The sequence below is a fragment of the Neolamprologus brichardi genome, chromosome 2 (assembly GCF_056152115.1).
Source record: "Neolamprologus brichardi isolate AB-2024 chromosome 2, ASM5615211v1, whole genome shotgun sequence".
Taxonomy (NCBI): domain Eukaryota; kingdom Metazoa; phylum Chordata; class Actinopteri; order Cichliformes; family Cichlidae; genus Neolamprologus; species Neolamprologus brichardi.
This window is the reverse complement of record NC_142105.1, coordinates 12,129,732-12,418,089: the sequence shown is the minus strand read 5'-3', so window position 1 is coordinate 12,418,089 and position 288,358 is coordinate 12,129,732. Positions and strand designations below refer to the sequence as shown.

General features: G+C 44.6%; 4 protein-coding genes across 8 annotated transcripts; 2 read left to right on the top strand and 2 right to left on the bottom strand.

Annotated features, from left to right (window-relative positions):
- Positions 1-13,007: 13,007 nt before the first annotated feature.
- ppargc1b (peroxisome proliferator-activated receptor gamma, coactivator 1 beta) lies at positions 13,008-66,761 on the top strand. Of its 4 annotated transcripts, none has more exons than XM_006797651.2 (12): positions 13,008-13,120; positions 46,463-46,648; positions 50,057-50,248; positions 57,181-57,306; positions 58,608-59,571; positions 59,700-59,745; positions 60,461-60,525; positions 60,621-61,230; positions 61,430-61,487; positions 61,657-61,775; positions 62,112-62,239; positions 62,435-66,761. In XM_006797651.2, the coding sequence occupies exons 1-12, from the start codon at positions 13,040-13,042 to the stop codon at positions 62,524-62,526; spliced, it is 2,667 nt and encodes an 888-aa protein (XP_006797714.2). In that variant the 5' UTR covers positions 13,008-13,039; the 3' UTR covers positions 62,527-66,761. The 4 variants fall into 4 exon arrangements, with proteins under 4 accessions (XP_006797714.2, XP_087703435.1, XP_087703437.1 ...); XM_087847309.1 differs by lacking the exon at positions 13,008-13,120 and adding an exon at positions 16,371-16,647; XM_087847318.1 differs by lacking the exon at positions 13,008-13,120 and adding an exon at positions 37,387-37,640.
- Positions 66,762-75,074: 8,313 nt separating this feature from the next.
- pde6a (phosphodiesterase 6A, cGMP-specific, rod, alpha) lies at positions 75,075-102,630 on the bottom strand. 2 transcript variants are annotated; one of them, XM_006797647.2, is made up of 24 exons: positions 102,588-102,630; positions 101,937-102,270; positions 101,536-101,677; positions 97,513-97,665; positions 94,792-94,881; positions 94,510-94,650; positions 93,779-93,853; positions 93,335-93,399; positions 92,432-92,498; positions 91,094-91,141; positions 90,191-90,340; positions 89,648-89,791; positions 89,120-89,185; positions 88,799-88,945; positions 86,964-87,071; positions 86,426-86,535; positions 84,670-84,757; positions 84,347-84,447; positions 83,529-83,636; positions 83,359-83,422; positions 81,702-81,776; positions 80,526-80,609; positions 80,184-80,352; positions 75,075-80,106 (listed from the first exon to the last, which is right to left on the bottom strand). In XM_006797647.2, exons 2-24 carry the CDS (start codon positions 102,263-102,265, stop codon positions 80,063-80,065), a joined length of 2,568 nt encoding a protein of 855 aa, XP_006797710.1. In that variant the 5' UTR covers positions 102,266-102,270; positions 102,588-102,630; the 3' UTR covers positions 75,075-80,062. The 2 variants fall into 2 exon arrangements, with proteins under 2 accessions (XP_006797710.1, XP_006797711.1); XM_006797648.2 differs by having other exon boundaries at positions 101,937-102,273; positions 102,588-102,620.
- A 1,921-nt stretch (positions 102,631-104,551) lies between these two features.
- slc26a2 (solute carrier family 26 member 2) lies at positions 104,552-112,010 on the top strand. The gene is made up of 5 exons (XM_006797649.3): positions 104,552-104,651; positions 106,624-107,240; positions 107,320-107,610; positions 107,899-108,347; positions 108,608-112,010. The coding sequence occupies exons 1-5, from the start codon at positions 104,618-104,620 to the stop codon at positions 109,413-109,415; spliced, it is 2,199 nt and encodes a 732-aa protein (XP_006797712.2). The 5' UTR covers positions 104,552-104,617; the 3' UTR covers positions 109,416-112,010.
- A 49,490-nt stretch (positions 112,011-161,500) lies between these two features.
- htr4 (5-hydroxytryptamine receptor 4) lies at positions 161,501-268,209 on the bottom strand. The gene is made up of 6 exons (XM_006797645.3): positions 268,145-268,209; positions 241,420-241,533; positions 230,291-230,491; positions 210,553-210,706; positions 204,138-204,739; positions 161,501-163,337 (listed from the first exon to the last, which is right to left on the bottom strand). Exons 1-6 carry the CDS (start codon positions 268,198-268,200, stop codon positions 163,250-163,252), a joined length of 1,215 nt encoding a protein of 404 aa, XP_006797708.2. The 5' UTR covers positions 268,201-268,209; the 3' UTR covers positions 161,501-163,249.
- Positions 268,210-288,358: the final 20,149 nt, after the last annotated feature.

Below are 288,358 nucleotides of genomic sequence, written 5' to 3'. Positions count from 1 at the left end.
CTCAACTTAAAAACTCTCATAATAAAGGTTACTGGAAGTTTAACTCATCCCTGCTTACCAATGAAAATTTTAGTAACGAAATACTTCAACAACTAGAACTTATTTCAGCTAATGAAAATATAAGTTCTTACACAGAAAAGTGGGAATTCTTTAAATTTAAAGTACGTCAAATCTCAATTAAACACAGTAAAATAATAGCTCATCAGAACAAGCAAAAAGAAACTGAAGTTATCAGAGAACTTAATCACATCTGCTCGAAACCCTTTTTTAATGATTATGACAAACAGCGTAGAAGTATTCTACAGTCTTCTTTAGACGATATTTATATTAAAAAGGCTAAAGGAGCATATCTGAGATCCCGAGCCAAGTGGATCGAGGATGGCGAAAAAAGTACAGCATATTTCTGTAGATTAGAAAAGATAAGACAAGAAAGAAACGCCATAAATAGTCTACAAATTGATAGTCAGCTATGCACTGACCCTCATTTAATAGCTAAAGAAATCTTTACCTTTTACAGTAATTTGTACTCCTCTTCATACTCTAGACCATTGGCTGAGGCTTTTTTTCAATCTATCAAACACCTGATTCCAAAAATTGATGAAAATTTTAAAAAGACTTGTGAGGGCAAAATTACCATTGAAGAGTTAGATAAAGCCTTAAGTGCTTTACCCAAAGATAAAGCACCAGGTTGTGATGGTTTGACCAGTAACTTTTACAAACATTTTTGGGTTCATATTAGAACCCTTGTGTTTGGAATGCTTACAGAAATAGTAGAAAATGGTTCTCTCACACACACTATGAAACAAGGGGTAATTACACTTATACCAAAACCTGGGAAAGATCCGACTCTTCTTGATAATTTAAGACCAATTACTCTATTAAATAATGATTATAAACTTTTAACACATATTTTTGCAAACAGGTTAAAATCAGGCATAAATCAAATTATTTCTGACACTCAGTCTGGATTTATAAAAGGCCGCTCAATTCATAATAATATCCGCCTTATTTTGGACTTGATTGACTACAACTACCTAATTGAGAACCAAGGTTTTGTTCTATTTTTAGATTTTTACAAAGCCTTTGACATGATAGAGCATGAATTTATGTTTCAAGCCCTTGATTTGTTCGGTTTTGGAGGTAACGTCATTAATGTAATCAAATTACTGTACAGAGATACTAACAGTTCAGTGTGTCTTCCACGTGGCACCTCACAAAGATTTAGGATTTGCAAAGGAATAAAACAAGGATGTCCAATCTCACCATTGCTGTTTATTGCAGCAACAGAAATGCTTTCCATATTGATTAAAAATGCTGAGTTTGGTAAGATGTCTATCCTGGGTAAAGAGTTCTCTATCAGCCAGTTAGCCGATGATACAACTATTTTCCTAAATAACCTGAAAGAAATCCCCAAAATTCTGCAGATTATTGAAACTTTCTCAAAAGCTTCAGGGTTAAATCTAAATTTAAACAAGTGTGAGATCTTACCCTTAAATGATTGTACTATTTCTAACACTTTTAATATTCCTGTTAAATCCACTGTCAAATATTTGGGTATGTATATAACCAGGAATAAGACTGATTTAGATAACCTTAATATTTGGGAGAAAATCCAAATTTGTAGAACTCAGTTAAATAACTGGGCTCAGAGAGACTTATCGATTCTGGGTAGAATTTTTCTCACCAAAATGGAAAGTATCTCCAGGCTAGTATATCCTGCATATGCGGTAGGAGTGCCTAAATCAGCAATCAAATCTATTAACCAGCTAAACTTTGATTTTATTTGGAAACGCAAAACCCACTATATCAGGCAAGGTAATTTAGTCAAACAATTTGGAGATGGAGGTTTGCAAGCTATTGAATTTGACAGCTTAAATGGCACCCTAAAAATAAATTGGCTTAGGTCATTTTTAAGAAGTCAAAATAGTCTTTGGTTTCACATTCCAAGCAAAATATTCTCTGATCTAGGCGGAATTAATCTTTTACTTAGATGTGATTTTGACATAAAAAAACTCCCCATAAAGCTCTCTTCCTTTCACCAGCAAGTTTTATTATACTGGAAATTAATATACAAACATAACTATAGCCCACACAACACTCCCCTATGGAACTGTCGCTACATAAACATTGGAAACAAATCAATCTTTATAAAAAAATGGTACGATAAGGGCATCTGGTCAGTGATGCATTTGTTAAATGATAGAGGTAAAATTTTATTAGAAGATTTCACCACCAATTATAATCTGCAAATAAATAACAAAGAATTTCAAAAAATTACTAAGGCTATCCCTCAAAACATTCTGTGTACAGCATATAATCTTTTTCAAAACCCTGACTATAGATCCCCTGACCTCCCTGAACTCTTGGTAAATGGGCATAACATTACAGCTAACAGTCTGAAAAACTCCCAAATTAGGGAATTATTTACTAATGTTTTTTTCCCTTATAGATGCAATCCAAATTCCATCTCACATCTGTTCTCCGGTGATCAAAAGAAAGAGATCAGAAAAAATTACCTAAAACTTCCCATTCCTCCCAAAGCTAAGGAGGTCCACTACAAAATACTCTCTGGTATTTACACTTCCAAAGAATTTCTCAGACGTCGCTTTGGTATTGATAATAATTCTTGCTCTTTTTGTGATGGGGATATTGAATCAACAGAACATTTATTTTATGATTGTATATTCTGTAAAGCCCTGTGGAACGATGTGCACTACTGGCTCTTTCCAAAGATTCCAAACTTACTTGAATTTTCTAAAAATGATATTATTTTTGGTTATCTAAGAAAAGAAAAGAAGCTTGACAATGTTTTAAATGTAATAATTATTATGGGGAAATTCTTCATTCACAAATGTCGTTTTCTGAAAACAAAGCCGTCCTTTTTTACTTTTCACAAAGAACTCTGCCTCTTCCTCTCATCTGTTAAATTTATGGACAAAAAACAAGCTCTGGTTCTGAATCAAATGATTATTGAACTAGATCTGCTAGAAAACCCCTAAGGTATAATGTCTTTTTTTTCTTTATTTGTTTTTTGTTTTTGTTTTTTTTGTTGTTGTTGTTGTTTGTTTGTTTTGATTCTGTTTGGGTTTGGTTTTATTTATTTATTTGTTGTTGTTTGTACTTCCTGTTCATTACCTATCTTCTATATGCTGGAATTCAGCCTGTTCTGATAATATTTCATGTTGGAAAATAGAATCTTTGTAGAGATTGCCATAATTGTTGTGCATTTCTGTGCAAATTAAAAAATAAAAAAAAAAGTTTAAAAAAAAAAAAAAAAAAAAAAAAAAAAAACTTCTCATTCAGGGGGGGCACTGTGTTAGCTAGCAGTTAATAAGCTAGCAGTTAATAAGCTAGCAGTTAATAAGCTAGCAGTTAATAAGCTAGCTTATTTGGTAGTTGTTTGGTAGCTGAGACACATTTAAACACATTAAAATAAATTTGTTATTCTGACATATTTGGTTTTTCTTTCCTTTTTCATACAATGCTTATCATGGTGTACAGACATTATAATAAAGTATAATCTTTCACATTTATGGGAATGGGGTTAAAGAAGGATTCAGAACTGATGAAAAAGAGTAACTGTTAGGTAAGTGATATGAGCTGGTTAAAGCAAAGAGAAGTTAACCTGACCATGTAGAGAAATGGCAGATCCTTTTGGGAGGAATGTTTTGCTGCACGTCTGAGTTAAAACAAAAGTATTACAGAATTTGTCTCTTCCTTCCGAAAAATTCATGCAAATTTTTGTTCAGATATATTTCAAGCAGGCTTTTGAACATTGGGATTCTTGTTTTGTACATCTTATGAAACCAGTCTAATATTACCAGAAACCAAATGTGCTCGCCACTTCACTCACTTTGATGAGCAACATAGATTCTTGTTCTCACCATAGTAAAGATGCTGGCAGGTCGAAACTTGGAGTAGCCTTACACTTGTATGGAAGAGCCATAGCTATCACATAATCATAGTTCAATTCATTTTGAACTAAGTAGTTTTCCTGTATTTCACTTTTTTCCTCCAGTGTAGGGTCAAAGCTCCCACCTTCGAAGTGGTTCAAACAGAGCATGCCCAACACGGTCTACAGTCGTCTTATTCAACTGATGACTTTATTCAAACAGAGGGCTCATTGATACAGGTAAGGCAGCAAACGTTTTGGCGCAAATTTAAAACCTTCACAGTGGAAAGAGATTTATCATGAACATCCAGTGGAGATTTTAGCATTAGCCCAGTTTGTTTTAATTTTTTGCTTTCCTCTTTTCCTCCTACCTAACAGCTCAAACTTCAACATCCACTATCTATTGTTCACTATATCCACTATCCCTCCTCTGCACATATCCAGACCATCTCAGCCTTTCGTCTCCATTTGTCACAGGTTCTGTGGCCTCAGAACTGATTACTGTCTACAACACAGATCATCAGTTTCTACCTACCCTTGCGTAGTTTGTTCTCAAAACAACTACAGGAATACAGAGTTGTAACTAAAATAATACATAGCTTTCAAACATAACTCCTACGCACCAGAAGTTCCTGGGTGATGCTTAAACACAAAGATAAAGTGACAAGCAGCAGAATCCTCTGGGTTACAGCTGGTGTAAACCAGATTTCTGCTAAAAAGTGAATTGGAGAGATGATTTGTCATAAAATTATCTCTCTCTTCATTCAGCACGAGTCTGATGATCAGCAGTCTCCCAAGAACTGCTGAACTGAACAACACCGTATTTATTCAGAGTTCAGCAGTTTGAGAACCTTTTTTCATTTTTTAGCAATAACTAGACTACAAGAAATTTATAATGGTCATTGTTTTTGAATATGAATGTTAACCAAGCAGGTGTTGAAAAATAAGAGAACCAGGGCAGTGGTGTAGTATATGTAAATGTTACAATTTTTAGAGTGATCGTTAGTGATCCCATATGTGTCAGGAGTATCAGAAAGCTGAGACACATTTTTTTCTAAACACTGATTCTCTGTGGCTTTTAAACCCTAAAACACACTGCGCCAAAAAATGGTCCACCCCAAGGATCAGGTCTCCCGACACAAACAGATTAATATAGTGTACGCTGTTAAGTGCCAGGAGAATTGTGATGATTTATACATCGGGGAAACCAAACAACCCACAGAAGAGCTACCTCGTCAGGCCACTCATTAAATGATAAGGATGTACACATCCTGTACAGGGAGTTACGCTGGTTTGAGTGGGGAGTCAAGGAGGCCATTTACGTGAAAAGGGAAAGGGAAAGGAATCGAGGAGGGGGCCTAAGGGTACATCTGTCACCTTCCTACAATGCTGTGATTGCAGCCATTCCGCAACTCTATGTGAATGGTACTCATGGCCATTGATCAGTTGTCTTCGATCAATGGTCATGAGAATTTGCATATTAATAATCAAGGAACTGACCTCACAGCCCATTGTTAGTGGTACTAGTTTCAGTCATTGTGCAAATGTATTGTTTTTAAGGTTGGAAACCTGCAGTCAGCTGAGACTGAAGAAGTCACCTGATGATGATGAAACGTTTCACTGAAAAGATGAACAGAGTCAACTTGTTGGGATTTCCTTACCTGGAAGATTGAGCGTGCATCAACACACATTACAGTGTTAAAGTTTCAGCAGTTTATGGTGTAGTTAATCAAATCTGCTATTCACAGATTCAAAAGTGCATATTGCCTTTAACATTTACTTTTTATAAAATGATTTATTGTAATATTTGTTGAACTTTAACAGTGCAGTGTGTTATTGGTGGAGGCCAAGGAAATACTGTTGAACTGCAGAAATGTACCGAAGCTGTTAAATTTACCAGGGCTCGATGTGACTCAGGCAGTCGGTCAGGGGCTGTCAGTGATGGGGGGGTTCTGATCTTCCTGGCTGATGTGAGGTGAGTATTACGGAGCCGGCATTAACTCATGACTGGAGTTACACGCTGCTGCTGCTGTGGGAATATCGTGTGTTTTGCTGTGAATTCAATTGCATTGTTATCAGTGGTGTGTGGAGCGAGGGAACAACATCCAGTGGAAATAGAGAGAGAAATGTGGGATGAAGGAGAGCAGGAATGAAACGTGTAATGAGCTGAGCTGGAAACTTGTGTTAGCGCAGACACACAGAGGTATGGGCAGATTGTGACCTGCGTGTGTGCTGAAGCAGAAAGCTTTTCTATTTCTGTTCTTGTAAGCGCTGCTCAGGTTCTGGGCTAATTTCTGAACCTAGTCGATCCATTAGCTGCATTCATGCAGGTGCGATGATCTGACGAGAGAGCAGACCGGGGATGGAAGATCTGTGCAGCTCACTGCTGCTGTACGGACGTCTGTGCCAAGTCCAGAGAGAGGAAAGGCGGGGTCTAAACACCGACCACAGCCGTGCTCTTAGTGATGGCGCGGCCACGTGTGCACCAGTTAATGAAAGACACGTTTCCTACTTTATCTTCTGCTTGTCGTTCCATCCTGGCCATTTGAATCCCACCCTGACCTCCGAGGTCAGACAGGTTTTATGGATCCCGCTGATGTAACGATACCTGCTGACTACACACAAAAGACACTGTTACAGTGTCAGAACCTGCCGGCCTTTCAAAAAGTGAGCGTGGAAAAGAGGTCCTACGTGGAGTCGAAGCTCAGCCTGCTGCGCTGAAAGCTCAGAGGACTTCTGACTTTGTGAAAGTGGTAAACACTTTGAGGGTTTGCTGTGAGTGTGAGGCATCTTGTTATCTCTCGATGGTTCCCTCCTGCTTTCTCGCGTGTCATTGAAGGACTATGATATGATGATATGAGAGGAATGGCGTGTGATTGAAATGCAGGGTGGTGGAGGGGAGTTGGCTGTGAGGAGATCACTCAGGTGAATGCTGTGTGGCTTGTAGCTGACCCTGCAGTCCAACCTGGTTTCATGTTTTCTGCTTGTTGACTCGCTGTGAGATGATCTGATGTAATCCATGGCTCTGTGGTTGTTTCCCTAAACACAAAGTCTTTACTGTGTTTGCTTTGTGGCCATTTGGATGATGCTCTGGTATCACACACCTGTGATTTGCCCACAGGTGGGATGTGATGGCATTTAAACCAAACCTCAGTGAGCTATAAGCAGAGCGTTTAGTAATAAGGCCTCTCTACCTGACCCACTTTCACTCTTGTGTAACCCTGTTGCATACCAACCACGCCCCCCTGCTCAAATGGCAGCTTCCTGTTCAGTAGGTGTCTCCAGGAACATGTTTTGGCACACACACACACCTGGGCTCATCTCAGGTGTTAACCTGTGGAGCTTGCAGAGTGACTAAAACATGAATGAATGAATTCAAACACCCCACTGCAGGGGAAACATGGCTCAGGTCCTGGTATTGATTGATTGGCTGAAATCCCATCTTCACACGGCCACCATCTTTACTCCATGTTATTTCTCTCAGCATGGCGATGTAGTGCTTTAAAAACACTGCAGAGGGGCTCATGTCCACTCGCCGGTCGTATCGATGGCAGCGCTCGAAGGCCGCAGCACGCTCACGTCCTGCAGATGTGTCCTGATGCCACAGAGCGGTGTGTATGTGTCTTTACCTTTGACAATGCAGCATCTCACACTGAACGAATGGGCTGGTTTCCTGTCTGAAGCCACTCGTGCAGGACGCTTAGTGGAAACACGTTTCTGAACATTGCTTTGACAGCGTGTCGTCTGTTTGTGTTTTGCCTGCTTGTCAGAGCACATCAGGGTGACGCTGTGGGCCGAAAACAGAACGTCACCTTGGCCGTTGCTAATAATCTGCTGGCGTGGACTTACTGGCACTCACAGTTGGCTAAAGCAGGGCTGCTCTGAGCCGCTACTGTGGAACGACTTAGAGAGTCATAGAAAGACAAAGAACACACTGCTGCTGGATTGGAAGGTCAAAGGTCAAAGAGGGATGTTGAGTGACCATAAGGAGGCAAAACATTAGACACACAGGTGTGACCAGCAGGCAGACCAGGGCGACTCCTCTGGCTGATTAAACTGGCTGATTGATTGAGAAAATGAGCCTACTGATCAGCTGACCTCTAAGTCACTGCTCACTGGTCTGATGATGGTCCTGTTAGAGCCACGGAGGAGCGTTTCGGGAGGAGCTACCTGTGATTGTCTGAGTAAATGGTAGTGTCTCACTACGAGCCTCGTTCCCACTCAAGTTACACTGACTTCGACTTGCAGCTTGGAGTAGAGGGGAATTGAACCAACAGCCTTCTGACTGGTAGTTGATCTGCTCTTCCTCCAGAGCAGTGTGCTCTGGAGAAAGAGCACACTGCCGAGTTTGACACAAACTCGGCATAAAATGATCTCACTGAGATGAGATTGTGATGGCTGCGCCCATGTGGAAGCATCCACTGACACTAACGTCCACAGCTGTGGAAATCTTGTCTCAATCACTTTATCCTCCACCTTTCATGACTTAATGTCTCAAGTTGCATTTATTTTTTTCACACGCTTGTTTTTGGGTGTTTGTGCGACGTTTGCAGTGATTGCAGAGGAGAAGCAGAACCACCAACCTTCCAACAGGTAGACAGCCCGCTCTTCCTCCAGACCCACAGAGTTTAAATGATCTGCAGCTGTGTTAATACTTGTGGACAGGTTTGTTTCCTCAGCGTTATATGATGCCAAAGGATCAATCAATCCTAACTTTTCTTTAAATGTTCCTTAATTATCAAATCCACATTTAGATCAGAGTGATCTCTGAGCTATGACATTTCCTTGAGTGCTGGTGAGAAGGTTGTTGTCAGAAATTTATTAATGGTGTGCAGATGCATCAGTCCATTAAGAGTTTCTTTCCACTCGGTAACGCTCGGCTCTCAGGCCTGTCTGACTCAGGGCTGCCTTTAAAGGAGCACCGAGCCTGGGCCGGATCTGCACGCCAGCGTGACTGCGGTGCGTGATCCTGACATGCAGCATTGATGTGAGGCATCAGCAGAAATAAGAAATGGTGACAGGTAACTCAGCGTTACCACCATGCATGTTTTTACTTACTGTTCATGTACTGCTTCTACATGATGAATCCATACAGATGATTGTAGTCTCTGATGGTTCTGCAGAGAACCACAGAGATCTGCTGAGAACAGCAGCACAGTAACCTGCACTCTTTGTAACATGAATGGCTATGGAATAACTACAGAAACACAAAATTTTATATTCTCAGTTAATCTGTTAAAATCTGTAAATGAAAGTGGTGTCGGTGTGAAGGCGTCTCCCTGATAGCCGAGGCTGTCACCAGGTGACATGCTGTACTTGTCCCTGAGGTCACCTGCCACAGCACAGGCCTGCTAGTGACAGTCTGACCTTACAGATCAGCCTTTCTTTGGATCAGTGAGCACTCCATGAGGAATACTCAAATGTGAACACACACACACGCACACGTCTCTGCTTACAGGATTGTGTTTAGTGCCTGTGCAGCTCACCGGGCCCAGTCGGGCCCTTACAGCCCCTCTGCCGTCCCGAGTCGTCGCCTGGCTCCACAGGCTTCTGTTTTCTAACCTTCAGCAGCTCTTCCTTGTTTCTCTGGCTCTTTTTGTCTTATTCAGTCTTCACTGTTTGTACTCAAGGATAACAAAATCCGAAAGGAGCTGCGGGCTGTTTATGGTTGCGACATATTTCCCCAGAGAATCAGCACTTTTAAAGATGGTGTAGTTTGGAGCGTACACTCTTGTTCTCTTATGATGAGCTTGGTCTGTTCCCTGAGCTGGCTGAAGGCCTGAAATATGATTATAAAATGCAGTAACATAAGAAGAGGACAGCAGTGGAATGTAGCTTGGAAAGTTTGTTGGTATCTCAGTCACGCTGGCTGATTCTTCTGAGGACACCACCGACAGAAACAGCGTGCAGACATGGCAGCTCTGTAAATTATGGCAAACACTATTTTTACCAGCTGGCACAGCGGGTGCAATAACTAAAATAGTTTTACTCCTGCAGGAGGAAACAGGCCGGCCGTTCAGGACGCAGGGACAGAAACTGTTCGTCACCTGGGGTTGTGTTAGTTTTCTCTGGTTAAACAGCAGGCGTCACTTATCCTAACAGTCATCAACATCAGGTGGTCGTCACCTCCCTCAGTCTGCCAATCAGAAACCTGCACAGGTCTTCTGGCAGCAGAGCGGCTGATGGACAGAGGAAGAAAGAAAAATCTGAGGAGGTTAAACAGATGAGAGCTGAGCTGTGCCCCACTCAGAGACAGAGCTTAACAGTGATCAGCATCAGAGCACAGGAGCTGACTCTGTCCTGCAGCCTGGGGAGGCTTTAAAGTTGTGTCTGAGTTTGGGCTCAGGGCTGAGTGAGGATCACAGAAAAATAGAGCAGAAATATGTTTCCATAAAATTCGCTATTTTTAATGATGCTCCTCACACAAAATCCATTGACGGGTTCTTTTCCATAATTTCATGTTTCTGATGGTGGGGTGTTTAAACCAGTGACCTGCTGGAAACACAGAACCAAAGAAACCTGCAGGCCTGGATGGATCAGTCTGTTTAATCCATCTTCACTGGTATTTGCTGAAGTGGCTCATGTGACACACACATAAATAAGATATGCAGAATTATTCAGACATGTTTCCCTTTTTGTTGCAGTCACTTCCTCTCTTTTATGACACTCACTGTATGCATGCTTTGCATACTTCTAACACTCGGTCTCTGCCTCATGCTTGTGCACTCCTCACTGACATAATGCATAACCCGGCCCCGCGTTCATGCATTAAAGCACAGAAAAGACCAGAACTGTTGAGAAACATGAACATTCAGACCCTCAAACAGGCAGCGCGGAGGCTTCCCAAAGCAGGAACTCAAGCAACACTTGAGGGAAGATGAACAACTTTAATAATAGACCAACGTGTTTCGGCTTGTGGCCTTCGTCAGGGTCAGACGCGGAGGCTTCCCACAGACGTGCTGCTGTCCCAAACATCCTCAGTCACAACTACAAAATAAGACTTGGATCGAGGAGCACGTTTCTGTGACCGACGGCAGAATGAGAGCGAAAACTTGGCTCTGCAGTAATCACATTACAATCACTGTGTGCGTCTCCATTTTCCCGCTGCTTTCTATCTGGAACAACTGCCATTACACAAACTCACAGCAGTCACAGCACATTCTGCAGTCTGCATGTCAATGAAGCTTTGGATTGCATCATGCAGCAATAATGGATCGTTATGAAATACTCAGACCAACAACCATGCCACATTCTTTCTTCATCATTCTGATGCTCGGTCTGAACTTCAGCTGCTCGTCTTGCTGTGTGATTGGCTGAGTAGGTATTTGTGTAATAATCAGATGAACAGGTATACCTAATAAAGTGGCCAGTGAGTGTATATGTTGGGGACGTTAAAGCATCTTTCTGGTATAACTTGGGGTAAAGTGAGTATGTGCTGACGTGGAGCTGACCCTGTGGGATAACTCAGGTCAGACACACCCGGCTCTGTGTACAGCTCACACTTAGCTCACACACTTCGATCTCACACAGAGAAATCAATCAATCAATCAATCGAGGCTTTATTCGGCACGTGCAGGTTGCCCTGCAGTGAAATGGGACCCCCCCCCGACCTTACACACACAACACAGACATCACATGGGGATACAGGTCGGAGATCAGTAGCGTTACAGAAAACAAACTCTGAAATATACACTACAATTGGAAAATACAAGAGGAAAGAAAGAGACCTCTACTCATGCTGGGCTCCTGGGAGGACAGCATGAGAACAGGAAACAAAAAAACTCCTTTGCACAAAAAAACACATAAATGTCCACAGCACAACATTATGGAACACATGACAAGCCACAGGGTCGGGTGGGGGGTGAGGAGTAATCCGAAGCAAACACAGCAGTCATCCTGTCCAGCGCTACCATTCCAGCGCGGGCTCATACCCGCCGTGTTCCCAGGAATCATGAAGTCTGGCTGTATCCAGTGAGCTGGGAGCAAAGCAGGCTCACCTGCCCGGCCTGACTGACCGACGCTGAGCCCACCTGGCTGATTTACTCATTTAAGAATAATTAATCAACATAATCTCAAGTATAACAAAAAAAGACTAAAGTAAATACTGCAGGCCCTGCTGATCAGTTTATCAGACAAAACGTGAAGTTTCAGTATTTCACAGCACCTGCAAATCTGCCCCTCTTCTCCACCCAAAGATGGAGGTGGGATTGATCCAAATATCGATAGTACTGATAAAATCATTGGTATTGGATCGATATGTTGTTTCTGTCCGCTAAGCTGACCCAACAGGCACGTCTATATTCAGGAATGCTAAAAGCTGTTTTGTTATTGCTGCTCATTCAGATGTTTTCAGGATTTGTCAATTGATGATAATTCATCCTGTAAAAGTGACGCCGTGGCTCAGAAGCTGGCATTATTAAAAGTGCCGGTAACACCGGCCTGCAGCATCACTGGCACCGGGGCACAGCGCCGAGGCCCTCACCTGAATGCCTTCGGCCAATGGCAGCAGGCTGACTCAGTGAATGACAGAAGTTGGCTTTACAGTTGCCTGGAAACTGCCACAGGATGCTGTCCACACCTGTGCTTTTCAAAACAAAGTTATGAAGAGTCCAGAGTGAGGAGCAGGTGTGTTACTGTGTGTATGTGAGAGAGAGTGTGTAGGGAAAAAGAGAGAGAGAATGTTACTGTGTGTGTGTGTGTGTGTGTGTGTGTGTGTGTGTGTGTGAGGGAAAGAGAGAGAGAGAGAGAGTGTGTGTGTGTGTGAGAGAGGGGGAGAGAGAGAGTGTTACTGTGTGTGTGTGTGTGTGTGTGTGTGAGGGAAAAGAGAGATAGAGAGAGTGTGTGTGTGTGTGAGAGAGAGGGAGAGAGAGTGTTACTGTGTGTGTGTGTTCCTGTGCGAGAGAGAGAGCAGCAGGGTCCGGGCAAATGACGTCACACAAGTTAAGCCCCCCGGGGGCTGCCTCTGGGTCCCGGGCCTCATGTTTGTCCCTGTGTGGGCGCTCAGGTACGCCGACCCTGACGCTCGCGGTCCGCGCACGTGTGGCGTGCGGGTGAGCAGAGGCGCCCCCTGCAGGCGCGCTCCCGCGCCGCTGCTCCTCCTCCCGCTATACTCTCCGCCCGGCTCCGCGGCTCCTCATTCAGTGGAAGATGGCGGACTGCGCGGCGCTGCTGGATGAGGAGCTGTCGTCCTTCGTCTTCAGTTACCTGACAGAGAGCTCGCGCAGCCAGGTGAGAGACCGTCCGTGCACATGCAGCTCTGCGGACCGGGGCGCGTGAAGGGAGCCAGCGGCGGCATCCCGACCCAGTCTGCATGCGCGTGGTCCGGGTGTGTGTGTGCGTGTGACTTTGACGCAGTGTTGGAGGAAGTTTTCTTGTCGGCACGCAGACCGGGACACGTGTTGTGTCCTCACGCGTGAACTGTTCGTCATATTCGGGATTAAAACTGGTGTGTGTGTGTGTGTGTCGGTGTGTGTATGTGCAAGATAGTGTCCGTGTCCGTGTGTGGGGTCCGCTGTCTGTGCGCGTCCCGCTCCGGTCTGCCGGTCCCGGTGCCGAATCCGGTGCTGGTGCTGTGAGCGAGGAAGGGCGCGCGGCTCCGCTCAGGTGAACTCAGGGCGTTTTGTAAGGCTTTGCGTAACCGCGCGTTACAAAACGTTTGTTTGGGTCACGTGGTGTTTTTTTCCGTTAAACCGGTGTGTGTGTGTGTGTGTGTGTGTGTGTGAGGGGGAGAGGTCACCGGTGAATCGGGGTGAGGATGATGATGATGGTGATGCGTGCACTGAACCCGCGTGTATCCGAGCAGCCTCGTGCTGTGCGCGGAGGGAACTCTGCTCGTGCACGCCCCTGAAATGAAAAATTCTCACGCGACACCGGAACTTATCGGCTCTGATCTCCATCTGCTGCCTGTCCTTGTGCGTGTGAGCGTGTGAGTGGAGATGATCGGGCTGACCGGAGGCTGGGGCGGTGGGGGGATTTGTCACAGCTGATTGGCAGCTTAAGCTGGTTACTGTGAGTGTGTGTGTGTGTGTATACAGGGGAGACTGTGGACTATTTATACACTTACATGTACTTTTACACACACTGTAACACACACACACACACACACACACACACCGTAACACACACGCTATAACACACACTGTTACACACGCACACATCACACACACACACACACACACACACACACACACACACACACAGTATAGTACGTTACAAACACACAGCCTGGGGCAACCCTCACACACATCATAGTAAATATAATCCCACACATGTGTGTACTGGTGTGTGAGTGTCCATGCTGTGTGTATGACATGTTTACGTGTGTGTCTCCAGCTGGTAGACACACTCTGCAGTCTTGAGCTGTGTTGTTGTGAGCAGCCACACGTCTCTGGTGCTTCTGAGCGTGTGTGGCTGAACTGAGATTGAAACGTGCGAGCAGAACATGAACAAGTTTGCTCTGAAACAAAATGGAGTCGGAGCTTGGCGTGGAGCGGCGGGGACAGCAATGTGAACGTGTGTCCTGCGAGGCTGGGCTGCAGAGTCCTTGGAGATAAAGAGCAGACGAACCAATCGGGTGGTTGTTGCTATCCCTACGTGGGTCCTGTACAGAGTGATAAGGTGCTGGTGCTCTGAGGTGCATGAACGTGTTAATATTTACTGAGGTTATTGGAGCAGGCTGCTCTCTCTCTCTCACTGTGTGTGGATGGCTCTCGCCCCTGCCGGCTGCTCATTGTAATACTACTCTCTCCTCGTGACCGGAGTTACAGAACAGGCCCGCTGCAGTCATGTGAGCTGTAGTGGAGGAAGGGAGGGGGGTAGGGGGCGTCACCGTGACGTAGGCGAGTGCCAGCACCGCCTCCTCCCCTCCTCCACCTCCTCGTGCTTCTCTTCTTCTCTTTTCATACTCAAGCTTGTCATTTCCTTTTCCTGTTGCCTGTCTTAGACCTGCTCCCTGCCTGCTGCAGCCTCTGTGTCTGCTGTTTCACTAACTCTGACTGCTCCACAGCATTTCCCCAGTTTGCTTTGAGTTCTCGATGAGCAAAGCAGCAGACGGCTCAGTGTTTGAAAGGTCAGGGCTGATGCCGTCCTTCAGTGTTTCCTCCTAGCGAGCGGCGTGCAGACAGGTCGCTCTCAGCTGGAGAAACGTTCACTGCAAAATGTGATTTTTGATCAAACTGAGTCAGCTGACGTGTGCTGGGAGAGCGCAACAAGCAGCTTGTTCAGAGCTTAAATGAACTGTGGACGCCTGGGCCAGCCAGCCAACCCCAATCACAGGGGCTGCGGGTGAGTCGGTGCTGAGCGCCATCAGGCTGCCGGCTGGATCAGGTGTGTAAAATGAGCAGCTGGCTGCAGCTGGACTCTGGGCAGGGCCGGCTCGAGGACACTCACCTTGTTTCACTGTAGCTGGTCAACGATTAGCTCGGCTTGGCGACTGTGCGTTTAGTGACCTTGCAGCCACAGAGAGTCATGTGTGTCGACTGATGTCAGGAAACGGGGGGACACATAGGCAGACGTTCCCGTCTTCACTGCATGTGTCTTGAGGTCACGGGGCACTGAAGTGGCTGCACCTGTTTGTAGGCGTCGTAAAAACCGTTCTGTGCTCCTGAAATAAATCCTGAAGCATGCAGAAAAGTCTGAACGCGCTCAGTTTAGGGTTGGAGCAGACGTGCCCCACCAGCCTCAGCGCTGTGTTTGCGCTGGGTGAGATGCTCCACTCAGACTCCAGATATTTGAAGCTCGAGGACGTTGAGCATCAGGACGTCCTCTCAGGTATCCACACCAACCAGCAGCACACTCGTGGCTGACCTGGTGCTGTGCAGGAAGCAGCTTAGACAGTCTCTCAGCTGAAGTTTGGACCATTCTTGGTGTGAAGGCTTTCAATTGTGTGGTTAGCATCATGAAAAGGATCAGTGGCTGCTCACAGCTGAGTTTAAAAAGGCCCCACACACACTCTGTGAAGCACTCTGGGCCCAAAGCCACATGAGAGCTGTGATGAAGCTGAAAAATGCTCTGTGCTGTTTATCGTGTTCATTTCATGGAGATTTAGCCCATCGCCACCATGCCTCTGAGTGCGTGTGTGGTGTCAGTGCACAAATAGCTGCCAGGAGCAGTGATGAAGGGTGGAGATCATGAGAACCAGAGCAGGTGTGTTCCTCCTGTGATGCTCAGCCTGTCCGACATAAACCACATCAGTCTGCAGGTGGACTCTGACAGAGGTGAGCTTTGAAGTTCCAGGGCAGCGATGGATGCAGGCATCACAGCCAGAAGCAGACAGGATCTACATCTCTGAAGGTTTTCTCCATTTCTCCTGGCCATTCTCCTTCTTTTATCTGTCTGTGGGAGTCGTGATGTGCAGTGCTGCAGTGCAGTGTGTACAGCTTGCAGCCCTGCAGTGACTCACCTGTCACACACACACACACACACACAGTGGCAGTTTTAGATGCAACGTGTGTCCAGAAGCGATGTGTGTGTTTACCATGCTGCTAATATACACTGCAGTAACTCGGTGTGGCTATTGGAACACCTGCCAGACCGAGCTCAGGGCACAGGAAATCAGTGGTTAGTGGGCAGGTTCCGAGCCAATGAGAGCAGACCTGCTGATGGTGGTGTGGATCGTGTTTCCTGTTGTGTGTGTGTTGGGAATTTGGTTTCTTCCTCTCAAATCCCTCCGAGGTTCATCAGGAATCCGCCTTAGAGCCCGGCCACCTTCAACGACTGTGTGTGTGTGTGCGTGTGTGTGCGCGCGCGCTCTGCAGGTGAGTGGTCTCTCTGTAATGAATGATTCAGCGTCACAGATGAGATTTTGGTGATTTGTTTAATGCTGCGTTAGCCTCACCTGAGTGTTCAGGTGCTCTGATCCTCACGGTCATTCAGTGGTGTCACATATTCCTGCAGATAATCAGCACTGACCTCCAGATTCAGGCTGGGCGAGCGTATCTCCTCATAATGTGCCGTTTTGTGTTTACGCTCTGGAGTAGCTGAGGCAGCGTCACCTTTAGCCCAGTTTCCATAAACGGGGCTAGCAGAGGCTTACTGACCTCACAGCTGCTCAGAGCTTCTTCTTTAACCACTTGAGTCCGCTGTCTTCGTGCGCATTGTTTTCCTCCTGAAGCTGTGGCTGAGAGCCGTTGGTCGTGCTGTGGGTTGTTTTGGTCACTTTGAGCTCTCCGGAGGATCTTGTAGTGGAATAAATGTGTCAGCGATCCTCTCTCACATGCACATGCTCAGCGTGTAAATCTGTTCATTGGGGCCAGGTTCCAGGTTGTTGCTTTAATGCAGATGATCTGCCTTACAGGCTGTGCCGTAGCTCACACTTTTCTCAGCTCTTCTATTTTTCTGACTCCTTCAGAGCTTCAGCTCACATCACTCCATTTAAATCATCACAAGCCATCAAAACAGTAACCACGGCGCTGCAGCAGGTCAAGCAGGGATGTCCTTTGGTACTGGAGCTTTGTTCTGACTTCTAGTTTGAACCAGTTTTGGCTTCACTCTGTCACTTCAGAGTCAGCTGATGATGATGCTGAGGGTAACCGTGAATGAGGCGAGCTGAATTATGGGCACACAGGACCCTGCTGTCATTATGAGGTTTGAGCGGGGCAGGTTTGCGGGTCTTTGGCTGTAAAGTTGTGTGCTTGTGGTGGCGGCGGGGGTCCTGCGGCGTGCAGAGAGGAAGAAGATGCTCCGCAGCTGTTCGTTGGTTCTGTGAGCCGTGCGCTGTGTGGTCCACAATCGGCTTGATGAGGATCTGATTGTGGTGCTGTGGTCCTTACTTAATGCCAGGAACAGGACGTTTCCTGTGGTAAAGTAAGGCGTGCATATGTCTTTCCTCGTAACATCAGAGGTTTTTTCCTAAATTTTCCGAGCGTGGATGCTTCCACATGAACGTCCTTATCTAACCTGTACAGGTGATTTGTATTCTTCCCAGGGACCCGGTGTCGGGATTGATAGTGTCAACACGAGTGTGAGGCTGGTTGTCTTTGTGCACCTGCTCCTGCTGTGGCTTTGTGTAGCAGGCTGATAGGAAGGTGAAGCAGAGGGAATCCAGCCTCCAGCTCAGGGCTGCGGAGGGAAACATGGAGGCCCGGAGGTCGCAGAGCTCGCCGCCTGCCCTACTTCCTTCAACTTCTCTGTGTCGCTTACCTGATTTATCACGGCCGAGGCCTGTCTGTTTTTAAAATGAAGACAGTTAGGTGACGAGCACAGTGTGAAGCCTGTCATCTGTACAGGAGGAAGCATGTGACACATTTAGGAAACAGATTCTGCTGCCGCGCCGAGTGGACCTTCATGCAGCGTGAGCACTGCAGAGGCTTTGACGATGTTTGGGTTTGAGCTCAGACTTGTGGTGGGTGAGGCTCTGTCTGTGAAATGTGTCTGCTGCTGATCAGCGAGGCCTGGGCGCCTCTCTCTCTCTCTCTCGTTGTCACGCTGCCAATGTTTTGGCTGGGCTGACATTGACTCGGAGGTATGGAGCTGTAAAGATGTCTGCGATGGGAGGACACAAACATCAGCTGCACCCTGGTACCCGAGTGTCGCTCCATCCTGTAATCCAGCAGAATTACTGGCTGAGATTACAACTCATGCTACGTGAGTTAAGGATTACAAGGTGGTTTTAGGGGTGAAGGCTCGCGGTGCAGTCCTGAAACAGGTCTTCTTCTTAGTTCAAGCATCACCGCGCTCGTACTTTCACACACATGCGCATGCGATTGTAGGACGAGGAGGCCTTGCGAGCGTCAGAGAAGAAGAGCAGAGGGCGAGCCGCTTTGTGCGATTAAAAAGTACGTCTCCGGGCTTCAAACACTGCACTACCCCTGTATTCATACCTGAACCAACATGTCATCGGAAGCATGATCAGCGCTTCTTTAATTCTGAGCGTCTGGACCGAGTTAAAGCTGCACCTCCTCGCTGTCACTCGTGTCGTAGTGCTCGCAGTAATAACTTTTGGCACACCTGGACTAGCCTCGGCACATCTTTTCCCATCCGGCGGCAGCTGCGCATGATAGGAATTTTCAAGTATTCTGTGCTGAGGCGTACCACAGGGCATGCCACAATCTCACCTGTACACACCTGTATTCATACCTGTGCGAAGCAGCCTGTCATACGTTCTCCTTGTAGCAGAGGACATTCAGGGCGCACAGGAGCGTTCAGCTCCGTCCAATCACACGTGTCTGCATCCAGTGCTCGCTCACTCCTCACCGTGAACCACGTTGTAGCACTGCCACCACCCAGCAGCTGCTCCACCTTACTGAACCTTCTCAGGGGATAAAAGTCACCTCACTGCTGCTAACAAGTACCTACAAAATACTGCAGTAGTTCTGCAGCGGCATAGTATAAATATAATACTATACTGCAGCACACAAAGTACAACTGATACAAGTTGTGGCAACAACTGAAACAAGTACTGGCAACAGTATAGTAAACAGCAAGAGCAAGAGTACTCCACTGAGTAGTAGAAGCTTTAGAAGCTGTTTTCTAGTAGTAGTAAATGGTAAATGGCCTGTATTTGTATAGCGCTTTACTAGTCACTAAGGACCCCAAAGCGCTTTACACAACCAGTCATCCACCCATTCACACACTAGTGATGGCAAGCTACATTGTAGCCACAGCCACCCTGGGGCGCACTGACAGAGGCGAGGCTGCCGGACACTGGCGCCACCGGGCCCTCTGACCACCACCAGTAGGCAACGGGTGAAGTGTCTTGCCAAAAGACACAACGACCGACACTGTCCAAGCCGGGGCTCGAACCGGCAACCTTCCAATTACAAGGTGAACTCCCAACTCTTGAGCGACGATCGTAATATAAGTACTTGTTTGATGTAGCTGTTGTAAAGTGTGAAGCACTGGTTTGTGTTCTTTTGGTCAGACACACAGCAGCAGGAGGCCGAGTACTTGTGTGCTTGTAGTAATTGTAAGCAGGAGGTTGATAGTACTGTGACTAGTAGTAGTATTTGTAGTAATAATCATCTGACTGATAAGCAGATTTGATGGTTTTATGAGCTAAGCACACACAGTTTATAGTATCAACAGAAGGACGGCTGGGCCCTCTATCGCCACGTAGGTTGTGTGTGTGTGACTACTCTCAAGGGCACTGGTGTAAATGAGAGAAAAGGTTAAAGGAAATTTCCATGCCATGGTGTAAACGAGCACGGAGAGAGAGCTCACACACAAACACACACACACACACACACACACACACACACACACATGCTTGCATGGCATATAGCCGTAGTAACCATGTGCCAGGGGAAGGCGTGCTCAGGCTGGTGTGAACATGCACACTGTTTATCAGCTCAGTTACTGAGGAACTCAGGCCATCACAGTCAGCACACAGATATGGTTCAGTACACACACACACGCACTTTGGTGCCTTTTATCCAAGAAAGAAACAACAATTAAAAATAACTATAAAAGGACTAGGTTTTAAAGTAGAGTAATAGAGAGGAGTGTGTGCGTGTGTGTGTGTTATAAATAGGTTTGGTGCGACAGATGCGTGTCCTTGCTGTCACCTCACAGGACAGATATCGGCCTCATTCAGAGCCGTCAGCTCGACTTCCTGTGAGTACAACCTCGCAGATGCCGGCTAGCCGCCTGATGCAGGAACTCATCACCAACTAGAAACGCGGCGCTCTGGCAGAGTCCAGATGTGATGCAACTGTGACGCAGTCTCACCATAGTGTGATGTAACATAATAGGTCATAAACACCCACTGCTTTCACTGAAGGGCTCACAAGAGTGATGGAAACTTTAGACGTGTGTGTGTGTGTGTGTGTGTGTGTGTGTGTGTGTGTGTGTGTGTGTGTGTGTGAGTCATGTGTGTGGGTTGTAAGTAAGCAGGCTCTTACCTGCATGCGGCAAGGAGAGAGAGAGTAGGGTGAGGCCTTCAGTGTCCTTTGGGATTCAAAGACACACATGCGTATACACACACACACACACACACACACAACGTTAGCCTGCGTGTGTAACGTGTGAGCACATGCTCCCAGTAAAACAGGATTGTTTTCCACATGGAAACGTTCCAGTCTCTTCTCCTTCGTACTTCATGTTCTGCTCACATTTACACCCCAACATGCTCCCTCCTTTCCTAACTGACCTCCTCACCACTCCTCCCTCCCTGCCTCTCACACTGACCCACTTCCTGAACGCTGCTCAGGCTTGCGTGACCACAGAGCTCAGTGCTTCAGTGCTATGTTACACACACACACACACACACTGCAGTGAGGAGTGAGGAGCAACTGACTCAGTAACAGCTGTCACTGATCGTGAATAAAATCAATAAAGTATCGGTAACACGTGTAAGTGATTCTGTTACATGTTTATATTGAGAGTTTGTGGTGACATCATTACTGCTACAGTGTTACAGTTGGCACATACAAAGCAGCACCACGCCAACGCTGTCTGTACCTGAAACCTTTGTGACTCTTGCACAATCAGGCAGGCGTGCTATTGGCACAAGCCTGGTTATTGGTATGAAGCAATGGAGTAATGGGCCACATTCCTGTTTGTCCGAATATGTGTCGAAACACGCGTGAGCGAGCAGCTGTGCGTGTCTTCATGTCCTGAGTTTACTCAGCTGGGTTTACCTGAGCCAGGCTATGATCAAGTGGTGATCAGGTGGTCAGAGTTTGGAGGCTGATTTTATTTTTGGATTTGTGCAGCCAGAAACTGAAACATGCACATTATTACTCCTGTGAGAACGCCGTCAGCCTCCTGATCTAAAAACACATAAATCAGTCACACTGGGCTAAATCTCATCCTCTTGTTTTGAATGAAATCATACATATCACCATGGCGACCGTCAGAGTTGGACATAAAGCTGAGTGTGTGTGTGTGTGTGTGTGTGGTGATGGTGATCATTCGTCCTGATGTCGAATGGGGCGGGTCAGCCCATCGGGCTCTCGGTGGTGATTGGCTGGTGCACATGAATAAACGTGATCTGATTGGCTAACTCATAATTTGAAGTTTAGCAGAAACGAAACGAAGCATCACGCAACTTCACAGTGAACGCTCGTCCTGACACTGATCACCTGGACTTCTGGAGCGCAAGTGGAGCAGGGCGGGCCGGGGCCTCCTGGATGGAGCTTTCGTGCTGGTTTCCTGCTCGGCCGTGTTGGAGGGTTTTTGCTGAGGCTGAGGGGAAGAGTTTTTGAATGTTGGCTGGACATGTTCTCTGTGTGCTCATTGGAGGTTTATCTGCAGAGCACACCTGTCACTCCAGTCGCTGCACATCTTTCACTCCTGTTTGTCTCGCAGCAGCTTCTCTTCATATGAACACTTTTCTTTTCCTTCCTCGTGCTCCGCTGCCTTTCATTATTTCCTCTCTTTCCTGTATCCCACTTCCACACACACTCTCTTACCATGACACATACGTGTGTGTGTGTGTGTGTGTGTGTGTGTGTGATGGATGTTTAGTCAATCAAATGTGGGATTTAGCTTGACTATATGCGCTCAAAAGCACTCACATTTATTGCACGCTCTGTCTGCTCGTTACTGGGACACCAGAGCTGCAGGAAGGCCTGCTGCCGAGCAGGTCCCATATTTAATCATTTGACCTGGTTAGTCCACAGGCTCTGCAGCACTTCTGTTTAACAGGCATCGATGAGTGGGTGCTGGAGTACTGGTCTGGCCCAGTCTGGCTCTCTGCTGTTTTATACCGCGGTCAGAGCTTGCCTTCCTGCTCTCTTTGTGGCGTGTGTGTGTTTGGATGTTGTTATTCCCATATTGTGTGATAACGTAGCGCACCGCCTCCACCCTGTGTGTTTGTGTGTGTTCTGGTGCAATCAAAAAGCAGCGGCCGTGGTCCGGTTCTTTATTCAGTGTGTGAACTCCTCGGAAACCAGCGGAGAAAAGCCTTCTGGAGTTTTCTGTGTTCGCCCTGCTCGCTGGCGGTGTGCCTCCTCGATTGTAGCTACCAGCGCACCAGAACCTCCATCTGTACAGATTTTAGCTTTCTTGGAAACTGCCCTCGCCTTCATTTAAGGTCCCCTGCAGAAGTCCTTTCAAATCCAGGGTCTGTTTCTGCATGGCTGCCTGCACGTTAGTATGCAGAGCATACAGCAGCAGCATACAGAGCTCTGAGGTGATGTAATGCTCTCCTTGGCAGCCATGTTGGAGCCGGTGAAGTGCTGGATGTGTCCGACTGAGGTCGAGGAAGCACTGTTGGGGGGGTATGCAATGACTCCAGGTGGTATAGATGTCACTGAGCTGTAGCTCTGTTAAAAACTCTGTGATAGAGTGCAGGGGGTCACAGTGTGGAGTGGGATGTTTAAACAGCCGCAGAGAAAAGTGCAGGTTTGCCGGATGATTCCGGATTCTGGATTAGCGACACGGCCCTGAAGTTCTCCCTGAACTCTGAGGTAACACAGCAACTCGCCAGCTGTCAATCAATCCCTGCATTAGTACTAGGAGTACTTACTGCAGTACTGCAGTAAGTACTCCTGCTGTGTATGATTGACTGGAGGCAGATCTGCTCCCGTACTCTGGTACAGAGACTGCAGGGATGACTAACGCTTGCATAAGAACATCCTACACACACTCACACACAAACACACACTCGCACATCAAACACCCACAAATGTGCAAATTCACAGAGTGACATGCCGCACAGCCACAGTCCATCCCACCGGGTGAAGTGTGTGTTTCCGCAGGTGACGGTGAGATTTATGTGTGTGTGTGTGTATATAAAACAGAGGAATCAGGGTAGTGTAGTAATAGTGTGAGCTGGTGGCATGAAGGTCGCTCTGACACTATGAACAACACACACACACACAGAGGTAGCTCTGAAAGTGCTGCAGTAAATAAATTCACATTTAAATTCATATTTAAATATAATACTCTTCTTCAACACACACATGCTGGACAGGTGTGTGTGTGTGTGTGTGTGTGTGTGTGTGTGTGTGTGTGTGAAGGCCAGGTGACTGGTGTCTGCAGACACTCTGACAGTCTGTTTTCCACAGTGTCTGTTTGAGCCGTCGTGAATAATTTTCCCGAATATGAACAATGCAATCTCTGTTTGTTGCGCAAGCAGCTCCTTAGTGATGTCAGTAACCATGACATCACCCTTTGGTTTGTGACGTCTCCTTTTGCAGCTTTGATTTGACCCATGATGTTGTTTCTTTTTTAAGAGACCACATTTGAATGAGAGTTATTAGATAACACGAACAGAGTCTTTAGGTCAGGTGAAGCCTGGCATGACAGCTAGCAGCTACAGCTGCCTGCATCGCCATCCGCCTGTCAGTCAAAGAGGCCATGCCCCTAATACTTGAAACTCATACAGCCTTTATAAACAGGGAAATTATCTATACAGGCTAAAACCCTCTGTGTCCGGCTGTAAACACGTTTATTTTAACGTGGTAGTCTGTGGGACTGACTCACTGCTGCCTCTGCTGGACACCCGAGAAACTGCAGTTGTTGGTGCTCCTGGTTTAGAAGGTTGTTGAAGAAAAGTATTATATTTAAATATGAATTAAATTCTGCAGTGAAAAGAAAAAATCAAATGATCATTTTAAGGTCTCGTTGTGTGCTGCTGTTGTGCATCCTGCTGGGATTATTAAAGCTTCATATTTATTCTCTCCTACTTTAATTGAATCTGTAGTTTACCTGCCGAAGGATTAAAAATACTTGTTTCATAACAGCAGAACCGATAGAGGAGATGTGACAGGAACAGATGCAGAAAAAAAACGATCTGTGTGTGTGTGTGTCAGACACAGAAAGGAAGCAGATCTTTTGATGGGACAGCTGGGAAGTTCAAAGCTCTGCAGCTTTACGCCTGATGATGAGCACACACACACACACGTACACACTAACACACTTTCTGCTTTCTGTGCTTGGTACAGCTGCAGTGACACACACCCACCCATGCACACACACACACTTGTTGGGTCAGCCTCATAGAAGCAGGTTCACCTCTGCGGAGCCGAATTTAGAGATAAACCAGGTCAAAGGTCACAGAAAGTCTGTCTTTGGTTCTCTCTTTCTTTTCTACCTTATATGGCTCTGCTGCTGCTGCTGTTGCTGTTGCATGAGACTCTCCGTCACGTGCACCGTGCAGCACACCACACACACACACAGGTCACAAACCAGCTTCTCTCACACACTCTGATTCTCGTTCATAACGGAAGCTACAGATGGAGGGAAGCTGTAGTGTTAGTATGGACACTGACTGATGTGCCCTTTAACAGCGTTATACCTGCACCAGTGGCTGATGGGTCCATGGTTAGGGTTAGTCAGGAACAAGGTCAAAGGTCGAAGCCCTGTACCTTATATGTGTGTGTGTGTGCTGAGTCAACATTAAAGCAGCGGTACGTTAATGCCTAGCTCTGTTTTTATTTTTCCTCTCTTTGCATTTCACCGTGCACGTGATGCTACATGTACACACTCTTGACAGTGACGGATGGAGCTCGCTGCAGAGCCACATCTGCTGCACGCACACACACACACACACACACACACACAGCCTATTTATAGCTGAGCTCTTGCATGTGTGTGATTGTCTCTCTGTTCTATTTCAGTGTGGGAGCACTTGGCACGCACAAAAGACGTGCCTGAAAAGCGGTGGTTGTTTTCGTGAGAGGTCACTGTCTGACCTACGTGCGTGTGTGTGCAAGAGCGATCTTATGAAACCCGATCAAAGGTGAAAAAGGTAAAGCAGTAGCACCAGACAAATGTTCTTTCACTTTTGTGTTGCACAGCAGCATCACCGTTACACAGTGATTGTGTGAGCTGGAGGCAGAGCCAGAGGCTGTGATTGGCTGATGTGTAAATCCAGTCTGAATTTTCTGAAGTCAGAGCGTTTTAGTGTGGACGCAGTGAGCGCTGACCGTCATACATGTGTTCATGTTGTTGCTGATCTCTGAGTGGAAGCTTGTTCCTGGCTACTTGGTGCAGATGAGCTCTTGAAGGAGAATATGCCAGCAGCTCAACGGGCTTCAGCTCCGCAGTGGAAAGTAGAATTAAGCATTCATGAAGGTACAGTGGGTTAGGGTTAAGTGGACTGGCAGTCTGTAACCCCATGACTGCTCAGCATGAGAAGGACACGCAGAGCTGCTGCATCATCCACATCAGTGACTGTAAACACAGCTCCTCCATCACTCTGCACTTACAGTTTGGGTTGTCTGTGGGCGGAGCAATCTTCTTTTAATTAACTGTAATCACCTGCTCATGGACTCACAAACTTTTAAAGCTGCGCGGTCATGCAAGATGGCTTGGAGCCCCTCCCACCAGGTGAGGCGCATACACCTGCTGCTCAGACGTATGTGAGGGTGCAGAACACAAGTAAAGATTACACAGAAACAGATTTGAGCACCAGTCAACTGAGTTCTCCCAACGCCACTCAGAAAAGGAGGCTGAGCTTTTTGTTGGCGCAACTGAGCATAGAATTTGAGAGTTTGGGGTGAGAGAAGTCATTGGACATATTATGATAAAAATATTTTATTACCATTACTTTTTTGTGGGTGGCTGTAGCTCAGGACTTTGAGGAGTCCAATTAGAAGGTCGCTAGTTTGATCCCTGACTGCTCCAGTCTGAGAGATACTGGACCGTGATCCGAGTTTGAATGTTGGAAAGCACATCTGTGAGGGTCTGTGTTTGGGTCTGTGTTGGTCTGTGTGAGTCTGTGTTTGAGTCTGGCTGCAGTAACAGGGACTGTGTGGCTCTTTCTAATACTGTGTAGCGCTGTCTCAGTCTGGTCTGTGATTGGCTAATGTGTAAACTGAAAACTGAAGTAAAACGTTTCAAAACCAGCTGTCAGGACAGGTGAGGTCACGAGCTGCTTTGCTGTCGATGGCGGTCTATAAATAAAAGACGGGCACAGAGAGCCTTCAGCTGACTCCAGGCCCTCTGACATGCTCAGTGAAGTCTGCTACACCTGCGGGTGGTGCAGGGGAAGGCTGCTGTATTTATAGCTGCACTGTTTCCATGCTAAGCTCTTACATGTTTTACTGCATAGCAGCAAACGCTGCATCTACTGACAGCACGTCCTTCAGGCAAAGAGCTCACTGACCTTCATGACTGCTTCATATCAGCAGATATGGACAGCTGAGGGGTGGGGGTTACTCTGGGGAAAGGGCACCACAGCTGAAACGAGTGGGGAGAGGAGCGGGAGCATGTAAGGCCACAGGAGAGGAAAGGAAGGTTAGAAGGAGAGAGACAGAGAGAAAGAGGAACTCTGCTTTTAATTCTGTAGAGAGCAGTGAAGGTCTGCCTCAGTGCACACACACACACACAGTAGTTTTTTGTTCCTCTTCATCACTTCGGCCGCTTCCTTGGAGACAATTCACAGATTTGAAAGCGAGGGGAGATAATTAATAGTGTTTATGCGTGTGTGTTTGTGTGTGTGTGGCGACCAACTCTGCAACACTGACCGTCTCCAAGGAGACGCAGAAGGCGAGAGAAGCAGCCAATATGGCGTAGTAAACCCAAGAAGTGTCCCCCTCTCTCTCTGTGTGTGTGTGTGTGTGTGTGTGTGTACCTGTACCTGCTCATTTGTTGCCTAGCAGCTCTGTGTTTGACCCAGGTGCGTCTAATTCATCCTTCCTCCCTTCTTTGGTTCCTTCCCTGCTCACAGCTCATGTTGATGTTACCTTTGCTTTTCCAGTTTTCCTTCATTCCGCCTCTGATTATCTGCTGTTCTTCTCTTTCTTTCTTCCGTCATTCTGTTGGCACCCTTTTTACTTACCTTTCCTTCTTCCTGTCCTTGCTTCCCTCTGTCCTCGACTGTATATGGACAGAGTGAGCACGATGGTGTTACAGGCCGAGAGTGACCCCATCCTCTCATCCTTCCTCTTCCACTTCAGGGGGTGGTTTGGTTGGAGCCTTTGTGAACCGTCATTGGCAGAGAGGGGGGGCACCTGGACAGGTTGCAGGTCTGTCACAAGGTTAACACATAGAAACACGATTCACACGGACTGCCACAGCCAATTAGAAGTCTCCATTTGGCCTAACGAGCATGTGTTTGGATGCTGCGGCACATGGCTGCCCCTCCCTTAGCCTGCTTCAGCTGGATGTTTCTTCCTGTTAAAAGGGAGTTTTTCCTTTCCAATGCCGCCAATTGCCTGGTGATATGATTATTAAGACTGCTGGGTCTGGGTCTAACCCTAACCCCTACAGTATGAAGAGGCTCGAGCCTGCAAGTGCTGAATAAATACACCTAGACAGGTGAGAATAATTAGCAGAACGCAACGATCGAGGATTGTTTCCTTTATATTTGTTGTGATGTGCCGGGACAAACGGTGTGTTCCCAGCCATCTGATTTGAGGCCGTGGTTTCAGACTTTACGGATTTCCTTTGAGCTTCACCTAAAGACGATTCCTTCCTGCTCTTTATGAAGCGTTCCAGACATTTTTCCCTCTTGGATCTTTGTGTGTTTTTGGTTAAACAAAAGCACAAAAGGCTCCAGACTCACAACAGCACACATTAGCTTTGCTGCCTCCAGGTAACCGGCCTGTTTTATCCTGAGAAATGCAGCAAATTACTCATCAAACAGCCGACTTCTGCTTTAGCTGTCGCTGTGTGTGTGTGTGGGGGGGGGGGGGGAGTTGAAGGTTTGTGTTGGCGGCCGGCCAGCGGTGGGAATTACAGGTTATTTGTCAGAATAATGTTGTTGGCTGACTGCAGGAGTGTGTGAAGCCCCGTGGCTTTGGATCGTATATTTGGAGCTTTGGTAATTATGAGTGTGAGTGTGTGTGTGTGTGTTTACATGACAGTGGCAGAAAGATGGACGTGCATGATGAATGTTGTCAGCTCTGGGTTTGCAACAGATCGTCTGCCCCTGAAAGGTGAAAGGTAATCACTATTAAGCTCTGGGTGTAATCCTGTCGTACTGACGGGTAGATGCATTCTGGGATATCGGTAAAGGACAGGGCCTGCACAGAGGTGATAGCTGCAGATCGCTCCCATTAGCTCAGTTTGGTCGTATTTGTTAAATCAGATGTGGAAGCCAGGCTGAGTTTAAACCTGATCTCAGTGGGTCATATTATGAGTGCGGAAGATCTTGTGGTGTTCGTGAGGCAGACTGAGAAAGGGAACTGGAATCCTTACATCTACTGGCTTCACTGGTCTGTAACCCAAGATATAAATTACCCAGACTCTGAGGAGGTTTGAGCGCTGACACTGCAGCTGCGACGCTCTAAGAATTAGGGCTGCACAATTAATCGTTAGAAAATCGCGATCTCAATTCATACTTTTGTGTGATCTCATTTCCAAATGACAACGATTTTAAGAAAAAAGAAAAAAAGATGACGATTGTACGGCATTTTGATCGGGGACATAATCTGCATGAAAACAAGCGCTCACTCTTCCTGCTCAGCAAATGACAAGGGCGGAGCCTTATACCACGTGATACAGAAGCCAGCTGGCAGAGAAAAAACTACGGAGAGCACGTGAGCGATGACGAAGCTGTAAGGCTGAAAGTGACAGGAAAAAATCCGTCCCGGTCAGCCACCCAAATATCAATAACGGGAACCTTATACAGCGCTTCCCCATACCCGTCGAACTCCCGCAGGCACAAAGAAATTACGGAGACTATCACTTATCACCTGACCAAAGATATGGCTCCCATCAACACTGTGCAAAACGAGGGATTTAGGAAAATGATCAACACCATAGACAAACGCTACACAGTGCCGTCCCGCAACTATTTTTCAAATGTTGCACTACCTGCTCTATACACGCAGTGTCAAGCAACGGTGGAGACGGAATTACAAGCAGTACAACATTTTGCGGCCACGACAAAATGTGAGACATTTATTGTCTTTATGTTTATTTATTGTTTTTATGTTCTGTCTCAACTGTTACAAAATTTGATGTGCAGTTAATAAGTGCAATAAATATTTATATTGGAAAAAAAAATCATGAGAGAATCGAGATCTCAATTCTAAGCAAAAAAATCATGATTCTCATTTTATGCAAAATCGTGCAGCCCTACTAAGAATACAACGACACCAGTGAGGGCGCCGAACACTGTCTTAATGATGCAGCGTGATTACTCTGGATTTCCTCTCTTCTGTAGTGCGAGTTGGTCCTGATTGGTCGGTGGCACCACATTTACAACATTTAAAGTCTGAATCCACCAAACAGAGTCAGTGATATTCAGGTCCAGCTTCTGCCGGCCAATCACGCGGCTTGCTGAGAGCAGTGTTGCTGGGAAAAGTCACTGATTTGTTGGTGAGCAGATGGCTCGGCCGTCTGTCTCCAAGTTAGCAGGATACAGATGAGATGAGTCAGCTAACGCGCACACACACACACACACACACACACACACACACACACACACACACACACACACACACACACACACACACACACACACACACACACACACACACACACAAACAAACACACACTCTCTGTGGGGACTGTAGTGTCTTTTTCCTGATAGAAAATCAAAGTGTTTTTGACTGAAAGTTTAATGTTTTCTAAGTGCCGAGTCAAAACCAATCAGAGCGTGCGTGCTCGCTCACTCTGGTCTTGAAAACACACCGTTCTCAGTAGAATGTGCTGCTGCTCTGACAGCATCGTGTGTGTTACGGGGCGATGAGGATGGATCTGGAGGATGTGTGAGGAATGAAGAGCTGAATCAAACACTGAAGACAGCCAATCAGAGCAGAGACAGGCGTTCCATGTGACCTGTAGCAGTGTGGGTCAGTGATCAGACTCAAATTATTCTCTTTACAGTTCGGGTTGTTTTCCATCTTCTGGCTGAGCTGCCTCAGTAGCGACCCACAGGAAATCTTTCCTCTGTGTGAGGTCACATGACACCATGTGATGATCGGACTGCAGAACAGTGTTAGCTGCAGGCTATTAGCCATTGTTTTGCATTGCACTAGTGACCCTGAGCCGAAGCCTCCTGATCCTTCACTGCTTCAGGTGTTTCACGTAAAACAGCTCTGAGGTATTTGTGTGTATTTAATCATGATGCTGCTTGGCCATCAGCTGAAATAACACACACACACACAGCTCTGCAGTGAGAGTCTGACATGTTTACTTCCGGGACTTTGTAGCCATTGGTTGCAAGTTTATTACAACTTTACATAATTCCATAATTGGCCGAGTGTGACTGGGCTGGCTCGTCGTTGCCCTCTATGCCGTAATATGGATGCACGTAAAGAGGTGTGCAGGGAGGAAGGGGTCAGGTGAGCTTCAGTAGGGATCAGGTCACATGGTACATGGATGAGGTCACTGTCAACCTGTGTTTCTGTTTCTCCACATAGGGTTCCTGATTGGAGGAATCAGCTGGCTGATGGCTGAAGCTTTCCGTGATGCGTGCAAATATAACATGCTTATTCTATGTGCGTGAAACCTGTTGGATCATCTTTACGGTGTGAGAAGCACACTGCAGAATCAGCAGCTGTGCAGCTTAGCATGTGTCACATCTGCACTGTTTTGAAATGGTGTGTGTGTGTGTTCGGCTGGAAGGCCTTTTGTTTTGCTCAGGGCATGTCCGCTGCTGGGATCGAACCTGCGACCTTTGTGTTAGACGTGGAGTGGGCTCAGAGGCAGTGGGAGCAAGTGGAGCAGCCCCAGGCCTTTTTCTGTCTGTGTGTTTTTATTTACTGTCTAGTATGTGCCGCTCTTTGGCACAGCTGTTTCTCACTGTGCCCTTTTTAACCCCACAACACCAGCGCCCCAACACACACACACACACACACACACACACCAACAGTCCAGGATAAAGGTCAGAGTGCCCCCCCCCCCCGTCCAAGCTGCTAGAGTTACAAAACAAATTGTGGGGTGGCCTGGCGAGGAGGGGTGGAGGATACAGTGACAGCCCCAAACTTCACACACGCCCACACTTCACACAAACAGACACACACCAAGGATAAAGTGACACTGGAACATTGAGCTTTGAACCTTTTCTCCCAAGAGCTGCTCACCTCCTCCCTTTCTTCCTTCAGTTTTATGTCTGTAGGTGTCTATAGGTATGTGGGTGTCTAGGGGTGTGTGGGTGTCTATGGGGGTGCGTGGGTGTCTATGGGAGTGCGTGGGTGTCTGTGATGGAGAAGGCAGGAGGCTCTGCTGATGTTTGGAGGTCTGCCTGCGTCTCTCTCACTGCATTAGAGCTGCTCCCTAAGGAGAGGGGAGAGATGGATGACGAGCGTGGCTGCAAAAATAACTTCCATATTTAGACTCGGAGAGGAGAGATCAGGAGCGGCGTGGGTTTCAGGGCTGCTCGGAGAGCTGAGGCATCCTCAGGAAAGCTGCTGGTCCTGATCCGTCTGTAGTTTCAGGGATGTCAGTGGTATGAGAGCCTGCGAATCGGTCCTCTGTGGAACTGACGTCTGCACGTGAGCTCTGATAATTGATGCTCATGGCTGGTTTGTGACGATGCCACTTTTTCCTCTTGGATGCACTCTGACCTTTCAGCCACATGCCCCGATCCTCCTAAGAAGGTTTAAAAATCTTAGATGAAGTATTCAAATCATCGTTTTACAGCGTGTCTGTCTGCCACCTAACGTGTTTATGGGTGACCCACAGCTCTATGGGTTTTACTGTGTTCACGGTGAAACTCGGGGGTCGCTGGGTGATTAAGCTTTCTTTAATGTGAGCGGATCGTTGGGTCTCAGGAGCAGGTGCGTCAACACATATTAGACACAAACCTGCGTCATTAGTCAGCGTCTGGAACGCGTTGAGAGTGGTAAAGGTGACTAGTGGCCGCGGTCTTGGAAAGAAGCTGATTGATTATTTGTTGTTGATCGATGGGATGTATTTGGCTCGTGGCCAGCTGTTAGTCTCTGTTTGTGTCAGAGTGAAATGTACAGAAAGGTACTCCATCATATCTTAATTCTGCCGTCGCATTGTGATTCAGCCTGGGTAAAAAGGTCCCATTGTTGCATTCAGGTGCTTTCAGGAAAACAGGAAAAAAGATTCATCAGCTGTTTTCTCCATGTTCCCATCTCCTCCGCCTCAGTTGCCCTTCTCGCACCATTAAGGAGTCGTGACTCTGTGGATGCAGGGAGGCATCGACTGAGAGGGAGGGGCAGGGGTGTGTCGTGACGCTCGGCTTCACCTTTCTGCTCTGCTACAGTGAGACAAGGTGGAGGCAATGGAGGAGTGGGGATCTGTGGGTGGTTGAGGAGAAGTGAAAGAGCACAGAAACAGAGTGAGGGGAAAGGATGATGGAAAGAGAGAGGATGCGCACACACACATACACGCACACACACAAACAGAAGGAGGAATTTAAAAGCTTGAATTTGCTTCGACCCCTTGATGAGCTGGCTGCACTCACACTTGTGTGTGTGTGTGTGTGTGTGTGTGTGTGTGTGTGTGTGAGATTGAAGGGGAGGCAGAGGTATTGTCTGTATGATCAGTGCTTGTGTGCGATGATGTTTCTGATGCTCCTGAAGCTTTCACTGCTGTCTGTCCTCCTGCAGATCACACACTCAAACACACACAATTCCTACGAGTCTCAGAACGACCTTGAGAAAGCAGCCGTGTGTGTGTGCATGTGTGTGTGCGTATGTGAGAGATGTCCAGCAGTGATAAGATTTTTCTATTAGTTACACACGACACGTTCCATTAGAAGAGAAGTGAGAGTGCCCTGCAGACGAACTCTGGATCACTGATGAGTGTGTGTGTGTGCGTGCGTGCTCAGTAGGTGTTGTTAACTGACCAAGAACTGATGCAGCTCCACACTGTAACCTGCAGCCTGCAGAAACACACACACACACACACACAGATTTGTTTATGTTTGTACGAGTGCAAACAGGATGTGATTAGGCGTGTAATTAGCTTTGAGTGTTCACCGTTTCATGAGGTTTACACGTCTGAGCTGTGCTACAGACACACACAACAGACACACACGACAGACACACACTACACACTACAGACGGGTGCAGGTTGAATTTGGTTCTGGAAGTTTCCAGGATCTGTTTTGGACTCGGATGCATGTGCTGTTGCCGCTCCTGTTATTGACCGTGCCAGGAAGTGAAGGCTGATCGATTGGCTGTTGTGATTGATTGACAAGCAGATAAAGAAGTCCAGAGTGCGTGGATGTCACGGTAGCAGAGGGCAGCAGGGCCTGCAAGCCTCCAGCTCGTTACTTCACCATATCCGCCCTCAGCCCGCTCCGTGAGCTCGCCACCTTCCTGTCTGTGGTGTTTTAGGGTCAGGGAAGTGATGCCTTACACCTCTGTGAGTTTGAGTCCACCTGTAGGGGCTTTGTGTGCAATCAGGTGGTTCCACACGCTGAGCCATTATCTAATTTGACTCTTGATGATTGATTAAAGCCCACCGCTGCCGCTGCCGCTGCTGCGACTCGCCATATCACATTGCGAGGCGAAAGGATCGTATTTCCTCCCGGCGTCCTTGCTCTGTTCGTCTGACATGTTCCTGAGCCTCAGCGGTTCTTTAGTCATAATAAGCTGAAGGCATGTGCTCTGCTGCGGCGTGCTGCAGTTTTGCTGACGGCATAGTTATGAAGCAGGAAGGACGGCAGTGAGGTTGAGGAGGTGCAGACTCTGTTTGGTCCGGAGGCTGAAAATGAGATCTTTAAGTTTAGATTTGAAATAAGTTTGTGAACAAGTTTGACCAGTCGGGGTTAACATATAGTTGGCCTCGATTAATGAAATCTGATTGGCTGACGGGTCAAAGAGGCGTGACCGTGAGTTTAAAAGAAAGTGAAGTAATCTGATTGGCTGACCTGTCACAGTTGAATTAAGGTCAGGGGAAACTGCTGCAGTTTCAGAATGAGCAGGTGTGGCGCCATGCAGGCGTCTCAGATTTGGTGAAAACGGTCAAACGTGAGGCGAGGCTCCTGCTGCGCTCCTGCTGCGCTCCTGCTTCTGTCTTGGAGAACCTGCCGCCGTCCTTTGGATGGTTTAGGCTGTCTGAGTCTTCCTCATTTAATCCCAGATCGACTCAATGATGTCAGGGCACTGTGGCGACCTCACCATCTGCTGCAGGACTCCTTCCTGTCACTGATGGTCAGGAAACCTCTGACCATCAGATTCCCACAGAATCCACCTGTTGGCGATGAAGCCTTCATCCTTCTTTGTTAGTTTCATCCTCCTTTACACACACACACACGCACTCATTATCCCCTGCCCTGCTGACCTGCCCTCGCTGATGAGGTTCTCTCTGATTTTCTCAATCCTGTTAAGAGATTACAAACTGTGTCTGACTGAAAATATAGATTAACAGGGTGGAGGTGGGTGGAGCTGGGGGGGCTGTGATAAATGTGGATTACTGGAGGGTGGTTGGTTGCACATTAGTGGGATCAGTGAGAGCGATGTGAGGTTGAAGTTCACAGGAATAATTTGAGGCAGTAATAAAATTCAGAACGTGTCACAGGATGAGAAGGAGGAGCAGAAAGGCATGATGGGTACTCCTGCTCCTTTAACAAGCACCTCAGTGCAAAAACAAGCATGTGGACTGCATGAAGTAAGAGGAGGAGGAGGGGTGGAGGCAATGCTGTAGGAGCACAGGGAGGTGGATGAGCTTGGGTCGGGTGTGTACGTATGGCTGGGATCAGCTCCGCTAATGGCTAGCACAGCTTTGAGGAGCCTGTCAGATCCTCTGATCCCTGAAGACCTCACAGACATGATGGAAGCAGGTGCAGGTACAGCTTCACAGGTGAGAGGTTAAATAATGAGCTGTAGGAAACCAGGTGAGAGCAGACTGGGGCGGGCTCAGAAACAGGGCAGGTAAAATATACAGCTGCTGCTGTGTATATTGCACAGTAAAAGCCTGAGGTATAAGATTAAATAAAGTAATTTGATCTGGAAAACTGAATTTCAGTTTTCACCTTGAAAACTGGAATTCAGAATTTTAGCGATGAGCGATGTAGTGATGTCAGCAGAGGTGTGACATCAGAATGTGGATGGTCGGCAGTGTTCTGCCGGCGAGGGTTTCCTGTGATGAGATAAAAACAAGAAGAACAATCCCAGATTCAAGAATAACAGGATGGAGTATTAATATGTGTCAGACCTGGGACACGCACATCCACACAGGTCCCATCAGAGGCACCTGACAGACCTTTACCTCAGTTTTAACTCTAAACAGTAAGTCGGGCCACAGAAGAGTGTTCATCGATCAGCCTGCGTGTGTTTGAAGCCGACCTTCGTGCAGCAGTGCCATGGAGCCTTCGCTGCCTCTAAGAGAGGAGGCGAGTTGGGCTGATGGATGGAGAGCGGCTGAAGGGCGAGCTGCAGCGCTCTGGAATGAGATACTGGGATGGCCGGACACCTGAGACTGGAAGTGCGTAGACACTGAGGGATAAAGCGTGCTCAGTGGCACTTCAATCAGCACAGGTCTCTGAAAGGGAAACTGTGGAGGATACAGAGGACACTCGGTCTAAGCTTAACTTCATGTTTCTTTAATTTATCACGATGAGGCCTTCCTCTCCATGTTTAGCTGTGCCGGCGGTCTGTTGGAGCGTCTCTGTGTGTTCAACTGGAAGTGGAGCCAGTTCAGTTCAGTGTGGCCGACTCTCCTCTTTCATCACCGCGGGTGTTCCTCATTCTCTTTCTCTCTGCTCTGTTCTCGCTTTTGAGGCGCCGCCTGAATGAACTGAGCTGGCTCGGCCTCCATGCTATCTCAGCTGCCACCAACACTCTTATACCTGAGCTTTAAATCGGCCCTCCCCCTCAGATCACATTACCCAGCAGCCCTGCAGAGCCAACTCAGCGGCTCTGCCTCCATCCGCCAGCCGCTCGCCTTTGTTTTCCTCGCTCCATCACCGTTCTGCACCTCGCTGTCACTCCACACTGTCTGAATGTTCACACTTTGGGTCCAGATGTTCTCTACTGTTGCAGGGCTTTGATTTTCTGTTTATGGGTGTAATTAAAAAACACCTGCCCCCCCCCACCCCACCCCCACCCCCCTGTCTCAGACTTGTACCCATCAGCCCCAAGTATAGTCGGATTTAGCCTTTACTGCTAATCTGAAGTCTTACTGGATCTGCCTACATCCCAGGAAGCCCAGTCAATAAGTCCAGCGACTCCCAGGCTGTCTCTCACAGATGGCTCTTCAGCTCAGGTGGATATAATTTACCTGAGGGCAGGACGGGACAACAGGAAGACTGTTAGCACAGCTCCGGCCTGTCGAGTCTGGTAAAGACTGGTCGGCTTAACGTGCGTATTTCCATCCTGGCATCATTAGCCTCTTATACTCAGGCTAGATTTAGCCCACGCCTCTGCTGCTCTTCCTGCCTGAGAGGTGGAGGAGTCGTGAAGGCGGGGTGGGGTGTGGGGGGTGGATGAAGCCAGATTAGGTTTCAGAGTGACAGAGGTTGGCTGGAGGTGAGATCAGTGTAACGGATCTGCCAGCAGGAAGAGAGAGAGACAGGTAGACGGGCCGGATTCCACGACGCACGTAACCCAAAGAAACCCGGACTCTGTTTGTTAACCCTTGCGAGTCCGAGCCACGACGGACGGATGAACCCGAACCCTGCATACGGACAATGTTTGTCGCATTGTCAAGCTGGACAGGAAGTCTCTGACATGCGGCTCATTCAGCGAGCAGAAGAGACGCTCACAGAAATATTCCCATAAAAACCAAAAACAGAAGTTTTGTTTCTCAACATTGAAACTGAAATGAATCAAAATGTTCTGATTGGCTGACTCGTGCCTGGGCTTCTGGTTTTAGACTTAAAGAGGGGGATGAAATGAGGATTTGGAACGAAGGGGAGGAAAAGAAGAAAGAAACAGAATCTAGAAGCGTACTTTTGGCTATGTCAAAACAGAACAGCCTGAGGTCGAGCACTTCCCCACGTCGTGCCCTTGACCACAATGTGTCTGGTCCTCACTTCATCTCTGTAGTAGTAGGCAGTAACGAGGGAGGGCGGAGCTTCACAGACGGACCAGAGACATAAAAGTATGACAGTTTCATGAACGCTGAGTGGAACTGAGTGTAATTCGTCAGAGCGGATTCAGGAGTTTGTGGTGCCGAGCCTGCACGAACAATCTTAGAGCCAAAGCTAACAGATAGTTAGACGTGAGGTGGTGAGATGCTCACTCAGCTCAGCAGGAGGCTGTTATCAGTAGTGGTGCAACGGATCACGGTTGATCCGTAATCTGAATCGATCCCACTCCACGGTTCGGCACGCACGTGATCCGAAGATTCGAAAAAGAAGAAAAAAAAGTATGTGTATGGTGGTCAGTCCGTCAAGCGGCAGTTATGGCCAGCGCTAGCGGTCCAAGTGGAGGAGCAGAGGACTTTGCGGCATTTAAGCAGCCCTTTGCTGTCCAATCCGACCAGACTAAAGCTATTACAAAAGCTACTGGGGTGTTTAGCTGCAGACGTGAGGCCGTACTCCGTTGTGCAAAACAAGGGGTTAAACTATGATGAACGTGCTTGAGCCACGCTATGATATCCCGTTGCGTGTCCACTTCCGTGACAAGATCGTTCCAAGCATGTATAAGCAGGAAAAGTTTAAAGTTACGGCTGAACTGTCCCAGGCATCTTCTGTTGCCCTAACTACAAATGGGTGGACCTCCTGGGCAACGGAAAGCCACGTGACCGTGACCGCTCATTACATCACAGCGGAGTGGTAGATACAAAGCCCTGTACTGCCCTATAGATTAGATTAGATTAGGTGAAACTTTATTAATCCCATGGGTTCCTCTGGGAAATCCAGTTTCCAGTAGCACAGCACCAACAGAAGTTGCAGAATGTGAGCAGAAATATACCACATATACACATATATAAATACAGAGTATACAAAAGGGATAAATAGAATAAATAGGAATAAGAATACAAGGGAACGGCACATTTCAAGTATTGTGAATTTATTACACCGTTGGATGTTAAGAAAAACTATTGCACAGGGAAAAGGCACTACAGCTTACTTGTCCCCCTGTTTCCCCTCCCTCTCCCATCCAGCGAGGAGTTAAACAGTTTGATAGCGTGTGGGACACGTAGAAAAACATATTTAGTATACACATCCAGTAATGCACATACTATTATATATTGTACATATATTTATTAGTCTCAGATTTAACCATTCTTATATTTTGCTTGTTTTACGTTATTGTATTTTTGCATAACTCTGCTGCTTGTGAAGCTCGCACACAAGAATTTCACTCACATGTACTGTACCAGTGTACCTGCACATGTGATGTGACAATAAAAGTGATTTGGATTTGGACAAAGGAGTTTTTAAGTCTGCTCGTCCTTGACTTTGGGAGAAGCAACCTCTCACTGAACAGACTCCTCTGGTTGTTTATGGCCGTGTGCAGAGGATGCCCAGTATTGTCCATAAAGTCCATATTGCACCTTAATTTATTTTTATACAAGTGCGTGGAATGAGTCTTGAGTTGAATGTTTTTTAATAGGAAAAAAAATACTTAAATAAGTAAATGGCAAGGCAAATTTTTGTCTTTTTTTTTCTTTTTTGCTGATCTGAAAATTGATCCGATCCGTGACTTAAAACCGTGATCCGATCCGAACCATGAGATATTTGATCCATTGCACCACTAGTTATCAGTGTTCCTGACAGTTTCCTACAGCTGGGTTAGAACTCCAGTAACTCTGCAGCTGGATTAGATCATTAAACTGAGATTAATCACCTCACAGGTGAAAGATGCCTAACCTGTGACGTCTTTGGGCAGAGCTCTCACACAGATCATCCACCAGAGTTTAGGTCTGATCACACTGAAGGTCATGACCTTTGGTGCAGGCTGACACACAGACATAGTCTCGGCCAGCCGTGGCTCTTTATGACATCTCATCACCACCCAGAAATGAAAATCATGTTGAGGGACTGTTTCCCCCTGCTGGAGGAGGTCCAAGGTTCCTACTGGGAGATTTAAGAACGGACACCTGTGTGAAGCCGGAGGAGAGGGTGGGGCTGTTCTCAGATCTGTGATCACACATTGTTTCAGTCCTGCTTTAAATATACAACATAAAAATGGCACCTCAGCAGGACAAGTCATTATACCCTGCTACACACACACACACACACACACACCCTGAAGCAGCAGCAGTGATGGGAACAGCCAGTACTTCACAGCACTCTGGTTTAGCAGCATCTCACTTCCTCCTTCACTTGGCCTCAGTTGTACTCATCACTATACACACACACACAGACACACACTCCTGTGTGTCTGGCAGCAGCTCCTCGAGTCAGCAGCACTCTGTGGAAGAACTGGTCATGAGACCAGGATAAGAGCTAAACATAGTAACAAACACACTATGACAGGACACACACATATACACCTATTACAAGTGTGTGTGGTTTACACACACACACACACACTGTAATAGCACATTTACGTTGTGTAAAGTTTCTTCTTTCTTCTTTCAGACAGAAAAGAGTAAGTCCAGAATCCAGACTCTGTTCCAGCTCTGAGCTGTTTGTCTTTGTAAGGAAACAGAGATCTGGGGGCGGGGCTTTCTCTTGTGCACAGACACATCTATGACACCTGTCCCATCAGTGCCTTGGAAATTCTGATGGACAAATGTCCCGTGGCTCTATCTGAATGAGTGTGAAGAGCTCGGTGTGGTAGAGCAGGTCGTTTCCCTCCTGCTGCTGATGCTGAGCTCAGGCTCCACCAACCTGCTGTTAGCGAAGGGCAGCCAATCAACAAGGATGAACTAAAGTTCTGCACGGAGGCTCGGTATCAAAGAAAGGAGGATTATTTTGAGCTGTGAGTCATGCAGAGCTGCTCTGGGAGTCCCCATGCAGCAGAATGGATGGATCAGAGATCTCAGCAGCCAAGCTATGTTACAGCAGCCTGACAGAACCATGTTTGCATGTTTGTGGCATCATCTGCATGTTATTGGTCAATCAGCAGATTAAAGTTGAGTTTACACGGTGAGCTGTCGCAGGAGGAGGCGAGGGAAAAACACTGTGGTGCTCAGTCAAGCTTCTCGGGACAAATGGACTAAACGCTCAGCCTTGGCATATACCCCTGTGAGCTTTCACTGTCTCACTTTGTGCCTCAATAATCAAACGGCAGGTAATTGGCTCTTTGTGGGGGGAGGAAGGAGGGGCACTTTTTTGTCTGCTGTGATTAAGCTCATCCTTTCTGTACCGGCTGCATGGAAGTTGAAATCCTTCCACCGCTCGCAGGTGTGTCGCAGTGAGCCTTCAAACAGACCCTGTGACTGCGATCTGCTGCAGGGATCACTGCGTCAGCTTGTGTTCTCCTGCTGTGTGTGAGCTTTGCGTGGTTCTGTGGGCCGTCAGATTCCTGCACCAGGCACTTCCTGTCAAAGTGACTTACAACAAAGTGGGCGTTAAAGGCCTTATCTCCTCCATGTCAGTTCTTTGTGCGGAGCTGGGATGTGATTACACCTTCTCCATCCACCGCCTCTCATCACTATTTTTCAGCTCTATGGGAGCGTCCGTCACCTCACCTTCACGTCTGTGCCACGCCTCCTTTTCCTCATTACAGCGTCTGTCAAAGACGAGCTTGGGTCATTTCAAGTCCCGATAAAATATGTCCATAATCGCACTAAAGCCATGGGGAGCAGACTAATCGTGGATTCACTGCTCAGAGGATCAGGAGTTTGGGTAAGGTGTCGATCGAAGCATCGATTACTTCCGTTTGTGTTCCGGGATTATTTCAGTGATTCTGCAGTGAGTGCTGTTGCAACATCAGCTGTTTGGTAATCTCAGCTGATCTGGAGCTGCAGGCCCTGAGGGCAGCCCGGTCTCTGAAACTCGCTAACCTGGAAACACCACCCAGTGTTCCGCTCTCAGCCTCCTGTGGTGTGCAGTCCAGAGAGCCTGACCTTGTATGGTGTTGGTTGTGTGTGTGTGTGTTTGAGGGAAGTTGGGACAGCTCTCACATGACCGGACTTGTGACTGACCTTGCGCAACATTACAACAGGCCTGCGTCCAGCTGCCAGGACAGCAGCCGAGCTTTGATTCCTGCGTGTGGATCAATAAAGTTACACGTTATTATCAACGCCGTAATTTTTGGCACAAAGTTTGGAGGGGGTGTGATGCATGTACAAAAACATAACAGCCTTATTTCACTCAAGTTATGAATCACCAGAGAAGCTAATGTTTGTCCCAGTTGTGTGTGATTGGCTTGTGTCCTTTCTGGACCCGTCTGCAGATAGTTGTGTGTTCTTTGAGATTTTTCTTGCTTCATATTTTTCTTAAAGAGTTTCTTAAAGCGTTCACCTTTGAAGGGTGACCTCAGCTAACGAGATGATTTCAGCTTGTGTAACTCTGAGTCCAGTGGAAAGACGCGACGCTCGCGCTCAGCCAACCCAGAGATAAGCTTTGAGGAATCTGAGTGTTTAAAGATAGAAACGAAGGATGCTGGAGCTCCACCGCAGAGTCTCGCTGGCCTTTCCACATCCACTCTCTCCTTCTAGCCCAGATAGCTCTCCCACGTGCAGGCGTGCTATAAATAACCCAGGTTTAATGCGCGATTGTCCCGGCGGACTCTTCGTGCTCGTAGCGTCTCGCTGCTTTCGCTCAGGCACACATTAACCACAATTGGGTCCCACCACACCTCCAACCCCCAAAACAGCAGAATTACACAGTGAGGGCCTTTGGAAGGAGCTGATAGTGAGCAGATCTCAGAGGTCAGGCTCATTCATTTGCACATTACCTCTGCTGTTCCAGCACGAGGCGGAGGCTCAGCGCAGAGCCTTCGTCTCTGCCTGTCAGTAACTTCAAAGGTGTGAGTATTCTGCATTAATTTCGTGCCTTTTTGTTTAATCTGCCCGTTCGAGCAGTAACGGCTTCAGAGACACTCTGAGTGATGCTGACGGGCTGTGGTTTCAGGGAGGAATAAACCCGCCTCTGCTGCCGTTTGCTTTCAGAGAGGGGATGACGGAGCGCCGAGCTGTCACTCAGCAAAACCTCTCATTTAAAGTCATCTCAGGCTCCTTGGCACGAGTCAGGACCTGCTTTGTGCAAAAGTGGGCACGTATGTGCTGCTCTCACCTTCTGGTCGCTTCCACTTCTCCCTCAACTGATGCTTGATGACTGCAAAAATTTGAGCCCTGACTTCGATCGGCAGGAGTCAAAGCTCCGCCTCCTCGCGCTCACCTGAACTCGACCCAATACGGGGTCAGCGTGTCAGAGCTGGTGTCCATTCGCAGCAGTTGGAAACACGAGCAAACATCTGCTCTCAATCACACGCAGGTCATCAGTAAATCACTGCATCAATGCCTTAAATGGGCGTCTGGAGGTTCTGAGAGCCTTCCTGTAAATGCTCTGACGCAGTTTGACTTTTGGACCTGCAGTGAATCCCCTCACCTCATTGGATGCTGCACACGTGTTTATGTTTGGTTTGTATTCTTGCAGAGACGGTTAACACAATCCTTCCTGGAAACAGGAGCAGAATTGCTCTTCGCTGAGCTGCTTCCTCCTCCCGGCGTCTGATTCATGTCGAGAAGCTTTCAGGGTCTTTGTCGCTATTCAGAGTCAGTGCAGCACTACAAGCACGCCGCAGCCTCGTATCGCCTAGCGCTGCTGCAGCTTCACGTGTGCACTGATGTTCTGGGACATGTTCTACATACGTAGGATGTCCCCATGTGTGTGCCTGTGCATGCGTGTCATGTTCAGGGATGGTTTTATTGATTGATGGCTGTGTTGGAGGGAAGGGAGGATGATGGAGGGAGGAGTGGTAACATTCAATCAGACTGTCCTCTGATGGACGAGGGTAAAAAGAGTATACGAGGAAACTGTAAGTGGAGAAAAGGGCAGAGTGGCCAAGGAGGGAAGGGAATGAAGAAAGGATGGGGATGAGTCAGAGCCACGTGAGGAGGATGTGAGCTGCATGCTGAGGGAGGTTCACATTCAGTGAGGTGAAACACACCTGCATCAGCAGCGGGGGGAGGGTCTTACCGAGGGCGTCCTCTCCTCTGTCACTCCCCCTTTCCTCCTCCTCCTCCTCCTCCTGCTCAGTGAAGTCATGACCGCTCTCCCCCCCTTTCCCTTCGCTGCCGTTATTCTGACCTACATCTTCCTTCCTGTGTCCTTCTTCTTCTCTCCTTCAGCGCGTCTTCTGTTTCCGGCTCCGTTCATCAGCTTGTCCACCGCACAGGTTCCTATGCTCTCTGCTGATTGGCTCTTTGATCATGTCTCATGAGTCGTTTATGAAACCGTAAGCGCTATCAGCTGATCTTATCTCTTCCATGACCCAAATAAACACGCTGAATAAACACTAATAAACCGAGACGCACAGCGAGGCGGTGAGGTGAGGTCGGAGATCACTGAAGGTGTGTGTGTGTGTGTGATGTAATTATGCTTTGATTTAAAAGTGGGATAAAACACGCAGTCCAAAAACAGCCTGTCGATCGAACAGCTGATTGGGAGAAATATACGAATACTGTTAATTGCTTTTATGAAAAATGTGTTCATTCATGGTGATCGTGAAGTAGAAGACGGCTCAGAGCTGCTTTGTTGTAGCTGATGGTGGTCTGTCAGCTGGACAAGTTGCCAATGTGGACAGTGTTATGTGTTACAAACAGAAGGATGCTCCTGCACAGTTCCAGAGATTCCCAGAGCCGATCTGAATGGCTCAGCGTTGGGTCTGACGTAGAAGTGGGCTATATATACTTGATGTATTGCGAGTTTTTCCACATACGGTGGTTAAAATATCTTCTAGAAGAAGTTGCCGTGGAAATATAAATATATAAATATTTCTGAAACATGCCGTAAAACTGTTGGTGCAGTGCCACGAATTTATTCCAGCAGCTGAAAAGTTGTCCTCTGCAAAACAAAGACTGTTTTAAACTGTGCATGTGAACATCTCCATGTTATAAGCACAAAAGAGAACCTTTGTAAGTAATTTTGTCTCATTAATTCTTGTTTGTGATCATTTGTTTGTCGAGTGTTGACCACAGAGACAGACGTACTGTCACTGGTGAAAAAGCCTCTGTGTGCAGATGATGCTTCAAATAAAACATTTAAATTGAACGAGTGCAATTTTAGGCCATATGTGGTTAAATATAACATTAGAACATGTAACATAGTCTGACAGTGGGTCCAAGGATTTCACCCTAATACCTAATGACAGGATACGCCTCCTCAGAGATGGTGGGTCTCTGAACTTGGAATAAAAAGTGTTCCTTTCATTGTGTGAGCAGAGAGCACTGCTCGTGTTGAACGTGTTAATTTGGTTAATTTCATCATCACATCAGTGGTCTCGGCTATGCTAGCTGAAACCTGATAGAAACGTGACAGTTGCTGCTGGGACAGAGTGTTCCGCACGCTCAGACACAAACGGGAGAGGACGAGTCGGCTACAAACTGAGCTGCTTTGTGTTTGAGGAAAGCTGATCTGTTTGAATCAGTTAAAGACGTTTAACTGGTCGACCCAGTGTGTGTGTTGTCGTTTCCTCATCATTCATAAAACAGGACATTGATTCTGTGTCTTGTCTTCATGCAGACGTTAAGGAAGGAATGTTTCCTCCTCCCCTGAGAGACCACGCAGTCATTTCCCATCACGGCGAGTCACACACACACACTTCCTGCTCTTCGCAGTGACGTGGCTCAGTGTGTGTGAGAGGCTCAGCCTGCTGTGACTGTGAGCCACATGGTAAAGAATTTAGAGATGTGATCTCGAGGGTAAAACACAAACTGAGCACAGTTTCTCTTTCCACATGTTCCTGAGAGCATTTCAGGAATTCTTGAGCGGGATCTGAAATCGTCTTGTATGGGCAACGGACATTTTCAGGGAGTGAGTTTTTCAGAGTGGGGCTAGCCATCGCTGAGGTTTTAGAAAAGTGTTTGGCAGTTCCTGACTTTATGAAGGATGAAGGCTCTGGTTCCTTCAGGCAGAGGCTTCGTGTAGGTGTCGAGGTAATGGGAAATGATTCTTGAGGTCTTGTTACCTCAGAGGTTGTGAGGGGTCAGAGGGTGCCTGCTGAGGTTCTTTATGTCCATGAGTTCATGTGGAGGTTCCTGTGATTTGATGTGATCGTAGGAGATCCTCGTTGTTGATTACTGCCTGGAAATAATCTCCATTCCTCTGCTGTGTGTCTAAGCCTAGGCCTCCTTTTTTTTCTCTTTCGGTGTTTGCAGTGAGTGACGCGCAGAGCTCGTACAACTTTGAGATATTTGTCACTAAAGAACATCAGAAAACAAAGTTGTATCAACCATCCGCCTCCTCGGTCAGAGTACACTTGCAGCTCAGTAAAACCAGCACTCACCACATGTGTCACTGTGACCACAGTGAGACGTGCATTAATAGATGAAGACCGTCCACACTGGCCGACTGTACATGTGACAGACAGTCTGTGCGATCCTGGTGTTGAACCTCCTCTAATGTGGAAGCCTTATTACATCTAATGAGCAGCTGTTGATGAGAGCTCCTTGTGATGCTGACAGCGAACAGTGATTTACAGTGCAGAGTTTTATCCAAAGTGCCTCTCACTTTGAGAAAGGGCGGCTTGATTGGAACTGAAGCTCTGACAGTACAACCACACAGAAACATTCAGACTCATCGGAGTCGTGGAAGGAGAACCATCTCCACGTTTGTGTTTCAGAGAGCACAGATAGCATCATCCACTGCTTAAGGCAAAGCAGAACAAAAACACACTTTTACCCAGCTGTGATCCTTGTGACTTGTGCTATTTTTTTGTATCCCGAAAGAACCCAGGCTCCTGGGAATGCTGCTTTGATCTCGATGTTTAACTAACGTGACCTCTCCTTCTCTTTTTCCGTCCTCAGTATGGGGAGGAGGAGGTGTGTTCGGACCGTCTGGACACCGACTTCCCGGACATTGACCTCTCCCAGCTGGACACCAGCGACTTTGACAGCGTCAACTGCCTCAGCGAGCTGCAGTGGTGCAACGATCAGTCGGCCAACGCGTCGCCGGCCTCCATTCACTACAGCACAGCAGACGAGCTGTTCGAGGTGAGGTTTCTGTCCTGAAGCCGGCGCCTCTTCTCTAAAATACGTCTCCTTTTTCGGTGTCTTTCTTTCTCATACCTATGCTTGTTATCTTTCTATTCTTGGAAGAGCTGGTGGCCAGAGGGAAATGAATCCTCGTCCGTTGTTTAGTTGGTGTTGTGTGAAGGACTTCCCAAATCCAAATGCTCCCTGCTGACTCCTTTAGCTGCACAGTGTACAAAATATGTGCTCTGATATTATTTTAGTGAACTGAGGCGAGCACGAGGTGTCAGGCCGGAATCAGCTGGCAAACATGTCCACGCGCTGCAGGCTTGTCTCAGCACTTCACACCAAACAGAGGCTGAATCTGGGCTTTTTGTTTTGGCAACTTCTTGTTTTTTCAGACCTTTTGACCAAAGCTGTTGTTTTATGAATTAATTCAGCTGTTAATTGAATCTCACACGTGCCTTTCGTGGAATTGGGTCTCAGAAGCATGTTGTTAGAGAGCCAAAGTTTCCTATGCTGAAGTGGGTGTAAAACCCAAAGCCCTGTCTTGATCCTTGTGCTTAGATGTGGACATGCAGCATGTCTCTGTGGGCCCAGCCAAGAAAGTAGTTCCCAGTTATGCTGCGTGTAACACGATGATGCAAGCAGCACATCTGCTGGGCCGCTGAAAACCCGAGGCTCCGGTGTCCGGTGCCCTTCCGGGATGAATTCAAGGAATACCCTTCTAATCTTTCTTTATCTGCGAGCCGGCCCTGGATCATTGATCGTCCATAGGTTTGCAGTCCCTGCAAAGTCTTGCAGTCCCATTATGTAGGCTAAATTGAGAGCACCTCGAGAATAAAAAGACAATAAAGGAGAGATAAAGTAGCATTTAGGTCCACATCATCTGCTGTGTAATGCAAGTCTGCTGATGGAAATTGCTTTGATGCTGCAATGTGCCACAGAGAGTATTGGTTAAATGAAGACAGGCAAAGCATTATGGGAATTCAGGTAAATAAACACCCACAGCCCCTGTCTGCACTCCGGGCGCCTCAGTTTTATTCTTACTTCGATCCACATTAGCTGACGCCTGAGCGACTCTTTGACTTCCTGCTGCTGACACGAAACTAAACTTCACAAGATCACAGACGCACAACACAGACAGTTACAGGTGCAATCATACAGCACAAACACAATCATGGACACACAGCACAGACACAATCACACACACAATCGCACAGACAGTGTCACACACACAATCACAGACACAATGACACAAACACAGTCACACAGACACCATCACGGACACACAGCACAGACACAATCACGGACACAGGTGTATTCATACTGAGAAGTTACAGCTGTGAGATTCTTCATGTCTAACGGCAGCCGACTAATAAGAAAATACACAAAGAGGAAACGGGCGCGTTAATCTCACCGTTTTTCTGGTTCTGTGTCTCGATCAAACACTGCAGCTGCTTTACTTCCCGGCCTTTGTGGTATCGGGAGCTCTTTGATGGCTTCATGGCACTTTTTCCTCTCTGTGTTTGTCACCAGTAACTGCTCCTCCTGATGCGTTCTGGTCTGTGTTCACTCATTTTTCTGTTTCTGCAAACTCACTCTGCACATGTACAGCTTTTAAAAACACAGCGCCCCCCCTTCATTCCTCTGATTTGTTATATTTCAGTCAATACTATATTGATCAGACTAATACAGCAGTGTAGATGGTCAGACCGCGTTTGATTATGAACACGAGTAATGAATAGAGTGATAAGCAGGCACATGAAGCCCTCCCAGTGTCTCTGCCCCTCTGCTATTAGTCAATATGGTGCTTATTTACGGTCGCGTGTCGCAATCTCATCCCCAGCTGGAGGTTATCGATCGTGTTTGTGTGACTTAATTTAACCTCAGAGTGCAGAGATCAGGAAAGGAAAGAGCAAATTGATTTAGAATTATGATTTTAGCAATCAAAGCCCACACACGCTCAGTGGACATCTATTCAGCTGTTCGTGTGTCAGCCAATCACACGGCAAGACGAGCTACTGAAGCTCAGACCGAGCATCAGAATGATGAAGAAAGAATGTGGCTTTGTTGTTGGTCTGAGTGTTTCACACACTGATCTCCAACCATCTCTGAGCTCAGAGGAAATAACCAGCCAGCAGCAGCTCTGTGGGAGGAAATGACTCGCTGAGGTCAGAGAATGGACAGACTGCTTAGATAGGAAGGCAGCAATAACTCCAGTAACCACTCGCTACAACCAAAGTCTGCAGAAGAGCGTCTCTGAACCTTGAAGCATATGGGCTCCAGAAGCAGATGACCACACCAGTGTCACTGCTGTCAGTAAGAACAGGAAACTGAGGCTACGGCTAACACAGACTCTCAAACCTGGACAACAGTTTAAAGCATGGATCCATCCTGTCTGTGTCCGTGTTCAGGCTGCTGCTGGTGTGACTCTCAGTACCAGCTGAGCATCGTTTAAACTCCGTAGCCTGGCCAAGTGCTGCCGCTGACCACGCCTATCTTTTATGACCTCATTGCACCGTCTTTAGCAAGATAACAAAGCTCCGTGTCTCAAAGCTCAGATCATGTCAGACTGGTTTCTAGAACATGACTGTGAGTTCACTGCACTCAGGCAGCCTCCACAGACACAGAGATGCAGGAGACACATCTGCATCAGCTGTGTGATGATGTCATAATGATGTCAGTCTCTGAGCAGCTTGTTGAATCTGAGCCATGAAGAGTTAAACTCTTCATGCACTAGCAGGTGTACCTAACAATGTGTAAGTAAGTAAGTGTCTGTATTTTGATTGTCAGGTAAATGTAAATCTGTTTTTCTGTGACTGTTAAATTAAGTATTGCTTTTAGCCAATCAAAGGCTTTCCTCTGCTGATGTAGCACTGTGTAGATTCCCGCAGAGAAGACGTGAGCTGGCCTGAAGATGGAGAATAAATGTAGGAATAAATAGTTTTGGCAGCTGGGGACAGATGGATCTGGATGATAAAAGAGAGAGACAGATGAATGAAGCTCGCTGGCTTCCCGTAGGCCAGCCATGCTATCGCCTCTCCACCAGACTCTGCTCTCAGCAAGATGGCAGCTCATCAACAGTAAACAACTCCTGTGTGGATGTCACAGGAGGGCCGGCGGTGGAAAGAGAGCTGAGCTTGGACTGAAATTACACATAAACATTATTTTCTCCAAACGAGACAATGTTCATGCTGAAACATTACAGAAGTGCACATACAGCATTGCAGAAAACATCCACCCATCTACCCATGTATACATCCATCCATGCATCCATCCAAACATCCATCCATTCAAACTCCCACCTATAAGAGTATGGTTTAATATGAATGTGGTGATGATGATAGATCTGGTGTGGTGGATTAATAGTGGATCTCTGAGGTTTGTATCTGTGTTCCTGATCCCGCCCATGTTCTCTTCCTGCAGATAGAAGAGGAGAACGCGGCTCTGCTCGCCGCTCTCACCGACAGTTTGGATGGGATTGTGGATGCCGAGGTGGGTGGACTCTCTGTGTTCCCCGCCCTGGGGGAGGAGCCCAGCCAAGAAGAGGAAGGTCTTTCTCTCAGCGCCGAGGACTTCAGCCAGCCTCTGGGGTCCGAGACCGAGGACCCGTCTCTGGTAAGAACACAGAGCAGCGTGAAGCAGCATCAGAACTGTTTCTTTTGTCTCTATTCTGGGTCTGGACCTCAATTTTCCACATCTCCCTCTGTTATGTTTGGTATATTCATCTCCTGTTTCTCTTTTGTCATTGGTCTGCAAATCAAACGTCTCTCACAGCCCAACAGACAGAGATCCTTTAATGCGAGCTTCAAACCCTATCCAGCCCTCGTCACCCCGACGTGCTGAGCCTCTCCTTTCCCATGCTCTCTCTGCAGCTTTCTCCCCTGTATCTCCGTCTGTGTTCACTAACCTTCATGATCCCCTCATCGGCCTGCGAGGTTCAAAGTCTGCCTTTAACTGCAGGAAAACAGAGCAGCACAAAGTAACCTTTCATCCTGTGTGTGTGTGGTGTGGGGGTGGGGGTCCCGTTTCTGGGAACCAGGCATTATTTCAGTCACACAAATAGGGTGAAATGCTTGAGATCTGGTCATAAATGATGAAATCCTGAAAAAGAATAAAGTCTGAGATGTGTTGAGAACGGCGATAAAACAGTTTCTTACAGCGAGCTGCTGACCTCAGACTTTTAGGAAACTTTCAAAGTTGTGTGAGTGATTTGACAATTCTGCAGACCTACACAGTCTCATGACCATGAGTGAGGTGGTCTGTGTTGGTCTTTGTGCTGAAGTGTGTGCGTGTCTGTGTGTGTGTGTGTCCCCGGGCCTCGTCCTTGTTCCCTGAATCACTCTTCCTGGAACAAATCCTGTTCTCTCCCCCCTTGCCCCTCCCCCCGTTATCAGCCCTTGCCTGCACCTGAGCCCGTCGCCTCCTTACCAAAAACTCTGAAACCTGTTGAGCCCCCCCTGCTGGGCTCAGCCTGGAGGTAATTGAAGCAGGAAGTTATTTGACTGCTCATGTGATTACCTCCAATGCGGTCTTATTGCTATGCTTATCGTCACAAATACAAATCTTAAGGTTATGTATATAACCCCGGTTCTCTGAGTAGCATGAGTGAGTGTCTCACTATGGGAACGCCTCCTGCGTGACCTCATCAGAAGCTCAAATACCATTACGCCAGCCTTTACAGGCTGGCTAGGTGACGCCCATGTCAGGAGGGGCCAGTGCCTCCCTATATAATAGGCTGACATAGCGTCAGATGTCATTCAAAACAAGCCCACCTCTTCCTCGCTTCCATAGCAAGGAGGGCGGTCTGGTGAGACACTCACTCATGCTACTCAGAGAACCGGGGTTATATACATAACCTTAAGTTCTCTTTCATAGCATTCGTTTCGTGTCTCACTATGGGAGAAATACTGACTCCCGGATTGCCAGACATGCCTGTTAAGAAGACAACTGTCCCCAACAGCACTTCACAGGGGAGAGGCCCCCACCCGGGAAGAACCTGCACTGAGGACTGAATGTGCTAGGTTAGGCGCTGTCACATCTAACCTGTAAAACCTAGCAAATGTATGAGGTGAGGTCCAGCATGCAGCTGCACACACCTCCTGAATAGAAACTCCCCTAAAGAGAGCCCATGAGGTTGCCAGACCTCTAGTGGAATGCGCACATAAGCCAGCAGGGGGCTGAAGGCCCCTGCTAGTATAGGCCAGGGCAATTGCTCCTACTATCCAATGGGAGAGGCGCTGTTTAGACACAGGCTTTCCCATATGTGGTTTAGCCCAGGACACGAACAGCTGGTCACTTTGTCTGACACTCTGGGTTCGGTCCATGTAAATGCGCAGAGCACGGACTGGACACAAGGTATGCAGCCGCTGTTGCTCCTCTGAGGAGAAAGGCGGTGGGAAAAAGGCCGGCAGTTCTATAGGGGAACATGTGCCAACATACACCTTGATGGTGGAGAAGGCTTTACCCTTATCAATCAGGGCCTGAAGAAACGACAGAATCACAGCCACAGAGCACTGAAAAGGGATGGCCTGTGATTCTAAGCACCAGCTTTCAAACACATGCCACTTGTGCTCATATAGCGTCCTAGTAGACGATGCTCTAGAACACTGAATAGTGTCGATAACACTATGAGGGAGCCCCACCGTGTTCAGGTTAAACCACTCACGGGCCAAGCCCATAGAGCTAGCCTCTCTGGGTGGGGGTGGTATGCTGGGCCCTCCTCGGCAGGCAGAGTTTCAGAGCCTCATCATCTCTCTTTTTCTCCTCACATCTCTTCTGCATGGATGTAACAGCCGCACCGAAGAGACCGTGAGGGACGACAGGGGTGTCGAGGAGTTCCTCTTTTTCCTTGGTCGTCAGGTTGGTGAGCCCGAGCCAGCGTGCTCGCTCCTGAAGAACCATGAGGCCCATGGCTCTTCCAGTAGCCTGTATGGCTACCTTGTGGAGGCGGAGGACGTGGTCAGTTATAACGCAGATTTCTTCCCACACTGTGGTATCTGGGTTAGCTGTCATGCTCTCTTCTAGCTCAGCTTGGTAAGCCATTAGCATAGAAGAGGCGTTGTGGGCTCTTACTGACAGAGCCGCTGCCTTGTAGCACTTGTCTGTAAGGCTAGACTGGAAGCGGTCTGTTTTGGAGGGGAGAGATGGAGCCGATGAGGACAGAGACGTCTTCGGGTGAAGATGGCTCGCCACCAACTGCTCCACTTGTGGCATCTGGCGGAGGCCGATAGACTCCATCCCCTCACAATCCAGCAGAGAGCTCCCCACGATGGGGTGTTTCTCGCCGTAAGGTTTTGCTTTCCACGTCACCGCTATCTCATCGAGTAGCTCAGGGAAAACAGGCAACATAAGCTTCCCCGTATTTTTCGCCTTCGGCAATTTCTTACCGTCAAAACGAAACTTTACAACCTCTGTTTGTATGGCGGGCCACGGGATGTTGAGCCTAGCGGCTGCGCGCTTGCACATGTCCTGCATGTCAAGATCCAGGGGAGACGGCGGTGTCGGTTTTTCAACCTCGCCGGTAGTCGAGGGCTTTGCAGCCCAGCTGATGCTAGTCAAGGAGGTGAAATCTTCCTCCTCGCCATCGTCAGACAGCAGGAGCTCCGAGTCAGCAGACTCATCTCCGTCCTCGTTAGCATCTCCTCCCCAGGTGACTCCAGCATCGGGGAAAAACACACGATCTCCGTGTGCCTCCAGCGACGGGAAAGCGGTCGCGATGGGCTGAGGGTCTGCCTCTGCCCAGCTCGGCCCTGGCGTTGCGGCCAAATCATCGAGCATCTCAGCCATGGTTAGCTAGAGGGTTGCACACGTTAGCGAGACTGACACTGAGTGCGGAGAATATTGCTATTCCTCGCTAACGTGGGGTGAAAAGTGTTGCTACTTTTCTACAGGTATTGCTACCTAATGTGTAAAAACCGCTAGCGTCAAAGGGTATTGCTACCTGATGGTGAAGCTAGGGGTACCTTTATTAGCAAAGTATTGCTACTTGCCTGGGTGAAAGTATTGCTACTTGGCACCCGCACTAGCTACAGAACAGTATTGCTACTGCTTGTATGCTAGTGGACAACTGAAAAGCTGGGAACAAAGCGCCCGGCGACCGAGTTGTTCACTCGAATCTGTGGACAGTTTAGCTTTAGCACCCAATAGCACAGTTGTCTACAGGCTTCTGCGAGAAGCGAGAAGAGGTTTTTGAATGACATCTGACGCTATGTCAGCCTATTATATAGGGAGGCACTGGCCCCTCCTGACATGGGCGTCACCTAGCCAGCCTGTAAAGGCTGGCGTAATGGTATTTGAGCTTCTGATGAGGTCACGCAGGAGGCGTTCCCATAGTGAGACACGAAACGAATGCTATGAAAGAGAACCACCCGCTTCCTCAACGCGCGGTGCTCGCAGGCTTTTTTTGTGTGCTCTGATTTAGCGGCAGCTGACAAAGATGCTATTGTTTGGCAGTCGTGAGTCATGGCGGATGCCTGAATACCTGCAGTGTAAATGTTTACCAGCATGCTCTGACTTCTTTTTGTACTGACACGATGAGGCCATCTATAAAACCAGCCTGTCGATCCACATTTGCTGGGCTCTAAAATGAATGCAGTGATAGACTGTGAGATAAGAACAGGTCAATATCCTTTATGGAACAATAAAATATGTTCTTACAGCGAAAGAAGACACCATTGAGTCTCCTAAAATCAAGCGTTTTGGATTGAACTGCTCTGCAGAATTATACCAGCAAATGAATGATGGAGCCTTACAGTGAATGCAGTTGTGCTGCAGTGTGTAAGCCGTGAGGAAGCAGACTGAGCGATGGCAGCATATCAGCCGATGCTCTTCTCTGGTACAGGTGCACTGTCGTAACTACTTTGGCCTCAAGCCGCTTTATACTTTATACTGGAGTAATAGAGAGAAAAGCCCAACAATTAGACAACCCCCTAGGAGCAAGCACTTGGTAACAGTGGAAAGGAAAAACTGTTTGAACAAGAAGAAACCTCCAACAGAACCAGGCTCAGGGAGGGAGCCTGCCTCCTGTTATCTCTTCAAACCACTTTGCAACCCACCCCACCCCAGCACCTCCACTTCATGCTTTTACTAACTTAATGTAACTGACACCTGCTCATATCTGTGCTGGGGTCAGAGGTTGGAGCTGGGGTCAGAGGTCGGTGCGGTGCAGTATAAAAGAAGGAATCGGTGCATTTTCCTGCCTCGTGCTTCTCATGTATGTATACAGAAGGACCAGGAGGTCAAGGAGCGCCAAATATAAATGATGAGAGGTTCTGTTCCCCACCTAAATAATATCTGAACACTAAGACTACATGTCCAGTGGGTGTCTGGCCCACTGGACATGATTACACCAACACTGTCAAGGCTCCACCTACGTGTCTGTTAGTGTCTGTGGTTCTGTCATCATCGTTATCTCTGTTCATTTAAAGGTACACTGTAAAGTGTGTGCACCCACTGCGAGCTGTTTTAGTGACACCACTGGGATTGAGTGTTCAGTTTGACAACATGCAGAACACATCACCAACGACACATTTAGGAATAATACTTATATACAAGGTACTAAGCCGGAGGTTTTACTGTATGACTGGAGTACTCTAGTGTACTAATAGTAGTAGGGACGGATCTGAGAGGCATTAGCAGGAAAATAGGGCATTCCTTCCAAATTGGTGGAAATTGCAGTGACGGTAAATGTTTCAGTAATCAGGACAGTTTGGCTGTTGAGGAAGCCAAAAAAGAAGCAGTCAAGCCTGTGAGCGCTAACGGTGAGTGTGTGCCGGCAGGAAGTCGGGCATCGCTGCAGGCGGTTAAATGCAATAAAGCTTTTGTTTGGTGCAAAACAGGCCAAAGATAGCGAGCTGTCACGCCACGACATGCCGTCGTCTCTGCTGTCTCACACGTTTGTCCTTGAAGTTTCGGCGGTCATCAGTCAGCCGGAACTCAGGTTGTAAGTAAGAGACCCCGAAGGTCACAGAAACGCCAGCTCAGACTTCATGACTGTCGCCGTCATTTATTCTTGAAGTTTTGGTGCACTTTTGATAATATTGATCCCAAAGGTCCACATGTAGAAAACCCCAGAGCAGTTTGATTGTGACACATGCAGCTCTGAGACTCTTTAAATAGCTTTAAATTATTACACTGCACAGGGCTGCGTTTGACTTGAGAAACAATTTAAAAAAGTGAAGGTGTTCTCACAGGTGCAGCAGCCGGACATCCATGCAGGCAGATCAGCATCCTAACAACATTATTCTCTTTGCTCTGTGTGCTGTCACATGACTGCTGTCACTGTGTTCAGGCTTATATGAGGCGGCGCCCTCTACTGATAAATCCTAGAATCCTAAATTTTGTTCCAAAGTCTTCTAAAAGTCGTGTCTGTGTGGTGTGATTATAATTACATGACATATACGTATACAGCCGCATAAACCGTGACAAGTTCAGTTTCCTCAGAGCTAAAAGAGCCGTGCAGAAGCTTTTAACATGTGTTTTCTCTGCACCGTGTCCCCCTCTTTCGGTGCTTGTGCACGCTCTTGCAGTTTGTTCACACGTGATTGGCCCTTGGCTCTTTCTTCCTGCCTGTTTGTCCCAGTGTAGAACAAGGCCTCCATTGATGAGGCCACTGAAGCTGTGGGAGGTGTCCAGAGTAGAGTAGAGCGAAGAAGAGTAAACTAACTGTGTGTTTGAGGGCCCTGGATGCTTTCAGTGGTCCAAACAGACACAAACCTTCAGTTGCCACTTTCACGCCCCTCAATGGGACTCTGAGCGGAGCATCAGCACACGCTCAGAGCCAAGTTGGCTCCCCCACAAAGAGCCGCTGCGGCCCATTAACAATGTGGGCGACCGGCCCGCTCACCCCGACCCAGATAGTATCTGTGCTTGCAGCCAGTGCTGACTGCTGGTGATGATGTGCAGCATCGCTCACAGGGACTCAGCTTCTATAACTGAGTCCAGAGAGTCTGCCGCAGCATCACGCCATCATAAACGCTCTGCACGCCCTGCAGTAGGTCTTCATATAACGTTGCTTACCTGTGACGGCCCCAATCAGAAACAGAGTTTTTATGAAGTGGCAACATCCGCTCAGACCTGCACTGAATGGGCGACGAGGACAGTGGGCGGGGCTTGGGGGGTGCTAGTGTTAATATTCAGCTGAAGGGTAATACTGGGGGATGATGAACGACAGGTTGGCTTCATGCCTGTAAGAAGACTGTGATGGAGGGATGAAGGAGCAGTCGTGCTCGGTTATTATAGAAAGAGAGAGTTTTTAATGGGAACGTGAGCGTGCCGTGTCGCTGTCAGCTTTAGTCGAGTGATAAATGTACAGTATGTTGACCCGGCCTGCATGTTACTCTTGTACAAACATCCATCAGCAAAGTGTTAACAGCTGACAGAACGTAGATTAAAAACTGGCGCATTCATCTCTCTGTGAGCCCTCTCCAGTGTTTGTGTTTTTACTACATTTGTAGATCTGCCTCGCCGTCGTGCACGCGCACAAAGCGGCGCTCTATGTCTACGCCATGAAGACACTTCTGAAACCTTTTGATTTTCTTCCTCCTCAGCTGAAGAAGCTGCTGCTGACGCCTCCCAACATGCCTGCAGGCATGGACGTGCACAAAGAGGGCGTGAATGGCCATCGCTACTGCAACAGAAGCTTGCGCCTTCGTCCGGTCAGGCCTCTGCTGAAGGTGAGACACTTCCTGTCAGTACTTGCTGTTTAAAAGTTCACTACTTGTTGAATTAGGTTTTCAACAGAGCAACGAATTATCAAAACTAAATTCTCCAGTCTCTGGATTTTTAAAATGAGTCGACGCAGTACTCGTGGCTGCGTAGGTAGTTGTACATCAGCAGTAAATGGTACAGTACGAAGCAGTTTTTACAGATTGTTAAGCTGTAGAATAAAAGCTTGCAGAGACCTTCCCGAGGAGAGGATGCTGCTGATGCTGGACAGAGTTCAAAGAGCTGTGACTTTAGCTTTAGAGCCACGTAGCTGTGCTGTGGCAGATGGTGTGAGGGCAGCAGTGAGTTATGTGGATAATCCACAGCTGCACGCAGCACAGACATTAAACGTGAGCCTCTGTGCAGGGCAGGAAACCGCTTCCATGTTTTGTTGTGTGGGGCTTAATTTTTTGTTTCCATGAACAGCTGCAGACAGGAGAATGAAACAAAACAGTTCATCTGAAGCATCAGGATGTAGTGGAAGACTACAGGCTGTAGTTGCATCCTTCATTACTGCATAGCAGGCCTTAACTGTGTTAGCTCACAGCACTGGTGCTACAAGGGCTGCAGACCAAAAAGTTGTTACACAAGCTTTTAAATATCTAAGCACAGAAAGGCCTTTTGACTTTTCCTTTCTTGTCCTTCAGATCGTGTTTTTGTTTCGTCCCGATGGCTTGTTTTCTTTAAAATCCAGCTTCCAAATTCCATCAGATTCTCTGAGCCACCTGAACATGCCGTCTACTGGCGTCAAACACAAAGCAATTCTGAGAATTGTTGTAGAATTTGAGTCTAATTACACTGATCCTTATCATCTGTTGTGATAACAATCACAACAGACTACAGCTACTCTGTAGCATTGTGACGTAGTATGGCTTCAAAATCATTTATGCCACTGATACTGCCTCCTGCAGAGGGAAACAACATCGACTGTGTCCGAAAATTATTTTATGTTTGTTTGGCATCAGAGCAAGGATCGTTGCCATGGATACATAATAAAGTTACATTATAGTACATTTTTACAGTGAGCCGAGCTGTTTTTGCTCAGCGGTGCACACACAGAGCTGAGCATCATCATATATCCCTTGCATGTTATGTTTTCCTACATGCTCACCTTGTTTCTCACCCTCTGGTTTATGCTCTTGGTAGACTGTGGTACTCATTTGGGCATTGCTTTTTGCAGGTTGTTGGTAGACACGCCCCCACCGCCATGTTTTTTATCCTGTATGCAGAGCACTTCCTGTTCTAACCGCTTGTTTGTCTCCATCTTCAGAGTGACGTCCCTCAGGAGAGGAAGCCCCGGGCGGTGCGTCCCGCTGGGCGTCTGTGCACAGAGCTTCACCGCCACCTCACCACCACGGAGGACACTGCGGCTCCTGACACGGAGGAGGAGGACGAGGAAGAGGAGGACGAGGACAGTGAGTCTGAGGAGGAAGAAGAGGAGGAGGAGTCCTCCAGCAGTGAAGCGGAGGGAGCGGCAGGCGTGGCTGCTGCCCCCGCTGAGGCACCGAAGCCTCAGTTCAGCTCAGAGAAGGAGCTGCAGTCTGTGGTGGAGCTGATCAGGTACATGCACACCTACTGCCTGCCCTCGCGCAAGCAGCAGGGCTGGGATCGTAAGGACCGTGACCTGCTGCGGTCCCGGGCCCGACCTGAGGCCCCCCGCTCACCTGCCACAACCTCTCACAGCAGAGTGGTACTGGTGGCTGGTCCCGGGACCGGCGGGGGTTCGACTGGGTCAGCCAGCACCGCCACCAGGAAGCTCCCCTTTGCTCGGCGAAGGGAGATGAAGGCAGACTCCCTTCTCCGCACGCTCTTGCAGCAGAGCAGCTCTTTTGATGTGAGCAAGCCTTACAGACTGCATCGCCCACCCTACTCTCGCAGCCCCGACCGAACGGGAGAACCTGCTCCCTCAGGCCCGGCCCAAACCCCCACCTCCACCAACCCCAAGCCAGACCTTGAGACCTCTGAGAGGAGAAGCCACTCCTCTGAGCCACCACGAAGCCTGGAGAAGACTGCAGACTGCAGCAGCTCCTTCTCAGTTCGGCGCTCACGGCGGCTGGCATCGTTTCCCAGCCGCTTTGCCAAAAGGCTGCGGCCTGAACGGGCCAGGGAAGAAGACAGGAAGGAGGGACGGGTGGGGCTCAAACTGCCGCCCACCCAAGCTGGAGGGGAAAGCGCGACGGAGACGCTGACAGGAAAGCTAACGTCCAGTGAGCTGAGTCACCCCTGCTGCCACGGTACGTCACGCACGTCCTCCTTCGTTCGTGAAGGCGGGGCCTGTGAGTGTGACCTCGTCACAGCAATACTGACCTACATGCTGATGAGTTTGTACATGGCAGTGAGAGGATTTTTGTTGTGGTTGCAGAAAAGCCAGCCTGCCTGTGTCTGCCTCTCAACACGAAGTCTGCAGGGTGAGTATTCACAGCTCAGAGTACCTGTAGGTTTCATCAGGCAGGTGCACCATAGTTATTTAGGCCGGAAACTTCACTTTAGGTTTACTAATGTTGAGCTGACAGCAGTGCAGAGGTGACTCAGCAGGCGCTCCATGCTGAACATACTTCAGATTATGATGCTGAGAGGATTGTTTCAGCTGTGCTAATCTAAAGCCTGTAAACATGCAAATGACTGTTAATCACTTGGAAACCATAAAAACCTGCATTCATTCGTTTCTTCCTGTTTGGGTATTTGCTTAATGATCTTAATTATAAAAAATTGAATGGTTGGCAGTTTGTCAGTGTGCACACTGTTTGGGCTGACACTAAATTTAAGGCTCTGTGCAGGAACACAGGGACATCACTTACCCTGCAGCGAAACGGTCTCTCACCAGTTCAGCTCACTTTTACTTCAGTATAAAAGACGCTCATGTTCATCAGAAGTTCTAGCATAAGGTAACCAAAACAGGAAGAACCATCACATTCAGGCTGCTCACCTGTGGGTCTGATGAGATTTCAGGACAAAAGGTTTCAGCACCATCCATGGGACCATTTCTGAACTTTTAAGCCAGACCCAGATTCATCAGGACCCTGGCTGGTTTATTTAATTTGGGCAGACAGAGTACTTTTTTGAACATTATTGAATGATGATTGTGTTCTGGGCTCTAACATGTCCTCTGCTTTGATCCGGCAGAGAGTCACAGTACAGCACCAAGGCCTTCGAGCAGACGCTCAGCGTGGACCTGTGCGGAACGGCGGGTAAGACTCTTGCTGCTGGGGCCCCACGTGATGACATCATAGCTGCACATGCTGTTTCTCACTCATGTACTCAAGCCTTTGTCGTACCCACTCAGGTCTCACCCCTCCCACGACTCCGCCTCACAAGCCCGTGGAAGACGAGCTGTTCAAGCCGGCAGACGGAGGAAAAGGTGGAGGTGGCGGTGGTGGAGGCGAGCCCGCCCACCCGGCTTCAAACAGCAGCGCTGCCGCAAAGACCTCGTCCTGGGCGAGCCGGGTTCACCACCAGCGGAAGCTGCCAGAGCAGACGGAGCTATATGCTCAGCTGAGGGGCATGGGTCAGGCCAGCGAGGCTGACGCCCACCGCGGCTTTGGTGACCATGACTATTGTCTGCTGAGCCTCGGCGAAAGCCGCAAGCGTAGCGCTGCCATCTTTGGCGCCATGTTAAAGGGACAAGCAGAGAGCGAGAGAGTTGGCGCGCCAACTCCCAGAGTGGCCGAGGAGGAGCAGGAAGGGAAGGAGAGCGAAGACGGGCTGGTGCACCCGGAGGCTGCAGAGCCACGGGAGCAGCTGACATCGTCATCGTCACCCCCATCAGACCGACAGTCGGACGCTGCTACGCCGCCAGCTTCTGAAGAAGAGGCAGAGGGCTCGTCGGTGTCTCGCTCGCCCTCACCCATCCCCCACCTGTGCCCCAACTCCCCCTCCTGCAAGACAGACTCCAGGTAAGATGGACACTTGAGGGGGGGCTGTGGAAGGTAGAAGCAGAATCCCAGTGAGTCTTACATTGTCAAAGATCAGAGGTCATTATTTCTGGAACACAGGTTTTTTTTCTTTGCCGCAGTCACCTGTTACCTGCTCGTGTCTTTCATTTTCACCTCGTGTCTGTCCTAATCTCACATTCAACCACCCCTGCTCTTTCAGTGAGAACTCGGAGATTTGTCCTGACGACACGCAGAGGATCAAAGCCAATCCTGACGAGGTACGTTCGTCGTTCCAGAGCCTGAGTGCTGATGTAGCCACAGTCAGGTGTGCCTCTGCGTACCTGAGAGCGGCTCTGCGCTCGGCCTCCCCTCGCTTTAGTGCCCACATCTTTCAGTATTCTGTATTGTCCTTTGTCCTCACTGTTGCCATGGTTTCCCTGTTGCCAGGACAACTGCCAGGTGTTTTACATCCACAACCTGCCGAACAGCGTGACCCAGAACATGCTGAGGAAACGCTTCCAGGTTTTCGGCAAAGCAGAGGACTGCAAAGTCATCATCTGCAACGAGTAAGTGTGTGTGTGTGTGTGTGTGTGTGTGGGCCACCTCCCTGTCATGGAGGCTGTCCCGTGATTGGCCACAGCCCCTAAAGGTCAGAGAGGGTCACTTCCTGAGGGGCTCATTAAATGTGACTTTGAAAGTTGAATTTAATGATGGCGCCAGTTCCTGTTGTTGCAGACAAACCCAAACATTTGGTGGTGTTGATGTAATAGTTTTGTTTTGGGGTTAGAGGCAAAGTCACTGCTTCATTGTATCCAGGATGTCACTGATGAGCTTTCTGTGTCTGCACCACGCCTTAAAGCACCAGTAAGCTAATGCACCGCCTGTCCTCTGCCGGCCTGTAGGGAGCGCTGCGGGGTGATAAAGATCCGCTCATCGGGCGTTCAGAAGCACTGGAGAGAGCGGGAAGGTGTTTTCCAGAACGGACCGGTGAGCCCGCGGAGGCTGACGAGAAAGCGCTACATAGACCTCGGTAATGAACGCACACAGCAGCTCTCACAGGTGCACTCAGTAACCTGGACAGGTGTGTCAGTCATTAGTGCTGCAGAGTAGGAGCGCTTCAGCTACCGCAGAGCATCCTCTCACCTGTAGAGGCGGGGCACTCACCCAGCTGTGGTTTGTTTCCCAGCAGCACGCCTGACCTGAAGCTTTGCTCTGTGTGTTTCAGATGAGGCGGGTCCCGGCCCGGTCAAGAGCAAGTACGACGCAATGGACTTTGACACTTTGCTGAAGGAGGCCCAAAAGTCCCTGCACCGCTGACAGAAGAGGTCCACCGTCTGGCCAGCCTTAGTAAAGAGCATCAGCCCTGCAGCGACGCGGCTCTGCCCTCAGACTGACTCCTGGTTCCTCCACGCAAGACGACCTCGCGAAATGTTTACATTTTTACCGTTGGAATAAACCATGAGGACCTCGTTTTTTTAAGTTCTTTCACCGGAGGACACTGCTCATAAACGAGGCGCCGCTGGGACCGCAGAGCGGCGCAGGGTCACTTCAGAGAGATCGCTTCTGTGCTGCTTTCTTGTCTGCAACGGGATGCCGTCGCCTCGCTGTGGACAAGCGGGCGTGAGAGACCCCGTAGCAGATCCTTGCTATCCCTGCGTGGCGTTGGTTGTTGTGGTGTGTGTCCCCATGTGTTCGTTGTTCTGTTTGTTTTGTAAAAAAAGAGAAATGCCCCTCTGAGGTCACGACAGGCTACGAGCTGCATTTGCTCGTGCGGTCGCATAACCCCAAAAAAGAACCTGCTTTGTTTCAGCGACAAATTGTGGATGTTATTAATTTTAAAATTACTGTGTGTGTGTGTTATGGACAAAGAGTATAAGAAAACAGTTAATGTAATCATTTTATGACTGAGAAAGTTTACAAATCTAATATGAAGAAAAAAAATCATGTTTTTTCCTTTTTGTAATTGTAGTGCTTCCTTGATTTGATCTATGCACTGTAAGGACGCACCTGTTTCTGCTGTCCCTCCCTCCGATCTCCGCCATGCTGACGTTACGGCTGCTGCTGCTGCTGCTTCACACACGAAGGCTTTCGGGATTTGGGAAAAGTGTTCCCGCACTCGTTCACACGCACTGAAATAAGATGTGAGTTTACTTGAACATGACGCCTGGAGGCGTGGCCTGAGATGGAGGCATAGGCACAGATTAGTTTGCCCACATCCATCAGAACCAGGACGAAAGTTGGAAACACTTTTCCCAGATCTTAGAGCCTCCCTGTCTCCCTGATGGGAGCCCCCCAACCGCCAATGCGTTACTGTTTACATCTGGACAGCAGCAAGCGTGAGGAAAATGGAGAGCGTACAAATCCAGCACTTTGTCCAGTATTCACCCCTTGAAGCTGCTCATCAGCCCTGTGGGGCCGAGAGCTGCCCGCGGGTCACGTGTGCGGGCCGGCGCGGGTCACGTGTGCGGGCCGGCCGCGGCGCGAGCCTTGCCCTCGACAGCACGCAGAAGGATCGGCTGGTCTCGTGGAATGTATTCGAGGACCTGAATGTAATCGTGGCGTTTTCCCCGTTTCTGCTCGCCCAAAGATTGTGGAGCTCTCCGGTACTTTAAAAGGCTACACCGGCAGGGCTGTGTGAGCCGCTCCGGCCTCAGCGGTCGTCCGCTTGCGGCCGATTTACATTCCCGGCGCAGCTAGCAGCAGCAGCACCCCGTCAAAGGGAGAGAGCCTCCACAGCTGCCGGCGAGGTGGCATGATATGGCCCAAGGACGAGCAAGGGGCCGGCCGAAAGGGAAGGAACAGAGCGGGGGTTTCCCGCCTGCTTCAGATGAGCATCTCTACCTCACATCCATCCGCCCCCGCCCTTTGTCTGTGTACGCTCTCCCCCTCCTCTTTTATAAGTGTCTGTCACTGGTTTCTTTGCTCGGTGTTCTCGGTGTGGGGCTTTTCTCTGCTGATGGGCGGTGTGGGTGGGTTTTTTTAATACTGCAACTCCTACCACTACTAGCCACGATGGGGGGCTACTCTCTGTGTCCAGGGCCGCCTCACGGCGGTCCTCGGTGTGTCTCTTTCTTCGAGTCTCGACCATGTCCTCGTGTAGCTGAGTGTTTCGTCTTCGTCTCGTGTTTGAGTTGGACACTACTGATGCTAACCCTAACCTGGGCCGGGCCAGGGGGGTGGAGCAGGTCAGTTTACCCGTCTTTCCCTCGTTCTTCCTTGGGAACGCGTCCAATCCTGATCTCTTGCTCATCCTCGCTCCCGGCCCAACTCTCCCTCTCTCTCTCACTCGCTCTCTCTCTCTTTGGGTTTGAGGGTTCCGGGCCTTTCCCAGACTCCTCCCACTTCTTTCCCCTTCCTCTTCCTTTCTCTATCTAATCTACTTGTTGGTAACACACAAAAAATTGAATGTTTACATCACTTGATTCTCGTCTGACTTTATTAGGAACGCACACTAAGTACAAAGACGCCTTATTCAGTGTTTCAAACTAAAACAACAGCAAGCAAAGTGTCCCGGGGGGCCGCACCCCTCCCCCAAGGCTCACTGATGTCCAAAACGTATACATACTGATGGAGGAACCAGAACCCCTGAATGAGTATTTGTGCTTAGTATGTATACTACTCAAAAGTGAGAGAATGTGCTGGTTTACATGTTAAAAAGAAATATATGAGTATATAATGTGTACATAGCACTATGCCTCATTGTAAACATAAAATGTATTGTGTGTTTTTGTAAAGGTGGTGGGTCACTGTTGATTCTGAATCAGGCGGGAGGTGCTGGTTTGGGTCGGGGAGGAAATCCAACACTGTAGTTCCCTTTAGTCCGTCACACTAGCACGTCCCATTTCTTTGCTGTTTATGAAACGATTCGTTTTGTTTTCAGTTTTCTGAAAAAGCAATTTAAGATGCAATACGTAATAATCTTCTGATTACAGCCATCCTCACATCCTGAGGAAATAATGTGTGTGGGTGGTGCTGAGGCGTACTGCCAGATGTTCTGTGCGCAGACCGCAGCGGGAGGAAAGCGGTGCGTCGTGAATGGCCATCTGAATTTACTCTTGCACAAAATTGTCACAAACGGTGAAACGGCGTTTCCCATCAAAGAGCCAATGGGAAGGAGTTTCTGTCGTGTGTCAGCAGCAGCCGATCCACACCGCGACCGGAACACGGGATGTGAGAGGGGGGAAACAAAAGGAAGCTGTCGCCAGTTTGACCCTGCTAAATATCTAACCCCCCCCCCCCCCCCCCCCCCCCCCCTCCCGCAGAGGCACAGGTGTATGGGCGGAGTTTCTGGCTGAGGTTTCTGCCCTGCTTTTAATTTGAAAATCTGAGACCGAGAGGGGTTTCTGCAGTCAGTCCTCCAGGTGAACGACATCAGCTACCCCCGTCTCCAAACGGCAAGCCTTAAAAACCAGCCGGGGGAACCACTAGCTTTTATTATTGCTGTTTAACCTCCTTTCCAATCCAATGTGGTTTATTATTAAATAATTACTGACGTAATTACAACTTTTTTCAATAGCCATATTATAAAAAATATATACATATATATGAATATATATTTGTGTGTTTGTGTAGATATCTAGATGATTATATACTTTCTTATAGAAAACTTTGATGTTGATCATTCTCCTGAGTGTTTTGAGAACATTTCAGCATACATACATATATATATATATATAAAAGTGCTGTCTGCCTGGTCTAGGTCCTAGGTCAGCAGGCATCCAAATAATTTAAAAAAAACCTTCCAAAGGGAATACCCTCGTCACAATGCAATACCTTTCTTTCCACTCTTCCTTTCAGAAAATTGGGAAATGGCAAGAAAATCATTTGTTAGGCAGGTTAACCAAAAAATTTTTAAAAAGTCTTCAGTAATAAAGAGCTTGGCTCGCAGCTCGTGGAAAAACGCGTAACGTCTTGGGTTTTCTACGTTGGCGACGCCGTGGCCATTTAAAAAAAAAAAAACGTCTCGTCGGGTTTTTGGTTTGAGAATGGAGCCCAGCATCGACGCGTCTCTATCAGCTAAATGTGAGTTCGGAAACTCGACAAAGGGCATACTCGTTTCATCGTTTCTCATTTCTATTGATTTCCTGTCTATTTACATCTAATGACTATCAGATTCACAAATTCTTATTTTTTCTTTTTTAACTTAGTTTTTGGTAAAAGACAAAAAGGTAAATACTGCTAGTGAGATTTTATATTTTTACATATGTTGGTTTTATTTTGCGTGTCTTCTTTTTTATTTATATGCCACTTAGTTTGGATGTCTTTGGTTTTGTGTGAATTCATATGTCTGCAGAATGTGGAGACAAAGGCATTTCAGTATTTTTGAATTGTTAAAATCTAGTTTCATAGAAGCGGAGTATCTGATGTTATAAATTATATTTTAATTCATGTAAATAGTTTAAAACAGAAGATTATGGCTTCCTTTTAAACTGAATACATTTCTCTTCAGAGATTGTTTACATTATGAAACTGTAGAGATGTGCTCCTCATATACTGTATAAAGTACATATATTCATTGATTTGCCTCCAAAAATAAAATCCTAATGAACAAACCTTCAGTGCACGTGCTGCTTTTTGGCACAAACGGGCGAAGCCACCGGAACACCACCCAGGTCTCCAGTCGTTTGTCGTGGCCGAAAATTGGAGCCACCGACTCTGACAAGCTTTTTCTGCTGTTTTAATGCAGCAGTCTGTGGTTCGCCAGCTTCAGCCCACAGTATGTTCAGTTTTCATGCTGTCGCCACCTGTCATACAGCACCAATCGCAGCAGCAGTCGTCTAAAGGTGCTTTACACAATCAGACCTTCCCTGTAAACAGCGTTTGGCGATGGTGGGAATGAAGAACTCCCTTTTAACCGGGAGAAATCTCCAACCAAACTGGGGTAAGGGAGGCCTCTGTACAAATCCATCACTTCTGCACCTTGTCCAGTATTCACCCCTCGAAGCTGCTCATCAGACCTGCAGGGCCGAGAGCTGCCCACAGGTCACGAGTGCAGGCCGGCCACGGCGTGAGCTGATCCTTCTCAATGTATTCGAGGACTGGGGCGAGGAAGGCCTCCCGGCTCGGCTGGTTGGAGGCGAGAGTGGAGGGAACGGCTGGTTTCTGATACATGGACGTTGTTAGCAGAGTGGAAGTGCTTTCTTTATAGGCGGATTTTCAGAATAATACTCATGTTACTCATGTCATACGAAGGAGAACTGCAATACTGCATCCAATACTTCCACTGCTAGAGACGGCCAGCTTCCTGTAAATGGGATCAAATAAGAATCCCTCAGTGTTGCTGGATCCAGTCCTGAGAGTAAATGTCACTTCTGAAAAATTACTGCATCTCATATTTCCAAAATCGTCTCCGGAGCCAAAAGTGGTTAAGGCTAAACTCTGTGACTTGGTACGTCGTACACGGGGATGTTGAGTGCATGTCACAGTAAACTACGCTGACGCAAATAAATTTTAGTCACTGTGCCGTCCGTTTGACTGACGAGCCACGGTGTCTGTCTCCTGAATCCAAACTGGAAGCTGGTTCCACACAAGAGGGGCCTGAAAACTGAAGGCTCTCCCTCCCATTCTACTTTTAAATACTCTAGGAACAACAAATAAGCCTGCAGTGTGAGAGTGAAGCGCTCTAATGGAGTGATTTGGTACTATAAAGTCATTAAGATAAGATGGGGCCTGTTTATTTAAGACCTTGTATGTGAGGAGCAGGATTTTGAATTTCAGAGCTGAAAAATGAGGTTGGCTTTAAACCACCAACCACTGCAGTTCCTCTAGCATCCAGCAGAGGCAGCAGTGAATCAGTCCCATGTTAAAATAAACATGTTTCCAGCCTGATACACAGCCTGTTCTGATCTCTATAGATAATTTCCCCCTTCACAACGGCAGGTGGCGGGGGTTCTGTAAGTCACATTAGTGTTAAAGTTTGCACATTTAGGGGGTGTGTTCTCTTTAAATGACAGGCTGCTGGTGACAGGTCACTGTAACTGGATTGTTGTCACTTTGGTTTCATTTTGAGGATGGGACGGAGTCACACCAGTCCAGATCTGGAGGATGGTGCATGCTGAGTGGGATTCGATGCAGATGAGCTGCCTGTGGGGGTGTGTTTGTGCTGCAGCCCTGCGAGTGCAGGAAAAACAGTAAAACCTTAATGAGCGTGTGCCTGGCCATGGCCTGACCTGCTCTCTCTCATACACAGGAGGACAGGCCCTCTCTCCAGTCTTCCCCTGGTTAAACAGCATGCTATTAACAGGCTGCTGGCGAGTTTCCGGCTGGCTGGGCCATGATTCACACGTCACTGAGCGCACTGATGATTGCGCACGAGGCAGCACTACACCAGCACTGCTGCACTTGTGCTCTTGACTCTGCTGCAATTCCCACGCCAGCAAAAACACAGAAGAACATCCCAGAACCTGATCCTGATGCGTGGGGAGCGTGGAGGCAAGAAAGGAAGGACTAAAGATACGAATATCTGCAGTTTGATGTTCTGATTGTCGAAATCCACAGAGGTGTCATCGATCCTCTCGGTTGAGATCGCACTCTGTCTGTGAGCTCTATGGTGAGCCAAAGTTCAGAATTACATTCTAATTTCAAATCAAATATATTGAATATTGAAATTGGAAATTACGCCCTTAGTCGTAGTGTTACCCAACAAACCACGACCACAGGTTTACGCTCCAAGCAGTGTTGGGAAGGTTACTTTTAAAATGTATTCCAGTACAGAATACAGAATACATGCCCCAAAATGTATTTTGTAACGTATTCTGTTAAGTTACTCAATGTGAGTAACGTATTCTGAATACTTTGGATTACTTAATATATTGTCATGCTTTTTACAACTACACGAATGTCGCTATCACATCCTGCAAATCCTTGTTTGTTTTTCTTTACCAATTAGCTGTTAAGCCCAACTTAAGATAATATATGTAATGTAGAGGAGCAAAGACTTGGGTATGTTTGTATAAGCTGTTTTGTCTTAGTCAATGTAAAGATAATAAAAAGCGCCGTCTTTCCTTAACATTTTTTTTTTTATTTATAAACCTGACAAGTGGAAGAGTATTAGACAAACATAAAATATGCCATTGAAAAGTATTTACTGTTATGGTCACCAACATCACTTAGTTAAAATAAAAAGTAGCCTTGCAGAAGGAGAAAAAATATCAGCATTTTCAATGACTGTTTTCTTATTAAGACAAAAAAGGCAATATATCAAATTATACCCAAAAATGAAAAATATATTATTTTGGCATTTACTGTCAATATTATTCTTCCACCAATAATTTTAAATTACAAAAGATTTTTCAATACAACTCAGATATTCACACTCAGTGTAACAATGAGGAATTACATTTTAAACCTTACCCCTAGATATAATTTTTAAAACAGGGCAATATATGTTTTATGCAACTCAGCAACATTACCTTATGGCCATTTAACAAAGGCATGCAAGAAAGAACTGTCCAAGGTGTCAGTGCTGAACTGCTTGGTTGAAAACCTTAATTGGCCCCAAAAATCAAATAATTGGCTAACAATTGCAGTAAACATATGAGGTGCTGCTTTTTGAATGCATGCCAAAAACAAATACTAAAGACTACAAAATACTGAGGTTGCAAGCCCTATCTGTGAACAATACCAAGATAGTTTCAGCAGACTACCTACATCTGTTTCGCCTAGTCTACAGTCCCGTAAAGGCGGTTGTAACGCAGCAAGAGCCTGTTCAAAGTGTTTGTCTGTCATGCGGTTACGGTGTGGGGTGAAAACAAGTCCTCCGTGGCTAAAGAGACGCTCGACAGGAGCACTTGACGGCAGAGTTTTATTGTATTTTAAGAAGAGGGCTCTGATCAATGGATATCCCTTTAATGAGGTCAATGTCTTATCTGAATCTTGAAGATACCTCTGTACCTCATCCTCCGCTGTAGAACAGGTCACCTGTGTACTCTGAAAACTGAAGAAGCTGTCGTCATCATCATCATCTTCCGGCTCATTTCCCACTGAGGCATGTCCAGTGGTGCTGGTGTCATTAAAAGGTTCTGTGTTGAGGAGATGAGCCTCTTCTCATGGATTCTCTCTCATCATCAGCAAGCCACCAGAGTCGAAATTTTGGGATGGTGGATGCTGCCATCCTTGCTTCATGGGAGGCTAATACAGCTGCAAATCGAGTGTCAATTGCTTTGATGATCGCTAAGAGGATGTGAGTTGAAAATTGCTTTCAGACTGAGAAGGGTGGGAATCACATATCCGAAATAGCAGTTCTTTTCCCCCTGGAGCAGGTTGACTGAGTAGGCAAGTGGTTTCAGAATGGCGGCATACTCTTGAGGATGCAGTTTTGCCACCTTCAGTTGTTCACAGATTTCATTGAGCTGACTTTCAGCTAGATTCATTAGCTTCTCGATTGCATGGTACTCTGAGCTCCACCTAGTCACTGAAGGTACAACACATCTCATTTGGGCAATTTCTTCAATTACATTAGAAGCACCTGATGAGCGATGAGCCTTATTCCAGATGGCTGCACATTTTGCCTTTGCACTCCTATATAATTTTCTGGAAACACCCAGCTTTATCAAGGTCAGTCATGGCAATGAGATTTAGTGTGTGCGCAGCACATCGATGGTGTGGTGGCAAAAAGAAGTTCAGCGCCTCGTGTTCTTGCTCCTCCTCAAGTACTGTAGTGACATCATTGGTGTCTTCCAGATTATCTTCTGTTTCTGAATCTCCATATTCATTGAAAGCTTTTACAAAATTGCTCCCATTGTCTGTGACTGTAGCACTAACCTTGCCTTGGATTTGGAATTCAGCATGAACCTGACTTATTTTGGCGGCAATAACATCATAAGTGTGATGGCCTCTTATCTTCTCACATGCCAGTGCAGCAGACTTGCGATCCAATGTGTCTGACTCAATCCAGTGACATGTGATGCCAGTGAAACTTCTGTGATGCGCAGTCCAGATATCTGCTGTTGTGCACACATTTTGAGTATGTAGAAGAATTTCAGTTATTGTTTCCTTCATTTTTGGAAAGGTTTTCTCAATGTGAGTCATCAATGTTTTTCTGCAAACAGGACTCCTGCCCCCACTTAGTCCTTCAACCATCTTACGGAATGAGGTGTTCTCAACGGTAGAAAAGGGCTGCACTTCATTGACTATGAAGTCAAATACCAAGGAATTTACTCTCCTTTGGGTGATGGCTGGAGTGCTAAGGATGGCTTGTTTGAGAGGAGGAAGGGCTGTGTCTTTGCCACTTTGTTCATCACCATGATCCGATGTATTTGCTTTGGGTAAACTGTGTATAACCCTGGGATGCATCCTCTGAAAAAAGAAAAAAAAAAAAAGAGAGAGACCGACCAAAAGATAAAATATTACTGATGAAGAAATAGTTTTGTATTCAAGATCACTGCAAAAAGGTTGGGCATTTGGACGAATATCTCGACTATCAACAAGTTGAGCCTTTCACCGATTGTTTTTACAAGAGGAATTTTTTTTTTTTTTGCCAATGAGTAATTATAATAATAATGTTGGTTGAAGGTAAGAGAAGCTGTCACGGCTGAGGAGGCGAGCCGTGTGGTGTGGAGGAAGGAGGACCCAAGATGCAAGCAGTGGATGAAAATGCTAGTGAAGTTTATTTACAAGGTGGTGTAGTGGCAAACGAGCAGTGGGGCATGACAAAATAACTGAAGACACCCAAATTGGGAGAACTAAAATAACAGGCCTGGGAGCATACGACAAAGGGATGAGAGGCAGAGAGCGGCAGGCAGAGAGCGGCAGGCAGAGAGCGGCAGGCAGAGAGCGGCAGGCAGAGAGCGGCAGGCAGAGAGCGGCAGGCAGAGAGCGGCAGGCAGAGAGCGGCAGGCAGAGAGCGGCAGGCAGAGAGCGGCAGGCAGAGAGCAGGACACCAAGTAATGCAGACGAACCGACAACAGGCAGGAGAACACACAGGGCTTAAATACACACACCAGTAATCAGGGGATGAGAGACAGGAGGGCAACACAGCTGGGAGGAATCAGAGCTGACGGGACAGGGGAAACGTAAACTGAACACACTCACATCAGACAGAAACCTTCACAATAAAACAGGAAACTCAGACACGGGGAACCAAACAAGACACAGAACTAAACAGACAGATTCACAAACAGATGGGGTGACACCATAGACAGACAGAGACACAGACGCAGACTCAGAGGCAGACCGAATATAACACAGAACTCAAACAATAATAATAATCATCATAATAAACTAGAAAATGATAATAAACTAAAAGCGCTGGGTCACCGACTCAGGACCATGACAGAAGCAGTCAATGTAAAATATAATAGTGGTGTTTTAACGGCATGAACAAATGCAGCAATTCATTTACTCAAACTCATAACAGAATGAAAGAAAAGCAGTCATCTATGTTCAGGAAAAAACAAAACATTTAATTTAAATAAACAAACCACAATGGTGGGGAGGGATAGAAGAAACTGACTTCTTTTTCCACTTTAACTGTGTTCCAGTGTTTATGTTTTAGATACTCAACCAAAAAACAAATAAGTTAAAAACCAAAATGTCACTTCCACCGACTATAAAAAATATCAGAGGTAAAGTTAAGTTTTTTGTGCAATTTGGTGCATCTCGAATAAATAAATGAATAATCCAAAGAGTAGCTATGTTAATACAGAAACTCCAACAAGAAAAGAAGATAAAATATCCCCCCCAAACTAAACTTTCTATTTATGTTCTAAATGCGCAAATCAGTCCGCGCATTATTACATTGCTCCGCCCATTAACAAGTCACCTGCGTGATTATGTGTGAATGGGTTGACTGCGTGTGTGTGTGAATGGGTGGATGACTGGTTGTGTAAAGCGCTTTGGGGACCTTAGGGACTAGAAAAGCGCTATACAAATACAGGCCATTTACCATTTACCATTGGTTATCGTTTGACTGACAATTGTCGGTTGGAAAATTTTTAAATCTCGCCCAACGTTAATGTCCACCCTACTGTTAATCGTTTTGGGATTGCTTTCACAACTGCACACGATAATTTACAGCTCGTTAATGCTATCTATCAAGTTTAACAGTCTATGAACTAACGTTAGCTAACGCCAGCTAACAATGTTAGCTAAAATCACAGCAATATTATATCGAAGCTACTGAAGTGGCACATAGCCTAGGTAGCTACCACAACTGAAAAATGATATTTGCAGTATGTTAACGTTAGTTTTTTTTTAAAAATAACTTACTTTCAGGTGTTTTGTTAGGTTGGAGGTGGAGTCTTTTGACGCGGAGAGCATCTTCTTTGCTGGCAAGCAGAGTTTGCATTGCACTGTGAAATTCCGCCCATCCCTTTCTTCTTTGAATATAAAATGGTGTTGGAACTTCCAACTCTGACACGCAGTCCTGCCCGACGTGCACCGCTGACTCTGTTGTGCTGGCTCCGGCTCCATTGTTTGACTGACACTACCAGCAGGACAATTTTTTTTTTTAATTTTATTTTTTTAAACAGCCTCTTCTCGCGTGTTTTGTTTGGATTTCCAGCCGCAATGCGCGGCGTGGAATGACCAAAATTACAGAGGACCGCCATGTAATCCATTTATTTCAACAAAGTAACTGTATTCTAAATACCACCTTTTTAAACGGTAACTGTAACGGAATACAGTTACTCATATTTTGTATTTTAAATACGTAACGGCAGTACATGTATTCCGTTACTCCCCAACTCTGGCTCCAAGCTACGTACTCTGCGTACTCTCTACAACCTACCAGAGACACTTGGGCTGACCGAGCAACTAAGTTACACAGCTTTGTATGCTTTTATTGATTAATTTGTTTGCATGCACTCTCTCTCGTGTGATGCAAATTCATCTGAAGGTCTATAACTGGTGATGACATCATTACTTCACTGGCACTGAGGCCGTGCTGTGTGAGAAATAAAGAAATCTAACTTTTCCAACTGAAAAGCAATACAGTTTTTAAAAGTTAGAGCCTGGAGCCTCGGACAGCGAGGTGCAAACACAAGCAATCATCCCAATGTCGGTGATCTGGCCACGAGAAGAGGAACCTTGTGCCGTTCTCTCACCGTTACCAGCTCCTCTCTCTCTTGAGCTCAGGTCTGAGCTTCGTCACCCTGTGCTCAGGCTCACAGACCGATGTAGTGACTTGGGAAACTCTAACAGCAGAGTGTTAGAGGCCAAATATCAACCTGTCAATACAACAATTAAATCCAGCAGCAGCGTGTCCTCTGTGTATAAGAGCCCAAATACAGCTGATTATATACATTAATGCGTGATTAAACAGTTAATACAGATGTTTGTTAAGCATCTGCCTGTTTAAAACTTTGGCGATTAATTGCACAGCCCAAAGCCAGAGGAGAAAGCATGCGACTGGAAATCATCCTGTCAGCCATTTCCTGTCACGCTGTCCTCTCTGTGGCTGTTTCTGTGGGGCAGTCGTGACTGCAGCAAACTGAGCTCTGCACTGCAGTTATCAGACACACGCTGTCATCCCCGAGCTTCAGCTACGCTCTGACGGGGACACCAGGACGGAGACGCTGCTGCTGAACCAAACCTCAGGACCATCCAACAGCCTCCCACGCTGATACACCTGGGTATGTTTATCCATTCGGGCCCAGCAGAGCTACGTGTTGGTACGTAAAGGAGGAGAAAGGACTCCTTTGTGTGGGCAGGAACGGGAACTCCATCAGGCTGCTCATGCATGTTTCCAAACTGTGATGACACACCAGCCTCATGTGGCTTGTAGGCGGATCATAGACACCACTGACTGGACCTCATGTCAGATAGGTGATATCCAGAGAACTACTGTAACATGGTGCAACATGAATGAAGAGATGCAGGAAAATTTGCTGAGCTGGTTGTTATGTAGAGAGGTGGGACAAGTCTCCTTCCTGTTTGAATTCAATTCAATTCAGTTTTATTTATACAGCACCAAATCACAACAACAGTCATCTCAAGGTGCTTTATACTGTAAGGTAGACCCTACTATAATACATACAGAGCAAAAGCCAACAATCCACATCTGCACCAAAGAGTAAAACAGTGAAATGTGGAATATTAAACATTAGGTCTCTCTCTTCTAAGCCTGTTAGTACATGAGTTAATAACTGATCAACAAATCGATTTACTCTGCCTTACAGAAACCTGGTTACAGCAGGATGATTATGTTAGCTTAAATGAATCAACACCCCCGAGTCACTAGCGATCAGAATCCTCGAAGCACAGATCGAGGGGGTGGCGTGGCACACCAGCCTACTAATCAACCAAAGACCCAGACAGACTTTTTTTCATTTTAAAAGTTTGATCTAAGCTCTGCTAATTCCTGATGTCATTCCAAATTCTTGTGCAGGACAAGCATTTGTTAAATGGCCATGGCCGCCGGCATGTTTCTGCTGCTGTTTGTGTAAAACATGTTTTTGAATCAAAAAGAATCATCTGATGTCAAAGTGCTTTAAATCTGCAGCCGCTTACTATGTAACTATGTAAACATGAACCGTGAGACAGAGGGGATTTGTGATTATCTCATTGTTGCTGGGATGGACTGGTAAACGGACTGGTTCTTATGTAAAACCCAACCTGCGCGCAAGCCTCCTGCACCACCGACTCTGGGTGGTATTGGATTGGGCTCACAGTAGAAAGATGAGTCGGACAGAGGTGCTCAATTTGTGGCTGTGACGGCCGTTTATTCAGACACCCTGACGTAAACCACCACATCTCTGCTACTGGCCCTTGCAAAGCAATCACAGTAACCACTCTGCTTAATTATTAAAAGTAAAACAAAAAAAACCAAATGTATAAAACATAGTCATGTAAACGAGGCCAGTTCCTGGGTGAAAGCTATTAGCAAAGTGTAGCTTAAAAGCTAATGCTTTGTCATGCATTACTTTGCATGCACACACAAGAACACAAACTCTTCGCATCCCATCAGCCGCCACATAAACATCTCATTAAACTCATTATCATTAGACTAAACTTAAAAAAACACTGAGCGGCAGCACGAACTATAAACAGGGGCCTGTTAACAGGGCATGCATAGCTCAACAGTAACACCCTCTGATTTATTTAGCATGTTCTGCTCCAAGCAGGTAGCATGGTCAGACATGCAGAAGAGTTTCCCACGAAAAGTAGGATAGTAGGATGTAAGTCCCCCCTTTAGGACATGCTACGTTTTAAATGTTGTCTCTAGCTACGTGCGTAAAACACGATTAGGTGGAGTGCAGTCGCTGCTACTGAATTCAAGATGGTGGGGGAACATGGTGGCATCCACAAACCGGCACCCACATGCATTTTAATAGATTCATTCCACGTTTGTGAGAATGCATCATTTTGCTGGAAGATTATTATAATTACACTATTACTGTACTATGATGTTTTCTATGAAATAAGCTCACAGAAGCGGCCGATGCAGATTTATGCACTTATTAATAAACAGAAGCGTGAGATCACCAGCATCCACTGTGGAAATGAAAACAGTGACAGCAAAGGGAGAACCACCGTGATCACAGCACAGGCTGTGGGCAACACTGCTGCTATAAATAGAGCCGGCTCCCTGCAGCTCTGCAGTCACCACAGCCCCCTAAGCCCCTCCCTCCGCCTGCGTCACAGCCCAGCGCTGCACGCTCCGCTGATCACCATCACCGTATACGGCAATCCTGCCAGCTCCCAGCATGCCTTTACGTCACAGCAGCTTACGTCATGCACAAGTGACGGCATCCTTCAGATTGTGCATCGATGCTATTATTAGAAAACTACAGCAAGCATGCGAGGAAGGCAGGGAGGGGCACGTGATGAATACAGCTCCTGCTTCACCCCCCCGCCCGACGGAGGCTCCAGCAGCCCTCAGCTTCCATTCTGCTGCTCACACACCAACACACACACATTCATATCTTAGTGAGGACATCTAATTGACATAATGCTAAATCTTGTTTTAACATATGGCATAGAAACTGAACATTTAACAAAAACCCTCTCCTGTCTGATCATTTCCTGATAACATTCAAATTTACAATAATTGATTACACAGCAGTGGAGAGTAGACTTTGTCAAAGTAGATGTCTTTCTGAAAACGCTGTAACTAAGTTTAAGAATATAATCCACCCTCTGTTATCATCTTCAATGCCCTGTACCAACATAGAGCAGAGCAGCTACCTGAACGCTACTCCAACAGAGGTCAATCATCTTGTTAATAATTTTACCTCCTCACTACGTACGACTCTGGACACTGTAGCTCCTGTGAAAAATAGAGCCTCACATCAGAAGTACCTGACTCCGTGGTATAATTCTCAAACACGTATCTTAAAGCAGATAACTCGTAAGCTGGAGAGAAAATGTCGTGTCACAAATTTAAAAGATCATCATTTAGCCTGGAGAAATAGTTTGTTGCTTTATAAGAAAGCCCTCCGCAAAGCCAGAACATCTTACTATTCGTCACTGATTGAAGAAAATAAGAACAACCCCAGGTTTCTCTTCAGCACTGTAGCCAGGCTGACAAAAAGTCAGAGCTCTATTGAGCCAACCATCCCTTTAACGTTAACTAGTAATGACTCCATGAACTTCTTTACAAATAACATTTTAACCTTTAGAGAAAAAATGACTTATAATCATCTCACAGATGTAATATTATCCACAACTACTTTCAGTACCATTGATATTCATTTAGACTTTTTCTCCAATTGATCTTTCTGAGTTAACTTCAATAATTACTTCCTCCAAACCATCAATGTGTCTTTTAGACCTCATTCCTACAAAACTGCTCAAAGAAGTCCTGCCATTAATTAATGCTTCTTAAATATGATCAACCTATCTCTAATAATCAGCTGTGTACCACAGGCCTTCAAGGTGGCTGTAGTTAAACCTTTACTTAAAAAGCCATCTCTAGACCTAGCAGTCTTAGCTAATTATAGGCCAATCTCCAACCTTCCTTTCATATCAAAAATCCTTGAAAGAGTAGTTGTCAAACAGCTAACTGATCATCTGCAGAGGAATGGCTTTACTTACTTACATACTTACAACTTACTCCCCAACACTGGTTATAGCGGTTTTACTTGCTACCATCTCACCTATTGCATGGTTCACTCAAACATACGTTCAATTTTAAAACAGTTTTCTCTTGGTTTTGAAGCTACTTCCTGACTCTGTAATGGTGAGTGCTGTGAGTGAAGCTTGGGTTTTCCAGCTGTTTGTAGGAGTCTCTCTCTGAGCGTCCTCATGTGAGGCCTGAGAGCTCTGCACAGTTCTCACGTGCACAGCTGTAACGTCACTGATTAGTTGTAGTTGAATCTGAAATCCAATCCTTACTCAGAGAGAGCATGTTCCTACACCTCAGACAGTTAAATAATTTCTCAGCTTTAGAGCAGCTGAGGCCATTACTGTGAAAGTGCATCGCTGCAGTAGTATCCACAGATAGGTATGATGTAGAACACAGCGCGTCCCTGTCCTGTCTGCCATACCTCCACCCAGTCACAACAGATGGCCGTCCCTCCCTGAACCTGGTCCTGCTGGAGGTTTCTTCCTGTTAAAAGGGAGTTTTTCCTCGTCAAGATCACCAGCTGCTCACAGATACAGGGTTGTCTGAATGATTGGGTTTCTCTGTGCCTCTGTGGGGGTCTTTACTTTTACAATATAAACATCCTGAGGCGACTGTTTTTGTGATGTGGTGCTATTTAAATAACACTGAATTGAGTTTGCAGGTAAAATACATTTTACCAAAAGATTCTCTACAATAGTGAGGAAAAATGCTGTTACGCAATAAAAGATGGGATTTAGTGGAGTATTTCACCAGCAAACCTCTGGAAACTTCTTGTGGTGGAGAATAAACTGGGTTTGAAGCATTTGTAAATCTCCTTGCTAAATTCTTTCCAGCCCACTAGAACAGTTTGATCCTCTGTTGTTGAGGCTGGCTTCAAACTGATGCATAAAAGCAGCAGGATGTTGGATTTTGTGGCCGATGTATGTTAGTCAGATGCTTGTTAGGTCACAATCCGTTAAGCTTGAAACGATGTAAAACATTTCCACTGATTCTCCTGGAAATGAAAAGAAAGTGTGCTCGAGGCCCAAGAAAGAAACTAGTGAGCAGGCAGACATATACATTCTAGTACAAAGTCATCTACACACATACACCCTGAAACACACACACATGCACATACACGCTGACACAGCTGTCATTCAGTAGGGAAATAGTCAGAAATCTTTACTAATGTTTGCAAACAAGCTGTTTCTCTTTTCTTCATTACAAAGTGAGCGTCTTTGGTGTGTGTGTGTGTGTGTGTGTGTGTGTGTGTGTGTGTGTGTGTGTGTGTGTTGTGTGTGTGTGTGTGAGCAGTCAGTGCGCAGACACAGAAGTGATGCATGTTACATCCTGAACATGAATGCGACACAGGTGAGTGAGGGACGACTGAAAGGCTCCCATCACTGCGTCAGCTACAGGAAATGATGCAAAGAAAAGGCAGCAGCTTCTATTTTACAACCTTCTAACGAATCACAGAGTTCTTATTGTGACTCTCTGACAGTGTGCACATGACCTGGGACACATTGTCAAAGCAAAATAATACAGAAATGGTTTCTGACATTTGATTCATGGAAATATTGTTGTCACAGTCTTCGAGAGTATCCTGCGATATTGGGCTCAGCTTAAGGGCCTTGCACTGTGATCCTGCACTAAACTGACGGTAAATGTAAAAAACTGTGATTCCCACAAACAAATGAATGCAACAGGAAGCACAGAAGAGCGAATGAGACACATTTACAGCAGACCAAGGACATTTATGAAGCGGCAGCTGCAGGAAACAAGTGTCCAAAGCAGGAAACGACCTCCCAGCGAAGTGGGTTCCTCAGGTGCGGCATGTCGAGCCAACCCGGCAGGGTACCATGAGCAGCTCTAGCTGAGAATGCACGTCTTTGACTGAGACTGGGCCGCGCTCGCTGCAGCAGGAAGGAAAGGAGAGAAGTTCAGTGTTCAGTCAGAGTTTGGAAAGCTGTGACGCCTGACCGCCTCCTACCTTGTCTGGCTGCCGCAGCTTTCTCAGCCTCCTCCTCCTTGGCTTTCTTAGCCGCCTCGATGGCAGCGACCTTGGCATCGTGCTCCTCCTTCAGGGCATTCCACTCCTTCCTGTTGTTCATCAGCCGGTCCAGCATCGGGGTGATCTCCACGTGGAAGCGACTGAACTCCTGGGGCGACACAATTCAGACGCATCAGCGTTGCTCAATCCAAACCGCGAACGCTTCTTAAATGACACAGAGAGCCAGAGCGGCTCATGGGCCATATGCCGCTGCTCCACGCTTGCAGATGTTTATCTGAGTGGAAGCAGCAGCTGTGGGTGTCTGAGTGGGTGAGCTCTCACCTTGTACACAAAGGCGCAGACAAAGTCGATGAAGCCACACTGCAGCTTCGGAAGTTCCTCCGCTTTGTTCCTGTCCATCATGGGCTGAAAGAGAGAGAGAGAGAGAGAGAGAGAGAGAGAGAGAGAGAGAGAGAGAGAGAGCTTATGGCCTCATCATCACTGTGGCCTCACACACCTGTGAGACTCCTACTACAACGTTTATCCACCTGCTGAACTCTCAGCGGTCAGCTCCTCACGTTTTCCTCTTTAATGACTGCTGAGTTACTGCACAGTCCTCAAACCATGTACAAAGCCCTGACTGTGGGCTGAACTGGAGACCAAGGTCTTGGATGCTTAGTATTTAAAATTACATTTAATAAAGGGCTAATTATACAAACATGAAATGATGCAAGCTTCTTTCAAACAGGCATCACCTTTAAAACAGAAGCTGCTACATTCAAACGTCATTTCGAGGAAACGCTGAGGCGAGCCCTGAAAAGGTCACGATGGCTGCTGGAAAAGCCTCTGCAGAGTCCTGTCAGACCACAGTGAGTCACATGACCTCTGTGGCACAGGAAGCTCTCCCTGCTGACACTGCTTAAGATTAACTCAGAGCACCGCCAGGTAAGCGTGGAGGGCGGTGCTTCAGGTGTCTGAAGGGCACGAGAGAGCAAGGCAGGGGAGAACAGGAAGGTCGGAAAGGATTTGGTCAGACACAGTCACGGCTCTCTCTGTATCAGCGCTCCACACGATGGCTCAGCACCGCCAGTCTGTCCTTTCATATTTTCTCCCCATCACTAATGAAACCCCGTGGATTCGGTCCACCAAGTCCTCCCCAACTCCAACTTCAGAATAAACACATGGAAATAACTGAGTGGAAATGTGTTTGGAACATTTCACTGTTCATCCAAATGAGTCTTACTTTAAACTCCAGAACAATCGAGTGAAGGTGGGGAGGTCCAAAGCCCTGATGTGAGAGGAGATCCAATCCCTCCACTGGAGCATTCAGGCACCATGTTTGCCGTACATTTGAGGAACCGCGTACCTTCTTTCCTTTTATTCTAAATATTATTTTTTCTCACATTTCTGACAGGGAACAACAAAAACCCCACAGCTGTTTCTGTCTGTGACTGTGTCTGTGGGCTGTGGTTAGTTTAGAGTGAGGACAGCAGAAGCTGCAAACATCTGAGCTCTTACGATAGGCTGCTGCTCGAGGACCGTCCTCTCCAAGTCTCCCTGCTCCCAGAACTCTGCAGCGACAGACAGCGCCACCTGGAGGAGGAACCAGACAGGTCGGGTCAGAGCTGCTGCTTTGAAGGAGAACACACACACACACACACACACACACACACACACACACACACACACACACACACATGCTGGGACTGGAGGAAGGACAGCTGCTGCAGTTTACCCCGGAGCTGATAGGAGGAAACATTTGATGGAGCAGGAAATGATCCTTTGTGTTTCACATCGGCCGCTAAATCTGAATCAGACTGCTACAGTGTCAGGCTGTGTCTCAGAGAGATGGAGGAGCACTGATGAATAATATGGAAATTCAGTATTCAGAAGCGAGTTAGTCATCGAGCCAGTTTTGGGGAACAATTGTGGCGAAGCGAGCAAAGCCTGTAGACACAATCTGTGTGCGTGGGAAGCAGAGCGGAGTGAAACGTGGGAATTATCAGCCATAAAAATGTCAGCAGAATCTCACAGAGAATCAAGAAGCTTTTGTCTGTGAAAAATCTGAGCGAGAGGCGTCCATCACTATCTATCTGCACTGGATTATCTGTTTAAATCACAAAGCAGGCTAAGAGAGTAACCAGGGTTAAATTACAGCGGGGTATCGAGTGTCTGCACGCCTCGTCGTCATCGTCACGGATGTTTCCGTATGACAGGTGCTCAGCTCTGAGGGTAGATTCAGGTGATGGAGCATCAGAACACACTGGGATCATCCTCAGTGCCAGCTCTCACTGTGTCAGGATTTTTAAATAGCAGAAGGCTCTCAGGATCAGCGGGATGTTCCCCTCTAAAGGTCAGACGCTTGGTAAAAAGGGACATTCCAGAGAGTGTCTGCTGATCCCGAGACCTCTGAGATCTGGACCCTGATTCTCATACGATCGGTTCGGTCTGCTGCACAGAACATGAACACCACCCACGAGCACGTTTCGCAACACGAGCTGCATTAAGAATGTGACAGAAGAATCGAACCTGTTCTGAGCAGACGCCACATGGGCATTTACCCAGAATGCACTTCTACTGCTCCTCCAAGTCACAGACATCAAACTGCTGCAGTTCATCCCATCACTGATGCTCACAGAAACCAGGTTTAGTCTTTAGACTGTGCAGTACTTAGAAAGTTTGGCCCCGCCCCCTGCACGTCCACCTGAGCAGGAACGTTTCAATTAAAGTGTGTTTGTTTGGATTAGCTGATCTAAATAATTAATACGGCTCATCCATGCAGTAAATCACCTGGAGGAGAGCCTGACAGCGTAAACACGACTCCACCTGCCACCTCAGAGAAGTCCTGGGGGGTCCCCGCTGGGAGCCACCGTCCCAGAAACTAAATGCATTATTAGTCCTGCTTTCTGTCAGTTCGTGCTGATATTACATCCTTTACAGAAATGCTGAGCCTGCCAGGCGCGCCAAGCGAGCGAGAAGCAGCGGGTTGCTTTTGATGCACGAGGCCGTCAGGAACTGACACCGAACGCTGCCTGGAAAAATGGCTGCGCTGACAAAACATCTCTCTACATCTACTTCATCATGGCGTGCCTCTCGCAGAGTGTGTGTGAGTGTATGTCGGGTTACAGCAGAGGGCCCGTTTTACAACCAGAACTGAGACACTCGGGGGGCCTACCTTACTCTGGATCTCCCACGGTTTGGCAATGGCGGACAGGTCACAGGCTGTCATCATCATCGCCCTGCAAGCACAGCACGTGGATGGGTCAGAGCTGCGTGTCTGGGTCTCCTTGCTCGCCTGAGTGTGTGTGTGTGTGTGTGTGTGTGTGTGTGTGTGCTTCTGCATACATGACGATCTCTTTGCGTGTAGTCTCCAGCATCATGTATTTGGTCCAGTCGTTCCAGTTCTCGTAGGTCTTGGACTGGTCTACAATCTTCTGGAACATGGTCCTCTTCCTGCACAGAGACAGACATTCCAGTCAGCTCACAGGAACCATTCCGCTGTTATTGCAGTTATTCCAAAGCCTGGAGAAAGTGAATTAAGTCATTCTGTGGTCCCCTGCTGAATGTGGAAGTTTGCTCACTTACAAAGAAATAATCAGTCTCTAATTTTTATGGTAGTTTCATTTTAAATGAGAGCGACAGAGCATCAACCAAAAACCCAGAAAATTCATTATATAAACTGATTTTCATAAGAATTTGGTCCAAGCAATTCTGGCTCCCACAGACAGGCTCTGTACCCGTGTCACATGCACTACATGATTATAATCAATCAGTCGGGTACTCCTGATCTCAGCTCATTGTGTGAACAAAGCACAGCTGAAAGCTGAAGCTAAGCTCCATGCAGGATCTCGCTTCATGGGGTGAGGATCATGAGAAAGGAGGTGGGTGGAGCTAGTTAATGATCTGAAGGCAGGCGGTTCCACAGGTATGTCTGAGATCTGCAGGGAACATCATAGAAGGCTTGGTGCTGATCAGATGAAGCCACAATTTAGCTCCTTGGCAACAACTCAACCCACTGTGGTTGGAGGAAGAGAATTCATAAACATTAGAGACTGTCTGAATTCAGCAGGGATCAGGTAACTATCCCCCTGCTGTAGGTCAGGTTACTGAAGCCTTCACATTCCAAAGGTAATGTTGTGGAATGATGCTGCTAGCGTACTGACTTGAAGTACAGAGCCAGATCAGTGGCGATGATGGCGATGTCCATAAGGTGGATGACAAGGTCGTGCTGACGGCGGTTCAGATTCTGATAAATGTTCAGCGCCTGAAGCAGAAGAAAAAAAAAAGACACTTTGAACAACAAGAAAGGATCCAAAGGTTGAGGTTCCTGCACCTGAGACTCGAAGAGCTCAAAGATGCCTCCTCTGATGAAGCAGAGGTAACGCTCAAACATCTCAGCCCCACTGCTGAAGATGTGATGGCAATCAAATCATCACTGCACACGAACAAAGCTTCACATCTTCATATTTAACGTGTGTGTATATACCTCATCTCTCAGCAAAGTCTTTCCAAACTCCAGATGGTGTCTTTCCAAGATGGAGGAGCCGTGAAGCTTCGCCAGAGGATTACCAGACCTGGACACAAAAACACACACACATGCACAATGGGAGGTTAGACTGTGATAAATCATGCATGTTGAGCCCAGGGTGGGCCTGGCTGCCTGTGTCCACTGCTAATGGTGGCTTTCATTAGCTCATCCATCAGCGGGAGGAGCAGAGCAGCTGGAGGCGTAGCTCGTCAATATCGACTCGTTGATATTCTCCGTGTGTGACGCTGACTTCACTTAAAGAGCTGAGGTCAGCTCGGTGGCTCACGGGACAAGCGACTGTCGCTCGGAGTTGATAAACGCTCCTCAGAGTAAACAAAGGTCTGATTTCCAGAAAGTTTCAAAGAACGTGACTGATGCTCTTCAGAAAATCAGGACACGCCGCTCACAAAGGTGACACCTGCTCACTATTCAGGGTTCCCACTGCTGCCCCTGCACTTTGGCATCCTTACACGAGCAATGTGCAAGTACAGAGGGTCGCAGCAGTCTCACCTTCTCACCAAGACACAGATAAGTTGTAGCCACATGTATCAGCGTGGTGTTTGTTCTTAAAAAGGCAAACTTTGATTTAGCTGTAAGTTTATATGGGCAGTGTTTTTCAATGTTAGGGTCTGCGTGTGACACCAGCCTTCAAAAACCTGTGGAGCAGCTTCAGAAGAATGTTCCTCACTGTGAATCATCTACAGAACATCATACCATCAACATACTCAACAGCTGGAGGAATCTCTGTGCGCAGGCTGATAAGGATAGATCAGGAACACTTCCAGCATCTGTGAGTGGCTTGGCTACAGCTCAGTCATGGAGGGTAAGACGGCACGTGTGACTACGATGGAGAAATGTGCTCCTTTAAAATTGATCTCAGGTCAGACCCAAACACGGATCCTCATGAAGAGGAACGGGAGCTTCCGGCTCGTTATCTGCAGTTATCGGGCTTGCAGACCATCACAGACTCATGAACTGTCCAACTTTTACAGACACGTCACTACCTCCAAATTTTTCTGTTAAAAGGGAGTATTTCCTTCCCACTGTCGCCAAAGTGTTTGTTCATAGGAGGTCATATGATTGTTGGTTTTTTCTCTGTATGTATTATTGTAGGGTCTACCTTACAATATAAAGCGCCTTGATCTGGCGCTGTATAAATAAAACTAAACTGAATCAAATTCATAACGATGTCGTCATGTTTTTCTTATAGTGTTTGATTTGAACATTTGATTGTTTTCTACGTCACAGCATCCTGACTTTTTGTAATTGTGGTTGTAGTTTTCTTTTAGTGGCTTATGTTTCATTAAGATTTGTTAATAAATGCCATATTTTCTGCACATGCTCCTGTCAGAAGATCTGCTTCTTAAACCAAACAGTAAAAGCTGCCTTCGTGCAGGGCCTCGAGTAGAAATCAGTGTTTGATTTGATCAAATCGAGCCAACAGACTGTACAGAAAATATGGATGTAATTTTAAGCCCTAAACATTGTTTCTTTGTAATGACCAGCAGAGGGAGATTCCTCTGTGAGAAAATAAGGCTCCTGCTTGGCTGCTCTCTGAGCTCAGGAAACAGTCTCAGATGTTTTTAAGTCTTCTTTAATATAACATGATTTTGTTCTGCAAATGACGGAAAACAAGCTAAATGCTCCACTGGTGGCTACACCCATCTCATATATGCAGCATGCATGCCAAACACCCCCACCCCTGCCTTCTTACTTCATCTGGTATAGGTTGTTGGTTCCTCTGTGGTCGATATCGTGACAGAAGCCGGCGGTTACCATGGCCATGCACTCCAGGTCTGTGTAGTAACGCTTCAGATCACCTGTCTGAGAGTGTCAGTCACACAGAGCGGATGTTTATTCATGGAGTCGGCGTGCAGGTGTGCACATGCACACAGACACACACACAGATATGCACACACAGGGATTTACACCGATCCACACCCAGAATCATTGCATGTGTCTGCGCTATATGAATATAAAGTATGACTCTGAGTGGTTTTCTTAATAACGACCACTTCAGGCATACTCCATTATCTCTGCCACAAACACACAAACATGCACGGCCACATGTACAGTGCGCTCCACATGATAATGAGCAAAATAATGAGATGAGAGAAGAAGAAGGAAAGGATGTTCATCACCTTGACTGAGAGAATGAAGAAGAAGAAGAACGGGGTGAGCAGAGGGGTGGGGCTGAGGGATACTGAGTGTGTGTGTGTGTGTGTGTGTGTGTGCGCGCGCGTGTGTGAGACCATCAGCAGGGTGAACATTGTCTGTCCAACGTTGAATCCGTGCCTCCAGTTGTGGTAGGTGATCTTCCTGTAGCCTTTACTCAGGGAGTACATGAACCTCACCAGGACCTGCAGAGGAAGCACAGCATGAGGTCCAGAGGTATTAATAACAATCCTTACATTTGAAATGATGCTAGTTTATCTAGTAGTCTTTCACTTTTAACCAATAAAAAGTGTAAGTGTGTGCATGGAAATGTCTATTCTTAAACAGTTCATGCTAAACTTCATTTAAAGCCCCTGAATTGACGTGCTGTGTGAACATTAGCCATCTAATATTTCGTCATCTCTTATAATTTGATATCCCAAAATGCTCCTGGCGAGTATTGTGGTGATGACTTTAAACCATGTGCACGTCCAGCTGTTGCTGAGACAGAGTTCACATCACGTCTGTTGTCATAAAATCTTTTGAACGCCCGGTGTTAGCCTATCTGAAGGACATTACAGGCCACCAGTTGGATCACCTGCAGTTTGCCTAACAGGTCGGTGGATGATGCAGTGAACATGGGACTGTATTACATCCTGCAACATCTCGACCACCCGGGAACTTATGCCAGGGCCCTGTTTGTGGACTTTAGTTTGGCTTTTAATACCATTGTGCCTGAACTTCTCTCCTCCAAACTTTCCCAGCTCAGCGTGTCACCAGCTACCTGTCAGTGGATCACCAGCTTCCTGACAGACAGGAAGCAGCAAGTGAGGCTTGGGGGAGATCACCTCTGAAACTCGGTCCCTCAGTATTGGTGCCCCTCAAAGATCTGTCCTCTCACCACTATTGTTCTCTCTCTACACCAATGACTGCACCTCCAAGAACTCGGCCGGTAAACTCCTAAACATAAACTCCTGACACCACCATCATTGGCCTCATTCAGAATGGTGATGAGTCTGCATACCGGCAGGACGTTGAGCAGCTGGTACTCTGGTGCAGTCAGCACAATCTGGAGCTGAACACGCTTAAGACTGTAGAGATGACAGTGGACTTCAGGAGACATTCCTCAACACTGCTCCCCCTCACCATATCAGACAGCCCGGTGTCTACTGTGGAGATCTTCAAGTTCCTGGGTACCACCATCTCCCAGGACCTAAAGTGGGAGACCAACATCTCCTCCATCCTCAAAAAGACCCAGCAGAGGATGTACTTGTTGAGACAACTGGGGAAGTGCAGTCTTCCACAGGAGCTGCTGATCTAGTTCTACACTGCAGTCACTAAGTCTGTCCCGTGCTCCTCCATCACAGTCTGGTATTGTGCAGCCACTAAACAGGACAGGAGCAGACTGAAGCAGACTGTACGGGGAGCAGAAAAGATCACTGGCGCCCCCCTGCCCTCCATCCAGGACCTGCACCTCTCAAGAACCAGGAAACGGGCAGGGAAAATCATCACAGACCCCTCACACCCTGGACACAGACTTTTTGACCTGCTGCCCTCTGGCAGACGGTATAGAAGCCTGCAGACCAGGATGGGGCTTGCCAGCATGGCCTCAGAGCTAACAGCTGTAACTACGCTGGTGTTGAGAGCAGGTGACTGCTGTTTCATCACAACCAGCGCTCTGTTTCCTTTGTGCAGGTGTACTGAAGCAGCCCTTTAATCCACTGGGGAAACCCCAGCGCAAAGGCCCTGAACCAGGCTGCTCCATGTTCACTCACACCTGCAGGTAGGAAGATAGCCAAGAGTACCAGGGGCACGTACACCCCTCCACCGATTGATGGAGGTCAGCTGCAAACTTTTCTCTTCCCTAAATGACACTTTACCGTATTCTTAGTTATATGTATGCACTTAAAGCCACGGATGGGGGCACACAGACCTCTCTGGGAATGTGAAACTTGTCCACCACTTTGAGTTCGTAGTACATCTTGACGCCACACTTCACCAGGTCCAGTTCGCTGTGTTCAAAGTCACAGAAGTGAAACTCGAAGATCTCGGCTTTCTTGGAGTTCGGCAGCACCTCGGACTGTCAAGGAAAACAAGAACAATGCATCAGATTAATGTGGGAATATTTTATTTGGTCATGACCCGGAGCTCCGCGTGGATTAGGAATAATAAAAATCATCCGAACAAACAGCTCCCTTCTCATCCTGCCCTGTTTTTCTTTTTGTGTGCTGATGGGAGTGTTTGGTATTTTTACCAGGATCTCCTGAAGCTCCTCCTCCTCGCACTCGTCCGGTTCCTTCCCCCACCTCTCTCTGGTGTTCTGCAGACAAACACACATCGTCAACAGTCACCTTGGATAAAATGGTTTGGCATCCATCAACTGACACCTGATCTGAGGTCAGAGCAGGTTGTCTCTCTGACAAATCACCTCATAGAAAACCTGACAGCTTATTCCAGCTTACAGATGATGCTCAGCTCCTGCTCCTGTCATCCACATCCACCAACAAAGCTTCAGAGAGACAGCTTTTAGCACGAATACTCAAACAATAAAAGACAGACATAAAAGAGAGCGCTTCATCTCCATGTGATTAGAATCACATTTATCCAAAAAAGTGCTGTAATTCAACGACTCTTCAAGTCTTCCACTAAAGATGTTCACTTACTGAAAGTTTCATTAATCAGAGCCAAAGAGATTAGTTTCAGAGGCCATCCTCATCTCTGAGGTGCTCCTGCCTGAAACAGGAGGAACGAAACTTGAGTGTGGAGACACAGACTCACTCACCAGGACGTTTTGGATTTCATCTTTGCGACACTTGACATGGTAGAGCACCATGTCCTGGTAGATGTCCTTCCTGTTTTCCAGTTTGTTCATCTTATCGTAGGTGTCGGTGTTGAGCACCGACCAGCCCAGGAACTGAGTCAGAGACTGGGAGAGAAAACACTGGAGCTTCATTCACCTCACAATCAGCGTACAATTAAACAGTATGTGTTATTGCGATATAGTCTAGTGGGTAAAGGTTTGTTGTGTGTCGTGTGTAGTCCTGTATATATCTGCAGCCTCAGTCAGCTTTAAATTTACAGCAGCCGGCACCACAGGACGCTCCCTACTGTAGGGTACAGTTCATTTAGTGATAAAATCAGGGCAACAATATTAAGAGCAGAGGTTTGTTGATGAGCTGAGGGTGTTTTGTGTTGCAGTGAGGTAGCCACAGAGACATCAGTAAAAGCCTCCAGGCCTGATTATAAATAATGCAGACGCTCTGAATGGCCTGCAGTGTATTTATAGTAAACCAGTGACACACACACACACACACACACACTGTACCTCCATCAGGGTTTCATCCATCTCATCAAAAGGTTTCCCATCCTTCCTGTTATAGAATGTGGCCACACCCACAATCTCTTCCTTCTTGTTGACGATGGGCATGGACAGAACGTTCTTAATGGTCCAACCAGAGTCGTCCAGCGGCTCCGTCTGAACATGAAAACACCCTGAGTTTAATTAGCGATGACAGGACGGCCTGCGTGCCCACTCTGAGCTGGTCTTATAAAGGAAAGAGTTATTTATTTTCTGTAATAATCTTTTTGTCCTACAGACCGTCTCACAGTAACCATGTCAGGCAGTCTGCCTCCATCAGTCAGCAGACATCTGAGATGTTCAAATGACTGACTGCAGCTTTAAGCCAGTGTAACAGGCCCCACACTGTCAGCAGACCTGAAGCACGATCGTGTGTGAGCTCGGACAACAGTACCCATCGCAGTAGAACGATTAGAATAAATGCACTCAGAGCTTAACAGCCCTCAGGAACATCATTTAAAGTAAGGAGAGCAGAGAATGTTGGAAATGTCACCGATTTATATGTTCATGATTAGTCTCTGGTGTACTGTTATAGTACAGGACAGACCACTGTAGTGCCAAGGTACGTCCTTCGAGCTGGCTCGCACAGTGCAATCAAATTCCAGCATCTTCTTCTACTGAACATCTGATTACAGATGACAAGCCAAAGCGCTCTCACCGAACCCTCAAACAGGAAGCTAAAACCTACTTTTTCCTTACTGAAAGATTTCAAACATAATTATGGTCATGTTATAATCTAAGATAATACTGTGGATGATCACTTTAGTCTGGAGTCAGTAATAACTGACAGCAGGTCAGTGCTGAAGTCATTCAGTAACATCTTTGTGTTTTATGAAGCATCCCTGGAATGAAAGGTGGCGTACAGCTTACCTGAAAGCTGAAAAACTCGTCCTCAGCTGCGTTCATTATGTTACAAATCTGTGGGAAAAGGAAATAAAAAGTTGAGCATGTGAGGGGGAGAAGCTTCAAGTGTTAGCAAAAGACTTCTGAATCATCTGGAAGCTTCAGAAGCAGAAATATCGATGAGAATGAGGAGAAATGAGCAGAAGGTGGGATGAACGTGCTCTGGCTCTGTGGAAGAAAGAACCACATGTTCAGGTGCCCCCCCACCATATCCAAAACCATCACCGTCAGGCTCTCAGCTTTTTCTCTCAATCATGGAAACGTAACTCTGCAGAGGAATAAAGTTTTCACCTTGTACATAAAGCAGAAGGGGAAATATGAAGCGGGAGAGATGATGTAGGCGTGACAGATGATGAGGAGCAAAGACGACGGGAGGACGGGACAGGAGGAGGACAGACGAGGAGGAGGAGGATTAGACAGACGAGCGGCGGCAGCGGGCTCGGCGGTTTGGGAAACACTTGCCGTGATTAATTACAACGGTTGCAGAAATTACAATTATACATCACAGCAGCGTGTGGCTGAGCACTTTTCATTTCCACAGCGGCATGCACGCTGACAACTGTGTAATAACTCTGAAGGCACTCTGCTCATCGACCCACCCGCACACTGCAGCGAACATGAGTGGAAATCAGATTTTTAAAGGACAATGATCTAAAGTTTTCACTGTCTGCACATCAGTGACAATGATTTAAGACTTTATTGTTTAAGGAGTTATTAACGTGGTTCTGACCAAGAACACAAAGTACAGTAAAATTACAAGATTACTGGGAGCTGACGTTTCTCATAAGAGACAAAGGAAGAAGGGCATGTTTGTTTTTTTACACAGAAAAGCTGATCAGGAATATTTTATGCAGTAATATGACACAAACTTTAAACACAATTATTGCCAAAAATATTTAGATGGTTCACTTCAGGCTCCAGATCATTAACCTGTGTTTTTTCTAATGATCAGCAGGGGGCAGCAATTCAGGCTGTAAAAAACAGTCTATGAGAAGCTAAACTTGCTAAACACTTGATTTACAGCTTTGCTGACCAGTGTATGGGCTCCAGTCATGTCTTACTTAAGAAGATCTGATGCTTACTTTGTAAACAGGAGTAAAATAGACGATAAAGTAGGAAAGCTTTACGCTTGAGATGACAGCGACCTCAGTTTCTCGGTCAGATCATCACTTCTGGTTTTAAAAGTATTAAAATGCTAACTTGGAGCTTCTGAATGAATTCTCGTGGGGTAAGAACAGCAGAAACATTGGAAATTGATTATCTTGTGACAGTTAATGTGAGCTCGTAGGAATAACATATACTGACCAGCCCAGTTTCTGCTACATAGGTGGGTAAACCGCTGACCAGGGCCCAGTGATCTGCTGGAGGACCCCTGGAAATGAAGACATGCCACACAGAAGGTTAAAATGCCACAATCACCTTTAATAAAAGCGAACAAAGTGTACATTTCAGTGGTAATACTCAGTTTACTGTATCATTGTTAAGCAAATGTCATGTAAAACGAGCTCAGGTCAAATAACGTCTGTACAGCCTTCGGTTTGCACTGTGGTGAAGTTACTGTGAGCTGCATTGTTTGCACAGCGGTTATTAATGTTTACAGAGCAGGGTGGGATCACGGAAATCACAGCCTTATATGGCTGAAGGGAAAATATATCAGTGGCGCTGTGAGACTTGGCTGTGAGGCTTCGCAGAGCTCCCGAATCTGTCTTTTACCCTCAGGTAAAATCTTTATTTTTCTCCCACATAGAACGTTATTACTATTAAAATCAGCGTTCTCAAATGTATTCTTGCTTCATTTAATTTAGTGCGTTTAACTTCACTTGTTTTATATATTAACTTACTTGTATTGAGTCACCTGTGCTCTCTCAGACAGACTCGCCAGGCTGTTCATGTTTATCATTATACTGTCGTCACTCTTCCACGTGTTGTGTTCAGATTGTGATTCCTGTGGATGTGTTTTTTAGGACACATCAGGACTCCAAGTATTCCCGTTTGAATTAAGCCACTCTTCCTTCAGTGCAGGGGTCACGTGATTGTGACCCTTGCACTGCTCTTATACACAACCATATCATCTATGTTAAGAGATCCCTGCATCCGTGCTCAGATTTCCTTCCTTGCAGACACATAAGTGTGACCCGACGTAATTCTAGTGGTCAAATCTCTGCAGCGGCACTAATATCTGCTAATGTCACATCTGCTGAGACTTACGGTATGACTTTGATGTCCTCTTTGCCATGGAGGATGTAGTCAATCACTTTGTAGAAGATGATTTCCTTGAGAGGTCAAATAAGATCACAGTTAGTTTGCTGAAACTCTCTGCACAGACTCAGGTGTGAAATCAGGTGTAAACTCCACACACAGATATAAAAAAAACAACAACAACACTGTGTGCCCACTGTGTGTGAATCCTGATAAACTAGAGCCATATAGGGGAAAGAGATTAGAGGAGAAAGACTTTGATAGGGCTGGAAGCATGATTTCACTCAGCGTGTGTCACAGAAATGAGCTTCTGATTGGCCTGCTGATGGAGATACAGGAAGCTGGCACGTTTTAACCTGCTGGAGGTGCTACAGTCACTGTGATTGGAAGCACTGAGTAACAGATGAATGCCACATGGACTTGGATCTCAGAGTTTGGTCAGGACCTCCTCACCCTGCCATCAGGAGTTTTGGGTCCATCATAAGGAGGAACCTCTCCCATCAAAACAGGCCACAAGTCAAAGAACTCCTGCACACATAACAGAGACACAGAGAGAAAAAGGCAGATTTAGAGGAGAGAAACATTAGTGTTATTTAACGTTATTCTGGGAAGATGTGGTGCTTTTGTTCAGTCTTCAGAACACGGCCAATTTCACAGATCACAGCGCAGCTTCTACTGCTGTTTGTTATTAAGTGTGTTATTCATGAAATCCAGTATTGTAAGCAGACGGCCATCTGTACAGACACACAACATGTGTTTGTTCTCTGAGAGCAGGTGCTGGGAATCAACTGGCAGCTGCTTGTAATTAGGTGGCAGCCACAGCCAGTAAGTAGTATTTATGGCACCGTGTTAGTTATTACAAATACATGGAGAAGCTAAGAAGATACTTTAAATATACTTTTGTCAGCAGAAGAAGAAATCAAGCAGATCAGATAAAGAAAGCCCAAGGAGTCTGAAAATATGCATTCCCAAAAGATGAAGATAAAAAACACAATGGATTCCATAAAAAACAAAGACTGGATGGACGCAGCATAGAAACAGGGATGATACACTTAAACATGTTGGTTCAGCAGGTCCTGGTCCTGAACCCAGACCATTCACATTACAAATAGCAGGTTGCTGGACAGCTTGCTAAAGATTTCTGGCTCCTCTGTGACTCTGGGTGTGAGTGTGTTGTTGCCTACCTTGGTCTTGGTCATGTCCAGCAAACCCACAGAGTAGCGGTCACAGTTGAGGAAAGCTCGGACTGTGTACAAGGCTTTGTGGAACTGCCTCTCGATGTCTGTCATCTCCTCAAACACCTTGCTGGCTGACCACAGCAACACCTGGACAGCAAAATCAAACGGAAACATTGAACGAAGGACAACCACGCACTCATCTCTGCTGCTTCTCTTCCTTCTAATGTCTGGCGCTTTTTTTTGTTCATCACCACTAAAGAAAGTGGCTTTGCATAGATCTATCCTTACCTGTCCTCTCCTGGTCTCACAGTTGTGTAGGTAGCTCAGGTGGAAAACTCTCAGTGCCAGGTTAGCAAAGTTCAGATATTTGTTCAGGGTCTGGGAGAGAGTAGAACATGAGTGGTGAGGATTTTGAAATGCACACTCTTACATCTCAAGTAATTAATTTGCAGACTTGGAGCTTGTGTCCATGTTTTAATGAAGAGCTATAATAATCCTAATCCAGGACACACAGTTCTGATGAGTTGCTGTCAAGAAACTTGCAGAAACACCTCGTTTTTATCTTCAAATGCAATGTTTAAACGGTCCCTGTTAGTTATGACAAAAAGATGCCTCATTATGTCTCTCCTGACATGCATCATGTTTGGAGCAGCAAAAAAACCCCCAAAATTAAGCAAAAATTGACTTAAGGATAAAAAAATCACAAAGACTGCACCAAAGAGTAAAACAGTGAAATGTGCATTATTAGGTCTCTCTGTTAATAAATGGTTTTGTAATTGATCAACAAACGGATTTACTGTGCCTTACAGAAACCTGGTTACAGCAGGATGATTGTTAGTTTAAATGAATCAACACCCCTGAGTAATAGTAACTATCAGAATCCTCGAAGGCCGAGGAGGAGTGGCAGCAATCTTTCACTCCAGCTTATCAATCAACCAAAGACCCAGGCAGACTTTTAATTAATTCCACACTAGCTGCAAAACTCAAAAAACAATTTTACTTGTTGTTTCTGTTTCTAATTTCTACTTCTTTGACTTTTTATCTAAATGAAGTATATGCAAACCTTCGGTCCGACTTGGTCACCTTACAGATCTTACAGCTCTTCATGATGCAAAATTAGTCCTGAATGCTAACAAAACCAAAGTAATGTTGTTTTCCCATAAGTGAAGCTCCGAACATCAACTCAGGAAAGTGATACCATAGAGCTTGTTGACTCATACAAATGTCTTTGTATTTGATAAGGATCTCAAATTACATACTTGATAAAAAACCTCAATGGACTTTACAGTTTTTTTATAGATTAAAATCGTGTTTCTCTATTGCAACTTGCGTTAAGCTTGTTTTTATCGCTGTTGGATTAAGCGATGCTGTCTATCGATTTGCCTGTCCCATTACCTTAGCTCAATTAGACCCCATTACTGTGCTGCCCTAAGATATATAACAGGCTCACACTTCATGACTCATCACTGCACTTTGTATAGCCTTGCTGGATTTACTTCACTCAATAATCGAATAATGAAGCATTGGTATATTTTTATATACACAACCATTTTAAGAAAATTGCCATCATATATCTACAACAAGTTCATTACCCTCCAGAACACCTACAATCTCAGAGCCAGGAGCTGGCTGCGGTTTAAAGTAGAACTTGTGAGCACAGAGCCAGGAATGTCAAGTTTGTCTTATTTCGGCGTGTGGTCTTGGAATTATCTGCAGCTCAGGATGAGGTTGGAATTTCTTATCCCTTTATCTAGTTTTAAACAAAAACTGACAGAGGTCCTAGTCACCAACTGTACCCGTAAAATTTAAATGGCTTGAATTCGAAACTGTTTTAAATGTTGTAATGAATTTGATATATTTTACTGCTTCATATTTAGTGGTCAATGTGATCATTTCATACATTGTTGCAGTTGTATATAAACTGGCTTGTTTTGCACTTTACACACTGCTGCTTCTTAGAAGCGATTCAGGGGAAGTGTGAACATCAGATGGGTTTCATTCATACACCACCACAAAAACAGCCGCCTCATGAGTTTCCTGTCACTTTATTATTCAGTTACACACAGTTTTTCAGTCTGTTGATGGTTTTCTGATAAATCTGCTGTGTCACAGTTAAACTACATGATGTATCGTTCACATCGGTGGCACCACAAGAATGCGGTTAGATCCGAGTGGAGCGTGGTTTGGGGTTAGGGGGACGCAGCTGGCTCAACAGCCACCGTGAATTGTTCCTGGTGTGTTTGAATGTGAGTCTGTGTGATCCAGAGTTTTGAATTTTCTAATTAGTTTTTATTTTTATTCCATTTTGACTTTTTGTTTTACTTCAGTTTAGAGTCAAGAGTCAATGTTCTTGTTTCAGTTTAGGCTTTATCTGTTAGAGGCAGGGTTTATGAAAATCAGTGCCGCTGTTACAGTAACACTTTTTGAAAACAGCGACTCTCTGTCTTGTACCAAAACTGAGCATATTAACTCTATAAGCTTATTTTCATTGTTTTTAGTTTTAGTGAACTATAATAAGTTTGGTCTCGAATGCTGCAGCTGACCATGTGATGTCTGATTGAGCCAATGGACAGTGAGGAGGACACATCATCAAAAGCAGGTGGAGTATGTCCATCCAACAATAACCATACCTGATGTAGTCAGGACCTCTGGAGTTCATGTGAGTCAAAGTTTCATGTTTTTCTGGTTACATCTGTAACATCTGTAACTTCGACTCCTTGTGTTTGTGATTGGTCTTAAATGAAGATCATTTTATTGGGGATTATTCTGGAGGTACGCTCGATAGTGTTCATTACCAGTTCTGTCTGGTTTCTTCCACATTAACACTCAGTCTAGTCCTGTTGCCAGGTTTTCTTTTAGTCCGGGTCTATCTGGCTCCAGTTCTGAGAAACTGACCCTACATGTTACTTGTTAAGACAAAAGGGGATGCAGCTACCTAAATATCACTGACAGCACGAGACAAAGCGGAAGAAGAAAGTCTGCTGAGGGACAGGCGCTGTTACAGGTTACCTCTTCATCCTTGGCAGTGAAGCACGGGCCATCCAGCTTGTTAACAGCCATCATGACAGCCACCATGTCTTTACCGTTCATGATCGGGACGGCGAGGACATTCTTCGTCACGTACTCGGTCAGCTCATCCACAAAGCTGCTGAAGTGTGTGCTCTAGGAGGAGAGAGAAGAGGCAGAGTGGATATTTCACTGTATCTAATTATCATTGCTTTCTCGCTGCACTTTTCAAAACTCCCAGAGCTGCTTTGATGAACGCTCTGATGATATCCATAAATGCTGTAAGTGAAGCCTCTCCGTTATCCTCAGATGCCACGCGCTCTCAGCTGCGCTCCATCTATGCTTCATTTATGCTTCTTCCTGAGCAGCAGGGGTCCTCAATTGTTCCTCTGAGGGTGTAACACAGGAAAAGCAGCTCATTAGCTGCCAAGCTAATCATATGATTGTTGGGTTTTTCTCTGTATCTACGAAGCGCCTTGAGGCGACTTTTGTTGTGATTTGGCGCTATATAAATAACATTGAATTGAATTGAATTGAATTGAAGAAGGAACAAAGACCTGCACAGGGACCCATTTGGCTATGACGAGGTCTCTGACTTTTTCTGGATGTTACCTGAGTGAGGCAGGAAAGGGATCAGAGCGCATGCAGATGTTTAAGAGGAAATATGGAGAAAGTTTGATACTTGTCTGCTTTCTGCTGAAAATACACTTGAAATCCACCCATCCATCTTCTAGAACAGGGGTGGTCAACTCCCGGCCTCGAGGGCCGGTGTCCTGCAGGTTTTGGATCTCACCCTGGGTCAGCACACCTGAATCAAACGATTAGTTCATCTGGAGAACTTCAAGACATGCTGAGGAGGTCATTTAGCCATTTAAATCAGCTGACATGTCTAAAATGTGCAGGATCCTAGAGGCCTGGAGTTGCCCACCCCTGCTCTCAAACAACCAAGTGCAGTAGGATATAAAATCAGGTGTGACAGTTAAAACTGAATAGATGCTGAAGCTGAAAACCATGTGAAACCCTTCTTCTCCCCTAAAAACACAGCGTGGAGTTTTCTTATCCAAACACTTCCACTGCAAACTGAAACGTCCTCAGGTGCATTCGCTGTTTTGATTCTAAAAGAAGGGCACAGAAACCCTGCTGTGGCTGATCCTGGATCAGCTGCTTCATCTGCTGCCTGACAAACAAACCCACTGCACAGATAGGGCACTTTGCCAGCTTGTTATTATGTGACCTTTGACCCTCTTAAGCTCGCAGAGCTCATCACCCTGCACATGGATCATTTACCCATTTTTAGATGGAGACACAGTATCGTTTACGCAGCTCTTACACAGTTGCTCTTCCAGTGTGGCTCTTCATTCCAGAGCACACACAAAGTACAGCTCTGCAGGTGTGATAAAAGGTGTGCGATAGTGCTGAGTCTGTGGAAGCAGCGGCCTGTGTGACCTCTGCGACTAATCTGGGATTGCTATTATTCAGGACAGATTAACCTGTTTATGTGGAGCCTGTCCACCTCCCTCCCTCACACACACTGATAAATAACAGGGTACCACTCTGAATATAATTGCGTTATTCTCGGTCTCACTTTGAAGAAGATGATGAATCGAGAGTCTTGCCTGATTGGCTGACCTGCAGTTAACTGGGTCAGGATGGAACCAGTGAGCACAAAGGCAGCAATGCCAGTCCCTGCATTTCCTACAGAGCCACCCCGTGTGCGTTAACATCACAAAGCCAACCTGTTATCTGGAAACACTCGCCAGTCCTTGGCTGGGTGGGGGGGGGGGGGGGGGGGGGGGGGGGGGGGGAAGAGGAACTGAGGCTCTGATTGCTCCTGTCACACTGTCATGTGTTTGTGTGAAGCTGAACACCGTTTCACAATGAAGAGCCAACAGGCTGCTGGGAGCACAACTGCTGCAAATAAACTGGGCACAATGAGCTTGAGCCCACTTTGTTCCTCCGTCAGCAGCACAGCCTTCTGAGGTCAGTGAAAGGATGCGGTGGAAGTGATACAGAGGAGCGCCTGTGTAATGTGGGCCGCTGCCCTACGTGGCGTGAATGTCTCAAAAAGAGCTGCCAGAGCGGGCGGACCTGCAGGAGCATGATGCGGACGCGAGAAAATGCTGGCCAGCTATTTTTAAATGTCAGAGGTATTGGCTGTAATGAGATTGAGAGGAATTAGCAGCATAAACAGCATGGAGTCATGTCACCCTCTGGTGGACACACCGAAGCCGAACGGCTCTGATAGATAATGAAACGGGTCATAAAAGCATCAGAAACACAGATGACTGCAAACATTCAGGGAACCTCGAGGCTCCTGTCTGTTAGTGATGTGTCGGTCGCGAACGAAATGATTCTTAGAGCCGGATCTTTGATGTGAACAACGGGAGCCGGTGTTGTACCAAAAGTGATTGTCTGCCAAAAACTGATTTCCGGTATTTGCCAAAAACTGATTGCTCATATTTAAACTGCTATAATTAACTTGTTGGGCTATAATAAGTGAAACATATGTGAAATGCATCCCTCATGGATGACACAAAGTCATATTGAGCCACAAACAACATTTGTGTAACAAGGTAGAAGCTGCAATCAGTTTTTTGGCAGCGACTTTTATATAACCTTTATTTATGCAGTTAAAAAAATGTCATTAACATTAAAAATGTCTTTTGTAAGAGTAAGTTGGCCAAGAGGACAGCAGAAATGGCAGCAAATATTACAATAGTTCTGTAAAAATATTTTAAGTGGGGATAAAGGACTGGATTGGTTATAATGTAAGTACAATAACACAGAGTTGTAAAGATACTTGAAAAAACAGATAATTTTTTAATTCTATATATAACCCCTTTGTAAACGCTGTTCACCGAAGTCTATTTACCAACATACGTAAAGATATTACACATTAAAAATACACGGAAACATTGGAAATCAGTTTATTGCGAGCCGTGGGTTTTTTTTTTCTTTCTCTCACCCTCTCTCTTGCACTTTTTTTCCGCTTCACTCCGCATGTACTCCCTTGTGCTTAACGCTGGGACGCGGTAGTTACACTCTCAGTAGCACAGGAACAGAGCAGGAGGGAAAGAGAGAGAAAGAGAGCCAGGGACAACAACGTCACATTAAAAAGGTATAGTAATCATCCACAACTATATTCAGTTGTGGATGATAAAGGATTCAGAAAGTTTATTCATGCAGGTCTATATGACAGAGAATATGCATGTTCTTTTTGTTTTCATATTTTAATTTATATTTAATTGTGTTGTGGTTTGCAGTGTTTTGTGTTGTTTCACTTTAAATTTGTTTAAAAGGAAAAAGCTGAAAATTTAAATAGTTAAAAATTGAAATGTGAATAGTTGGTTTTTGTATCATATGATTTATTTATTACATTTTATGTGGAGTGAATAAATAAAAGTATATTTACGGTGGCCCCTACAGACAAAGCACATACAAACTCCAAAACACGTAAAAACTCAAAACACGTACAAAAGTAAATGAATATTTTTTTTAAAATTATTTGATAATATATATGAGTACTTGTGTATAAATACACAAACAATACATATATGCTTTCAATTGTGTACGTGTTTTATCTCTAGGGGCCACCATAAATATTTATATATAAACATATATAAATAAAACCACTTTTTTTTACATTAGTAATTCTTTTTGTGCATAATTTTATATTATTGTTAATAAAAAATTAATTAAAGCAATAAAACAACCTGAAGAGCCGGTTCGGAGCCGAAAGAGCCGACTCTTTTCAGTGAGCCGAACCGAAAGAGCCGGTTCTTTAAAAAGAACCGGAAATCCCATCACTACTGTCTGTACTGACTGTCCACGCTGTAGTTTGCTGCTAAATTAACTGCTATTACTACAAATAACTGGAGTCATAACTGCATTAATTCCCTCTGTTTAAACCAGTCGTGAGTTCTTTGACATGCTTTCATAAAGTGAACGTGTATCTGAGAGGATTTCATCTTAGCTAAACAGCCACATGCTGCTTTTAGACTCTAGATGTTTTTGGGGTCTTATTACCTGTGACACGTCAGAAATGTTGACCATCTTTTTGCTGGTGGCCACGTGGCCCACGATGCCCATATCCAGCGGGTACACGATTTCACTGTCGGGTTGCACGAGGCACTCGTCAAAAATGGCGTCTTTATGAACGTTGAACAACCTGAAGGTAAATATGGAGACAGAAACGTGACCCAGGGTGAACAGGCCCTCTCTGACCTCACTAAGTGCTGGAAAGAAGCAAATCCCAGCGTGCTCCGTCACTGGTTCCTGAGGAGGAAGCGTGACCTCAGAGATAATAAACATGTCCAAGCTTCATGATTACATTTAAAATCTTTCAATTGCCCCAGGGGGACAAATAAAGCTATCAGCATCGCTGCTACCTGCACTGCTTTCAGACACTGAAGTGGGTCTGCAATCACCTGGTGGCGAGCTCAGCGACGCCGTTCCTCTGCCGGTACATAAAGAGACTCATGCGATCCACCCGCAGCATGAAGCTGAGGTGCTTCATCAGCCTGAAAACGGACTTCTCCATGTTCAGGTTATCCTGGATGTCACGCACCAGGTCGATGAGGATCTCGCTCTCATCCACCATCGTCAGCTCGTGAAACGTGCTAATGTTTACTGCCGTCTTGCGGTTGGGATCCAGCAAGTCCGAGATGATCTTAGGCCGGAAGTTCATGTCGAAGTACTGCTTGGCAAACTGCGGGTTGGCATCGAGGAACTGCTCTGCTGCTGCTGCATCCACCATGATTACTGCTGACAGGGGGCAAAGCTGATTGGAGGAGAGCTTCCACGAAAGACAACAAGTAGCAGATGAGTTTAATGCTGAGAGAAATATAATTTCGTGCAGAAGAAGAAGAGAAACTGGATTTGTTTCTGGGCTGAAGCCAAAACAATGAGCTAAAAGATGCTGAAGGGTCTTTGTCTTTTCTCAGCATTTTACTCTCAGATATGATAAGAATACAGAATGTGGTGTGAAAAGCATCCCTGCTCTGCACATACTTTTATCAATCAAACCATAAAATAACATAACAATGTAAAAACAGTTAGCAAGAATAAGGCGGCTGTACCTGTGAAAGTCCTCCTGCTGTCTCCGGCTAATCCGTCTGTGCTGCAGATGTCTGAGAGGAGAGAAAGGATTACAGGGATGGTTTTAAATGGTCATGTGTGGACATAAGCCTGTGTCCAATTACATCTTGGGGATTATATGCCTTCCAATGTTCAACTTCTTTCTGTGTCTCAACAAAGCTCTGCTAACACTCGCTGATCTTCTTCAGGACCAGGAAAATTAATATTTCTCCAGTTTTTACCGTTTACTGGACGGTTTTTGGTTCATGCATCCAACCAAAGGCCTCATAACACACTTCATGAGTCAGCCACACGCACATTTAAACTACCACTCAGCATCGACTGACCAACGCACATAATTTCAGAATAACTTTGTGAGGTTCAGTTTTCAGTTTGAGCCTTGAAGGGCTGAATGTTCTCAAGTATTTTAGTGGAAAAAAACTCTCAATCGTCTCTTTCAGTGTAACCACATTCCTCTGAAACGCACTCAGACGTCAGTGTCTCAGCATAAAGAAGCAGTGTACGTATGACCTGACACACGTGCTGTGCCGGCACACGAAGTCCTCGGTGTCCTCACTTGTACAGAGCGTGGGCCTCTGAAGGACAGTCTAAGGTTAAAGGGGACGCGAGACCAACGAAGACAGGCCGGACACAAACTATGTGAGTAAGTCTGAGCGTGCTCAGATACACAGATTATATGACCCGTGTGGCATGCAGTGAGTGGAAAAGCTGGACAGTCAGGGACGTGTCTATCTTTCCATTTCTCTGATTTCTTATCAAATGTTCAAATTCACACTCGGTGTGCTGGAATGGAGAAACAGGTCCCTGAATCACCTGCGTGTACTGCAGGGCGTGTATGCACGTGTGCCACTTGTTCTGTCTGAGAACACGTCAGCGAGCTGACGGCGGAGGTGTGAGGTTTCTGAATGCTTTGTGTTGGGTATCATGTTTCCTCTCTGACCTCTGACTCTGAGGTGAGAATTTTGGGGACTTCATTTGTCTCCCCAAATTCTGCAGCTTTAACAGACAGCGAGTTTGAACTCTGAGTCTGCTTTAACTTTGCGATGCCCACCCAGTGTGGTCACGACACAACCCCCGTCAGCCTTACACAACTGAGGACAAAATGAAAAGAAAGAGCTGAACCAGGTTTGCTGTGAGTACAGTCATGATGACTGACAGACATCCATGTGTTTGTAATAAAAGCTTCCAGCTCTTCTGGCCTGACGACTGTAGGGTGATATTTTTCACTTATCCTTGGACTCCAGGCGATTAGTGCATGCCTCACACCCACAGACTGTAAATAACAATGCAAACTTCTTGAACTCATGCCAGATCAAATAGCTGTAAGAACCTGTAACAGGAGCTGTACTGCCCATCCCCACGTCTAGCGGGTCGAAACCTGAGATTCTGCCGTGTTTGAACCCAGGAGGACACGACTGTAAGAAAGAGGAACAGATTTTTAGGAGCTTCAGTTCACAGACCAACGAGACAAACGAAGTGGATCAGAATACTTTAATACCAAAGGAAATTCATTTGTCATTATTATGTAACAAAAAAACAAACAAAAAAAAAATTCCACTAGAAAACAGGGGCGGAGTCTAGTGATGTGTCAGAACAGTAGGAACCTGTAGATGAGTGCAGGTGAAGAAGCACAAACATCATTTCTACATGTTTCTGTGGGAGTGAAGAACATCCACACATGCTAAGTGTTTCCAGGGTTCATCGTCCTGCTGGAGCTCCATCTCAGCCTTTGGTCGCTGACAGTTCACCTGGCCGTGCTTCACCAGTATCCTGGCGCGAACACAGGTGTTAGTTTTGACCTTTTCTTTAAGAAAAGGTGAAGCTATTAGATCTGCTGCCCCCTCCTGATCGGGTCTCGGGACAGTCAGGCTCATCACTAACTTTGCGCATGTACGCAGCTCGTGTGACGTAACACGCTCCGTTCCACGCCATCACGCACGGAGTGGCGGCGGGGCGGAAAACAGATGCGCGGTGGGATCGGAGCGGACGGTGAGCGGCAGGGACGGCTCATATGGACTCGGTACCGGCACCGGGATCCAGCTCAGGTGAGTCCCCGCGCGCGTGAACTCCGCCTTGCTCACGGTGTGCCGCGGGTTCGCGTGCGTGCGGCAGCTCGCGCTCAGGTTTGTTCCTGTCCACGTTTACACTGTTTACAAAGGAGCCATTCACGCTGGTGTTCACACCGGCTCACCTGAGCCCCCACGGGAAGTGACAAGCCTTTGAAAACGGCGTCCTTGTTTCACCGTGACGCTCAGTAACGTTCTGCTCATCACACAACACAGTGCGCCGCCGTACTTCGTGACGTCACCGCAGTAGTCCGCTCGTGCCACGCTGTCACTCACACCGGCTGTCCAGGTGAGGCTGAGGCACGCGTGCACCTGGATCAGTCAGCGCAGGGAACACCGGGACCCTCCGTGCCTGCGCGTGCACACCGGCAGCGTGCACCACCTGTAACCCGATTACCACGTCACACCGTCAGATTCCGCTGCTGCTCACGGAGGGTGGAGGTGCTCAAAAGGCCTTCATCATGATGATGGTGGTGTTTGTGTGAGTGAGTGAGAGAGAGAGAGTGTGAGAAGGAGTGTACTACGTTTACAAATCTTTGTGGGGACCAACATCCTGGGGATAAAGTGTCCGTCCTCACGAGTTTGAAGGTATTTTTGACACTCAACATGTGGTTTTAGTGTCATTGCTACAGTTGTTGTTACGGTTATAGTTAGGTTCAGACTCAGGGTTAGAGTAAGCGGCTGGGGAAAGCATTATGTCAACTAGATGTCCCCGCAAAGATACGAAAACACGAATATGTGTGTGAGCGAGAGTGAGCATGTGTGTGGTGGGAAGCGGGGTAATTTCAGAGTTACCTCCATCATTACCAGTCAGAGGGCGATGGTTAATTATCGTGGTTTAATAATGTCACAAGATACCGATAACATTAAAAATAAGAGACAGATAACGATAAAAAAGAGTTAACCATTAAAAATAAAAGAGAGATAACGACTTAAAAAAGAGAGATAACTAAAAAAATTAAATGGAGAGATAACGATTCAAAATAAAAGACAGATAACAACTAAAAAAATAATGATAAAAAAGAGTTAACGGTGAGAAATAAAAGAGAGATAATGATTACAAGTAAAAGGGAGATAATGATTATAAAAATAAATGAGAGATAACGCTAAATTCAGAGCAGCAGTGTCTGTAACATGCAGGAGGAATGTTGGATGGAACAGCCGCCATCGCTGTTGCCGTTTTCTCAGACTTTTGTCATCACTCCACTCTCTGGGTTCGGGTGGCGTTTGGGTGGTGACCCTAAACTCTGCAGCTTTTACTTGGAGCTGTTGACCCGTTGAGCAGAGGCAGATGTATTGGGGCGTGGTGTTCAGTTTGAAGAAGGGCTGTGACTCACAAGGACTGAAAACGCAGAAGTGTTTTATCTGTGCTGTGATGCAACATCAGAGGCAGGAAATCAGCAGAAAGTTATAAACGCGCACACACTGAGCTGATCTCAGTAACCTCTGACCTCACAGCTGGAACTGTGACCACATTCAGCACACACACATTATTAGAATGAGACATACTCTCGGGTAAAGGTACCGGTTGTATCTCAGGGATGTTGAAGTGTGTTTACACGGTGGGCTGGACCGGTGAAGCAGTCCTTTCTGTCTCAGTAATGACTGCACGTCTCATTCCTGACGCTTTCTTTTGGTAGCTCTTTCGCCAAACTGTTCTAGATTAGCCCAAGGTTTCAATAAATCAGAAAATCTTTACCTATAACTGGCAGGCGGTGCTAGGGGCGTGCTCTCTTTACACAGAATGCATCTTTAAAATCCTTGATGCTGGTTTCACCAACTGGTATTCCAGGAAAATGCAGTCCAGCGTTTGGCTAACGTCAGCGGCTCACAGCTCCTGTAGCTTTTAAACAAGTCCATCAAATTCCCCGACCACTTCGGGGGCTGTTACAGTCAGTGGTTTGAGGTGAAGCTGAGAAGAATAATGACTTTTTTCTCAACCTGAACACAGATAAAGGCTCAGCCATGCTTCATGGGGAGGACAGCTGTCCGGCAGTAGAAGAGGGTGGTGAGGAGGACCAGCACCGGCCTCTTATCCTGGAAAGAATTGAGAAGGAAACGGGAAGAACCTGGAGAACGGTTTTGTCTCAGCGGCTCAGGAAGCACTGCTCCTGCACGCCAGAGAAGGCCAAATCCAGAATCCTCAGCTTCTTCCCGGTTCTCCAGTGGCTGCCGCGCTACAAGCTCAGGGACTGGATCCTGGGGGATGTTATGTCAGGAGTGATTGTTGGAATCCTATTGGTTCCCCAGTCCATAGCCTACTCCTTATTGGCCAACCAGGATCCGATATACGGCCTGTACACGTCTTTCTTCGCTTCCATCATCTACGCCCTCCTGGGCACTTCCAGGCACATCTCGGTGGGGATTTTCGGAGTGCTCTGTCTGCTCATTGGCCAGGTGGTGGACAGGGAGTTGGCCCTGGCGGGATACCTCCCAGAGAGCAGCCTGAGTGGAAATGACAGCAGTGTCCCGTTGGCTGGGAATGACAGTGGCGTGGTGGGATGTGACCGGAGCTGCTACGCGATTGCCGTGGGGGCCACAGTTACCTTTACTGCTGGGATTTACCAGGTAAGTGTGCAGGGGCACATGTGGGTTTTAATGACTGAGCATAGAACCACACTACCTTACTTCTGCTCATCTCTTTCAGGTGCTAATGGGCCTTCTGCAGGTGGGCTTTGTGTCTGTCTACCTGTCGGACTCCCTCCTCAGCGGCTTTGCTACAGGAGCCTCCTTGACCATCCTGACGTCTCAGGTCAAGTACATGCTGGGCCTGAAGATCCCCCGTCCTCAGGGCTGGTTCACTCTGTTTAAGACGTGGTACGGCCTGCTGAGCAACCTCTGGAACACCAACGTGTGTGACCTCATCACCAGTCTGGTGTGTTTGGCAGTACTCATACCTATGAAGGAGCTCAATGACCGCTTCAAGTCCAAGCTGAAGGTAAAAGTGTGGCGATGTAACACTCCAGTAAAACTAAAATTAAACCTCCTTTTGGCATCATCGGCCCTAAGGATGCTGTTGGTGGCTCACCTGGTCATTTTGTGAAATAAACTCATCTATTGGTTTGTTTCCTTACAGAACACATTTCCCTTTGTAAATTTATTATTTATTTATTATTATTTGTATAATTTTCCTTATTATACAAATATTCATTCTATGAACACAAAAAGCACCCTGTTTCTACCTGTGTGGTTTACTCTGTCCTCACCCTCACCTGTCCTTCTCTAGGCTCCGATCCCATTCGAGCTCTTTGTGGTGATAATTGCCACCCTCGCATCTCACTTTGGCCATTTCAACACCGAATACGGGTCGGGCGTGGCTGGGGCCATCCCCACAGGCTTCCTCCCTCCTCAAATGCCCATGTGGTCTCTGATCCCCAATGTGGCCGTTGACGCCTTCTCCATTGCCATTGTGGGATTCGCCATCACCATCTCACTGTCGGAGATGTTCGCCAAGAAGCACGGCTACACGGTGGATGCCAACCAGGAGATGTATGCCATCGGGTTCTGCAATATCCTGCCATCGTTCTTCCACTGCTTCACCACCAGCGCCGCGCTGACCAAAACCCTCGTCAAGGAGTCGACCGGGTGCCAGACGCAGCTGTCAGGGCTGATCAGCGCTCTCCTCCTGCTGCTGGTGCTTCTGGTGATCGCGCCGCTCTTCTATTCCCTCCAGAAGTAAGAAAAGCAGGACGTCAGTCTAACCTCTAAATGATTGCTAACTAGTCTTCTTGCAGACTGACCTCCTGATGAGGTCGTTCGAGTCTCGATCTTAAGTTTTAATCGGAACAGCTTTTATGGCTTGTGCCGTCTTTGCCCCATCACTCCTTCAGCGCTTCCATGCTGAGGACGTTGATGCAGTTAGAGGCCACAGCTGTGTGTAAGCTTCTGATAGGCTGCGGTGATCCTCACCTCTCTCCTCTCCTTTTTCTGCTCAGGTGTGTTCTTGCTGCCATCATCGTGGTGAACCTCCGTGGTGCTCTTCGAAAGTTCACCGACATTCCCTGCATGTGGCGTGCCAACCGCATCGACGCCTTCATCTGGCTGATCACCATGGCAACCTCAGCGCTGGTCAACACGGAGCTGGGGCTTCTTGTGGGGGTTTTGGTGTCGGCTTTCTGCGTCTTGGGCAGAACTCAGCGGGTCCAGGTCCTGGAGCTCGGCCGGGCTATGACCAGGGAGCATTACGAAGATCTGGCGTCCTACAAAGGCCTCCAAACGCACCCCGACGTGGCCATCTTTAGATATGAAGCGCCAATCTACTACGCCAACCAGAGCCTGTTTAAAAAGTCTCTGTACAGGTGTGTAGGACTTGACCCTGTGAAGGAGAAGAGCCGCCGTGTCAAGTTCCAGAACAGCAAACCGCAGGAAGAGGCTGCCGGAATCCCAACTAGCAAAATGGACGAGAAGGAGGCCGAAGCTCCTGCAGCCGTCACCCTGATGATGGACACAGCCTCCCGTTACTTACGCAGGATAGTGATCGACTGCAGCGCCGTCTTGTTCCTGGACACTGCCGGAGTGAATGCTCTAAAGGAGGTCCGCAAGGATTACGGAGAGCTGGGGGTGGCGGTGGAGTTGGCTCAGTGTAAGACCTCCGTGCTGGACACGCTGGAACGAGGAGGATACTACCGCAACCAAAAAGGAGGCGACGCAGGAGAGAACCACACGATCTTTTTCACTATCGAAGACGCCATCCGCCACGTCGAAAGCCGCAGCACTCCTAACGGAGACTATGATAAGTCCTAAAGAGACAACACGTCTATGTTTACATGTCTGCAGCGTGTGGCTGCACAGATGTGCCTTTGTAACATTTTTCTGAAGTCCTTCACCTCAGGTTTCTGCATCCAGACAGGTGATGAATCACCACAGTGTGAACGTCCATGTACAGATAACTCACCTGTGGACTGTATAAGAAGAACCAGCCACCCACGAGGAAGGAATACCCAGACCCTACCTGACAGCTCGAGTCTGTGTCTAAGGCAGACTCAGCAAGTTTACATCTGCATAGTACAAGTGCTGCACAGTGTAAAATACGTGTTTCATAATGCACAGTACTGCACAGTGAGTACAAGTACTGCACAGTGTGAAGTGTTTCCAACTGCACAGTACAAGTACTACACAGTGTGTAAAAGTCCTGAACAGTGTGAAATATGTTTCATAATGCACAGTACAAGTACTGCACTCTGTGTACAAGTACTGTACAGTGTGAAATATGTTTCATAATGCACAGTACTGCACAGTGTGTACAGCACAATATGATATGTGTTTTATACTGCAGAGTACAAGTACTGTACAGTGTGACACTGGTCATGCCCTAGTGTTGTTTATAGAAACGAGAGCCATATTCTGACTTAATTTTTAGATACTGAGTCGGAACGATGCACGTGCACATGTTCAGGATGACGACTGGGGTTAGGATTTAAAATAGGTGTAAATGATTTAGTGGGTTTTTTTTTTTTTTATAAGGTCTAAACTGGATTTTTTTGCCACAATCAAAAACGATCATAATCGTCTGCTGTTTGGTGTTTGGGTCCATCAGTCCAATCATGACTGATGCCTCAGGGCAGGAAGTTTAAAACACGTGTAGAAAAAAGCAGCAGCTCTGCTGCTCTGAGGAGAGACATCGGAGGTATCTAAATGCTTTAGATTTTTAGATCAGAACCCTGCTGGATAAAAACATAGATTCTTCATACGTGCTTAATAAGAAGTAGCCACCCTGTGCCTGAACATGAATATACGTGCAATGACCCGAGGAATCATTTGTCTGTTAGCACTGATCAAAGGTGCATGCATGTGCATGTGCTTCCAGATCCTCTGACAGACGAATATTCCTCCGGTGAGGATGAGAGACTTCCTGTTTAACTGTTAGCCGCAGTCATATGACCTTGGCCTGTGCCTTCTTTCTGTCAGTCGGGTAATGAATAAGGCAACGTTCAAGTTGAAGAAAAACAAAAGTGCAGTGTGAGATTTCGAGGTCGCTGTGATGTTGATTTGTGGGGGTCAGAGATCATGGGTTGTGCCTTAGTGAACTTGACCTCTGTGACCCCCCCCCCCCTCCACACACACACACACACACACACACACAAACACGATGAACATAGCCTCCCGTTACTTACGCAGAGTAGTGATCGACTGCAGCGCCATCTTGTTCCTTGACACTGCTGGAGTGAATGCTCTAAAGGAGGTCCGCAAGGATTACGGAGAGCTGGGGGTGGCGGTGGAGTTGGCTCAGTGTAAGACCTCCGTGCTGGACACGCGCTGGAACGAGGAGGATACTACCGCAACCAAAAAGGAGGCGACAACACACACACACACACAGCAGAGAGAGGTTTTGATGTGCTTTCTGTAGCTTTAATGAAACCTGCCTCAATAAACTTGGTAGCATTATTATTCATAGAGCACTTAATTATTAGAAAGGCTGAAGTTAGTTCTCAAGCAGGTGTATTCTACAGTTTTTTATTATGAGAAAATTTTGTATGTATACGTGTTTCTGAGTATGTGCCTAAAGCTTATGCACTAAAATTTTGTACGTGAGTTTTACTGTAAAGCAGCACAATCCTGGCAGCAGTTTTACTCTTTGCACTTTTCAAAGCTGTTTTATTATCTTAAATATCCAAACGGTCCATCCTGGACGCCGCCACGGCCCCCACGCTCCATCCTGCTTCCATTTCAAAGGGTTTAATCATGATAATCAGTTAATTGAGCGGCTTATCTCAGCTGAGACCAAAAACGTTTTTTTTGCTCTTGACCTTTGAACCCTGCTTTGTTTAATGTATGTTCACAGCACCAATGTTAAGTTTTAATGCTTAAACCTTTTAACTAGCTGATCAGGGTAAGAACAGAAGTTTGTTTTCAATGCAAAAGTGTTGCTGAAATGGAGCGTGCTGATATGCAGTGATGGAAGATTTTAAATTGGGAAAATCTTTGTAGAGTTGTTTTTATACTGGGTGTATGTGACAGGACGTGGCGTTTCCAGCCTCTGTCCTTGCTAATTTAAAGCAGTAGTGGTATATATTTTATAGCTGTTTTTACAGAGAAAATCAAAAAGAATTATGGATTCGTTTTAGTGCAGAGTTGTAAAAGTTGATCACACAGCCGTTGATGGAGGTGAATATGCTCGGTGACGTGAGAGTTTCACGTCGTTCTCCCTGAACGCTCACCCGAGCAGCTAAACACACACGCGGTGCTTTTAGAGAACAAAGTCCTCGCTTCTCTATCTAAATGTTAAACAGAAAAACATGACGTAAGCTCCCATTTATTCCAATCAGCTTATTTAAGTTTATTGTGTATCCTGGTATCAGAATGAAGCGGTGTTTTACTGGAAAATAAAATCCTGTCTGATTCCTCTCTTGTTTTTCTTCATTACTGCATTTACATAGCCAGCTCTTATTCTCTAACAGTGGTTTTCTGTGTGAAGATTTCCTTCATTAAACCAAAGTTGATGCACTCGATGAGTCCAGATGAGAAAACAGAAGACCTGCAGTATAAAAAGCAGTTTTAAAGTGGAGGGAAACTAAAGAGAGACTCCTTTGGTCTGTGGGGAGTTTCATGGTACTGAACAATAATTGTAGAAAAGATGGACGATGCCACAGCACTTCCTCCCATTGCACAAAAATGAAGCCAAAATACCCCGCTTATGGGAGCTGCCATGTTGCGCTTTTGGAGCTGGAGTCTGGCCGGTAGAGACTTGAAGTGAAGTATCTGTGTGACGCTCCCGCCCACACACCCAATGGACGTGACCGCAAACACACCTATGGGCTCAAATTGTGGTCATAAATATTTTTTACTTGTAAATCAGGATTTTTATGTGCTTTACACATACAAATTTGTGTGTGTGTAAAAAATATTTGTGTGTGCACATAGCAAAAAAATACATGTGAAACTCTGCACTCAAGTTTCAACTTACAAATACGAATTTTGACCCTATTTTTCTTCCTTTCAGCTGATTGGTCAATGTCATGTCAAACTGAACTATCCAATCAGAGAACAGATGGGTTTGGCTGTCGAAGGGATGCTTTACTGAGCTCCAGGTCCTTGAAGGGTAATACAGTTTGAAGCTGGAGGATCTTTATATAAATATTCTATAAGGCTCATACAAGCTAGGTCCTTTAACTTTTGGTAGCTGTTGAAAGGATACAGTTGTAGTATACCAGTGTTCAGAAATACCATTATTACTTTAGTATTACTATAACACAAAATCACAGTTGACCCAGGACCACTGCTATGAGTCACACTAAGCATCGGACGCGGCATGATCTGTGCTCACCGCTAACTAAGAGGGAAGGATCCAGAATTTGTTGCGCTAGCTGTTGAGCTCTGCTTGTATATTGTTTTTTTTGTGGTCTAGGTGTACTAGATGCACCTGATCCTTGTCGTTTCAAAGCGTATCTCTCTGACTTTATATCCTCTACGAGAGTTTGTGTTGTATTATGTTCAAATGTTTAATAAAAACGTATCGCTCATTCATAACGAGGAAAGCTTTGTAACTCTCCCGATTAGAGAAGAGCGTGTCATTTCCACATGCTTTTCCTCCAAGGTCGACCTGCTTTGAAAACGCTCTGGAGGTCCCTGTGTAAGCACATCAACCTGTGAGAAAAAGTTTACTTGGACACACACAGATGTTTTCCTTCATGGTGTGGCGAGAAGAGACGTGAAAGGGCATTTATCCTTCAAGGACCTGCAGTTCAAAAAAGCGCCCCTTCGACAGCCAAACCCATCTGTTCTCTGATTGGATAGATCAATTTGTGATTGACATGACATTGACCAATCAGCTGAAAGGAAGAAAAATGAGGGTCAAAATTCATACTTGTAAGTTGAAACTTGAGTGCAGCGTTTCACACATATTTTTTGGCTATGTCCACACAAACATCTTTTTTACACACACACAAATTCTTTTTACACATACAAATCCTGATTTACAAGTAAAAAATATTTATGACCACAATTTGAGCCCATACACGCCCCCCTACACTTTTTACGTAGCCCGGCTGCTCCTGTTTATCTGCCGATGGGTTTACCGCGACTTATGACTCGTTAAATTAGGGTAAATATAACCACGTCACTATTATGAAAAAGACACAGCTTATCATCTTATAGTTCTACAACATCTAAAATCACTCTGTTAATTACTTAGCTAGATTAGCCCCTAGCATACGCACTGTGTTGGCTTGGTGCTACCTAGTTAGTGATGCTACACACCTGTTTTTGAATGATTCAGCACTCCTTAGTTTTTGTTATCCATTTTTAGACAGAGATGAGATCAGCCGCACGCCCCATAGAGGCCCAGAGTTACTGTTAATATCAAAAAATATAATGCTGTCCTGATTTTAACATAAATGGTAAATGGCCTGTATTTGTATAGCGCTTTACTAGTCCCTAAGGACCCCAAAGCGCTTTACACATTCAGTCATCCACCCATTCACACACACATTCACACACTGGTGATGGCTGCTGGACACTGGCGCCTCGCCTAACATAAGACTGAGGATGATATAAAACTGAAGATTTAAACAGTTTTAGATTCATTACACTCACAAATTAAACAAAGCACCAGCAGGTTTTATAGTAGTGTAATTTGTTCATTTCATTTAATAATAGAGTCCACATTATCATCAACAGCTACATTCGGGGGGGGGGGGGGGGGGGGGGGGGGGGAGACTAGTGAGGGAGACCATCAGGACCAAGCTGGGTTTCCTGGGTCCAGAGGTTTGGAGAATCTTCCTCCCTTTCTTTCATCACAGCTGTCCTGTGCCAGATGTTCTGAGAGAAGCATCATTTCAGAAACATCAGGAAGACTGACGCTCATCCCAAGGATCATGGAGGATTCATTATCTTCACCACCAGCTCCCTCGGGAAATATTCAGAGCCCACCCCAAAAGATGTATAGACCCTGCATTTATGAACACTGTGATGGAGACCTTTGCTTTGTGTAATGTTATAAGTATCGTACTCAGTCCTGTAGAAAGTTTTATATGTAAATACACATTATACTGTCTGGTCTGGTATGAATGACTCTGAATTACTTTATAGTAAATAACACACTATTGGCAGAAAACAGTGAAAGAATTCCAGATCACAAGTTTTTAGTTCAACATACAAGTGACGACCTTTGACCTTCATCAGGCTTTATTTACAGTTTTTTCTGATGGCTTGAGCACATTTTTTGTAACTATTGGCTATTTTTGCAAAACTCTACACACAAATAAGAAAACCTGTCACCCAATTATCAAAACATTGTAGTTCTCTTGCAAAAGCGAACACAGCTAGATTAACTCTTCACACCTTCGTAAAAATGGTGTTTTCGTATCAAACAGTACACACAAGCCATCATCTACTAAGCACACAATGCGGCAACTGCACACTGATGATATGAATACAAAACACATCTGGCTTTTGCTTTCTCTGTGCACAAGGTAGGCTATGTCAGATTGAGGTCATACTTTTGTCATAGATCCGTAAGCATAGAGGGATCCAAACTTCAAGTACTGGTGTTTATTCACACACATCAAAACAAACACAAGTGTTTATTTCCAAGTCAAAACGAAATAGTAATTTCACTGAGGAAAAAAAAGAAATCAGTCTACATCGTGTCGTCTCTCTGGATCTGGCCAGAAAATTTTGTCTACATCACATGCAATGTCCTCTAGTCAAAGCACCGGGGAAAATATCTTCTGGAATTTTACATCTATGGTATTGTTATGTTTCTCCTTAGAATATGGCAGTGCTACAAATCTTAGTGCAAAGTGACTGTACTAACCGATTCTCATTTCAAAATGTCCTTATGATGCTTGCTACAGTGTAGCAGCTCAAGTTAGGCTGAACCCGTTGGCCAGCTTCCCTCAGGGTCACTCCATGGTTGATTACATGGTCCACTATTGTAGCTCTGATGTCATCAGCAATTCTATTTCTTACTCTTCTTACCCTTCCTCTCCCCCCTCCTCGTCCTCCTCCTGCTCCTCCTTGTCCTTGTCGTCCTCTTCTTCCTACTTCTTCACCTCCACGTCCTCTTCCTCGGCCTCCTCTACTTCTCACTCTTCCTGCTCCCTCCATTGTACTCCACACACAGAGCTTACCTGTATTATAGTGCTTAGGCTGATTGCAAAGTGAACTAATTATCTAAAAAAGTTTTCACATGTGACAGTGTGCCAGACAGTTGGCAAAATAGTGTAAATAATGGCCATAAATATGTATAGTTTTGCTAGGAGTGCGTTGATCATTTGGGAATTGAGTGTAAAGCACTGAGTTGTGTTTACAGTTCTGCAAAAAGAGTGCTGTGCAGTGGATTGTAGCTACAGGTTTGCAAAGTGTGTGTTACAAAATGGCAAACTGAGTGCCAAGCAGTGTTTGTGCTTTTAGTTTTGCAAACTCAGTGAGTGGTTTTGCTATAAGTATTAATAGTTTTAGAAATTGTGCTATTAGACTCACAGTTAGGGTTTAAGCATTCAGAAAAAACTGTAAAACAGAAGCCGTCAGGTCTGAGATCAGCAGCTTTCTGAAACACTAAACTGAGGTCCTGTTACAGTTTTTTCTGATGGCTTGAGCACATTTTTTGTAACTATTGGCTATTTTTGCAAAACTCTACACACAAATAAGAAAACTCTTCTCCCAATCAGCAAAACATTGTAGTTTTCTTGTAAAAGCGAATAACCCTTGCTTAACTCTCCACACCTTTGTAAAAATGGTATTTTTGTATCCAACAGTTAACACAAGCCATCATATTAATAAGCACACAATGCACCAACTACACACTGATGGTATGAATAAAAAACACATCTGGCTTTTGCTTTCTCTGTGCACAAGGTAGGCTATGTCAGTTTGAGCTCATACTTTTGTCATAAGTCTGTAAACATGGAGGGATCCAAACTTCAAGTACTGGTGTTTATTCACACACATCAAAACAAACACAAGTGTTTATTTCCAAGTATAGGATTATTTGCAATCGCCATATTGACTATATGGGTTTCTTGGTCTGCAGTGAACATGCTTCCTCTGCCCCAGCATCTGGTCAGCTAGCAACTCAACTTTAAGCATTCAGAAAAAACTGTAATGCTGATATAAAGTGACACAGTTACATGTTGGGATCAATCCTTTTGATTTTTTGTCTTTAACTTTATCAATAAAACAGCTGCAGCTTTCACTGACAGCACATGATGTGGTACTTTAACCTTTGTACTGTTTTCATCAGTTAATTTGCTGTTAAAATGTGAACATGTTGGATGATCTGTGTGCTGTCACTGGATGGTGCTGAGGTCTGAATCTGAGGGCAGCTCCTGTAATCACAAACATCACAAATGGGAAAATATAAAGTTTATCTCTCAAATCTTAAAGGATGTAAGCTGTACGGAGTACTGCACATGTAACTTTGTGAACATACCTCATTAAGAATCATCCAGACTGTTTTTTTTTACCTGAATATTAGAAACAAACTTAGTAAAAAAAAGTCATCCATGGAAAAATTAAACATAAATGTTAAAACTTAATCTGCCAAACAGTAATGGTTGGTTTCAGTACATAAATATTGTGCTTTGCTATTTTAATATACAGTTAATGATTAATGAGGGGTTACTGAAGTGCAAGCTTTTTTAAAAAAAACATTGGTGTTACTGCCTTTACAGATGTGGGAGAGACAGAAAACACGCTGTTGTTTGCACATATTTAATAATCAGCCCTGCACAGGAGCTGAAGAGTCCAGCCTGTTGCTCTTAAAGTATAATGCTCATAATAAGAGTACAGTAACAGTAGTTAGTAACTGAGCAGCCTGGTGCTTTTCTCTTGATTTCTTTAGTCAGGATAAATCCATTCGCCTGCACAGATTAGCTTAGGGTTGCCAACTCCCTGAGAAATAAATAAAGGACACCTTGTGGCCAGGGCCGGGCGAACCAGTTGTCTTCACCCTTCCCAGTGTGGTGAATTTTTTAGCTCTTTTTTTGTGTGTGAAATTATTTTTTAACCATTTGACTTGAATTTGATTTAAGTAGATGCATATTCTTTGTGATATCAACACATGGGAAACAAAAATAATTGAGCCATTTATTTTTAGCTCAAAATGACAACATTAACACAATAAAACAGGTCTTTCTTAAACAGAAGCCTGTCATGCTTAACTTTTGAGAATAAAAGTAAATCTTTCTTTAAAAGAACTTAAAATTATATAAATTAATAGAAAACAATAGAAAGAAAAATATTCTTGTAACAGTGCACATTTAGTGCAATTGGCTTCAGTAGAGGCATTATTTCAGCTTTTGCTCCCGTTTGTAAACCCACTTGTTCCCATGATTACGCATCATAACTCATCATCATTATTCATCTATGTATTACTTTTATGTGTTGGTATTACTCATCTATTTGTTGTAATCATCTATCCTTGCAGTTGTTTATTACACAAAATAAATTATATTATCACACTTCTGGCCACATAGCGCTGATATTCACTGCACATGCCCATTTTAAACTTAACCAGAGGGTTTAAAAACAAACAAACCAGTGTTTACATACCATATCTGCTTCTGCCGTGGCCTGGTGGACAAAAATTGGTTAAGGGTTTCCCCCACGCCCCTCATGTTCTTCATGTGCCCACCATTAGAAGCATGCCTATGGAAAAAGTGCGCCGGGACACAGTGCAGTGCGCTTTATAGGTGTTATCGTGCACTTTTCCAGCCAGGTGTTTTCCTTTTCCCATTCTTCCCTGTACTTTTGCAGCCTTTTTTTCTTTCTCTGAGAGGAACAAACATTGCTGGTCTAATGCTGGGCTCACACTGTGCGATTTGTGGCCCATTTTGAGCCGATTTTTGAGTCTTGCGACCGTTTTGGCGATCGGCCCGATTTTGGCCTTCATCGTGCATCGTGTAGTATAGGTGGGGTAACAAGAAGCGATTAACACCTCACCACCAGCTCCCGATCATCAATCGCTCGTGAGGGTGTCACCGCAGCCGCTCACACTGCTCACACGCAAACACGTAAACGTCGGTGAAAAAGACGGAGCAGCACGGCTGTGCAGCGTGTGATCTGGACACAAGCGATGGAGGCACAACTTGTAGAACTTTGGAAAGCTCATCCGAGCCTTTTCGATGTGGCATCACCAAATTATCACGACCACAACAACCGTGAAAATAGTTGGATTTACATTGCTGCTCAATCACAGCTGCCTGATCATGTTTTTCATTAGCAATTTATCAAAGTTGATGGTGGTGTGTGTTTGTGTGAGTGAAAGACAGAGGGAGAGCGAGCGACAGATTTTCTGTTATAACCTTCATTTTATGGAGACACAGTGTGAGCACTCAGGTCGCATCAGCGCATTGGGCGGTATAGTGTGAGACCTGCATCGTGACCTACGAACTTATAACCCATGCGAGTCAATCGTGCAGTTTGAAAATCGCACAGTGTTTGCCCAGCTTCAGGTGTACTGTCGTCTGAGACTTGCACCGCAGTGTCGGCGTTTGTTTCCCTGTTGGCCATGCTTTTTGTTGTGGTCATCTGTTGTCTTCCGGTATTTTCTCCGCAAGCGACCTTTCCTCAATCAATGAGATGAGCGGTAATCTGAATTGTCATACTCGAATTGTCATAAGTGTGCTGTCAGCTCATTGGTCACAAAGCAGGAGCGGGGCTGGGAATTATGTTTTCAAACAAAGCGTTAATTACATTAAAACTTATAGACTACTTTTGATTCTCACTGTATTACGGGACAAAGTGCGTCCCTTATTAGCTCAATACAGGACGTGTACTTTTGTTTCTAAATACGGGACGATTCCGTTTTTTAAGGGACGGTTGGCAACCCTAGATTAGCTACACGAACTTTACAAAATGAGTTTCCCCGACAGCCGAGTGCTCAGCTAGCTAGGTCTCAGGACCTAGCTAAGAACGGTAGTTACGGATTAGCTTACAAACACGTTTAACTTACCGAAAAAGTGCGGTGGGGCCTCGGGTCCGTTGGTCGGGTAGTTTACTGAAGAACACATCAGGCTTTCAGGTTAAAACAGTCTGTTGTGGTTTTATAACGTAAACGCTGGACTTCCTCTCAGCGTCCCCGCTCTATTATGATGACGTTTAACAGAATTATGGTCGCAATTAGAATCAAACTTATGAGAAAGGAGACCCACTGAACACAAATCAGCGTGATGTGAACTACTGATAATGAAAGAAAGCATCTTTGGAAAAAATTATGTGAGGAGAATTTTTTTTATTTTAGACCCCAGTCCCATCCGCTAACACGTCAGAGGTGGTGTTTATGACCTATACTGCAGCCAGACACCAGGGGGCGATAGAGACATTTTGGCTTCATTTTTGGGGCGCTATCCGGTCTTTAAGTCTGATGTCATTAGCCGTGCCTGGGCCCAAACTCCGCTGCAGGTCCCTAAGTCACACGATTACTGCGGCATCACTGAGAGTTAAAAACTGTCTAAATCCTTTCATCTGTAATAAAATGATGAGCGTTGCTGCTCTACCAGGTGTAACAATTAAGTTTAATATCCAGGCATCCATGAAAACCGCATTTATGAAATTTAACAGAGTTAGAAGTTAGCAGGAAATTAGCTCGCTAGTTTCCATCTAAATATAATATACCATGTTCTGACCAGAGTTGGGCTGTAATCTGATTACTTTTTTCAGGTAACGAGTAAAGTAAGGGATTGCTATTGCAAAAACGGTAATCAGATTACCGTTACTTTCCCGTAGGAACGCTGCGTTACTGCGTTACTAAAACCGTGATTTTTTTTGCGGGAATGTCTCATGACAGTGACGTAAGCGAGTGCGACGTTCGTGACAACAGCTGTGTGCAGATCAACAGTGGATCATATATCGAGTGCGGGAGAGAGTATGAGCGTGGAGCGTTTAAAGCGTGGAAGTACTGACCTTACTTTGAGTTTGATTCCATAAAAAGTGACCAAAATATTAGTGTCCGTTGTGCGTGGGAAGAAAACTTCTTTTTACAGCGAAAAAACCCCCCTAAACTTCCAAGCAAGCACCGAGTGCGCTACCACGTAATGGGAAACTCACAAAGAAACTCGCGGATTCTTCAACTGACCGCTGCGGCACACCTGCACCAGGGCAAACCTCCGCCTACGCCACTCCTGCTTTACAGGTGAAAATAGAGCAACAGGACCACTAGTCTTTGACTTTATTTATTTTCTGCTGTGTTTTTCTTGCATCTATTTGAAAGAGTGAATGTAAACACACACAAAAAAATATATATTTTATGTGCTGGAATGTGCAGAAAATAGGTTTAAATGTTAAACAAATTTCTTCCAGTCAGAGAATGTTGCATATAATTAAATTTTTGCTTGATGCATAAAGTTAAAAGATTAAAACTAATAAAACAAGTTTTAAAAAGAGACTTTTCCATTTGATTACATTTTGTATGATGGATTATGCAGAAAAAGTAGAATTGGGCTGAAAGATCTATCGCTTTATCACCTATTCAGGTTCTAAATCGTGTTTTTAAAAAGTAACTAAGTAACTAAGTAATTAATTACTTTTGAAAATAAGTAATCAGTAAAGTAACGGGATTACTTTTTTGGGGAAGTAATCGGTAATTAGTTACTGATTACTTTTTTCAAGTAACTTGATCAACACTGGTTCTGACTGAGGGAATTCTGAAACAAATTATGATGTACAGCTCTGCTATCACTTCCAACATAAATGAAGACAGAAAACTAAACAGCAGTGACGTTTGGAGGGTTACTGAAGTTGCGCTAGCTGGCATTTAATGATGTGCTACTTGATTGCTAGCGACACAAGTATGTTAGCATAATATAAACAGTGAAGCTGGACTATGAATGCTAACTTTTTTCAACTCAATAAAAGTTAACGTGAGGGCTCCCGTAGGTTCAGGCAATCGCATGGCAGGAAGCTGTAAACGGACCAAACTTCAGTCGGGAGAACAACTGAGATAGTCCATCCACAATACCAGATTAGTTATTAATATACTGCTGCATGGGCTGGGCTGTAATTACATTGTAAGGTTTTAAAAACTGAGGTTTAAAATGATTAGCGGTTATAAAACCCGAGAGAGGCTGACAATGATCACTGACTGTTTTTAGGAGCTTGTTGAGATTAAATAGAACAAGATACAAAGCATTAAAACATGTAAAAAACACAAAAGCCTTATTAAAGGCAGAGTAGTTTGGGCCCAGAAGCAGGATTCATCACATCATCACTTAAAGACCGGATTAGGTTGTCCATATTTTATACAGTCATTGTTACCGAAGCACGGGTAAACTCCAATTCGACTGGCGTTTACAGTGTTCGTTCAGGCTTAGGGTCTCAAATGAAGTAGGAGGGCCACTGACCCAGAACATGGAAACCAAACAGTGATGATGAGTGGATGAGGGTACTTCCCAGAGTCCAGTGAAAGGTCGGCCTTGTTACACATGCGTGGAGCAGATCATGGATATACTTTTCTGGAAGGATTTCAGCATCCATGTTAAAGTGAAATGCTAAACCCAGTGTAATTCTATCGTGTGTCTCAGTTTTTACAGTTTTTTCTGAATGCTTAAACCCTAACTATGAGTCTAATAGCACAATTTCTAAAACTATTAATACTTATAGCAAAACCACTCACTGAGTTTACAAAACTAAAAGCACAAACACTGCTTTGCACTCAGTTTGCCATTTTGTAACACACACTTTGCAAACCTGTAGCTACAATCCACTGCACAGCACTCTTTTTGCAGAACTGTAAACACAACTCAGTGCTTTACACTCAATTTCCAAATGATCAACGCACTCCTAGCAAAACTATTCACATTTATGGCCATTATTTACACTATTTTGCCAACTGTCTGGCACACTGTCACATGTGAAAACCTTTTTAGATAATTAGTTCACTTTGCAACCAGCCTAAGCACTATAATACAGGTAAGCTCTGTGTGTGGAGTACAATGGAGGGAGCAGGAAGAGTGAGAAGTAGAGGAGGCCGAGGAAGAGGACGTGGAGGTGAAGAAGTAGGAAGAAGAGGACGACAAGGACAAGGAGGAGCAAGAGGAGGATGAGGAGGGGGGGAGAGGAGGACGAGGAGGGGGGAGAGGAAGGGTAAGAAGAGTAAGAAATAGAATTGCTGATGACATCAGAGCTACAATAGTGGACCATGTAATCAACCATGGAGTGACCCTGAGGGAAGCTGGCCAACGGGTTCAGCCTAACTCGAGCCGCTACACTGTAGCAAGCATCATAAGGACATTTTAAAATGAGAATCGGTTAGTACAGTCACTTTGCACTAAGATTTGTAGCACTGCCATATTCTAAGGAGAAACATAACAATACCATAGATGTAAAATTCCAGAAGATATTTTCCCCGGTGCTTTGACTAGAGGACATTGCATGTGATGTAGACAAAATTTTCTGGCCAGATCCAGAGAGACGACACGATGTAGACTGATTTCTTTTTTTTCCTCAGTGAAATTACTATTTCGTTTTGACTTGGAAATAAACACTTGTGTTTGTTTTGATGTGTGTGAATAAACACCAGTACTTGAAGTTTGGATCCCTCTATGCTTACGGATCTATGACAAAAGTATGAGCTCAAACTGACATAGCCTACCTTGTGCACAGAGAAAGCAAAAGCCAGATGTGTTTTTCATTCATACCATCAGTGTGTAGTTGGTTCATTGTGTGCTTATTAATGTGATGGCTTGTGTTAACTGTTGGATACAAAAATACCATTTTTACAAAGGTGTGGAGAGTTAAGCAAGGGTTATTCGCTTTTACAAGAAAATTACAATGTTTTGCTGATTGGGTGAAGAGTTTTCTTATTTGTGTGTAGAGTTTTGCAAAAATAGCCAATAGTTACAAAAAATGTGCTCAAGCCATCAGAAAAAACTGTAATAAAGAAGGCCGTTCACAGTCGGTCACTTCCTAAAGCACCGTGCTTTATAAAGATGTAGAGCAGCAATGACCTCATTTGGCCACCAAAGGGCAGTATTCACCAGGTAACCTCACAATGATGTGCTGAATATGAAAAATGTTTAAAAAATGTTTAAAGAATAGCATGTTCCACTCCTTTACAGTTTTTTCTGAATGCTTAAACCCTAACTGTGATTCTTATAGCACAATTTCTAAAACTATTAATACTCATAGCAAAACCACTCACTGAGTTTGCAAAACTAAAAGCACAAACACTGCTTTGCAATCAGTTTGCCATTTTGTAACACACACTTTGCAAACCTGTAGCTACAATCCACTGCACAGCACTCTTTTTGCAGAACTGTAAACACAACTCAGTGCTTTACACTCAATTTCCAAATGATCAACGCACTCCTAGCAAAACTATACACATTTAAGGCCATTATTTACACTATTTTGCCAACTGTCTGGCACACTGTCACATGTGAAAACTTTTTTAGATAATTAGTTAACTTTGCAATCAGCCCTAGCACTATAATACAGGTAAGCTCTGTGTGTGGAGTACAATGGAGGGAGCAGGAAGAGTGAGGAGGCCGAGGAAGAGGACGTGGAGGTGAAGAAGTAGGATGAAGAGGACGACAAGGACAAGGAGGAGCAGGAGGAGGACGAGGAGGGGGGAGAGGAGGACAAGGAGGGGGGAGAGGAAGGGTAAGAAGAGTAAGAAATAGAATTGCTGATGACATCAGAGCTACAATAGTGGACCATGTAATCAACCATGGAGTGACCCTGAGGGAAGCTGGCCAACGGGTCCAGCCTAACTCGAGCCGCTACACTGTAGCAAGCATCATAAGGACATTTTAAAATGAGAATCGGTTAGTACAGTCACTTTGCACTAAGATTTGTAGCACTGCCATATTCTAAGGAGAAACATAACAATACCATAGATGTAAAATTCCAGAAGATATTTTCCCCGGTGCTTTGACTAGAGGACATTGCATGTGATGTAGACAAAATTTTCTGGCCAGATCCAGAGAGACGACACGATGTAGACTGATTTCTTTTTTTTCCTCAGTGAAATTACTATTTCGTTTTGACTTGGAAATAAACACTTGTGTTTGTTTTGATGTGTGTGAATAAACACCAGTACTTGAAGTTTGGATCCCTCTATGCTTACGGATCTATGACAAAAGTATGAGCTCAAACTGACATAGCCTACCTTGTGCACAGAGAAAGCAAAAGCCAGATGTGTTTTTCATTCATACCATCAGTGTGTAGTTGGTTCATTGTGTGCTTATTAATGTGATGGCTTGTGTTAACTGTTGGATACAAAAATACCATTTTTACAAAGGTGTGGAGAGTTAAGCAAGGGTTATTCGCTTTTACAAGAAAATTACAATGTTTTGCTGATTGGGTGAAGAGTTTTCTTATTTGTGTGTAGAGTTTTGCAAAAATAGCCAATAGTTACAAAAAATGTGCTCAAGCCATCAGAAAAAACTGTAATAAAGAAGGCCGTTCACAGTCGGTCACTTCCTAAAGCACCGTGCTTTATAAAGATGTAGAGCAGCAATGACCTCATTTGGCCACCAAAGGGCAGTATTCACCAGGTAACCTCACAATGATGTGCTGAATATGAAAAATGTTTAAAAAATGTTTAAAGAATAGCATGTTCCACTCCTTTACAGTTTTTTCTGAATGCTTAAACCCTAACTGTGATTCTTATAGCACAATTTCTAAAACTATTAATACTTATAGCAAAACCACTCACTGAGTTTGCAAAACTAAAAGCACAAACACTGCTTTGCACTCAGTTTGCCATTTTGTAACACACACTTTGCAAACCTGTAGCTACAATCCACTGCACAGCACTCTTTTTGCAGAACTGTAAACACAACTCACTGCTTTACACTCAATTTCCAAATGATCAACGCACTCCTAGCAAAACTATACACATTTAAGGCCATTATTTACACTATTTTGCCAACTGTCTGGCACACTGTCACATGTGAAAACTTTTTTAGATAATTAGTTAACTTTGCAATCAGCCCTAGCACTATAAAACAGGTAAGCTCTGTGTGTGGAGTACAATGGAGGGAGCAGGAAGAGTGAGGAGGCCGAGGAAGAGGACGTGGAGGTGAAGAAGTAGGATGAAGAGGACGACAAGATAATATGATTAATATTAATATTAATATGATTTTAATGTCAAACTTAAACCCAGCTTTCCAAACTGCTCTCACCATCAAAGCTTCTCTAACTTTGTCCATGAAACATCAAAATCTGATTTTAAAACCTCGGTCTAACCACTGATCTGCTCCTCTGGGTCCAAACACTCAAACCCGAGTTTCATTTTGTGGAAGAACCAAAAGCCAGTTTACATAGTGAGAGCAGAAACAAACAGGAACCCTGGGGAATTAACAGGAAGCGAATTATGATTTATTTTAAATGGTTATGACCTTCATTTATTTCACATTTACGGGTGGGATTTCCAGGAGTGCTGAAGAGGAGCTGTAGGAGAGTGACCTCTATCCTTCTTGAGCTCTGCAGTTAAACGTTCCAGACTTCCATATTTTCTAGTATCATATTCACACATATCTAGTAAATGAGATGATGTATGTTATTTATGAATAGTAAACAGAGACCTTTGACCTTTGGCCAGCAGAGCGATCTGTATGGATGTGCTGCTGTTTGCTGCATGAGTTTCTGTTTGTGAGCTCAGACAAGGACGGGGCAGATCCCAGCGCTGCGTGGGGGACATTTCTATATTTCACTGAGGTTTGATAGGGAAGCCCAGCAGGCGTTTTATGTTTGCTGTCAGATTGTTTTACTACCACATTCACGCATCAGCGACACTTACCGTCTTCCTCTCATTTAATTATTTTGTCAGCTGACAGATTCGTCTGTTTCCAGGAAACCATAACTTACTTGACTTTTCCAGCTTTTCCATGCTTCACCTGTGGAAACTCAAACCTTTCAGTATCCTCACATGACAGCAGCAAATTTTACTTTTTTAGAATTGAAAACATGTAAATACTATGTACGAGAGGCAACGACACAAGTATTGCTGTATTTTTATGAAATGGAAAGTTTATGCATGAAAAACTTTTTTTTTTCATGTGTGAAGCAGCCAGAAAAAATAAGAATAAGTTATATATTAGGTATAAAAAGGCTTAGTGTATATGACAACAAATGGACATGTTAATGTGATCAAATCCCCCTGTTAGTTTTAATGGATGCAACTATATTTAAATTTGATATTGCTCTAACAAAATGTAAGTTTCCAGATTCTGTTAACTGGAATTGATTTTTTCCTGTATGATGGATTTCAGTTGCTGATATTTTCATACAAGTTCTTCAAATGAAATAAACTTTCCATCTTTTATAACATGTTCTATATTTTTTTCTGATAAATATCTGGAGTCTTCCAAATGGGTGTTAGCTTGCATGCGATAAGTGAAGACTCTTTTTTTAAAAATTCCCACCAGGCTGTCAGAGGTGTTTATGCTAAGACTTTTAAAGCAGTTATAGTGGAGCTGATGAAAGGCAGATTAGAGATTTTTACTTTTCCATAGAATGCTTGTTCTAGGTCTAACCAAGGGCTGTCTAATAAGCTTGGTTTAATCCATTTTGAAACATATAGTAATCTATTGGATAAGAAGTAGTGATAAACATTTGGCAGTTGTAGATCACCATTGTGTTTTGGTTTTTGTAGAGTTTAGACCAGGGGTAGGCAACCTTTCTGATGAGGAGTGCCATTTAAAATTTCCTCAGAAATCAGTGTGCCATATGATTGCATTAGCAATAAATTTAATAACGCTCTATATTAACGGTTAACCACTATATAGAACCACTTTATAGAATTATATTTGTTCGCAGATGTTGGCAGCTATCAGCGAATAGTTATCAGCTATTTTGAAACAAAAAAAAAGACACTTTTTATCCATAACAAGAACTCCATAACAGCAAATGAACTGTACAACAGAAAATGCAAATGCTATTCATGGTGTCCTCACACAACAATGATAAGAAAAATAAACTGGGCCAATATGGTATGTTTGTTAATACACTCTGATCTCTGGTCTCCCACTCAGAGACACAGGTCTCCGGGTGTCCAGCATTCAGACGGCTACCTGAGGACACTCATGTGAGAGAAAATCTGCTCACACAGATATGTAGAGCCAAATACCAATGTCAATAAGGCCTCTGCAATGTTCTGAAGACAGTTAAACTTGTCAGGTAGTGATGTCCAGCAGGTGAAAATGCAAGCTCCATGAACACGCACAACTATGGATTCCAGCTGCTTCGATGTTATATGTATGATTTCTATACATTTTACTTCAGATAAAAACTTTGGTTGTAAGATTCAGATAATTATTTAATAAAAGCGAGATCTTTTTAATTGAGAATAAGAAAGTATTTCTTTGTGCCCCTCTTTCCCTGTTAATGCCCTACCTGGCCCCCTGGCAACACTTTGCTAGGCCCGCCCCTGCACAGCTATCAGCTGTCAGCTACATAAAAAAAAGGATCCTGGTGTTATTTGTCTCTCAGAAACAGTTCATAACTTCCCTTCAACTCATTCATGTCACCTAAAAGGTAAACCTGTTTCTCCATCACCTGTTCAACTCTGATGATTCAGTAAGGACATCTCCTGGTTTCATCTTCATGTTTCCCTCTCACCAGATATACAAACCAATATATGACCAGCAGCTTTTACAGCTGTGGCTCCAGCAAACATCAGCTGATACTAGAAAGTAATATTAAATAAATTCTAACAACAGCTGATCAAGTTTAAACGCGCTGCTGTTGTTTAGCGCAACATCCGCCAGTTTCCTCTTTCTGGCGCAAAGTGGGCGATAAACAAACAAGAGAGAAAAGCTGATCAGCTGATCATTGATCAGTTTCATGATTGAAGAAGAAACAGGAGAGGGGGGAAGAGAGAATGAGAGAAGAAGATGCAGCTGTGCAGCGTAACGACAGAATAACTCCAGCTTTGTGTCTTTTTCCATTCTAGCTGAAGTACGGGACAAACCAGGGGCGATTCTAGAATCAGAGCTTTGGGGGTGCTGAGCACCCAGAGAGCTGCCCAGCCAGGCAAGATAAACCTGTCTCTGTCAGTCCCTGCATCCTTAAATGTTGTCCCGAGTTCTCTCTGACTGTCACTTTGGTGCATTTAAACCCCTGTTCCTCCCTGTCCTCATCGTCTGTTGTATTCATCTCCATTATCAGTCATCATAATTTTACCATCTCTGTGTAAGTCTGCAAATTTCTTTATTAAATCATAAGATTCTTAAATTCATCAAGTCTCTCTGTGCCTGGGTCCTCGTCACAAAACATGACATCGCTGTTTTGTACATTTTAACACAATTTAATCCCACATTTGTGAAAGAAAAGCAAAACACTTTTTTGAAAAGTCTGTAACAAAACCATCAAATCTGATCAAGGTTATTTAAATGCTGCTAAAGAAGAATGGATTGGAATAAAAAAAATACATATCCTAACCTTAATTACTGGGTGAGAATAATGAATGATGCTCATAGTGAGTAAGAAGTAAACTGAGTGCATTTTTTGGACAGAGATTCACATTTAATGTGTGTGTATAATATAATACAGATACATAAAAAACACTCCCGAAACAGAATAAATTGTTACAAATAAATTATTACATAATATTAATAAAAACTATAAAAATGGAGGCAACTTTGCCTGTGGTAGAATGTATACAATGTGTACAATGTATGCAGATACTAATTTTACTAATTTAATAATACTAATTTTTTGTTGCAAGATTTATGAGTTTCATGCTTTCATAGTGGTACTTAGGAGAGCTTGACATTTTATCAGGTGGTACACACTGTAAAAAGTTTGAGAAACCCTGATAAGGTAAGTGTATGTGTGCTTTTGGAAAACATGGAAAGCTGCTGTACAGAATCTTTGAAACCAGCTAGCTTAAAACATTTTTAGAATATAAACAGAGCACTCTGCTTCTCTTTACAGCTCCTCACTCCACCAGGGCTGTTTGGCACTTTCTGATAGTGTGCAAATGTAATGTACGTACTGCGGCAGTCATACAGACAACTGGACGGTCCAAAAGCTGGCCTACCTATTATATTTAGAAGAGTTGTGGCTGAACCACATAAAAATATATCATTAATTTTAATCTCCCCAATCAATTATAATTTTATGCTGGAATGTTGTTAAAGAGGGTCAAAATGTTTCAACCCAGTTTGTTTTGCAGATTCTGTATAGCAGCTTTAATATAGGGAGGACACAACTTCCAGATTGTGTGAGTTTCTGTTGCGCCTGTCACTGTTCCCTGTCTGTTTTCTTACCTGGTTCTTCCTGACCTTGCCCTTTCTCCTCACATTCCCCTCTTTCCTCTCTCCCTCTTTGGACTGACAATCATACACAAATAGATTGTATTAAATTAGATGAAAATTAAATTTATATGAAAAAATACTATTAAGATCACTAATAAAAAAGTCCTCTCTCAGTGTACTTTCAACCAAAAGGCAAATAACCAAACCACATGAACATCTAATAAAAGATATAAATATTGAAACACTGATCCAACATTATTCTTGATTGACGGATCATTTGATTTTACACTTTTACCTGAATGTGGCTCCTTTTTTTTGAAAAAAACTTCCTCATATCCATTATGAACCTGGCTGTCTCTCTGTACGCACACACACACACACAACAGGAGTTTTAAGGTTAATGGGCATTCAGTCAGTTAGCTAGTTAGTATCCATTTAAAACAGGACAGTGGTAACAACTTTACGGAAAATTTAAAGTTTTAGATTTTTAAATAGGCTGTATACATTTCAATGGGAGGAACAGGACGGTGAAATGTCGCTGAATTTACTACAGAGCAGGACGGATTGTAGGGTAGCAAACATTGTCGGAAAACACGTTTTCAACACTGCAGGTTACCTGGGTGTAATGTTTTTCAGTTAAAAAGAAACATGGTCTGACTCCTACCTAACTATATAAAGAGTAACTGAAGGTTAAATGCAGCTAATATGTCCTGTTTTAAGCCAGGCACTCACATCTCCTCTCCGCTGTGTCTCAGCCACCATCGCTCTGGCAGCAAGAGTGCTAGAGCCAGAGCAGGAGAGAGCTGGAACAAACCATTTTGGGAGGGGGGGTTATCTATACTTTTGTTGTTAAAATGTTACGTCTCAAACAAGTACAGTACTGTATGCTTTTTATATTTTTAGTAGTGTGTCACACAAACAGCAAATATTGTCAAAAAAAAGTAAGAAATCTTTGGGGGTGCTTTGATTCATTTTGGGGGTGCTGAAGCACCCCCAAAAATGGGCTAAAATCGCCCCTGGGACAAACTATCCCTTTTCACCTCAACACGAAACGCGTAATATTTTCTCTGAATACGGGACGATTCCATCTTTTGGCAACTCTACTAACTAACCTTGTGAATTAAATAAAGTTCAACATCAGTAACATCAAAGCACCCACCCAGCTGTATAGAAACTCCGTCATGCTAGCTAGCACGCAGTACGAGTTATTGTAACTGACTGTAAAAAGTCAGCACAACGAAAATAAACTACACCTAAACTTGGTTTATATCTGACCCAGATAAACTGCAGGTCATAACTTCTTACCTGATGTTCAGTTCACCTGACACTCGGACCGGCAGCTGCCTCGGGGCTCTCCTCCTGCCTCCCCTTTCTCTCATCCACCTGCTAGCCTCCACCACTTGCTAATTTTACTGAATCTGAGGAAGCACCGCCATAGCCACCACCAAACAACTGAGTTATTTTTACACACCGACCAGCATCTGGCCAATCCACCACCTTTCATTGTTTATACCGTTAAAAAGAAGAGAAAAAAAAGTCACTGGGCCACCGAGCAAATGCCCAGTATGCCCGATGGCAAGTCCAGCTATGGTCATGCCATCAGTTAACCCTTGCCTAGGGTTGCCGAACCCTGGTAGAAATTTTGAAATGTTGGAGTCTAGTGATCTAAACCAATTAGAGAGGGTTTATCAATGAATAGTTTATTTTTGGCAGAGTCATCCTTTTAATGGTGATAACTCTTCCCATGAGTATATATATAGGTAAAGTTCTCTATCATGTAAGACAGCGGTCCCCAACCCCCAGGCCAGGCCGTGAGTACTGGGCCGCGAAAGTTGAGGCTCAGGTGTGAAATGTATGTTTTTTTATCGTTGACTTGGTTTCCCTGGGTCTTTTCCTGTGTTGTAGTTGTGTGTCTTATTTTGAAAGAAAGCATTAAAGGGCAGAGAGGGGATGTTACTCTCAATGTTGTTGGCGCATTTCAGAAGGACGCTGCTAATAAAGTTACACAATTACACAGTGAATTCGCATTTATTATTATATTTTAAAAATACCACATTTTTGGGTTGTATCATTTTATTTTGTTGTAATTTTCTGCAACACTTTAAAGACCAGTCCGTCAAAAATTATTGTCTGACATTAAACCGGTCCGTGGTGCAAAAACGGTTGGGGACCACTGGTGTAAGATCATCCTCTACCCTTTTTAAAAAGGATTCAACCATACCAGGTCTGAGAACTTGGCTGAACAATTTATACCTGGATATTTAATGTTACCTGACTGTAGTGGAGGAGTGGTGCTGTTCGGTGCCCCTTTGTAGGCTGAAGCTCTGTGAAGTAAGATCATTTGTCCTAACACAAACATTTGGAGAGCTGTACAGTGTTTAATCCAGTCTATGAAGAATGAACCAAATCCAAATTTATGTAGAACTGCTAATAAAAACCTGGAAGTCTTTGCCCAGTCAAATGCTTTCTCTGAATCTAGGGAGATAACTGTGCTTTCTAATTTGTTAGAGCAGTGGAGGGCGCTGTTAGACACTATGGTGTGAAGACGTGTTTCCCAGGGCTCCGCAAAGCAGTGACAAAAATATTGTTTTAAGACGCATCCGCGCTTTCTATATCAGCCCTGTGGGCTCTAAGTAACCCTTTTTGCCGCTGGGCGCCCGCTTGTTTATTTATTTTCACTTTTTCACTCTTTGAGGTCGGGAAACCTGCTTTTGACAACTTCTGAGAAAGGCCGCATCTGAGGCCTCGGAGTTTCCTTCCTGGTTGGCTGTGGTGATCGTAGCGGTTGCGTCCGGACAATCAAGTTCTCTCACTAAAAGTCCCACCATTTGCCCTTTCTTCTTTTTTTTGCATAATGGCAGATAAGAGGGAGCAACGTCGAAAACGGGGTCAGGCCAGTGCGGGTGGTTCACAGAGCCCGGAGCTGGGTCACGACTCTCAACGTGACGCGGCTATCACGGAGAGCAGCTACGAGCAGGGTGCAGGCGCACCGCTCGGCAAAGTCACATTTACCAGAGCATTGGAGGTTCTGAAACGGGACATCTGCGACAAGCTTGACTGCAAGACTGATACATTTACCCATACACTGCAATCAGAAATATCATCTGTGAAGGCTGAGTTTAAAGCTGTAATAACCACCCTACAGGCCACCATTAATGCTCAAGGGACCACCATTAAAGATTTGGAGCTTTCAGCTACAACCTGCAGTGACGACCTGACTTCTCTTCAATCTGCTGTAAGTGTCCTAACGGAGGAGGTCAGACAACTGCAAGCTGAATGTGAGGATCTAGAAGGAAGATCAAGGCGCAATAATATTCGCCTTATTGGCATCCCCGAGGGTTTGGAAACTTCTAACCCTAGGGAGTTTATTTCCCATCTCCTGCAAGATCTTCTGAAATTAAATGAAGCACCTCTGTTGGATCGGGTTCACAGATCCCTTGGACCAAAGCCCAGGGAGGGAGCGCCTCCTCGCCCACTGCTCATTACAGTCCACTATTTCCATGTCAAGGAACAGCTGCTACGTCTTGCAGGGGCAAACTCTCCTCTACTTTACCAGGGCAGAAGGATCTCCATCTTTCCAGACTTCACACCTGCAGTGGCTAAAAAACGTTGACAGTTTACTGGTGTCAAGCGCCTTCTGCACTCTTGTTCTGGGATCAAGTTCGGCCTGTTCTATCCTGCAGAACTGAGGGTGACACTGTAAGTAAGTTTACTGATCCTGCGTCTGCCACGGACTTTGCCAATAAGATCCTGGGGGGCCCTGCCTCTCAGGGCACATAAGTGTCTTAGCCCATTGGGCTGATATGTCCATCTTGGTTGATTTCTGTGAAATATTTTATTCATTTTTTTTCTCTTTCTTCACTGTTTTTTATTTTTTATTGTATCTTATTGTATTTTTTTTAAGTATCATACTTATGTTTATTTGAGGTGAGCTTGATTTATAGGATGTGTCTTGTTCTAATATATTTTCATACAATCCTTGATTTGTCTCTGCCTTGTATTGCAAGGAGCTTGAACTCAACTGGGACTTCGAATGGTTGGGAGGAAGTGCTCAGTGGTGTGTTTGGTGGGGGGTGCGCGCATCTTGTTTGGGAAGATCCTTCAGCATTTAGGGGGAAGTTTGGGTGTTCTCTGTTTTTTATGTTGTACTGTTCTGTACACTGACTTTGTTTTTTCTGTGTTTTTCATCGGTCAGCTTTTGTTTTTTTCAATCTATGTTCTAACATGGTATCACAATTAAATATTAATAATCAACAACCAGGTCACTCGTTTAAGTTCTGTAGCTGGAATTGTAAAGGTCTGAACCAACCTATTAAAAGGAGCAAGGTCCTCCATCATTTGCAATTTTTGGGCGCCCAGGTTGTGTTTTTACAAGAAACACACCTAAAAATTTCAGATAATTTTAGACTTCAATAGGGGTGGGTGGGCCAACTCTATCACTCGTGATAGAGCAGCTCGTGGTGCTGCTATTTTAATACACAAATTAGTGCCATTTGTTTCCTCTAATGTTATTAGAGGACCAGAATGGTAGATTTATTATTGTAAGCGGTAGTATTTTGAACACTAAATTCATTTTTGCCAACGTCTATGCTCCCAATTGAGACAATCCAAATTTTTTTAGCACTTTTTTCACTAAAATTCTTGACTTGTTTTCCCACTATTTGGGTCTTGGTGGCGATTTTAATTGTTGGCTCGGGCCGCTGGATCAATCCTCAAATAAGCCTGGTAGGCAATCCAACTCTTCCAAAATTATTAATATGTTCCTTGAAGAATTTTCTGTTATTGATGCCTGGCGTTTTCTCAACCCCACATGTAGAGAGTACACCCTTTTCTCCCCTGTTCATCATACATACACTCGTATTGATTACTTACTACTGGACAGTCGACTTACTTCACAGATTCGCTCTTGCTCTCATAGTGCTATTGTCATTTCAGATCATGCTCCGTTGACTCTAGATTTGGCAGTGGGCCAAAGTTCTCCACCAGCTCCATGGTGTTTGAACACACGCTTGCTGTCAGACGATAAGTTTATCACATTTGTGACTTCCAAGATAGACTTATTTATAGAGACAAAGATTACACCAGGAATATCACCCTCCATTTTGTGGGAAACGTTTAAGGGGACATATTATATCTTATGCTGGTTTTGAGGCAAATCAAAGAAAAGCAAATTTGTCCGAGCTCATAATACGCATATCGCAATTAGATGAGTTGTATGCTGTCTGCCCGGCACCAGAGGTCTATAATGACAGGCTGTCTTTGCAGACTGAGTTTGATCACCTGTCCTCTGCTCGGGTTGAAGAGATGCTGTTGAAGTGTCAGTACTCCCAGTATGAGTATGGGGATAAGGCCAGTAAACTGCTCTTCCATCAGCTTCGTAGTGCAGCAGCTGCACATTCCATTCCTCGGATTCAGACATCAAGCGGTGTTTCTACGGATCCTAAAATAATTGATGACCAATTTCGAGACTTTTATTCATCTCTTTATGCGTCTGAGTGTGCATTTAGCACTGAGGCTTTGGACTCCTTTTTCAATCATCTTAAGCTCCCATCAATTGATCAGACACACAGTCTTCGGCTGGAGGGACCAATAACTGTAGAAGAGATCCTGCAAGCTATCAGCAAATTGCAGTGTTCTAAGTGTCCCGGACAGGACGGGTTTCCTGTTCTATCGTAAATTTATGCCTAAACTGGCCCCGCTCATGATAAATATGTATAAGCATTCACTGGAAGTTGGATCCCTCCACCCTCTCTACTGCAGGCATCTATATCCTTGATCCTAAAAAAGGGTAAGGATCCATTACAATGTGGCTCATACCGTTACATTTCTTTGTTAAATGTCGACTATAAAATCCTTGCTAAACTTTTAGCGATGCGTGTGGAAGCAGTCTTGCCATCTGTAATTAACCCGGATCAAACAGGCTTTATTACAGTTTTTTACAGCCTCTAGGACACATTTCTCAATACTTAGGTCACTTTTGCAAAACTCTTCACACAATTCTCCTAACTGACCTTCAGCTTGGCAAAGCAGTTCATTTCACATTCAAAATGCACTACAACTACCAAAACACTTTATTCAGGTCTCAAATAAACTCATTCTTCCAGAACACTAGCAAAGGTTGACAGCAGAAAAACACACTTTGTCACCCACAAAACAATGACCTAAAAAACACTAACAACATGTAGCATTACACAGTGTTTTCTTGTGTAAAACAAGGACACATCTCTGTTTATAATTTCAATATATGTTACTGGAATGAATCAGACATCATGCAGAATTCGTTAATATTTGTTTATGTATTTTAATTTTTTTTGCACTAAGTAATCCCAAAATACAAGAATTTGTATACACACCATCCACTGATACACATACAATAGTAATGCTAATCTACTCGGTCTTCTCCATTTGGCTACAGGTTCTCATCCACATCACATCTTATGTCATCTAGGGCAATACACCTAGGAAAGAATAGAGTAACACCTTTGTAGATGTTCATCTAAAATGAGAATCAGCTGTGGCTGGTTAAACTGCATTTTTAGATTTCAAATATGTTTCAATAAAATATTGCTGTTGAATTTTGCTGTCTTATTCAGTTTTGCATTATGTTATTGTTTTGACCATAAGTTTAACAGTTTTGAAAACAGTATGTAAGTACATGCAAAATGTCCTGTACGTACAAAGATTTTTGGCAGTTGTTGTGTCTGAGTGAGAAAATAATTCATGAAATTTGAGAGATGTAGTCATTGAATGCATTTTGTGCCAAAACAATGATAACTGATCCTCAGTTTAGCCCACATAGACTTCTGTTGTGCTCACTGTGTGAGGAGTTTTGCAAAAGTGACCTAAGTATTGAGAAATGTGTCCTAGCGTCTGTAAAAAACTGTAAAGGGAGATATGCCTTCTCTAACCTTAGACGTTTGTTTAATGTTCTTTACAATCCCTCAGACTCCAACAGCCCTGAGTTTGTGATCAGTTTAGATGCTGAGAAGGCTTTTGACAGGATCGAGTGGGGATACCTTTTTTATGTTTTGGATAAATTTGGCTTTGGTAAAATAATCATCTCCTGGTTGAAACTTCTTTATACTTCCCCGCTTGCCGCTGTCAAAACAAATGGCACATGTTCTGACTTTTTTCCTCTGTTTAGGGGGACTAGGCAGGGCTGTCCCACGTCGCTGTTGCTCTTTGCAATTGCAATTGAGCCCCTGGCCATATTGCTGAGATCAAACCCAGGTATCACCGGGGTTACTAGAAATGGTATAGAACAAAGGGTCTCCTTATACGCAGATGATTTGCTTCTTTATATCTCAGAACCAGCATCCTCATTTCCTTTGGTGCGTTCAATACTTGAACAGTTTAGCCTTATTTCTGGCTATAAGCTGAATCTCGCCAAGAGTGAACTGTTCCCTTTGAATGCTGCTGCACAGAAATATCAGTGTACAGCACTGCCTTTTTGAGTTGTATCGAACAACTTTACATATTTAGGGGTTAAAATTACAAGTCAATTTCATGCTCTTTTCAAGCTTAATTTTGACCCACTTGTGGAGAAAGTTAGGCAGGATTTGGACAGATGGTCTCTACTCCATCTGTCTGTAGCAGGGCGCATAAATACAATTAAAATGAACATCCTCCCAAGATTTTCTTTTCTTTTTCAGTGTGTCCCTGTATTTATCCCAATTTCCTTTTTTGTTAAATTAGACAAGATTCTCTCTGGGTTCATTTGGAACAAAAAAAACCCTAGAATACGCAAGACATATCTTCAAAGACCGAAAAAGATGGGGGGGGGGGGGGGGGGGGGGGGGGGGGGGGATGGCTTTACCAAACCTTATGTTCTATTATTGGGCATGTAATATTCATATTCTCAGGTACTGGCTACAGGGGGAGGGCATGAATAATGCCCCGCCGTGGCTGAGCTTGGAGATTTCTTCTTGTGCCTTATCCTCTTTACCAGCCCTGATTTATGCCCAAAAGCAGCCTCCGAGTGCAGGTTTTTATAATAAGTTTATCGTCAAAGTTACCTTGAAAATATGGTATCAATTTCGTTGTTATTTTAAGTTGACCTTTTTTTCCCTTCAGTCACCCATTTTGAAAAATCCCTCTTTTCAGCCTTCGTTAGTTGATGGTGCTTTTTATTTGTGGGCCTCCTTGGGTATCAGGTCTTTTTCTGATCTGTATATTCAGAATACATTTGCCTCCTTTGAACAGCTCTCATTGAAATTTGGCCTTCCAAAAAGTTACTTTTTTCGCTACTTACAAATCTGGAGTTTTGTTAAGGAGAAATCTTCCCAGTTCCCATCTAGACCTCCTTGTCCTGACTTTGATGACCTTCTATTACCTCCCCCTTCATCACAGGGCCTGATCTCTTGTCTGTATGGGAGAATATGTTCCTTTGGCAACTCCTCAACCTCGGCTATTAAAAATGGCATGGGAGCAGGATTTGGGGTGTGTGATTCAGGATGACTTTTGGGATAAAATTCTTTACCGGGTCCATGGCTCCTCATTATGTGCCAAACACGGGCTGATTCAATGTGAGATTTTGCACCGCGTACACTGGACTAAAGCCAGGCTAGCTCAAATATACCCCAACCTTAGCCCTGATTGCAACCGCTGTCATCAAACACCTGCCTCTCTAATACATATGTTTTGGTCATGTCCATCCCTGAAACAATACTGGATTAATATTTTTCTGACTTTATCAAAGATCATCCAGCTAACCCTCCAACCTGTGCCCTTAACTGCTTGTTTGGAGTTCTTCCTGATACAGTTTTCTTGCCGACGCCCCAAGCGGATCTAGTAGCATTTCTCACCTTATTGGCAAGATGCAGAATATTGTTATGTTGGATGTCCCCTTCTCCCCCATCCTGGGAAATCTGGATCAGAGATGCTTTGTATTTTAGCAAACTCGAAAAGATTAAATTCACCCTGCGTGGGTCTATGGCCAAATTTCTTAAGATCTGGCAACCCTTCTTTGACCATGTTCAGACTTTGCGGTCCCGCAACGCTCCCAATTAGCCAGCTCAGACTTTATTCTATTTTATTTTATCTTATGTTTAAGTATACGGACTCTATTGTGCCTGCGCTTTATGATGGCATTTACTTACCTACTTTATACACGTTTCTTTTCTCTTACAGATTTGACTTATCTCTACAACTAAGCTGACCACTCATTATGTTTGTGGGAGGTTTTTTTTTTTTTTTTTTTTTTTTTGTTTGTTCTGGGTTTTTTTTGTCTGTGTGGGGGTGTGGGTTCTGAAACTCTCCACATCTCTCTTGTACACTCAGGAATTGCTATTTTGTACTCCAGGGTTTACTATTCGTATTATTAGATCAGATCCTTTCTTTTTTCTTTTTGTACACCCACTGGTACTCCTATAATTATGAGGTGGGAGTGTATGTTTCATATTGTTTTATGTTCTTCAAAAAGAAAACGGCATATTGTTCAATTTGTCTTTTGTAAAAATGGATGCAGAAAACAAATAAAATAATAATAATAATAATAATAATAATAATAATAATAATAATAACTGAACTGAACGCCAGAAGATCACATGTGGAGGAGCCTGAGCTGGGATCGCTGAGGAGAACAATGAAGACAACAGCAGACGACTGCATGCTGTTATCCAGCCAAAAGGACAGTTCGGGGGTAATCGTGACCCTGGAAGTTTTCTTGTTTCTGTGTGCAAAGTAAAGTCATGTTAGTATTCACATTAAAAAACCAGGATGTTTGGAAAACACTGTGCTAAAAAAATCCTTGCTCTGGTTAACAGGGACCAGCGCGCCTGCCGTGCATTCATTCTTTTGGCCTTTTGCAGGTAAGTTAAGTTCTTATGGTCTGTCCATACAGTAAATGGATGTTCAGCAACTTCCAACAAGTGGCGCCATTCATCCAACGCGAGCTTGACAACTAACAGTTCATGGTCTCCTATATCATAATTCCTTTCCGCTGGTGAGAGGCGGCAGGAGAAAAAGTCACAGGGCTGCAACTTAGCTGAGGGTCCGGAGCGCTGGGACAGGACCGCCCCCACTCCCACATCAGAGGCATCCACCTCTACAACGAACGGCAGAGTGGGATCGGCCTGAATAAGAACAGGCGCAGTGGTAAACAAGGTCTTGAGCTTGTTGAAAGCTGCCTCCGCCCCAGGGGTCCAGTGAAAAGGGAGCTTGGTGGGGGTCAAGTGAGTGAGTGGAGCCACCAAACTGTAGTTACGGATAAACTGTCTGTAGAAATTTGCAAAGCCTAAGAAGTGCTGTAAAAGTCTGCGGGTGGTGGGCGTTGACCACTCTGTCACTGCCTTAACCTTTGCTGGGTCGGTCTTCACCTGCCCCCCTGCCAGTACATAGCCCAAGAATGAAACGTCTGTGAGTGAAATTCACATTTCTCCGCCTTCACATAAAGCCTGTTTTCCAACAAGCATTGCAGCACTGCTCAAACATGTGACTGGTGTTCTTCAAGTGTCTTAGAAAAAATTAAGATGTCGTCTAGATAGACGAACACAAAACGGTCCAAAAAGTCCCGCAGGACATCATTAACTAGGGTCTGGAAAACAGCGGGGGCATTAGTTAAGCCAAACGGCATGACTAAGTACTCAAAATGCCCAAGTGGAGTATTAAATGCTGTCTTCCATTCATCTCCTTCCCTGATGCATACTAGATGATAAGCATTCCTAAGGTCAAGCTTATATCCCGCGCGAGTTGAATGTCAATGAGCTTTTGTTCTGAACCGCAATCAACGAGTGTTGGGAATGAATGAGTAGAGTGTTTGATTTCAATGGTCACCGGAAGCACAAAACGGGGCTTTTGGATCACATGTGTACCACCCACTCGTACCCCCGAATCTACGAGCGGGCGGCCCCTTTTCATTTTTTGGGGCAGGACATGATGAGGTGTTCAAGTGACCCACAGTAAAAACAGGCCCGCGAACGCCGCCGACGCTCCCTCTCCTCTGGGGTAAGCTGTGACCGACCAATCTGCATAGGCTCTGGCTCGGGATTGTCTCCCGGGGAGACGGCTGAGGTGACAGGCAACTGAGCCGCAACAGGCGGGGAAGGAGAGAAAATAGTGCTTGGGAACATTCGCGGAGATTTGCGCTGTGTAACCCTTCTCTCTCTCCCTCTCTCTTAGCCGGTTGTCTATACGGAGGGCGAGTGAGGCCAAAGCCTCGAACGAGGTGGGCTCATCCCATGATGCTAACTGATCCTTCATGTTATCATTTAATGACTGAAGGAAAATCCCCTAAAGGGCTTGGTCGGCCCAGCCCGCTTCAACTGCAGCTGTGCGGAAATCAATGAGATAATCGGTGATACTTCTCCAACCCTGGCAGTGGCTGAGCAACCTCAAAGCAGTACTGCCCTCAGAGATCGGGTGCGCGAAAGTCTTTTTAATGCATCCAGAAAGTCATCATAGCAGCAGTTCAGCAAAGGATTACTAGCCAGATATGCCTCCGCTGAATCCATGTCGATGGCTGGAATGTACTGTCTCAACCGGGCGGCCAGACACAGGTAAGTGGACTCAAATGCAGACACCACACGGAGGCATAGTGCAAACGAACAATTTATTTAGCACTCAAAAACGGCACACCATGAAAGAGGTAAATGAAACAAAAATGCTATACGTGAACTAAGGGCGAGAGGGAAAACATAGACCTCTGAATATTAGTTACCTACTAAAGTAAAGTTTCAGATTACGGTACTAAGAATCTGTAGCTACAATCACACTGATTGGCAAGAGCTAGTAGACAAAACTGTGACTAGGGATGCTGTGAAAGTAAGACTTGGCTAGGACTATCTCCACAAGTAAACAAGAGTCACACTGCGTGTGCAGCAGCAAAGTCCAAAGGAAATAGTCTCTTTATCCAGCTGGGCGCATTATTTGGTATTTTCCGGAGCAGGCACACAAGGTACAGGGTCACAGGATTTCTCTCTCTGAATTACTGTAATGAAAGATGTGTAGAGTCAATACGAGCCCCACAAAGCAGTCAAAGAAATGGTGGCAACAAAATACATAGTCTTACTTGTCTGGGTGAGGTGTTGGGCAGGGAGGCAGGCAGGTGAATAGCGCCGAGAATAGAAAGCAGACCAGCGACGGGAAGTAGAGTGGTTATTGACAGCAAGATCCAATCCACTGTGAAGCTGCAGAGGCAAGTCGGCAGGGTTAGCGTGACAAAACAGCAAACGGGGGTTTACCGAGCGATGACTCTCACTAACGTGGGTTAGCTGACGTTCCGGCAAGGAATGTTTGAGAACGCTGGTCTTAAGAGCCTCCCATCAAATTACACACAGGTGCCACAAACGAGGGGTGTGGTGACTCTGCCCAGTGATGGATTTTTATACACACAGGAAAACCCAGCACTCACCCGGACCATGACACTCTGGCTCTCTGCTCTCTTCATGAACAAGCATAAAGTGGTCACTTCTTATGCAGAGAGTCATCGTGAGTGAAGACGATCTCTGAGCAATTAACAGGAAGCCAAGAAATGTCTAATCCACGCAGGATTAATGAGCCATGACTGCAGCCGCTGAAGCGGCCTCCATTGGGCCAGAGGGGACACTCTCTGGTGCTAAGCAGATGACAGCAACACACCTCCAAGCTACACAACGCACCTCGGCCAAACGCCGCTTTATCAGCTGACTGTGAATGAGGCTCTGGGTCCAGCAGCAGAGGCTCTAACCACAAGTCAGCTGAATAAAACGAGCTGGGCCTGTGGGCCAGCTTGCCTGTTGTCGCTGCGTTAGCTCGTTAAATCACTGCCAAGTCCGACCTCACCGTGCTCTTATGAAAAAGGTAAAATATATGGTCAGTTTGGAAAGTAAGTGCCTTTTATCCTCGGTTCCTTCCATCCTCTGTCAGTGCCTGGCTCCCTCTGAGGTGTACTCTATCATCTCTGACCTTGGTCTGCTCACTAACATTACACACAAATGACTGTTTAATGAGAAAGACTCCCCAGAAAGGTTCAGCCCCCATGTTGCAGCAACACAGAAATCGTCTCCTCTCTGTTCTTCAACAAACCCTCGCTTTCATTTCCAGGAGAAAATGCTTTTAGTTACAGAGGTTTCCTAATGCACTCAAACTTGGCCTGTGTGTTTTAGTGGGTCAGCCTTAATGCAAATATAGATGCTAATGGAATCTACAGAACAACATTTACACTCCATCCATTTCCATCTTCCTCTGAGGCTGCCCATTTCAGCAACATCTCATTATCCAGAAAGTCGTGGCATGCTGCTGCACTGCATTATGTATAGCTGGAACATAAACTGTATACGACAGATGGATGTAACATTTTATCTTAGCTCAGTTTGGGAGCCAGAAGGGACCATATTTGGAGAAGAGTGTCTGCATCCACAGACTCAGATATCTGCTAATCAGAAACATCCGATCAAAATTGAAGCTCAGAGCTCTTCTTCTGTTTGTGCAATTAAGATCAATGCAGCCAAATTATTGGTCAGATAATGCCGTTAATCTATCTCTGGTAAAGCCTAGCACACAGTTCAATTCCATTTTATTTATATAGCCCCAAATCACAATAACAGTCACACACACGTTATATTGTAAAGGTAACGACAATACAATAACAGAGAGGAACACAGGTTAAAATTCCAACAATCAGACAAAGCAAGGGCTTTGGTGACAGTGGGAAGGACAAAGACACGCTGTGCCAGAGATTAATAATAGCTAAGGTTTAAGTGCAGAGAGGTATACTTATGTAAGAATAAATAAATAGTGAGTGAGAAAGGTGACTGAAGGGGAAACACTGAATGCATCATGGGAATTCCCCAGCAGCCTACACCTATTGCAGCAGGGAGGATTCAGGGTCACCTGATCCAGCCCTAACTATATGCTTTATCAAAAAGGGAAGTTTGAAGCCTAATCTTTTAGATCTTTTGGATTAACTGAAGTATTTTCAGGGAGTTTTAGGACATACTGATAATAATGAATTACAGTAGTCCAGCCTAGAAGTAATAAATGCATGAACTAGTTTTTCAGCGTCACTCTGACGCTGAATTTTAGAGATATTGCACCAATGAAAGAAAGCAGTCCTACATATTTGTTAAATATGTGCGTTGAAGGACATATCCTGGTCAAAAATGACTCCAAGGTTCCTCACAGTGTTACTGGAAGCCAAGGTAAGAATCTGGTTAGATGCCATATTTCTAAGGTTTTCTGGGCTGAGTACAATAACCTCAGTTTTATCTGAATTTAGTATAAAGCTGCAGTACCTGTAATACCTACAGCGTGCTCTAATCACGCTAATAGAATATTATGGTCAACAGTATCGAACGCTGCACTGAGGTCTAGCAGGACAAGCACAGAGATGAGTCCACTGTCAGAGGCCATATAAGAAGATCATTTGTGACCTTCACTCAAGCTGTTTCTGTGCTGTGATGAGCTCTGAAACCTGACTGAAACTTTTCAAATAAGCCATTCCTCTGCAGATGATCTGTTACCTATTTGACAACTACTCCTTCAAAAATATTTTTTATATGAAAGGAAGGTTAGAGATTGGCCTATAATTAGCTAAGACCGTTGGGTCTAGAGATGGCTTTTTAACTAACGGTTTAACTGCTGCCAGCTTGAAGGCCTGCGGTATATAGCCAATTATCAGAGATAGGTTGATCATATTGAAGCTTTTTGATAAACCAGCAAAACAAAAAAGGAAAATAAATCTGGTTATTGGAGCATCGTTAGCTCCCTGGTGAAAACTCAGGGTGAGGACAGCACAGCTTGCATTTTCCTTGTTGCTGTACTTCTGCTTTCAATTTAGGCTGTTAGCTGCTTTTGGTTCTAAAGCAGATGGTGATAAATTACCACAATATAGAAAAATATTAAGTACTGTTGGTTTATGTAAAGTGAGCATGAAAGTGTGTAACCTAGGCTGCAGTGCAGATGTGAGTTTGTAGTGGGAAATGTGGCCTCGGTCTCGACTGCTGCATTTGATCATTTTAATGTGTTTATGCTCTCTTTGATCTAAACTTAAATTTTCCTGAAAATGTGTGCGAATTTGTTGTAATTCACAGCAGACACTGACAGCAGCCACAATGGAAGTGCTCTGCTTTCACCAAGCTTGTGCTCGTTTCTTTCTTCTACACAACACAAAGCAGAGTTAGAGAGGTTATCACTACTGAAAGCTGGAAGCTTCTGCCTACTACTGTGATAGCTTTCGTCAACTATAATTTCACTACACAGTTTCTGAAAAGGACTCTTAGTGCTGCTCCAAGTGGGAACTCATCTCCGAGGACATTTATGAAACAGTAGAGGATGGTAGCATGAACCAAAGGTAAGAGATGCTCCCAGAACATGACAGAGGTTTTTCTGGTTTTGATGCTGCGAACACTTTGAAACTTCAACACTAAAGATCTGTGTGAACTTTTGCTGCTCTCATCTCCATTCATCTAAAGCTGCTTCCACACACAGGAAGTGAATCGCAGGGACATGGCGACCACAGACCAACAGACCAATGACATTCAGTGAACTGAAGCAGGTATTGTGGGCGTGAATGTCATTACTTTTATTTTGCACAAAAGAACAAGAGCATCATGGTGAAGTGCTAACAGCATACAGGAAAGAAACATCTGCATTTTTGAGCTAACGCTGCATGCTCACAGACAGCATGCTAATGTTAAGCTAGCCAAGAACCCAGACTGAAGCTGACCCCGGCCCAGACACCAGAGCCTGAACTTCAGCAGGTAACAGAGGCAGAGCTGAGCAGTCAGGCTTCAGCCTCTGTTTCTACTTTCTACAGTAGAATCACTGTGACGACCGCTTTCACTTTTGCTTTATGCTCATAGGTTAAAAACTAAAACAAAGATGGTGTGTGTCCTCTATGACAAGGGCGACTGTATCCTCAGGTTTATGTTCTTAAATGGTGATTGTGAGACAGTTTCAAGTCTTTTTACAAAGTAATGAGCAAATAATGTAACAAATAGTGTAACGAGTTACTTTCTCCAGCTAGTAATTAACTAATGTACTGTGTTACCTTTAAGAAAAGTGCAGAGTAATGTGTAATAGATTACTTCTTGAGTAACAACCCCAATGCTGCTGATTCCTGTGATTTCTCTCACATGTACCGAATCCTAACCTCCTGCATGAGTCAGCATTTTAAACAGACCAGCGAAAGCAGAGCAAGGTCACAGCAAGCTGATGAGAACACCGGCAGCTGAGTGCCGCCCTCTACGATCACCTGCTACATCAAGAGGAATCCATTTACCCCGACGCCCCACAGCGACGCCCCATTATCGCCCCGCCAGCATCTACTGAGACTTCCCGTTATTTCCACTGCCTCTGACGTTCACAATGAAAGCACATTATTTTACACCACACTCTCAGAGTATGACAATAAACACACAAACACCACCTTCACAGCATTTGTGTGCAACGACAGCAGTCTGTGTCCTTCTGAGAAACAGACTCAGAATCAGAGCAGATGGGCACCAAAGATCAGTACCACCAATTCAGCATCTCACAAAATCTCTACTGTTCACTACTTCATTGCACTGAAACGCTGCCAGAAAAGTTAATCCATCCATTTTCTGGCTTATACAATGAGGGAGCAGGCGGGGAGTGGAGCCTCCCCCAGGTGACATCAGGTACAGGTACACCCAGACAGGCTGACAGTGAGTCATAGACAGAAAAGCTTTTATTGAAGATGATCTTTCGGCCTTCGAATATTATGCAATCTGTTTTGGAAATCTGTGTGAAATTTTGTCCTGATTGTCAAGTATTTTTAATTTTAATTTTCTTTTGCCTTTGGAGCAAAAATGTGCTTTGTGAGGTCACAGTGGCCTTGGCACAGATACATGAAGTCTTCTCACTGCAGAAATGTTAAGTCAAAGTCAAGTCAAGCCAAAAAACCTTTATTTATCCCCAAGGGGCAATTAAGAAAGAATATACCTTGCCGACCACACATACAATACACAAACATCACATCGGGGAGACAGGTCAGCCTAGGTAGCACTGGCTGGTCGACCACACGAGCAGCGACCATAGAACCATAGAAAATGCACAGCATGATGAAAGGCGAGGAGAAAAAAAGAACTCCTCCCAGACTGAGCTCTAACAGGGAGATCAGTTTGAGAACAGAAAAAAAAAATACCTCAGCACAGCGCACATGAATCATCACATCTCACAACATAGAAGACATAGCTTCGAAGGCGTTTGGAGGGGGTGGGGGGGTGAGTGTAGGTATGTGTCAGTTTAAAGAAGATATGTGTGCATGTGTGTGTGTTTGATGTTCCGCCGAGAGAAAATGTCCCTTCACCCGGTTAGGGAAAAGTCAACAATCTTCGGTTGACGTGGGGGGCCTTGAATGAGGAGGGAGAAAGTCACAACAAACAGTCTTATTATCTAAGGGAGAATTGTTAACGTATGAAAGATGAGTTAAAAATACTGACCTGATGAACTATTTTAAACTCAATTACAGAAACTGAAAAGACAGATGAAAGACAGTCTGAAGTGTTCTTAATATTATGGACTGAGCTCTGACTAAACAGACTCGATGTTCCTGCACTGGGAAGCATGGTCAGTCCAGATGAAGATAATCAGGCTCAGCTCTGTAAAGCTTGTGTTACCAATGTTATTCCAACAGGACTGATAAATGATATATCTGCCTAATGTCTTAGAGAGCAGCGCCTTTGATCCATGCAGCCCTTTCACACCTCTGACCACATTAACACGTGTACCTGATACTGTCACACATCAAAGATCATATTTAGCTGGATTTATCATAGTCCGAGTTTCCAAAAAAACTGTTTGGTGTTTCTGGGACAATTCTAGCACAAACTCTCACAAAGTTTATTAATCCACTCATCACATATTCTCACTGCCCACCAGCTCAGTTCTCAGGTTCTATTTAGTTTTCTTTATATAGTGCCAAATCACAACAACAGGAACCTCAAGATCCTTTATAATTTAAGTTACCCGACACTAACACAGAGAAAACAACAAAAATCAGATGATCACTTTTGAACAAGCACTTGGCGACAGTAGGAAAAGTTAGAAAAGTCAGTAAGAAATTCACATTTTATTTTTTGATACTTGTAGAGGATGCTCTTCCCGCTATCTAATCAAGTTCAGGACAAACCAGACCTTCCAAGTATTTATGTGCTACATCACAATATCTGTCAGTTTAATAAAGAAATACATTATGTTTAATGTCATATATTAGACATTATGAAAAGCTCCCCCTCTAGGGGGATCCACACTGACATGCTGTGACAGAAAACAACCTTCAGTACTTCAGCGACAGCAGGCGTCCTCATAGGATGCTGTCAGCACGCTGGCAATACCGTCTGTCTGCAAAGAAAAAGACTTTGAAACCTAGAAGAGGCTGAAAGTGTGAGAAAAGGCTGCATGAGGTCAAATAATTCTAAAGGTGAGGACAGGTTTGTTTACCTGTGTCAATCAGCTGAAATGCTAAAACTTAAATCTTAGTATTTGACTAAAACTGAAACTTCAATATATCGTTCTGTGCAAAAGTCCCAAATCACACACTCAAGACTTGGTTCAAATTTTCTAAAGTGCTCTTTCAAAAATTAGGAAATCAGGAATTTTTTGGATTGTTGAGCATCTGAACTCTGACATGTGAATCATTCAAGCATAAAAAGACTCCTAACTCAAGGATGAACCGGTGTTGTGTCTGCACATAACAGACACCAGGTTAAAGAACCAGTTTTAAATCTTAACTTTAGGCTCTTTGTTTCCAGCAGCCAGTCACACAAACACTTCATTTGTTCCCATTTCTTTAGTTCAATCTTTGAAAAATGTTAAAGATGACAAATTTTGAAATAAAATAGTATTTTTGCTCTATGTAAATTAGATGAATAGTATCTGACACAGGAGCTGAGAGATGATCTGGATCTTCAGCCAATCGTCTACTGTTCCTCATTAGAAATGTCTCAGTGAAGGACGGCTGTCAGGAGGACATTGTTGATGAAGGGAAACGGGAAAATGACACAAGAGCTGGACTGAAGATTAGAGGAACAGGTCTGATGGAGAGATGGATCCACATTATGGTCAGTATGTATGAGGAGGTCTGACACTGAGAATCTGCAGCCATCTGTGAAGCACGGTGGAGGCTCTGTCATGATTTCAGCTGCAGGTCAGTCAGTGGTGTTGGAGATCTTTGATAAAATGATGAATTATGAAAAGTACCATGAACAGTATCAGTCATGGATGGGCCTCCCCAGAGCCCGGAGCTCAGCATCACTGAAGCAGTGTGGGGTCATCCTGACAGAGGACACAATAAGGCAGAAATATCCAAAGAAGAGCTGTGGATCGGTCAGACGAGTGAAAGTTCCCTCGCTGTCAGTGTAAAGAAGTTACACTACTTTAATGTACATTTAATCCTTGGACTTAAATTAACTGCGAATGTCCCATTTTATTTATTTATTTATTCTTACTGTAGAACCAATGTACAAAATAGAGAAAATAAATTACTGTAATTATTACAGCCAATTAGAAGAAAGTTGGTTTAAAAGGGGGAGTAGTTTCAGGATAAAATAAAGAAGGGTTATTTTGAACTGTGACTCATGCAAAGCTCCTGTAGAGTAGTCCAAGGATAAAATTGATCAGTATAGATCTGGCTGAAGTTAACTGCTCCCAGCAACAGCTGCAGGAGGAAATACATGAATATAATGACAGGCTAAAATTTAAACACAGCAAAAACTCAAAATCTTATAAATCTTGTAATCTTACAAAATCGTATATGTGTCTTATTTCTATCCATCCATCCATTCGCTTCCGCTTATCCTTTTCAGGGTCGCGGGGGGCGCTGGAGCCTATCCCAGCTGTCATAGGGCGAGAGGTGGGGTACACCCTGGACATGTCGCCAGTCCATCGCAGGGCCAACACACAGGGACAGACAACCATTCGCACTCACATTCATACCTAGTGACAATTTGGATTATCCAATTAACCTATCCCCACAAGCTGCATGTCTTTGGACTCTTATGGACTCTTTGGTCTTTGGTCTTATTTCTAGTCAAAATAATCTCACCACATTTAAAATAAGACAAAATCAGTTAAAGAGTAACATCTCAGTAAGATATATGAACAAAATTTTCATTTGTTCCATTGGCAGATTTTTTCACTTAATACAAAATATTTTGACTAGAAATAAGACAAATATACTTGGTAAGATTTAGAGTTTTTGCAGTGAAGGGCCATGCTTAAGTCAGCCCTGGTATAGTGCTAATCTGACCCCCCTTTAACTCAAACGTCACCATATCCAGATTTAAAGGTGAGTTAAAATTGACCAAGCCTTCTGATATTATTTAAATGTCAGGCTGTCGTGTTGTTATGTCTTCGTCCACGGTGGTAAGAGCACAACACGAGGGTGTTCCCAACCAAAGCCCCAAATCAAAGTCAGGATGGTTTACAACAGCAGCTAAAAATATGACAATAACTGAAAGCCTCTCCGGGGTGAACCGAGGCCAAAATAACAAACACGGTGTCAGAGAAGTGCTGACTCTAAACTCCAACCCAGCTCCCCGAAATAAACTAAACAGTGCAAAAGGAAGTGGAGGTTCACCCCTGCAGCTTCAGCGCTATTTACAGCCAAAGGAGGCAAATATTTGGACAAAAGATTGACACAAATACACCAATCGTCACTAACCACAGGCAGCGGGGCAATGACATTCACACAGGGCTGGAAGAAGCACCCAATACTTTACACAGCACCTCACAGCAACAGTTATCTGAAGATTCTTTATACGCTCAGATAAAGACTGACCAATCAGACGATCCTCTTTAAATGCACATGGTGACACTAGGGAGGAAGAACTCTGTTTAAACAGGAAGAGACCTCCAACAGGACAACAGCAGGGTCAGAGAGGTGCAGCGGAAGAGACAAGACATAAGATAGTGACAAGTACCTGTGGTGTATAAACACCACATGCAGCACATGCATGTGGTGTTTATACACCACAGGGGGATTCCATCATGGGAATCCCCCGGCAGCCTACACCTATTGCAGCATAACTAAGGACTCAGGTGAAAATGGTGTTCACTGATTGGTTGAGCATTGGATGTGACAATGACACTGCAGCTCATACAGGGACACAACGTGGCCCCATAAATTACCAAATAATGTAATTTTGGATTGACTCAATCTTGAAACTAGTAACTGAGACCATAAACCCACCTGGGAAGTGTTTACTGAGGTCAGAATACTCTACTCTGGGTGGAGGCTTCATGTTTCAGGCAGCTTATAGAAAAGAATGACTCGGTGTGGATCAGAAGTTAGTGAGGGTGGTTTCTGCCTCTGCAGCTTCCTGGAGTTACTCTTGTAAAAAAACAGGAACCTGCTCTGATGGGCGCCAAACCAAAACTTTATTGATATACACCGATGTGCACGGGGAGGTCATCAGATGTCGTCTTTGTGGGGGGAAGGGTTAGGGCTTTGTCCTGATGCTGGGAGAAAGGACCCGACAGCAAGTGGTGCCGATGATGATCCTGAAAATAAATTGACTGTGTTTCATTCAATAATCAGAGTTGTTCTCTGAGCTCATGATGTGCTCGTCCAGCATTCTCTTCCTAATCTTCAGTCCGGCATGAACACACTGAAGCAGCTCGGGTTTACATTCAACATTCAACCAGGATTTCCTCCTGATTTTTTAGATGTTGACTCGGTAAACAGAACAAGGAAGCGGGATTTAATATGACTCATCACGGCGGGCCAAACCTCAAATCTGGCAAAACGTCATGAAACACAAGCTGCTGTAAGAGTTCCCGTGTTTACGGGCCTGAGCTAGAGTCTAATTTGAATCGGAGCCGTTCAAGAAGCTGAACTTTTCCATGCTGGGTTTGGCTTTCCGACTGAGGGTCAAACACAGAGACAGTCTTCTCAGCTCCTGCCCTCTAAGTACAGATGTTCCTCTCGTCTTTCTCTGACTCTGCTTCAACCTCACCTTTACCTCTCCAAAGACATAAACCTGAGAGCTTGGGCGATGAATACAGAGCATGAAAAGCCTGAGCTGTGTCCACCAAAGCTTGATTCACAGATAGACAGATACACATGACCTAAACATTAGAAACAGTCTATCTATAGTCAATCTATAACTTAGTTCCAGTTCAGCTCAGAAAAACCTAAAATCCAAAATCTGGAGTTTTTAAATAAAACTGCTGACCCAGTCTGACCTGGTTTTTATAGTCTTGCTAGTTTTTTAATCAAAATGAACACATCTAATCTCAGACTGAAATCTTTTCTCCTTTTACTGAAGGCCTGGCTGCACAGCCAATAATAATAATAATAATAATAATAATAATAATAATAATAATAATAATAATAATAATAATAATAATAATAATAATATCATCATTATATAAACTGTCTCAGCGGTCCTGGTCTGGTCCTTTGCTGAGCACAGCTTCACCTCCAGACCCAGCATTTCCTTTGACCCAACATATCCTCATATTTGAGACACTGCCACGATCGTCTGATGTCGACATTAAAACCAGGGTGGGGTGGGGTGGAGAGCACCGATCATCCCGTCACAAACAGCTGGAAGTCATCCTGATGCTCAGGCAGCAGTTCTGATCTGCAGCGATCAGCAATGCATGCGCTGCCCCGAGTCTGAAGGATTAACTAGTAATCACACAAACTTTCTTACCTCTGTGACGACCCACTCCACTCCAGTCCTTCCTTTAGGCCCGTTAATGTGGCAGGTGAGAGGCGTGGCTGTGTTCCCAGAGTGCTGTGCTCTGTAAAAGCCCTCAGAGCTCACAGCTGGGTGGCTCTCCTCTCTCTCAGACACCTCCTTGGATGCTGGCTGTCCTTTTGTTTTCAGACTAAACAGCCGTGCACTCAAATCTGACTGAACCTACACACAACAGGGTCAGCCTGACTTCTGTCCTTGTTTCTTTCTTTTTAAATAAAGCTTTTTAGGTGAGTTTATGTATCATGCAGACGTCCCACATGCTGCACTGCGACTTCTGGGTGGTTTGATTGGATTGATTGGGTTGTTTGAGATTTGACCAATCAGAGTCTCTGCACCTTTCTGAGAGACCTGAGCTGAAGGGTGCATTAAGTGCTGTGGGTTAATTGCTGAACAATGAACTGCAGCTTAGATCCACCTGAGGTTTCAGCAGCAGAGACGCCCCAGCTCCATGTCACACACACACGCTACCGATGACACGAAGGAACAGGATAAATGGATGACTTCAAAGTCATGTATGAGTTATCCCTGCATGAAAAAGCTTGGGCTCGTATCTGACAGGTGTTTGATGAATGAGCCGCAGCAGGTGCAGTTTTGCTGCTTTGTGAGGACAGCGGTTGGATTGGACTGTGATGAAGATGAAGCGAGGACATAAAGACAGAGAGAAGTGTCCATGAAAATGAAAATATTTAGGATGAGGTTTCAGTGATGAAGTCTGGACTGCAGAACACCGTGACACATGGATGTGAAGGATGCAGAGTTCACAGAAGCTGTTTTCATCACGTCACACAGAGGACTCGGCCTCTTTGTTCTATTTGTTAGCTCATCAAAAGGCATTTTGTGCCTTTTCCCCTCGTTTGCCACTAGATTGTAAATGTCAAGCACTCCGGACAGCCGACGATGGAGCTGCTCTCTTTGTTTCTGTCTTCTAAAGCCAGAACAATTACAGCGGGGGCTGAAAATGGACCTTTGCTGTGAAAATCCATTCAATATGTTGTTCCAGAAATGAAAGGACTCTGTGTGGATGAAGAAATAATGGCCCACTGTCAGTCTATCTGATGGACCAGAGGAGAGGAATGAGGGTTTCCTCATTAAGCACACAGTGTGGGAACTGCAGCAGATGTTTTATTAAGTCTGATGAAGGACATTTACATCTAAACGTACCTTCATTCTCTGACGACCTTCCGAGGCCCTAAAGTACTAAAACACACAGAGCAGGTCAGCATGAGATGCAAGTGTGAGAGCTTAGATACAGGCGATAGACATCGGGCAGGCAAACCTTCAGAATAAAACAAGATATAAACAACTCACCGTGTGGCACACTCGTGGTTCTCTCACAGCAGACTCAATTCAACCAGAGAAAGTCCACAGCCACTCAGTTCATCCGCATCACCTATACTGTAGTCGTTGACCCCACCATTCATCCGTCTGAGTCACAAGAACCATTTGAGTGTCATCCCTCACCATTGTAAATCCTGCTTTTATTTCCGTTCCAGCCTCAATCCAATCATGCAGCCTTGATGAATCCCACAGGTCATCTGAGTCTCGTTCCAACATCATGAATAGTCTCACTAAAGTCTTTGCACGTCTAATTGATTTCATGCTTTACAAGCCTGTGGAGATTTAGCGCTCACATCCAGCCCAGACGTGGACGATGATCACATCCAAAGATAATTTGCTCCAGTTTATCCAGTTTGCCCACTAACCTGTCTCTACTCCTGCCTTCCTCCATCAGTCTCAGCAGACGCCACTCTTTATCAGCATACACACCCCTGTCACAGAGTAAAAGTTACTGCTGTTACAATAACTAGTCTGTTACAGTTACTGTTAGCTTCTTAGATTCTCTTACTGTGACGGGGAGTTCTCTGCACACTCTGTCTGCAGGACCTGCAACATACCTGCATGAAAACACACAGACAGGCACACACCTTTCTTTCCTACATACTGACTGTAATTAATAAGGTAAAACAGCCTCAGTGTGTCATGTTACTAGTGTGCTAACGTCCCTTTTTGTGCTGAAGCACGGCTGAACTGTCATTTGAGCTTTTTAGTTTTGGAGCAGATAAATCGTCTTTTTTTCTTTTTTCAGGTTGACTCTGAGCCGAGGGGCATAGGCACGCCCCTCTGCTCAGAGTCAGAAATGAATGGACCCATCAGTCTGTTAGGTCTGACCTGTTAGATCACCATGGTAACACATCACCTGGTTGGGAGCAGGTGGGCTGTAAGTGCCTCTTTTTCTGCCTGCTTAACACCTGCTCATGTGAGAATGCTCAGAGTCTGAAGAGGTTAGGTGGACTCTGAGTGGACTCTCTTTGGGCTCTGTGCGGACTCTGTGTGGACTCTGTGTGGACTCACTTTGGGCTGGGCTCTGTTTGGGCTCTGTGTGGACTCTGCGTAGACTCTGTTTGGACTCTGCTTGGGCTCTGTGTGGACTATGTTTGGGCTTTGGTCAGTGTGTTCAGGTGGAACGTGAGCAGAGGGAACAGTGAGCCAGAAGGCGTTCTCAGAAGTGGAGAATGCTTTGTCCGTGCCCCTTGGAACACTAAGCAGAGGTCAGCGTGTAGTTGGATGGAAATGGGAACGGTCAGCTCCGTCACATCTCTCTTTCCTGTGCACTCTGTTGGGTCCACAGGCAACGAGCTGCCGGTAACCACATTAAACTCTCATCAGGAAGGATTTTCTCCTCCTGATTGAATTGTCTCGGCGTGTTGACCGGCTGCTTCATTAACTTCGCTGTCTCTGACTGCCAGTCTCAGCCCCAGCTCTGCGCCTGCTTTCTCGTTGTTCTGTCTGCTTCTGATTGGCAAAGATCTGCTGTTGGCAAAGAGCTCGAGATCACTTCCATCAGCTGTGTTTGAATGTTGGGCAGACATGAGGGCTAACACAGATTCTCTGCAGGCAGTCATGTGGAAAACTGCTGAGACAAACATGCTTAATGTTTCGTTATATTAAACCTCAGAATGCAGTACTTTAATAGCACCACAGATAAACTACACAGTACACAGATGTGCTGGTTCTGCACACCATCCTGATGCTGCTGCACGCTCGCAGACCTGCACACAGGAGCATCAGCTGTATCAGACTCACAGGCCTGAATCATTTTCTGCCTTGATTTATTTTCCTTTTTTGTATTTGTGCATAACAGAGAAAATGTAAAAATAATTTCAGTGTCAGTGAAATCATTTTTATAAGTGAATGATGCTGAAGCAAGTCTGCATTTCCTCTAGTGATGACTGGAGGGTCACCGCAGGCGTCTCTGTCTGCAGAAGGCCAAGTGTGGCAGATTACCCTGCAGCTGTTGGTGCAGATAAAGTGTAGTTTTCTCCAGTCTATCCTCTTCACAGCAGGCTCTTCAAACTTCTGCGTCTGAGATGATGTTGTGGATGCAGCACGCTCCACGGCCTGAGCTTCTGTGCATTATTCCAGTATGCCCACAGATAACCACGTCCTCAGCTTCATCTGCTGTACAGAGCCCTGAATCTAAGCAGTCATAGCTGATTTCCACTCATATTACACGCAACAGTAAAAAAACCAACAACCTCAAAAACTGACCTTTGACCTTTGAGGAGGTAGGATTTTCAGAAGTATACATGCAGGAATCCTGCAGTCGGACCACAAGTCTGAATCTAAAAGCTGAAGTAAATACAGTGAAACAGCTGAAAACGACATGTTTTCAGTCAGTTATCGTCAATGTCGGTGCGTGCACACATCAGAAGCTGTGTTCGGTTCGGAGCCGGCGGGCACGGTGGTGCAGCCCCCTCTAGCTTCTACCCGGTGGCTACTGGGTGACCCCTCATCTGGGGATCCTCAGCCCTTCCCATGAGGGTGGCACGGATGCCCCCTCCGCCGATCCAGTTCTGTTACGGCCTCACAGCATCGATGAAAAGTTTCCTCATGTTTCACCACAGTCAGGAACAGCTGAAGGGTTCTGACTAAGCATGCTGACCATCCAAAGCAATAACATACAGTTAGAAATAAAATCCGATTGTGCTACATTCAAGAAAATTCCAACGTTTAAAGCGAACCTGGGACCTCTGGAGCCGAACATGAAGCAGTGCTGAAGCTCTAAATCAGGGGTGTCAAACTTCAATGAGCTGTGGGCCACTGCAGGCACTGTTGTCTGATTAGCCACTTTAGTGTTCAAGTAGTACAAAACAAACATCCCAAACAAGAAAACACCCATAAATATTTCTGAAAATGTTTTGTTTTTTTCAAATATGGTATAACAAGACAAAACTGCAAACATGAATGCAGATTTTAACTAAATGAAGCCTTTCATTGAACTACCAAATAAACACATTGTTCCTCTCTGTCTGTCCAGATACGTGGCAGCACTTCTGCTATCATTTTGTTTGTATTTAACAAAATAAAATGCAGACATAAGTGTAGAGACTGTGACTCTCTCACTGAACTAACACAGCCACTCCCTCAGCATGTTTGTACTCTCTGCTCATATTGCATTCATATTAAATCATTTTTTGCTTTTTAAAGAACTTATTTTAACAAAAAAAAGTCACTTCAGGGACAAAGTGAATTATATTTCTTCACGGCAATGTACGGGTGAAATGGGCCGCAATCGGCCCGCGAGTTTGAGACCTCTGAACTAAAAGCTTTGGCCATTATTTATCATCACGCTTCATAATGATGGACGTCCCATAGCAACTGTGACAATGGAGGGGCGAGTGTGTAGTCCCGCCCTGAACCCCCTGCTTCCTGTGACTCTAATGAGACAGAAAGCAGCGACCAATCAGGAAGCTGTTTGCTGAGCTCAGAGGTTTCTCATAGATTGTTTTACAATCAGACAGTTGCCCCCTGCTGGACATCAGAAATAATGCAGGTTTAAGGCACTTTCACATATAAAGCCTGTGTAATAATGGGGGGGGGGCGGGCAGTCTGAGTTACAGGTGGGTGCAACAGCTCATCCGCTAGGCATTACTTTGTCACTGTTCCATGAGATTTTAGAGTTCGCTGTCATGATCAGATTTTAGAGAACAAACCAATGATCACATGAACGATACCCGATCACCTTAATGAGCTCCTAATGAACCTGCTGGACTTGGTTTGTCTGCAGTTCAGAGTTTTCAGTCATATGAATCTTTATTTCTAACATCTTTAATTTAACTGCAACACTATTATTCAACATAATATGAATGGTATAACACGAATCATCACTCTCATGTTACAGAAACAGTGAGACGATATGAAAGTTTGCAGGGCTGCACAGACTTGTGTGTTACAAAAGGAGGAATAAAGTCTTCTTCTGTTAGTTCTCACAGAGTCTTCCTCCTCTGTGAGAGTCTGGGGCCACAGGATATGAAAGTAATTTACATTCCTCTGAAGTGCAGCAGGATCTTATGTGACTGTGTCTGCGTTACTTTGAGTCTTTCTTCACTTCATTGCCCTTACAGTGTGTACGAAGGCAGCATGACTGCTGTCCTCAGCAATCTAAAGGCTCACCAATGACAGAACAGAAAAAAACCCTTTCTGGCTCTTCTGCTAAAACATTCAGCTCCAAATGTCTGAGGACCAAAGCTGGGTCATTATCATCATCATCATCTGCTGTGTGTGAAAATGTTTTTCATTCATTCTTTCTGTTTTTTTGATGAAGACTTAGGAGAAGGTGACAGCGACAGACTTTAATGCTGTAAGGTATGTGAGTCAGTACACTGGTGTGTGTGTGTGTGTGTGTGGGCAGTAGAAGCAGTCTGCAGTTCAGGGGGAGGAACATAATGCACCTTCAGACTGGAAACACCACACCACCAGACCCAGGTGGTCCTAATCACTCACCTGACCATGGCCTGCCCATCAGGCACCTGCAACACAAACGCACTGACACAAGAAATGCAAAACATTAGAGAAGAAGGGGCATGGCCTCGGTGTCAGGGGACGAGGCGGTGCAGGGTGGAGAAAGAACCATGATCCACCTGATCCAGCTGTGGTGCCTTCAAAGACACAGCTGTTTAACCCCACTGTTGATCATGTTGTTCGATTCAGAGAACTCAAGAACCTTTGTAATAACTGTAACTGTAATGTGATTACTTGAACTAGTGTAATAACACCATCACCAACTCTGTCATGTGACCTGTTGAGATGATCTAACTAAGCTGTGGGTGGGGGTTGAAGTCAACACCCCCATCATCTTTGTTCACACGCAGCGAGTAAAAAAGATGGGGCGTGTCCTCATCAGCACAGGGTCTGTGGGTGGGACCGCAGCCTCAGATTTACAACCATAATTATGAGACAATTTCATCTTACAGAATAAGATGACCTGAAGAAAGTAACTAATTACGTTCTTCAGCGAGTAATTAAGTATGATACTCTTAAGAAAAGTAAAGAGTAATTAGTAATCCATTACCCCACAACTTGGCTATGATCATTAGTGAGTCCTCTGAGGGGACAGCTGGGACTCTTAGGCCAAAACAATAAGCACGCCTGACCCTCTGAGCTCTGCTACACCTGTAGAGCTGGATGCACAGGGAGATGCAATCCTTCAGGGAGATGTGGGAGATGCACGTGTGCCGAGCCCGGCCGAACTATCACATGCCCTCTGGCATCCCTCTACATGAGTGTACCTGCAGCCCGGAGAACGTCTCATCTGCACTTTAAGGATGACTTTGGTTTAAATGGCAGAACACAGAGTGAGAAAGCAGAGGTGAGCAATACTTCCATCCATCACTGACTAGTAATAAAGTCCTGTCTGGGCTTTATCATCAAGTTTCAGTTCGCTAAACTGAAACTTCATCTTTATGAGCTTCACGTATCAAAAAGGAAAGCGAGCTCGGCTTAGCTCGGCGGCGGTAACGAAGCGCTTTCATTACGTTTCGATCAGTTGACTGATGCCGTCTCTGTGTTCAGACTCACAAAGAAGATCAACAGCAGGCTTATCAACGTTTCTTTAATTCTCCTTTATCAGAACTGTCACATAGCAACAGAAACAAAGTCATACACATGTCAGCTCCCTGAAAGAGAAGCTTTTCTGCTCTTTTAATACATGAAAATACCCATTTTGTTCTGTCAAAATAAATACTGAAGAGTTTTATAAAAGTCATTTTGTCTCCTTTGGACAGGTTATGGGAGTTATATGTTTAGTTTATATACACATTCATGCTGCAGGCTGTGAACAGAAGTTAAAGAACCCGTCAGAGGTTTGGAACAACCTCTGATGGTTGGAAGAAGACGGTTGTCTTCCTCCTTCTCCAAAGAGAAGGAGGAAGACACACTAGAAGTGCAGCTGGCAGCTGCTGTTCACATCCTGCTGCATGCATACATTCTGCACTCTGTTGGAAGTCTTTATCCTGATTCTGTCAATGCCATCAATGAAAGATCCAGCTGTGTTTCCTATAAAGCAGGACTTGGACAGCAGCCATGAAACGCTGAAGCATGTGGGGGGCGTCCTCCGCCTGCTCTGCCGAGAACCTTGGTCCCAAGATGATGTTCACGAAAGCAGAACCCTGTCGATCGCGGTGGATAAAGACGGAGGTTATGAACACACTGAAGGTGTAGTGCAGTCACAGCCCCTCAAGATAAGAAGATTTGTTGTGTTTCTCTCTCTAAATGCTTTGAACTTAACTCATCTGTTTCCTTCCTTTAACCGCCGGAACAAACTTTGTGTGGCCAGATTAATAAATACCCACTACATCCTGCTGCTGCCTGTGCTTTTAGGCTCTAGTGAGAGTAGAAACAGAATAGAAACTGACCTCTGTAGTCACAAAGCCGAACATTAAACGAGCTCCTCTGCAGAACTCTGAGCGTGAGCATGCAGTGCTAATCCAAGGCTGTCGTCAGACTTGATAAGACCTACATGTCCTCACACATGGAGGTGTTTCCAGTTTGGCTGCATGTCCCTCTGACCTCACACTTGCTCTCCAAACAGACAGGTGATGCTTTTGGTCTTCAAAAAAAAAACTGTCCCACTAGAGTTTGCAAAGGTTGGAGAGCCCAGGTTTCCAACACACACAAGGACGGGCACCGACTGATGTCACAGAGAGACAGTTAAAAGGAAGACTGATGATTCAGAGACACTGTCTGCAGCGATGTTAGCGAGGGACGGATCAGCTGCTTAAAGCCAGAATTCACTTTAGAAGGAGGTGATGCTGCTGCTCGCCAACTGGCTCGGATTATCTTGCCCGCACGCTTCATGTCACCGATGCACAGAACACTGGACGACTTAAAGATCAACTGTGTGAGGACTCTGGTGTCACACTTATAATAACAATAACAATAAATGAGAAATCATTTTGATAAACTGCACACTTCCTGTTTGGGCTCCACATCAGGAACAGTTCAGGAACTTTTCATGACAAAAGCAGCTTTGAAGAATATTTTCTGTTTGCTAAAATCTTCACGGCCCTTTACAAACCCATTGCCCTGCTCTCCCGTTCTCAGGGGCACTGGCACAGAAACAGGCAGCCTGGGTTGGAGCTGCACCTTCAGAGAGGCGAGCAGTGAGAACAGCATCTGATCCGGTTACAGGAAATTACTCCAAATTGCAAAGTATTGTGGGCAGAGGTGGAAAGCCAACTGCTTTTCAATTTTGGAGAATCGATTGCAAGTACATTATGAACCGAGGTCTAACCACGGTCTGGGCACGCTGTTTTCTCATAAATTCTTATGAGTTGGTGTAAACACGGAACAAAGAGGCCTTAATTTCAATGTCTTTTAAATTTAAAGTGATTCTCGAGTCCACAGATACGCGTAGGAACAAAACACGCCCGCGTTACCGGCCTCGCCGTGCATTTGCAGGCCAAAGCATAACCGAAAAACTGTGTTTATGACCACGCTCACCATCTGCACATATCCAACTGCAGCTGACATCCACCCGTGTGCCGGAGCACCACGGGTGGATGTCAGTCTGGGAGCTTGAACGTGGTTGGATATTTCCATTTAGCCATCTTTGGTGATGTCTAACTACCTTTCCGTGTCAAGAGCTCCTCGTCTGTCTTTGTGCTGCAGCATCAGCGCTCAGCAGTGCGTCTCTCTGATTAAGAGATCTGAGAGGACTGCTTGCCTCTGCCTCTGTATGACATCAGCCTTGGTCTCTGAATTTTGTTGCTTTACAGATATCTTTTTATTAACAGCTCTGTGCAGTGAGAGGAATGTTTTTATCAGCAAAAAAAGAAGAGCCAGAAACAAGAAGTAGAATTAGCTGAACGTGCTCCAGCACCACTGTTTCCAGTAAAGAGAGCAGGAGGAGAGCCTGCTCCAATGTTAAACTTTCATGTTTGCTCACAGTCAAACCTTCAATTGTTTTTTTGTGAAGAACATTTTGACCAAAAGAGGACCACAAATCTCTACAGTAAGCAGATACTAAGCAGCCCTGGAGTGACCTGGGTTCGTTGGACTGTCACGACCACAATGTTAGCAAAAAGGGCCAATTTAAATCAGCGGCAGAGAAGCCGCGGCAGCAACATTAATTTCATCAGTGTCCCGCCAAAGCACAGGATCTGCCTCTGGAACGTGCTTGTCTTTCATCTCCTGCTATTTTCTAACGCTGTGTGTGTTTTGGAGCCGGGTCACCATTTAACCGGGTGTGTCAGACCTGCCTGTGAGCGCCTAAGAAATCAACGACTGTAAAATGAAGATGTACACGTCGCAGAGCTGCAGCTCGAGCCTCACATGCCCAAGTCTCTCAGCCACCTTCAGCACAAGAGAGGGTGATAGGGGACAATAGCGGTGACATTCATGCTCTGGTGAGTTTACTTTTAACCAGGGTCCAGCGTGTCGTAGTGCTCAGAGACTCTAGAGGTGCTGGGCCGCGTTAACGGAAGCTTCCTCGACTCGAGGCCTTGCAAAAAACTAAATTTGGAATTTTTCACATGCTGCGATTTGTTACCAAACGCAGTGATCCAATTGGTCAGACTCAGTTTAATCTGGAAAAACAAAAGGGACAAATTCATCGTGTGAAATGACACGGCCTATGTGTGACAGCCTTTAATCCGATTTCTTGTGCTAATGAGAAAAAACACAACAGCAGCAGCAGGAAGAGTCCTGCATGGAGGCACGCAGGGAAACAGACGTGACTGCGAGCGGTCGGCTTGTTCAGGTTTCATGAGTGCAAATGCAGACACTTGTTTATGCAGAGGGGACGTGGTGCGTCAGGTTGGGATGGATGTAACGCGGGCTGAATCACCTTTGAGAGCCTCACAAACACCTCTGACAACACCGAAATGACCAACACTTCCAATCACTCATTGCAGCTCTCACTGTGGAAGAGAGACAATCACTCAGATGGTGGCGTATGAGCACAGCAGCCTCTGTAATAATGCACTTGGACAGTTTAAATCAAGGCTTAAATGCAACCTTTTGCTCTCGGCCGAGTGAGGATTCATGAGACTTTGTGTGGATATTCAGAAAAAGCAGTTAGAAACTGAAACACTTGGTTTAAAGGCTCATTTACAGGGACATCGTGGAAACAACGCAATCACAAACGGGTCCGCTGAGTGTCATCGGAACGCTTTGGCCACATGATTCACTTCTAAGTCATTAATCACATCCTCCTACAGACGCCACCGCCATGTGTGGTGGCCAGCGGCCCGCTGATGACATCGCCATCCTGGTTCCGCCCAGGGTCACCCGGCCTCTGCAGACGGCAGAACCAATGCGACACAGCGCTGGCTTTAAATGCTTCCTCACGGGCAGGTCAAGTCTCGGCGGAGCTTTGAAACCAGATGGCCCACTGGCAGTGCCCCGCTCCTCTGACACACCGCTAAAGTCCTGCTGGGCTCTAGATTCGTAGCATCGATGACGGATTTCAGCTCCAGATGTGTGAAGGCGGCGGTGTCCGTGTCGTTGGTCACAAGCAGGACTCGTGAGACTCTATGTGGGTGTGCAGGGACTTCTTCTCCTGCTCTGAGTGGTTCCCATTGTGGAGCACGCAATACCTGAAAACACAGACGGAGGGAGTTAATTTAACAGGCATAAAGAAGCAGCCTCCAAAATGACAAATGTGTTCCACTATTCACACAGCTTTGTCTGTGTCTGCTGAGGAGCACGTCACGGCTGTAAGACCATTCAAATAAGCAGAATACGGAGAATAAGGAGCGCATCGAGAGGAGGAAAGAGCTTTCAGTGAGTCTGTCTGAAACACTAAACCAGCACACATGCACAGGCTTCTGCTTTACTGTTGCATTTATGCTGAAAGCTGACACTGATTGGGCCACCACAAAAATCCATGAGCTCATCGGAGCAAAAAGTAAAACACCTGAAAAGTGAAGGAAGCGTCTGAATGAGAAGTCGGAGCTGAGTGGATGAGATAAGTGGTGTGGAGTTACATTAAACCATCTGCAACCTGACCAACACTCAGAGGAGAGGACGGGAAACCCGAGCTGGACTTAGATGAAGCAGTTCTGGGACTCCAACACAAATAAATAAGAGCGGTCAGACACAAAAGGAAAAGTCACTTTCTAATTTAAGAGAGAGGGACGTCAGACCAGGGAGTGAACTCAGCTAACGCCTTTTATCGTTGTCATAATGGGAAAAGAAGTGTTTCAGGAGCTTTTTAACGCCGACAGCAGTCAGACTGGGAGGACAGTGAGACACCGGGTCACCGAGTGTTCACCAGCTGAGCTAAAACACACTCCATCTCCAAACCAGAGCTAAATACAAACGTGAAACCAAACTGCTGCACTTCATATCGATATAAAAAATGAAATAATGAGAGGCGCTGGAGGGAGCAACCATCTTTAAACACGTGCAAAACCAATGAGATGCAGATTCAGAAAAAAGATCACCTAAAATAAGTTTCAGATTAATGTGGACGAACTTAAATAATCAAGCACGCTGCTCTGGTGTGCTGCATTTTCAGCTGTGAATCAGCTGAGAGTATTATTATTAGTATTACTGAGAAGAGAAAAAGGAAACATCAATGAACTTTAAGTTTGAAAAGGCCAGTGAAGATGTGCCTTCTGCAGCTAATAAAAAACAGAGGTGTCTGATATTAGAAAATGACCCAGCTGGGAGGAGGTCTTGGGTTCAATGTGAGGGCTGACGTTCATGTGCTCAGTCTCGTTCTGAACACGCTGATTCCAGCATGATTTCCTCCTGCAGCCTGGAGCTGCTCACAGCACAAAAGATCCTTCCAGCAGGAGGACTCACAAACCCACAGAGAAAACTCAGGACCCTGCTCCAAGAAATGTGTGTGCACCATGTGCGGCACCTGTGTGCACGCACTATGTGCACTCACAGGTGTGTGCATGCACAGAGTACATGATCGCATACATGTTGTGTGTACGTAGACAGTGTGTGCGCAGGCTAAAACCATTACGAGCTGTTTACGCAAACACCCCGCCCCAACACACTTCCTGCCGACTAACTGGCCGTGAAATGCGTCTTCCAGACAGCCGCGAACATTTAAAGCTTCTCAAATGCAGACAGCTGCACATTCTCGTCACGTCCAAATTGCTACCACATTGCGGCGTTCAACCCTCGCCAGCCTCGCTGAGGAGGGAACAAAGATGCTGGCTGAATCTGGACCCTCACTTTGATTCCAGGGCCCCCCTCCCCCTTACCTGCCAGCGTCTGCACTACAGATAAAGTTCAATAGGTACAGGATGTGACATCATCAATGGATCACCCCGTGGGTATTCAGTCTAATTATTAACGTGTTTATGTAAAAGAGGCGGAGTTTACAGTACGTAACCAATCAGGAGCATGGACAGGTGTACAGAGAGCAGAGTATTGTAATTATATAACAGTTGCCTTAAGGTGCATTAATATCTTTAAAGGTAATAAACACTAAAAAAAACCAAAGGAAGATAAAAGGAACATATAAGAAAATGTTCCATATTCACTTAAATGAAAAGACGTGTAAGACAGTTAAAGTTAACCAACCTCAGGGGAAAAATTATTTAAGCATTAGTTTTATTTTATTAGTCATTTTTAGAAGAGTAAATATGCTCAGTTATACATTTTATATGAGTGAAACATGTGCTAGGCTTTGTAGTGTCTCACACAGTCAGCTGTCATCTTCAGAGTGACTGTGGTGGGGATGAGATGGAGTCTGTGTGTGACCGAATGTGGTCACGGTGCCAATTACACTCGATTACCTGCAAAAATCACAGGAATTCAGTTCAAGCTCAGAAGTCTGAAGCAGAATTTCCTCCACCCACAGTGACGTAGTCGCTGAAGAGCTGACCCCAGTCTCACGGATCGTTCGTGATCACGGCGAGGCTGCGGTCCTGTTTTCACTACGGTCTAAGGAATCCTCCAGGAACCTTTGAACCACAGAGCTGAACCTGAAGCATCCCTCCTGCTTCACCTTGTATCCTCGGGTTTGCTGCCGGTTGTTTCCTGGCTTCTGCTCCTGGATTTCAGGCTGCAGGTCTGGTTTGTGCTCAGTTCAGATTTGCCCCGTTAGTCCCAATTATTCAGCCTCGGCCTGTTCACTGGTTTGTCTGTGAGCCTCAGACTGTGGCAGAGCTTCTGTGTTTTTTGTTTCTCCACATTGCCGTTAAATTAAAGCTCGCCTTCTGTTTGCCATCGCTGCCTTCGACACCCTGCAGAGGCGTCCTCGTGTCGCATAGCTGTGGATCCTGTGGCAGCGAGCCGTCATGTGAGCAGACTGTGCTTTCTGGTTTGCTGCACAGACATCAGTCCAGCTAGCACCTTTGTGAAACAGCCCAATCAGATACAAGGAAACCAACCATAATGCATTAACATGTAACAAGCAGCAGTTTCATTCATCAGAATCAAAGAATCAACACATCCCAGTGTTTCGTTGAAAAGCTCAAACTGAAGAAAACTAAAAGCTCAAAAAAACGCTCAGCTCTGCACAGACAGCGGTTCAGGAAGTCGACCAAAGGCAGGAATGCACTTTCATATCTGGAAGAAGTGAAACTGTGGAAACGGATCCGTCCTGTGTTTAGCCGAGGCTTTGTTTGTACACAGCTAAGCCAACGGGCCAACTGGCAGAGCAGGACGGAGAGGCCGGGGAGGGAGACACGAGGCCCGGATCACAGGCAGACTAAACATTTCTGCATATTCTGGGCACTGGTGTGGCCAGCATTCATCTTGATGAAGTGCCCTGAGCAAAACTTTGAACGTGCTAAGCAACGGACATGATGGCCCGTGTGGGCGGGAGGTGAAGACGAATATCAGCCAGATAACGCAGAAACACACATTTCATACGCTGTGATCTGGACTGTGTCACACTTACAGAAAATAAACAACATTTTCTCTGAGCTCACAGGAAATTTAAAGTTCCCGACTTTCCCGATGTGGAGCCGGGCTGATGAAAACAGCGAGCATGCACATCTGCGGAAAAAGGAAGAGATGGTGGCATCGTTGTGCTTCTGTAGAACAAACTCTGGGATCGTCTCATTTTTCATTGATTTTCCTGCTGAAATCAGAAGAAAGTTTGATAAAAATTGAATAACTGAATTTAGAGCCAAGACTCAGAGTTTCAGTAAGTGTCGCCATTCCTCCTCGTGTTCTGTGTCAGCTTATTAATGCTGTTAAAGCTCATCCAATCACTGTGCAGCTGCTCTGACACTCACAGTTTCATGTCAGGCGTGCAGCGGTAAATAAATCACTCTGAATGTCGCGGCATCTTTCAAGAGCACAAGCAGGGATGGAGGTAAACCCAGCGTCATGCAGCACCTTTATGGGGGCGTGGCCAGTCTGGCGTGGTAAACTGACGCATGAATAACAGTCTTTCTAAGGCTACATGTTTCTGTTTTTTCACCTGTCATTTAACGCCGTCAAGTATGAAAGCCTCAAATCGCTGCGTGCCGTGGCACATTTTAAACCTCACGTTTAACTGAGATACGATCAGAAGGACTGCGGCCACCCGAGGGAGGAAAATTATGTCAGGAATAAGTCGTTTAAAAGAACAGATTAGAAATGAGTTCCTGATTTGCTGCAGTCTCCTCTTTAGAGGCTGACACACTCATTTTAACTCGACATTAACCTTTTAGAAGTGAACAGTGCTGCTGACACGTAAACTCCCTTACCTTTGTCGAGTCCGTGTATGACGGAGGCCTCCAGCAAAGTGCTCTCACAGAGGTCAGAGGTTAATTAGCATATCCTCAGTGAAAAGTTGATATTTGGAAGAAAAACCTCTGTGTTGGAATTATTATGTAATATTTACACTTATATTCAGGTGCCCACCAGTTTCATGTAATCCACCTTTGCAGTTTAATTTACAGGCTCAGGGATGTGTTTTACTCCAGCTCTCTCAAACTCTTCTCTGGTTTTAATTTCAGGTTACTGCAGACACACAGGTGTGGCCCCACCTTCTCGCCACCGTCTGTGACAGGAACACATCTGGTGAGGATCACCAACCCTCACCATCGAACCGAACCGATGTGAAATTAGCTGCTGAGATGCTCTAGCATTTGAAGCAGCCAGCGTCTCCACAACGATCCGACGGACGGCCGCTTGATGTGTCGTCCCTGCTCTGTTTCCTCCAATCACAGGTGATTGTCACAATCAGGAAGCTCTGTGTGTGTGTGTGTGTGTCTGTGTGTGTGGTCTGTTTCTCCCCAGTTTAACTGTTAAGAAAGCAGAAGTGAGTCTCGAAAACACGTTAGGGTGCTGATAAAGGCGGGGGAGGTGTGTGTGTAATAGATTTGAGGGGAATACAATAGGCAGGAATTTGAATAGGAAAGAGATTACGTCGTATTGAGCTAACTGAAAAGAATGAGACAGAGAATTTTATGCAAAAATTATTCAAACTTCACGCCCACGAAGAATGGCTGTTTCCATCTCAGATACAGTCTGGCATAAGAAATATGAGTTTCTGAGAGGACTGAATACAGAGAGGTAATATATTCTACATAAAGCACTGATGTGAACTCCTTTGACCTTCAGGAAGATTTATTTGTTACTAAGCAGGTAAGCACAATCAGAGCCAAAAGGAAAAGCCTGAAAGTGCTAACACAGCTGACATCAGGTCTGCAGAGGGCATCAGAAGTTTGGACTTTCATAGGATTACATCTGCTCACATTTTTAGGAAGGATTCGACCTGCCGCAGGTAAACAGACACAGGAAATCCTGGAGGTACGTGCTGTCTGCACAGCCATCGAGCACCATGTCTTGTACATGCTCTGAAGGATGACGGTTAAGGAGAAACCGACGATGACTGGAACTTTCTGCTCAAAGCTCACAGAAGCTAAAAAAAGAGAGGGTAAAAAGGGCCAAACAAAGCCCCGTCCTAGCTCATTTAAACCTGCACAGCTCTTTCATGATGTTTGAATTGATGCTTTTAACAGCAAGTAGAAAGACAGCGGCTGTGTTCCCAGTCCCACACACAGCTTCAGCTTTTCCTTTATTTCTCCTTGTTTATCGGTTCGATTAAACTCCTTTCAGCAGGAAATACACCCGTGTCTACTAAAGAGCTCATCCTGGACCAGTCCACAGAGACATTTAACAACATCCTCCAGAGATGCTGCCATGCATCTAACACAACTCATAGAACTCAACACAAACAGAACAAAACTTCACAATTAAACAGGAAGTTAAGTAAAAGAGGAAGATATTCAGGAGCAAATAAGAACTGAGGACCATGAATTGAGCTGACGACGCCTGTGAGAGCTGATTAATCCAGAAGTGTTCCTCGGTGTGTCTGCAGCTCCTGCCTTTTGAACCTCCAACCAGAGATGGTCCTCTTTGGCTCTCCCAATTTTTTCAGAGGATCAGATCAGCCAGGCAGCGCGTCAAACCAAAAAGATTGTCGTTCATTTCCTGGGACACACCTGCTTTGGCTCCTCTCCTCTGGTTTCCACCCAGGTATGAATTTCAGGATCCTCCCATTTGTCTAAAAGTCAGTCATGGTCTCCGACCTCTCACACGCCTCTCCAGTTTACAGGTTCCTCCGGTCAGCTGGTCGGATGCTCCTGACTATCCCCACTCCAGATTTAGCCTGCTGAATCCAAACATCCTTCATTTTAATCTTGATCACCTGATTAAAAACCAGCTCTGTGGTCTTCATGAAGCTTCAGCTTTAAATCAAAGAAGTACAGACAGCCTGACTGCAGCGCTGAAATGAAATGTTTATGTAAAAATATGGCTGCGACTCATTAAGTCCAACAAAGTGGAAGCAGCAAGTTTGACAGAGATAAAGCAGGAGGTGTGTGTGTGGTCAGTGTTCCCTGTTAAAGCTCAGACAGCTCATCAGCATGTTTCACCCTGCAGCGTTTAAAGCCGAAAACAATAAAGCGCAGAAACACTGCTCAGAGTCTAATCAGCTGCTGCGAGGATGCCTCCTCTGGGCCCGACGTGCACATCGCAGCACACGATGTATCACTGTCTCCCACATCTTCTCTGCTGTCATGGTGATAGCCAGCTCCCCGCTGAGCTGCGTGGGATTAAAGCGCAGCTCGCTGTACGCGGCATCACTCTGCAAACGGAGCTGAAGACAGCAGCTGAACTTCATTTTTTTCTGAGAGGCGACCCTGACCGTGTCAGTGAGAAGCAGCTTCCTGAAACAGAACAGCTGCTCATATGAACAGTGACACAAACCAGCCAGTCGCCAGCATGTCTTTATCTGCTCTCTGCAACAGAACTGCAATTCTGCTTTTTGCTTGAAAGTCCCAGAACCACTTAAACAGGCTCTTATGCTTCACTGTAAACGTCACACATGGGGTCCCACCTGACCACTCACTGAAATCTACGTCCTCAGCGACCTGACCAGGTGTGCCCCGCCTCTCAACCCATCACAGCTGGGGCAGGCCCCACACCCTGTGACCCCCAACGGAATAAGCTGAATAAACTTCACAGTAAATAAAACATAGACAGAAAAAATGAAAAAAAGTGTAAAAACTTAACATGAAAACACAGACCTTCTTATTAAAAATATAATAAACAACCAGCCACATTTTCTTTGTATCACTGGTTTTTAAATGGTGTAACAAAATCTCAAAGAATGAGGCAGCGAGGGAAATAGCAAGAACCGGGACTTGGTCCAGCACCGAGCCTGCAGCAGTGAGTGGTCATACCAGGAGTCTCTGGTACTACAGAGGAGTTATAGCAGAAGACGAGAGCTCCAGTCATGACTCTGAAACGCTAAAGTCAATAAACCCAATTGGTTTGAGCTGTTTATCATAACTCTGTGTTTTAATTATAAAACTCAAATAAAAAGCAGTGATTTATGACACTTTCATTTGTCCTCATAAATCACTCCTATTTTGGCACAAACAGGTTGTTATTCCTCTCTTAAAGGAAATGAGCGCTTCTCTTGGTGGTCATGAAGCGTACCGATGGGATGGAGGCACGTGCTGCTACTTATATGAAGAAGTCAGTGTGGAAGCCTCTCAGCAGATACAACACACCTAACAAATATATACACACTCCTGCACAGCCCGATGGTCCTTTGGTTTCTCAGCTCTCTACAGTGAGCCACAGTCTATATCAGAGATGCTGGAGGCGCGCTGAGCTGAGCAGCACCAAGGCTGAAAGCACTCACAGGCAGGAGGAGGGGGAAGAATGCAGGCGGGTCGCCGGGAAGTAAACACAGCACACGTGCATGCTTCACTGCATCTATACATGCATGCATACTGTACACAACATGGGGGTGGCTGAAAGATGCTAAAAATATACAAGCAGAGCCGTCTGAGCTTCCAGGTGACTTTCACATAGTGTGTGTGTGTGTGTGTGTGTGTGTGTGTGTGTGTGTGTGTGTGTGTGTGTGTGTGTGTATTTTCTAGGAATGAGAGTGCTGGCTCTCAGCAGATCAGAGGTTTGATTATTTTTGGATGACTGACTTCTGCAGCGTTCCTCGGCTAATTGCCTACATGACTGGAATGATGACGAAAAAGCAGCGTGTGTTTGCACGTGTGCGACTGCACGTACACACTGCTTTAAAACAACAAGATAAATTTACTTTTTTAAAAATTACTTTTATTAATACTCCACTCCTTTTTGTCACTACAAATCCCTCAGCCCCACCTAAGGCCTAAACTACAGTAAAGTATTTGGATTACACCACCAAACAGCTTGTTGTTGACTTCAGCACGTTTCCACTGTACACTGCTGACCCATGATAACACTTATCCCTAAAATGGAGATGTAATGAAAGCAACTTATTTTCACGTCACTGGTTTGATGTTGAATATTTGTTGTTGGCTAACCAGTCGTTTTGGTCGTCGGGACAAATAAGCTCCAGCGACCAAAGAGTTCTCTGTCCTCAGATGATGGAGACGATTCACACTGACACCTCTGAGATCTACAAGACTCAGAGGCTAACATGACGAGCTAACACGATTGTGGTCAGGTTTATGCAACTTGAAATGTTGCACCCTTTCTGCACAATATGCTGAATTCTTGTGTTAAATCCATTTCTACACAGACTTTCAGCAGTAGCAGCAACGTGTGCCTGCTACAGCGTTAAAATGCCACATAAAGATTCATCACAGTGTAAAAGAGGAAATATTAAATATGTTCATTTAGTTGAATCACAATATTTGTACCATACACAAGCACCCATCCATGTGCATGCACGAGAACTGGAGATGGGAATGGAGACCTGGTTCTCAGTAGTTAAGTTCCTTAGAGTTGTTAGTCTGCTTGCCTGAGATCCGCAGTCAGCTGAAGTTAAAGTTGACATTATTTGATATATTTGTGGGAGACAAGTCAGCTCATTCCATTTTACAGTGCATGCCTTCTTCAAGTGTTTTACTGAAGCAACAGAGCATGAATAAAGCCAGAGTGACCAGTAAGGACACTGGAAGTGACAGATCTGGGTCTCCACAAAAGATTTGTTTGTGAAAAAAAAAAATCACAAAAATCCAAAAATTCATCGTCTTCAGTGGTGAAACTTTCATCGTCCACAGGAACAACAAAAACACAGATGTCAGCGGTGGTTCACGCTCCGACGACAGCTCAGAGAGCTCGGCAGCATTCGAATTTAAACCTGATTCAAATTAAAACTTGATATTTGTGTGGATTTGACAACCAGTCTTTGTTTGCTCGTTTGTGCGACCGGGGATGAATCCAAGCACCAGTTTACAGAAAAGTCTGAAAGCATACTGTGTACTTGTTCTTGGTCCCGGAATGATGACATCTAACTGGACTGTAAACACTTGTTTTGACATGTTATTGTAAATATGTCATGTTTGCCACGGTCCTCTGGTTTTAAAACCAGCGCTTGGTACTTTTTCTGCATGAACAATTGCCCTGTGTCACCGGGAGAAGACTCGCTCAGCATTTATGTCCCGTTGGTTCAGCGCCGCCACGTTTATCGGTGCTGAGCTCACAGATATTTATTCACACGCGGCTTCCTCAAACAGAGACCGGCTCTCAAAGAGCTGATTTTTGATTTACTCTGAGGTGTTAGACAACTCCTGTATACACACAATATTGTTCTGCTAAACATACAAGTGAACACTTGCATTGTATTCTGCAGCCAAGCTGTCATTTGATCCATTCTCAATATGAGAATATCAAACTCCCCGGAGTTCCCCAAAGCCCCCGGAGGACTATCATTAGAGGACCGAGCCTCAGATGAAAGCTACAAATATGTCACTGAACAACTGCCTAGAAAAATACATCCTGAGCTCACGCAGTGAACCTTTATCAATCTATGAAGGTCTCCATCTATCCATCTCATTTATCCCAGCTGTCATAGGCCAGACATTAGCAACTGCAAGAATACAAGGCAATTAGGGCTGCCACAAAACGATTATTTTGATAGTTGACTAGTCACCGATTATTTTTGCGATTAGTCGACTAATCAGATCATGCATCCATTGGAGGTAAAACGTACAGCTTATTGCACCAGCATTCATCTGCTCTTATATAACTATCATTAGCTTACAGCTTTAAGTGTTTAAGGTATGTGCTAACTAAAAATAAAGACAAGATAATAGTTTATTAAATTTTAATGAAATGTGCAGATTGTTTAGGTGAAGTTTAATAAACTCAGCCGTCTGCTCCTTGCTATCTACAATATAACAGGACACCGGAGTATATTCTTGAGCATCTCACACTTCTGATAATCAGTTGTCGGCTTGACGTTTATTCAGCTGTGTAAAAACTATAACTTTAATCTCAGCCAAACCGATTTACTCAGGAACAAATAAAATACTGAAAAAAGCCCAACAATAACATTTTTAAGTTATCTACGTGACTTATATATCATGTTTAACCTGAGTAGCGAAAGATGGCGGTGGGTTTGAAAATGATTGGTCGGGAGTCTGGTGTTCTCACCGGCTCTAGTGAGCCTTGGACCCCGGCTAGGTATCGAGCTGGTGGGTAACAGACGTCTCCGAAAACGTCGGAGCGCTTTTGAAAATATGTGGTGTCTTGATAAACTGAGCAGATATTTGAGGTTTACACAGCTACATTCTCGCCTGAAAATATGTTAAACGTTTATTTTGTGACCCAGAAAGAATAATAAAAGTAATATTAAAACTAACTAGCTGCCGCCATTGTTGGAAACTGAGCAGGGCTGCGTTGGGCCGCGCTATGAATTCTGGGACACAGCTTCTTCTTCTTCAGGGTTTAACGGCAGCTGTCATCCTGGGGGTTGTTCTTATTTTCTTCAATCAGTGACGAATAGTAAGCTGTTCTGGCTTTGCGGAGGGCTTTCTTATAAAGCAACAAACTATTTCTCCAGGCTAAATGATGATCCTCTAAATTTGTGACACGCCATTTCCTCTCCAGATTACGAGTCATCTGCTTTAGGGTAGGTGTTTGAGAATTATACCACGGAGTCAGGTACTTCTGATTAGAGACCTTAGTTTTCACTGGAGCTACAGTATCCAGAGTCGTACGTAGTGAGGAGGTGAAATTATTAACAAGATAATCGACCTCTGTTGGGGTAGCGTTCAGATAGCTGCTCTGCTCTGTGTTGGTACAGGGCATTGACGATGATAACAGTGGCTGGATTATATTCTTAAACTTAGTTACAGCGCTTTCAGAAAGACATCTACTTTGATAAAGTCTACTCTCCACTGCTGTGTAATCAATTATTGTAAATGTAAATGTTATCAGGAAATGATCAGACAGGAGAGGGTTTTCAGGAAACACTGTTAAATGTTCAGTTTCTATGCCATATGTTAAAACAAGATCTAGAGTGTGACTAAAGTGGTGGGTGGGTTCTTTTACATTTTGAGAGAAACCAATTGAGTCTAATAACAGATTAAATGTCATGTTGAGGCTGTCATTTTTAGCATCTACATGGATGTTAAAATCACCCACAATAATTATTTTCCCTCTTTAAATATTTTTTATTGTGAAACACAAATAACAATCACAAATTGTCCCATAGACTGACATTGCTTCCTTTTTACAGTTTTGGCATCAAAAAAAAAAGGGGAAAAACAAAGCGAACAACAACAACAAAAAACAAAACAAACCCAAACAACAAAAACAGGAAAAAACAAAACGTACCAAAAAGGGCGGTCAAAAAACAACAACAACAAAACAAACAAACAAACAAAAAAACCCCCTCCTCCCTACACCCTTCCCTTATCCCAGAGTGCTATCAGCTTATTTTAAGCAATGGTGAAGTCCACATAATAACTCTCATTTGTTCATAATTTCCAGGTGCTCAATGAGTGGCCTCCAAATCTGATCGAAGTCCTCCAGTTTGTCATTTATAATGTAGCGGATCCTTTCCAGATGAAGAGTATCTGTCAATACTGAAATCCAGGCTTTCAAGGAGGGCACTTCTTTTCCCTTCCATAGGAGGAGAATCAGTCTCTTTGCACACATCAGGCCATAGGACAGGAGTGCTCTTAAGTTTTTTAGATTGTCCCGATAGTCCAATAAGAATCAAAATGGGGTCAGGGTCTAACTGCACATAAAAAAGTTTGGAAAAAAAAGAAAAAACTGAAGCCCAACTTTGTAATTTGGTACACATTACAAAACTGTGAAGCAGATCAGCTTCTGCACATTGACATTTATCACAGATGGGTGACGTTTCAGGAAATATTCGATGTAATCTGGTCTTCGAGTAGTGCAATCTGTGCAAAATTTTAAACTGAATTAACCTATGTCGGACGTTGATAGAGCAGGAATTAACATAACGTAGCCCTTTAGTCCATATATCATTATGAATTTCTGACCCTAATTCCTTTTCCCAAGCTGATTTTATTTTACCTGTATCCTTCTGCCGGAGTGACTGTAATATCTCATATATAAAAGCAACCGCATGCTTTTCTGTTATACAACCCACCAGGCATTGGTCAAGCTTACCTGGAGTTGCAAACTCAAATTGTTGTAGTTGGGACCTTACATAGCTCCTTATTTGAAGGTATCTAAAAAAATCACAGGCTAATAAATTGTACTTCTCCTTAAGCTGTTGAAATGAAGCAAAAGAGCCCTGAAAATACAGGTGTCCCACATTTCGCGACCCTATTTCCTTCCAGTGATCAAATGTCCCATCTAAAACTGAGGGTTTGAATGCAGGATTAGCTGTAATAGGTGTCAAAAGCAAGAAGGCTCTGAGTCTATACTCTTTCATGATCTGTCTCCAGATTTGAATTGTATTGTGAATAACTGGATTACAGTTGTAGTATGTCTTTTTAAAACGAACAGGAGACAATGCAATTGCACCAAGAGAATAAGGCATACAGTCCTCTCGCTCCATGTCCAACCAACTTCCCATTATAACTGTATCATCTAGCCAATAAGCTATGTATTGCATATTAGCTGCGAAGTAGTAATTTTTAAAGTCTGGTAAAGCTAGGCCACCATGTATTTTCTCTTTACAAAGGTGGGCTTTTTTTTATCCTGTGGCTCTTATAATTCCAGATAAAAGGGAGAAGGACTGAATCCAATTTTTGAAAAAATGTAGCTTTTAGATACACAGGGATATTTTGAAACAGATATAGGAGTTGGGGAGACAAATCATTTTGATCGCATTCACCCTACCTATCATGGAAAGTGGGATTGATTTCCAAAATTCAACCTCATTTTTAAATGTATCCAGAATTCTCACAAAATTGGCTTCATATGATGACTTGTATGACTTAGTAACTTCAATTCCAAGATATGAAAATTTTTCTGACGTTATTCTAAAGGGAAGACGATTTAGTAAATAAAGATTACTAAATTTAATTGGCATCAGTTCGCTCTTCCCCCAATTTACTTTGTAACCTGAAAAAGAGCTAAATAAATCTATTGTTACTAGCACCTTAGGGATTGAGTCTAACGGTCTGTTTACAAACAGCAGAATATCATCAGCATACAGTGAGATCTTATTGGAGGTGTATCCTGTATTATAGCCATGTATTTCTTTATGTTTCCGAATTGTTTCTGCCAACGGCTCTAATGCGAGGGCAAACAATAAAGGGCTCAGCGCACATCCTTGTCTTGTACCACGAAATAGCTTAATTGGTTCGGAAAGGGTATTGTTTGTGAGTATTCTGGCACACGGATTACTATATAACAATTGAATCCAGGAAACAAATTTAGGTCCAACTCCGAACTTACTTAATACTGCATATAGATATGACCAATCGACACAGTCAAAGGCCTTTTCTGCATCAAGGCTCAATATCACTAGGTCTTTATCTGGATCCCTAGAGGAATAAATAATGTCAAAAAGACGTCTCAGGTTATAAGATGCATGTCTTGCTGGAATAAACCCTGTTTGATCTGGGTGAACCAGTTTACCTATGTGAGAACTAAGTCTCCTGGCTAAAGACTTGGCCAGTATTTTCTGATCTGTGTTCAATAAAGAGATTGGTCGGTAAGAACTCACCAATTCTGGGTCCTTTCCTTTCTTTGGAATGAGAGTCACAGTTGCTTCATTTAGGGTCTGCGGGAGTGCACCATCTTCCAAGGCCATATTAAACATATTCAGCAAATATGGGGTTAGTAAACTGCTAAACCTTTTATAAAACTCATAAAGACTCTTCCCGTTTTTCAGGGAGCGTATGGTACTAATCAATTCTGGACATGTTAAGTCTGCATCTAGAAGTGTCCTGTCCTTTTGCGCCAATGTAGGCAAGTTACATTTGCTTAGAAAATCCTGCATAATTTCAGGAGGTGCATTACACTGAGATGTATATAACTGTTCATAAAACTGTCTAAAAGCAGTATTAATATCCTTATAAGAATTAATCAACAACCCTGAGTCTGACCTGATTGCATGAATAGCCCTATCACTTTCTCTCTTCCTTAGATGCCTGGCTAGTAATTTATGTGGCTTATCACCAAATTCAAAATAGGTCTGCTTAACATACATGAAGGCCCTGGAAATTTTATCTGATAGCAAGTTATTGAGTTTATACTTCAGAGCTGATATTTTACTATGTAGCTGTACAGATGGTTGTCTGGCATTCTCAGCGTCCAATTTTTGTATTTGAACCTCCAACTGTATGCGTTCCATGTTATTACGTTTTTTCTCAGACGAGGTGATACATCATCTTTGTCATTCATCTCAAAAAACAACTTGATCTGTTCTTCCAGATAATTGCAGAATGTTTTCCTCGTAAGAAGTTGAGGGTCTAATCGCCAGTGTTTATAATTACCACCTGATTCCAGTAAATTTAGTGAAATAGACACTGGGCTATGATCTGATATAAGGATATTATGATATTTACTACTTTGGACTCCATGTAACAGTTTACTATCTAATAGAAAGTAGTCTATACGTATTATGTACGTATTATGAACCCCAGAGTGAAAGGAATATTCCCTTCCGGTTGCATTCAACATTCTCCAAACATCCACAAGACCCAAATGATCAATAAACGATTTCAGAAACCTAGAAGCATTCGATGGCGCAATTCTCTGAGCTGACGACCTGTCTAGATAGGTATCTAAAACTAAATTAAAGTCTCCCCCAAGTATCAAGTTTGTAGTTGAAATATCTAGCTAGATCAAGCTAAACGTTTTTCTAAAAAACTCTGGGTCATCCCTGTTCGGGCCATAGACATTCAGCAATGTGATTGGTATAGACTGAATTTCTCCTACCACCATGATATATCTCCCCTCCTTATCTGCCAGGGTCGATTTATGTATGTATGGCACATTTTTACGAATAATTATTGCTGTACCCCTTGCCTTTGCGGAAAACCTTGAGTGATAAACCTGCCCTATCCACTTAGCTGTAATCCTGCAATGTGCATCATTTTTAAGATGCGTCTCCTGCAAGAAAATAACATCTGATCTCAATGACTTTAGGTATGCCAACACCTTACCCATTTTATTGGTTCATTGATGCCATTCACATTCCAAGAGCAAAAGGTTACAAGCCCTCTCCTGTTCACCCCATCATTTCCATCACCATCTATTGAGGCCATACTGTTAGTGATTTATGTGTATTGTCCCATATTGGCTAGAACATTTTCTACCATAGCACCTTCCCACCCAACAACCCCACCCATAAAAATACAAAGGAAACACAGCAGAAATAATAAAAAAGAAAAACAAACAAACAAACAACAACAAAAAAACACATACACCTAGGTCATAGCAGGGAGGGGAACCTGCCATCCTCCCAACAAGACCATGCGTACTTCCAACCATCCTCTGTCGCAACCTCCGACATAACAAGAGCCCTGTGTAGCTCCATAAAGACATTAAGCATAGACCAGATATCACAAAAAAAGGATCAGAAGGTACATTATCGTCACTATTAAACAAAACAATACAGTTATTCAAAAACAAGTTAAAGGGTGTCTAACTACCAGCCCTTAAAACCAAGTGTGAGACCGCAACATGTAACATCATTAACAAGTATAACGTTACTAACATATGCCTTTAACCGCAAGCTGCCCGGATTATTGACTCTTATTGACTCTTAGGTACACAAAGAGAAGAAAAAAACAACCTGTTGGTAGTAAAGTGCTAGATGTCACCTGCGTAGAGGTTATTCGCGTTCTGGGTGGTGTATTGTGGCATTATCTGCCCTTAATTCAATTCAATTTTATTTATATAGCGCCAAATCACAACAAAAGTCGCCTCAAGGCGCTTCATAGATACAGAGAAAAACCCAACAATCATATGACCCCCTATGAGCAAGCACTTTGGCGACAGTGGGAAGGAAAAACTCCCTTTTAACAGGAAGAAACCTCCGGCAGAACCAGGCTCAGGGAGGGGCGGCCATCTGCTGCGACCGGTTGGGGTGAGAGAAGGAAGACAGGATAAAAGACATGCTGTGGAAGAGAGACAGAGGTTAATAACAGATATGATTCAATACAGAGAGGTCTGTTAATACATAGTGAGCGAGAAAGGTGACTGGAAAGGAAAAACTCAATGCATCATGGGAATCCCCCGGCAGCCTACATCTATTGCAGCATAACTAAGGGAGGATTCAGGGTCACCTGGTCCAGCCCTAACTATATGCTTTAGCAAAAAGGAAAGTTTTAAGCCTAATCTTAAAAGTAGAGATAGTGTCTGTCTCCCGAATCCAAACTGGAAGCTGGTTCCACAGAACAGGGGCCTGAAAACTGAAGGCTCTCCCTCCCATTCTACTTTTAGATACTCTAGGAACAACAAGTAGGCCTGCAGAGCGAGAGCGAAGTGCTCTAATAGGGTGATATGGTACTACAAGGTCATTAAGATAAGATGGGGCCGGATTATTTACGACCTTGTATGTGAAGAGCAGGATTTTGAATTCAATTCTGGATTTAACAGGAAGCCAATGAAGGGAAGCCAACACCTTACATCCTATCTCACGTGGGATAGGATCCAGTGTTCTGCATACTGTCGTGCTTTTTCCGGGTCTCGTAGGTTCTGACGCTTCGAGCGTCTCTCGAGGTCGAGGCATTTTTCAGAAAGCGATGTCACTTGCCCACGGAGCGTCTCAACTTTGTTCTCCAACTCCCGTATTGCATCGGATGAGCCGCTAGCCGTGTTGGCTAGCTCTTGCAGCGTATGGCCATGTGACTCTATCTCGTTCCTTAGCGTTGTTATGGCTTTGTCATTCTCGGCTTTCAAGCTGGCTATCTCCCCTCTGTGACTTCTGAGATCTTATTTTCAATTTTGTCACAAATTTCAACCTTAACACCTGCCAGTTCAGAGCGGAGTGCCGCAATAGCCCCCAACACTATATTGTCTGTGCTCGTGAAGGTTCCGCTGGCGTCTTTACTGTGGCCAGAGGCTTCACTCGGGCCTTCCCTGTCCGGCGTGTCCAACTTTGGCAAAACTTTTTTGGGCATTTTCAACTGGTGTGTAGACACCCAGCCCCTTTATCAGACAGTAGTTTAAGTTAACTTCGGTTACTGTGTATAATTATGGTCTATTTGGAGTTTTAAGATCGAAATTAAGCGGAGCTACTGCCGTGTCTACCTCACTCATCGCCAAACCACCACAATAATTATTTTATCTGAGCTCAGAACTAAATTAGATATAAAGTCTGAGAAATCAGACAGAAACTCTGTGTAAGGCCCAGGTGGACGATAGATGATAACAAGTAAGACTGGTTTCTGAGTTTCACAGCTGGGGTGGACAATGTTAAGCATCAGGCTTTCAAATGAATTAAAAGTCTGTCTTGGTCTTTCATTAATTAATAGACTGTGCTTCGAGATTTCTGGTAGTTAGAATGACTCGGGGGTGTTGATTCATTTAAACTAACATAATCATCCTGCTGCAACCAGGTTTCTGTAAGGCAGAGTAAATCAATTTGTTGATCAATTATTAAGTCATGTACTAACAGAGACTTGGAGGAGAGAGACCTAATATTTAATAATCCACATTTCACTGTTTTACTCTTTGGTTCAGTTGTGGATACTGTATTGTTCTTTCTTTGTAATTGTTTATATTTAAGTTGTTTGTTGCTGGTTTTTAGTTTGTTTTTTGTCTTTTTGAAAGGTGACACAGCCTCTATGGAGATGGGTTTTTTTTTTTTTGGGGGGGGGGGGGGGGGGTGTAGCAGGAGGAGAGAAGCTGCAGAGAGGCGTGTAAGACTGCAACTCTGCTTCCTGGTCCCAACTCTGGATAGTCATATTTTGGGGGGTTTAATAAATTTGTCCATATTTCTAGAAATGAGAGCTGCTCCATCCAAAGTGGGATGGATGCCGTCTCTCCTAACAAGACCAGGTTTCCTCCAGAAGGTTTGCCAATTATCTATGAAGCCCACATCGTTTCTGGGACACCACTCAGACAGCCAGCAATTTAAGGAGAACATGTGGCTAAACATGTCACTCCTGGTCTGATTGGGGAGGGGACCAGAGAAAACTACAGAGTCCGACATTGTTTTGGCAAAGTTGCACACCAATTCAATATTGATTTTAGTGACCTCCGATTGGCGTAACCGGGTGTCATTACTGCCGATGTGAATTATGATTTTACTGAATTTACGTTTACCCTTAGCTAGCAGTTTTAAATTTCCTTCAATGTCGCCTGCGCTGGCCCCTGGAAGACAATTGACTATGGTTGCCGGTGTCTCTAGCTTCACATGTCTGAGAACAGAATCACCAATTACCAGAGTTTGACCCCCGGCGGGTGTGTCGCCGAGTGGGGAAAAATGGTTAGGCACATGAACGGGTTGGTGGTGTACCTGGGACTTCTGTTTAGGACTATGCTTCCTCCTCACCGTCACCCAGCTGCCCTCTTTCCCCAGCTGCTTGGGGTCTGCCGGGGAACAGCTAGCGGGGCCTACGCTATCTTCGGCTGCACCAGCTACAGGGGCCTGGCTAGCTACGGGTGAATGAAGGGTGCGAAGCCGAGTCTCCAATTCAGTAATCCTGGCCTCCAGAGCTGCAAATATGCTACATTTGTTACAGATATCATTACTGCTAAAGGAGGCCGAGGAGTAACTAAACATCTGACACAATGAGCAAGAAAGTGCAGGAGGGACAGGTGAAGTAGCCATGGTGCTAACGAGTCGGCTACGAGCTAAGCTAAGCTAGCGAAACAGTACAGAGACAGTGAGTGAATACTTTGGCTATAAATTAGGTAGTGAGTACACAGAAAGTGTGCTTTGAATGAAGCACACGAAGATTAGGCTATGAAAAAAGAATGTATTTAAAAGTTGTTAATTAAATTGCTAAGCAAATAAGCTACTCGGAAACACCACTGTGTTTGAGCAGGAACAGGAAGTGATACTCTACCGCACAGCGAACGAACACCAAGTGACAGTGCCACCTAGGATATAAAAATTCTTTATTTCTTTTACTATTAATAAAAAGGTAAACTGTCACACATGAGAGGACTGAAAGACAGAAACTATTAAACAGAGTTATTGTCATTCTTTGATGGCCAAAATTATGTCGCCGTCTCCTTATATATGTAGTAAGGCCAAAAACAACTGACAGCACAAGTATCTGTCCAACCAACAAGAACAATTGCAGCCACATAGTTTCACTATGAGGCCTCAAGACTGTCATGACAGGTTTCTGGTCAGTCTGTTGGACAGAAGCTCCATCTTTTCCTGCTGTAGAGTTACTCACAGCTGCTATCGAAACGAGTCTATAAGATGATTTATTACAGTGTGGAAAACAGTGGATTTAATCTTCATGTTGTGCCACATAGATGAGGTCAGAGTGGATGGTTATGTGTCCAAAGCACACTTCATAAAAATTCTTACATTATAAGAAGCTGCATCCACAGACTGTATGGCAGCATGACACAGACAGATACCTGCTAATCAGTGGCATCCAAACAAAATCCTAGCGTTTCACTGTGTACCAAAATTGGAGCTCAGACTTCTTGGATTGGCTATTAGTTGCCTGTTAACATGGGAGTCTGTGGGTACTGACTGCTGCCTCTGCTGGACAATGTTTCCATGGTTGAATTTTGTTTTACTTGCAGTTTGTCACCAGCCCACTTTACAGTTTAAAAAAACTGATTGACTCATTTTTGCTGGTGCATATAAATCAATCACTACATAGCTCCCTTTCTTTTCATCTGCACGTTTTACTCAGATCTCTGTTTGAGACGGCGCGAATGGTGGATAGTGAAGGAAGGAGAATGGAAAATTTCCTTCCAAGCCGAGCTTTCTACCTGGCAGGGAGAAAAACATTACATTTGTGAAGCCTGGAGTCCCACGAGACCAGGGGAAATATCTTCATATTTATACGACGCTCGGAAAAACAAACAGACCTCCATAAACAGAAGACGGTAATCATGAATGAAACCTTAGAGAGATTCAGTGCGTGTCTGTGTGTCCACACTAGGTTTGTGTTCAGATTTGTGTGTCAGTAAAATGAAGAAATAGAAGACAAAAAGGCTGTCTGTGTGTGTGTGCATGACAGTAAAACAAAGAGAAGGGAACAGATTCTTTGTTTTCCACCTCATAGTGTGCAGCCTAAAATATTGAAATGTAATATATTATATCTATCTATCTATCTACATACATATATATATATATACATATACATATACATATACATGTATATATATATATATATATATATATATATATATATATATATATATATATGAGTGCTTTCATGTGTATTTCCAATCACAAACTGCCCAGTGCAACCCTAGCATTACCCCTGCCAACATGCGCCGTTCAATTTCACCACCAGCATTGAAGAAAAATTCAGACGGCTCATGTGTGACCTTCTAAACTCAAACACTGATGCCGCTGCTGTGACTCATGCCAGCAGGTGTCAGAAACAAATAAGAATGATTTCTTCTGCTCCCAGAAATAAAAATTCAATAATGTGAGAAGTACAGGAAATTGAGACTGGTCACAGTGTTGGTGTTGATGACGCATCAGGCTGTTAGTTAATGTGTGATAAACAAAGTACAGCGTGCTGATCAGCTGTGAAGCTTTGGTTCAGAAGAATCTTTACATGCTCTTCCATCTATCATCATCATCATCATCCACCTATCCATCCATTCACACAATCACCCATTTATCCATCCATCCATACATACAATTATCCATCCATCCATCCAACCAACCATTCCACTCATCATTGGCATGAGCGTCAGGGTTATTTTGGAGTTTTAATTATGTTTTTGGGCTGTTGTCGTTCTGACCACTCCTCTTGGCAGAACTCTTAGATTTCATTTACCTAGATTCCTGGTATAGATTCTGGCTTTATTAATAGCTGAGATCAGGGCTTTGAGAAGGTCATTCCAGAAGCGTAATGTTAGCCTACTTTATTCAGAAACCAGTTGTGATGTATGCTTGGGATTATTATCCCGCTGGTACACCAACAAAATCCAAGTTTAAACTGTCTACCTGCTGATTTGAGGTGTTGAATTTTACAGTTGTCCTTCTTCCATATTCTATCCATTGTGTGCAATGTACCAGACCCAACAAAACAGCCCAGAGCATGATGCTACCACCATTCATCTGATCATCAAACCTTTCTCCAGAAGGTGTTTGGCTCATCCATGCGGACAACTGCTCTGATTTTAGTAGATCTCAGTTTCCAGTTCATGGCCAGCTTGAGCCTTGGTGGTTCCTAAATTGATCCTCAAGATCATAACCAATTTACTGTCATCTGACGGTACTGAGTATCGATTTTTAATGACAACAACATTAAAATAGATTAGACAACTGTGTAACTATATAACACACACACCTATATTATGATTGATGTAATCAGCTATGAGGTCACCAAGGTCTTAAAACAAGACAGTAAAATTTGGCATGTATCAATGTGTCACGCTCGAGGAAGCTTTTACTTTAAAGACTCTATGTGAATTCGACAAATTTAAGGCCTGTCCTACAGAGCCTCTGATTGGCTTGTGTTTAGGGTTTAGGTTGATGCGTGATAATTGATACCTGGTTGGTTCAGATCTGAGGTGTGAATCAGAAGCACCGTAGGGCCAGAGCTACTGAGTAGGTAACATTTTCTATTTAGTTTTACTTAAAGGAATAATTCTGTATTTTGTTTTATGTAATGTTGTAAACACACAGCACTCATCTTCCATATTTCCTATACACAGTTGGTCCTGCAAAAGGTGGAAGCTGTATGAAATGAAGAGCTGTCTTCAGTTCAGTTTATAGAACTGCAGAGAAGACAATATTTCTGATGGACATCCTGTCTTCTGGGTTTAGAACTACTGGTGAATATACATTTTGCCTTTCTGAATGGCCACAATAAGATGCCTTCCTCAAATGTACTGTACATAAAAGACTTCATTAGGACCACAGATGTTTAGATGGAGGTGATGGACACTAACAGACAGCCACATGTGGCAGCCGTGAACCACATATGAACTGTTTATCCTGAATTTAAATTGTGTGTGTATGCAGATGTGAACCAGATGTATCTATGTTGTTTATGGGGATTGCCATCTTTCATCTGGGCAGAGCTGACAGAGAGACAGAGAAGGAACAAACAGAGAAGAGAGAAGTGAAGTTAGCGAGGCAGCGGCCCACACAGCAAGTCCATTTAATTAGGAAGAGAAGAGCCCTGCAGCCCAGTTTACTGCAGTTACCGACTGAAAACAGCTAGCTGCTCAGTGCACATGTAAAGTACTTACTGCTGAAACTAGTTCTACTGTAGCTGCTGAATAACAGCACCAGAGCTCAGGCTGAAGCTGGTTTAGAGCAGCGATGTTGTTGGGGATGGGTGGTGAAGGAGCGTCGGCTACAACTGCACCAAACCTCTTCATGCAACAGAGCTTTAAGGCCTACTAATCAAGTCAGTCAACTGTGGTGGTGGTTCTACCAAGACAATAAGTTACAGAAACCTGTACCAGTACTGAAGCTGATCTTTATTTTATGATTTTAATTAATATTTTTACTTCTGGTGTGCAGGTTTGAAACATTTAATAAGCTCCAATATCAGTTTTCATTGTCTGTGGTCTCAGTTATCCAAGCCACTGCAGTCTTAACTGTTGAAGACAGCTGGACTTTTATTTGGTTCATGAAGCTTTTAGCATAAATTTCTTACAGAAATTTCAGTTTGACTTATTTGGATTGCATTGTGCGAGATGTCCAGCCTGTCCAGGTGTAGTCTGCCTCTCACCCTAACAGCTGGGATAGGCTCCAAACTAACATTATTCTGAATACTTAATCATGCAAAACTGCACTAGTAGACACAAATCCACAGTAGAAGCCACGAAGTAAGAGAAACTTCCTTCTCCTGGAACATGGAGAGAAATCCGAGTTGTTTCATCTGCAGCGTCTGGAGAACTTCTGGTTGGACGTCTTGCTTCGACACACTGATGATGTTCCTGGGTTTCAGATGGCTGCTTATCTGAGTGCATACAGCAGTACCATTTAAAGAGCTATGATAACGTTCACTCTTATAGCTCTGAAAATGGCGCTGTGGTCTGCAACAAGTCTCTCAGTCGCATTTGTTCAGATGCAAGTACATCAGCAATCAGTAGTCTCTTACTCACATATCACATATGCACACATATGCACCCTTAGAACACCCAGTGACGGCTATTCAGTGCTGGTCAGATGGTTTTTAGTTTTGCCCTGGGATTCATTCCAGGAAGGGACAGAAAACAAAAGTCACAACAGAAAGAAAAACAACAGTGAGAGGTTTGCAAAGAGCATTGTTATGTATGTCAGCACGTTTTAGGAGAAGAAAATAGAAAAAGTAAATTAAAAATTATTAATTAAAAAGTAGAAATAAAGAAAATATTCATCTTTTGCCAGTTGCAGATTCAAAAACACTTATACCACATTGTTTAAAAAAATCATAATAAAGAAACTGACAAAACAAGACAGCACCATACACCACACAGGTTCACACACCAACTTGTATACAGCTATTTAAAGCTATTTTAAATCCTATTACTGGTGAGCCACCAGGTAACTGAAGTAGTTCAATGGATCTGAGGACAGACTGTTGCTGTACACAAATACAGGTCCACATGAAGGAGAACCAATCAGTACTTTGGGCTGTATAAGCTGGAGAAATGGCATCTACTAACTGCTATTTCTTTAGGTACACAGTGCACAACCTAATTTGAGTTTGTTTTGTGTGTGTGTGTGTGTGTGTGTGTGTGTCAGTATTTAGAGGTCTGGCAGTCTGAAAGCCCTCAGGAAGGTGAGAAGTGTTGAGGAGTGGTGTAATTACACCTGAGAATCCTGCCAGCAGCAGCAGAGAGAAGCAGACAGACTCAAGGAGCCAGTGCAGGGTAAATAAAAAAAGACTCTTTCAGAAGTCTGAAACCTCTCAGTCTTGTCAAGGTTCTTCTAATTCTCCATACAGCTTCCTACTCTCGTTCCAAATAAACATGGAATTATCATCTAAAATGACACCTGTGGTTTATCTGCTGTGTAATCTGATATTTCTGCTCTGAATGACCAAAAATAAAATAACAGAGGAATTTTCTGTCTGCCAGGCATCTTTAAAGGAAACTCCACCTGTTTGCAGGTCTTAGGGAGCCTGGCTGCATCTTCTGCTCATTGTCCTCATGACACACCAATGGTATCAGTCTGAATCTCCTACGTCACCCCGTTCACCAGTTTTTACATGCCTGCCCATGCCTGAGGATCATCAACCTGCTATGGCTGAGCGGTTTGAAAAAAGTAAAAACAGCAATACATTGAAATCAGGAAATGCCACCATTTACCCGAGTTGACCAAAACTCTGATTACAGGTAAAGAAAGAATAATCCTGACTGTTCACAGCCGTATATGTATTAACAACTAGGGCTGGGCCATATCATACCGTTCACGGTAATATGGACTGGACTGATTCTTATGTAGCGCTTTTCTACTCTCCCGGAGTACTCAAAGCAACATGGCACATTCACCCAGTCACACCCATTCTCACAAGCACTTTCTCTGTACTTAGTGCAGTCTAACTACATTCACACACATTCATACTCCGATGGATGCATTGGAGAGCAACTTGGGGTTAGAATCTTAACCAAGGATACTTGACATGCAGACTGGAGGAGCCAGGGATCGAACCCCCAACCTTCTGATCAGTAGGTGACCTGCTCTACCTCTTGAGCATACAGCCATCCCTAATACCGGTATAATGTTAAGCAATGATAAGAAAATGAAACATCGCGATAGAATATGGGTAAAACGCGCAGTGCCCCTGTTTTCATACGCACATGGCAGAAAAAGCATGGCAGCGACGGAGAATGAGAAGGGTGAAAGCGGATCGTTTAATGAAACAGATGAACCAGAATTGGTTTGTAAAAATGCTGCAACTTCAGTGATGTGGAACTGATGTGATGTGGAACTGTCCGTCAGATACACACCAAAGCACAATTTTTGGTAGAGCATGCAAGCAGGCTGTCGTTATTACCATGTTTTTTGGAAAATAAGTCACTCTTAAAATCCTTTGATTTTCTTAAAAAATCGACAGCGCCCCTTATAATCCTTATGTGTGAATTCCGGCTGTGCTTACTGACCTCGAACCGATTTTATATGGTACACAGCGCTCGAAAATCTGTCAAAAAATGCCTTAGTACGACTTTGGTAAGCTACAAAGCCGCACCACATGATGGGTTGTCGGAGCATTATGGCTACCGTAGTCAGGCGCCTTGCGGAGTGATACATACTGTGCTTCAACATAATATTACTGTATTGTGTGTGTATAACCGCTTTTTAAGTTTTGTGGATATTACACATGGTTATGCTGAGGATATGTCGGCCAATTTCCACTGCAAATGTCTTTTGGTTAAACTGTCAGCAAGGAATTTACATCTGCACGGTTAAATTTTTATATAACTTTAATGCTAAAAAAACCCAGCTGCTTGTTTAAGTGAAACATACATTGATGAAGTATTTTGTCTCACGTCAATTATATCGTCAGTTATATCATTATCGCAAATTTTCAAATATATATCCTGATAAATATTTTTGGCCATATTGCCCTACCCTATTAACAACCACGTTATTGCATGCATTAAAGATAAAAGAGAATATAACATAACACGTTAATGTTATGTTATAGTCTGTTGTATGCAGTGTCTGCTACAAGCTACAGAGACTCTCTTAAATAATTGCCACTGTAATTTCTGAGAATGAGGGCAGACACTAAACAGCCAAATACTATAAAACATGTAAATGTGAATCCCTAAAGTCATTAAACACAACAGCCGAGGTAAACTGAATCAATTTAAAACAACCTCTGTGCTTCATCCTCTATTCATCTGTAAAGAAGGTTAGAAAACAAGTCTGAGCTCAGCATTAAATTTGGCTCTGCAGCCCCTCCCTGCTCGGACTCTCACCATGCACCATTCCTGTATGTTTTGGACATTGATATGTTTTTCGAGGGTTAAAAATCACCAGAATCAAGGAAAAACATATTGGTGGCATACAGAAAACGTTAAATAACATAGAGCTGCAGTTTTATCACCAGAAACTAAAACCACTTTTATCTCACAGTGAAAACAGAACAATGTTTTCACTCTGAGCTGCAGTCTGAGGGTCCGTCTCCCTCAGAGGAGCTGTGCAGACAGAGATGTGACTGTGTGGAGGATTTCTGGGGTTTAGTCGGGTTTAAGAGGAGGGGGGAAAGGCCAGCAGTGCCACACCTGAGGAGTGTCAAGGGGCTCATACTTAAGACAAGCCCTTCAAGGGCTGTCAGTAAAATCTTAATATCAGTTCTTAAATATTGATTATTAGATGTTTATTAGATTATTCGTTTTTGTTAATATCAGCCTGCCTGGGAATTTTATTTGGAGTTTTGTTCATTTTCTTCTTCTCATACCAATGACGCTCAGCTTTAAAAAAGGAACCACACACACAAACACACGATTCTTCAGTTGATTACACTGTTATCGCTGCAGCAAGAACTCTTTTGTTGGAGCTGGCTGGGAATGAAAAGCCCCCCTCACTGCCATTCTTATCATCACATCACTTATCCTCACACTCATCACCACTCTTCATCCTTCTCACAGGGTAAAGTAATGATCAAGCCGGCAAAGAGCCATTCAGAAACATTTCAGGGAAACCATCTCCAGAGGCATTCATGGAAGGAGGTAGCCTTTCAAACAGTCTGCTGCAACAAGAGGACGATTTTTAACTAACAGATAAAAAGCGGCGCTGCTGTTTGGAGCTTTTTTAAGACCAAACCGATCGAAGACAATCGGCCCGGAGCACATCAACAGGCAGGGAAGATTAGCAGCCACACACACACACGCACACACACACACACACACACACACACACACACACACAGAGATAAGGAAGGACAAGAAAAACAAAGGGCATTGAATACACAGCTACATTCAAAATAGAAATCCAAATACTGATGCTGTGTTAGAGTGAGGGGCGAGAAGAGAAGATAAACCAAAAGAGGTGCGGAGATAAATCACACTCCTACATCTGCATGTACACAAACACACACACACACACACACACACACACACACACACACACAGCTATAAGGATGTCTCCAGACCCAGCTTGTGCAACAACATTTAGCTAAAACACAGACCCCCGGTCGTACACTGAAGTCATGCACCACAGCAGAGCTCTGTTTACCTGAGCTTTACTTTTCCTGTTTTTTTAGCAGTACTCATTTATTTCACTCAGATAAAATATCTGTGTGCACATTTGCATGAGGAAATGGTGTGCAATAAAACACATAAGCCTTTCACACGCCTGCAGGTGATTTAAGTTTCCTACACAAAATAACTAGAATTATAATTCCAGCTGTTTGGAATCCAACTGTGAGTCAAATCATCTGTGAGAGCAGGTTAGCAAAGCATGGAGGAAAACTACGCCTGACTAAGATATTGGGACTGCTCAGGTTAGTTTGCAGACTTTCTAAACCTGCACACAGAGAAAGATTTCACTGCTCTGAAGCTGCACACAGTAAAAACCTGCACAGTGACCTTTAAGAGGAATGATTCCAGCAGGGCCTCAGTTACTTTGGATCTACACATCTACACGTGCAGTCGGCAGTCCACACATGTATGTTCAAAATGAAATACCTGGATAATAAATGCTGTAATAATCTCACTGCTCCCACGACTGAGCCAGAGTGAATCATCTCTGAGTCTCTGGCACTCACACTTTCAAATATTCAAACTTTTTTAAATGTAAAAAAATCTAAGAAATACATCACAGTTACGCCCATTTGAGTCCAAGTGGTGTTCAAAACACACCTGATGGCCTTTAATGCCATCAGGTGTGATGGCACCATCATTACACCTGTGTCAGGTGTAATGATGGTGCTGGTTGTATTTTCATACCAGATCCAGGCTGACCCTGTGGGTTAGAGGGCATAAAGTGCAAAAAGTAAATCAAATAGGAAAGTAAAAGTCTGCGTTGGTGAATAAATCTCTCCCTTCTTTGATTACTGTTATTGCTATTCTGGGTGCGCAGCTGTACAAGGTCACGCTTTAACATCACCATCCTCTAGAGTTCAACCTTCACCCACGCCTGATGTTAAAAAATGTTCAGGCTTTTAGAAAAAAATTTGAATACACACATGCTGAGTTATGAAAGGAAAGTATGACTAAAGCGTTGTCACACATAACTTCTGTCTGTTTTGAAAAGTTCATGCATGAGTTTCAGCATCATTGTTTATCGTGATCGACACAGTTGGAAATCGATGAGTCTCAGTGATCTCAGATCAGATATTGACCTGTGTGTGTGTGTGTGTGTGTGTGTGCGCGCGAGAAAGCAGACTCACTTGATAGAGCCTTGAGACAGACAGCAGCTAGACAGGCACTGGTCTGGTGTTGCAGAACCAGAGCAGCAGCTTGGAGGCAGAGGAACAGCCGCTGGAGAGACAGGAGGAGGAAGAGGAGGAGGAAGAGGGAAAAACACACAGGAAGGATGACAAAGCAATATCAGAGGTGGCAGGTGCAGCCGGTGAGGAGAGGAAATAAATGACAAAAGGAATAACAAAAATAGAAAAAAACGTGAAAATATAGAGATAAAGGATGACAAATGGAATAAAGAGCAAGAAAGTAGAAGCAGGGTGACATTAAGAAGAAAAAGACAAAGTTAAATAACAGAAGGAAGAAATTATGAAAGGATGGCATAAAATTGAGAAAAAAATGTGATTTATGTTCATAATGTAGTAAAAAAAAATGAAAATATGAGCAGAAAAACAACAGGTCAGAGGAAGGAGAGAGGGAAGGAAACAAAATAGGAAAGGAGTAAACAAAGGCAGGGAGAGAGAAAGGGAAAAACAAGGTTAGTTTACACCCAGACTAGCCATTGGTCAGCACAGGTAGGTGTGTGTGTGTGCACATCATATTCAGAAAATAAGAACTGAAAGGATAAACAAAGCTCACGCAGACACCACACTCCCTCCACTGACTTGTTCCCATGTATTTCTCATTTATATTAGCTTATTGGGGGTGTTGAGTGGTTGGGGTGGTGGAGGGTGCGGTGTGATGGTCCCAGTGATTCTCACATTTTCTCTGCAGAGCGTTCAGAGAAAATAAAATACCAGCACATCAGCACAGCTGCAGTCTGACAACTTCTACAGCAGCTTGATCACGATGACTGCCTTTGAGTGTGAAAGGTGAGGTCAGTCAGTCAGTCAGTCAGTCAGTCAGTCAGTCACACACACACACACACACACACACACACACACACACACACACACACACACACACACACACACACACCATGTCCAGAATAAAAAAAGTGGTGGTGAAAACACACAGTGAGACCTCAGAGAAGAGCTGTGATGTGAGATGTGCAGTCTGTGGGGGATTTTTGGTCATCGGGCTGAACGATTCTGCAGACTACTGGAAGTGCTGTTCCTATAAACACCATCCATCACTGTGATTCCTGTGGCACAGGTAAACGAGGGACATGTAAATGCCCGAACAGCTGTGTATTAGTGCGGTTTAGGGGTGTTGGTGCTTCCACGAGGGCTATAACCTGCTCTGGGAGCTGCAGCGTCAGCCTTTTATTTTATTTTTTATGTTTTTTTAAATACTTTTTGGTAAATACTGAAAAACTGACAATATCTGCAGTGCTGTCTCTAATCATCAATCACTCATCAATCCTTCCACCACTGTGGCTGTTTTTACATCGCTGCCTGGAAAACCACTCCAATGTAAGCTCCGATGCATACGCAATGAACACCAGCTTCAACCTTTCAGCCTGAAGGATGAGGGAAGGAGCCAGATCTGGCAATCAGGAAAGGATTTTATCTGGATGTAGCCACACAGCTTGGGTTAAAATCCACCAACGTTAGAGGGCTCACAGAGGGCAATAAACCACGCTGCTGACGCCGCTCCTGCTCATGACCTGATGGACTCCTCTGGGCTTGATGCTGAAAGCATCGCAGCCAGAGATCCACCATGACTGCAGAGATGAATGAAATAAAATTCGGACCAGCTGGAAACACAAGCTGGAGTCTGAGGTTGAAATTCCAGGTCAGCAGGTGCAAGTGGTCTGAATGGGAGCATCCAAGAAGAACGCTCTGAAGGGAAAACAGGAATGGTTTTTAGATCCAGATGCAACAGCCTCCATAAAAACATCCCACAGAGACGGCAGCCAGGACGACGAGACGGAAAACTGTCCAACGGTGTCAGACATGGACACGAGTCCGGCTGTTTCTGGGTCTGAATACATGATGCTGCTTTAAAGCTGTGGCATGTACACGGCAAGGACAGACACAGTCCAGAGTCTGGACACATACGGGCTTCCTCCTCTAGCCTCTCCGCTATAAGCCCCTCCCACCCCTTGTCCTGCCTTTGTGCTGACATTTCATTGGTTAGAATTTTTATAATAGTTAAGCAGTGTCCACAGTTGAAGCCATTAGCTCATCACACATCACTGACGTGCGGTTGCTTAATAATGGATTGGACTGCACTTTTCAAGGCACTTAAAGCGCTTTACAATTCATTCACTCTCACACACTGGTGGAGGCAAGCTACAGTTGCAGATGCCCTGGGGCAGACTGACAGAAGCGAGGCTGCCATATCGCGCCATCGGCCCCTCTGGCCAACACCAGCAGGCGGTAGGGTAAAGTGTCTTGCCCAAGACCCAAGGACACAACGACCAGGATAGAGAGGCCAGGGATCGAACCGGCGACCTTCCAGTTACAGATGCGCTTCCCAACCCCCTGAGCCACGGTTGCTTACAGACGATCCAGGCTCCAGTTTCCTAGGCAACCTTCTAACGTATTTACTTAACCCTGACATGTCAATCAACTGTATTTGTTACTCTTATTAGTAGTTGCTTTACTTCCTATTGCCAGCGGTTATTTGGCCCGCAGTTGCTTGAAATCATGCTATATTATTCACCTTTACTTGAGCTTGGAGTCTTTAGATCAGACTTAAATTCAGCTGACTCCTCTCAGCTTAGCCTATCACAGGTTCTTACTGAAGCTGTCATATGTGCAGGCGGAGCCTCAGTGTGAGCAAGTGCAGTAGTAGCAGCTCAGAGTCCGGGGCTGAATGCAGCTGACAGCATTGTCAGCATTCATCCCGGAGCTTGTAGGCACTTCCTGTTTGGATTTTCTCTGATTTTGTTTATATCTGCAAGACAATGCAATCCAGACACACACACACATATGCAGCTACACACATGCAGACAGACACACACACGCAGACAAGCAAAATTGTAGATGTGAAACATGAGGTGGAAACAAATATAGGAACTGGAACAAGAATGCAAAAATACAAATTTTGCATCTCTTTTCATCATCTGCAGGAGTGCCCATGGAAAGATACACTAGCCACACACACACACGGGACAGTCTGTGTGGTATTGCTTCAGGTTAGTATCTGTGTAAATTGTGTAACCAAACACAGGGACACACACTGAAAATGTGCTGTCAGTAGGAGAGAAGCAAACAGGGAGAACATCAGGAGAATGGCAAAAAGAAAGAGATGAAAATATGAAGAGGGTGGAAAGAAATGGAGACAAAACATGAAGTATGCAGGAAAGGTGGAAAAGTGGAAGAATAATTTGTAGAAAAACAGAGAAAGACACAAATGAAAACCATGGCACAGTGAAGGGGCTCAGAGCCTGCGCTGTTAATTCAGCAGCTGTGAGTAAAAGCTGAAAGTCACCCAGAATAAGTCCACTCACTTAGGTCTTTGTCACTCAGTTCTACCTCACTCGGGTCTTTGTCACTTAGTTCTACCTCATTCAGGTCTTTGTCACTCAGTTCTTCCTAATAGTTCAGACTTCCTGTTGTTTTGGCTCCAGTTCAGATGTTTGTTCTGCTCCTGCGAGTATATATAGTCGGTATATATAGTATATAGAGCATAGCAGAGTTGTATGTAGTGTGTCTGTGAGTCGTTTGCAGTTCAGCAGATTAGAAGACCTGCTCTTCTTTAAGTCATTGTCCTGCTAAATTTACTCAGCTTGCTTGTATTTATATCTGCATACATGGAAGCCACACATGCAAAACTCAAAAATCACCTCCACCAAGCATGTAGCACGTGTGAAAATACTCCACCTTTACAAGCATTTGATTGCAGAGCTGTGATCTGCAATCAAATCATCTGCAGATGAGAAGCACTTTATCCTCGCTGTGATGAACTAAAACGCTGCTTGAAAGAACTGGAACCTCCCTCTAAATCACACTAATAACTGCCTTCAATTATGACCTAACAGTTCTACCTGCACAATCTAATAGAAACAGTTCCAATGAGGCAGAAAATGGCCATTTTGGCAGCAGCACTCAGATCGATAAATGACACTTTTTATTCTAAGCAACGACACGCACAAAGCAGAGGCCAAAGGTGAAGATGTACAGCATCTTCACCTTCTTTCATTTGGTTGAATTTTTTAATGAAGTCAGAATTAAACTTTCATGGAAGATTTTGTCCCTTCTCCCAGATCTGTCACTGCTTCCACAGCGTCCTGCTCTGAATAACGCTCATCACGTCTTCATTTAGAAAACTTTGACACATTTGGCTGAAGACAGCCTGAGGTGGTGTGTCTCAATGTAACACGCTCAGCTGCATCAGTCACATAATAAGCACATCAATAATCCCTCTCTTAATATGATGAGGTGCCATGTTGAAATGAGACACTTTTCCATCCAATATGAGATGCTAATGCGCTGATTTTCTCCATCTGAAAAGACAATTAGCTGCTAATTGAAGTACAGAGTGTTTCAGTGTTTTGTGTGTCTGTCAGAGGGAGATTAACCTCAGCTGTGCATCGGTGGAGAGTGCCGCATGTTTTTACAGAAAAACAAAAAGCTGCAGAGGAATTCTTTATGTGGAGAGAAAGACCGAAGATGACGTTAAAAAACATCTCTAAGTGTGAATATCAGAACAGTTCTCTCAGAGCAGCGCTGTGCGACCGCTCAGACACAGATACAACATTCATTAATCAGCACGAAGCCCTGGAGTCATTACCGGGAACATTTCTACAGCTTTGGAGGTTCGTTTGAGGGAGCTCAGTGGAAGTGATACAGGCTTAAAAAGCATCCTTTAATAAGCATTAAAGAGATGTCTGGTCTCCTGGGACCAATAGGTCGTATGGTCGTATGATGGAGATCTTCTCAGCCATGACTTCTGAGGGACAAGCTGGAGCTATCAGGAGTGGACCACCACACGTCCCAGTGGATACTGGACTACCTCACGAGACGCCCACAGTATGTGAGGACACAGGGCTGTGTCTCTGATACGCTGGTCTGCAGTACGGGGGCCCCACAGGGAACTGTGCTGGCACCGTTCCTCTTCACCCTCTACACTGCAGACTTCTCCATGAACTCCCCACGCTGCCACCTACAGAAGTTCTCTGACGCCTCTGCCATAGTCGACCTCATCACAGGTGAGGATGACTCAGAATACAGACGGTGGACTCTGGACTTTGTGGAATGGTGCCAGCAGAACCACCTGCTGATCAACGCTGGGAAAACCAAGGAGTTGGTGGTGGACTTCTGGAGACGCAGACCCACCACACTGGCACCGGTGAACATCCAGGGAGTGGACATTGAGAGTGTTCACCTGGGTGTCCACCTGAATAATAAACAGAACTGGAGTCACAACACTAATGCTCTTTACAGGAAGGGTCAGAGCAGACTCTACCTGCTGAGGCGGCTGAGGTCTTTTGGAGTCCAGGGAGCGCGTCTAAGACATTCTATTACTCTGTGGTGTCATCCGTCATTTTTCACAGTGTTGTATGTTGGAGCAGCAGTTTATCGACAGCTGAGAGGAAGAGGTTGGATAAACTCATCAGGAAGGCCAGCTCTGTTCTGGGATGCACCCTGGATCCAGTGCAGGTGGTGGGAGACAGAAGGACTCTGGCCAAAATAACTTCTCTGAAGGACAGAGTCTCCCACCCCATGCATGTAGATGTTGCTGAACTGCAGAGCTCCTTCAGTGACAGACTGCTGCATCCTAGATGCATGAAAGAGCGTTTCCGCAGGTACTTCCTCCCTGCAGCTGTGAGACTGTACAATCAAAACTGCTCCCAACAAACATAGATGTTCAGTGCTGTAACAACTTTACATGAAGTTACATGTCTACTTTTTAATGCACAGGTACAATACACAATCTGTACTTTTCTAATTATTCTAAATATTCTTAACTATTTAAACATTTTCAGTATCCTGCTCTGTTTGCACACTACAACCCGGGTTAGCCACTTATCTGTACGCTAATTTTAATAACCTACAGTACTCTGCTTTGGTAACTATTGTCCATGATGTAAATATGTAAAAATTGTGTTTCTGTTCTGTGTCCTGTTCTGTTTGTATATGTGTGTTTTTGCTCCTGATACAACCAAATTTCCCCTTGTGGGAAAATTAAAGGATTACTCTATTCTATTCTATTCTATTCTATTCTATTGTCCACCTCTCACCGGCTAGTTTGTGATGTTTGGTGTGTGAAGAGTCTGCTAGGATCTGCTGCTGGAAACCAAAACCACCCGAAGGCTCATCAGCACCAGAGACTGTACACGGAGGAATGAAGCTGACGTCACACACCAGTTTAAACTCTTAAAATCAGCTTTTAGAGCCAAAGGTGGTCGTATTTGTGATGAGGGTGGACCACGAGGCAGGCTTTGTTAGCATCCAGCTAAAATGACTCCCTGGTCACCATCACAGCACCAACCCAGAGGTAAATTGTGCTACCATCTTCAGAAAAAGCCCACAAACTGTATTAACTTGGCTTTATATTCATAATTCATGGCAGTGGCTCGTGTTTAGACCATGATCTGGATTTCCTGCCTCGCCGTTTGTCTGCTTGTAGCTGCTGTGTGTTTAACCACCTCTGTGACTCAAACTCAATGTGTCACTAATGATGGAGATCTTCCATTAAGTCAGGGTAAAATGTACTTCAGGTTGCTGTCACGGATCCAAAACAATTATAAATATTCGGATATTAAATTCTGAAATATTTCCATTCATCTTTCATTTCCTCAGGATGCTTTTACCCTCCATCTCATGTTCTTTGCTTTTTTCTTTCTTCTTCTCGCTGATAGCACCTTCCTCAGCCTTTCTTTGTTCTGCACCTCCTCTTCCTCATTTTCCTCGCCTCTTAAATCGCACCGGTTCGTTTTAACTCCTTACATTCTCCCGTTTGGTTCTTCTTCCTGCTTCCTTCTTCATTCTTCCTTCTCTCTTTCTAAATAATTTTCTCATACTTATTTTCTTCCTGTTTTTTCCTTCTGCATAGTCAATGTTTTTCTGTTTTCATCTTTGTGAAGAATTATTTATACAGTTTGTTCTTTCAGCACGAACGACTTTCAGATATATGACCCCAGAGACCTGCAAACACTCTGCAGGCTAATGTGTGTGTGTGTGTGTGTGTGTGTGTGTGTGTGTGCATAGACTATAAGTATTGTGTATTATGTTTTCCTTCAGCTGCTTCATCATAATCAGAGTGTGTATCAAACAAACAGCTGATCTTTACTACACAACAACACATACATTCATCATCTTATTTTATTGTCAAAGGGAAAACTGGACCAGTCTGCTGACTGTGCATGCAGCAGTGAAGCCTGATGAAGAGGCCAGTAAAGAATAAGAGACAGTGTGAAACAGGAGCCAAAGCATAGGTTGTGTTCACGCTGCTGTCACTGCGACAGGTTTCCTCTGTAACTGTGTGCAGCTCTTTGTGAACGGAGCGGCTTGACTCAGTGTTTGTGTCCTGGTTATGTCTCTGCTGGTTCTAATTATTACCGTCAGATCAAAACAAATTATAAGTCCCAGCTTGTCTTTGAGACATTCATCTTCGTTCTCATGAACTCCAATCAGAGCGAATGAGCGCCGAGCGCTGCGTCTATCAACACGTCATTTCCCAAAAGGCAGCTTCCATGACGTCGTCCTACACACGCCCAGTTTGTTAGATGAAGTGACACCCATGCACACACACACACTAAGATGGACCTGGTGACAGCACAGGCTCGGGTGACTCTGCATGGAGGAGTCGCTGAAGACGAATGTGTCGTCACTTCCTGTGGATAATGTCAGAGCGCAGCGAGAGCTCGACTCAGCGCCCTGTGTGAATCAGACACGTATTAATCCCGCCATGGGTCTCGCTCCTGAACACTCGCTGTAATGTTACAGACAAAGAAGCCATCTCAGAGCGTGCTGACACACCTCTGGCATTTGGCAGTGATTCCTGCCTCTCCTCTGTCAGGCTAAAGGTCTGCTGTAAAATCCAGCCGGTGTAGGTTTCAGGACGATCTGTCATCAGGACTGGAACATAATATACATAATTGTCTTTTCATTAGTGTGAAGTCACCTGGAAATAAAAACCATGGTGGTGTAATTACCATACAATTATTCCCTTCATACAGGCAGAGGTGCTTCTGCTGTGGCGTCGTCGCCGGGCTTATCTCTGTCTAACTGCTTTAAACTTCACAGAGTGTGAAACAGTGCAGTGGTGGAAGTGACGCCAGTCTGCTTTTCACATAAATAAACCCGGCGGGTATGATGAAGATGATGAACGAGGTGTACACCCACTTCGTTGTATTGTTTTATTGTTGATCTTGGTTTGATGCTGCGATATGTTAACACAGCCTTATGCGATTTTAATAACCGCGTTTCTCCCAGCCATTTTCCCTCGGACTATTTAAATGAATTCACTTCCTGCATGTTGCGGCACAAACGCGTCCAAGACTTCTTTAAAGCAGGATGCCACCTTTCCGCTGACTGCTCACAGCAATGCATCAGCAGCAACACCAGGCCGAGTGAAGTCCTCCTAAAAGCAGCTGCTGAGGACTGAGCTCAATCCCACCATCTCATAATGGACCAGAGACGCTCTAAACCTGAAGTGTTCAGCAGTGTGACGTGTCGGGCTGCGCGGATGCCGATTCTGACCAGCAAGAAGCTTATTGCTCACATTAACATCCACTTATTCATAAAAAGATTTTTGAAGACAGAAAGAAAAAGAAACAGAGCAGAAAAGGGAAATGTTCTTTGCCTCCATTCTCCCCCCCTCCCCTGTGCTTGTTTTGTCCATGAATGATTAATCAGTGAATGACTTCCTGTGTAAACACTGAGCACGGTGTCACCTCACAATGCACAATACAGTACAAAACACAAAAACGCCTCAATGCTGTGAAAACTGCTTTGGCCTGTTTGACTTCATGAGTCAATGAAGGAAGGTTGTGCCCCATGCTCGCAGATTGTTTTGCTGACTGTGGACAGGTACCTCAGGTTAGGTTTATATTCCTTTACTGTCACAACGTTCAGGAGAAAGATTACTCAGGCTGTACTACAGACAACTTTAATCAGACTCATGTGAGGACATTAAAAAATCCGATCCCGAGCAACAACACAGGAAGTAAAACCAACGAGTGACTAGGGATGGGTATCGTTTAGGTTTTATCCGATACCAGTACCAAATGGGTACTTTTGAAGCGGTGCCAGTGCTTAAACGGTGCTCGAACCTGTGCTTAAAGAATGGAGAACACAAAATTGGTCCAAAAACCTCTCATATTCAGCTGTTTTTTTGTAAAAAGATAACAATGTTAGCCTTTTCTGCAGCTTTAGGGGATTTATGGCATCACTCTTGGCTGGAAGCGGTGCTTAAACAATGGAAAAACTAACTTTGTCCAAAAACCTCTCATGTTTAGCTGTTTTTCACTTTTTCTTTGGTCATTTTACCCTTTTTGGCCAGGGTGAAGGAAGTATCTGCCATCAAACAAGAAGACAGCTGCATGTAGCTATGATGGTGTTTGCTAGTTCACCTTACTGCATTAATGTAATAACGTGGTTAGCCTACTCAACGTAAATTACACATGAACAACATTAAGCTACTCATGCAGAGAAGAACGGCTGCTGCTGCCATCATCATCATCCGGTAAGAGTGATGGTAATAAGCTGAAAATGTTCTTTAGCAGTGTGGAGCATACAGAGTACGACACAGAGACATGAGGAGGACAATCCTGGATCCCAAAGGGATCAAAAAGAAAAAGAAATGATGGACAGAGCAATGCATCATTTATTTGTCACCTGCCAGGTGTGTGCAGATGTAGCTGGTATCCTGGGAATCACATTTGTATGTTTAGGTTCTTTGTGGGTGTTTGCGCGTGACTGTCAAACTCTGAAATGTGGATATTTTTAATCTGAGAGGTCACACAAGCACCAGATACAGTATAGTATACAGTACATTAGATCAACACATTGCTGTGCCTCCACAGAGCCCACAGATCCTGATCATTCACCGGGGAGCACAAAACTATGACTAATGAATGTCCTCCAGTCCAGAGGTAGTGCTGCACGGTGGAGTGTCACACCAGGAGGCTTAATTATGTGTTTGTGGTGAATAACATGCCTATAACACCGGTATTACTGTCAAATATTAGTACAGGATAAGTACAAATATTTTAAAAAGTCACCACGCAGGAAATCCAACTTCTAATGACGTTCATTATGGAACGCCATGTATTCTTCCTCCTGAAAGCAAATAACATGCGCTGTTGGAAAACTCTGCTATGGAAGTATAGAATATTAATATGACTGCAAAATTAAATTTAGCATGCAGTTCTGCAGACTAAATTTAATTTGATGTTAAGTTTGAACATTTGTGGATGAAAAGAGATTCCACAGCGGCAGGAACACAGCAGAGCCGACAGGAAACACAGAAACGCCCCGCGACTCAAACATGAAGGCTCTGACATCCATGTGTGTGTCCTGCAGAGAATGAACAGGTATGGCAACGGTCGAGAAAACTGAAACAACACAAAAACCGTAGCTCACAGTCGTGTAGAGCTCAACGTTTGCCTGAGCAGGAGTGTGCTTCGCATTCTGCACACAGCACCTGAAATGCTCCTGAAATACTGCACAGCACCTGAAAAACTCCTGAAATACTACGGAAATACTGCATAGTACCTGAAATACTCCTGAAACACTGCACAGTACCTGAAATACTCCTGAAATACTACCAAAATACTGCATAGTACCTGAAATACTCCTGAAACACTGCACAGCACCTGAAATACTCCTGAAATACTACCATAATACTGCACAGTACCTGAAATACTCCTTAAATACTACCGAAATACTGCATAGTACCTGAAATACTCCTGAAACACTGCATAGTACCTGAAATACTCATGAAATACTGCATAGTACCTGAAATACTCCTGAAATACTACCAAAATACTGCACAGTACCTGAAATACTCCTTAAATACTACCAGAATACTGCATAGTACCTGAAATACTCCTTAAATACTACCGAAATACTGCATAGTACCTGAAATACTCCTGAAACACTGCATAGTACCTGAAATACTCATGAAATACTGCATAGTACCTGAAATACTCCTGAAATACTACCAAAATACTGCACAGTACCTGAAATACTCCTTAAATACTACCGAAATACTGCACAGTACCTGAAATACTCCTTAAATACTACCAAAATACTGCATAGTACCTGAAATACTCCTTAAATACTACCGAAATACTGCACAGTACCTGAAATACTCCTGAAATACTACCAAAATACTGCACAGTACCTGAAATACTCCTTAAATACTACCGAAATACTGCATAGTACCTGAAATACTCCTGAAACACTGCATAGTACCTGAAATACTCATGAAATACTGCATAGTACCTGAAATACTCCTGAAATACTACCGAAATACTGCATAGTACCTGAAATACTGCACAGCACCTGAAATACTCCTGAGCCACTGCACAGTACCTGAAATAGGAGGTAGGCAGGATTAAAAGGAGTGTGAGGAGCTAAGAACACCTGGGCTGGATAATGAAGGGAACAGAGGGACAGAATCTGTATGAACCTGTGTCCTGTATGAAGACATGATGTCCACCTATGGCTACATGTTTCTGTGTAATAGGCGGACATGAAAGGTTTTGCAGATGTAACAGCTTCCTGTCTTTTTCTTAAACATACATGACTCATATTTCAGTCACATAAACAGCCTCTGCTCGATGATTTGACCCTTCCAGCAGAAACAGGACTGCACTGCATCATTTGTCTTTCCCAAGCACAGATAAGCTCCTCCTATTAAAACACACTGAAAAAATAAAATATTCAACACACGTGTCCTTATTGCTGTAAAACACGTTTCTACCTTCACACACTGAATTAAGTGGACGAGTCAGAAGCCAAGGCAGCGTTTGAGTGTGCAGGGACAGGAGAGGGTACTTACAGAGATAAGGTCGTCTCTAACACACATGGAAACACAGTTTTCTCCATTCAACCCTGTTCTATGTGCACAATTCATGAAGCGGTTGCAGGCGTGATGAAAGATTACTACTGAAATATCAATAAACAGAAATACTGCAGTAATACACTAAAGTTTGGGGTGACTGTAAAACCCTGCGCTACATGTGCTCTAATACCAACAAGCTACATTCAAACTTTAAAATGCCTGCGTGCACCAGATGTCGTGCAAGTTTTCCTAAATGTTCAATTAGTTTTGAATGTTTTCCCAACATTTAGAGAAAAAAGGGGCAACAGCACCCACACCCACAGCATCCAGGTCAAGCTTGTCTGTGTGCAGACCAATAAACACTGTGCTGTATGACTGTAAATGAGTGGGCCGAGTATGACTGCACACCTTCGGTCTCTGGGTGGGACAGGACTTACTTGAGCACGTGCGTGGAGCCGTTTATCTGCGTGGCTGTGCATGGAGCGCCGGAGCCGAGGATGGACGGTCTGCGGTACCTCTGCCTCCCGCAACACAGGATGATGAGGAAGGCACGGCGGAAGGACTTGTTGAGGAACGCGTAGAGGATGGGGTTCAGCATGGAGTTGATGTAGCCCAGCCACAGGCAGGCAGCCCACAGCTGTTCGGGCACGGTGTAGTCTATAAAGGGGTCCACAACATTGGTAACGAAGAACGGCGCCCAGCACAGGCAGAAGCAGCCCATGATGATGCACAGCGTCTTTGCCGCCTTAGTTTCTGTTCGCATGCGGTGGTTGCGCTGATGGTCGGCAGAATCCGGTGCACCGGCACCGACCCCACCAGAAGTCCCGGCGGCACTGGTACCAGCTCCTCCGGCCCGCTGCAGCATACTGATCTGCAGGGCGTGCGCCCGGGCTGTGATGTAGATCCTCTGGTAGGCCAGCACCATGAGGACCAGAGGGATGTAGAAGGCCACCAAGGAGCAGGTGAGCGCGTACGGCTTGTTGACCATGAAGACGCAGGACGTAGTGTTGCTGCTGTTGTTGAAGCGCCGCTCGTTAATCTGGTGAAAGAGCAGGGAGAAAAGTCAGTGCGCACACGGGCTCAGCTCGCTGCTGCGACCAGCTGACCTTGCTGTCCGTAACATGCGACCAGCTGCAGTTATTCCACTTTATCTGTTTTTCTCTAGTTTTACTCTTATTTCATTTGACCTTTGGTTTTAAATTCAGTTTCCTGGGTGATTTTTCTTATTTGAGTTCAGCTTTTACTACATTCATCGTTTTTAATGATTGTATGCAGGGCACGTGTCAGAGGCAGGAAAATCAGTGCAGGATGTCTGTCTCCAGAAACACATCCATCAAAGCCCGTAATGACTGAACTAACGGGGACCAAAGCGCTCTCTGCAGTCGTTCATTCTAATTTGATCATTTTTATTTTATTCTAGTGCTTTTAGTTTTCAAGAGTCTAGTTTGTCTAGTCACAGGCGTAATATGGGATTTGGGCATATTTAGGAAAAGCACTGAACCTGCTCAGTGACCCATCATGTGATCAAAAGGTCCATTTACAGTGTAGAAACACGGTATATCTGATATTTATTCCTATAAAATATGCTGCTTACATTTTGTTGGTAGAGTCTTGCTATGCTCCGGTTCTGATGCTCAGGAGGGCAAAAAAATAGAAAACTAATTGTCGGCTGTCAGGCGAGTTCCTTCCACAGTGCAATGATGTGACATTAATCATGGATCAAATCTTTCTTCAAATACTACACGACTACTCGCTGTACCACTTATAGCAGCTCCATTTACAGTAAGCAAAACTCCGGGGACATTCTTATTTGCACGTGTCCTTAAAATGTAATTAATGTAAGCATGCAAAGAAACTTCCAAACTCCTATGAGGACACGTCGGTCTAATTTATGAAGTTACACAAAGCTGAAATGATCAGAACATTAAAAGAACATTATAATAACAGTAAATGTTAGTATGGCAGAGTGTTTCAGAAAAAGGTAAGGTGACATAATGAAGGAACACCTGAAAGACTCAAACCTCACTGATGGAAATGATCAGGATAAACCACAGAGCTGTCTTCATAAAGTCATCAGCACATCAGAAACAGCAGTGACACGAGCCCCAGCTGCCTGACAGGTCTGCACAAAACACTCGTTTCCACGTGATCTGTGCCAAAATCACTCGCAACACTCAGCAGCTTAATGAGCCCCACGAGAGCTGCTGCCACTGTGTGAGTGTGTGTGTCTCTGACTTTATGTGTGTCTGTGTGACCCCGGTCCTTGTGTTGACAGGCAGCTCAGAGAAAGTTTTGCTGGCGTTTGGATGAAGATGGACGGGGTGAGCAAGGTTAATGGTGGCAGGGGACAATCTCTCTCTCTCTTACACAGTCTCCTCGTGCACTCGCTCTCTAACCTTCCCTCTGTGTTTGTTTTTGGTCACACACACATGTGAGAATGATTTCCGCAATGCTCATGTTGTTAAAGACTTTATTTATCAGACTGTTTATGACACCAGAGCCCATCATCTCTGAAAACAGCGAGCAGCAGCCGAGACAGCTGGAGGAATACAAATGAGTGTGTAAGGCAGGATGGACACACACACACAAACACACACAGACACACACACAGACAGGGACACACACATCCACACATCTCACTGACTGTGTGGTCACGTCATGGCTACACTACATACACATCACCTTACACTGACTGATCCACTCATCACAGAGGTAGTAACCTGCTCTCACCTGAATCAGTGGATTTATACAGACTGACAGTAAATATTAGGGCTGGGTATCGTCACTGATTTCTAGAATTGATTCGATTCCGATTCACAAGGTCCTGAATCGATTCGATCCACGATTCGATTCAATTCGATTCGATTCAATTAGATTTGAATCTGGGAAATTTTGCCTCAGACAGTCAGAAATATTATAATTCAGATCAGTACATTTACATATTTTTGCATCTATAAAAAGGAAGCTGACACTTTCCAGACTTTACCAAAGGTGTGAGCATCACAGCAGATGCCTTTGTGTCATCGTACATCAAAAGCGAAAGAAAACTATTAATCAATTTATGAACATTACCCCTGAAGTTATAGAGGTTTTATTAGAGACACGGCTAAGCGTTTTGCATTTTGTATAATTTTAAAAAGTTTAAATTTGTTCAGAAGTCTATTGAACGACAGAAATTGGGTTTTCTTTTCGGAAGTAAGTAAAAGAGAAAAAAAAAACATCGGCCAACAGCGCTGTAAATAACTGTAGTCTTGTGCGTAACAAGCAAGCAAATAATGCAGAAAACAGATTTCGGGGATAGACAGGAAACTGTTCTTGAAGTACACTGAGAAAGAGAGAGAGAGAGCTGTGCATGAAGTGTGATTTTATCGTGGTGGAAGCAAAACAGCACAAGTCAGAGGGAGTCCATGACAATGTTTATGTGAAGCTCTTCTTTTGCTGCTGGTTCGGTCAATATTGTTTGGAGAGAGATAAAACTAACAGCTTTAGAAAAGGGCGTAAACACAAAGCGCAGACCCGCTGAAACATCAGAATCAGCGAGCTGTCGGCTTTCAGCCCCGACCGTGTCCGTGCCGTCGGGTTAGAAAGGCGACATCTCACTGATTCTGATCCGCAGGTCCGCGCTTTGTGTTTACGTCTTTGTGCAGAAGCCGTGTATCTGCTCTCATTTACTGTTTTAAATGTTTGGTGTTTGTCAAAATTTTGTGACGTTTCACCTGAGATTCTGGAATTTTGGGCAAAATACATTTATATAAAAAAATCGATTCAGGATTTTAATGAATCGATATCACGTTATCCAAGCCAGAATCGATTTTAATCGATGAATCGATTATTAAAACCCACCCCTAATAAATATGATCAGGGGGAGATGGTGGAGAGGATGAAGGTGCTCTGTGGGCCAGTGCTGCTCTTCACGCTGTGTGTCGGGCAGAGTGGAATCACTTTTACTGAGTCACAGCTACAGTGGGGCAAAAAAGTATTTAGTCAGCCACCGATTGTGCAAGTTCCCCCACTTAAAATGATGACAGAGGTCAGTAATTTGCACCAGAGGTACACTTCAACTGTGAGAGACAGAATGTGAAAAAAAAATCCATGAATTCACATGGTAGGATTTGTAAAGAATTTATTCGTAAATCAGGGTGGAAAATAAGTATTTGGTCACCTCAAACAAGGAAAATCCCTGGCTCTCACATACCTGTAACGTCTTCTGTAAGAAGCTTTTCTGTCCCCCACTCGTTACCTGTATGAATGGCACCTGTTTGACCTCATCATCTGTATAAAAGACACCTGTCCACAGCCTCAACCAGTCAGACTCCAAACTCCGCCATGGCCAAGACCAAAGAGCTTTCGAAGGACACCAGGAAAAGAATTGTAGACCTGCACCAGACTGGGAAGAGTGAATCTACAATAGGCAAGCAGCTTGGTGTGAAAAAATCAACTGTGGGAGCAATCATCAGAAAATGGAAGACATACAAGACCACTGATAATCTCCCTCGATCTGGGGCTCCACGCAAGATCTCATCCCGTGGGGTCAAAATGATCATGAGAACGGTGAGCAAAGATCCCAGAACCACACGGGGGGACCTGGTGAATGACCTGCAGAGAGCTGGGACCAAAGTAACAAAGGTCACCATCAGTAACACACTACAACGGCAGGGAATCAAATCCCGCAGTGCCAGACGTGTTCCGCTGCTGAAGCCAGTGCATGTCCAGGCCCGTCTGAAGTTTGCCAGAGAGCACATGGATGATACAGCAGAGGATTGGGAGAATGTCATGTGGTCAGATGAAACCAAAGTAGAACTTTTTGGTATAAACTCAACTCGTCGTGTTTGGAGGAAGAAGAATACTGAGTTGCATCCCAAGAACACCATACCTACTGTGAAGCATGGGGGTGGAAACATCATGCTATGGGGCTGTTTTTCTGCCAAGGGGACAGGACGACTGATCCGTGTTAAGGACAGAATGAATGGGGCCAAGTATCGTGAGATTTTGAGCCAAAACCTCCTTCCATCAGTGAGAACTTTGAAGATGAAACGAGGCTTCCAACATGACAATGATCCAAAACACACCGCCCGGGCAACAAAGGAGTGGCTCCGTAAGAAGCATTTGAAAGTCCTGGAGTGGCCTAGCCAGTCTCCAGACCTCAACCCCATAGAAAATCTGTGGCGGGAGTTGAAAGTCCGTGTTGCTCGGCGACAGCCCCAAAACATCACTGCTCTTGAGAAGATCTGCATGGAGGAATGGGCCAAAATACCAGCTACTGTGTGTGCAAACCTGGTAAAGACCTATAGTAAACGTTTGACCTCTGTTATTGCCAACAAAGGTTATGTTACAAAGTATTGAGTTGTATTTTTGTTATTGACCAAATACTTATTTTCCACCCTGATTTACGAATAAATTCTTTACAAATCCTACCATGTGAATTCATGGATTTTTTTTTCACATTCTGTCTCTCACAGTTGAAGTGTACCTCTGGTGCAAATTACTGACCTCTGTCATCATTTTAAGTGGGGGAACTTGCACAATCGGTGGCTGACTAAATACTTTTTTGCCCCACTGTAAGTGAGAATGTTATCTGCCCCGTTCTCATCCCAACATCAGGGCATCCCGATCCACATCTGCAGGGGGGCGCAGGATCGAATCGTCTCTGTTCCTTGTGATCACTGTGGCTTATATGGAGCGAAACACCTCAGTCTCAGTGGACTGTTTTCACCGAGTGGAAGGTGGATGGGTTAAAGCAGAGATTTCCACATTTAAACAGCAGAGAACACAGAGTATATCTGACATGCTTACAAAGCAGAGGTTTGGCAGTAAGGTTAACTCTTTACCCCTGAACTCAGAGCATTCTCCATATTTAAGGCAGCTTATAGTCAGAATGACTGCGTGTGCATCAGAAGGCAGTGATGCTGGTCTCAGGAACTATTCTAATGACTTCATGGATATACACTGCGGGGTCAGAGGTCATTGAGCTGCTGAATGTTGCCTTCACATCAGTGAGCCTCACCTGCAGCTTCACAGGTGTACTTCTGAAGACGCCCACGTTTCTGCACATGACACCAAAGCTGTGACCTCATTAATACTCAGTCAGTTATTCCCGACAAGCGGAGAGAAGATCAGAGAGTTCTTACACCTGAGACAGGTAAGGTGTGGTCATCGTCAGGCAGCTGAGCTCCACACTGACCTCTCTGCTCACACTGTTTCCATCTGTCTTACATCTGGATGTTAATCATCCACAGTATAATACACAGGAATATGTAGGCTGGTGGGAGGGAAACACACGTGTAAATATTCTGGGATGTTCCAGGTAAAATTAGTGTTTCCAGAGTGTCCCGGGCGCTCGTCTCAGTGTTTAGGAACTCAGCGATTTTATGAATTTTCTTTTTCAGATGGAAAACTTTCAGAGGGCAAGAAGAAATAAACATTTAAAGGGAAGAGGTTTTTCCTGAAAGCCTTATAGACGCCGGTCTGAGTGAAACCCGTTCGCCCAGACTGAATCTGTGAGCGGGTCATTTTGTTTCCGTTCTTTGCGTGGCGCTTGTGTCACAGAGGATCTTAAATTGAACTCAAACACAGCCCAACCCTGTGTCTGTGGTGTCGGCAGCCTCGTCCGTCTGTCTCTGTGTCTGATATGCTGTTGTTGTTGTTGTTGCCACGGTGACGCATGAAGCATTTCTTCTTCGTGTAAACAAAACTTCCCAGAATCCCATTTTTTTTTCTGTTTATGCTAAACATATTTTGTTCAGCTTTTTTCCATCTTTGGCTCGTCTTTGTGTCTCCTCGGGCAGCTTTCACTTCCACGAACTTGTAAAAAAGATCCCCCCTCCCACGCAGACGCCAGCCCGCAGCACTCACCAGGTGGTCGATGCCAATACTGTTCCAGCCCTGCATGATGGGCAGGAAAGAGATGAAAGTGGGAATGACCCAGCAGCCGCCGATCATTAAAGCCACTCGCATGGGCGTCATTTTGTTCCGGTAGACCAGAGGCTGGCAGCAGATAGCGTAGTATCTGCAGGGAGATGACAGAGAGAGAGCGTAAGTATGATTACAGGAATCAGACTCACACACACTCATTAAAAATTGCCACAAACACAAAGTTTCACCCCAAACCTGACAAAGAGAAGAAGAAGAAAAGGAAGCGAGCTGTGAAATGGTTCGATATTAATGCAGCAGGTAGAGCACGTGAAAGTTAAAGGAATCAACGAGTCCGAGCATCTCTTATTTTATTTTCTGTTGCCTGGAATAAATGAGCAAATCCATGAATAGAGCCAAAAACACAAAGAGTTACTGTGAATAAACTGGCTTCTGTCCCCCCCGACCTCCTGGCTCTGTTTTCCAGTTTCAGAGAGCGAGACAAGAGGACATTTCCACCATCCTGCATTTACAAAAACATGCTAACCGCGAATAAAAGCCACCAATTAGCACTGACTTCAGCAATGAAACGGTTCCCATTACCTTCCCGTAATGTCTCTTTCCACTCTGTCTTTCTTTGAGCCTGTCTCTCATCATCATCCATCATCATCATCATCTCTGTACCTCTTCTCTCATCCCGCCCTCACGTCTGGCCTTTCTGCTTTTGTCCTCCATCTGTTCTGCTTTGATCCCACCCTTCGATCACAGTTTTATTGCCCCATTCTGCATCCCGAAGGCTCAGCTGAAGACCAGAGGAGCCATGCTGACACCATCACCGACCATCTGAGGCCTTTTCTTCACACTGTTCAGCCACTTGTCTCCCAGAGGCACAAACCCGGATCCTCTGCTGCATCTGCCAGTAACCCAACACTGCACACAGAGGGCTGGGCCTGTGGTGGGGTATTCCTTTAAATATGATTTAAAATCAATAATGATGATGATTCTGGCCTAACTCTAACCCTGCCCTATTAAACACATACTCCTCCCTGTGATGTTCAATCAAACTTCTGCCTCTTCACACACTTGAGGGAAGCTCCACGTCTCACTCTAAGCAACAGACTGGGAGAGACATAAAACCAAAGGAAGGAGAGGAAGCTATTAAAAAAGGAAGTAAAGATAAAAACAAAGGAGGAAGAGGAAAAGAGAAATGAGAAGGATGAGGATAAAGAGGCTGATTAATCCTTTTATCAAAGCTCTGATGACAGATGTGGTGTTCCTCATGGGAACAAAGCTTCCATATCTGCACTTTTATATGGTCACTGAGCTCAAGCCTGTTCCACCGTGACAGAAAACAGATAAAGTCAACCAACCAAAATGGACCTCCTGACCTCCTGCACACAAAGTGGTTCTGTGAGCCACCGTATGTTTGTTTCAGGTGTAAAACTTCTTCCTGTGCTGAAGCTGCAGAGTCTGCAGACTTGTGTGGATGGTTTGAAGGTAAAGACCCAGAAACAGGAACCCAAAAACACACAGTGAGGGTAAGTAGACACCCTCACGCACTGAGGAGTAATGAGGATTGACCACAGCTGGGAGGAAACAAGACAGAGGCGTACTCAATTATCAGAAATGCAAGTGAAACAGGAAGTGAACAATAAGAACTAAAGGGGGAAATGCAGACCACCAACAAATAGGAGAATGCTGTAAGTCCAAAAATAGAAGTCAGAATACGAGGAATACAGAACAGAAGACTCCCACGAGTTCTTCTACTTGATTTAAGCTGTTGCGTTAAAGGTGGTGTTTGATATTCAGGTTATAAAATAGCAGTTTAACCAATCAGTATACTGCAATAGTTTTTGCACATGCCCACAAGTTTTACAGGGTAAAGTAACATGTCAATCTTATTGTAACAGACGCCACATATTGCACACATTGACTTTTCAACACTTTCTTTTATTTCCGGTTGTCGTAACTTACACGCGACTGCAACTTTTCTGTTGCCAGCCAAACACACCAACAACAACGACGCCCCCAGGACCCGGTTCATTCTGCTTTTAAGCCGGTAAGTGTGATTGCTGATGCTGCTCAGGTGTGTCCGCCTCCCCCACAGCTGCACCACAGACCATGCCCTGCCACACTTATATATTTCAGCTCTGTAATATTCTTGATATTTAATTTGAAATATTTGTATATATATTAGAGCTCTTTGTTATACTTTGTAAATTTGTAATATAAGGTATTATTTAATTAGTTCAGCCTGTTACTATTTTTATTGTCTTTCCTCAGGGATTATTAAAGTGTGCTTAATCAGTGTGTGTGTGTGTGTATTTACTAGGGGTGCAACGATACACAAAATTCACGGTTTGGTTCGGTTCAGTTCGATACTTTGGTGTCACGGTTCGATATTTTTTCGATACAAAAAAAAATGTTTATGCCTTTTTAATTTGTCATTTATTAAAATTATAAATATATATTTTAACTCAAAAGTAGAGTTTTTAAATTTAATGTTGCTGAAACAACAAAGTAATAAAAAAATTAATCTATCTGATCGAGAAATCACTCATCTTTGGAAAAGAGAGTTTATTACAGAGAAATGGCTCTTTCCAAAATAAAAGCTATACTATACGCTTCTTCTGGGCTATATTCTCAGCAGCATATTAAACATATCAGGTCCCATAAGGAGAATCATGTGCTAACGGCTGTCTAAATGACTCGGGTAAAGTTTGTAGCATGCGTGCTTGTTGTTTTTGTCTGCTTCCACTTGTCTTTGCACTATATTCTTTGGCTCTCGGAGGAGGCGGACACACTTTTTCTCCTCTCCCTTATCTTCCCTGCTTATGTCCTTGTCTAGTCTCGTGTTTTTTTTGTATTTTCCCTGGAACACTCTCTCACAGTCTGTTCTCTAAAACCTAAAAGAGGAATTATGGATTGGATCAACTGGTCCCTAAATGCAATTGACACCCCTTTCTCAACGAGAAGTTTGGGCTTGGGTGAGCCTGAGTGCTGAAGATATCTACCTATTCGGAACCATGGTAACAGCGTTCTGACGGATCGGAGCTGGCTTGGCCCTGACTTATCGAAGAATTAAGAAAGCGGAACCGGCTGTTCAAACCCCCACAAGGCTGCCCGCTGGGATTGGAACGATGGGAGAGGTGTGAGTTTCTCAAAATGGGCTCATTGAGTCAGCACGGATAAGATCTTGGAGAGGCTACGGCTGCTGTGAATACTCAGAAGGGCTGGGAGGTTAGTTCCTTAATCTTAATTATGCAAATTCTAATGACCATTGATCAACAACCACTGACCAAAACCTACTGATCAAAGACCACTGATCAATGGCCATGAGTACCATTCACTTTTTGGAGATTTACTTCCCTGGATGATTGAGAATGCGTTTTAACCCACTTTGGCAAGGACGGCCTAAAGCTTGTACGTCAGTATAAGCAAACAGCACGTAAGATGGCAGACTATAGGAACCACCTGAGATTCAGCCTCAGATGCCAACAAAACCGGATTACTCCTAAAAGTCTGCAAATGAGCTCTTCAGTTAAAGGCTTCCGGGCAACAAAAATCCTCCAGAAGGCACAGCGTCAGTTGCTTAATGAATGGGTGAGGCAAACAAATTTTACCATCGACATGCTAAAATCTCAAGAGGAGCAGATCCGACAGAGACTGACTATGCTTTTAGATGAGAATACTCTTAAAAAGGTGTTTGACTTTACTGAGAAGGCTCGTCTAGCACAGCACAAGAAGTCTAAGACCAGGCAACAAAGGAAGTTTGACTTACTTGTTGTACGCCAGAAACCGCCGCAAAATACGGAGAGTGTCCTTCAGCGACCAGAAGAGACAAGGATGCGACACCGAGAATGTGGACAAGTGGGTGAAGAATTTGTCTGACAGACAGCTCACCCAAACAGAGAAAAACATCCTTGCTAAAGGGTTGAACATTAAGATTAAGGAACTGACCTCCCAGCCCATTGTTCCTTCAGTGGGCTGGTTTCAGTCATTATGCAAATGTACTGTTTATAAGATTGGGGAAACCTGCAGTCAGCTGAGACTGAAGAAGTCACTTGGATGAGTGACGAAACGTTTCTCCCACAAAACGCTATGTCCAGATGAACAGAATCAACTTTTTGGAGATTTACTTCCCTGGATGATTGAGAATGCATCAAGACGTCTTGTTCTCCTCTTCCTTGAGTTCCCGTTGTTCCCTAGTCAGTCTCTCTGTGCCAGTCACTCATGTCTCCATGCCTGTTCACCTCTGTTTCTGTGCCAAGCCCATGTGTCTTAGTCCCGGTGTTTATATTAGTTACTTCCTGTTTTGTTTTGATAGTCCCTCACCTCATGTGCATTATTTTCAGTTTTGCTTCCTCTGTCTTGTTGTCCCTGGTTTGTTCCTGCCTTGTTTCCTGCCTTGCTGTGCATTTACTGTGTCTGTCTCCCTCTTGTCTTTGTCACGCCATCCCTCACACCTTTCTAGCTGAGCTCCCAGCTCTGAGGTCCCACTGGATGTGTTTTCACTTGTTTAGTGTTTAGAGGGCATATCTGCTCCACTCCTGAGTTCTGCATTTGGGTCCGGCAGCTGCTCAGATAGTTTGACTTCAGCACTCTGGGTTTAAGAACAAAGTTCACCCTCAGCATTTGTCAACCTTGTTTCAAGCAACAAACACACAGAAAACTTTTCTCTATGATGGTGGAATCAAAGCTTTCATTGATCAGGTCAGCAAACATGTACGACTTCTACTTGACTCCACAGCGTGTGATGACACAATCTTGTGCTCTCACATTTTGACACACACAGGCTTGTTCTGCTTATACCAGACAGCTGTTCCAGCTGTGACAGAGACAAGAACATGCTGTATGTAGATGTTTGCACACAGCATAAACTTTTATATTTCAAATATTCATGTACTGTCACTGAGTGTTTCTGTGGTGTGCACAGTGCGGTGTGGGTCACAGACTTCGCCATCACTCAGTTTTGGCTGGAGCTCAGGTTTGTGCTCAGCTGCTGTATGTCGATGCTGTATTGCTCCAAAGCAAGAAAAGCATGATAAAAAAGCAAATATTGCAGCTTCTAGAAATAATCAGTGCCCGGCCTGACTGTGGTCTGTCCGCTGAACTCCAAACTTGGTATTTCTGTGACCTTTGTGTGTCCTCATAAGTCTGACTGAGGCTGCTCTGCTGCTGTATCACAGCTGTATTCTGTGGATATTTTATTTCTGCCTCCTCTGCTGTGATCCTCCCTCATTACCTACTTGCGGCGACTGGCATTTCACAGCCATCGGTAATTTGGAGTGAGAGTGTGGTCTGCATGTGCAGTGGCATTAAAAAAGGTCAATAGGGCCTTTTCTATCTGAATCCCTAAAATAGTCATGGAGAAAGGTTGCAGATTGATTATTTAAGTGTGGCTGTGGAGGTCTGAGTGACACAGCTCCCCGGTGTGTCCAGCTCCACTGTCAATCCCGGTATTGTATGAAAGCTGAAATACACACAAAGAGCCAACAGTGGGCACAAAAGCACAAAGACACACAGTGCAGTTAAATGTCGTGACCGCGGGCCTCCAATTCACTCCCCCTGTTTATTTTCTACATCTTAATTCATAATTTATTTGAGAATATCAGAGCTGATTTCTGGAAACAAGCAAACCCACATGCCGCCAAATGTTCCTTCACATGCGTATCTTCTCGGATGGAAATGTAATAATAGGAAAACAGCTTTAAGACAATTTCCTGCTACTCCGAAGAAAAAAAAAGTATGATGCTTTGCTTTAAGACCTCGCTATAGATTTCCTCTCCATGGCCCACAGCAACCTGATAAACCTCATTCTGCTGTGCAGACAAAAATAAAATGACTGTAAAATTCAGCACAAATGAAATCATCTAAAAACACAAGAATAACTTAAGTCCATAGAAATTAGTATTAATTTCTATGGACTGACTCCACCAGGGAGTCTCCATGAATAACACATTTCACATGAATCATCCATCCATCCATCCATCTTCATCCGCTTTATCCGGGGCCGGGTCGCGGGGGCAGCAGCCTAAGCAAAGAGGCCCAGACCTCCCTCTCCCCAGCCACCTCCTCCAGCTCATCCGGGGGAACACCAAGGCGTTCCCAGGCCAGCCGAGAGATATAATCTCTCCAGCGTGTCCTGGGTCTGCCCCGGGGCCTCCTCCCGGTGGGACATGCCTGGAACACCTAACCCAGGAGGCGCCCAGGGGGCATCCTTGTCAGATGCCCAAACCACCTCAGCTGGCTCCTTTCGATGTGGAGCAGCAGCGGCTCTACTCTGAGCCCCTCCCGGATAGCCGAACTTCTCACCCTATCTCTAAGGGAGATGCCAGCCACCCTTCGGAGGAAGCTCATTTCCGCCGCTTGTATCCGCGATCTCGTCCTTTCGGTCACTACCCACAGCTCGTGGCCATAGGTGAGGGTAGGGGCGTAGATCGACCGGTAAATTGAGAGCTTCGTTTTTACACTCAGCTCCCTCTTCACCACGACGGACCGGTGCAGCGTCTGCATTACTGCAGCCGCAGCCCCAATCCGTCTGTCGATCTCCGGCTCCCTTCTCCCATCACTCGCGAACAAGACCCCGAGATACTTGAACTCCTCCACTTGGGGCAGGACCTCATCCCCGACCCGGAGTGGGCACTCCACCCTTTTCCGGCTGAGAACCATGGCCTCAGATTTGGAGGTGCTGATCCTCATTCCCGCTGCTTCACACTCGGCTGCGAACCGCTCCAGTGCGAGCTGGAGGCCCTCACCCGATGAAGCCAACAGAACCACATCATCCGCAAAGATCAGAGATGAGATCCTGAGGCCACCAAAGCGAAAGCCCTCCGCCACTTGGCTGCGCCTAGAAATCCTGTCCATAAAAATTATGAACAGAACCGGTGACAAAGGGCAGCCCTGGCGGAGCCCATCACCCACCGGGAACGAGTCCGACTTATTGCCGGCAATGCGAACCAAGCTCTTGCAACGGTTGTATAGGGATCGAATGGCCCGTAGCAATGGGCCAGACACCCCATACTCCCGCAACACCTCCCACAGGACACCCCGAGGGACACGGTCGAATGCCTTCTCCAAGTCCACAAAACACATGTAGACTGGTTGGGCAAACTCCCATGCACCCTCAAGTATCCTCGAGAGGATGAAGAGCTGGTCCAGTGTTCCGCGACCAGGACGAAAACCGCATTGTTCCTCCTGCATCAGAGGTTCGACTAGCGGACGAACTCTCCTTTCCAGCACCCTGGCATAGACTTTCCCGGGGAGGCTGAGGAGTGTGATCCCCCTGTAGTTGGAACACACCCTCCGGTCCCCCTTCTTAAAGATGGGGACCACCACCCCGGTCTGCCAATCCACGGGTACTGCCCCTGATCTCCACGCAACATTGCAGAGGCGTGTCAGCCAGGACAGCCCTACAACGTCCAGAGCCTTCAGGAACTCGGGGCGGACCTCATCAACACCAGGGGCTCTGCCACCAAGGAGTTGTTTAACTGCCTCAGTGACCTCGCCCCCAGAAATTGGCGGGTCAATCCCCTCATCCCCAGACTCTGCTTCCTCCTCGGAAGACGCGTCAGTGGGATTAAGGAGGTCCTCGAAGTATTCCTTCCACCGCCTGACAATTTTCTCAGTCGACGTCAGCAGCGCTCCGCCAGCACTATACACAGTGCAGGTAGAGCACCGCTTTCCCCTCCTGAGACGCCTGACGGTTTGCCAGAACCTCTTCGAGGCAGTCCGAAAGTCTTTTTCCATGGCCTCTCCGAACTCCTCCCACACCCGAGTTTTTGCTTCAGCCACTGCCCGAGCCGCATTCCGCTTGGCCTGTCGATACCTGTCGGCTGCCTCCGGAGTCCCACAGGCTAACCAAGCCCGATACGACTCCTTCTTCAGCCTGGTGGCTCCCTTCACCTCTGGTGTCCACCATTTGGTTCGGGAATTACCACCACGGCAGGCACCAACCACCTTGCGGCCGCAGCTCAATGCAGCAGCTTCGGCAATGGAGGCGCTGAACATGGTCCATTCGGACTCGATGTCCCCCGCCTCCCTCGGAATGCTGTTGAAGCTCTGCCGGAGGTGTGAGTTGAAGATCTCGCGGACTGGGGCCTCTGCTAGTCGTTCCCAGCACACCCTCACTACGCGTTTAGGTGCACCAGGTCTGTCCAGCGTCCTCCCCCGCCACCTGATCCAACTCACCACCAGGTGGTGATCAGTTGACAGCTCAGCTCCTCTCTTTACCCGAGTGTCCAGAACATATGGTCGCAGGTCTGGTGATACGATTACAAAATCGATCATCGACCTACGGCCTAGAGCGTCCTGGTGCCACGTGCACTTATGGACACTCTTATGTTCGAACAAGGTGTTCGTTATGGCCAAACTGTGATTAGCACAGAAGTCCAATAACAAAGCACCGCTCGGGTTCAGATCAGGGAGGCCGTTCCTCCCAATCACGCCCCTCCAGGTCTCGCTGTCGTTACCCACGTGAGCATTGAAGTCTCCCAGCAGGACAACAGAGTCTCCAGGTGGAGCACCTTCCAGCACCCCCCCCCAGGGACTCTAAGAAGGCTGGGTACTCCGAACTGCCACTCGGCGCATAAGCGCAGATGACAGTCAGGACCCGTCCCCCGACCCTAAGGCGCAGGGAACAAACCCTCTCGTCCACCGGGAAAAACCCCAACGTACCGGCAGCAAGCCGAGGGGATATTAGAATACCCACCCCAGCCCGCCGCCTCTCACCAGGGGCAACTCCAGACTGAGACAGAGTCCAGCCCCTCTCCAGGAGACTGGTTCCAGAGCCCAAGCCGTGCGTAGAGGTGAGCCCGACTATATCTAGCCGGTACCTCTCAACCTCACGCACTAACTCAGGCTCCTTCCCCACCAGAGAGGTGACATTCCATGTCCCTATTGCCAGTCTTGGCAGCCGGGGGTCAGTCCGCCAGGGCCTCCGCTCCTGGCCGCCACCCGGCACACAATGCACCCGACCCCTATGGCGCCTCCTGCGGGTGGTGGGCCTGCGGGAGGATGGGCCCATGTCGCCTCTTCGGGCTGTGCCCGGCCGGGCCCCATGGACTAAGGCCCGGCCACCAGACGCTCGCCCTCGGGCACCCTCCCCGGGCCTGGCTCCAGGGCGGGGCCCCGATAACCCTATCCCGGGCAGGGTAAACTGTTCCCTCTGTGTTTTTTTCATTGGGGTCTTCTGAATCGCTCTTTGTCTGGTCCCTCACCCAGGACCAATTTGCCATGGGAGACCCTACCAGGGGGCAAAAGCCCCCAGACAACATAGCCCCTGGGATCCCTGGGACACACAAACCCCTCCACCACGATAAGGTTGCAATTCACGGAGGAGTCACATGAATCAATGTAGATAAATATATAATAACAGTCCTGGATGTCATGGATGATTACAGCAGGCTCTTTATTTATGAACTCTGTTTCAGCTTTCAGACCAGCTGCTTTTATTGCCTCTCACTGAGGCTTTGATGGTCATTGGGCTGGATGATCTCTGAACACTGTGTTACTTTCATGAGTTATGTGACTGACAGAGCTGGGGGTGTAATCACATTACATTTTCCAGTGATGAATTCAGAAACCACACTACAGTTACAATTATGTTGTTACTCACATTACAAAGGTTCTTCAATTACGTGTAGCTGCTGCAATCAGCTGATTTCAGCTCACAATTGACAGCGCTGAGGTTACATTTTTTTATAGCATTAAGGACAAATTTGAGATGTGAAGTGCGAACTTTGTCCAGGACAGAAACATCTGTGCTGACCGCATGGTAATGCTAAGCTAACCAAGAACCCCGAGTGTATGCAGACCCCCGCCCAGCAGCCAGAGGCTGAATTTCAGCAGGTAACAGAGGCAGAGCTGAACAGTCAGCCTCATTTCTACCTGTGCAGGTTTCTACAGCAGAATCTACGGAGCCCCGCAAGGGACATGAGGGAAAAAAAAAATTACGATGAACTTTTGAGAGATCTCGCAAAACAAACTCGGGATCTTGCAAAACAAACTTGGGATCTCGCAAAAGTTTTGCGAGATTTCACAAAACAAACTCGGGAAAAAAGTTGAATTCCAACAATGGCGGCAGCTACTTAGTTGTAATATTACTCTTTCTGGGTCACAAAATAAACTTTTAAGATATTTTGACGCGTGAATGTAGTTGTGTAAACGTCAAATATCTGCTCGGTTTACAAGACATTACATATTTGCAAAAGTGCTCCGACGTTTTCGGAGATCTACTACTACAGCTGGGAGGAACACCACTCTCCCGGCATATCGTGCCTCGACCTCCCGGTCGGCTTCGAGCTGGCGGCCTCCGAAGAATGCGGCTAAAACTTTTGCGAGATCTCGCAAAAGTCCGTCTTAATTTTTTTTCTCCCATGTCCCTTGCGGGGCTCCGTAAGAATCACCATGACGACCTCTCTAAAGTCTTTTTGGATGATTTCCTCTTTGCTTTTAGTTCATAGGGATAATCAGGTAGTATCAAAAAAAGTAATGTAAGAAATTACTTTCTCTTTGATTACTTAAGTACTATACTACATTGCTTTTACGTAAAAGTAAATTGTGTGTAATAGATTACTTTTAGATTGGTCATGAACATGACCAACTTGCTTTCAGACTGGATCATTCACAAACCGCTGACAGCAAAACTTTACAGTAATATTATAAGACTGAGATCTGTTTAATGTGTTAATGTGATGACATCTTTGATCAGATTCTGTGAAAGCAGAATTTATGATGATAGAGACCGTTCTCTATCCTGTTCTTTAAAATGATTTGATTCAGCTCTGAGTGTTTTTGTGCCTTTTACTCATAGCATCGTCCTCGAGGTGTTTCTGCTATTTTTAGTCTTCATTCACTTCTTTTCAGCTCAGCAGATGAATAAGAAGCTTTCTTGTGCAGCTGCTCTCTTCTTTTCTTCTCCAGCTCCCTTCAAATATATATTTTTGTAAAATTAGCGAAACACTTGATGTCTGATATTATTTTTGTTGCACCTCTCCAACCCGCGCACACACAGCTTCTGTTTGAATTTGAGTATTTTCAGAATCTCAGCTTTATTTGGTTCTTCCAGCAGCCACAGTGACCTCTGACCTGTTTCAGGCTGAGGGAAGAATCCAGCTGCTGTTCAAATGTCCCCGTTCACTCAACATGTTTGGACAAGTTAAGCTCATATATAAATGACTGGATAATGGCTGAATTCCATTTCGCTTGGATCCGGGTGACTCCGGTCAGGCTGTCATGGATTACTGCCACAGCAGTGAACAGTGGGCAACTCTAGTTTTATTCCAGCTTCTCTGTAATCCATGTTATTAGCCACACCTGTGCTTTTCTTTCTGGTGGCCTTCTGGCAGCAGTACTGCTGGAAACAGGTGCTGTGTCTCATTTCAAGCACTTCCACATACGCACTTCCTGCGTATAAAGACGGGTGTAGTCGTCTGTCAGTTAGCGCTTTACCCCACACTGGGAGTTTTCTGGAAGGATCTTGTTTGTGCAGAGGATGGAGTGATACAGTGATCAGACACTAGCTTGGATAGCAAGCTGGAACCATAGACTGTACTGCTAAGCAAAGTCATGGATATCTCCCAGTTTATTCAAACAAAATCCCACAACCGGAGCACAGACTTCTTGGACGGTCTGTTAGTACAGTGACCTCACAGCAGCCCCGTTATTGTTCACATGATGTCATTAAAATATTCCGAAGGGCTCCAACAGCACAAACACGGTCCAGAGGTCCAGCTCAGGACGAGCTCTGAGAGAGTCTGAATAAAATCATCAAGGACGGCTGAGATGTGTGCAGGACCAGAAGGACCAGCCTTCAACAAACAGCTGCTGCATATTCGTCCACAGCGGACTAATGACCCTGAAGGCTCGAGGACTTTGGATGGGCCTAATTATACACTGGCTGGGATATGAAGCTCTCTGCCTCCCTCCACATTTAGTGTGAGACTGTGGCAAAGATGACGGGTCCAATGGTGTGATTTGAGAGCCAACTTTACTCACACAGTGCGACTACAGCTCTCAGCTGCAGGCCGCACATACTCCTTGCCACCACACACCCCAACAACCCTGAATCCCCGTGGTTTAACTCGGTGGGCGTGATTGCGGATGACCACGCCGACCATGCCACACCACAGAGACATCCTCGTAGCTCATAGCTGTTATGTTAAAATAGTGATTTCTGATGTGATGATATAACGATTTATAATCAGACTCAATGCTTAAATGTTTAAATGCTTAAACAGTGAACTGTGCACATTAACCTTGTAATTCTGTGAATAACAGTTCAGGATTCGGTTTGTGTCTGTAACATCTAATGAATAGTCATTCCAGCCAATAAAAGTGATCCTTGGGGCCTGTATCCTCGCCACTAAAGCAATAACCCAACATCACGGCTAGAGCTTACATCATTAAGAGGAGAGGAAGCAGGGCAGGCGCTCAGATGAAGGCAGCTAGGAGCTGACCGTGCCTCCTCATCGCTGGATTCAACTCTCAGCTTATTTAGACCCTACAGATGGAGAGCCAGTCCAGATGGCCTGTACAGGTGTGCCTGGAATCTAAAGGGGGTTATGTACAATGAGCCTGATTATCTGTGAGGTCAAGAAGCTTGTGCAGCTTCTACATGGCTGACGGTCATGTCTGGACAAATGAACGATAATGAGTGAGCAACCCAGAACAAGAAATACCTATAGCAAAGCAGAAAAAAATAACAAGACGTGTGTTTCTATGAAGGTTTGGCCGAGTCGCCCCATAAAAACGATCCGCTGGAGGCAAACATACAGTCTGCCTGTCTGTGTGTCATAAACACGTGAAAAATTAAATGTTAATAATTTTAAAGCTGAAAGGAGAAATGAAAAGTAATTTTTTCACAGATGGAAGATAAAACATCTCTGCATCTTTCATCTTCATTATATTTTCTACGTACTGAATGTAGTAAAAAACAAAGGGGAAAAATGATACGTTAAGATGGACACATTTGCGCTTCTTTCATGGACATTCTGTTGTGTTCCTGCTGTGTTCATGCTTCCTTCCACACATGCAGTCAGCAGACGCTTCTATCACAGATTTATAATTCATAACTTCTCTGGTCTGACATCTATGGTGCCGGTCTTTTTGGGTGCAACAGAAGATCTTCCCTCTCTGTAGTGGTTTTCCGTCTGCTGCTAGCTCACTTCTCCCTGCACGCTTTGAGATGTGATGGTTGTTTGAGCTGCAGGAGCACAGGTCAAAGTTCTTCCTATGAAATCCAACTCGCTCCACAGGTTTCTGCACAGTGGAACATGCTTTTGTCTCTGTACAGCATCTCAGCGAGCCGTGGGAGCGATTCAGGTTACAAGTTTCTGTTCAGCATTCTTTTATTGAAAGCAGAGCCAGAACCAAAGCACCCCTCCCCCCTGCAGAACAAGAGCCCCCCCCTGCAGAACCAGAGCCCCCAGTCCTGTGAAAAACTATGTCCATCGCTGCGCTGCCATGGGAATTAGGAGGGAAAAGAGCAGCTGCTAATAAAAGTTAGCTGATCATCAGCAGTGAACACGTCTATAAAAGCTGAGGTTAGGTATCGTGGACGTCGCAACACATTCAGCCCATCCTCAGACAGTGCAAAGACAAAAACCCAGGAGCACAATCTGTAGCTGTCAGTTAGCAGGTTAAAGTTCATGACAGCACAGCAGGACAAAAGATCCAAACTCAGCAGCACATCTCCACCAGAACAGCTGAAAGAGGAAAGAACGGAGCTGCTGCAGTGGTCCAAAGTCCAGTCCTGAAGCTACGCTGTGAAGAGGAGCGGACCAAAACTCCTGCACAGTGATGAGAGAGACTGATGACGTCTTGTAGGAACCATCACTGTGAGTTACTGCGGCTGAAGGAGGACCTACAGCTGTTGGATCACAGGCTTTTTCCATTTTCTGATTTCTCCTGTAACGAACCACCTCTGCTGTTTCTACAGAGCAGCGCACTGGCTCTCATTAGCGTTCCCAGAACATCAAATACTGAAGTTTAGTCAGGAAACTCTGCCCGAGTTTCGCCCACCTCCCCCCCTGGGTGATCACATACTGAGGATAGTTCACAGTGATTAATGCAACTTAAGCCAAAGCGACTGAAAACCAAAAGCAAGCCTCCAGGTTAACTTTTATGCATTTCCAAAAAAGGCTAACCCTCAGAGTCCAGAACAACATGTGACACCCTGAGACCAGAGAGCATTGGCGTGCTTTGCCCAAACTTGGACCTACTGGACAGGATTACTGCTTTTATAAGGACCTGCAGACTGTGCTGAGCTCAGCTGTACTTTACAACACTCTCTATCAGGTGTATATATTCATGCTAACTATAAATAAGGACCCTCTGGTTCAGCTCCACAGTTTCTCCTTCAGTTTCTGTGCCATGGTTATTCTACACATTCACATTGTCTCTGTCGATAAATGTTTTTCTGACACACGTGATTTCTACCTCGAAAGGAGTGTGCCTCTGAGACAGTGGGGCACAGCTGCCCCGTCAGTTAATGGAGAGGTTTTTTGGTCGGGGCTAAAGTGTGCTAGCAGACGCTACGTTACATGTTTTACAGAGGAAAACTTCATATGAAGTAAAACTGCATATGAAGAATTTCTGCTTTCTAGTTGTTGTAACGGAACAAGTGCTCACATTTGTTTCTGCTGTCCTCTGTCCATGTGTCTGTTTGTGGGATGTTACCTACACAGTATCAGAGGAACATTTAATCTGGGCACCATATGGAGCTCCAGCCTCTCTCTGCCTGACGGATAGAAAACTGCTGCACTTTCACACGGTGACATCCGTCAAGTTTTCAGCGCAACAAGCAGACACACGACAACCTGTGATTATTGCTCTACGGTTTACAAACTGCTCTGAAGCAGCTGCTGCCTCTTCTTACAGTAATGACATGTTATTAAAGCTCACCAGCCTTTCTCATTAATTATCACATTACCTGTAACTCTTAATCAAAATGTATGGTATGTTTTCACACGTGTGGACGGTTCTCTCACGTATGCGATTTGTAGCGTGTGCACTTCAGTGGGGTGGCTGTAACTCAGGAGGTAGAGCAGGTCACCTACTGATCGGAAGGTTGGGGGTTCGATCCCTGGCTCCTCCAGTCTGCATGTCAAGTATCCTTGGGCAAGATACTAACCCCAACTTGCTCTCCGATGCATCCATCGTAGTATGAATGTGTGTGAATGTACTTAGAAAGTACATAGATAAAGTGTATAGATAAAGTGCTTGTGAGATTGGGTGAATGAGGCATGTTGTATAGAGCTGCTGAGACAAAGCACAGTTAATCTTGTATATAATGTTGTATAGAGCGCTTTGAGTACTCCGGGAGAGTAGAAAAGCGCTATATAAGAATCAGTCCATTTACCATCTAGCTACTGTTAGGAAAGCACAGACTCGGCTGGCCGAACGCGTGCGGAACAGCAGGAACTTTATAATCGAGAAGCCGAACAGAATGATGCACGAGAACACGCCTCTCTGTGGCTGTGTCCCAATTCAGGGTCTGCACGCTTGAAGTATGCGAAGTGTACTTCAAATGCGCCGTCGATTTCCCCAAATATCAAGCGTGGTCCGGTGCACGCTTCGTGGTCCCATATATCCCACAATTCATAGCGCGGCGGTGGGTGTGGATAATTTTGCTGCAAAATACGGCAGAAGGGAGCGGCCAAACAGTGAACTGTCAAAAGTAAGTACTGAATATGACGTCACTTATTCATGTGCGAATATTTAATAACGAAGAACATTAAAACATTGCCGACATGTGGCCAACAGCAAAGTTATGTGACATTAGTGATGTTTGTGCTTTCAGCGTTAATGTGGTTTTACAGCCTCTACATATATATATATACATACATATATATATATATATATATATATATATATATATATATATATATCAGGGGTGCAACGATACTCGTATCGATATTGAACCGTTCGATACAGTGCTTTCGGTTCGGTACGCATATGTATCGAACAATACAAAATTTTTAATTTATTTTATCAACTTTCCTTCTGACGGTGCTGTCTGTGTTGAGCGCTCAGTGGATCTGCGCTCGACAGTGCAGCCTAGGCGGAGTAGTCGAACGCAGATTCACTGAGCGCAGGGCAAGCTAGCGAGACAGAAGTTAAGCTCTCCTTGCAACATGGCAAATTGAACCTCCCCTACCCTCATTCAGATCTGGCGTTTGGAACTATTTTGGTTTTCATGTGACGTATGACCCTGAAGGTAAGCGCGTCATGGACTAAAGTAAAACAGTATGTAGTGTGTCAGCGCAGTTAGCTTGTTAACGTGTTGGCCGTCCAGCCCCACGCACGGGGCGATCCGCGGTAGCTCGTTAACAGAGATTTGTCTGTTGTGGTGTTAACGTCATTTCAACGAGATTTACGCTGACAGCACTAGTGGGAACACAACGAATATGACTGCACATTTACGCCGACATCATCCTAGTGCAAAGACAAGTGGAAGCAGACAAAAACAACAAGCACGCATGCTACAATCTTTACCCGAGTCATTTAGACAGCCGTTAGCACATGATTCTCCTTATGGGGACCTGATATGTTTAATATGCTGCCGAGAATATAGCCCAGAAGAAGCGTATAGTATAGCTTTTATTTTGGAAAGAACCATTTCTCTGTAATAAACTTTCTTTTCCAAAGATGAGTGATTCCTCAATCAGATACAGGGCTCGCAAAATCGCTAGCCCGACGTCCCGGGGATGGCGATTTTTCCAGTCGGGCTACCAAAATCTATCTCTGCCCTGCCCGTCGGCCTATCATAGGAAGGAAAAATATATGTCAATGCTTTTGCATTCTTTTGGAAATGTAGCTGGGTAATTATGTCATTGGCATCGGTGAACCACTGTCAATATGTGACATATTGAAATCACGTTTGAATTTGCAATCGCGCGAACTGTGTATAGAGAGTGACAGCATTGATTGGTGAGTGATGATAATTTGCGCACCAATTCCTCTGACATCGTCTTATCAATCGTTAGTTTACTATGCAAACATGACAAGTGAAATCTCCCGCAGCTTAAACATGTGAGAGGTTGATCGCGCAGAGAATCGCTGAGCGTTATGTGAGTGCCTGTGTAAAAGCAGCAGGATATATATTTTAGTTCTGCTGAGCCAAATAAGACAGGTCAGGGTGAAGAAGTGACAGCCAAAGAAAAGCTTACCACAAAATGGAAAAGTTATGACAAATCAGAGTATAAGGCAAAAAGAAAGTGCAGCTTTATGGTTTCATGGACAAAATAATTTCTGTGGCTGCAATATGATGAGCTAAATAACCAGGGGTGCACATAAGTGTTCCACAGGTGCGCATTCGCTGTCAAAATAAAAAATGCGCACAAGATAAGAAGTTGCAACGCGTGTTTGCGTACATAAGATTTTCTGGGGGAGGACAGACATTTGTTTAGAACTCTTAAAGATGGCGAAGAAGCAAGCTCCTTTAAGCAATTACTTTGGTGTTCCTCCACCTCCAAAGAAATGTCAGAACGAGTCCGAACCACAAAAGAAGCACGTATTCTCGGAAAAGTGGTTGCAGGAGGTGAGCTGGCTTCAAACAAATGACGAACGCACAGAGATGTGGTGCAGAATGTGACGTGAAAATTTAACAAATGACAAATTAAAAAGGCATGAACTTTTTTTTGTATCAAAAAAATATCGAACCGTGACACAAAAGTATCGAACCGAACCGAACCGAACCGTGAATTTTGTGTATCGTTGCACCCCTAATATATATATATATTATATATCATAATAATCTGACAATACTATAATATTGGTCATATTATATTTACATTACCACAGTGAGATGACTTTAGTCTCATGAACAACATCAGCTAATTGTTATTTACTAACTAATCTTGAAATGACTGTTCAGTACAGAAATGAAGCCCAACTATCATGTTTTACAGTCCTGTGGTCTCAGCCTCAGATACTCAACTAATCAAAGTGATGTCATGACAAAAATGAATGACCAACAAAACATTTTTTCTCCTTCATTTCTGTCACACAAAGCTGTATGTAACGTTTCTCGCGGTTAGTATCATGGTTGCTAGGCAACCTGAACAGCGCGACGAAGGCTAGACCGTCCCATTTCACAAGCCTCTCACTTCCGCACTTCTCGTACTTATAGGACGCATCGTACGTAGTACGCTTAGTGCACGTACTTCAAGCGTGCAGACCCTGAATTGGGACACAGCCTGTCACTCACATGAAAACCAGGAAGTGTGTGTGCAGCTAATTAGCAGGTAGGGGAGGAAAATGCAGCACACAGTAGATTTGATCATTCACAAGGGACAGGGCACTCGGGGGTAACGAGGGGCGATTGCCTTGCTATGAATTGGTGATTGAAGCTGTGCCAGGATGCAGAGACAGCTGTACATACACAGGAATACAAAACTCCTGAAGCCAGATAATTTAATAAAGAAACCATTTCCTCCTTTGCTGTTTGTGGCTCTGCATTAAAAATACATGCACATGTGAGAGTTGGAGCTCACTGTTGTGAAACAGATAAATAACAGTCAGAGTCATTAAACATTTATTCTGCATTCAGCCTGCAGGCCTCAGACAGGTCACAGAGTCCTGCCTGTTTTCTGATTACGGACACATCATTAGTGAATGATGCACAGCACAGCGCTCGTCAGCATCCAGCACCAGCCCGCAGGGCCACACAGCAACTTGTAATGAGGATTGTTCCACGTGAAATCATCCAAATCCAAACAGTCCAGCCTCGGCCCGCTCACAACCAGCTGAATCTTTGTACAATAACCTAATGAAGACGTGCAAAATGTTCCCTTCATACTGTGAATATTTTCACAGGAGTGGGTCGCAGTTCAAGTTACTTTACCAACTTTATCATGTACGACATTTTCAGAGCTGAAAAACACATTTAGGCTGTGTTTGCCACTGAAACCGGTTTTATATCTTTTCCCAGAGTCAGTGTGAAGATTAACTGTGCTTTGTCTCAGCAGCTCTGCTTTCACCCACATCTCACTGCTTAGCTGTGATTGCTACAGACTCATTTCAACAGTGCTGCTGCTCACACTTGTACACAGATAGCATGCACCGACTAATCTGATTACTTTCAAACGTCATTAGATTACATCAAAGTTCGAGTGAAGCCAAATACATGTTCCACAAACTCTGACTTTCAGAGCTCCTTCAGGTGGAGGAGGCTGTGCAGCTTAATTTGTTCCCTCAGGATCACTTTGGTGGGATTTAAAACCGTGTTTGAAAAGTCAGGAAGAAATGCTGATGTTCACTCCAGCTGTCTGCAAAAACCTAAACAACATGATACAAGCAACATTAATAAAAGACAAGAAAACACAAGCTAGGAATATTTAACTTAAAGGTTAAAACGTGTCTTCACCCTGAAATTAAAGAAGAGCTGCTTTTGTCTGCGAAAGCAGAGAAAAACCCTCAAAAAATTTCTCTCTCTTTCGCACATGCGCACACACTCACACACACACACACACACACACCTCAGTCTCCTGCAGGATGATGAATAATTAAGAACAGAAAACGAGCCCCTCCATCAGAGGTGTGGGAATTGATAGACTCGAGCCAGCCAATCAAAGCCAATGGTTTGATGTGGCCTGCAGCCAATCGTTATATTCAGTATATGTGCACACATGCACGAGAGACCCCGACCAATGAGAATGAGAGCGGTGCAGGTTAAGTGGTAGATTCCAGCAGATCAGACACGCACACACACAGAGGACAGACAGTCAGACGGTCTCACCTGTCCAGGGCGATGCAGCACAGGTGTAGTATCGACGCGGTGGTGAGCAGAACGTCCAGAGAAGTCCTCACCAAACAGAAGGTCTCGCCGTAGATCCAGTGCTGGTGGACCAGCTCAATGGCGCCGAACGGCATCACCAGCACCGACACGAGCAAGTCGGCAAACGCCAGCGACACGATGAAGTAGTTGGTCTTGATTTTCCTGAAGAAAGAGAGGCGGGATCAGTTAGTTCATCATAAATGCAAACATTAGGAGGATGTCCATGCGTTGTCAGAGTTGCACGCACTGACTGAGAGCACTTACTCTCTGACTGAGGTCATAACCATTGGAGCCTGTCAGGTTTAAGAACGTGAAGTATGTATTTTAGAGAGCACAGTGCTTCCATCCCGAGCTGGAAGCAGCATTTTACCCAGCGACCACCGGTCCCTGTAGTCAGGGTCCACACCCCACACCCCCCCCCCCCCCCCCAATCCTTTGTTGCGTCCCTTTGACTGAGTTTGCATCATGCCTGTGTGCTTTTCACACAGTGGTGCACGATCAGCTGCTCCTGCTGTAAATGTAAGAAACAGAAGCAAAGGGAACGACAATCTTTACACACACTGAAAAGGAACGCACGCACACACACACACGTACATGTCTGAGTGAAGAACATGAGATTTTGGGATGAATCCTCACTGATTTCTAAGCTCCTGCTGAGTTTTGTTCCTTTTTTCTGTGTTAAGTGACTGTCTTTATCCAGCAGCACGGATCCCACAGACGAGTCACACTAAATCTCAGTCCAATTTCACCAAGATAAAGACGACAAACTTTACAAAAACCACAGAGAGCCATGTGTTACTCTCATCTTCTTCACCAATCGCTACAGCGGGCTTGTGCTAGTCAGCAGTTCAGAGAGAGGAGGTTGATAACGCTTTGCTCACATTTTTATTGATTTGATGAGTCGCATGTTGTCAGAAACACAGCCCATTTCATTCAAAGCATAAACAGCCTTCACTTTTCGATGAACCACTTGTCTCTGAGTGATTCTGTGTCGCCTACATGTTTCATAACGGTTGTGGTAGAGGCATGGGGGTCTGTACGTAGAGCAGCTGAGTGATGAAAAAATGTGATGTCACATTAGCCTTCACTTCCTAACATGCATACACACAGATCTGTGCATGACTTCTGTACATGAACCTGAATTTGCTTTAGATTTAAAGTTCCTACGCCCACCTGTACAAGTCTTTAATGTTACTACCAGTATTATTGCATCCTGGCCACTATTTATATTATTATGAACATTGTATATTTATGTTTTTGCAAAACACCATGAGCCACCTCCAGGTACAGGTGTTTCCTCAAATAGAGAAATGTGGGTGTGGCTTCAGCACAAGTCTGCTAATGTGGGATGAGCCTGATTTAGTAACGAGCATGTGGCGGCATCTGTTATCACCATCACAAACCTGATGGTGATTTTGTGTGTTTTAGCACATGTTAGCACATGTCACACGCTGCAGCATCACACACACAAACAAAAATCACTTATTCTCTCTTATGTTTTGGATTATCTGCTGGAGTTTGAGTCTGTTGGTTATACTTTAGTCCAGTTAATGTCTATTTTCTGTTAGCTTTCTGCTTCAAGTGATTTGGTTTATTTAGTGTTTTGTGTTTCCTGTGTGCATTGTCGCCCCGTGTAGGTGTTCCCGTCTTCTGTTACTTCCTGTTTTATTTTGTCACAGCCGGGTTAAAGTTTCGGACGCGTGCTGAGCATGTCTGAACCTTTGGAGCTGCACAGCACGCCTCCCAGTTCATCTTCTGTCTGAAACATGCTGCTTTAGCTCCTCCCCCTCTAAGACAACTGTAGATGGGATGAATGAGATGACCTCATTAGAAATAGCCACTCTCTATGACATCACACTGATCCAGGTGTTAAAAAACTACCATAAATCATCTATTTTACCCCACAATGGGCCATCATTCTAAATGATGGAGCATTCACACCCCCCACCCCACCCCCCCTCCCCAAATCAGCTTTACTTCCATCTTTTTAAGTACATTCAATGGATTTCACTCTGCAGGTTTTAAACTACGCGTCACTGCTCACACACCTTGGACAGACACACACACACACACACACACACACACACACACAAATTTACTGCAGTTTGACAAAACAAAGAAATCCTGAGATGAGGTGATAGCTTGCCACTCTCAGTCAGCTGTAAAATCCTGGACTTGTATGTGCAAGAAATCAATTTCAGCTATTGATTAGTGGCATCACAGTTTGTCTGTGATGCCACTAATAACCTGATGGACAAAAAGGCAGCTGCACAGCAGTCAGCCAGTAATTCACTCAAAGGCAGAAAACACCACCACTAACAGCTCTGCAGACAAAAAGTCGGTCAGTCAGCCGCCTCGTCTCTGCGCTGTCAATGTCCGCGTCTATAAATAACCTCAGTACGAGGGAATGGCCGCGAAGGCTTTCCATCCGCCTAACCCAAACACTGCTCTGGAACAGGCCGGTACACCTCTGCCTGCAGTAAATCCTGCGCACACACACGGAGCTGTGTTGGCTATAATTCAGAGCAGTTTAGAAGCATTAAGAAGCCCTGAGGTGGAGGAGGAGGCGCTGTGTTTAGTCAGGATGACAGACTGTGTTTAGCTGAAAGTCCTTTGAATAAATAAACTTTATTAGCAGGGACTGTGTGACGAGGACGTCCAACATGTAAGATCTAAGAAAAGATGATTCAAACAGAAAGGTCAGAGAGGAGAAGCAAACATGCAGGAATCATTTCAGATGCTCTCATATTCATCAAGTTTCTGTCCCGTCCAATCAAACTGTTTCTGGCTGGGTCACCTCCTGATGGCGAAGCCACGTAAACTAAACGACCATCTGCATTTATAACAAATGCCGATAAAAAGCATGAAGCTTGTAATCTTGTTTTGCAGAATAGAGCCGGAGGCCTCGATGGCGTCTGCAACAACACAATCACAAAGACGAGCTTTAATGGGAATGATAAAACCTACAGTTCAATTAAATCCCCATAACTGGGTTTTTATTTCATTACTGCCTTTGAAGAATTTCTGAGAGAAAAAAGGTGCAGTCAGGAATAATAATAAAGGAATTTAAACTTTAATGTTTTTTTAAAAAACAGCACAAAAAACTGAAATCAGCAATTACACCCAATTAATCCTTGGAGGACACAGTTATTTATTTCATTCATTTAAATCAGAAAAAATCATTTCAAACTCAATTAAGTCAGCCAAATATTTTATGACTACAACTAAAAACACGACACCAAATAGCACTTTAACGAAGTGCAGGGATAATTTAACGACAATCTCAAAGGCAGAAATAAAACAATGGAAAGAATGAATGAATCGTTTGGAAAGGTCTTTTCTTTCATGTTCTTTTTCACTTAAACTATTTTATTTGATGAATTTAGTTCTTACTTTTGTAAATGATGTAAATAAACTTTGATGTTAAAAGACAAAATCAGAAATGTGGAAGCAAAGTTTCTGCTGCGACCCGTTTATAACAGCGAGCGCTCCCAGAGCTGCTCAGTGTCTATAAACACACACACTGTGTGGCAGCGTGTGTGTGTGTGTGTTCACACACTCGACATGACACACAGAGAGAAACAAAAGGTGGTAACAGTGATTTTGTTTGTGTGATGTTTCATGATGAGTGCTTTACCACCCTCTGAATCACCCTCTGCTGGTGTTTACTGTGTGTGTGTGTGTGTGTGTGTGTGTGTGTGTGTGTGTGTGTGTGTGTGTGTACTGTATATTAGGTAAACATGTAAAATGCCTCTAAGCTGTTTAGCTCCCTGCCTCACACAAACCTGGCTGCTGTGGAAAAACCCGACCACTGCCTCGATGATTTGCTGGTTACGAGAATAAAGGCCTCAGGTTATTTTAAACCACAGATGAAAGATTATAAGAGAAATAGAGACTTACTCAGCAGTTTTTATTTTTTATAAATTATTCCGACTGTGACATATTGAGCTGCTAATGTTATCATGGTGCTCTCGTCTCTTCGAGAGCACCAGATTTACTTGTTGTTCCTAGAGTATTTAAAAGTAAAATGGGAGGCAGAGCCTTCAGTTTTCAGGCCCCTCTTCTGTGGAAGCAGCTACCAGTTTGGATTCAAGAGACAGACACTATCTCTACTTTTAAGATTAGGCTTCAAACCTTCGTATAGTTAGGGCTGGATTAGGTGACCATGAATCGGGGGTTCCCATTAATTTAGTAACTGGGATTATAAATTTGGAAAAGCTGGTCCCAGACTGAGTGAGAGTGACTCTGCAGTGAGGGATGAGGAAGACGTTTACAAAGGCACATGAAAAGCAGCTTCAGGAGGAGCCGTGGATATAAAGTATGGGCATTATGCTGTAATCTGAGTTTCTCTGACTACAACAAGACTACAAACAGACGGGTGATAGTCATCCATGAGCTGCTGGAACAGTTTTTTATTCATTCATATGGATTCTCTGAAAAACATCTCCTTAAAATAATGATTTCCACCATAAAAATAGGGGTGGGCGATATAAACGATATACGATAGAAACTATATAAATTTGGCCAATGATAGAGATTTTCACTATACCGCTCTACCGCGATAGCGCATGTTGAAGATGTCATCAAGCTGCGTCTGTTTTGGTCGAAAGCATCGCAGCGGCTAAAACCATTATCATCTACAAATTATGCCGGGCGACAGTCATAGCAAAGAGATGAAGCACTTTTGAATTATGGGGAAAGCCAAAAACTGCACTTCCTCCACTTCCATAACATTGATTCATTAATGTTGAATTCTCTCGCAGCTGTTCTGTTCCCATGTTGTTGCAGTATATTAATAACTAACCTTGTATTGTGGATGAATAATCTCAGTTGTTTTCCTGACTGAAGTTTGCCCCGTGTATAGCATCCTGCTATGCGATTGCATTTGTCCCTAACCACCAGAATCCCTCATGTTAACTTTTATCAAGTGGGAAAAAAAGTTGGGTTCATCCTCCAACTTCACTGTGCTAATGTTATGCTAACATAGCTGTGTCGCTAGCAATCACGTAGCACAACATTATATACCAGGTTGTCCAACTTCAGGAACCCTGCAAACGTCACTGCTGTTTATTTTTCTGTCTTCATTTATGTTGGAAGTGATAGCAGAGCTGTACGTTTTAATTAGTTTCAAAAATCTCTCAGTCAGAACATGGTATGTCATGTTTAGGTGGAAACTAGCGAGCTAACTTCCTGTTAACTTGTAACTCCGTTAAATTTAATAAATTCTGTTTTCATGGATGCATGGATGTTAAACTTAATTGTTACACCTGGTAAAGCACCAATGCTGATGATTTTATTAAAGATGAAAGAATTTAGACCGTTTTTAACTCTCAGTGTTCGTTTGACTTTGGGACCTGAAGCAGACGGAGTTTTGGACCCAGATTACTCCGCGAAGCTCCTCACTACAGCAGCCGTAATGCTCTGACAATCCATCAAGCAGTGGCTTACCAAAGTTGTACTAAAACATTTTTAACAGATTTCTGCGTCAGTAAGCACAACCAGAATTCATACATAAGGCACACTAACAATTTTTGTGAAAATTAAAGGATTTTAAGTGTGCCTTGTAGTGTTGAAAATATGTTATACAGAAGAAAAGAATATAATGCAATATATATTGTTCCCGCACGTGCTTCGAATTATACCGCGATATGGATTTTAGGCCATATCGCCCAGCCCTACATAAAAATTAATTCATTAATTAATATTCCACTCATCATTGTTTAACTGAGTTGAGATCTGATGACTGCTGTATGATTCACTTTCACTTTAACCCTTTAAGACCTACCATAGAACCAAGTCCGCCAGAGCTTATATTATATTTTTACATGCTGTGGAGCCATTTTTGGGAGCATTTCAAGTTGCTATACATCAATACAACCATTACAGCCTAGATTTTAATAATATGTATGCATTAAGTGCATAGTAATTACATAAATTGCAAAAAAGTGCAATAAACTACAAAAAAATTGAAAATCGTTTTTGTTTTTTTAACATATATTTCTAGTTAGAGAAATTTAAGAGGCTTATCCCTCAAAACTGTAAATACAAAAAAGTTGCACAAAATAGTTTCCCACCACAGGAAATTTATTTTGAGTGTCTTCATAGTTTTATTTTTGAAATACACCAATTTTTATATACTGCAGGAAAAACAAAAATAAATATTATAATGCAAATTTGCAAAAAAGCAGCATATGCATCAAAATAAACTATTTCCAGCAGTGCAATATGAGTCCTAAGCATCCCAGAAACGACACAGAAAGTCATAAAGTCAAACATAACTTTTAAAAACACCAGTATAGGCTCATTGAGGCCCGGACGGTAAAAAACTACATTTCCGCGAAAATGACGTCACTTCCGGTTTCGGGCAGGTCATGGCGGACATGCGATAGTTCGCGCTGACGTCTATTCCAACGTAGGAAGTGTTACAAACAGCTGATCGGATCGGCAAAGCGTGTTTCTGGAATATTATGTTTTTGTTGCTGCAAGTGCTTTTTATGCAGTTTTTGCAAAGCTATATGTGGAAGGAAACTGTGACCGAGGACAAGCTGATGGCATAAGATGTAAGTACAACTCCTCCGCTTTCATATGCAAAAACAATTATTGCGCTAGCTTACGTGGTTGCAGAGCTACCGGGATTTAAAAATAGTTATGCAAAACAGAGCGTGCCCGCTCTGACCGGCTTTAAAGGGTTAAGCTCTTTTAAACTCCCATCAGGACAGAAATATTTGAACGTAAGCCACTGTTCGTCTGTCTCGCAGCGACTCTCTTCTCTCGCTGTCAGGTGTCAGCCTCCGGGTCTGAAAAATGAAGCCAACGCGTACCTGCCAAAACACACAGCCCAGATTCTATTGACAGGTGGAGGCGACACAGGCGGCTGGAGTCCCTGAACTGGACCTCTGGGCCAGGTTTGTGCTGTTGGAGCCTTTTGAGGCACTTTTAATAACATCATGTGACCAATACCATGGCTGCTGTGAGGTCACTGTACTAACATTATTGTCCAAGACTTTTTGGGGCACAGTGAGATTCAATGATTTTATCTGGATGTTACTGAGCTCAGCATCCTCCAAATATGGTCAGTTCTGGCTCCAAAAAGCCAACATGACTGATTAATGTTAGGCTGCAGAAAATAATGGGAGATGTGACACTGTCCATCTTTTGTTTACAGTTTTTGGTTTGCATAAGCACTTGTCCCACATATAATCCCAAAACCACACAAATCACACACCAACTGTATGTGAGCCTTTACAGACCGACAGGCACGACCACCGTCACAGTGACTGATCTCACCACTGTTAATCTGTTCCTACCTGGGATACTCATGATTCCTGTAAATGATGTGCAAATAGTTCCTATTTACTTTATCGCCCACATTCACCAGAGGGACGTCCCCACTGAGCATTTCTGTCTGAGCGATCCCAGTGGACAGAAGAACAAAGACATAAATGTTCCCATCTCAGCAACGTAAGACATCACAGCAGACATGCCATCACTCACTGACTTCAACATGGCACACACACACACACACACACACACACACACACACACACACTACATCCCATGAGTCAAAGGTCATGAGAGGGGCAAAGAAAGAAAGATGAGAGACGTCAGACAGAGAGAGGGACAAATGCTGTGTCCCAAAACGTCGGCCGCATCCTCCAGAGGCCGCATTTGAAGGCCGATTACGTCACAGCCAGGTGACAAAGGCTGTCCCAATTCGTCGACTCCTTCAAATGCGGCCGACAAATGCGTCCTTCATTTCCGCGAATTTGAAGGATGGGTCGGATGTGTCCTTCGTGGCCCACCATATCCCAGAATTCATAGCGCGGCACAGCCAAATTTCAGCTGACAACAATGGCGGCCGCTACTAAGTTTTAAAATTACTCTTATTAATCTTTCTGGGCCACAAAATAAACTTTTAACATATTTTAAGGCGAGAAAGTAGCTGTGTAAATTACAAATATATGCTTGGTTTATCAAGACATCACATATTTGCAAAAGTGTGCCGACGTTTTCGGAGACGTCTGTTACCCACCAGCTCGATAGCAAGCCGGGGGGTTCAATGGTCACTCCAGCCGGCGAGAGCAGCGGACTCCCGGCTTCATCGTTTTCAGACCCACGCTCTTTCGCTACTCAGGTTAAACATGATATAAGTCACTCAGATAACTTAAAAATGTAATTGTTTGCCTTTTTTGGGTGTTTTATTTGTTCTGGAGCAAATCGGTTTGGCTGAGATCAAAGTTATTAGATTATTGGATTAAATAAAACTTTATTAATCCATCGAGTGGGTTCCTCTGGGATTTTCACACACCTGAATTAACGTTAAACAGAAAACTGATTAAACAGAAGTGTGAGACGGTCGAGAATTTACGCCAGTGTCCTGTTATATTTTAGATAGCAAGGAGCAGACGGCCGAGTTTATTAAACTCCACCGACACAGCGGTGACGCAAATCTGAAGGCTAGACTGTCCCATTTCATAGCCTCGCACTTCCGGCCTTCTCGGTCTTTGAAGGACCCGGCCCACGTAGACCGCGAAGGCCGGGTCCTCCGAAGGATGCAGCCAACGTTTTGGGACACAGCTAAAGAGAAGGGTGAGGTGAAGATGGAGGACTGAAGCACTAAGATGACAGCAGCTCCCACATGACCCTCCATCCTCAGCCTGACCCTCTGACTCCGCCTCTAATTCCTTCACTGTTCATACACCCTTCTCCTTTGCTTCATGAAGATCAGAGCTGCAATGGTGGAAACCACTTTAGAAAATACAGACACACACGATGAAGCAGTTTCTGCCACGATTCTGTAGCTGTTACAGACCGTGGAGGCAAACACAAAGTCCATAAAGGAGAAAATAGCACATACACATCACACACTGAAGAAGGAGAAGGAGTGACAGCAAACATTAATAAACACAGAGGGGAGCTGGAGGAAGAAGAGACAGCAGGGAGAATGAGACACAACTGAACCAAATCACAGGATGACATGAGGAAGCAAAACTAGCAGCAAGGCACAAGGAACACTATCAAAATAAAGGAAGTGAGATCACTAAACACAGACGTGAACGTAACACAGGAGACTCATCACATGAGGATGGAACACAGGGAGGGATTCACATCTAAAGCAGCTAAGAAAAAACTGAATCCGCTAATGATCCAACAATAAACACAGGGCTCGCAAAATCGCTAGCCCGACGTCCCGGGGATAGCGATTTTTCCAGTCGGGCTACCAAAATCTATCTCTGCCCTGCCCGTCGGGCTATCATAGGAAGGAAAAATATATGTCAATGCTTTTGCATTCTTTCGGAAATGTAGCTGGGTAATTATGTCATTGGCATCGGTGAGCCACTGTCAATATGTGACATATTGAAATCGCGTTTGAATTTGCGCTTGTTTTTTGCTTTCACTTTGCGATCGCGTGAACTGTGTATAGAGAGCGACAGCACTGATTGATGAGTGACGATCATTTGAGCACCAATTCCTCTGACATCATCTTATCAATCGTTAGCTTACTATGCAAACATGACAAGTGAAATCTCCCGCAGCAAGCTTAAACATGTGAGAGGCTGATCGCGCAGAGAATCGCTGAGCGTTATGTGAGTGCGTGTGTAAAAGCAGCAGGATATATATTTTAGTTCTGCTGAGCCAAATAAGGCAGGTCAGGGTGAAGAAGTGACAGCCAAAGAAAAGCTTACCACAAAACGGAAAAGTTACGACAAATCAGACTATAAGGCAAAAAGAAAGTGCAGCTTTATGGTTTCATGGACAAAATAATTTCTGTGGCTGCAATATGACAAGCTATATAACCAGGGGTGCACATAAGTGGTCCGCAGGTGCGCATTCCCTGTCAAAATAAAAAACGCGCACAAGATAAGAAGTTGCAACACGTGTTTGCGTACATAAGATTTTCTGGGGGAGGACAGACATTTGTTTAGAACTCTTAAAGATGTCGCAGAAGCTCCTTTAAGCAATTACTTTGATGTTCCTCCACCTCCAAAGAAATGTCAGAAGGAGTCCGAACCACAAAAGAAGCACGTATTCTTGGGAAAGTGGTTGCAGGAGGTGAGCTGGCTTCAAACAAATGATGAACGCACAGAGATGTGGTGCGGAATGTGCCGTGAAAATCCCACTCTAGCGGACAAAAACAGTGCCTTTTATATGGACGCAAACGCGCGTTGCAACTTTTTATCTGGTGCGTGTCTTTTATTTTGACAGCGAATGCGCACATGCGGACCACTTATATGCACCCGGTTAAATAACATAATGTTCTGCCGGGTGTGTTGTTGGTTTTCCCTCGATTTCTGAGTCGACAAGCGCCATTGTTACTGGGACCAGTCATTTTAAGAAAGGCCCCCATTAGAACCCATGAGAAATGCAAGAAATGCATTATTGCTCAGTCTGCAATATCTTTCCCAGAACAAACACCAATTGCAAATAACATACTAAAAAATAAACCTGAAAATCAGTTTAAAACAGCGTACTATGTTGCAAAGAATGAACTACCACTGGCACAATTTAGCAGTCTTTGCAAACTTCAAAAAGCAAATGGCCTAGATCTTGGTTCCACTTGCCTCTTACCCGTGACTTCAGGGGAAATTTCAAATTCAGGATCTGACACAGACTGATTCATGTTCTACACAGTTCTTACAAGTTCATAGAAATTTCTGTTCAATTAGAACCAAGTATTTGAGTTGATGATTGTAATTTTTATTTGTTTATTATTTGTTTATTATTATTTATTTGTTTTTCAACAATTTTTTGATTAATGTTTTGTTTCCTTTACAATATTATACTTTAATGTATAATATTGTAACGGAAACAAAACAGGAAACAAAACATCAATCAAAAAATTGCTCTCTTTTTTATTCGGGCTACTTAAATTTATTTTGGGCTTCCAAAAATTGAAGAGTCCCTGCCCGAAGGGCTACCAGGGATTTTGAAATTTTGCGAGCCCTGAAACATTACCAGGAATCAAAAGAAAATATTTAAATAAGAAACAGGCAGTGAAAAAAAATGTGCTGCTCTGACTGTTGCTGATTTACTCTCATGCACATCAGCCAATCACACAGAAGCGCTTTTAAGAAGAAGGTCGTTCCCACCTGAGTTGTCTGTCCTTGCAGACGGCCACCATGACCAGCAGGTTTCCAAAGATGCTCATCAGCATGACCAGAGACAGGAAGCAGATCAGGGCCATCCGCTTTGGCATGCTATCGCTGCAGGGAGATAAAACAACACCATGTCAGTTTAAGTCTAAAAGCCTGCTAGGATTCTGAACTGAGAGGATTCTGTCACATTTCAGGCGCCTTACAGTAAAAGAAGTTAGCGAGGGTGGTCTCTGCCTGCGTAGCTACCCTTGGAAAACACTGCTGTAATGTTTATTGATATTTACAAAGGTGTCAGAACTCGTCAGGCAGGGTACAGAGAGGCCGTCAGCTCTCATTTTATGCGAGAGAGAGAGTTAAAACTGCAGAGTGACCCCTCATGTGGCATTTATTACAGACAATATTACAATCTTTCTTTCATCAGCCTGCACCACGCGGGGGAGCAACAAGAAATCAGCCCTGCTCTCTGCTTGCGTCGGTTCATTAGGTTCAGCCTCTGGAGCTAGTCATTAGCGGTAAAAGCTCCATTCAAGTAAAGATGGATTTACCTGTTCTTGTTTGGTGTCTCTGGCTAAGAGGATGTCACTGAAAACATTCAGATGCAAATGAGATTTATTTCCATCTCCAAGCCTGCTGAACCCGAACAAGCAGCCAGGTGCAGCAGTGATGATATCCTGTGTATTTAAAAGCAGAGGTCTCTTCCTCTGCTGCACTGATTGCTTCCACCTACATAAGCACTCGGAGAGGCTTCAGGATGCATGGATGCGTCTCACAACAACAAAAAGAGACTCGGGAGTCACAGCGAGGAACAAACTCCCCTCCGCACCCTGCAGGTAGAACAGTATGGAGCAGAAGCTGAGAGCCAGACGCATCTGCACACTCAGAAAGAAAGGCGGACACATTTATGCTGTACCTATCTGATCAGCTTGAATTGTCACCAAAGTTCGCAGCAGACATTTTGTCATTTGGGTTTGATAAATGAGCGTGAAAGAAGCACTGAAACCAGCGCAGTGCAATTGTCTTCTGTGAAACCATTCATCTGCACAACACTGCTGCACGTCGAGGGGAGGCAGAGGCAACGTGAACGGCTCTCTTCATCAGGCCCAGAGCGAGCTCACGTAAAACGGGCATTTCACAGGTCACGTGACCCTTCTTCAGCTTTAAGTGGTCCCTGTGAGCGCCCCCTGCTCCAATCACGGACACTATGTGTGATCATGTTTCATGGTGATGATTCGACGCTCTTAAAACAAGAATCAGTGACGACGTGGTGCTTCCAGCTAGCTTTAAACAGAACCTCTGAACATGACCTGCTGCCAACCAGGTGATCAGTTCAGCACCAGTTACCACGGTGATCTAGCCAGGTAAAAAGAGAAACCCTTTGAGAAGCAGAAAGCTCACACAGCTCAGTAATACACTAGTCTGGCTTTGTAGCACAGGATAGTCGAATCAAGAGCAACAAACCAAAGTGTGAGTGCATCCTATCGAGCAGAAGCAAAACAAATAAAGTCTGCAGCAGCAGATGACCAATCAGAAACCTGCACAGGTGTACCAACCGCATGGGATTTTACAAAGAAAGAGATAAAACAGAGAATTCAGTCTGAAAGTAATAAGAAACAGCGACACAGGAGGTCTAAAAGCCTCCAGGCTTTTCTAGCTATGTGCAGACCACAGGACCACACAGGGATCTGATGCTAACGTCCTGGTTAGAGGTCCTCAGAGGTCCCGAGTCTGCCCCCGCTGCGTCAAAGCCCTTTTAGTAACAAAGGGGCCTAAATCAAAGTGCTTTCAGCGTTTGGCGGATTCATGCTATTCATGGCAGAGGTGCTCATGTCCTGGCTCCAGCATCGCTGCTGCACCTCAAAGCTGTGCTCTGATTTTTTATATCAACTTTCGTACACAGCCTGTTTGAAAGACCCCATTTCCACCTCCTGGGGTCGAGCTGTGCTGAGCCTGAGACACGAGAAGGTCAAAGCAGGCGAACGATCTTTGTAACAGAAAAAACCCGGACACAGAAACCCGAACACAAATCACTTCTCCCCAAAACACAACAAACAGCATTTACTGAGGTTAAACTGTCATCATAAGGAGCATAAACACAAAAACACACTCGCCTGTTTTACAAAGCTCATCTTCCAGCGATAACTGAGACGTCTTTGGTCATAGATACAGAACTGACATGTTGCGTATTCAGTATCCAACATGGGGAATATGATATGATAAATAATACAGGCTAAAACTGCAGGCATTGCATTTTCGCCCCCACACACGTATAACCTTTAGAAAATGTCTCGGGTCCAGCCAGCGTGAGTTATGAATCGAAGCTCCTGGAGCCACTTCTGTGGTTTGAGAGATCTCAGAAAGCGAGTCTTTAAACTCACACTTGTTTGACATCGGTAATGCATCACAGCAATCCTTCTGAGGTTTGCTGTCTCTCTCGCAGCTCACAGCCTGGCGGGGAGGTGGGAAAACACGATGAACGACAGCGACTGACACGGCTGGGTGGGCAACATCTCCCCACATGAGAAAATTCAAATTTCTACAGGAGAAAGTGACGTTTAGAGACGTTTATCTCTGGCTTTTATGTACTGTCCACATTATCGGTAACATACAAACATGAGCCTCTGTGCTGAATTCAGGAACCTGTCCCCGTCTGCCAAATGATTTCCCTCTCAGCATCCGAGGTTCAAAGGCAAAGTGATAGTGTGCAAATGAGGCTTGTTCTTTGATCCGTGATGCCAGTGCACTAATCAGATCAAACGGGAACGCTGACTTCTCAACAGAAGCCATTACCAAGAAATAATCAAGAGGCTTCACAATAATCCTTCACGTCGAGTTTGTCAGGTACACCTTTCCCCTAAATGAGACACTGATACGCTCATTATGGCGGTATCACCTGGCTTCTAACATGGCGACAGGTACGAAAGGCGCTGTGCAAATATTGGCTTTGGTGAGAGAGTCTCGGCTCATTTTGCTTTTATAATTAATGGATCAGCTGCAGAAGCTAGAGCAGTGCTGAGCGCACACACTTACTGATCATTAGCTAGAGTCATGTTCACTCGCTACAGCTGCTGGTGGTCTGCTCCTTAATGAACAATTAGGCCACACCGTCCGATGAAAAGGATTTTATTTAGGATTTAAACTCCACTGTCAGAACCTTAAACACAGACCTGCAGCTTCCACAGCAAACTTTCAGCGAACTGACGCTTTGACACTTAAACTAAGAGGTTCAACATTTCCAAGCACAACACTGTTGTTGTTATATCATAGTTTTTTTCTAAAGTGGGAGTAAAGTTTGTGTAAATCATATGACGATCCACCTGTCACCAGGTTTACAGCTGTTCTCAGTGTTTATGCTCATGGGCTGGGCACAGAGCTCGCTGCCATAAAAAAGGGACGGTGCAGCAATCACATTAGCACTTTAGGACACACACCTGACCCATACCTGGACACACACACACACCTGAGGACAGCCTGCTCTTGAAGCCATTATTTTAAAAAGTGACAGTGAAGTGCAGCTAATCCAACAGATGGATGAAATATGTGATAACCCTGTGTTATTTATACCGTGCTGATAGGAGCATGTCTTGTTCATGTCTTGAACTTGTTCAAGGTCAGCACGGGACCACACTCAATACTGTTTAGTCTCTGAGCTGAGAGATCTGTCTGAACCCAAGAGGACGTCTGTGTAGGTTCTCAGTGTTCCAGGTCAAGGTAGCATGAAGAAAACTGCACTTCTTCAGGTTTGTCAGGCCCTTTCAGCTCTCATCCAAGTGGCCTCTGCAGTTCTAAAGGCTGATGTCCTGCCTATCTAACCCTAACGCCCAAACCCCAATCAGTGTGTGGAGTGGTTGTTCTGTTCTGTCTGATGGAACATTGGTTCTCGCCTGAGCATCTTCGCTGATTTAATAAATGCACAGTTTGGACAAACACGTGTTTTCAGTGGTCACATGATGATGGGGGACATCAAGGTGACAACACCAGTAAGGGTTAAATAGTCCATCAGTTTTTAGGATGGAGGACATCTTCAGGATGAGAAGCGAGAATGAAGGCCAGCTGCTGGGAGGCAAACACACACCAGGACACCTGCATCTGTGTCTTGTTTGGGACTGTGACTACACACCTGACAGAAGGCATCACACACAGTAACCCGGCTCCTGATCACTCTTCAAAACGCGCTTAATTAAGCTGTGACTTCTTCAGATTGAGTGTAACGTCTCATCCAAGTACGTTATAAGGTAAAGGGTTTGGAAAGAACACAGCTGACGTCCTTTGAAAGCAAATGTGCTTAGGTGACAGACATCCACAGACGACAGAGGCAGGAATTTCCTCTGCTGCTCCTCAACGATTCTGCAGACGTACAAAAAGGGCTTTCTGCTGTTGAAGCAGAGAGACTGAGAAAGACAAACAGAGAAGCTGTGGAACAGTGGGTTTGAAGGATGAAAGACATCAGATACACGTGAACTTTGACCTGAGTTAAGCTGGGTATGCTAGGTAATCAGCACAGAGCAGCCTCAATTAGGAGCTCAGAGGTGACAGATGAGCGGGGAAATACGTCCATCATCCATAACATCTGGTTTCTCTTACTCCTGGTGAAGACTAAATGCACATAAATAATGTTTTTGCACATTCTTGGCTCTGAGCTTGATATTCTCAGTTGGTCTGACTCTGGTGAGTGACAGCTGGAGAGCCAAACCTTTGAAATATGAACACACACGTATAAAAAAAATCCTTTTACAGCTATAGGGGATCACATATCATGTGGCTGAACTAAATGAGCTTCCACAGATTGGCTGCATGGAGCTGACTGTTAGTGAGAGCTGGACTGAGCTCTCAGAAGTCTTCACTGAGGTCCTCTCAGAGCTGAAGCTCAAGCAAAAATGCTACGTGACAGCGTGCACGGGATCTGTCGAGTCAACTGAGGTGGGCCGACAGAGATTGATTTGTTAGTTCCACCTGCTCGCAGTCATTTCCCCTCCTCACCACCTGACCGCAGCTGATGCAATCAAATCTGCAGAAACGCCACAGGGTGTGGTGACGCAGCTCGTCTACACAGCATAAAAACACACCAAAACCTTTTTTTCTGTTCTCTGTGCCACACATTTACACAATATTAAAGAGAGCATTTACAAAATATTATCAACAAATAAAATGAACAAAGAATCTGAGTGGGGCTGAGTGCAGAGCAGTCTCTGAAGTGCAGCAGCCAGGCTTGATGCATCATTTAAATGCTTCTCTAGAAAGTTCATGTTCATCTGAGGACACAGCGTCAGGAAACAAGCTAAATTTATTTCTGGGTGAGACATCCAGCGGGACTCTGAGCTCTCTGTCAGAGAGATGAAAATTAAAGATGGAGGGAGCAGGAAGTCCTGGCCACATCCACGGGGAATTTCAGAGAAGAAGAAGAAGGGAGACGTGAGAGCATGTGAATCATTGATTTCATCTCCAAACTGAACTTCCTCCAGAGACACGGTGCCCTGGCTTTGACAAATTTCCACGATGATGACGCTCGCGGTGCATTAGCGGCTGTGCAACCAATAGACACTGATCATCTCAACTGAGATACCTGAAATGATTATCGCTTGTCAGAAACCTTATTTGGGCTTTCAGCTCGTTCATTTTCATTACTTTTAGGTTTTCCTCCATGTCAGCCTGTGAGATGTTTATTTTAATCAGAGTTCACCGAAATCTACTCAACAACTTTCCTTTAAAAATAAAGAAACTGTTTTTAATGAGTTTTTAAAGAGCTTAATGACTGAGATCTTAGTAGTGACCATCGCTGGCAACAACGGCGGATATACACTCAATCGGTCAAGCGGCATTTGCCTCCCTAGTGGGAGCCGTATCTTCATTATTTACATTTCCATTGATTTGTTGGTCCTTCGGGCCTTCTTGATTATCCGGTCAGCATTCCAGAAGAGCACATTTCAACATATAGGATGATTGGATGAATCCTGTTCTAATGCATGTTCTGAACCATTCAGTGTCTCCATACTCAGTCCAGAAGCTTCTTGGTCTTCATACAGTGTTCTCATGAGGTTAATCAGTAGAAACGCACACGACCTTTAATGTCTTCCAAAAGTATTCGATGGTCCCCACAGTTAAAACTTTACTGTAATATATAAAGCATAGGTTGAAACTTTGCTGATATTCTTTGGTATATGTCTGGTCACCATGTTGTCGTAAGAGGCTGTATGTCATCCATGAACCAAAACAAGTTTGGCGCCTCTGATTTAACCTTTGGAAGACCTTCAGCTGCTGCTCAGCCCAAATTTTAATCAGGAGTTAGTCCTTTACAGCAGGCTCCTAAAAATAATTCTTCTTTAACATCATCTAAACATACCATGCTCCTCTGAGAGCGCTGTCTCTAAAAGCAAACTGTTTCACATTATTTTATTATAACAGTGAGAAAAAGACTCCATTGTCTGCTCTCAAATGCCATTTCAGCCTCACACCCCACCCTGTCCATCCAAACCCGTTTTCTCTGTTCTGCTCACCCAAGCATGGCCACAAGTTTACGCACACACACAAGAGTGTGTAAACAGCGAGGATGGCCTCCAATTTCCAACCAACAGCTGCCTGTGTGCTGCTCAGTCAGGGTCTGATAGCGGCGATCTCTCCGCTGGACTCGAGATTATTTTCTTTGCTCTGATGGGTCTTTTAAGTGTGGCTGCAGCTGCTGAGTTTTACTTCTGAACGACAGGTTTTGGTTTCTGAGTTGTGAGACCGGAGTTTGGGTCTAATTAGGTTCTGTTATCTTTACCTCACCAATGAAACACGTTTAAAGCATAAAGGAGTGCAGGCGAGAAGCAGCAGAAAGGTAGAAAAAACAATGTGCTTTCCAAGCGAGGCTGTCAGAGCTGAAAGCGCAGTGAAGTGTTTGTGACAGCTCCGGCAGCCTCAGCTGGGGGCTATTCCTGTATATGCAGACAGACGAACATTGTAAGTGACAGACAGTCAAGTGTGACAGCAAAGAACTTCCTTTATTACATTTTTGTTTTCTTTATAGTCATGAGGGGCTCAAACCGGTTAATAAGGGAAAAATTCTGGTTTTATGACACCCCATCGCTTCATATGGCCTCCCTGAGCTTGGTTCATCCTGGAGGTTTCTTCCTGTTTAAAGGGAGTTTTTCCTTCCCGCTGTCGCCAAAGTGCTTGCTCATAGGGGGTCATGCGATTGTTTTTGTTTTTCTCTTGTATGTATTATTGTAGGGTCTGCCTTACAATATAAAGTGAGATATATAAAGAATGAGATCACAGATACAAGCAGCAGATGTAAGATGAGCACTTTGCTCATTTGGAAGGAGCTCGGAGCTGATACTGGTATCACCTCCTAGGTGAGGTGTTTTGGACATGACCGGAACTGGCTTGGGAACATCTCAGAGTCCCCTGAGAAGAAGTGAAGTAAGTGGCCAGAGGATGGATATACAGATGGGTGGAAGTATGTATTGATAGATGGTTAGAAATGTTAGAAGGACAACCTTAGTCTTATACAAATCTGTGGTTGGTTTAGGATTGTAAAGACCAAAGCATCTGTTTTAATGAACGAGAAGCCAGAAACTCCAGCATGTTCCACTGATGAGCTTCTCGCAGTTTGTCAGTAACACTTGTCATTTATGTAATTTCATCACTGCTGTTCCCGAGAATCCATGTTGCTCTGTGCTGGAGCCTCACAAATGGATGGAGACCTTCACATTGTTGATGTTTTATCAGATTTTAAGCTTGTTTTGCATTTATTTCAGCCCACTTATTTCAACTGCTGAGACTGGTGAGTGTTTCTGCTACAAATAAAAAAACACCAGTCTGTCGCAGGGCCCAGAATGAAAGCACTAATATATATTTATAATAATCCGTTTCTATTGTCTGTGATCAGAAACCTGAAGCACTGAAATAAAAGAAGCGCGGTGACGACCTGACTGCACCTGACATTTACAGCGATGCATCATCAGGATATTTCTGGCTGTGATGATGGGTGATAGCGGCACAGAGTTCAGTGGATTGTTTGCACAGATAAATTAAGCTCCTCCAAGCTTTCTGAGTGTCGCTAACATCGTGATTGGAAATGTCAAGTAACTCTGTCAAGTGTTTCAGCTGCAGAGCTGCAGAGCAGAGAAATACATTGTTTCAGTCATCACAGTTTGCTACACAGAATTTCAGTTTCAGAAAATCGAAAAAGTTTGAAGGTGTCTGACTGAATACTGTTTATAATCAAACCCAGTGGAGAACTTTGAGACAAATTTTTCTCACAAAACAGACAAAAACCACGAAAATCAGGAACAATTTAAGATTCCACAGGAGAAAAAAACACCACCTGAATCAGACGAACTGCAGAACACACAAGAGAAGCAATCACCATCATGATCACTGCAATCATTCAGACACACACACACACACACACAGGTTCATTTGTCTCGATCATGCAGAAACACCCTTCCTTAAAAATCCTCCTCGTGTGTGTTCACACATCTATTCACATCTTTCCAAATGGCGCACCTTTAATCAGCACAATGGCAGTCATCCACTTCAACACTGTTTTTAAAGCTTTGAAATCCAAACTGTTCCTCAACAACAACTGGTCTCATCATGTATCCTGAACACGTCACCCCAAGGCTGCGTGCCGTCCACTAACGCCATTCTTTTAGGCTTCGAGCAAAATTTTTAGCCAACTGCGTCGCAGTGCTGCCTGTGCTCATTTTCCTCGGCTCATATGCGATGCAGCATCAGTGCTTTCACATCAGGTTCAGCGATTGGACTGACAGATGACTGGCAGGAGCTCTCTTTGCAGAAACACCAGGACGGGGACCAATGCTTGACTTTGTAATTCATGCTCTGAAACCGGACAGGCGTGAAAGCTGTTTGGAAAGATTGACAACTTGCACAGAAATTGGTTTTAGTTCAAGGCGGTTACTCATGCTCAGGTTCAATAAAGCTTGATCAATTTTAGGCACACAAAGAGACAAACGGCCTCTGAGATCAAAATTTGCTGACTGTCCAAACCCACAGTCTGGCTGTGACTCCGTCGCCTCCATGCAGACATAGACTATCCAGCTTTGAAACAATTTTAAGCCAATTGGCTCCTACAGTACGTGCTGGACCACCCGGAGACTTGGTATGTTCTCTGTTAGAAACCCAAACCTCCTGCAGATGAGCCTGCCTGTAACCATAGTAACAGTAGTTTGGCCTGTTGCTGTGATTCTGGCAGCAGACCTCTGATTAGCTGCCCATGTTTCAGGTACGTCTGCTGCTTTTGTCCACCGGCAACTCTGAAAAATGCACTCATACACAAAAGAAAGTGTGTTCAGATGTCTTTGACAGAAATTAGACATGTCAGACAAACAATCAGTTTGTAAACTCATGCGTTGGTCTCTGACGATGAAGCTCTGTTTGGAGCACTTTTCTACAGCACTTTGTACAACTTGCCTCATTTACACATTCACGCTCTGAGAGCAGCTCTGGGTTCCTTCTTGCCCAAGGGTACTTTGGCATGCAGACTGAAGCAGTCAGGGATGGAACAACTCACCTTCAGTAGATGACCTGCTGAGCTCCAGTAGCTCCTTTTCTACCTTTGGATCTGTATAAAGTCATGAGGTACAGCCAATCAGAAGAAGGTTGGTTTGAAGTGGGAGGAGTTTGCTTCAGACAGAGAATGAGAAGCCCTTTCACAACAAATATTTAAATTTTTAACGATGGTTGGATAATTTGACTGCCATCATTGATTACAGTCCTCTGACATGCTGTAACACATGCACTGCCGTTACATTAACCTGACGGTCCTGACGCATCGTACACAACTGAAAGAAGTGTGCCTCGCCCTCATGCACCTGTTTTTATGATGATGACTCATCATCTGTTACTGCTTCACTGACCGGTAGAGCTGCCAAAGCTTTAAATAATGCAGAGAAAGAAGCTAAATTAAGAGAAAAGTCCAGGTCTGTTTTTAATTGAATGATTAATCAACACTAATGTGATAAATTTTGTAATTACTGAATATAGTTGATGTAAAACTTCACTTAAGCCTTGTGAAATCACAGATGTGAGTTTCATAAATGGGTTATAAATTAGAAGTACCTTCGAAAAATCCAGTTTGCTGGAAATAATAGAGGATATTTTCAGTGTAATAATATAATCGAGGGCCAAGAATAACTGAGCACATTTCACAGCCATAAAGCTCGTCTAAACTCAGAGGATGATTGCCTGAACATAATGCGATGACCCGGTCTGCCTGAATGGGATAGGTAATGATGTGTGACCGACGGAGGAGGCAGAGAAGGACAATAAGGGTCCACGAACCACGAAACATCAGAATAGAAAAGGCCCACGCAGTCTGTGTGAAATCTGCCTGGAGATAGAAACGGTCAGGAGGCCTGGGACACCCACTCTGCGTGATTATGTTAAGACATCATCACTACTGAGTCCTTCTCAATGAATCCTCTGCTTTCCCCGGTGGGGAAGGGTTACTTAGGCCCCGGATAAATGTAAGCGCAACACAGACTGCATGCAGACACAGCCGAGCAGCAGTCCAGATTAATGGCATCGGTAACGAGGTCCGTTTTCTCCTGAACTTTCTGGGTGTGATGAGTTTAGCAGCTCTGGTGCCACTGGCTACACCTCTTTATTTTGCTAAGCAATACTGGCTCCAAAGTGAAGGTTTGATTGGGTAACCAGACCAGTGTCATGTGTGCAGGAATGTGGACCCGAAACCTTTATTTAGGCGAAGAAAGCGTCCACAGATATAAACCGAAGACACACTGGAGATAAAAACTGCTGGGAAATAATAACAGACATCACAAAGAGCAAGGCGAGAGATGGAGCTCTGAATATAAAAAGGCTGATTGGGCTAACACGTTAACACCGGTGTGGACAATCGCCACAGCGAGGAAATAAAACTAAAGACGGTAAAGTGAGGAGCAATAATTAACAGGGAAGTGCAGACTAACCTAAGCATGGCAGGAAACATAGAGGGAATACACAAAGGTGAAAATCAAGACCACAAACAAACAGACATTCATTTAAACAGAAGCCCACGAATATAAAACACTGGTTAAAAGAGCCAGGACCACGACAAGCAGAGGACATGATTTATCTATGAGGAGTTCTCCCTGGGCAGCCGTGATGGTGGGAGTGAACCAGTCTCAGTCACTGTGGGAACCCACAAAATAAAAAGAGTGAAAAAGATTAACACAGGTTTTTCCACCTGTGGCGGGTCTTTCACCTTAGGCGGGCATTCACGTAGTCATTTCTACTGTAAAACAAACCAAAATACCTTCAAATAAATCCTGAGTGGCTCACTTCGATGACCTCTTGCCATGTGAATGTGTGTGTGAATGGGTGGATGACAGGTTGTGTAAAGCGCTTTGGGGTCCTTAGGGACTAGAAAAGCGCTATACAAATATAGGCCATTTACCTTTTTTTTTTTTTTACCTCTTTCTGATCACAGAGCAAATCTCTGGACACTCCATGGTTTTGGTTTAAACATGAAAAGTGCCTTCAGGTTTGCACTTACTTCATAAAACGTCTTAAAGCAGAAAAGCATCTCCGTAAAACTCTGTTTTTATTCAGCACAAATGTTAATATTATCATTTTTATTTATTGAAACACAAAGACTGCTCAGTGAGTTTACTTCACTGTCAGCAGCACAGTGAAACAAACCAGACTGAGCTCTAAATAACTTCCTCCTTTCAGCTGCAAGTAAGATAAACCTACCAAATGTAGGTCGCCAAAGGTGACGTGTTACAAAATGCACTTTTAAATAAGTAAGAACACAGAGACCATTTCAGACTGAGTCACAGTCCTGAACTAAGGCATCAGCTCCCCACCATAATAAGAGTCACTGACTAATTCAAACATCGTGTGATTCAAACTCAAATTAGTGACAGAGCAGCATGAGCCATCAGTGAGCCGTCAGTGCTAATGTGGAATAAAAAGCCCTGCAAATCATTTCAGGCTAATTGTCTCATAACGATTTCCCGAAGGCGCAAGGCGTGATTCTGGCAGCTTCCCATATAAACGCATCCCAAAGGCGAGGAAACAGGCTTCAGGCAATCAAATATGAGCTCAGCTACTTTACATCAGCTGGTTTGGTAGGCCGTTTCCTCCCAATTATCAATCATTCATTGGCCTCTTCTTGCAAGCTTTGCCCTGTAAGGGGGGTGTATCTGGAAATGGCTTGCACCTAGGGCCAGGTCTAAGCTGGTGTTACCACATGTGACCCACCGCACGTCCTTGTCTCCGCCCACAGACTGGGTAAAGGGGTGAGGACGCCCTGACAGGTATGCCTGACAGCTGTAATGACGCTGAACAGGAAGTGTGTAAGTCCTAAAGTTTTAGATTGAAAGCTTTAGCTGACCATGTGATTGAAAGGAGAATAAATGGCTCCTCAGACAGTGGAGCGTGGGACAGATTGAATCCATGAATTATTCCACCAAACACGGCATAAGGAGACTCTGGGACAAAGTGAGGCTTTATGGTAATGTACCGGTACACGATGATAATGCCCACATCATCATGCTGATGTTTACCAGGTTCAGTGTTAACCCTGTTCACCATTTCAGTTTAGGGTGTGACATCACCAAGGGCCTTGTGGACTGTAAGATGTGGGCTGTCATCATTTTAGGAGTCATAAAACGTGGTTTTTGAAGTGGGATAGTGGAGCGCATGGATGGAGAAAACAAACAAAGGTGAGCTCCATTTTTGGAGGTAAAGCCGTCCGGGCTGGGAAAGTGATCGTTGTCGGCACCGACTTGTCAGAGGAGCTGTGGTTCTTCGCGCTCTCATGTCTACTTATTTTCCACAAAAAAAAACAAAGGAAGTTCTCCATGCTGCTCCGACCTGCCAGCTATCTCGGAAACCATATAAAGTGTTTACCTTGGAGGCGTGGTGTAACGGTAAGGTTCAAATTCGGACTTCTGGTATAAAAATAAAAAAAAAACAAAAATATCCAGAGGTTTTATTTTGGTGCCTCAGAGGTTTGTGTAGGTTCTCACACATATATAATATAAAATTATGCAACACTGAAAAAAATTCCCTTCTAATGGTGAGCAGCCAACAGTCAAGTTCTCATAACAGGAACACACAGCAGACTCAGTATAATGTACTCAGCGTGCCGCGTGATGATACGTGCGGCAGAATTCTTGAAGAATCTTATTTACATACTGACAGAGTGACGATAACACTTTCTTAGTAATAAACTGCATCCATCTGCTGAAGGCTCCTGGCAAAATTCAAACTGGCAACAGCCGCAGTCAAACACCGGGTTAGGTTGCCAGGCAACATGTTTTGACCAAGTGTACGTGAGCCTGATTTTGTTTGGTCCACCAGCAGAGAGATGCCCACAGACCAGCCTGGCGATTAAAGTCACAGAAGGTGTGGAATCGTATCCGAGTGTCGCTTAAATGTTGAGCATGTGTCCCGACATGATGGTGAAACAGAAAATCAGGAAAAGATACTGCATGATCTACTAAAACAATACTGTGCTAGCTTTTAATGACTCTGGCTCCCTGCACTGAAGCAAAAGAGTTTGCGGTACGTTTGCAGCGCTCCGAGTTATTTACTACCTCTGACAACTAACTGACTGACTGTCACTGACTGTTTACTTATCATAAAAAGTCTAATTGGGAGTCACAGCTTGGGCAAGTAACACGGTCAGTTTATGCTGCAAGCACAACAATTATTCACAACTGTGTAACTACACAAAACTTCAAAATGTCTTTTCTAAGGACTTATTTATGAAAATTATTATTTGTAATGAAAAATAAACTTCTCTTCTAACATGCAGAGAAGGGTTGAAATTTGTCATTAATATGCAGCACACACACACACACACACACACACACACACACACACACACACTTTCAGGTCTTTACTTGTTTTGAAGCACATGTGAGGGGAGACGTTCAAAACACTCACTGAGGAAGATTAAGGTGGAAGCTTCTTTGTTTCTGTCTCCAGGAAAGCACCTGACATTACCAATGCAGTTATGGGTGTACTGATATTCCCACCCTTTACTATTTTTTGACAGTTTTATGAGTTTATAAAGTAAAAGCGTACCTCCCAGCTGACTTTCCAGCTGTTTCATGTTCAGCTGTTGTGCTCGTTCATTGTTACATGGTTTGCATTCAGGCACAATACTGAGAATATTGTGGGTCATACTCAAAACCCAAGATATGAGGGAGATGAGAAACTTAGAGAGAGAAAAAACCCTCCACAACTTGTGTTTTGTTTTGTTGATGTGGACAAATATAAGTAGAATTAAACAGCAGTCAAATTAACTTGAACATTAAACACATAATATTAGATCAGTCGATATGCAGATGATACGTTATTGTTTCTACAGAACCTCCTTCATCACTTCATGGAACTTTAAATTCCCTGTTTTATGGTTTTTTCACCTTTCCACCACCCATCCTATCATACACATCACATGCTCAGCCATCAAATATCACAATCAATCCATCTCTACCTCAAGCTCAACTGGTTAGGCTCTGACCAATCAGCTTCAATACACGCTCAGATGGACTCTATGGATGCTAACCCATCAGATAGCACCTGGCTGCATGCAGAACAAACACCTTGAAATAACGTGAGAGTTTCAGTTCCAGTCAAACAACCAAACAGCGTCTTTGCTTCGAATCATGACATGCAGCAGCAGCAGCAGCAGCAGCTCTCACAGCCTGCTGGAAATTTCACTCAATCGTAAACACTCCTCTCTTTTTCAAATTTAGTCTCATCTGGCAATTAGAAAGAAACTACACATGGACTAAAAAAGGCTTCACACGTCTTCAACATATTATTCATATTAACATCCTGAAAAGGTCATTCATAGAGTCATTTACATTTTCTGTTCTGGACTGAACAGAGAACAGCAACTCCAATCATCCATCTAAGCAAAATCCAAAAAGGCAAATACCTCCGAGCTAATCAACATCCTGCACAGAGAAACATGACAATCTCCCAAATAAGTAACTCCTGGAGTCACAGAAACATCGATTTCATGGTAAGGAATGCAAACCTACAATTCAGACAATATAATTCACAGAAGGGGAGCTCACATACAAAACACACCACATGACTATATTCACATAGACGGCTTTGCACATCAGCAAGTCGCCTCCCCCCTCTGCACCCATCCATCCGAACAAACAACCTCAACGTGGCTGTTTACGCTCCGGTTCTAAGGAGGCGGAGCTCTCATCATCTGCAGGAAAACTACAAGTGTGGTCAGCATGGAGTCTCCACATGAGCAGTCTGACAAAGTTTTCAAATGCATCAAGGACGATGACTTAACTTACTCGACTTCCCTCTGGGATTAATAAAGTCTCTCTGATTCTGAACGTTATGCATGCGTGTATGCATTAACAAAGGAAAACAGACCTGAAGCATAAAAATATGCATTAAATTGTGTTTGCTGGACTGATTCCAGTGTTATATTCTTTCAGTTTCAGAGAGGAAGCATCTGAAGTAGAACAGAATGAAATTCACTGCTACTGGAACAAATTCCTGCTGATCCATTTTTACTGCAGGACTTTGGGAGGTTGCTTTATGTTGTAGAGGAGTCTCCTGCCTGGGGATTAATGTCTGCTGATGCTTTTTAAGTTCTGATATTGAGTGCAGATAATGCCAAAGGGATTCCCAGACAGTATTCACTGAGCCCAGAGAAACTGTCAGAGTCACTGAGAAGATTAATAAAGGGGAGACATAAATAGAAAGACAAGCAGACAGAGTAAAGAAAAAAAGCAGCAGTCCCAGGACATTCTCCAGAATAGAATGAACAAATAGAGGTGATGGAGGAGAAGCAGGACTGGAGCGGCAGCTGCAGACTCTGTCCACATCTCACCTCAGTGTGACTGACCCACATTAATCCATCATTCTGTGTCCTTTCATTGGCTCAGTCCAGAGAGGCCTTCAGACTTCACCTCACGCAAAAGAATTGGGGTCAAACTAATGTGAAACTGCTCCTTCCACCGTTTCACTCGGGCACAGAACAGCATCTTTATCTCGTATCTGAGTTCTTCAGACGACTGTGACTGCAGGAAGCAGACCTCATTTTCTCCTTACTGTTCACACTGTGGGAAAAGTGAGTCTTCCTGACTTAGAAGAAATGATGTGATCCACATTACAGCACATTCACATGTGGCTATTTTAATGAGGAGCTGGTAACATGATAATTACTGAAGCATTTAGTTTCATGCACGGCCAACATGGTGCTAAAACTGTCACCTCACAAAGCTTAAAGACAAAATCATCTTTGCATTTGTGATGTAGTTCAAACTTTAGCAATGAAACACTTCTTTGCTGTTTTCTTAAATTATGGCTGGAATTCCCCAAATGTTAAACTCTGTCTGCTGAATTTTTTGGATTTAAGTCATTTAAGTCATAAAATACTGACTGATAATATTTGTTCCTCAGAAATGACGATGCTCCAGTGAGCATGGGGTTCTGACAGACTCATGTGTGACATGTTTTTCTAGTCTTGTGTTCTTGTAAATGCTGATGCCCAAAGTCTTGATCTGGGAAAATAGCTGAAATTTGGAGAGCTGCAAATGAGACGTTCTGGAGACCTGATGCATCATCATCATCAGAGACCTGCAGCGTGCACCACCTAAGCTTTGCCAGAGTAATCAATGAAAGCTGGTACACCTCCTACAGAGAGCACACACCCCTGCTGCTACGCCACACTCCAAAGTGTGAACTTCTCGTTCCTCTGATGGAGTCGAGGGAGCTGACGCTTACCCGTCGCTGCCTCAGGCAGAAACTCTGCTCTCATGTTGAGGCCGAATATTTGTCTTGTTATTGCACGGAGCTGGATTGTACAGTGAATGGTTTATTCACCAACATTAGACTGACTATAGATTTGAAAAGATTCTTTGTGGCACAGGTGGACAGAGACACAAATGTCCTCATTGCCAAAGCTCTTTAACTACTGTCCACCCCGTGATCCAGCAGCTGGATATCCTCCTTCAGCAGCAGTAACTCACAATGATGGTTCCTGTGTGACGTCATCAGTCTCTATCATCGCTGTGCAGGAGTTTTGGTCCGCTCTTCTTCACAGCGTAGCTTCAGCTCTTTGAGTTTTGCAACAATTATTCATGCACATGACTGAATGTAGTGTAAAGCGCTTTGGTGTCTTTAGGGACTAAGTAAAGCGCAATACAAAATGCAGGCCATTTAGCATTTATTCACTGCAGCAGCTCCATTCTTTCCTGTTTCAGCCGTTCTAGTGGAGATGTGCTGCTGAGCTTGGATCTTTGTCCGGGTTGGTCCGAGCTTTAGCTGTGGGACAGACGGTCCCAATGCCACAAAGCCAGGGGATAATGCAGTACTGTTACTGTATTGTTACAGTACTGTTACTGTAGTATCAATCAGAGATTTCATAAGAATAAAAACATAATTCATGCATTTATTTGAGAAGTTCTCGTGCTACAAATACAGCCTTTTTGGCCTTTTGAGATTCTACATAAATCAATATCATACTGTCATCTTAAAAGAACCTTTTCATCCACTTCTCGATCTGGTTGGAGCAAGATCGCGGAGCTTCTCTGCGAGCCTCCATGCCCAGTCAGCCGCCGTCGAGCTGACAGACACCAAAATACCAAAGAGATGGCAGCGAGCAGCAAACCTGTGCCGCTGTGGTGGATCAGAGCCTGACGTGCTCATGTCCAGCCTTCGTGATTATTAATAAACCACAATGAAGGCAGGCAGCTTTTTCCTACACAGACACACACCATGTTGGATTATTACCTCTAGTCTGACCTCCTTGTAGGGCTTGAATGATTTCTTCGTTAATGATAATCCCTTCATATCTGCATGTGCATATCTACAGGTTTATGAATCTATGTGTAATGTTTTGTTTCACAAGCAGTCAAAGTTCCCCAATATTATTTTGGCTCCTTTGTTGCTTTATGTCCACAGGATGAATATTATAATGAATGAATGACAAAGAAAGGAATCACCCGCTGAACCACTCACATAACTAATATTAACTATGGCTGCTTTGACACCACAGGAACTTAGGTCCTCTCTAAAGGACACTCCAGATGGATCTGACGAGATGGTCCTGCAGCTGAAGGACAGCTGTCTTCGTTACTATGCAGCACTTAAGCAAATATTAAATCAAGCTGAACAATTAGAATTGACTGGAGGTCAAAACAGCCGTTCTTTCCACAGGACACGTTATTTGCCTTTCAAATTCGTCACTTTGAAAAACTGGCACACACTGAGCACAAAAAGCTTTCAGAAGGAGGGAATGAAAACACATTCAGACATTAATAAATCATAAAAAACCCACCAAATCAGACAATCTTTTATTTCTGGTCAGGAAGCACATCGTAAGTGTGCCTCTCACACATATTCACTAAAAAACCCACAAAAGCCAAACTTTATAAAGTTTTCTGTGCGAGTTGACATCAGCCTTCTAAAATCACAATCACAAGAGGAGATAAGGGGAGCCGATCGCTTTGAAGGCAAACTTTAAAATGAACTAGAGAAGAAGAAGCAGTTATGAAAACACTGCAGGTGTAACAGCAGGAAGCCACTGGTCTTCTTTCCAGCTGTGGGAGTCGTCACACATTTCATTTTTTTTTGTCTTTTATCTAAAGAGAATGAGTCTCATCCACTAAATGTTCTTACACTTTATGCAAAATCATCATCAGATTCGGGACATGACTGATCGCAAACAAGCGGGCTCGTGCTTGCCGTCCACACACCATCACACCTGCATTTCTCTAAATGAGGAAACAGGTTTATGTTCAGGTGAAGGGCAGAGAGCAGTGACGATGTTGGAAGACTGTCATGAAATTCAGACTGAAGAAACTTAACTTTCCAAATCAGAAAGACATTGGGGATGAAATCACGGATAATAAATATTTTAAAAGGAGAGAAAAACTTGAACATCAAAGCTGATGTGAATAAAAGAGTGCAAGACACGGACACGGAGCAGGGGATCTGTCAGATGGGAGACAGGAGACAAAAATCCAGATGTTTCACAGTTGTGGGACACAGTCAACAGTTTGTAATGGAAAACAAGATCGTGTTTATCAAGATTTAACTAAACTCAACTTTTCCTACAAAAACTAAATGATTGGTATTATTAGGAGTAGCAGTAATAGTAGTAGTAGTAGGAGGAGGAGGAGGAAGAGTATTATTATTAGCAGTAGTATTAGGAGTGATGTTGGATTTATAAGTGTAAAGAACTTTTCTCTGACTGTCAGACCTTTGTACTTTCTCGACGTGTTTGTAAAGTGTGAACACATTCACATATAGAAACAGTGATGAATGTGTGAAACATACAGGAGCAGCACACAGACCTGTGCACAGCTTTAATGCAGCGTGGCGGGCAGTGCAGGTATGGCAGAGTGTGAATAAAGTTTGTGAGGACGGATAGCAGATGCTACAAGCAGCATGTTTCAAACCAAAGGGCGCCATTAGCCGTCGAGCGGGTGAATAAACGATGGCATCAGCGCTCTGATGTGATAACAGAGAATGTGGTTTTAAATAAATTCTGGACGCCGTCTCCAGTTTCACTCTGTTCATGTAATGAAGGAGCAGGTGTCCTGTTTCTGAGATCACAGGTCTCTCTTTTTACTCATATCACAGGATGTTGCTGCAAACTGAAAACCTAAACCAGGTTTCAGCTGAATGTGCATCAGGACAGACTGCAGGCTCGGTCGCTGCACGCTGCGCTGTGCTAGATTCAGTTACTCCACCTCACTCTGATTCCAGGCGTATAGAGAAGCGTGGAGGTAAAATTCTTGTTAAATAAGGCCGTTATAGCGTTACATACAACATCAGGCAAAAGGAGGAGCTTCCTGTCAGGTTTTAAAAAAAGAAGCCATATGAGTCATGACGGCAGGAAAGCGTGCACTCATGTTTCACAGCTCTGACTTTAAACTGTGCCTGATACCGACCTCATCATGTCACAGTGTGGCTCCTCTTCCAGCACATCAGAGTAACTCGTTTATTTGAACTGCTGATCTTGAATCTGCAGCTGTGTGGAAACAATTTCCTTCCCAACTTGTGCAAATCTGCAGTTCTCCTTCTGAGAGTTCCTCAGATTCCTCGAGCAGGCCAACGAGCTGCAAAGAGAAACTACCAGCTGGACTCAGTCATGCTCATTATCAAGAAGTTAACAGGCCTTAAAGTCACTGCAGAGCGGTGTATGGGTGTATGTCTATGTTTGACCCTGTGTGGATTAAATCCTAAATAAACACAATTTTTAAAGTCATTAAAGATGTGTGCAGCACCATCACTCCACCCTGGGAACACCCACCCAGGTCCACGATGAGTTGATGGAACCTCTGGTTATAACTGTGTATACATATTACTGCCTGCTGAAAGCTACAACGCTGAGAGACTGGAGTCACATAAATTTGTATGAAGCTAAACACAAAGAAATGAGAGAAAAACACGGAGCAGCTTTGGTCACATAAAGAAAACCGCTGATAGGAAAACGATCAGCTTCAGCAGCAGCAGCTCGTTACCTTCGGTGCTGGTCGGGTACAGCGGAGGTTTTACTGAGCCCAGAGGATTTACTGCTCGGTTTTTGTTAGAAAATAAGATTCATGACTGTGAGGCATCTTTGATGAAGAATACAGAACTAAAATACAAAATAGATCTGCAGGCCTCAGAGTTCCTGCCAGCACCCCCAAGTATATCACATGGAGTCATCAGTGGTCAACAACTCTAACAAAAAATGGTGAAAAAGGATCCTGACGGGATAATCACCTGGCCGGGCACGAACGGGAAGAGAACGATGAAGCGCTCTGGCTCAGACTCATCTCCGTGGGAAGGAAGAGAGATTCAGCTGCTTCACAGATCCCATCACTGCAGATATTGACAGCATCGCTGTGTGTGCGTGCTCAGCTTTCATGCATCAGCAGGTACCTTTTATATGAATGGAGGGTTTCTTATTGAGATTACATAAGCAGTTGCTGAATGAATTATTTAGTCTGTGAAAAGTGACGGTGCAGTGCGTCGCCTGCCAAGTCCTGACTGTGCAGCACAGCCACCACGTGCAGTCTGAACGGATGGATAGAAAAACAGTCAAATACACTGAGACTGTGCCGTCAGCTGCTGCCAGAGTGACAGCGAACAATCAATGTGCCAAAATGATGCCTCGGAGGAGAAGCCGAGGGATGCTGAATGGATTTCTGATGCTAGCACGCCTGGCAAACATGCAGTATGTCATGAGTCAAAATTCAGGCTAAATGTTGGACTTACATCTGGGTTTTCTTACTGTTTTCTATATCTGTGTAACCCCCGGCAGCAGCCGTGTGTGTCGTTGTGTGTGCTGACCTGCCAGCGCTCTGATCGGATCATTATTCCTGAAATACTAATGCCACTGCTTTAGTTTACAGTCTTTTGACACTGTCAGAGATTTTCTGCATCTCAAAGTCCCTGCATTGTCAGGCACGAGCTTTTACTTTTCATACTACGACAAGAATTCCTGGTGTTCCTGATAAAAACGTACTCGGTGGGCTCGGCTGGAGCTCAGCTGCGTCACAGCGCCAGCAGTTCCTCGGTTTCGTGTTAGCTCATTTCTCTCCTGCGCTCTTTATCTGCAGCGCTGTGCTGGAATTTGTAGCAGAAGAAGAGTGTGGCACGTCTGCTCGCCCTGATAGTGTTTGTTAAAGTTGTGCCAGCCAGGCAGCAGCAGGACGCACGGCTTTGTGTTTAATTTTTCCTGGTGTGCAAGAATAAATACTGTTGACTGCAATTTATCTCTCGTCTGTCCTTAGAGGAACCCACAACTAGAAAAATATCTTCTTAACAGGAAAAGGAGAAAAGGAGAAGACGGCGGTGTGGGATTTAGAGAACAATGACTTTGTGCTCTTTATCTTTCGCCTCTGAAACATTTGAACTAAAGGAAGGAGCGAAGTGCGCTGACAAATGTGCTGTACGGACGGACCGGGCGGAGGCGACCTGAGGCTTCGGGTTGGGCCTTCTAGAGCTTGAGGCTCCTGTTGGAAGCAGTCATGCAGAAAACAGGATCTGTCACAGGACACCTGAGGTGATGCGGGAAGAGGCAGTAGCTCATTCGACGAGAGGGAAGAGAAGCTCACTGATATTCGAGTCCGACTCTCCAGGATGACTCCTGCTGCTGAAAGTAGTGACTGCACTGCAGGATGTAAGCTGAGGAGAGCTCTGACACACATCTTTGTGGACTCCATGAACACTTTATCTTTTCTTATCACAGTCTGAGTTATGGCCCGGCCGTCTGTGACTTACAACATGAAATGCACACAGCTTGACTGAATTATACAAATAAACCTCAGATAAGCTTCATAACTGTGAACCCACAGCAGAAGCTGAGAAACTTTGGTGTCCATTTCTAGAACTCAGTCCTAAGCATCGACATTCGATGAACTCCTTGAAGCCTCTCACACCTCAGTATAAATCAATAAATATCAATAAAGTCGAGCTTTGACGACCAATAGGATCATTTCTGTTTTTTACAGGGTGGCTGCACAGGCACAGACCACCCTCACTAACTTCAACTCAGGAGAGCGAAACAACGCTTAGTCCAACAGCTGAAAATCTGCACATCTCAGCTTCCTCATGTCATTTCACGGAGGCAAAGTTAAATATTTAACCTTCTTGGACGTGTCTGCATTCACGGATTATAGCACAGCATAACATAGAACAGCATAGCATAGCATAGCATAGAATAGAATAAAATTGAATTGAATTGCCCTTTATTGTCATTGTACATGCACAATAAAATTGTGTGTACTTTACCTGACTACTGTGCAAGAAATATAAAGAACAAAACAGATTCTGTACACTTCGTTAGTGTGTGTAAAAAACTGAAACACAGTTTATTATCAATATTATTATCATTGTTTCGGATCGCTCAGCACTGACCTACACTGAGCTACTTTACAAAGTCTAACGGCAAAGAGCTCCGGCGCAGTGTCACGCCCTGACACGTGGAACGTAAATTTAAACTTAAGTGAACAAATGAACGAGTGGAGAAAAACACGCAGCTCCAGTTTGAGGGTGGAGCTGCTGGCACTGAGGCTGAGTCCATATCCAGCTGTTACAACAGCTGTATTGCACACACACACTGCTGCCTGTGTGTGTGTCAGTGTTTAAAACCAAACAGTAACAGCTGGGTCACATGATCAGCCTCAGCTCAGCGTGCACGACTCTCTGCAGTAACAACCGGCAGCACAAAACATGATCCCAAATCACACAGCTCAGGCTGTCACTGTGAAAAGGCCCCACTATAACAACCACTCACATACAGTACACATTCATAAGCAATGAAAAGATGATGAATAACAATGTTGAAGGGCAGTTTGAGTGAAGTGGCGGGAACAAGACTGAGAATCTCCAAGACTCAAGCCAGAAAATGGCAGAGACACCAGCCGGGATGAAGAGGAGTGTAGGTGCTTCCCGTTCCCGGGGAAACACGAGTCTGCAGCTCGCTGTGGGGACGACAGAACTGAGCTAGTTATTTACTGCTCAGTCTACAGTCACACCCTCACCGATGGCCACGAGCAGCAGAAATGAATTTCTCTGAAGGTGTCTGCACTCAGAGAGAGGGTGAGGAGGAGGAGGAGTACACCTGCTCCTCCTCCTCAACATAAGGAGAAAGTCGTTGTTGCTCAGCATCTGACCAGGACGCCTCCTCAGTGACTGTCCAGGGTACTCAGATATTGTTCTAACCAAATATCAACCAATCACTGAACATCCATATGACTTCAGTGCTTGTAGCTTAAATGAATGTGTGTTATAAATTGTCACCAGTGGAAGTGTGATTGTGAGGAATGCTCATTTTTGTGTGCTGGACCTTTACACACACGCACACTCTTCTTTAAGCCAGGACAGTCCTGCTGTGTCTCCTCTCTGTTCAGAGGGATTCTCATGTGCTTGTTGTGTTAGCTTTAGCATGCTAGTTCTGAATTTTAAACCGTACCATGAAAAAAGCGCTGCTCTCTGCAGTTTTGTATAACTTTGCGAGACCACCTGCACAAACATACACAACGTTATTACACTACAAATGTGTGAAACTGGGTCATCTCATACACTTTGCAGTCTTAACCCATGTCCTCCAATCAAAACCACCTGAAAAGCTCCAAACACACAACATGTGTTATAGCACACAACATATGACCAGATGTATAAGAGTGAAGCTGCTGCTGATGCTGAGGAAGATGATGATGATGATGATGATGTTTATCTGTATGAAGTTTTTCACATTCCTGGTTCCTCTTCCTCTTCCCATCCTCTCCAAGGTAATTCCCCTCTGCACCCTGCTCGATCATTTACTGTAATCTATTACTACACCGTTCAGGTGTTAGTCCCTTCATCCTCCAGCTCTACATCAGCAATGTGTGCTCCACCCACAGCATCTACACTCCAGGACTTCAGTCCTCACCTCCTACTTCCATCTCCACTCTCTGATGACCTCATCATCTGAGTCTGATCGCCAAAGTACTTCTTATACTCCTACTACACTCAAATGTACACTGAACACTTTCTCCCACTCAGAAGTTGTAAACAATAACCGACCTGAGACTGGTGAGTTTTATGAATGTGTTACATGCCCACAGCACACAGTGGGGGAAATAAGTATTTATTATCACATCATTACCACATTAATCTAAGTTGAAGCCGAGCTGTACAGAGTCAAATTTCAGTCTCCCCCAGGTAAGTGGACCCCATTTGGCATCTGTATGATAAAAACTGTGAGACACAAACTGAGTGCCGCGCAGAGACAGATGTCTGCCCCACAGCAGCAGCTCCAACAGGAAACTGTGCACAGAAAGATTTTCTCGCATGTTTCCTGCATCTGCGACTGAGCATGCATCTCTAGGATGATGGATAAAGACTCAAAGCCAAGGCTGGAGAGGAGATCAGACCACAAACCTGATTCCACCTTAAGCCTCAGAGCTCCCATCATTCTATAAGTTGGAGACAGGAAGTCAAAGAGCCACATACATGATCTCATGTATGTCAAGTGCAGCGTGGGCCTCTCCAAACGCTGCTGGAGGCAGTCATCACATGACACGGACCCCATCCATAACAGCACAGCACACAACGAGGTCATGTAGTACTACCTCATAGCTGAACCTGAGTAACTACTGTACCGCGACCTCCTGCTTCACGTACATCATTTTAATTCTGACTCAAACGTCCTGAAGGAATCAAATCCTGTGTGTGCCTGGTTTAGTAATGAACTCTCTTTTTCCATGAAGCTGAAAGGAAACGTTAATGTTGGATCCACATTTTATATTTTATGGTGTTGCTGTTTGTGTCACAGTTCTTCTTTGGGTTCAGCATTCGTAGTTTCAGTTTCAGATTCAGATTCACTGTTGACACACAGGAAATATCTGAACGTGAAAACAACACGAGGCGCGATCAGCGGGTCTCTTTAACCTTCTTCTGATCAGCTGACCTTTGGGGTGGGTGGAGCTTATGTGTTTAATAAAGTGAGATAAGCTGAGTGGGATAACCATCCATGCACTGACCTCATTATTAGAAACCTTATGACTAATATGGAGCAAGAAGCAGAAGCTTAGTGCAGTTAGAGGTGCTGAGGGATGACAGAGTGCTGCCTCACACAGAGTGGAGATCACACTGAATAATCACACCATCAATGATGTTTTCTCACAGAAACGCCCACAGCAAAGAGGAAATATTTAATGTAGAGATGTAAAAACCTCAGCTTTCACTTGGTTCTGTGCTCCAGCTCCAGACTGACGCTCCCTGTCTCTGGCTTCTCTGAGAATTGTGTCTGTGGATCTGTGAGGCAAAGAAAAGGAAGCCTTCCCACTGATGATTTCTGAACAAAGTCTCATCCGTCTCTCATCCTCCAGGCTAAAAGTTGTTAACCAAGAACAGAAAAATGACTTTCTTTGCATCCCAGCACAGCAAAAACAGACCAGCCAGCACTTTCAGCAGGATCAGTGTTTTAATCAAACCCACAAGCCGGAGGTAAAGACAACTACAGAGGCAGCGAGAACCCCCGGCTAGCTGATGATTCCTCAGCTAAACCAAATATCTGAAGATGAGGATGTCCCTGAAGAGGAAACCAGAGCTGTCAAAATACATTTGAATATTGCTTATACATAACATAATGGACACCAGCGTGTGGGTGAAACCATGAGCACTTCACACTCAGCGTGACTTACAGGACTGAAGCGTCTGTTGGAATGAGATTAATTATGAAGCGTTTGGGCAGTCGGTTATGTTTCACAGTGTTTCATGTGAACATTAGTGAATTCATTCAGGTCGCAGAGTGAAGCTCACCACTGCAGCTCAGCTGATACACATCCACACAACACAGCCTGCCTGCACGTCTGCATATATGCAAATCTGCAAGCCACTTTGTAACTGGCCTCTGCACCCTCTTTTCTTGCTGTTTCATATCTGTTGTCAGTGATGCTGTTTAGTTCTGTGTTGTATGAACCTGAAAGGCTGCAGAGCCACAGTTTCCTGTACAGGAGTAAGATGACACATCCAAACTCACATTTGGCAAGCTGCCTGACAAAAATGAAGAAAACGTTTTGATTCATACTATAAAAAAGCAGCGTCATGTCACGTCTCTGATGCATCCATGCAGCGTCAGCATCTACGAACAGTCAAAGCTCTCATCACTGAGTCTGACTGAGCTAACAGCTAAAAGGTGGATTTTGTGTTGTGTATTAATCAGCGTGACCATTATCAGGAAGTGTGTAATCACACATGGTGTGATTATTCTCCGTAAAAGTTGATTAACTCTCACCTCTCACCGCCGAGCTCCGCCATCGCTGGCATCTGGCCTGCAGCGCTGACATTCATGTGACCATAAATGCTGAGAACCCTGCAGACAGAAGACCACTGTTAAAACATGAACATGATGATTTACATTATTAAAGAGGGAACTTTTAATTACAACTATCACACCAGTCCTGGTCTCAGCAGATTACATTAACATAGGTGAGTTAAACCACATCAGGATTATGCAAATGCAACAATTTTGGTTGACATTTGCCGTGTGCTGATGAACGACTTGCCGCTGCACGTGCAGCTTTGGATTTGGGTCGAACGAGTTTGAATTCAGAGGATTTCAAACTGACTGTAAGTCTGAGTCTGTAAGGAAAGGTGATTACTAAACATCTGACTGACCAGCAGCTGGAGGTCAAAGACTGAGCATATAACATCCAATGTTTTATGAAATCGACTGTCGATTTAAGCATTCAGGAGACTCGGGTACTACAGTAACATTTATTACATTTCAGCACCAAGGATAAGAACAGAGCAGAGTCCAGGACACTCACTGAGTGGTTGAGACTGGCCTTTAAGTCTCCACAGATAAAAATCTAAAAGAAGACCACAGAGCAAAGGTCTCGAGGTCATCCACGGAGTCAGGGCATCAAATTTCAGAAAGCAGATCTGCTGTGCAATTCAATTCAGTTTCATTTATACAGGGCCAAATCACAATGACAGTCGCCTCAAGGTGCTTTTTGTGCTTATTGTAAGGTAGACCCTACAATAATACATACAGAGAAGAACCCAACAAACACATGACCTTCTATGAGCAAGCACTTTGGCGACAGTGGGAAGGAAAATCTCTTAAAACTTTTAACAGGAAGAAACATCCAGCAGAACCAGGCTCAGGGAGGGGCGGGACCATCTGCTGCAACTGGTTGGGGTGAGAGGAGGAAGACATGAGCCTTTCATTTCTCCAGTGGAAAATGCGACGCTGTCAGCTGATTGTGTTTTTCCAACATCGAGAAGAAAGTCGTTTTTACTTTAAAAAAAACGACTTTCTCACATTTAAGAAAACTTGCTTTGTGTTTTGGAGTATCAGGAAACCCGGATGTTCAGTCAGGTAAGACAAGATCGCCGACGTTAAAAGTGCAGCATCAGTTAAAAATGTTCCCAAAATAAAAATCCATCAAAGCAAAACTTGTTTCTATTCATGCAAAATTAAACAGAAACAGTATTGGAAGGCAGCCCAAGGCTGCAGGTGGGATGAACGGGGGCGGGGCAGTGAAGGTCAGCCTGGCAGAGAAAGAGGCAGAGGAGGGTCATGCCCCGCAGATTTACCCCCGTTCAGCCGAGCAGGCAGCTGTCACGGGCACTTTGCCGCGTGGACGTTTATATCTGCACAAACGCAGCAGAAAGAACAAAATCCTCACCTAATCTACATCCCATATGCTGACAGACGCGCTCAGCTCAAAGCGTTGCACAGCATGGCAGAAAAATGTCTGCACAACCACTTATTTTTCTGTCACAAGGAAACAAAAGAACCAGACTGTGTCTGTAAATCTGCTGCACACAATCTCCCTGCACCAGCGTTTATATTACATTATGCCACGATCATGTGCAACCACATGCACAGCCACAACGATCTGCTGCAGTTATTCTGTCCAGAAACAGTTGATACAGACTGATGTGAGCTCTGTTAATAATCATACTGTCACATGATTCACCAAACCTTTCCCCTCCTGCTCTGTGGAGGGGAGACTCCCAGACGGCTCATTTATTACAGCATAAACAACAGCTGTACTGAAGAGCAGTGACCCTCTCCGTTCGAGGACACGCAGGCCCAAACCGTGCCAATGAAATGCCACTCGCAGCAAAGCAGGGCCCCAGGTTGACCTCCAGGGGGAGGTCAAAGGTTCAGGGTGTTCTCTCTAATCTGTGACCCATCTATACGACACGGCAGCCGTGAGAAAGGCGCCCGAGCAGCAGAAAAGATCCTAGCGTGTTTGTGTGATGGTGACTGAAAAACCTTCTAATCTGCACAAAATACTGAATGTTGCAGGAACAAGAAGGATTACAGATTTAAAAAGTGCTCTGTGATATATGATTAGCCAATGTCTGTGCATCACGAATGAGAAAAAAATGCTTTTATGAGATTTTAAATAATTCACAGTCCTGTCACAGCAGAGTCCAGCGATCTGTTTGTGAGGAACGGACAAGTGTTGACCCAGAGCCACTCCTACTGGGACCCCGTAGAGAGAATAAAAGCTGCTCTGGTGGTTAGAGGGGTTTTTATTGTTGTGGCTGATCTGTGGTTGTATGCAAGTGTTAGTACGGAGGATGTGTTGTTCACATATTCCATCCACATGTGAAGAGAAAAGCCTGGATACACAGAAACTTACAACCGGCTTTGGTTTTAGGCTTAACCTCTAAATATCGGCACACTGGGATGAGATGAGCATAAATAAAAGGAAGGCATATTTAATCTATCTTCAGTCAGAGAGAAGGTAATTCATCATATAGAGTCTGAGATTTATTCAGGAAGCGTAATGTACTAAATATAGATGCAGAGCTCTTTATTAGCTCTGCAGCATCGCTAACGTGCTGAATGCAACCATGCCACCTGCACATGTGAACAAACTGCTCAATGCATGCGTAATGTGCACAATCCATCACAATACACGTTTGTACAGTCCAGCTAATCCATAACTCATCTGCAGACAGGTTAACACTGACTGAGTGAACCCAGCTCAGTCCTAGTAGCCTCAGCTGGAGCTGTTCTTAATTATTCTGTCATGAACCGGGTTTCCATGCGCTCACATAAACTGGAGCACACGTCACCTTCACAACAAAAACATACTGACCAAGAACATTCCTCTTCAGGACTTTATCATCTCGTCTCTAATCATTATTATATCATCACTGATTCGCCGTGAGTCAAAAACGCCTTGGCACCGTCTCCAGGTCGCCACGGGCTGCCAACTCTGTTCTATAATAGCCTCAGTCGGGGAGGTGAGGTGAGCTGAACGCATGACAGAGCTAATGGGCAAGGTTGCTAAGAGGGTTTACTGGAGTCTGTCAGCTCTCTTCCAGTCACACGGAGCTCAGAGAGTAGAAATAGCAGAGCTAAGACGGTGGGAGATGCTGACAGGGAGTCCAGGGAAGAAGATAAAAGACTGTTGAGCAAGAAGGAAATGAGATGACAGCAGCTCAGGTGAGCTCAGGCTGCAGGGCTGGGACATGCAAGGCTTCCTTTTGAGGCATCGAAGTCGGCCCTGACAACACGCTGAGGCAGGCCAGCCAGGAAAGCCTGCAGCATTCCTGCTGCCAGCTGCTAAAGCGGTGGGAGGGACATCACAAGTGGACAGAAACATGCTGCTAAGAGATTTATTCACAGCGACGTGAATGAGAGTCTCGGCATGGAGGATCAGTAGTGCACATCAGCGTTTAAAATGACGACCCTGAGTCGAGCCAACAAGCCAGTGAATGCAGAGAGACGTTTGGATGTTTGGACTGAGTTACGATGAGTCTGGCAGGAATTCCTGCATGCAGAGCAAGAGCTGGCAGACTGGACCTCATGAAGTCTTCCACATTCAGGCGCGGGCTGCCTCTTACGTTCACACAGCGCCGCCATTGTTTCGATGGGATATTCCCGTCATGGGGTGACTTTAACACAGCTCTGCCCACATGCAGCGGCCTGAGGGCAAGACATGCACGCCTGTGGCTGGGCGAGGTGACGTCCATCAAAGCACATTTGCCTCACACACACTTTCACATGGATCTTTGTTCACCACAGCTCTGCACTTTAGAGTCATCACGTTATCTAACATAACCGACACATCGTGCAGGCATCGTCTCACTACCACCGCCACAGGAGGTCTCGGTGAGTTTGAGCTTATCACCCAACTCCACAAATGTGCTTCCACACCTACATCCCTCAGTTACCCTCACCTGCACGTGATTGGACTGTGGGAGGAAGCTAAAGAACTCAGAGAGAAGCCTCACACACACAGAACCCAGCTGAGCCGGTACCTGACGTGATGCTAGACTTGTAGTCAAGACCGCCTAAACCAAGACCAAGACAATACCAAGACCAGAGGGTATCGAGACCAAGACAAGACCAAGACCAAGACCAAGACCAAGACAGACCGAGTCAAGACCAAGGCAAAGTCGAGATGAGACCGTGTCAAAAAAAGTCTTTAAACTGCAGCCAGATGCTGCTTCATTTACGGGTGTCAGGCATATTTATGTGTTTTTGCAATGCACTCGAACGCTCCTCTTGAGACACGCGTCTCTCACCCTCTCTGTTGTTCACATAATGATATTATCCTATATCCTCGCATGTGATTGACCACAATATGGAGGGATTGGAGCATAGTTGAGCCACTGTGTGAGAGCTGAGCAGCGAAAGGAAATTAAGTGAGGAGCCGGCTCTCGCTCAATGTGAGTCGACTCTTCTGATTCACTACTAAGCACTCTCTAAGCACGGCTCTTAGAGCTGATGCTTTTGCACATGACACATTATCGGACGTTACGTTGTGTGTCATGGATACTGTTGACTCCAAATCTCCCGACCACTACGTGGATCTGAGACAGCAAGACCGAGACAGCGAGACCAAGAGAAGACCAAGACCAAAGTCCGTTGAGACCAAGACAAGACCAAGACCACGTAAAAGTGGTCTCGAGACATCCAACTCTATGTGATGCTTCTGATGACAGCCGTGCAAATGTTTCTCACATTTTCACAGGATCAGAGCACCTGTCATAAAAACAAAACTCTGGCATCTTAATAAAAATAATATGCTTTTTGTAAAACAGTAAACAGCAATAACTCTATTATAACTCTAATAATAAAAATGAGTCAGCATGAACATAAATGCATAAAAAGATTAAGTAAGTCAACCATTTTAACATATTTCGTGCCACAGCGCGAAATGCTGAATATTAGCGATGCCGTGTGTCACATGACGTGCACTTTCCAAACGGCAGCACAGCCTGTGACCCTTCCTGGGCCCCTGTGTCCTATTTAGCTTTGCTTGAGTGTTGCCGAGCATGGATCACTGCCTAGGGCTTCAGCGTCAGTAAAGCTGGTTTTCCATATAACCCACAAGTGTTTGTGCGATCAGCGTGATTTTATTTCCTGTGTGATGCAACAGCAGGATGCTCATCTGCAGCTGGCTCTCCTGTTCTGTCACGGCCATAAACCGGCATTTAAATCACCGGCGTTTCTTTAACACATCATTAAACAAATGCTTGAAACTGGGTTAGGACAGAGCTTTCTGAGCGCACATGCAAAGCTTTCTGAGCATAAAGCTTTGAATATGAGAAAAAGAAAAATGTGAGAGAAGAAGAAACTAGTGTGGAGAGGCCAGAAAACATAAATGTGCACAAACAGCCAAGACACGAAAAACTCCAGAAAAGTCCAGACTGAGTGACGGAGCGTTGCGAGGGTGGAGGGTAAGTGAAGTTCAGCCAAAGTTCAGCCAGTGCAGGTGGGGGGTGAGGAACAGCACGCTCCTGTGTGCGGGAGATACTCAGCAGCCTGCAGGAGGCCATGAACAGTGCAATAACCAGCAGGGTGGAGAAACATCCATACCGCATGCATTTTTCATTTACGAGGCAGGCCCATGCTTACGATGAAAACCATGTTTCTGCATGTATATTACTTAAAGCTACTGCATGGATCGTCACCTGGCTGTGCTGACAGGTTTACCTGTCCAGGTGCTGTTTTGATTCAAGAGACCCACGATGGCGGGAACAATGAGGAGCCAGGATCAAGAACACCACCCAGGACTGGGTGAAGGGAACGCCCATAGCCGGGCCCTAACTCTGAAACCACAGCCAGGCAAAGTGGAGACTTTGATGGTCTGAACAAAAGTTACCCAGACTGAACTTAGTCAGTACAGGAGGTTTCATTAGGTCTGGATGGGTTCTCCTGGACTTCCACTTTAAAGGTGGCCTCAGTGAGAGGGGTGAGCAGGTATGAGTGTACATGAATCTCCATGTATGATCTCTGATGAGATCTAGGCTGGCTTGGATCACCCCAGTGTGCCCTGAGAAGAGGCGGAGGAAGCGGGGAGAAGGAGACAGTCAGTGTATTTTTATTCTTTCCACTTGGTCGTTGCAAACTCTCTGAACGAGAACACCAGCTCCATCCCTCCATCAGAGAAGAGTAGTTTAAGAAGAGCTCTACAGATACCTCTTCCAGCTTTTCTGAGGAGAGATACAAGCTCGGGTGAACCCCAGGTCTGAACCACCTCAGCCCAATCCTTTCGATGTCGAGGACCAGGGGCTCTAATCTAAACTGACCTGAATTACCGAGGTTGAAGATGAACCCATACACCCTCTGGGGAACGCTAATCTCTTGTACATGAGCTCGCCTCTTCTTCTTCTACAGCTTCATTCAGGACTTTTTAACTTTAATGAACATGTAAGGTTTCCCTGCTCAAAACAACCAAAATGTCCCCATAAACTAACAAGACTGCCGAACAAAACCAAAGTCAGAACAATTCTTTTGTATTAAACTTTAGAGCCAGTACTGCATTACTGTGACAAGTATTGATCCACTTCCTGTTCTACCATCTTGGCTATATTCATGTTCAGCTCCAGTCTTCATTATGCTTAAAGACTGAATGGATGTGAACTCCGGCATGAAGACAAAGATAATAATGTAACAAATCAAAACAATAAATCATGATGAAAACGTCAGAGAATCACAGAGACGACCTCAGACCACAGTCCTCTCTCAGTATTTGGACTCCAGGTCAAAAATCCAGTTAAGCTGCTTAACATCATTTCATTCAATCCAATATTTGTATTCTGGAGCTTTTACTGAATATTGAGGCCCAGTGACATAAACAATTACTACCTCAGAGAGCCATTTGTGACATTTACAGTCAGAAATCTGATTTTATCGGGTGATACAAACACCAGCGCTTCGTGATGTTGTTATATTACACACAATAAAAGGAGCGATGTATCCACAGCCATCCACACAATAAACTGCAGACAGTGAAGCCGCTGTATTTAACATGTGAAGCACACAGCCTGTCAGCTGGCTCCGTGGAGCTAATGCGAGGCCACATGGGGACACCCTGCATGTGTTCGGGGGGCTTCGTGGTCTCATCGAAGGGAACAAATGGCGCCAAACAACTCACCTGCAACGTTTGTGGCCCCCGGATCTGACCCTAACCACGCCCCCTCACATCAGCTGACAGAACAATCTGATCTCTGGCAGCTTTATACGACATATAAGGGTGTATTCATTGTTTGGTATTATTTGGAAGTTTTAGGATATGGTCTACGCACACCTGAGGTTCACCTGCAGATTGAAACCACTTGCCTTAGCGTACCTTCAGGCTTGAGGATGCTGTCTGTTGCCATGGTTTCAAAGAACCTGAGAACCTTCACAGACAAAGCCAGGAAAACAGGTACTGTGCAGAAACAGGAAGAGAGCCGACTTTCACCTGCTAACTGACCGACTCACACCAGCAGCCAATCAGCTCCCAGCTTTTCTCGGGTAACATTACTGTCTGTGTCAGGACGGCCTGGAGACTGAGAAGGCAGAGGAAATGTGTGTGTGTGTGTGTGTATTTATATCCTTGTGGGGACATCTCATTGACATAATGAGATGTCGCATACCCTATCACTAACCATCAAAAATGAATGCCTAGCCCTAACCCTTACCCTAAACGTAACCATAACCTAATTGTAACCCTGACACTAAAACCACATTTTGAGTCTCAAAAATGCCTTCAAACAGCCTTCGTGGGGACCAAAATCCCGGTCCCCACGAAGGCTGTCGGTCCCCACAAGTATAGTAAACTTCCAATTTTTGGTCCCCACAAAGACTGGATTCGCACTGAATCCTGATAATCTCTGATATGATCTGATTTACAGGAAATGCAGGAAGTGAAAAAGTGAGGAGGGCCCGAATGTCTTTCCAGAGAGACTTATCTCCAACTGAGAACAGCAGCAGCTCTCACTGACAGCGCCACAGACGGGGACGCTGCTGCTTACGCTCACGAGGAACTGCAGGGGAAACTAAAGGTTGTGCAGAACCTGTGATATCCAGTCCCAACACCAATGAGAAGACTAATCTTAAGTACAATTATCAGTTTCTGGTATTCAATACCTATTGTACAGTCATCTCACTTAAATGTAATTGCAAATGACCACTTCATATTGTCTCTGTCTTTGTTTATTGTGATATAGTTAATAGCAGTACCTTTTTATCTCTTAATTTTACCCAAATTTAGCGAGTTATTATTTACTTGTAGTGTCTAGTTTTATATCTTGGAGATATATTTTTTTTAATTCTCATAAATGCACCATGGGGGGCTTGGGGTGAAACGGCATTTCATTACGCTGTATACTGTGTACAGCATATTGTTGTATTGACGATAAAGAGCTTGAATCTTGAATCAATAAAATGTTCAAGAGAATAACACAGCGTGTTCTTCTGCTGCTTGATGGTGCATTATTCATTTTTCATCAACACTCTTATCAGATTTGGTTTGTTGGGTCGTTTCATAAAAATGGTGTATGTAATGTATGTTTCAGGTAATAATGTGCAGAATATTACAGCCTCCAGCTGAGGATTCAGCTGATTTGGTGCTTTTGGCACCCACAATTTCACCTTCGAAATATCATGTTTTGGCATTTATGCCTTTATTTGTTCGCAGTAATGGAGGGGTGTGGGAGTAGGAGGGATATGAACAGCAACAAAGATCCCATTATCAAAGGCAGATAATTAATTCACTTTTTTCCTCCCAGTTCTGAGTCTGCCTTCCAACATTGAGACAAGATAATGAAGATTATTGCAGCAGGTTCTGTTTCTCAGTAATGCTGTCATTCCCTCACATCCACGGTTAGTTTCCATCCGTGTTTATTCGTTGACTTGCTCGCTGTCCTCAAATCAAAGATTAACTGACTGAATTAGTTATAGTTGTATTATATTTATAGAGCAGCAGTCATCTGAAGGTGCTTTACAGAATCAGATAAAGGACAGGGCAGGAAGGGCTCGGGAACAGGAAGAGAAAGGAAAAGCAGAGCAAGTCGAGGACAAAACACAAACTACAGAAGAAGAAACTCTCAATGGATCATGGGAGGCCACCATGCAGCCGGAGACTAGAGCAGCGCAACTGAGGACCTGATCCAGCCCTAACTATAATACACTTTATGACAAAGGAAAGTTGGTGTCTGTCTCTGAATCCAAACTGGGAGCTTTTCTTTAACTCTCCATCCATTCCAGCATCCACCTGCCATCATCATCATCCTCATCCTTCCTCCTGGCAATGTCATCAGGTTATTATCATCAGCAGCGCGCCGGTCTGAGCGTATCCGTTTACGTCTCGTCGCACCAATGGGACGCCTTACACTTCTAATACTTGTGAATCATGCAGCGTGACCGACACTTACCACAGCTTTGCTTTTCATGCGCTATGGGCGTCGACCTGCAGAGTCAAATGACATTTAACGCCACAGAAATACTTCCTTTGCCAATTTTCTTTCCCGCTCTCGTGCATTTCTCAGCATTTGGCTCTGAGGCGATAAGATGACATTAACACTGTCATTATTCACAGCTCAGGATGGGGGCATGCATGACCAGTCATCTATGAAAATAATAACAAACTGCTCAGAAGTGACACACTTTAAACTTACTACATATTCCTTTTGATTTAGTGGAAGGCTGATTATTAGGTTTTCCTGTCTGGCTTGTTGGAAATATGAGCTTGAACTGAAACAACCAATAAAAATGTCTCTTCTAAACGATGCTGAAGGTCTTTGACACAGTCTCAATATTACCCTAAACCCGCTGCATCATGGCACCCATGCCAAAGGACCTGTCGTGGATATCTGTGAGATGAGAGGGGCTTTGTGGAACCTGCAGTATTTTATGTCCTGGTGTTGGAAAGAATTCAGACTCCATAAAATCACCCCCACTGCCACAGTAAATACTCCATTCACTCTTCTGTCCTTAGAGTAGAATAATAACAACAGGAAGCCGTCTGACAGAGAAACCTTGGCCAAGCACTCTGAGCAGGATTTCCTTCTAAGGCAATAATCTGATATTTAGAATACATTCACTTTATTTTATTTGTCCTTCTTAAACGTAATTTTTAAAAGTTTGCAGTAACAAAAGAGTGCAAAGTGCAGCTTTCGCCTGTTTAAAACCATTTTAATACACTTGACATAATTTTGACTATAATTATTTTTTATGTGGATATAAAACATGTAGCGCTCATAAATTTGTTTAAATGTTCAGTAATAATACTTTTAAATGGTAAATGGCCTGTATTTGTATAGCGCTTTACTAAGGACGCCAAAGCGCTTCACACATCCAGACTGGTGATGGCAAGCTACATTGTAGCCACAGCCACCCTGGGGCACACTGACAGAGGCGAGGCTGCCGGACACTGGCGCCACCGGGCCCTCTGACCACCACCAGTAGGCAACAGGTGAATTGTCTTGCCCAAAGACACAACGACCGAGACTGTCCAAGCCGGGGATCGTACCGGCAACCTTCCGATTACAAGGCGAACGCCCAACTCTTGAGCCACGATCGCCGTTAAGCATATTCATATTGTTATGTATTTAAACTGTTACAGCCTGGTACTGTGAGGTACATAACAAAGTACATTATAAAGTAATGCAATGAAGAGAAATATGTTTAGTATGGCTGCAGGTTTGTTAAAGGAGAAATCCTTAATGTCAGACGTTGGATTGATTATCCAACATGCCCACATGGAAACACATGACGCGTACTTGTGAAATATCCCAGCGGGTGTGAGAGGGTGAGCCGGTTTCTGTAATGAGAGCTCACAGTGTCAATACTCAGTCAGTTCTTGGTAGCCTGGAGTGAAAAACAATGAAAATGAGAATCAATAAAAGCCAGATGCATGGCTTTGCTCGCGCTGTGGGTCTGTCAACCACACCATCTGCTGCCTGTCCTTCACAGAGAGCCACAGCGCAGGGCACACTGTGACCTGAACCGGGCCCCATCGGAGCCTGACAGACTGAACCGGGACCTCTGGCAACAACTGCACATCCAAAATGAACCCTTCATCATCCTGCCAGACCGGGCAAGAGAAAGTTTTCTAGCCAGTCGTTTCATCTGCCAACTGTTCCAAATAAGGAAAAACATTCAGTTTAGGGAACAATAAATGTTTCTAAGGCTGCTTTTGGAAATGTTCATAGCCACTATCAACTATTGATTTTTTAACTCACCTTGAAGCCTCAGCGTGAGCGTTTTACTGCCACTGAGAGCCAGAAGTAACCACAGACACTCAGACACTTGCTAATCATCCAAATGAAATTCTCAAATTTCACTGGGCACCAAAACTGAAACTCAGACTTTGTAGATGGGACAAATTGTTATTGGTCAGATGATTGCATTACAAATGCTCCTACCTGTCACACACTGAGCTCCTGTGCAGTTGTCACTGAGGCTGAGCTAAACGGACTGTTTCTAGTAATCATATACACTCTGAGGAAAGCACAGGGATGGACCCACCAGCCTTCAGCGTTAGCAGATGTCCTGCTGTACCTCCTGAGCCACAGCCAGCCCCAACTATTCATAGAGACCAAGCTGCTTGTTTGTGTGTAGCGGGGTGTAAACACGGCTTTAATGCCGTGTATCGGGGATTTTAACATGCGAGTCTGAGGGCTGCCTGGCTTTTGGAGCCAGCCTGTAACCACAGTTTTTGGAATTTCTGTGTTGGCTTAATTTCTCAGTCCCGGAGGTTGCTGCTTGACTGAAAATACAACCTGGATTATGTTAGCGGTAATGTAATAAATAATAAAGTTCTGCTTCTGGAGTGAGGCCATATAAACAAACAGATTTAGTGCTTAAAGAGCTGCAGTTTCATGTCAGAGAGTTTGCTGTGACTCATGGTTGAGATTAAGTCTGGATTCAGAGAAAGTTTTTTGATGAAGCACCGCACAGAGCATGATTTTATCTCAACACAGAGCAAAATACAGAAAATATATTAGTACAGATACAAGCAATAGATGGGCGACAAAAAGGTCTTGGGTTTAAGGCCAGTGTCTGACTCGTTCTTTGACCTGTACAGGTGTACCTCTCACCCTGTGGCAGCTCTGACTGTGAACTGATAAGGATGGGTGGAAAAAACGGATGGACAGATGAATGGCCGGATGGACTGCTGGATGGATGGACGGACAGATGGTTGCTTGTTTGGTTTCAGACTGCGTAATATGGGGAATTCTGACTCGGTGACAGTTTTTGTTAACGAGATGAATACATTTGATCTGCTCTGCAGCTCATTTTAATAAGTGCAGAGGGCAGCGATGAGGTGAGGTTTAGGAGGTTAATGGGTGTTTCTAGTTTGGGACACGATGATGTGATACTTTTACTCTGCTCTGACTCCTCACAGGGGGGTCAGTTTCTATCTTCACATTGCCATCCAACTGAAAATACCCCATCCCTTTTCCCTTCGCTTCAATTATCTGCTTGCCTCAGTGTGCTCAGGGGCCTCCAACCAACCCATAACTTTCCCCTTCGCTGTGTTTTAAAGAGCAGAAATTACCCAGTAGACATCTGGACCGGGTGCTCCTGGGTTTCATTCCAAGTGCAGGCCCACAGATGACTCCGTTTGCTTTTATTTGACAGCGGTAATTAAATTTGTCTGCCTTTTGTTGAGGGGCAATCCAGCTGCCAGCCGTGTGGGTATCCGGCTGGGGTAATACTTCACAGTGGCAGAGCGGCGTTCCGCTTAGGATGCTGTTCTGCTGTGCTCGTGTAGCCAGGACACATGACTCTACCTCTTGATGAATTTTCCAATTTGATTTAAATGCTAATTTGAGTCTGATGGCTTTCTCTGGGCTCTTCTTTCTCAGTGAAAGATGGATGCTTCTCCTCCAGTTTGTGCGTTCTATTGGGCTTCTATTAGGCTTCTATGCATTCTCAATATGGCTTCTACACAAAGATGAGATTTACCATGTGTTTTTGCAGTTTTTTGGTTTGCGTGTGATTTTCACATTCGTTATGCGATTGATCGATAAATTTAAATTGGTGAGTTATGATGAGAGTTTTAAAGACTGAGAAAGAGGCAAAGGAAAAGGGAAACAGAGGTGAAAGAAGAAGACGTATCAGGCATAAAACACAGGTGATGAATATCAGAAGCGAAAGGAGGGAGAAAGGAAGAACAGAGCAAAAGGACAGCGAGCTGAAAGGGGCTTGTTGGACCTTGCTCTGAGTTATTTGAGTCTGCATCTCTTCGTCTTATTGACTTCTAATACCAGCTGAACTGGGTGGCATTTCATGGGAATTTGTCCTGTTAAATGTCAGCATGGTCTCAGTTCAAGGCCTCTGAACTTTTAAAGGAAGAGAGCATAGAAAGATAAGGATAGGCTAATTGAAGGTGTCTTTCTCCTCCTTGCCTCCTACAAATTAAAACTTCATTGACTGGCTTCAAACAACCACATAGAGTTTCGCACAGTTTCAGAGTTTATTCTAAATAATCTCTGATGCACATGAAAAAAGCCCTGCACGCACACACACAGCTCTCCAAACAAATTTATGACTTTGCAGATTTAAAAGCAGCCAGTTTGGATCTGATACTTGGTGATGATTAAATCTATGAGCTGAGACAATCTGTGTGACAATTAGGATGGGTACCAGTATCCGGTGCCATAATGGCAGCAGTTCTGACATAAACGGTAGTAACTAGACCAAAAGCAGCGCACATTTCGGTGCTTTATTTTGGTGCTTTTTCCCCCCTGAGATGTCATACACTTTGGATTCCAGCCAATCATTTTACCTTTGCGAGCGTAGTAGGCGGGCCCAGGTACGTACGTTCTTTTATAGCAGAGCTACAGATTAAAAATGCGGTCAAAAGTCTGGCTGTACTTCACAGCAAAAGATGCAAACTCAGCAGCCTGCAACAAGTGCTTTAAGGTGATACTGTGCAAAGGAGGTAACTCCTCGAATCTAATGAAACACCTGGCGACGTAGCGCATTTTGTTAAAAGCCGAGAAATGCGCCGTATTTGATAGCTTGCTGCAAGACCTCACACCGTGCACATCTACTGCGCGTGGGTTGCCTGTTATCTGACCCGGACTTAGCAACATCCCCCAAAAACCCGAAGAGGAGAGTCCTGGCCCCTAGCCCTGCCAGTGTAGCAGAAACGATGACGGATGATGATGGCAGCAGCAGCCATTTCTTCTCTGGGTGAGTAGCTTAATGTTGTTCGTGTGTAATTTACGTTGAGTAGGCTAACCACGTTATTAAATTAATGCATGTAAGGTGAACTAGCAAACACCATCATAGCTACATGCAGCTGTCTTCTTGCTTGATGGCAGATACTCCCTTCACCCTGGCCAAAAAGGCTAAAATGACCAAAGAAAAAGTGGAAAACAGCTAAACATGAGAGGTTTTTGGACAAAGTTTGTTTTTTCCATTGTTTAAGCACTGCTTCCAGCCAAGAGTGATGCCATATATCCCCTATAGCTGCAGAAAAGGCTAACATTGTTATCTTTTTACAAAAAAACAGCTGAACATGAGAGGCTTTTGGGCCAATTTTGTGTACTCCATTCTTTCAGCACCGGTTCGAGCACCGTTTAAGCACCGGCACCGTTTCAAAAGTACCGGTTTGGTACTGGTATTGGATAAAACCTAAACGATACCAATCCCTAGTGACAATAAGCCAAAATTTCTGCACTGTATTGAGATGATGAGAACAAAGCTCTACTAATAGGTTCTATTTCTGGGAACTAAAAGCTGGGTTCCTTGAAAATGTAAATAAATTGGTGGAGGTTGTCAAGTTTGGTGGTGTCAGGATCTCACCCCTGCTTTTTGCAGATGATGTGGTCCCGTCGGCTTCGTCAGGTGATAAAGTCCAGCTCACGCTGTGCCAAATGTTAGATAGAAAGTGCTTCCATGAAGCAAAAAGTGCCTGAATGTGTGTGCGGTATAAAGCACTGAGTGCTCAAGTAGAATAGAAAAGCCAGTCCATTTAAAGCCATGGTCCACAGCTCGGAAAAGGTGGAGTGCCCACTCTGGGTTGGGATCCAGCAGCTGGTCCAAGTGGAGAATTCAGGCATCTCAAATCTTGTTCAGGTGTTGATGGATTTGTGCCTTAGAGACGAGGTGAGGAGCTCAGACTTCAGCTGCTACTCCTTCACATCCAAAGGAGACAGCTGAGGGAGTCTCCCGAGTCTCTTCTAGGTGAGGTGTTTGGGAAGTATCGAAGTGGAAACAGGGCTTGGGGCAGACCCTGGGCATGTTGGACTCATTATGCCTCTCGGGTGCCCCAAAGAGTTGGAAGAAGTGGCTGTGAGGGGAGGTCTGGGGGGAGGTCTCTGCTCAGACTCCTGTCCATGTGACTCGGACCCAAATAAGAGCAGGAAATGGAACGATGGGTATAAACACATTTGTATATTCATGCTTTTAATTCAAACATTCACTGTAGCCCTGAAACACTATAGAGAACTGATTGGTAATTTTAATCATTGTGCACCAGACATAATGAAAACAAAAGCCAGAGATCATCTTCACTAGTTGCAGCCTTTCAAAATGAAACGTCCCTGTAAACAATAACTTTGGACGGCTGCTTGAACAAAACATTTTAAAGTGCTTCGTTTTACAAAGACAATCAAAAGATTCATCAAGATAATAATCCGCACGAAGTTAAAATACCTGCAGGTTGCTGAGATGTTACTTAAAAAAACACAGAAAGAAGAAAAACACACACTTCAGCCGCTCTGAGCTGAACAGCAGACTGAGCAAACTGAGGAATAACTATCGCTGGGATTTTGTTCAGATATTGGCTTGAACTGAATGTCAGAACACTCAATAACACAGGCAATCAAGACTGGTCCCTGAGCTCTGAGTAGTCATCACAAAGTGACCTTTCATACTGACGGATGGGTCTGTCTATCTGTCTGTCTGTCATCAGGAACTTTCTCAGCACTGTGCTTCATGGTGACTCAGTGGAGATTTGAACAGCAGAAGCCATAAAAACCCTGCTGGGCTTTCCAGAGTGCACACACAGATCTAAACGTCGGGCTGAAGGCAGGAGTGCCACGATGGCTGAGAAACAGAGTTCGTCCTCATTTTAACGGCAAACGAAGAAGGAAAGAGGTCTGATGATAATTCAATAGAGCACTCCTGAACATCTTGATTATATAATAAGTCAGCAAGTCATTACCTCGTCAGTCTCCTTGGCTTCACATGGAAACACTGACAGAGACAAACAGTTTTATCCTTATTACGCTCGTGTAACCTTGTGCTGCCTCATTCACCGAACGCAAACTGATAAACTTAATCATGGTGCTGATGGGGTTGACAGGCCTGTAGGGGGAGCTACTGATGAAATACTACTCTATAAATAGAAGCAAGAACAGTATTCTGTCCAGAAACGTGTGACTTCCTGGCAGCTCGAGTTGCTGTAACTGCTCTAATAACAACAGCAGCACCATAAAAATGGCTAATCAGTGGGAAATATCTGCTATTCGCCCTCCTGATCTGCAGTTTACAGAAGCCTTCAGATATGAATGTTTGGAATAATGAAGTTCACACACTCATTTTAGGGACGCCTCAAACGGAACTGAACTCTCGCTGATCTTTTTTTTTTTTTTTTTTTTTTTTACTAGTCCTTATCTATCCAGGAAAAATCTCATTGAGATTAAGAGACCTGGCATCATGGCAGCAAAAATTTGTATGTATGGCCAAACACAGACAAATGCCATAAGATAAAAAACCTTTAGAATTAATTTATTTATTTAATTTGACTGTAATTCTTTAATAAAGATATATGCTGTTATGTGGCAAAAGAAAAAAATATTAATTATAATGCACTGCTCGCGCTGTTCTAACAACACAAAGATGAGAAGTAATAAAGTCTGATTTGCACATGAATAAAAAAGGTCACAGAAAGCTGAAGATAACTTGCATATTTACTCCACTCGGGTTTGTCTTTTATTCAAACAGTGGCTGCTAATAAATAACAATCTGCTTCAGTGATGATTTCTGTAAGTATGTTGTTCACAAAGACAAACTAAGACTTCCAGTCACCACATTACAGGACGACCCACCCACAAGGACAGCAGACTTTATGATCCTTCAGCTGAGAACAAAGCACCCTCTTGTCTCGTCAATTATTTAACACCTTCAGGCCGCCTTTTTATAGCACCCTAAACACTTAAGCAAGTCATTACCAACAAACCTGGTTCATCTCATTTAGCAGTGGGCAAAGTCAAAGCCAGGCTCCCAAACCCTTCGCTTTATAACAGCTTGAACTAGATAAAACTCCAGCTTTCAGGAATATTCGAGATAGCCTGTTTTATCTGCCTGTGTATTTTTTTTCATGTCCAGTAATAAATAACTTTTACTATTTTTACTCGCTTGCTGTTATGAATATTAAGCTTGGCAAGTCCACACAGCAAACAAATCTTCCCTATTATTGCTAAACATGTCTGTAAAACCATGTCGTTGGATAAAGTATTCTACAAATCAAAGTCACCGCATCCCTAACAAACACCTGATATCAGCAGCATCTACATCTGAGGTCTTATTAAGTATATTTGACTGGGTCAGGATTAACATTACAAAGATTTGTACTAAAAGCAGTGTGGCCATCCTCTACATCATCAGCTGGTCATCAGAATAATCACACTGTCTGATTTCACTATGCAGAGGAAACACGCTCTGTTCTCTGAGGGAACACCGAAGGAAGATGAACTGTGCTTCCAAGGATTTGTTGGTGAACTGAGAGTCCAACATGCATGTCCTCAAAGCCGGCCGTTCAAAGTGACATTAAACTGAAAGTGAACTCACAGACAGACGAGGGGGGAACGGCAGGGATGAACTCCACTTAATGGCAGCTTCTGTTAAGCAGCATTGATAGAAACTCCAAGCATGTAGGTCACAGACATACAGCTCATTAATGACACAGTTACCTGGATGCCTGCTGCAGCAGAAAGCACAGGAAACTCCTGCTGTGCATTTTTGCACAAAGGAGACTCACATCACAGCCGTGGATCGGTGCGATAACTGCTGAGTGACTGAGCAATTATAGTGACATACTGGGCCTTCAATATAATGTAGCCGAGCTCTAACACTCTTCATCACTGTTTTAAAGTTTCAGCTCTGCCAATGAGTGGCTGCTCTTTGTTTTTTCCCTCACCGTCAGTGTGGTGGATCACTGAGAGAAAAGATTTTGGAAACTTTGACATCACCCTGACAGTATCAGCGGCATGGACCTGGAACCCCACTACAATAAAGGAAGGAGGAATAGACCAGTCTCTCCAAAACCAGAGTGTGGTCCAATAATTCAGTTTAGTCCCATCCATCCATCCATTCATCCGTCTCTCCGTCCATCATCCATCAACTCATCCAACCATCCGTCCGTCCATCCATCCAATGAGTTTCTCCCTCTTTTATCTGATGATGCTATACAGGGGCAGCAGTCTAAGCTGAAGATCCCAGACTTCTCTCATCCTAGCCTCTTCCAGGTCATTCTTGTGGACACCGAATCATTCCCAGGCCAGTCGAGAGATATAATCTCACCAGTAAGTCCTGGTTCTGTCCCCGGGCTCCTTTCAGGTTAGACATTCCCAAAACAAATCACTTAGCAGGTTTCACGGAGGTGTCTGAACCACCGCAGCCTGCTCCTCTGAGGGAACGGTTCTAAGTCTGACTTCCTAGCAAGTGACTGAGCTCCTGAGCCTCTAATGGAGAGCCCAGCCACCCTTCAGTCTGCCCCAGGGCAGCTGTGGCTACAACTGTAGCTTGCCTCCACCAGTGTGTGAATGTGAGAGTGAATGGGTGGATGACTGGACGTGTAAAAGCGCTCTGGGGTCCCTAGGCGGGACTAGTAAAAGCGCTATACAAATACAGGCCATTTACCATTTATATTTACCATTCAAAGGAAGCTCACTTCTGCCGCTTATACAGGTGACCTCATTGTTTTGGTCACCACCCAGTTTGTGACCACAGGTGAGGGTAGGAACATGGATTGACCAGTAAATCGACACCTTTGCTTTAAATTGAATTCAGTTTTATTTATATAGTGAACTGTTGCTATTTTGTGCTTTTACAAAACACTGACTCGAGGCTCTTTAGTGGTACACGTTGTTAAAACGATGCCCCATGACTAAATTACAATTTAACCTCAAATTCATAAAGGTGTCCATTGCACTCTGTAGTGATTCAGCTTCAGAAAGATTCACAATGATCAAATTTACAAGACAAACAGCCTCATTGGACGGCGGCAATAAAGTGATTATGAAAGACACTCTCTCTACAAACATCCCCACACAGCATACTGTCCAAGCTGCTGCACCAACACTTCCGTGTCACATTAGTCTGCATGTGTAGGTTTATTTAAAGCTCTTTCTGAGTTATTTGTGGCCTGTTTGCTCTTTTGTCTCTTTGAATTCTCGTACTTCCACCTCTTTATGGCAGTGTCATAATCCTGCTCGTCTTAAGCAAGTGATTTCTGGCACAGGGACACCTTACAGTTGATCTCAGAGTCCACATGTGTCACAGTATTATAAACCATCTATCTTCAAAGCAACTATGTATTTGGTATCTGACACATTAGATTCTTGATTGTGCTGACAGCTGGAAACCTTTGACAATAAAAACATAAAAGACTTCATACAAAGGGCTTTTACCAGGAAAGTTTTCATTTGGAAAAAACGAAAAAGGAACGGGACGTTTTCTTACTGAGCTGCAAAGTCACAACTGGTAATTTTATTGTGACAAGTTGATCATCAACTGAGGCCAAGCCCTGGTCTCACAGCCAGGAAAGATAAATGAGAGAGTCCTTACAGAAGTCATAATCAGCTCTTAAAATGATGAAGAACCACTTCATGAAAACCATTACATTAGATTGCTATGTTTTTTCTCCAGAGTTCTTCAGGCATACTTTAATCATCTGTAATTCATGTTTCAAAAACTGTGAGAACTGTGGTGAAAATGAGCAGACAGGTCCTCAGCCACAAACACAACATTTTTAAAATAAATTTAACATTTAAAAATTCAAAAATATCCATCAATCAGCCATCCATTGATCCATCCATCGGTCCATTGATCCTTTAATCTGTCCATCCGTCCATTCATCTTATCATCATTATCCATCCATCCATCCATCTATCCTTTATCTATAACTTTAACCTTTAACCTGCCGCCTGCTGCCTGAACAGTCCAAGTCTGGCGTGAATCACAGCTGAATGCTGCAGACCTGCACACTGCTAAAACTCTGCTTGTATAGAGGTGCTCACA

Coding starts and splice junctions, on each gene's coding strand:
- pde6a (XM_006797647.2), bottom strand. CDS start 102,265: ATGGTGGATGCAGCAGCAGCAGAGCAGTTCCTCGATGCCAACCCGCAG. Junction 97,666..101,535: donor ACATTTCTGACGTGTCACAG/GTAATAAGACCC, acceptor CTCTCCTCCTAG/AGCACACACTTCAGCAGCTT. Junction 83,637..84,346: donor GATCTGGCTCTGTACTTCAA/GTCAGTACGCTA, acceptor GTCTCTGTGCAG/GAAGAGGACCATGTTCCAGA.
- ppargc1b (XM_087847309.1), top strand. CDS start 16,474: ATGAGAGCAGACCTGCTGATGGTGGTGTGGATCGTGTTTCCTGTTGTG. Junction 50,249..57,180: donor AGACCGAGGACCCGTCTCTG/GTAAGAACACAG, acceptor CTTCCTCCTCAG/CTGAAGAAGCTGCTGCTGAC. Junction 60,526..60,620: donor GGACCTGTGCGGAACGGCGG/GTAAGACTCTTG, acceptor GTACCCACTCAG/GTCTCACCCCTCCCACGACT.
- htr4 (XM_006797645.3), bottom strand. CDS start 268,200: ATGAATGTCAGCGCTGCAGGCCAGATGCCAGCGATGGCGGAGCTCGGC. Junction 230,492..241,419: donor TGCAAGGACAGACAACTCAG/GTGGGAACGACC, acceptor CTCTTTCTTCAG/GAAAATCAAGACCAACTACT. Junction 163,338..204,137: donor GGCTCCACGCACGTGCTCAA/GTAAGTCCTGTC, acceptor CTGTGTTTTCAG/GTATTGCGTGCTCCACAATG.
- slc26a2 (XM_006797649.3), top strand. CDS start 104,618: ATGGACTCGGTACCGGCACCGGGATCCAGCTCAG. Junction 107,611..107,898: donor GCTTCAAGTCCAAGCTGAAG/GTAAAAGTGTGG, acceptor GTCCTTCTCTAG/GCTCCGATCCCATTCGAGCT. Junction 108,348..108,607: donor CTCTTCTATTCCCTCCAGAA/GTAAGAAAAGCA, acceptor TTTTCTGCTCAG/GTGTGTTCTTGCTGCCATCA.